The following is a 288,358-nucleotide window of genomic DNA, read 5'->3' on the forward strand; positions in this document are numbered from 1 at the left end:
GGGCTCATCCTACCAACTTTCAGTATAAAAATATGTTGACATAAGAGCCTCTTTCTAGGCTTCCTACCACAAAACTTCCCACAGCAGCCATTACTCTGTAAAGAGTAAAAACCATTATAGAACAGGGAAGGGAATAGGATAATTTCATCTGAATTACATTAAAAAATGATTCTCAACTAGGCATTTGCCTAGTATGAGAAATGATGATACATTTCTGTCAAAATACCAATATCATTCTAAGATGATCTTACTCCTATTTTCACAGGTTTAGTTAAAATTTAGGATACTGGGAACAATAGGAGGCAAAGACCAGAGACTATCAGGTCTTACACCTTGACTCCTTGGAAGTATTTGACTTAAAGAGTATATATGAGTAAAAATTAGGAACCAAATTCAATTTTTCTTGTTTTTTAGAGGTTCTCTACACATCAGTTGTCTTGATACTCATAGCAGTATATATTTACCACTACACAGTCCATATACCAAAAAACATAGATGAACTGAGAGAATACCAGCAATAGTTGTGACTCTAGTAAAATGTATTTCTGGATATTTTAGGCCCATTAAAAAAGAAGGATCTGTTAATGCCTATGCCCTGCAAATAGGCTGGCTTTTGAGTTCTTTTCGCATTCATTCAGATGGAGAGAGATACATACTTCCTTTCAAACAGTGTATATATTTAGTTTTTGGAGAGTATGAATCAACTAATTATATTCATCAGTTATATGGGCATGTATGGGCAACATTAAGGCAAAGGAACTTATCTTGGCACCTCAATATAGCTTGATCATCTTTTTTCTTACTAAAACTATCTTAATGAGAATGACTTTAAAAGCTCATTCCAGCTATTGCATATACTTTCACTTATTTTTCTCAGAACAAATTCAACTGTTTTCATTGATTCATTAATACTTATAGTTCACTAATAGTTCAGTTCTCTAAATCCCCTGCTCGGTATCTTATTTTCTCCAATTTCCTTCTGTTTTTTTTATTTACTATTGAAATTTGTATCTTAAGAATGTGATTCTTTATTGCTGACCTTAGTTATTGGGTCTATTCTTGGGGTTTTTCCATTAACTAAAACAGCTCTGGTCTGATCCATCATCTTATCAATCAAGGGGGTAAGATCTCTGAACCAAATTCTTACACCACAACAAAGTAGAAAGCTGTTCTCCTTTCCCACACCAGTCCTGAAAAACACTGCCACGTTTATTCTGAGCTTTTGTTATCCACCTGGATGACAAATAAAAGCAATTGCCTCTTTCAGGTAGGTTCCCTTCTTCCAGACTAGAGTCTCTAGCAGAAGACAGGGCTTCAAGTTCTAAAATTCATCATTCTCTGACAATTTGTGGGGCTCCTGCCCTATAATCTACGTATACTATTTCCTTATAAAGGATTTCCTACATCTGTAGAATCTGAAGGAAATTAACATAATTGGGCTTGTTAATAACTACATCTATCTGTGTTAATGACCACATCACCGGGGTTGTTGTGAGGATAAAATGAGATAATTGTAAAAAGTGCTAAGCACAAAGCTTATATAAATAACCAAAGTCAACATTAAGTGCTCTAAAACAGATACAATCTCTTCACCATTAAGGGATTGGGGGAGAGTATAGTCTTGCACCCAAGTCTGCAGCATCTTAGCATACGCTAGCACTAATAGCTCTTAGATTTGTTCCTTTAGGTGCATCTCTGATAGCAAAGGTCCTAGAGTTGGTCCCACAAGGTTTAAATGTCTCCTGGTAGCAAATCTCTCCAGATTTTTGAAGTTTCTATGGGTCCCAATATTTATCATCTGCTACTTTGACTATAAGAATCCCCTTCTGCTCCTCTGGACAGTGAATAGCTAAGACTCCAGTCATTTTGCATTGCAATTTCTTCCATTCACCTGTGTTTGTGGTTGGGATATAGTCCCTTTGAATCGCTTTTCTTTAGGTATATCCCTAAGGGAAATGAATTCTCCATTTATTCAGAGCAATAGCACATAACAATGAAGGATACAAATACAGAGAACCACAAAAGCATTTTAAATAGTGACAATATAAGAGAATAGATCTTATGTGGTCCTTTGGAAAGAAGCTTTGTGCTCCACTTCGTGCTCCACTTCTGAGATAATGATACTGTTGTTGGGTCTACTCTGCTAAGGAAGGTGCATCATAAAGGTGACATGGAGTAAAGAGGAAAATTTATTTGGAGACAGAAAAGCAAAGATAAAACAAAAGCTAGCCCTCTGTTCCCCTAAAGATGTATGCTTTGTTTTTTGAATACATTTTAGGATTTTTGTCAGCATCAGACTGGGGCCACGGTATCAGTGCACCCGTGATCTGGCCCGGTATTTAGTGAAACACTTTCCTGTCCATAGGTATGTAACTCTTAATTTGACGCTGCAAATGATTCCTGAAAGGGAGCTCAGGGAAGTAGTTCTCCGTAGAGAGAGGTCTTGATAGCGCACGAAAGGCGAGGGCCAGAGACTGGCTGGATTACTGCCCTTAGTCATTGGCTCTGCGAAGCTCCCCGCCTGGCCGCGCTGGGCCCCGCAGCCTGCCCGGGGAGGAAGCGGCCTCCCAGGGGCTGGGTCTCCTGGTTCAACGTTCCCCGCGGCCCCAGCCGTCATCCCAGCATGCCCCCCCCCCCCCCAGGTGATGTTAAAGTCTTTTCGGAGCCGAAGTCTGGACTCGGGCCGGGCCGGGCCTCCAGGCAGTGCCGCGTGCTGAAGACGCTCAGACCCGGGCCTCTGCCGCTTCTTAAACCTTTCGGCGAGCATTTACACCTCACAACTCTGCGATCTGCAAACTGGGGCTTGCCTTACAGTTTCTCGGGTGTGGGGGGGTAGGGGTCCGCCCCGCCACCCAACCCCACCTGCACCAACATTTACCCACACCTATGCCTCCAGAATCAGAATTGCTTTCTAAAATCCAAAGAACTTGGCTCCTTCCCACCTTACAGGCTTCTCCAGGGACTCTAGATTCCAGCCAGCATTGGACTCTGGCAATTCCTCCATCTCCAGCCTTCGTGACTGGACACTGTTGACTCCTACAATCCAGAATGTTCCACTGCCTTCACATCCGCTTCTTGGTTTGCGTATCATTCAAATCCTAGGATTCTCCAGGCTCCTAGGATTCTCCAGGCCTTTTCTTCCTTGCCCCAACCACCCTTCAGGCTCACAGCCCTCTCCAGATTTCTTTCCATTTATTCTGTATGTATCTTGTATGTGCCTAACTGTATACTTGTCTCCCCTCCCACCCACCCTTTTAGAATGTAAGCTCCATGAAGGTGGGGGTCTTTATTTCTGTTTTTCCATTTTATCCATAGCAATTTCTAGTGTCTTGTCAACTTAATCTCCCTATAATTACTGCAAGTTTATCCAGAAATTTAAGGGAGACATGCCCATTCAAAACTGGGATTAGGTACCAAAAAACAAGATTTCAGTTCTGAAATTTAAATGCTATATACCATAGATTTCATATCTCCACCATTCAAAGACAGAAGTTAATAATAAGCCTTCTCATGCTATATGATTTTTCTTTCAGTATTTCCATAAATCTCCATAAGGGGATATAATGTAAGAGTTAAAGTTCTTTAGTACTTTTTTCCATCTTCACCCTGTGACTGGACCTGTGATTTTTTTTTTATGGTAAAGGAACCATGCAAGTCCTCAATGATTCTGAAATGATATAGCTGTAGATAGCAGCTAGTTTTTCAGTCATGCCTGATTCTTCATGATCTTGGAACAATTCTGTCCATGGGATTTTCTTGAAAAAGATATTGAGGGGCTGCCATTTCTTTCTCCAGTGGAGTATGGCAATCAAAGGGGTTGGATATGAACTCAGATGTTCTTCAGTCCAGACTCAAGAGTTCTATCCCCAGGCCAGCCTAGCTGCCTCTTAGCAGCTGGTAGGACTAAAAATGGGGCTTTCTTGTGTAGAAAAGCATCTCTCTATCTACTATAGTCATGCTGACTCTTCTTTTCATCAATGTAAACATAAAATTCTATCTATCCCATTTTGTCTTATTTTTGTTGAAAGCCCCTACAACCCCACCTTTTCTCATCAGAGAGATTCTCAATCCTCAATACATACAATTTATGTATTTTTACATACATATTTTATGCTATTTCTTGCACCAGCCATTTTTTTTAGGGTTTTTTTGTTGTTTTTTTTTAGCAAGGCAAATGGGGTTAAGTGGCTTGCCCAAGGCCACACAGCTAGGTAATTATTAAGTGTCTGTCTGAGACCAGATTTGAACCCAGGTACTCCTGACTCCAAGGCCGGTGCTTTATCCACTACGCCACCTAGCCGCCCCCCAGCCATTCTTAATAATGTGTTACTGTTTGCTTAAACCCAAGGATCTTTATACCGTCACTTGAACTAATATTTGGATTTCAAATTTTTACAATTTCTAAACATGAAACACCAGAGATTATTAACTTTACACAGACAAGCTTTTGTGGAAGAATGTAGTTTGGGATAACTAAAAGTAGTGCCCAATTTCCCTATGTAATCAGTACAACTTCTTTATCTTTCTCCTACTCAGTACTGGGTCCAACTCACTGATCATTGGAAATTCTTCAAGGAACATACACTGATTATTCAACTGGTCCCAACCAGCTCCATGTCAGCCACTGAATAAGATGCATTTTTTGCTTCCTTTTTATGGATATTGAATGGTTAAATTCTGTCATTACCATGTATTTCATGAAACAGTTCAAAGACTTTGGTACAAATAGGTCACTGCCACCTGGGAAGAGAATGTAGAGAACCTTAATAATAATGAATATTTTATAAGGACAGTATTTTTCATAATAATGGAAGGCACCATCTTTTGGTGTCAATTAATAGGAGATTGCTGAGCTAATATCTCAATCAAATCTGTGAAATTCTTAAATAATTCTTTCCATTGCCCCCATATTTCTTGAATGATTTTAATGTGCACCTAAGAGGAAAAAAACCTTAGCACCTTTAAGATTTGCATTTTGCTGAGTTAAATATTTTATTCAAATCAGTAAAAAAAAAAGAGGATCTCATATTCACTACATAGCTCAGGTGTTTGTGTGAAAGTCACTATCTGTTGGTTCAAACCCATTCTGACTACATTAGTTTCTGAAATGTTTTCATTCCTTTCAGTTCAGGTTTTGAGAAGCTTGAAATCAACTCTGGTACTACATGAATCATATATTTAGACTATTGTGGAGTCAAGTTTTCCTGAACCTTCAAAATAAAAGGACTAAAATGCAGCTACTTTTTATCAATTTGCTAAAACTTCCATTAAAGCCCTACACTAATGCTTCAATAAAGGGTGAAGGTTCAATAAAGGGACTCCTGGTTCTCAAGGCGTTGAAAACAAAATGCAAGCTCTGTCATGTCTTTGTCATATTAGATTTTGAGTACGATCCTTTTGGTGTATTGCTCATTATGTAAAGTCTAACTAGATTAAGTTTTGCAGAGGTTTGGCCACAAGGTAATTTTTTTTTCCTGTAACAGCAAATTAGGCTTCAAGGTAAAATGCAAGAAAAAAATATTCTAAGAAGCAGAATGGCAAGTGAGAACTTTAGAAGATGATGGAGGAAAAGGAAGAAAGACTACACAATATTTTCAGTGAAGAAGTATTTAAGCTCTTTGAAAAGGCTAGAAAGATGGATGCTCTGAAGAAGCAACTTCTAGCACTCCAGTAAGGTTCCACAGATTATGCATTGAGGTTAAGAAGGGAAAAAAAGATGAGTATCAGTGTTTGTAACCTGAGTGTCAAGTCAAATTATTTGTCCACTTAATTAAAATAGTGAGATCTACTGTTTTGGTAAGGCAAGTAAATGGGATACAAGATGAGCATTTCCCAAGATTTGTGATTCATGAGGACAAATATTGTTAGAAGGAAACTGAGATAGAAAACTCCAGTAGAGATTATGAAGCACAGAACATGAAATTGTAGATGTTAGGAGCAGGGATGATATTATTTACTACTAACTAATGCTAGAAGCTTTGAAAGGAAAGGCAGATTTGGAAACAGAGTTGGTTTGATAAGTGATATCTGAAAAAAGAATTTGGGTTTTTACTGGGTCACAGTATAAAATACAGGAATCATAAATTTAGAGCTAACCACCCCACTTTATTTTTAAAAAATTGAGGTCAAGACTTATCCACAAGGAGAACATAGATACAAACCCAGATTCTTCTATTCCAAATCCAATACTTTTCCAACATAGCATGCTGCCTCTTAGACAGTGATTGGGGCAATGAAAAATAACTGATTAAAAAAAAAATCTTTTTTTTTTGCCTACAATCTTGCAATTCCAAACAAGAAGGCTGTTAAAAAAGGAAAAAAGCTATCCATCAAGTCAAATAGCAAAGATGATACTATCTACTACACAGAAAGGATGGAAATACTATATAGAAAGAGACAAAAAATCTATAAAACACCCTGGAAATAAATCCATGGCTTTGGCACAATAAAATTCACGGCACAAAGTATAGGTAATAGATAAGGCAAACTAGGGAAATTTTACTTCATTAGATATCCCTGAGATTCTGTGGAATATAGTTCTGAAGGAATATTTTTATTGAAAAGATAATTAGATAAAGGTGGCAAAGAAACATTCAATCAAGGACATGAGCAAAAAAAATCCAGGAATCATATAGGCGAAGTATAATAATATTGTTATGGGAGTATAACATAGGCTACTAGTACAGATGAAGGAAATAGATAAGCCTCCTGGAAACAAATCAGAAGTCTGTTAGAGTATAATTAAGAAGTGAGAGAGAAAATCTGTTAAGAGTTCTCTCTGGGGGTGGCTAGGTGGCATAGTGGATAAAACACCGGCCTTGGAGTCAGGAGTACCTGGGTTCAAATCCAGTCTCAGACACTTAATAATTACCTAGCTGTGTGGCCTTGGGCAAGCCACTTAACCCCATTTGCCTTGCAAAAAAAACCTAAAAAAAAAAGTTCTCTCTGACAAAAACAAAGCAGCTAATGATTTTTGAGTCATCTTAATGACATTTTCATCCCTTTGAAGGTAGAATAAAGTAGGTGGGAAAGTCTGTTTTTGAACAAATTCTGGCCAGTGAAAGGAAATTGGTCATGAAATAGAAATATTAATAGCCAGCAATTACATAGTACTTCAAAGACTGCATAACACTATCCAGTTTATTTTATTTTATCTTCATGAACAACCTTGGTACTCTATTTCTTCTAATTTTTTTCCAGTGAGAAAAATGAGGTTAAAAATTAAGGGATCTTCCCAGGTTCACACTGTCTAGTGTTTGAAGTAGAATGTGAACTCAGGTCTTCATGACTCCAAATTTAATATTCTGGCTTACTATACCATCTAATTGCTTACAATCAAAAAAATGATGTTATTTTTAAGAATAGTTACTTCTCCTATGTCAGAATCTGTGATAGAGAGTAAAGTTGGGCAAACCTGACAAAAACCCTAGGTTCTGAAAGTATTTTCAGAAGATTCAGGGAAAGGATGTATATAGGATCATATGGGCCTAACAATCTTTAGAGTAAATTAGCCCAGAAGGTTCTCTCAAAAATGAAATTCTGAAAGTACAAAATATTCCTTTGAGAAAAGGGACATTGTGTGGACAGATTATTATGGAGACATAAAAAATTCATCAATTTGATTTAAAAAAACATAATAATTGAAAATGAATACAAGACCTTGGCACAGTTATTTAAGAATGCTATTGGGACAGCTAAGGCTGGTAAAGAATGCAAATGAAAACAAAGAGCTAATTATGTTTTTTCATTTTAAAAAACCTTACAATATGGTGAAAGAAAAAATGTAAATGATGAAAGAATAGAACCACTACTTAGTGGGGATAATGAACATAAGGAAAAGGCAGCTACTGAACCCTCACTGAGCTGTGTTTTTTTTTCCCTTAAATAAGAGGCTTCGAGTGAAACTGACATAACAAAAATGGCTAAAAAGGAGCTCCAGGCATTTCCTGGAGCTCTCTATGGTAAAAACAGAGAAACATTACTTCAGGATCTTCAAAAGGTAGAGGAACCACTAAAAGTTCTATTCTGTTGAATTTTGTATTGTATTATATTACATTGTGTTTTGTTCTGTTCTATACCATTGTGGCACTACCTAACAATTTCATCTGCCCTCAAGAACCTTAAAGCAGGGCAAGAACTGAGCTTAGACACTATTTATCAGCATGATACTATGAATTTCACCAAAGTATAACTTCCACTTCTTACTATTTGCTGGGACAGAAATTATGGGAACTCTAGAAAACTAAGTAATTAAAAATGAATATAAGATCAGGGCAGTCTTGTAGGAACAGGGTCAGAAATCCAACTGCTCTTCTGAAAGGGTGGGGAATGAATCCCTTACATATAAAGTCAAACTTTTTTAATGACTGATCAGTTTTGATGGGTTTTTTTCTTATTTAAATTATTTGTTGTAAGAGAAAACTCTGGGGGAGGGGTAGTTAGAGAAATAAAGAAGAAAATCACAATATCTATTTTAAGAACAATTTAAGGAATTCTAAAGTTAAGAATGAGATGAGTCTGGTAAGGGAAACTAAAAACAAAAGACAATGATTAGGATTTTTAAAAAAAATTATGCTGAAAAAAAAAAAGGTTGATCAAAATGGAATGGGACCTCTGAATGGGGTGGATGGAAAGATAAGTGACAAGAGAGACAAGACAGAGCTTCCCAATTCTTATTTTGCATTGGTTTTTCTCAACCAAGAAAGGCAGCTCTAGTCCTGGAGATAAGAGAACAAAAATGGCTAATAGGGAGTTGATACCTGAGATAAATAAAGAAAGAATAAGAAAAAAAGTTTTCTTTGATGAAGTCTTCTAGCCCAGATGAATTACATCCTCCAGTCCTGAAAGAATTGAGATATGTGACTGCTGAACCATTATCAGTGATAAAGAGATTAGAAAATAGAAGAGGTACCACAAGATTGGAAAAGGGCAAATGTACTAATCTTTTTAAAAAAAAGGTAAGAAATGTGAAAAATAAAGGTCAGTGATCTTGGATTCCTGAAGAAATCCCAGAGGAGATCATTTAAGAGATAATTGGCAAATATAGAAAGAGAAGTGATTTTATAAACAGGCCATGCCAGACTAACCTCATTTCTTTTCTTGAAAGGAAATAGCAGATAAGGGGAATGGAATAAATATAATTTACTTAGATTTTATCAAAGTTATTGACAAAAATATCTCCTACTATTCTTGTGAAGATGAAAGGAGAGATAGGGATTTAAGAACAGACTGGCTGGCCAGACTCAGAATATTTTTAAATGGTTCAGCATTAACAGGAAGGATGCCTCTAGGTAGAATATGCTAGGGATTTGACCTTAGCTATCTGCTGTTTGACATTTAAATCAATGACTTCAATAATGCATAGATGGCATACTTATATGCTTTTGTTGACATAAAGCAAGGAGGGATAGTTAACATTAACAAACTGGTATCCAAAAAGATCTTGATAGGCTATAAACTCTAGTCTGCAGCCTGTTTTAGTAAAACTAGAGATAAAAATGATTTTTACATTTTTAAATATATTCAAACTTTATTTAAATATATTCAAACACTTTTAGCTCCTCCTTAGAAACAGCTGACCCCCAGACTACAGCACTGAACTGAAATGAATATAATAAAACTCAAAAGGGGATTAAAAGTTGCAAAGAGTATTGTTTATTATTTGTGTCATGAAAAATTTCCTAGGAATTAAAGCTTACCCAAAATGGAATGACAACTTATACAGTGATATATTCACCCTCCTTGGAAGTCTTTATGCAAAATAGAGATGACTACTTGTCAGGTATGCTAAATGAGGTATGTGTAGTTATCCTACTATACCTTAATATTATATTTTACATGTCATGTACAACTCTCAACTCTCAAATTCTAGAGTACTCTAAATTGAAACCAAACCAAGGTAAGATTGACTTGATTCCTAAAAAAAAGACAGGTTTTTCTATACACATTTATTATCTCTCCCTCCCATCCCTAACTCCACTGAACAAAAAAAGAAAAACTGTCAAAACAAATTTATATAGTCCAGCATAAGAAATTTTTACATTAGCCATGTTCAAAAATGTATGTTTAGATCATATTATTAAAGAGATTTATGGAAATCCAGAAAATGAAGTAGCAATCACCAACAGTCAACATTGACTTCATCAAAAAGAGACCATGCTTGACTAACCTCAATGACTTTTCTGATCTGCCAGACTAGAAAGATAGGAGAATACTGAACATATAATTTGTCCAGGCTTTAACAAAGTCTGTGACAAAAAGAGTTTTTCACACTGTCCTTGTGAAAAGGATGGAAAAATATAGGCTAAGTGGTGCTCTATTTAAGGGGAAGAAGAATTCATTGAATGACAAGTGCAAAGTGTATGTAGTCACTGAGGGTTCAATGTGAACTGCTGCCCCCAGTTGCTGATACCTCTATTGGATTTGAATGTGATTAACCTGGCAGAGACAAAAAAAAAAAGACAAGAATCAAGATTCCCAATAATTAACAGACTATAACAATGGTTTGAACCTAAGAGAGATAAACCTTAAAAATAGGTTTAAATATGAAATGGAGGTATGACTAGGCAATTTATGAAATTGTCTGGAAGTTAAGGAATTGCAAAGATCAGTATAAGTCTACAAACAAAGCAGTTCCCAAACTATGATTTTAAGCTACACTGACATAGTATCCAGAATTTGAGAATTAATAGTTTCATTGTTTTCTTCCCTGATCAGAACTACTTTTGGAATACTGCATCCAATTCTAAGTGTCCCACTATAGGAGGAACCATGATAAGTTGGGGGTGCATGAAGAGCAGTGTAATTTGGTTGATTAGAGGTCTCATTCCAACTGAGGATCAGATGAAGGATTTGCTGTTTATTCATGGCAGAGAGAAGTCTTAGGAGTGGTATATAGGTCTTCAAGTATCTGAAGAGAAATTAGAGTTGTTTTTCTTAGTCCTGAAGAGTAGTATTAGGAGGAATGGATAAGACTACAGTGGAAGGTTTAGACTTGACACAAGGAAAGTTTCTTAGATTGTCCAAAAGAAAAATGGGAGCACATAGGAGGTATTACTATCATTAGAAGTTTTCAAACAGAATTTGGATGAACAATTACTGAGTAGAGGAAATTTTTGGTTAAGTATGTGATTGTCTCAGATGTTTTCTGTTTGCCCCTGCAAACTCTGAGATTCTGTGATTCTGAAAAAGGAAAAAAAGTATTTTATAGCCTTAATTTTTTATTACATTTAATAGAGTAATTTTTTCCTGAAGATTTTTCTTTCCTAATTATGGCTGACAGAGGAAGAAGTAAAAAAAAAATGGTTTTAGAATAAAAGGGACATTTTTTGGAATTACCTGTTCCCTTACTGAGGTGGAAGATATCACCCCAAATTCTAACTGCCATCCACTAAACTCTTTCAAACTGAGGAGAATGTGGGCCCATGATGCCTGATCCTTAGTCTAAGTCTGCTTTCAAGCTGGTATTTGGAGGGATGAGGAGAAGCAACCTGTGCTATGGACCTACTGGCAATAGAACATTTGAAAATCATCAAGATAAAAACACTGATTTTGATGGTTATCCAGAAGCTTATCTCATTTATACGATGAGGTACATCTGAGATGTAGGTGATGTTAGACAGACTTAGAGTTGAAAGATACTTCAGAATAAAAGAAAAATCAAGTTTATTATAACTAGTTCCATTATTACCTTGATATACACACTACTGAGTGAACCCAAACAAGAGTCATTCACTCTTAAAATCTTACAGACCACATGCATATGCAATACACCATGAAAACCAAGAATATATACTTTTTCTAAGAGCAAACTACAAATGAATCTACTTTTCATCCTACTTTTACTGATTTTGTATATATCTAATCTAAGGTCTAACAACCCTCCATTCCCAAGTCCCTCAGCATTCCTAATTTAAGCAGAAGCGGACAAGCAATTACTGAGGGATTAGAGAGACTCCTATTTCCTATCTTAACTCCAAAATAATCCTAGAGGGAAGATAAATTCTTCACAGGTAGGAAGTTTGTGGTTTTATATTATTTTAATTCTTGCTTTTCCAGATAACAGACTGGTTGATTATTTGGTCTTATTAGTAATAATGGATATTATCTTATACAGTCACACCTTAAAAAATTAGCATGTATGTACTCCCTGAACACACAATAAAAGTGGCAGGAGGAGCCATCCCAGAACTAAAATTGAAGGGGATAGGAAGGTGGCAGAAGCCAGCATAAAAAAGCTCATTGTGGATAATAAATATAGTGAATAATACATATTTTCATTCAACAAACATTATTAAATTCCTACCATGTGCTCAGCACTGTACTACTAGGCACTATAGGATACAAAAGTGAAAGATACTGTCCCCTGCCCAATAGGAGCTTACAATCTAGCTTAAGACAACAACATACCAAGTACAGCTATAATACTAGCTAGCCCTTGTCATTTAGGAAGTATAAGATAATAAAATTTAAGCTATGAGTGATCAGAGTAAATAATGAGAGACAAGTTGTATAAATTTAACCAAGAATAGGTGATCTGAGCTCCATCTTAAAGTAAGTAAAGGACATGGAATGATTTTAGGCTAGAGCAATTCCTAAGCAAGAAAAATAGGACAAAGTATTAATTAAAAAAAAGGCAAATGAACATATAGAAAATGGTTTTTAAAAGTCTGAACTAGCTAGAAGTAAAGAGTAACAAGAGATAAGATTAGCTACTTCTGAACAGCAAACTAAAAAAGGACCTGAAGGGGAAGGCTAAATTTAGTTTAAATAGGTTCTTGTAGGGAAAAGATGCTGTTAAAATCATTGGAGGAGGGAGAGTATCCAAGTGACTTAAAATATATGCTATCATGCATATGCCAATGGGCCAGTCTAATGGGAGGAGAAACTATGGAAATGTAGACTAAGGTCTGAGATATATTAATCTAAGTACCTGGCACTGAAGGAAGGAGAAGAATTTAAAAGATTTACAAGGTTGAGGTATTAGTAGATTAAGAGAATAATGATACTGTACAGGTTAATGGGGGAACAATAATCATACAGTTTTCTTTAAAATATATCAAATTTCAGATATTCTTTTAGATATATCTCCTTGAGTTGCAATAGGAAACTGGACAAGGAACACTGGAAAGAAATGAGAATAAGATACAAAATGAGAATAAGAATAGCACCAGCCTCCCAGAACTGTTGTGAGGATCAAATTAGCTATTTGTAAAGCATTTGACACAGTGTCTGGCCCATAGAAGGCATTTATAAATGCTGGTTTCCTTTATTCCAGGAAGGGCAGAAGGAAAGCAGGTTTGTAGCTGGAAGAAGAGTCCAGATTAAAAGGAAGCTCAGATTTCACCCAGTGAGGGAGTGAGACCTTCTGTCTCCTCCTTCTCTTTTCCATCTCTTATGCTGTGGGACAAAACCTCTACCTTCATTTCCTCGGTTTAGATTACCTCACTTCCCCTTAGATGAGGGGAGTAATATCTAATGCTTTAAAATGGCTACTTTATGGGGGGCAGCTAGGTGGCACAGTGGATAGAGCACCGGCCCTGGAGTCAGGAGTACCTGAGTTCAAATCCAGCCTCAGACACTTAATAATTACCTAGCTGTGTGGCCTTGGGTAAGCCACTTAACCCCACTGCCTTGCAAGAAAAACCTAAAAAATAAAATAAAATGGCTACTTTATTTCTGAAGTTTTTCTCCTAAATGCCATGTCCTATTTACACATTATTTTATGCTCTGCCAATTTCTCCTTAGTGGAGAAACACAAAATAACCAAGATTTTCTTTTTATCCCATCTCCACAAATATCCAAGACTTTCCCTAAAAGTGAAGCAGAGAAATGTAATGCTTATTGGATAGCAAGGCACTTAACCTCTGTGGATCTCAGATTCCTCACTTATAGAATGAGTTATCTATGCTCCAAAATATGATTATTTAAATATATATTGGTGCAATTAAAAAAAGTGGTTTGGGAGAAGTGGTTGCTCCTCATGAGTATTGGAGATTGAGCAAGAGAAGAAAAGAACTGACTTTTAACTACAAAAGGGAGGGAGGAAAACTGCTCTAGATCTTTTAAAAAGCAAAATACCAAACACAGGAAGAATAATTCACAGGAAGCATATTTTAAACAATATAGCTCTCAGGCTCAAGGTAGGGGTAATAAGCAGCAGGTCAACTAGAGAAAACTAATCAAAGACTTTGTGGCCTGGACTATGGTTTTAGAATACCCGATTTGAGAGAACAGAAAAGATTAACAGGGGACAGCATTAAATATGAAGATATACTTGTATGAGTAACTCCAGAAACCAGGATGCTTGAGACCATCTGGGTCAAGAGCAGAGGGAGAAACAGTAGCAATCCTGCCATGAGAATACAGTATAGAATTACCTGGGCACGAGGAGGAAATAGATAAGGAGTTCAAGAAAGTGAACACAGGAACATAATATAGTGGTTCAGGATTCTGATTATTTATGTAACTGCTGGAGTTCTCTCACTGCCCAAATAAATTTTTGCCTTGGCATACATCCTTCTAGAAACTGGTGAGGGAGACAGGGCAAGTGGGGTTGGGAAAGGGAAGGGCATAGAGACTGGGATACCACTACTTTGGACCTGATTCTTATCTACAAAGAAACAATGAGAAGCATTTTGGGCGATAGCCAAGAAGTTTCAAATGCACTCTAGATTTTGGAAGATTTTGAAAGATTCAAAGAATAGGAAGGATCCCATGGCCCAAATGTGACGGGCTAAGTCCAAAAAGGATGGGGAGATCCCAAGAATACAAATCTGAACAAACACACAGACACACAGACACACACACACACACACACACACACACACACACACAATTTCAAGCAAGGGGAGTCTAAAGAGGCAAGTGTAGCTTTGGTAGAAAACAGAATGAGGGGCAGCTAGGTGGCGCAGTGGATAAAGCACTGGGCCTGGAGTCAGGAGTACCTGGGTTCAAATCTGGTCTCAGACACTTAGTGATTACCTAGCTGTGTGGCCTTGGGCAAGCCACTTAACTTAACCCCCACTTGCCTTGCAAAAAGCTAAAAAAAAAAAAAAAAAAAACCCAGAATGAATAAAAAACATGGCAGGGTTTGGAGGACTTAAGTTCAAAATGAGTTACTACCTAGGTAAGAAACAAAATATTTATTAAGCTTTGTTAGAGTATCAAAGAAGAAAGAAGCCTAGTCTTGGAATGGATTAGAGGATGATAAAAAAAAAATAGAAAGGATAAATACATTAAATCTTTTTTTTTCTCTGCCAAGGAGAATAAAAGTATAATGTTTAGTAAGATTTGACATCCTAGGTAAGAATACAGTAAGAAAGCTCTTGGATGCTCTGACTTCAAGTCATTTCTTTCAAATATTACAAATCAATGATACTAGAAAAAACCGAGAGATATAAATGATGAGCACACTATTAGCAATCTATGATAATTATCTTCTAGTATTTAAAGGGCTATGAGGTGGAAGAGTCGACATTTTCTGCATGGTCTCAATGGGAAGAACTATGGCAGTGGTTAGAACGTGTAGATTTAGGTTTGCAACAAGAAAAAGTTTCCTATCAATTAAACCTATCTACAAGTGGAGTGCCTGTCTGAGGAGGTAGATTACTCACTAGATTACTAGTGGATAACAAGTATAGATTTTGTATGATCACTTTTTGGAGATGTTTTAAAAAGCAATCTTGGTCATGAAGAGATTGAAGATGATGGCTCCTTGGTCTTTTCCAACTCTGAAATCACATAACTATAACTGTAACATTTTAGAGTGTAAGCTCCATGAAGGCAAGTACTTGTTTTCTAAACTTTTAATCTCCCCTAGAACCTAGTAAAGAGTTCTCCTTACAGAAGGCACATAATTAGTGTCTGTTGAATAAATGAAAAGGGGAGGGATAAGACATGAGAGCCCACATCACAGATGCTTCTACTGTTTTATGAAGTAATCAGAAATGTCACCCTAAAGAATATGTATGTGTACAAAAGATAATCTATATCTTAAAGAAACTAAGGAAGAATAAGAATCTATAGTAGGTTAAGGTGACTTAATTCTGGGATTTTCTAAATCATTAGTTAACAGGTATATGTATGAAAGGAGTTTTCTGTGAGATTATCTATGGCTAAAGATTAGCTCAATTTGGGACCACCGTTAATATGATCATGGACTAAGAGAAATGAAGCGAGGAAGGGAGAAGGGCAAAAGTATTTGACAGTAAGGTACTGAGCGACAAATGGAGAAGGGCTAGTGTAAGGAAGGCAAGCAATATAAGCTGAGAGATTGAATGTAATATTCAAGCACAGCTTAGTGAGGGAAAAATTAATTAAGGAAGGGTGCCGTAAAGATATCACATGGAAGGAAATTTTAGTGGGAGGCAGGGTGAAAGGAGGGGTTATGATCTACTATAACGTATGATCTAGAACAGGGCTGTCAAATTTACTTTTAAAAGTTTTTATTGAAACAATAGAAAATATATTTTGATTTGTCATTTTAGTGAGACCTCTGCAGTAGCTTGTCTTTGTTTACTAAAACATTTAGCAAACCCACAGGGGGATGTATTAAATCGTATCGTGGGCCCTATGCAGCCATGGGCCACATTTTAGACAGCCCTAATCTATAAGGTGATGAGATTAAAAAAACAAACTTACATGAGAATATAGTTTTTTCAGTGTAAGGAGGGAACTCCTGTTTTGGAAATTCCCTTTGACTGTCACAGAATACAACCCATCTATGATGTAGATAGATGAAGTCACATATAATTGCTAGTGACTTACCAAGTAACACAGTTATTGTCAGAAGCAAGATTTGAAGCCAATAAACAGTTTTCCTGACTCTGTGTCTAACATTCTATCTACTATTCTACTCTTCCTCTCTCATACCTCCAAGTAGCTACTATCTTTTGAAAGTAGTTACATTAGGAAACCTTTATCATCATTCCAACCGAGTGAATGATCAAAGCACTCTTGGGATTCCTTTGGAATTGCATGTAGATACCATATCACATACTTTTAAACTATCTTGACAGGTGGAAAACCTGGAGGAATCTATATCCAAGCTACTAGTAAATGTTTGTCAAATTGAAAAATAAAATTTTGGTAAAAAAAATTGAGTTATAACTATCAAATAATAGGTATGAGTTTTTTGCATGACTTTTAAATTGGCTCTAAAGCTAACCACAAATAAGGAGTTCCAAGGAAATCTTAAGGATTGACAATATCATTGGAAAAAATATATGGCTTAGGGGTGGCTAGGTGGCACAGTGGATAGAGCACCAGCTCTGGAGTCAGGAGTACCTGGGTTCAAATCCAGCCTCAGACACTTAATAATTACCTAGCTGTGTGGCCTTGGGCAAGTCACTTAACCCTGTTGCCTTGTAAAAAAAAAAAGTTTAGTTTGAAAAATATATGGCTTCCTGAGTCCTGGTTCAGTAATTTAAAATATCAACCTCATCACCTTACAGTTACACCCCATACCCTGGAAACCTCAGTAATAGAGCAGTAACTTATGATCATCAAGTTCATGGTAGGTCCTTGATGGTTAGTCTGTCTAAAACAGAGTAAAGATGGAAGTCAATATAGTCCAGGAGAGAAAAGAGCTTTAAAACTGAATTTTTATGCCTGGGTTATCAAAATAGATCACTGAAGCTAATAGCCAGAAACAAAGCAAAAAGTATACACCAGCTGCTTATGTCATTTATGGAGGTTGAATCCAGGGCAGTGATAAGCAGTTCAACTAATAAATTGGGTAATAGAGATAGATTAGAACATGAGAGCAGAAAAATGGCCTAGAAGAAATATATATTCTTTAAATACATTTTATGTTAAGCCTCCTTTTTCTCAATCTGTGGTATCTAATGGGTTGTATGGCATGGGTCTATACTAAAGTTAGAATAGGTAGATGGTATTATATAAACCAGGAGTGCTATAAAATATAATTATCTGAACTTTATCAAAAAAAAACTAGGTAAAGGTTTCTGCTCACCTCTTCTCCTACATTATTCCTACCATCATCACTTTACTTTCATTTCCTTTGATGACTTTGACAAAAGTAACGGACATAATATTGTCTGTGTATCCAAAGGAGTCAATAAAATGACATGACAAAAAGAAAGACCCTTTGGGTATGGTTTTTTAAAATATAACATTCTGAATTCAAATAGCAATAAAGAATTCACAAACAATGGAGACAATTACAAAAGTATTTACAATAAAATGTAAGTATATTAGCATGATAGGATTAAGTATTTTTCAGTTTTCCTATGGTTTTCTAAAGCTTTAAGTTTTTCATGAAGCCTCATGATATTCTAAAGTAGTACTGTATATCCAATTAGGGACATGACAGTAGTTTCAACAAAGAATATATGAAGGAAATCAATAGAAAAGACAAAATGCAGTGGTGAAAGGAGTGGTAGCAGCTCTCATATCCTTAGCCACTTAGCCAGAACCATAGTTAAATTCCTTGGGTGGTAAATAAGCAGCTTATTCAAATACATTTTTTTTCAATTTCAGAGGATAAACAGGCAACTTAAAATATCTATCCCATTACATAATGGGTCAAAATATCAGTAATTTTGCCCAACTTTGCTCTGAAGAGCTAGTATAATATGGTTATACCATGTGGATTCTATGATACTAGATAATAGATAAGGTTATAACAGTGACTAACTTTTCACTCATTTACTACAATGATAGGGATTCTCTCCAGTGTAGTTTCAATTCAAATTCAACAAACATTTATTAAGCATCCTACTAGTTGCAAAGCACTCTTCTAGGCTTTGAGGAATGGCATCTAATTCTCTAATAGTTGAATAATGCCTGCATTGTGACTGAAAGCTTTCAAATATATTATGTGGATTCAGATTTTTCTGCACTGTGTATTCTCTGATGTCGAATAAGACTTGACCTTTGAATAAAGGCCTTTCCACATGCACCACACTGATAAGGTTTCTCCCCAGTATGGATTCTCAGATGTTGAATAAGGCCTGTGTTCCCATTGAAAGCTTTCCCACATTCTTTACATTTATAGGGTCTCTCTCCTGTGTGTATTCTTTGATGTTCAATAAGGCCTGACTTCTGACTGAAAGCTCTCCCACATTCACCACATTTGTAGGGCTTCTCCCCAGTGTGGCTTCTCTGATGGCCAATGAGGTGTGAGCTCCTCCTGAACGTTTTTCCACACTCATCACATTCATAGGGTTTCTCCCCAGTGTGGATTCTCTGATGTCCAATAAGATGAGAACTATGACTAAAAGCTTTCCCACATTCGTTACATTCATAGGGTTTTTCCCCACTGTGGATTCTCTGATGTAGAATTAGGCCTGCACTCTGACTAAATGCCTTCCCACACTGATTACATTCATAGGGCTTTTCCCCAGTGTGGATTCTCTGATGTAGAATAAGTCCTGTGTTCTGACTAAAGGCTTTCCCACACTCCTTACAATGATAGCGTTTTACTTTATTGTGGATATCCTGATGGGAAAGAAGGGCTGACCTGTAACTGAAGGCTTTGCCACACACATTACATTGATATGGTTTTTCCCCCGTGTGGATTCTCCAGTGTCGTACAAGGCCTGAGCTTTGGGCAAAGCTCTTCCCACATTCCTCACATTTATGTCGTCTTTCTCCACTGGGGGGATTTCCTCGCCGTCGGTCTATCCTGCCCGTATATTCACTAGCTTGTCCACGGTCATTACTCTCAGGAACATTTCCACTGCGTTTGACAGTTCTCTCTCCATTTGGTTCCATTTCAGTAGATATTACCTGTTTTTGAGTTAAATCCCTGCTCTCACTCCTGGTCTCACCACCTGAAACAAACCAAAGAAACCAAATAGTGTCTATCACCTGAGATGGGAGAAAAGAAATTGTTAGAAGAGGAGTAGAAAAATTCAGATGTCGCATATATTACGAGTTCAGGGATTGACAGTAAAATGACACCACAATATAGCAAAAGAAGTACCAGGGTTCAAGTAAAAATACCAGGGGACAACAGTAATGTAGTTAGCAGACAGGGAGGACAAAGTTCCCAGCCACAGTTCATCAAAGAAAATGACAAGAGTAATTCTTTCTTATCTTTCTTATCTTAGCATGAAGGGGATAGGAGAGAAAAGGAAGAGTCTGGAAGAATGAAAGATGCTGTGTTAATGTGTACCGTTTAAGAATGCTTTCTAACTGTATAAAGGAATTATGATGAGATCTAATAAACCATTCCCTTGAAAAGATGGTGGCAAAAGGTTTTGTTCAGCATGCTCAGGGGTCTGAAGTACCTTTAGGCATCAGGTGTACAATGACTCTTGAGGGAATCTACCATCTAACTGTTTGCCAATAAATAGGGAGCTAGAGTCAGGTCACCAAAAAGATATATGGTCAGACTAGCAGAGATTATCAGTCTAGGAGGGAAGCTCAAGCTGGAAGTCTAGAAAGGGGTATGGAAGCCCCTTTACAGGGACTGATGCCAAAACTAGTTCAAAAGCTATAAAGGCAACATAATCACAAAGGACAGAACCAGATATTACAATGCCCATGAAGGTAAGCTAAACTGGGAAGACTAAAGAAAAGAACTGTCTGTCTCAAGTTCTAGGTTTCAAACCTGAGATCTAAAGGTTGAAAGAAGTAAACTGCAGAAGTTGATATATAAACCAGCCCTGCAAGATCAAATCCATAAGCAAAGAGAATTTTTCATTAAGAACAAGAGCAAAAGGAAGAGGAAAATTAAGGAAGATTTTGTTTCTCATATTCTGGGATAGAGAGTCAAGATTCATTCATTCTTAAGAGTTCTGTGATTTGATAAGTTTTCTCTTTAAGTAATTATGGTATGTCTCCTCTAGTGTCTAGTCATAAACTCTTTTAAAATAAAACACCCTAAAGAAATGCTGGTTGCTATTTTTCTAAAAGCAACATAAGGGAGTAAGTAAAAATGGCTGTTATAAAGACAAGATATCTAGATTTGGGTCACCCGAGTTGTGTCACTCTGGGTAAATACATTTCATTTTCTTGGACCTCAGTTTCCTTACCTGTAAGATGAGGGAATAAGCTACAGAATTATCTCAGAGGGCCTTTTTTGTCTCTATAACCTCCAATTCTAAACTTAAATTGAATAATGAGAAAATGTACTAGTTGTACCAGTGAACTAAATAATGAGTCTTAGGCACAGAATCATAGCATCATCTGGTCAAAATACCTAATTTTAAAAAGATTAGGCGAGTAATGGAGGAAATGATTTAATTTAATTCGGTGGTGTGAAGTGGGTTAGAGCACTGGAGGGGGAATTAGAAAGACCTGAGTTCAAATTCAGCCTCAGACACTTACAAGCTGTGTGATCCTGGTCAGGTAAATTAACCTTCCTGGTGTATGAAATGGGAATAATAATAGCACTTACCTCATTTGGGGCAGTGTCTGACACATAGCAGGTACTTAATTTTTCCTTCCTTCCTTCCTTCAGTGTCACACAAGTAGTTAAGTAACAGAGACAGCATTCAAAATCAGGTCATTTGACTCCAAATGCAGTATCTTTTTTCACTCCATCATCTTATAAAATATTTTTTGACTCCCAAAGACTTATGGGGTGCCTTGGCTTCCCTATTTCCTTTTATTTCTTAACCCTGATCCCAATGGAGGCAGAATGTTGTTGAACAAAGAAAGCTGTTTTAGGAGTCGAACTCCAAAGGTCTATGTGACCTTGAACAAGTCACTTAATTTCTCTTGGCCTCAATTTCCTCATCCATAAAATTATGGAATTAAACTGAATTATTTCAAGTCTCTTCCAATTCTTAATCTATAATCTTAAAGTTGATTAAGATGAGATAATGTATAAGTTGATAAGATGAGAAAATGTATAATTTGAACTTTGGTTTGAATAAGGAATAGAGCAAGAGTATCAAGGAGATTTGAAGGAATGAAAGGAGAGTTGCTGGGGAAAATTCTACAGTTATTTGTAAGATCTAGCTGAGGTAGTAAGAGTGGGAAAATGTCAAAAATGATTTTAAAAAGGTAAAAAAAGGATAAGAACAGTAAATAATATTTTGAATTTATATGAGAGGTAACTGAAGGGAACTTATTAAGATGAGAAAGGTAAGAACTAAGGAAAAAATCAGAAATTTATTTGTTTCCAAATCAATCAAAAATAAGAAAATGTCCTTTGAAATAAAAGATCTAGAACATGTTACAGGCAAGCTAGACAGTGGTTAGAGTCCTTGAGATTTAGGAATCCTGAATTCAAATCCTGCCTCATTCAGGGCAAGTCATTTAACCTCTCTCACTTTGTTTTTCATTAAACAGGAATATTACCACCTACTTCATAACATTGTTGTGAACAACAAATCAGATAACAAATTATTTCAGGGTCTTACAAGGTCTTAATATTATTATTATCAGAGCCTAAACTAAATGGAGTCCTTCATACACTTCATGGCTACTATCCCATGAATAAGTTTTTATATTTTTAAAATATGCTAATCTATTGGTCCTTACCCAGGGAGTACATGTGGCCATAATTCTCCGACCTGCCATCGCTAGAGGAGTCTTTCTGTGCTGGATCAAGAAGTCCCCACTCCTCCTGGATAAGAGATACTGCCATGTCCTCAATCTTCACCAAAGTCTGCAACAACACAAAATCCCCACTGAGGCCTGTTGGCCCAAAAAGATACAGTCCCACTGTTCTAACCCAAAATAAGGAAATGAACCAGCAGAATCAACAACGAACAAAAAGGGATATGTATCTGATGAAATGGGTAGTGTTAAGCCAAAATGAGGAGAAAAATAGAAAAGATGACCACCAGAAAACCAGACTGGATCTCTCCAGGAAGAAGTATTTAGGATGAATATCCTAGGTGGAACCTACTAGAAGCTTCAGGATGATGGCAAAGAATCAAGCAGCAGCTATGAGATCTTAATGAGGGATGGAGCAGACCACAGCTCACCTGGAACCCAGCTGTGAGAAGTGCAGCTGCCATCTCCTGGTCTCGTGGGCTTCCCTTCTGAGATGTAGCAGAAGCCTGGGGAATGGGCAGAACTAAGAGAAGAGAAAGAAGCCATAAGTAATATTAGTTTTGTCCTCAGGCCTCTCCTCAGTAGGAGCTTGTGGAATCCTGAATTAACTATCCATCAATTTCAACCTGTCTTATATTTCTAAAATATATACTGAATATTTTAAAACTAGTCATATATCAGGCTTCTCCCATTCCATAATTTGTTGCTCTATAGAACTTATTTTATCTTTTAAACAGGACTTATAAAAATTTCTCTGTTACTATTAACAGAATGACCAAGTGTAACAAATAGTCTACTGCTTTTTTTCTCAGTGTATTATTTTTTGGATCCAGATCTTTGATTAACTGTCCAATTAACTAGGGAACCTCCCTGCAAAAAAATTTAATTTAACTAATGCTTTCTGGAATGTTTACTTGATTTGGTAGTTTGAGTAGGAGTGAAAGGGTAACTAAATGAAATCAAATGGTTCCATGATAGAAAAGATCTAACAAAAGTAATGAGTAAATGTTAAACATGCTCTACTGTGAAAGTAGAGGAGTAAAAACAGATGAGATGAGATCTTTATGGTATTATTACCTCTTTGAACTCAGCTGGTTACCAATCTTCCTTAATACAGTGATTTTATTCTCTCTCTCTCTCTCTTGTATATGATTCTTGTCAGTAAGCTAGACAGAAATTTAGCTTCAGGTTCTTCTTCTGTGAAGTCTACTCAGAAGTTGATTCTTTATACCACAGACTTTGAGGCATAAGGAAATCTTTAGGAGTGATCAAGGAAACCTACTATTTCTCAACTACTCCAGTTTAATATTATACCTCTGTCAGCGTTGGAACTCTTTAATTCTACCTCCTTTCCCTATAGATTATTCAGATAAAAGCTATCACATTTCTTCTGTTCTTGGCAAGTTAAATGGTTAAGATTATCTAGGAAAGGAAGCAGTGATCACAAAGAGATAATATAGTTTCATCAATTATGTGTTAGAATGAACTAAGCTTATTTCCTTTTCTAAGGGGGTTACTAAAACTAGTATGTCAGAAGTAGTCTACAGATATAGTCAGCAAAATTTTTGCTATTCCTGTGCAAAAGATGAGGAGATATGGGCTAGATGACAGTTTAATTAGAAAGCTTCAGGACTGGTTGGATAGTTGGTTCCATGCCAATTTAGAAGAGTACTGTTGAACATCTTCATAAATAATTTGGATATTTAAAAGATAATAAGTATAGATAAACCTTACAGACTTCTTAATTCAACACCTTCATTTTATGGAAAAAGAAACTGGGACCTAGAAATGTTAAATGAATTATCTGAGGACATAAAAATAGAAAGTGACAAAAGTCGGAATTTATATCCAGGCTCTGACTCCAAATCCAGTGCTCAATGCACCACAGACTTATCAAAGGAGCAGCCAATATAAAGCTGGAAAGGGTACCTAACATATTGGAAGAAAGTTAGGATCTAAAAAGATCTTCTCAAGTAAACTTAAAAATATAAAACAAATTTAATTACGATAAATCTTAAACTTTAAAAATAAGTTTCAAAAGAACAAGCTTAGAGAGGCATTGTTAGATAACAGTCTGAATAAATAGTTTTAGTCAATTATAAATTGAATATGACTCAACAATATGATAGGAAAGTCAAAAAAGTCACTATGATCATGGACTGCATTGATAGGGATGGCTTCCAGGAATAAAGAAATGATGGTCTGCATTAGTCAGATTACATCTGAATTACTGTATTCAGTTCTGGGCAGGTTAACTGAGCAAGGAAATGGACAAGCTGATAAGTATGAAGAAGAAACCAGTCAGAATAGTGAAGGGCCTTGAATTTATGCCATATGATCATTAGTTAAAGGAATTGAGGATATTTAGCCCAGAAACAATATATGATGTGAACTACTTGAAAAAGTTATCTGACTTGTTTTTGTTTGACTCCAAAGCAACAAGAAGTTACAAAAAAGAAAATTTAGGCTTGGCAAAAGGAAAAACTTTCCCAAAATATAAAAATGGAATAGTTAATGAGGAATTAGGGTTTTCCTCATGGAAAGTCCTGAAGCAAAAATCAAATGGCAATTGTTTATGCTGCAGTAAGCATTCTTTTTCAGGGTGGTTACTTAATTTCTTCCCAATTCTAAAATTCTGTAATTATGATTTTATACCATATCAATAAAGTCTATACCTGGTAAATTACTAAAAACTAGAGTTTTAGCAAAGAATTTCCTGTTTTTCAATTGAATCAACTCTTTCTACAAAGTCTCAAGGTACAGACCAAAAGCAACAGTTCAATATTATTTATTTCAAGTAGTAGATGCCTATTTTATTCCATAAATTTTAATTTAAAAAATTGTAGGGGCGGCTAGGTGGCACAGTAGATAGAACACTGACCCTGGAGTCAGGAGTACCTGAATTCAAATCTGGCCTCAGACACTTAATAATTACCTAGCTGTGTGGCCTTGGGCAAATCACTTAACTCCATTGCCCTGCAAAAAAAAAAAAACCTAAAAAAATTTTTTTAATGCCTCTCTTAAGGTGGGGCTTAGTTTTGTTTTGTTTTTACTCTCTAATGAGTTTTCCTGCTATTGCTATTTCTGTATCTTTATTACAATGGCTCCTCTAGAAATAGTCTAATTCCATATGCTCCCTGGTTATTCAAGATACTCTTTGGATATAGCTCCTTGCCCCAAACAATGTGAACAGAGCACTCTCTTATTAAAAAATAAAAAAGTTAAATAAAATCAACTGACAAGAACCAATTAGATAGTGTTTACAAGCTTCCGCTTCCATTCTAAAAGGAGGGATATGCTCTCCAATGCCTTCTAAAGAATTTAGTTTTCTGAGGTGAAACCATAAAATGATTTTTTTAAACATTCAATTAACTTTTTTTCTTTTAAATAAAAAATATTTTATTTATTTCGAGTTTTACAATTCAATTAACTTTTCATTGATATGTTAGATTGCTTAATTATTTAAAGTTATCACACACGTAAGGGATTTAACAGCTATATTAATCCCCAGTTCTGTAACTTCACAGTAGTATTTCATTCTCCTTCTCTCTATCCCACAATATCCAATTTCAAAGATTTTTCTTTTATGATGATCATATGAATTGACTTTCTCATTTTTATTTCCACAATTATAGTCTATAGATGATCACTGCCTTCTAAGAAGATCTCTTATTTCTAATTTCTGCACATTCATGCCATATTTAGCTGACTGGGGGAATGATGTTTTTCATATATCACATACAATTTTTATGATATCACACTCAGTCAAAAATCTATAATTATTTTCAAGGCCTAAATCCCCTAGCTTTCCATTGCAGATATTATATAAAAATTGTTCTATCTAGTTCATTAAACTTATTACAACACTTCAGTTCACTTACATGAGAGCTGTCTGCAGTTTCTACTTTTATCATGCCCTCTTCTCTGCTAAACACTATTTCAATGATTGTACCCATGCAAATTTAGTTATATTAAAAGCTGATTAATGTTCTACATAGCATCTTGTGTGAATTTTTCCTCATTTCTAAATTGAGTTATGAAATAGATCCAATATATTCATTTTTTACTATGCATCCATATTATAAGGATGCAGGAAGAGAGTTGGTAGTAATGCCAGTGTATATAGTCAGACACTTAAGAAATTTTTTAACACAAGTCAAAAATGAAAGCTTATGGAAAGACAGTCATCTGAGAGTATTATTACACTGAGACTTGAGTTTTCAAATTTCACACAACCAGGGATGACTACAAAGTAAAGAGAGATTTTCATGAATAAGAATACCATAGCAGCTTTTAAAGATGGATCTACTGAACTCAGATCAGAGCAAACAGGAATAGTCAATAGAAAGTATACAGTAGCTAGGGATAGGGCATTGCCCTGGAGTCAGACCCAAATTCAAATCTGTCCTCAGACACCTGATACTTACTAGCTGGGCAAATCAATTAACACCATTGCCTCACAAAAAAAAAAAAAAAAGAGTAGCTAGGGAAAGTAATAAAAACAAGGGAGCTACTTTTTGAAGTGGCAAAGAATTGGAGACTGGCTGAACAAATTATAGTATATGAATGTGATGAAGTACTATTGTTCTGTAAGAAACCACAAACAGCCTGACTTCAGAAAAGCTAGAAAGACTGCATAAACTGATGCTGAGTGAAATGAACAAAACCAGAACATTATACACATTTTTCCTTTTTTTCCTTTAATTTTTTCTTTATTTAAGGCAAAGGGGTTAAGTGGCTTGCCCAAGGTCACACAGCTAGGCAATTATTAAGTGTCTGATGCTGAATTTGAACTCAGATCCTGACTCTAGGGCTGGTGCTCTATCCACTGTGCTACCTAGCTGCCCCACATTACACACATTAATAGTAACATTGTGAGATGAATAACTCTGAAGGGCACAGCTCCTTTCATCAGTTTAGTATCAAGGACCATCCTGAGAAATCTTTAAGGACCATCCTGAGAAATCTGTTATAGAAAATGTGATCCACATCCAGAGAAAAAAATTATAGAGTCTGAATGCAGAGCAAAGCATACTATGTTCACTTTTTAAAACATCTTTTATGCTATTTCTTTCTCTCTAGTGGTTTTTTCCTCCTTAGTTCTAATTCTTATTTCACAACATGAAATGGAAATATGTTAAACACGACTGTACATGTACAATCTATATGAGATTGTTCTCTGCCCTGGAGAGGGGAGAGGGAAGAAAGCATGGCAGAAAAATGTAGAACTCAAAAGCTTGCAAAAGGATGAATACTAAAAATTACTTTTGTATGTAATCTGTTTTTTTATTTTTGCAAGACAATAGGGTTATGTGACTTGCCCAAGGTCACACAGCTAAGTAAATATTAAGTGTCTGAGGCCATATTTAAACTCCTCCTGACTCCAGAGCTGGTTCTCTATTTACTACGCCACCCAGCTGCCCCTATGTGTAATTTTAAAGAAAAATAAAAATGAAAACTTTGTTGAACAAAGTCATGAAACCATACTAATTAGGCCTACCACAAATTCATGTTATCTAATATCATCTGGGCCTTCATAGTAGCAAAGTTTCACAGTAGCAATCCCTTTTCTCAAATTGATTCTATTGAATTCATTGTAATATTCATTGCAGCTGTTCTAAACCTCTTCATCTCTTCAAACCTCCCATGGTGCTAACTCCCAAAATGCTCTCTGATGAGGACCTACTCTCATATTTCAGAGAAAAAAACCTATTGGAACTCATATTCCAAGAGTTCCTTCTACTCCCTTTCTCATCTAACATCACTTCAGATATTGCTCCAACCCCCCCCATCCTTATTGAGTCTCACATGAAGAGAGGTGGCTCTTCTTTCCAAGGCAAAACCCACTAACTCTACCCTTGATTCCATTCCTTCTTGTCTTATCCATAAGAATGCTCTACTATCATCCCCACTCATTCTCTAATCTTCCTTTTCTCCCTAATTACTACCTCCTTCCCTGCTGTCTAAAAACACATTCAATTCTCTTAATGCATAATGTCCTAAAACTTGGTCAAAAATCCAAGTCAAGTTCATCAACTTTTATTTGTCAAGACTCCATTATCTTTTCTTTCTTGAGGATAGATGTTTGTAGAAAGCAAGGAAATAGAGAAGATAGTACAGAATGGGACTGATGCGAATGTTCTACCTCAATATACATCAACTTTTTATTTATTTCTATTTTCTTTAATGCCCATCAGTTGAGATTAGTGGTGGTACCAGAGAACTAAGTAAGGACTGCTAGTTTCTCAGCATTTATTAACATAAAACACACTGTCTCCAGTGTCAGGAGCCCTATGTCGAGCTAGTTGGTTAAGTGCTATAGCACCACCCCCCAGGTAGGAGGCAATCCTACTATTTTGCTGGTTAAGGCAGGAGTCTTGGCATTATTAGTTGCCCTTATTTCTTGGTGGTAACTTTGTAGTAACAATGTTGAAATGTTCTTTTCTCAGTTCAGTGACATGGGGCAAGAAGTTTTTGGGTTTTTTTTCTGAGATGAGCCAAAATCTAACTCCTGTGCGAATTACAGTGACTAAATCTTCCAACAGTCTGTGAGCTAACCCTTTATATATATTTTATTTTTGCACTGTATCTTGTATACATGTGTATGTGTACACACACACACACACAAAATTGGAATTATTTGGGAATTTTTCCAGGTATAATAATGCCCAGCTTAACTAGGCTTTTCTTAGCATGAATATGCACATTCTTTCTCTTTTTGAAAATTAGGACAACAGCACAAAGTATAAGTACTACAAGTATGTAAACATTAAAGGGATAAAAGATTCACTTGATTTATCCATCTCTGCTCTCAGTCTATACTCCTATTCTGGTTAAACTCCTTCAGAAGTGACCCATTTCCTTTCCTCTCTTCCAATTCTCTGTAGATTTGGGTTCTGACTTAATCATTCGAATGAAACAGCTTTGTCTAGTTTTAAACAGATGAAGAGGCTGAACAGAAAGGTTAAATAATTTGACTAGGGTCAAATATAGTAAGCATCTCAGGCTAGATTTGAACTCAATTGACTCCAGGATCAGTGCCACTAATTCCCTCTGTAGATGAAGAGGAATTTAACTATAGAATGGAGGCTTCAGGGGTAATAATGCAAAAGGATGGCAAAGAGGAAGGGAAAAACAGGTAGAGGTGAGGGACTGAGGAAGGGCAAAGGGATCATAATTAGGTTTTTGGTCTAAGCAAAGAATGATTTTGAGTTATGAAAATAATGAGAGAAAGCATTGGAAGTCTTAAGCCATAGACAAGGGGTCCGAGTGTTCAGTCCTATTATAACAATGGATGTCAAGAAACCTGGATAGAAGCAGTCAGGAGAGTGGGTTATACATTCTGGCTGGTAAATAACATAAGTGCATTGCTTAGTCTAACTGAATTCACAATTGATGCTAATTCCTTTGCCTCACTGCAAGAGGTGCACCCAGAAGATACTATAAATGTGGAAATATGCTGTACTCTCAAATATTCCTGTCTGAAGGACTTGGAGACAAGAAGTCTTGTGTGGATATCTGTTACATTTGACTGAGGTTCTGCTTTTTTTTTTCAGATGATTTGATAAAGCTGGCCATGTGGCCATTCTAATGGCAGTTCTCCAAATCCAGTTTCTGAGAGGTTAGATTTTATACCCAAGTTCCTGGGTTCAGTGATGATAAAGTTCAGATTAAGTACTCCTGGGGTCTAAGTGTCAACAGCTCACCTACCTGGGTGTTTTGTGATTGAAGAGAGTTGAAACACTGTTGATTTGGCAGGCAGTAATAATAGCTATCAGGCAAAGTAAATCCAATCAATTAATTAATCATAACCATCTATTTGGCATAATGTACCAGGAAGTATACTAAAAGGGCAAAAGACAATCCATTTCCTCAAGAACTCTGAGGAAAGACAACATGCAAACAAATATATGCAAAAACACAGAATAAAAAGGAAATAATTAACAGAGGGAAGACTCTGGAAATAAGAGGGATTGAGGAATGATTACTATAGAAGGTAGGTTTTTAGGTGAGACTTAAAAGGAAGCCAAGCAGGTCTGTAGTCAGAGTGAAGGAGGGAGAGTTTTACAGACTTGGGGAAACAGCCAGAAAAAATGCAGAGTCAAAAATGGAGTGTCTTGTTTATGGACAGTAAGGAAACCAGAATCACTTAAGTGAAGATTATATGTCTAGGAGATAGGACTAAGAAGACTTTAAAGAAAGGAGGGGATTTGGTTATGAAGGGCTTTGAATGTCAAAGTATTTTGTATTTGCTCTTGGAAGTAACAGGAAACTACTGGAGTTTACTGAGTAGGGGGCTGACATGATCAGTGTGCTTTTGTGTGCAATTGTGCTTTAGGAAAATCTCTTTGTTGACTAACTAAAGGATGAAATGGAGTAGAGAGAGACTTGAGGTAGGCCGACCCACCAGGAGGCTACTGCAATAATCCAGGAATGAGGTGATGAGGTTTTCACTATAATTCGGTGGTAGTGTTGAGGAGAGAAGGAAGTGTAATCAAGAAATGTGGCAAAGATGAAATCAACAAGCCTTGGCAAGAGATTAGATATGGGGCTGAGGGACAGTGAGGAATCCAGGCTGAATCCTAGGTTATAAGCTGGAGGAACTGTAAGGATGGTGTTGCCCTCTACAGTAATTGGGAAGCTAGGAACTAGGAAGAGTTCAGATAGGGGCGGCTAGGTGGCGCAGTGGATAGAGCACAGGCCCTGGAATCAGGAGTACCTGAGTTCAAATCAGGTCTCAGACACTTAATAATTACCTAGCTGTGTGACCCTGGACAAGTCACTTAACCCAACTGCCTTGCAAAAAAAACCCAAAAAATTAAAAAAAAACCAGTTTAGATAAAAGTTTGTTTTGACTATATTGAGTTTAAGATGTCTACTGAATAACCAGTTTGAGATATCTGAAAAGCTATTAGAGACTCAAATTTGAAGGTAAGCAGAAAGTTTTGGTACCTTCCTCTTAGGATAGTTGTGAAGATAAATAAAGATAAAAATAAGAATTTTGTAAAGCAATTTGCAAACCTTAAAGCAGTATGCAAATGCTGGTTATTATCATCATTCTACTTTCTTCTCTCTTTCCATCTTTTTTATGCTAATAGAAATATATATCGAAATAAGCTACATAAAGTCACTTGGTCCCTTGGACATCTGGATAAAGGAGGATCCAAGAGGGAAGAATAGTCATAATGAAGACTACAATTAAGAAACCTAAACACCTAGGAAGAAGCCCATATGCAACCACTCAAATTGCCAGTCTGCAAGAAGGAAAAATTAGCTAAGTTACCCATTAGGAAGAGTATGAATTCAGAAATGATCCAAAAGGATCTTGATAGACTTGGCTATTTGGCTGAATCTGATAAAATGAAACTTAATAAAGATAAATGTAAAGTCTTGTATTCAGTCACACACACACATACGTCACAAGTATATTATGGAGGAAACAATTAGATAATAGTTTTTCTTATAGGAATCTGGAGGTTTTGGTAGGCTCAAAACTCTATGAGTCAAAAGCAGCCAAAAAAATCTAATGTTATCTTGGGCTATATTAAGAAGGGCCTAACTTCCAGGAATAGGAAGTAATAGTTTATCCTTGTCAGACTTCATCTAGCATATTATATTCAGTCTGGGCAAAGAATTAAAGAAGGACATTTGCAAACTGGAGAGTGTCCAGAGAAGAGTAAATAGGATAGTACAATAAGGCTTTGAGACCATGAAATCTCAGCTGAAGAAATAGATATATTTAGCCTAGAAAGACTAGGAACAGAAGACGGGAGAAAAAGATTGAGGGAATAAAGATAAATGGTAGCTGCCTTCAAGTATCTGAAAGATTCTCATGTAGAAGAAAGATTAGACTTGTCCTTTTCGGCCCCGGAGAGCCAAACCAAGAGCAATGAGTGGAAATTGCATGGAGACAGATTTCAGAGTGTGACACTCAAAGAATAAAGGAGTGATACCTGTGAGCATAAGTGGTCAAAGGAGAAGAAAAGTAAAATAAATGATTTATAATTTTGAGAAAACAGGATTCAGCATAGGCTAGACTGTTTGCTTTTCCCATAGTGTATACTAAAGTTATATAAACTATATAAAATTTTAAGATCCAGGTTCCTTTACATTATTGTTGGTGACCTTGAGACCATAAGAAGGGAGAGTTAGAATGCTCACATTTGACTACCTTCTCAAGTACTGAGTGTTCCTTCTCTCATTCTCCAAACAAAATGACCTTGGTCTTTACTGATTCTTCCAAATACTTGATATGCCATCATCATTCAGAAAGTACTCTTCTTTTGAGGCTCATTCAATTCATCTATATCAAACTTTTCAGCTCCTATACTGTGGTTATCTTCTGGCTTCTCCTTTCTCAAAAAGTTCAGTACCTAACTCACAGATTTCCTTCTCCATCCCAAACTCTGTTCTTATCTTAAAGACTTCATTATATGATCTCCTTTGATGGTGAGAAGAGTAGGGGTAATGATAATGATGCCAAAAAGAAACAGAGTCAATAAAACATTTGCAAAATTCAGAGATAAGGGCTAAAGAAGTTCAAAACTAAGCATAAACAAGCAGGATAGTTTTGGAGGACAAATCAGTAGTGAGTTTATTTTCTCTTCTTAAAAACCCAAGTAATAGAAAGTCATGCCTACATATATAATCTTATTTTTTTGTCCTTTATATATAGAAACAATCATGTCTGCTGGGGGTTTTTTTTTATCAAGTTCCCATATCTTCACAAAATGTCCCTTGTAAATCACCATCCACTTAGAATCTTTTACTTTCCTCAAACTCAACTCATGAGAAAATCTATACAGATCCCCTTCAAGCTTCAGGTGCTAATATCCTCAACCTTGCGAATTCCTTTGTATACAGTTTTGTATGTAATTTATCAAGTAAATGTTGCTTCCCCCCAGCAGGAATGAAAGTTTTTTGAGGGTTGGAAATCTTTATTTTTTTTGGCTGTAAACTTCCAGTGGCCAATATATAGTAAGGTGTTTAGAAAATGTTTATTGAATTTAATTTAACTGAATTCTCATTTTAGAGATGGAGAAACTGAGGCTCAGAGAGCTTAACTGACTTGCTTTTGGATACACAAAGACACACAGACACAACATAGATACAAAGACACACACACACACACAATACTCTGTGGATGTAGGCATATCTATTGCATGTATTTAGACCTGTAGAATAGGTTTTCTGAATAACTATGAATATATAGTAATTTCTTTGTGCAATAAAATTTATTGAAAACTTTAACCTAACAGTCTAATGGCATGCCCTTAGTTATTAAAGCTGGTCAAGCTGAAAGATACTAACCAAATAGTTCTCTCTCTCCCTAAAAAAAAAAAAAGCATTTTGTCTCCTATCCAGTATTTTATTCCTCAAATAAGAAAAGCTTAAAGTAGAAAAGTACAGACAGAAACTAGGTAAAACTTGACCTGTTCTGAAAAATGAACCATATTTTGGCAAAGTCATAATCTAGGACATAAACTATGTGGATGTAAATATATGTGAAAATCTTGTAGTTCTCTAAAACTTAATATAAAATTTCAGACCCTGTTTCTAAGTAGTTCTTTAGATTAGCAAAAGTTATATAATCATAGTTCTTGGGACTGGCCCATAAATAGTGATTTTATGACTTGGTTCTTCAAATATGGAGGAACTAATACCCAAGAAGAAACCCACAGCTGTTCTAACTCCTCTGTAAATATTTATCACCACTCACTTCCTTCCTGAATAAAATTCCATTCCTTACCTCTTTCTTGAAGAATCTGGGGGTCTGAAGAGTCACACTTGAGTCCTGCAGACTGTGACTGGATATTTGGTGGCTCTTGTGCTGTTCCCAAAGTTGTTCTCTCTTCCCAGGACATTCCACTGGCATGAATTGGTACCTGTAGATATTAGATTCAGATAGATCCATAAGAATTAATCACTTCAAGAATTAGATATATAACTTCACTATAAATTATAGGGATTATTCCCAAGAATACTACCCAGTTATAAGAACAACTGAAAGTTTAAAACACTGCTATAAAATCCTATGATATCTCAACATAATAAGGAGAAAACTCTGGGTTCCTGAAGACTATATTAAGCATAAAGACTTTGAAATTAAGGGGGGCCATCAACTGGAGAATGGATTAAAAAAAAGTGTATGGCATATGAATTTAATTGTAATTGTCTATAAGAACTGATGAAGGACAGTTTCAGAGAAACCTGGCAAGATTCATATGAACTGATGCAGTGTAAAGTGAGAACAGGAAAACAACTTAGGCAATAATAAATAACACTGTAAAAACCAATAATTTTGTTTTTACAACTCTTTATCATTGATCAGAATTGATCAATGCAGTGAACAAGTGGGATTCCAATGGGCTCTTGATGAGAAAAAATAAGAATCATATTTTTGGGGCATGGACAAAATGAGAAATTGTTTGCATAATTATAAATATTGGTTAAAGTTGTTTCATTTTACTTTTTTGTAGGAAGGCATAGGAGAAGAAAATAATACTTGTTAATTAAAAAAATTTATTTAAAAAATTTTAAAACTATTGAGTCAAAAATTTTAAAATACAAACAAGTTGTACTTAAAAGAGAATGAAGTTTCTTAGACAATCCCTTTTTTCTTTTCTACTATGTATGAAAATGCTCATTATATCTGATCTTTAAGTTCACAATAAAATAAAATTTGAAGTTGATTTTATATCTTAACAGATTAGATACTAATTTTGAAGTTACTGTCAAATTGGAAAAGTTTCCTATAGTCAAAGAATTTATCAAAATCAATGCTATGTACAGAAAGAAAAATATAAACAAAAAATACAATTAAAACAGTTTCAAAGAGCAAAATATACTTCACACTGCTGACTCCAATCTAAGATGATCACAGAAGTAAAGTTGTAGTAAAAACTATGCAGCTAATACATACAGGTTTCCCCACTTTAAAAAACTGGATAACTTCAGAGAATCAAAGAGGAAGAATACTACTTCTTCAAATGTTGGATATTGTTATATCTCATCAGTATGACAAGATCCCATAACATCTGAAGTTTAGTCCAAAAGTTTCCTATTGGCACTATCACCAAAAATGGTCCCAGAGACTTCTAGAATCATCTATTGGGCTATAAGGTCCAGTCAGTTTTTTTGGAACATTAGGAATTTTTATTTTATAACTTCCTTTACAGATCTCAATGACTGTTTCCTCAGGAAAGTATGCTTCCAGATACTGGGCACCAATATCTTTTTCTGTAATAATCTTGAACAAAATGATTTTTTTTTTTTGCATTATAGACTTTACCAGAAGATCTTGTTTCTTGTAATGGTTAATCATTAGGGGCTCCAGCAATAAGTATAAACTTTGAAGGACCAGAGCATCCAAAAGATAGTACCTGGCTGTATCTCTTAGCACCTTGGGAGGCAGAAAAAAATCTATCTTATGTAAAGAATAAAAATAACAAGAGAAATAAATCTGAACAGGAGAAGAAAATTTAACTGTACAAAATTTTTGGTGATTTTGAGGGTTCAGTTCAAAATTTCTTTACAGAGGAGTTAGAATGCCTGCCCCCTCCAAAAATTGTAATTTTCTTTTTTTTTTAATCTTTGACAATCTTTTGAGTGAGACAGAAACTCAGAATGATTTAATGTGCATTTTACTATTATTTGTGATTTGGAGTTTGTTTTCATATTGCTGAGGGCTTATTTGTGTTCCTCTGAAGTTTGTCTATGTTCTCTTGGAACTCTGTTCACATGAATTTGCAATGATTCCTTAATTATCTTGTAGGTGAGTTTTATCAGGAAAAATATGAAACATAATGTCCCCAGTTAACTGTTTCTTTTATTTTTTTAACAATGCAATATTTTTATTAAATATTTATGATACAGAAAATTTTTAAAATACTTTGCACTAAATGCCAAGCATTTGAATGATTTCTAAATAAAATTTAGAAGAATTTTGTCACAAAGATAATAAAAAATGATTAGGTCCCAGATCATTCATTTATATATCTATTTATTTATGTTTATAAGTGTATATATATATTCATGTATAAATATATGCATATGTGTGTGGGTACTTAAAGAATGCTTCTATCTTCCTCACCCAGACTGGATATATATATATTTGCTACTCTATTATGGGCCCAAATCTAATGTGATCATCACAGGGGTTTTGTTTTGTTCACTCTCAATCACTCTCAATCTTCTCCCAAGACAAGTTGGCAGGCTCTTGATCCCAAGGACTCCTCAGGCTCATGACAAATGTAGCACAGACACCCAATTTACTCAGCTTATTGCAGCACAGAACTCTTGAGCTTAAGTGATTTGATTACCTCAGCCTCCCTAGAAGAAGAGAACAATAGGTAGGAGCTCATATCATCCTTAAGTCAATGCTGTAATCTTTTAGTATCTCCTAGATCAGGAGAACCCTACATATTTGGTGTACCTCATTTTATGTAATACTGTTCCTCTTGAAAAATACAGGGTAGGGGCAGCTAGGTGGCGTAGTGGATAAAGCACTGGCCCTGGAGTCAGGAGTACCTGGGTTCAAATCCGGTCTCAGACACTTAATAATTACCTAGCTGTGTGGCCTTGGGCAAGCCACTTAACCCCATTTGCCTTGCAAAAAAAAAAAAAACCTAAAAAAAAAGAAAAATACAGGGTAAATAGAATTGTGATTAATTAGGCAGTACTTATAATGCTCAAGGCATTTGTGATTTTAAGCACTTTCACTCTGAATCATCTTGTAATATTAGTGTTTTGTGATATTAATCACAACAGCAAATTAAACTATTTTTATAAATTTATATGCTACTCTTTTTAATTTTAATTTTTTCCAATTACATGTAAAGATAGTTTTCAACATTCATTTTCTGGGTTCCACATTATTCTACTACCTTCCCTTCCCCTTGATAATGAGTAATCTGATATAGGTTATATATGTACAATCATGTTGAACATATTTCCATATTAGTCACATATATTGTGAAAGAAGAATCAGAATGAAATGGAAAAAAAACATAAGAAAGGAAAAAACAATTTTAAAAAAAGTGAAAATAGTATGCTTTGATCTACATTCAGACTTCAGTTTTTTTCTCTGAATGTGGATGGCGTTTTCCATCACAATCTTTTAGAATTATCTTTGATCACTGTTAAGTCTATCAGAGATGACCATCACAATGTACAATGTTCTCTTCGTTCTGTGCATTTCACTCAGCAGCAATTCATGGATTTTCTGATATCCTCTTGCTCATGATTTCTTGCAGAACAATAGTATTACATCACATCCATATACCATAATTTGTTCAGCCATTACTCAATTGATGAGCATCTCTTCATTTTCCAATTCATTTCCATCACAAAAAAGGGTTACTATAATTACTGTTGTACATGTGGATCCCCCCCTTTTTTATGATCTCTTTGGGATACAGATCTAGTACTGGTATTGCTAAATCAAGGTTACAAACAGTTTGATTGCCCTTTGGACATAGTTCCAAATTGCTTTCCAGAATGGTCTGATCTGTTCACAACTCCATCAACTATGTATCAGTACCCCAGTTTTCCCTTATCACCTCCTGCATTGAACATTTTCCCTTTCTGTCATGGTAGTCAATCTGATAGGTGTGAGGTGGTACCTCAAAGTTGTTTTAATTTGCATTTCTTTAATCAATAATGATTTAGAGAATTTTTTCTATATAACTATAGATAGCCTTAATTTCTTCATCTGGAAACTGCCTGTTCGTATACTTTGATCATTCATCTTATAAATTTGACATAGTTTTCTATATATTTTAGAAAAGAGTCCTTTATCAGACACTGTAAAAATTATTTCCTGTCTTCTTTATAATTCTTGCAGTATTGATAATTGGTTTCTACAAAAACTGCTCAGCTGGATGTAATAAAAACATTTATTACATGAGATCTTCTCTATATTATCTTATTTATATTGATGAAAGCCATCTCCTACACTGTTTCTTCTAATTTTGTTTATGACATTTCAAAAATCTAGATTTTTATATCCATTACAGGTTTTTGTGACATATGGTGTGAAATGGTGGTCTAAATCCATTTTGCAAGACTGCTTTTTGTCTAACAGTCCAAAAATTTGGAATGCTTGAATTTCTAATATACTATGCTCAATTACTAGGTTCAATTACTTCTGAATATTTTGTACCTAATCTATTTTTAACCAGTGATAAAGAGTTCTGACAATCACTATTCTGTACCACAATTAAATGAGGCCTGCTGCTAGGTCTCATTCCTTCTAAATTTTTTTTTCTTTTGTGTTTCCCTTGTGATTAGCACATTGTCTGGCACATAAGAAACACTTAAATGAATACTAAGATTCTTGATCTTTTGATTCTTCCATATTAATTGTTACTTTGTACAGTTTTATAAAACAATTCTTTTTTTAAATTTTTATTTGTTTTAGGCAGTGGGGTTAAGCGACTTGCCCAAGGTCACACAGCTAGGCAATTATTAAGTGTCTGAGGCCAAACTTGAATTCAGATCCTCCGGACTCCAGGGCTGTTACTAGCTGCCTCAATAAAGTAACTTTAGTAATATGACAGTGAATCTACAGCAGTGAATCTACAAATAAATTTAGAGAATATTGTCATTTTTTATTGTATTGGCATGGCAACTGCTATCTATTAGATTAATTCCTACCAATACCACTTCTGCTCCCTGTCATGTAGGTTAGTCCTTTACCTAAAAAGAAGCTGCCCCCAAGGCTCAGTTGCCTCAAGCTCCAGAATCACAGGGGTCAAGACATAGATCTAACTTTCTGGTAGCCTAAGGCTATGCTGACAGGGCTTCCTGGTCAGCTTAGGGCACCCAACCACATGGAGTTGAGGCCTTCAGACTTGGTGGATGATGTCTGCAAAGAAGAGTGCCATCTGTATCCAGATAAAGAGCCATGGAGTTTGAAAAAAAAATTAGATGTAATCTATAAGGGGACCATTTAGGCCCCAGCCCCTATGTATCATACAGTCAGTAGTAGATGCATCACACAATACAAATAAATGGCAGTGAGGCACCCAGACACCACCACTTGTGTGGAGTAGTCAGCTCTATTGGTGCTGAGAAGGCTGATTGATAATAAAGGTAAAAAGAATAAAATGAGACAGCCAGTCCAGAACCCACATACTTACTTCACCAAAACCCTAAAAATGACCCCATACCAAATAATTATCAAGCAATATAATAGTAACTATAGTAACTAACTTACTCTACCTCAGCAATGTATAAAAAAATTAGTCAGAAGAGGCCCAGAAAGAAAAGTCAACATAGGCAAAAATGTCAGAAGACCAGAGAAATTTTAGAAGTTTTGTCTCTTCTCATTTTTGCAATTTATACAATATTAGAATTGTTTTTTTTTATACTTTTCATTTTCTTCTATTTTTCCCATGATTTGATCTTGCTCTACTTTTTCTTGTTGAATTCTATTTGATCCATGCTATCAATCTGGAGGTGGCTGGTACTCGGCTTCTAGGCCTTAATCCATGCCTATTTCAGTATCCTAGTCCTGGAATTGATCAATCTCTGACTTCTTTATACAATCTCCAATCCATGCTGTGCTATGGCCCTAACTGGTTTCAAAAAGGAGTTTGAAAGCATACTTGTCTCAAGCTTCCTACAAATCCTCCATGCAACAGTGCTCATTTATTATTGGTTCTGCCTTCTACAGTGTAGATGGATACAGTGACCTATATATGAGTACTAGTTCTTTCAATTTTTTCCTGCTCTGACAGGCTATGATCTAGTTTCAGATAACTAATTACTGAGCTTGCATAGGCTTGTGATCCATCCTTTTCAGCTTCAGGTTTGCTTGCAAAATCTTCACAACCCAATCAAATGAAAAGGGCAGAGCCAACAACATACCACTGTGTTCCCTGATTGTTGAGTATAAAAAGGTATTTCATTTTGTAAAACAACTGCTATCTTCAAAGGTTCTTTGAAAAATGCAGTGACAGAAGTATCATTGAACCTGATTATTAATGCCAAATGAAAGAAAGTTGGAAGATATATGTTTGCCAATTGTGTTTGACAGTGTCATTGAAGATGTTCAAATGGAAACAGAACTCCCTATAGATGATGAGGTACTTCTGATGATTCTGTTTGCAGATGATGTTTTAATGATTTCAGCAAACCCAGAACACTCAACCCTTTAGATAAGAATATTCAAGAATTGAACCATACAAAACAAGAAATAGCAAATGGATAGGCAGGTACATAGAAAATCCATAGATCTGTTTCATATATGAGTATTGCGTAAGTTTTAGTACACTTCCAAGTTTCAATGAATCTAAATAAGCTTAAAACTTCATTAAGACTCTTGGGACATCTAGCAAATCTTTGGTAGACACTTCAGTTGGACAACAAACTTGATCCAGAATTCAATAGGAAGAAAACAAACTAAACTTCATTTGGGAAATTGTCATATTTTTAATGATACCAAGCTTCTTCCTGGGACAAAACAAAGGTCTCAATATTTTTCTATTGATGCTATGTTATTACAAATCATGAAATACCAGTCAATCAAGGACTAAAGTTGCAGATCAACCAGAGCACAATGGGGAGACAAACAGTAGATAAGAATGAAAGACAATATATTAACAACACACCAAAAACAGCATACAGTTAATTGAAAAAAATGCACCAATGGAGGAGAAAGTGGATCAATCATGTAAAAAATGGTAACAGATGGGGGGGCACAACTAGGTGGTACAGTAGATAGATCATTGGCCCTGGAGTCAGGAGGACCTGAGTTAAAAACTGTCCTCAGATACTTAATAATTACCTAGCTGTGTGACCTTGGGCAAGTCACTTAACCCTACTGCCTTGCAAAAAGAAAAAACAACTAACCAAAAAACCCAGTAATAGATGGCTAACCAATATCTCCACTGGTATTCATGCAATGTCAAGAGATATAAAAAAGTGCATGAGAATGTTGGAACTTTCTGTGAAGTACTTGTAGGAGAATATGGACAAAAACCGCAAAGGATAAACCTGAATAGATACACTCAACAAAGTATCCCAAGGTACTGAAAAAATAAAATGAGAAACAAAGATTAACCATGTCATCCCAATTCAGTACAGATAAATCCCACTGCTTTGGTAGTGTTCTTCACACTGGCCTAAGACATACATTTTTTTTTTCTGTTTTGGTAAATAAAGTAATAAAGAGATATACATAGAAAAAGTAAAAGCAGCAGTTTATGAAAAGAGTACTTGACTGGTGATCAAAACATGGTTTTTACTCTTAAATTTAGCATTAATTAGAAATGGGAGCCTAGAAAAATCAATAAGCCTCTTGGTATCTTTGCTTATTTGTCAATGTGTCTAACAGGGAAATAGCTTCACAGGGTTGCTATAAAAAATAGTATGGCATTTAAGAAAGTACTCTGATAAAGTTTATACGTGCATGTATACACACACACACACACACACACACACAGAGAGAGAGAGAGAGAGAGAGAGAGAGAGAGAGAGAGAGAGAGAGAGGAGAGAGGAGAGAGAGAGAGAGAGAGAGAGACTGAGAGACTGACTCATATACAAGTTGGTTGGTGTTACAATGTATAGAACACTGGGCCTGAAGTCAGGAAGACCTGATTTCAAATCTGACCTTGGACAAACACCAGACTTCAAATCTGATCTCAGACACTTCCTAACTATGACTCTAAGCAAGTTGCTTGACCAATTTGCCTCAATTTCTTCAACTGTTAGATGTGGATTAATAATTGAAAATGGGGGCTAATAATACTTCACAGGATTGTTGTGAGGATCAAATAAAGTAATATTTCTAAAAAGCATTAAGCACAATTGCTAGCACAAAGCGGACATGCATATTTTCTTTTCCTTCCTCCTACTCTGTGTGTGTTAAGTATGTATGGTTTCATATTATTGTTATGTTATGCTATATTATATTGTTATGTTATGGGCAGTCCAGCACATAGAAGACTAACATTTAGCAATTCTCGACTTGTTCAATTCATTTCAAAGTTCCATGGCTCCTTATTTACAAAAAAACATAATTTCTTCTACTTACCTCTTGTCCTAGTATATTAATATGTCTCTCCAAATCCTCCAACACAGTTACCACCTCCTCTCCACTCTCTAGATGATGTTCCTGTACCAAGGTCTGAAGTTCCCCAGGTAGGATGGACAGGAACTGCTCTAGCACCAGCAGTTCCAGGATCTGTTCTTTTGTGTGCAAATCTGGTCTTAGCCACTGATGGCAAAGGGCTCGAAGTTGGATCAAAGCTTCACGGGGCCCTAGTGTCTCCCTGTAGCAGAACTGTCTGAAGCGCTGGCGGAAAACCTCCTGGCCATGAGGGTTAGGCTCATGAAAGCTGGATTCCTGGTCCCAGTTGTGGTCTTCCTCCTCTACTTTTACTATCACAAGACCTTCCTCTGGAGTCTGGACCAGAGGAGAGAGGCCTACTGTCTCCCTTGATTCTACAGCCATCTGGAGCTGGAAGAGCTTGGGAGAAAGCTTATTTTAATTGAGTCCTTTTCACAGGAAAGATCCTCTTGATATTCTCTTCTCTCAGGATGTTGTTTCTGAGGTATAAGAAAACGATATGTTGCTATTTAAGGTTAGTCAGAAAACAATTACACAAATACCAATATAACAAAGCTCACTACCCAGGCCAGTCCTTTTGGTTAGTTGTTTCAAGAATGTCCTTGTTAATCAGAGAGAATTGTTCACCTCCTTGAAATCTCATTATGCCATTCTCTAACTTTTGGTAATCCCCAACATCCATGTTCTTAGGTTAACAGGTTACCAAATACTTGCAGAAAAATTATTGTACTAATTTGATCCACTACAAATTCCTGCTGTATCATCTAAAATGGGGTATTACTGTTACTCAGCAAACTTTTTAATTTGTGACTTAAATTCCTTCTTATTCCTCACAAAAATTGACCCAAACTTTTTTCATCCTGAGTAGATAAAAGGCCCATCCGAGTTTCTTCAACTTCTTTCTTTACCTTCTGTCTCAGAGAAAAATTTTCTTTCCACTACCTCATTAATCCTTATGGAGAGCCATCTCCAAGCCTGAGATTTATAGAGGAAAGTCTAAGGATTGGGAATATAAAAGAATTCCATGAGAGAAGGGAGGAAGAAAAATAAAAGACTGCAGGATAGTGATTTTAGCTAGGGTGAGGAGGGTGGTTAGTATAGCAAAAGAACTATCTTAGAGATAATGTATTTTACAGAGGCTTTTACCAGTGTCAATAATCAAAGGTCAAGTATAGGGTGGAGGATACTGAGTCCTTGTGCCTACAGAGCCTCTAAGACTTATGATGGTCTACCTCTTGGAAGTCACATTTATTTTTATAGTATTTTACTTTTTATAATTACATGTAAAGACAAATTTTAACATCATTTAAAAATTATGAGTTCCTAATTTTCTCCCTCTCACCTTCACCTACTCCCTTCCCTAAGGCAGTAAGAAATTTTATATAGGTTATATATGTGAAATCATGTAAATACATTTCCATATTAATCATGTTGCAAAAGAATAGATCAAAAGAAACAAAACTGGCAAAAAATAAAGTGAAAATAGTACACCTCAATCTGCATTGAGCCTTCATCAGTTCTTTCTCCAGATGTGAAAGCATTTTTCCTCATGAGATCTTTAGAATTGTCTTGGATCACTGTATTGCTAGGAATAGCTAAGTCATTCATAGCTTAACATTAATGTTTTTTGTGACTGTGTACAATGTTCTCCTGGTTCTGTTCATTTCATTTAGCATCAGTTCATGTAAATCTTTACAGAATTTTCTGAAATCCACCTGCTCATCATTTCTTATTGACCAAGAGTATTCCATTACATTCCATTACAACTTTTTCAGCATTCCCCAACAGATGGACAGCCCCTCAATATCTAATTTTCTGCCACCACAAAAATAAATAATATATTTTTGGAAAAAGTAGATTCTTATCCATTTAAAAAAAAATCTCTGGGAAACAAAACTAGTATCTGAACCAAAGAGTAAGCACGGTTTGACTATCCTTTGGGCATAGTTCCAAACTGCTCTCCATAATAATTTACATCAGTGCCACCAGTGCATCAGGGTCCCAATTTTCCCACATTCCCTCTAACAATGGTCATTTTCCTTTTCTGTCATATTAGCTTGAAAGGGCAGCTAGATGGCACAGTGGATAGAGCACTGGCCTTGGAATCATGAGGTAGGAGTTGAAATCCAGTCTCTGACACTTGCTGGTATGTGACTTTGGGCAGTTATTTAACCCTGATTGCCTTGCACCCAGTGCCATCTCCAGTCGTCCTTATCCACATCTGGCCACTGGATCCAGATGGCTCTGGAGGAGAAAGGGGGCTGGTGACTTAGCATAGTATCCCCTCACTCAAATCTAATTCATGTGCTTGTCATGGCATCTCCTCCTCCATGTCATGGTCACCTTTGAGAATGAAGGACAAACATTATTAGGATAAAGTGGTACCTCAAAGTTATTTTAATTTGCACATCTCTAATCAATAGTGATTTAGAGCATCTTTTCATATGACTATAGATGGTTTTGATTTGTTCATCTCCTTTGACCATTTATTAATTGGAGGAATGACTTGTATTCTTATAAATTTGATTCAGTTCTTTATATATTTGAGAATTGCGGCTTTTATCAGAGACATTTGCTATAAAAATTGTTAGGAGGCCACATTTAGCATTTATTGGAGCTGAGAGTAAGAGGGTAGAACAAACTTTTAATAGAGTATCATGGGGCAGCTAGGTGGCGCAGTGGATAGAGCACCAGCCCTGGAGTCTGGAGTACCTGGATCCAGTCTCAGACACTTAATAATTACCTAGCTGTGTGGCCTTGGGCAAGTCACTTAACCCCATTGCCTTGGGAAAAAAAAGAGTATATCATAGATAATAATCTATAATATGGTTAAATGCACTGGTTGTTATTACATTGACTTTAGTACTTATGTAGTAGTATTTTATTTGATTGAGTAAATAATGTTTACTGATAAATTTGCAACTTAGCAATGCACTTCTAAGGTCTAGAATTTTATGATAAATCTTGGTAACTTGTGTTTCAACTAGCAAATCTGGCCAACTTCTTAACTAAGTATAATTTAGGTATATTTAACATCTCTTTCCATAGAAGAGCTAGATCTAGAGTGGGTGCTTTGCTTGACTTTTACAGTTTAATGGATCTCTAATAAATTTGAGAGAGTATAAATCAAAACTTAAAACACATCTGTTCCTTTGCCAATATAATATGAGATGGTTTGAATTTTTTCTTTGCATCCCCAGCTTCTAGCACAATACTTTTGGGATGGGGAACAACTGGAGTGAAAAGTCATTTGGTCTGGAACTGCAAAGGCAACCTCTAGCAGGACCTCAGAAATTGAGTAAATCTTTTTAGGGGTGAATTAATTAAATGTTTGACCAAATACAGCAGATAAATTTTTAAGATGATAATTTTGTATGGCACTTAAATGCTCCATTATCCCCTTTCTCGCTTCTGTTTCTAATCCCCCCACTGCTACCTCTTTTTTCTCTGCAAACATACCATTTTCATAGTTTAAAATCACTTGTTATTATTTTACTTTCAGTAAAACAAGCTCAGTTATTCCTAGCCTAAGGGGAAAGCTTTCCTTGACCTCTATAACTTCCAAACTGTTGTCATCTCTCTTATTCTTCTTTTGCCACTAAATTTCTCAAAAGAACAATCTACATGAACTACCCACTCATTTCTTATCAGTAATCTTCTAATCTTCCCTTTTGACTTCTCTACTGAAATATTTAATACACTTTTGTCACAGCTTCTTGTATTTTCTTTGTTCTCCTAACTTCTACTCAGCAAATGCCCATTCAAATACCATGCATTCCAGTCAAATTTGCTGGTGCTCAAACATAACTTGTACCGTCTTGCCTTTGCCCCTTGGATGCCAATTCCACTTTCAAAAGTATCCTCTCTTGTAATTGCCATTATTCAGAGTCCTGCAAATCTTTCAAGGCCTATCTCAGATTCTATCTCCTCCATGATGACCCTGATCACCTTAGATGATTTTCACCTTCATTGAATTACTACAACAAACATTTTTTTTTTCCCTTCAGGATACTTTTCTACAAATAAAATCTTCATTTTAAGGTACTAATCATGAACTGTTTCTTAAAAATTAGTTATACATACATATATATATGTATGTATGTATGTATGTATGTATAAACTCCTCTACTAAATTGTATGTTCCTTTAGCAAAGAAACTGATTCCTCTTCAGATGCTTTTAGAGAGGCATTTAAAAGCCTACAACCATAATAATAAATTTTATTTACACAGTAACATAAATATATTTCACATAAATATATTTTTCTATTTTAAATGGACTACAGTAGAATAAATAAAAGCTAGGTGAAGTGATCAACAATAGAGAAATTAAGTTTCTGGTAAATGATAAACAGGATACTCTCAGTAAAAAACTTACATCAGCAGATGTAATGGGAAATGTACATCATACAAAGTAACAGCAATATTGTAGGATGATTAGCTGTGAATGACCTACCTTTTCTCAGCAATGTTTTGACCCAAGAGGATTCTGAAGGACTCCTGATAAAGAATGCTATCATCCCAAAAATATAGCCTATGGTGTCTGAATACAGACTTAAGTATACGAATTTTTCTTTCTTTCACTTTATTTTTCTTGGGATTTCACTTTTTTTTTGAGAGGAGGGGTTATGTTTTACTTTTACAACATGACTATTGTAATAATGTTTTTCATTCAACCCTTTAAACTTCACCAAATGATTTGATTACTCTATGAGCGGAAGTAGGGTGGGAGGAAGGGAGAGAATTTCAAACAAGGTTTTGGAAGTAAATGTTGAAACTTGTTTTTGCATGCACCTGGTAGGAAGAATGAAAAGAAAAGAAAGAAAAGAAAAAGAAGACAGGGGAGGGGAGAGGAGAGAAAAGAAATTTCTTTGTGGACTATAGGCCAAGACAACTGCAGGCAGGACTTCAGAAATTCACTAAATCTAGAAACTTTTAAGGAGTGAATTAAATGTTTGACCAAATATAGCAAGCTAATTTTTAAGTTGATAATTTTGTATGGTCCTGAGTGATGTTGAAAATATCTAAATGATCCTTGACAGAAAAAACCACTCATATTGTTAAGGTGCTTAATAAATGTTTTTAATTTAATAAATGTTGAATTAAGTTGGAATCTCTGAAGCTTTATGCAATTCATCTATATTCCTTTATTTGATCATATTTCTAATCTTTTCCTCTACTACCTCTTTTTTTCTCCACCTAAAAACATAGCATTTTATGGTTTAAAAAAGCATTTATTATTTTTTACTCCTGTTTTGATTGTACTTTCCTTCTTTTCCAATTTTACCCTATAGTTAACCAATTCAATTCTCTGCTCTACTCTTAAATCTCTCACCACTTTGTCCTATCATTGCTCAGCCCTTTCAAAACCTCAGCCCTGAATTATTCTCCCCCCCCCCCCCCCATCTCACCTCCTCTAGTCCTACTAATGGACTACTGATGGAGCTAGAAGTTACACAACTATTTTTTCTGGGTACATTATGAATTCACACTATCCAACTTCAACTGGACTTTCAATACAGCAAAGAAATTATTTTTTACTACCCCATAACTCATTCCCTGTCTTACTCTCCAAATAAGTTATTCCAAACCTCTCCTCAAGCTTCTAATATAGAGGCACCTAGTAACAAGGTAGACAGAAGGCTGGGTATGGAGTGAGGAAGCCCTGAGTTCAAATGTGACCTCAGACACTTACTGACAATAAGCAAGTCACTTACTTTCTGTTTTCTTCAGTTGGGAACAATAACAGCACCTGCCTAGAAGGTTTGTTGTCATGAAGAGTTGAACATGACTGAAAAATGACTGAACAACAACACACTTAATACCCTTCCAATTTTCTTACACCTTATTCCCCACCCTGAGTTCATTTTTTTGATCCAATGACACTTGCTATGTCTAAAACAAAACATTCTCTCTCTCAGCTATGGACACTTTCTCTGGCTGTCCCCCATGCCAGGAATTTACCCTTCTCATCTTCACACACTGGCTTCAGTCCCAACTAAAATTCCGTCTGCTACAAAAAGTCTTTGCCAATCCCTCTTAATTCTGGTTCTTCTTATAATTTCCCATTTTTCCTGTATATAGCTTATCCTACATGTCTGTTTATTTATAGTGATCCCCATTCAATTCCAAGCTCTTTGAGACTGCCTTTTGCTTCTTTTTTTTGGTTCCCCAACACTTAATACAGTAACTGGCAAATAGTAGGCACTTAAATGTTGATATTCCCTCTTACTCCTGCTGTATTTCAAGGCAAGTACAATTAGCACAATGCAATAAAATCGTTTTATGTGTTTGATAACGCAGTCTGGTATAGTAGAATAAGTCCTTAAATTCATATAAGTGAGTAGGTATATATGCCTGCAGCTGTGTGTATACATACATATACATAAATACCAAAGTAGATTATAAACTTAAATAATTATGTTTATTATTAACTATGAAAGTCACATACATCCCAGCTTTTAAAAGCATTAACTTTTCTTTAGATATGGAAAACCTAGCTACTGTAAGCAAATTATTGCACCTTGGTCATTAACTTTCTGCTTATTCATAATCTGGAACAGAAAGATAATTTGTAATTTTATCCACTTCCAAATATTTCCTCAATTTATAATTTGCTTTTAAATTAATTTTAAATTTATAATTTGCTTTTAAATTAATTTTAATTTTAATTTAATTAATTTAATTTTAAATTAATTGCTTTTAAATTTCTCATATTTTAAATTTCTCATATTGACTAAACTGAATTAATTTTTGGTTATTGTTTTTAGAAATAGCAATAATTCCCTCAAACTAACAGATTTTATATTTATAAATGTGAAAAAATTTTAAATCTATATCCTTTATATTACCAACAAATTTCAGCAGCTAAAAATAAAAGAGAGAAATTCCATTTAAAATAATTGTAGACAATATAAAATACTTGAGGGTCTACCTGCTAAGACAAACCCAGGAAATATATGACTATACAATTATAAAACACTTTTCATACAAAGTCAGATTTAAACAATTGGAGAAAAATAATAATTGCTCATGGGGAGGCTGAACCAATATAATACAAATGACAATTCTACCTAAATTAATGTATTTATTCAGTACCATACAAATAAAACTATCAAAAAATTATTTTATTGACCTAGGAAAAAATAAGAAAATTCATCCAAAAGAACAAAGTCACAAGGCTATCAAGGGAAGCAAGTGAAAAAAGGTGAAAGAAGGTGGTCTAACCCTACCAGATCTCAAATTGCATTTTAAGGCAATAATTATCAAAACAATCTAATACAGCTTAAGAGTGGTGGATCGGAGGAATAGAGTTAGGGTCAAATTACATTATAGTAAATGATCATAGTATTCTAGCATATGATAAACTTAAAGATCCAAACTTTTGAAACAAAAACTCATAATTTGACAAATACTGGGGAAAAACTGGAAAACCATATGGCAGAAACTAGGCATTACTAACATCTCACAATGTATGCCAAGATAAGCTCAAAATAGGTACATGATTTACATATAAAGGATAATACCATAAGCAAATTAAGAGAGTATGGAATAGTTTATCTGTCAGATTTATGGATAAGGATCAGTTTAGGTACAATGAAGATAGAGCATTACAAAATGTAAAACAGAGAATTTTGATTATATAAAATTAAAGTTTTTGCACAAACAAAATTAATGCAACCAAAATTAGAAGGAAAACAGAAAATTAGGGGTGGGAGGGGAAAATTTTGCAATAAGTATGGCTGATAAATGCCTAATTTCTTAAATATATAAAGAACTGAGTCAAATCTACAAAAATACAAGTCACTTCCCATTTGATAAATGGAAAAATTTATCAACTATGAACAGGCAGTTTTCAGACAAAAAAATAAAAGCTATCTACAGACTCATAAAAAATGTTCTAATTAGAAAAATGCAAATTAAGACAACTGTGAAGTACCACTTCATACCTATCACAGTAGCTAATATAAGAAAAAAGAAAATATTGGATGTTGGAAGGGATGTGGGAAAACTGGGACATTATTTTGAACTATGCCAACTATGAAAATTCTATACCAATTAAATACCAGTGTTAGTCTATATCCCAAAGTCATCCAGAAAAAGAGAGACATAACAAAAATATTTATAGCAGCAACTTTTGTGGTGGATAAGAAATGCAAATCAAAGTGATGCCCATCAATTGAGTAACAGCTAAACAAACTGTGGTATATGTTGATAATGGAAACTTAATGTGTTATAAGAAATGACACACAGAATGATTTCAGAAAAACTTGAAAAGACTTACATGAACTGATGCATAGTGAAGTGAACTGAACCAGAATATTTGTTCACAGTAAAAGCAATACTGTTCAGTGAAGAACTGTGAATGACTTCACATTCTGAGCAACACAGTGATACAAGACAATTCCAAATGACTAATAATGAAGCACACTATTCACATCCAGAGAAATAACTGATATTGACTGAATGCAGACTGAAGTATTTTAATTTTAATTGAGTCTTCTTGTACAACATGATTAATATGATGTTTTACATAATTTCACATGTATAATCTATATCTGATTGCTTACTGTCTCATGGAGGGGGAAAGGGGGAAGAAATAGAATTTGGAACTCAAAACTTTAAATAAAAATGTTAAAAAATTGGATATGTGTGTGGGGGATGTGTATATCTCCTTGATTACTTAAAATAACAATACATAAAACTGAAGAATAGTGTAATGATTCAGGGAAGTAACAATTTAAATATCTGCAGGTTCGTGCTGGACAGTTATCCTACTACACCAAGAGAAAAACAATGCCCAAACATGCATGATTACCTATTAAGAGTAGGTCACCATTTAGTAATGTCACATTTCTTGTTAGCTTTGATCTATTGGGGGGGCAGGTGAGTAGAATGTAGGAAATCTGTGATTTCATTTTTATAAGGAACTACCAATGAAAGAGTAAGGCCTCCAGCTTGCTCTTGTTTTTTTTTATTTTTTGTCCTTTCTTCACTTTGCATTATTTTACATAGATCTTTTACTTGGTTTAATCACCTAATAATATTCTATTTCATTGCTACAGGAAATTACTGGATGAGGAAACTTACTCTATCAATGCAATTCAACACTTTCTTAGCAATTTAATTTTAGAGAGTTATTTAGAGCACTGAGAGATTAAGTGATTTGTCCAGGGTGATACCTCCAATGTGTGTCAAGAGATAAAACCTGAACCCAGCTCTTCTGCCTCTGAAGTCAACTCTTTATCCACTAGAGGACACTGTCTCTTTTCCAATGATATGGTATGATTTATTTCACCTTTCCCTAATTGTTGCAAATTTAGATTGTGTGTATATATATATATATATATATATATATATGGGCATGTAAACATATTTATGTGTCTATATGCAAATAGACATAAATAAATATATACATATATGGGCATGTAAACATATTTATGTGTCTATATGCATATAGACATAAATAAGTATATATACACAATGAATGATGCACAAAAGAAACTGGGTTGTATGGAAATAGATGCTTAACTTGGAATCAAGAAAGAGGAGATCAAATGCCACACTGACGCTAACCTCAATTTCCCATTTCTTAAAATGGGTTAATAATATATGTAAGACGATATGAGGATAAAATAAGTCAAGAGCTCTGTAAAACCATTCAATTCTGATATACTTAATATTTGCCTTGAGGATAGTACCTTAAAATTGTTCTGATTTGCATTTTTTATTAGTACAGTTGAACATTGTTTGGGATGATTCTCTACCATTTGTAATTCATATGTTGTGACTGGGTATTTGTTTTTCTATTTTTGTGGCAATTCCTTATAGTGGAACAGACCGGATCTACATAAAAATGAAAAGCGTTTCTAAAATAGAGCAAAACGTATCCCCTGCTCTTAGCACGATGCCTGCCACATAGCAGACACCCAACAAATGTTGGACGATCTGCTCTTTTCTTTAATCGAGTTTTCCGGCTTCAGCTCTAAACAGGTGCTCACGTCCGTCTGACGGATGCTGTCCATACGTCAGGAGGGCGTGTCAGCTCTCTGTAAAGCTAGAGGCAGGGTCCCACTTGGTTTTGGATGTGAGATCTGGCCTGTGGGGAAACAAGGCAAGCAGAAAGACGAGGATTCCTGGCACGAGGCCGCTCTGCTCAGAAGCTGCTGGGATCGCTGCGCCCCGGAGGGGCGGCCGGGAAGTCTGGGCCCGGCCACTCCAGGGATCGCTTTCTACCTCAGTTTGCCCATCTGTGAAAGGCGGATCCTAACTCACCTTGCCCACTTTGCACTGGCCTCGGGATCCTACTCACCCACGCTTGGGAAGCGGGTGCCCTACGTGACTGCTCTTCCTCAAGGCCCATCGGGGACAGTGGGGTCGAACGCGGCGCCGGCGATGGGCCTGGTCGCTGCCCGCCCCGCGCTGGCGGCCCGCTCCCCCCGCCCGGCCCCGGCCCCGACTCACCGTGAACTCCAGGCCCGGCCGGAACTGTGGGAGGCGCCGAGGGCCGCGGGAGGAGGCAGGCGGCGGGCCGGGGACGCGTCCCCAGGAGGAGCCGAGCACGGAAAGGCCTCCGTCCGCCTCCGGCCGCGCCCGGGAGTGATCACCGGCAGCCGCCCCCCGGAGAGCACTTCCGGAGACGGGCTCTAGGAAGCCTGGGAGGCTCGCGCATCTCTATGGTTCCCGTGCTAGCTGCCGGGAAGAAGGAAGCGCGTCCGGCTCCGGCCGGTCCCACAAGCCAGCAGCCCCGCCCCCGGCCCCGCCCCCTCGCTCTCGCTCTCCCGCCCCGGCCCCGCCCCCTCGCTCTCCCGCCCCGGCCCCGCCCCCTCGCTCTCGTTCTCCCGCCCCGCCCCGCCCCCTCGCTCTCCCGCCCCGCCCCCTCGCTCTCGCTCTCCCGCCCCGCCCCCTCGCTCTCGCTCTCGCTCTCGCTCTCCCGCCCCGCCCCCTCGCTCTCGCTCTCCCGCCCCGCCCCCAGCGCCTCCTAGGAAGCCATTCCCAGCCCGCCGGCCGCCTTCTTGCATTCTTTTCTTCACCTTGCGTTTATTCCGCACTTGCCTTTGCGGGGCCCCGATGGCGCGCGCTCGCCTTAGCCTTCTTTTGTCTCCTCGGCTCTCGGCCCGACGCGTAGCGGGCGTCTCACCAGGGCCGACTCCCGCCTGCGTTTGCCCCCCCAACGAAGGGGGTGACTGTCATTGAATAATAAAACCACGTTTAGAAAGTGCTTTTAGCCATAAATTCACACCATGCACGCGCCCTGACAAGTTACAGATTCAGATTTCCACGCGTTTTCTAAAGGCCGGGCATTGAAGTTCATCTAAAACTGGGAATTTTCCCCAAGGAACTGCATTCTTTTAGCACAGTGATCTTCCCTCTATAGTAGGCATCCAAGTTGGAGTGGCATTATTTTTTTTTTGTGGGTTACAGGGCAGGGGTGCACAGCACACACACACACACACACACACACACACACACACACACACACACACCAACACATACAGACACACACACACAGAAAAACAGACCACATACACACACACACACAGACTGATACATACAGAGACACACACACACACATACATAGATGCAGACAGACAGACACCCAGAGGCACAGACACAGACAGAGGCACAGACAAACATACATACACACATGCATTTTTCCACTGTAATCAGTGACAATTTTTCCAAAATGCCAAAATGTACTGCTTGGATAAGATTCTATACCAGGATCCACAGGAAAATGAAGGGAACTTGTGACGATAGGAACTATTTCTTCTGAGTGATGTCATCATGATAATATGGTCCTGGATAAAGTAATGTAAGAATTGAAGGAATTAACCTGGAGAACGGCTGTCCATATGGGAGGAAGACTAATCTGTGTTGTTCCAACAAGTAGTCTAGATAGAATGCCGCAGCATGTTTTGTTGAAAAAATACGTTTTCTGCAAGTTTTATTGGTTTTTAAGTTGTTTTAGGTTCATTTGTAGTGTAATTAAGAAGAGACTAACATAAACTGCAGCTATAATTGATTTGTATTTTGACCCAAATTTGGCACAAAATGTTCAGCCCTGGGACAAAAACAAAAAATATTTTCACTACATGAAAGAGATAAGAACCTATTATAGGGGCAGCTAGGTGGTATAGTAGATAGAGGCATTGGCCCTGGAGTCAGGAGGACCTGAGTTCAAATTTGGATTCAGATGCTTAATAATGGTCTAGCTGTGTGACCTTGGGCAAGTCACTTAAAATAAATTTACCTTAAAATAAATTTTAAATTTTTTTAAAAAACCTATCATATTCCAATCACTGCCAGAATTACAAAGAAAGGCAAAAAACCAGTCTCTGCTATTAAGAAGCTCACAGTCTAATGGGGAAAAAGCAACCTTTAAATGGCTATTTACAAACAAGATAAAGAGATACATACATTACAAATATACACACATATATACCTATATACAGAATTAGGATAAATTCAAAATTATCACAGAGAGAAGGCACTAAGATTAAGGAGGGATGGGAAAAAGCTTCCTGTAGAACCTGGGCCCAGAAAATTTGATTTCAGGGCTTTTCCCACCACTATCAATTTTGATAACACCTAAAGTTTGATAAGAATAAAAGTGTGTGTTTTATAAAAATGAATTACATTATCAGAATGACTAAAAATAGTGGAAACAACAATGGACAATCACTAGTAAACTGTGACAGTTTGGACAAGTTCCTTAAATCCTCTGGGCTTCAATTCCTTCATCTGCAGTGGGAAATTATTAATAATATGGGAAGTTAGCATTTATATAGTACTTTAAGTCCTGCAAAGCACTTTAAAATATTATCTCATTTGATTCTCACAACAACCCTGGGAAGTAGTTACTATCATTAGCCACATTAAGACATAAAAGGAAACCAAGGCAGACAGTGTGGTTAACCACAATGTTAAGTGTGACACAAATCAAGTGACTTGCTCAGGGTTACTTTGCTAAAAAGCATCTGAGGCTGAATTTGAACTCAGATCTCCTCGACTCCAAGTTCAGTAATCCTACTGTCTCCATTTAGACCAATTAGAATTAGACTATAATTTTACATCGAGGCATTCAAAAATATTTTTTTGGTTATGTTGTAGGCCAAAGATATGTAATGATAATAAATAACCCAATGATGACCACCGTGCTTGTCCGGTTCTTCTTTTATCTATGATAATGGATACAAACAGCATTTTTAACTGCATTAAAGTCAAGGGAGAAAACTGAGGATCAGAGAGGTTAAGGAGCTTATCCAGACTTAGACAAGTGAAAAGGACCCAAGTGGAAAGGAACAGAGCTCAGACTTCAACTGAAGTCTTCTGATTTTTATTCAATTGATATCATAAATCACAGGACTATTCCATTTCAAGATGAAAATTCATAATAATTAGAGTGGTCCACTAATGGAAACTGCTGCTGTTTTACAGATAAGTCAATTCTTTGTCACTGAAAATGTGCAAGTAGAGATTATATGACTATCTGGATTATTGTAAAAGGGCTTTCTACATGAGGGAAGTAATAAACTCTGTTTTTCCCTTGCCCCAGCAAATATAATATTCTGATTTGCTCTCTCCTCTTTTTGCTGCCTATCTACAGGCTCATTTGATGAATGAATGAATGAATGATAAGTAAACAAATAAATGAATAGATAAATATTCTTTTGATCCTTCCATCCCCATTATCATCCTATATCTCTTCTACCCTTTGTAGCTAAACTCCTTTTAAAAGGCCTTCTAAAATAGGCACCTTAACTTTCTCTCTTCTCACTTTCTTCTTATATAATCTTTTGTAATTTTACAGAATAATTCTTGTAATCCAGCTTCTGATTTTATCTTTCTACCAAAACTACTCTTTCCAGTATTACTAAGTACCTCTTATGGGCCAATTTTAATGAATTTTTCTCAGGCTTTCTTCTTGAAATTTCTGTAGCCTTTGACACTGTTGATCACTCCTTCCTAGGCTTTCTTTCCTGGTTCTTCTACTTACCTAAATACTCCTTCTGTCTTCTTTGCTAAATGATCCTCCAGATTATGTCCTCCAACCATATGTGTTCCTCAGCATTCTGTCCTGGGCCCTCTTCTCTCTCCATATGACTTCATTTGGTGATTTTATGTTATTTCCTTACCATTTCTACACTGTTGATTCTCAAATCTACCTACCTAACCCTAATCTCTCTGATGACTACCAATCTCACAATCTCCAACTGCCTTTCAGATATCTCAAACTAGGTGTCTACTAGATAATCATAAGAACTCATTATCTTAATAGTCAAAGGATATGAGCAGACAGTTTTCAAATGAAGAAATTGAAGCTATATATAACCATATGAAAAAATGCTCCAAATCTTTATTGATTAGAGAAATGCAAATTAAAACATCAATGAGGTATCATCTCACACCTATCAGATTAGCCAAGGTGAGAAAAAGGGAAGGTGATCAATGTTGGAGAGGATGTGGGAGGACTAGGACATTGATGCATTGCTGGTGGAGTTGTGAATGAATCCAACCATTCTGGAGAGCAATATGGAACTATGCCCAAAGAGCAATAAAACTGTTTATGCCCTTTGACCCAGCACTTCCAGTTCTAGATCTATATCCAGAAGAAATCATAAAAAAGGCAAAAATCCTACATATTCCAGAATATTCATAGCAGCTCTTTTTTTTGTAGTGACAAAGAATTGGAAGTTGAGGGGATGCCCATCAATTGGGGAATGGCTAATCCTGGTACACTAATACTATGGAATACTATTGATCTATAAGAAACCATAAATGGTCAGACTCTAGAGAAGCATGGAATGACTTATGGGCCTTGATGCTTAGCAAAGGGAGTAGAACCTAGAGAACAATGTACACATCAACAACAACATTATGAGATGAACAACCTTGATGAAAGCAGTTCCTCTCAGTAGTTCAATGACCTAGGACAACCGTATTAGACCTGCTATGGACTATTATCCCCATCCAGAGGAAGAAAAACAAAACAAAACAAACACACACAGAAACAACCCATCTGAATCTGATGTACACTTTATAAAAGTTATCTCTTATGCATCTTTTCCCCTTTATCCTAATTCCTCATACCAAAAATAACTAATCTGTAAACACATTTATCAAAATATGTATGTACAATGCTAACCTGATTATTCACTGCTGAAGGGGGGGAAGGAATGGAGGATGGTAGAAAATTTTGTAATTTAAAAATATACATGTGCATATGGATGAAAGTAAATAAGTCATGTATAATGATAAAAAATAAATTTAAAAATTTTAAATGCATTATCTTTCCCCTTCAAACATCCCCCTTCCTATCTTCCCTATTACTATAGAAGGTAACAACCATCCTCCCATCCCTCAGATTCACAACTGAGCTATCATTCTGGATTTCTCATCATTTCTCACGCTCCATTCCCAATTTTTTGCCAATGTCTGTTGATTTTACCTTTATACCATCTCTTATACTGCCATCACTCTAGTGCAGGTCCTCATCAATGCAAAAGCCTGCTGATGGGTCAGCATGCCTCAAGTTTCTCCCTACTCCAATCCAACTTCCCAACTCCAATCAGCCACTAAAGTGACTTTCCTAAAAAGGCAGGTTCAATCAATAATCTCTCCCTCTCCCTCCCCCCTCCTCCCCCCTCCCCCTCTCCCTCCGCCTCCCCTTCTCTCTCTCTTTCTTTCCCTCTCTCAATAAACTATAGTAATTTCCTGTTGCCTCCAAGACTAAATACAAAGCCCTTCATAATCTAGCCCCTTCCCACTTTTTCAGTCTTTTTACACCTTTCTCCTTGCCACACTATCTTTGACCTGGTGACACTAGCCTCCTGGCTCCATCTCTCACCTATGGGCATTTTCCAATCCCACTTAATTCTAATGCCTTCCCTGATAATTATTTTCTATTTATCATATTTATTTATAAAGATCCTATTAATGCTTAATATATATATATATATATATATATATATATATATATATATATATATATATATGTTTTCATGTTGTTGCCTTCATTCTATTCTAAGCTCCTTGAGGACAGGGGCTGTCTTTTGCCTTTTTTTGTATTCTCTTCTATATAATAGGCACTTACCAAATGTACATTAATTAACCCATTATAGCAACACAATTAATTTGCATGAATCTATTATGGATCACTCCATTTTCTGAACTCTTACAGAATTTAATTACAAACTATTTGGGTTTTTTTAAGATGTATTACTTCATTTTAATAGCAATTTATAGTCAATTTACTGTACTAGCTATTGGAAATAAAAAGATTTAAAGATGATTCAATCCTTGCCTTCATTTAACCTAAACCAGCTCACACATGCCTTTCTAGGAATCCTGGGAAAACCTCAAGTTTACAAACTGTTTTGTATTAATCATTTCATGTATGATACCCCACTCATTAGAGTCTCTCATTAGAGAAATAATAGCTTGTGGAGGACAATGACTGTAATATTTTTTTTAACTCCTATAGTAGATGCTATAGATATAGAAACTAACCCAGTCCTGGAGTCAAGAAGACCTAAATTCAAATCTGGACTTAGACACTAAATAATTACCTAACTCTGTAACCATGGGCAAGTCACTTAACCCCATTGCCTTGCAAAAAAGAAAAAGAAAAATACAAAAAAAAGGAATAAACATTGAACATTAATTGAAAAATTGAGAATCAAAAGGAGAAATTTTAAAAACTGAAAGAAAAAGCTCATTAATTTAACAAAATAAAATTTTAAAATATGGAAAGTAAAAGAAACAGTCTCTATATTAAGAAGCTTACATTCAGGGGCAGCTAGGTGGCATGGTGGCCAGAGCACTAGCCCTGGAGTCAGGAGGACCTGAGCTCAAATCCAGCCTCAGATACTTTTTACATAGCTGGGTGACCTTGGGCAAGTCACTTTAACCCCATTACCTTGCAAAAAAAAAAAAGAAAGAAGCTCATGCTCTAGTTGAAATGAGGGAAGAGGAGGAAAAGACATGAACATTTATACATACCTATTATGTGTTAGGCATTGTTGCTAAGCCCTTAAAAAATATTGTCTCATTTGACAAATGAATGGAAAGTGCTTATTAAATACTAGACTCTAGACACTGCACTAAGCTCTGAAAATATAAATACAAAAGTTAAAAAATTTCTACCTTTAAGGAACTTACATTCTAATAGAGAATTGAACACATATTGGGGGGAGCTGAAGGTTTAATTACAATTATAGAAAAACCTTTCCTGTTCAGGAGACTTTAAACTTGCATGGACCTCATCCACAAGATATTGTCTTCTCCCTGAGAGGCTTGGCCCACTTCTCAAGGACATACCTTGTTTATCTATCACTTTTGGGAATATTCACCCAACGTGGAGCCAAGCACAGATGTTTCTCCCCTATAGATTAGACTGACCCTAAAGGAAGACAAACACCACCTGTAATAGTTGTGCAAGTAGTTGGCTTAATGCCTTCTTTATTTAAAATAAACATATTTAAGTCCATACTGGGAAAGCAGACTTTGCAGTCTCATCTGGGGAAGGGACACTTTTCCTGAAAAGCTTTCCCAGTTGGCACATTCTGGAAGATGTACCCAGCTAGAAAATCCAGAAGTTGGCATAGCCCTATTTAGTGATGTATGCTATCAGCTAACTATCAGTAACTATCAGTTTTACTATCCTTGCTTAGCTAACTATACCATTAATAAATCTCATTCGATGGTATAATTATGAATGTAGACATGCTTATTATACCTTTAATCTCAAAACTTTAATAAGACGGGGGCAAGGTAGATAGGGGAAGAGCATGGGGGTGGGGACACAAAGACAGGGTGATTAATAGAGAAGTCAATTGACACAAGTTTTCCAGAAGCACGGAAGATTATAGAATGCTTTGCTGAAATTTAAGTATACCATTAGCATTCCCCAAATTTGCTGATCTCATAACACTGACAAAAAAATTAATTTAGTCTTGCATATCCTATTGCCTATGAATCTATGCTAGCTTTTAGTGATCATTGCTTCTTTTTAAGTGCTTCTAGTCCAATGCCCTATCAATATTTCAAGGGTCTGCGATTTTATCAATAAACTTCCTTCAGTATCACAAACCACAATCTTAGAATGCCTTTATGAATTTGTTGTTACAGCTAAAAAGATTTATCACCACAGTCGAAACTAGTGATAAGCCTCTCTGACCTTAGCTGGGATAGTCTTCAAAAATAGCAGGACAACTTCCATGCAATGGTAGACCTAATTAAAGAACTTTAATGGAGCTTATAAATATTTAATAATATGTTGTAAAATCATACAAGAGGAAGCTTACTAGCCTATAGTTTATTTCATATTTTTAACACCTCTCAGTTCTCCATATATGAATTCACAGGGACATCTGCCAGTAACCTAGGATATGGTACTCTGGAACTGATGGTTTAAACTGATGGAGGGAAATAAAAGTGCTATCTTATTATCTCACTTAAAATGAGCTGCCACATTCTGCTAGCCATTTTTATTTTAACCTTCACAGTATAAAGATCATTCCTTCTCCTTAGAGGAGAAATCAAAAACAAAATAAGTGTTGAACACTTGGGCCTTCTTATTGACAATGTTATCATTTCATTGAAATGAACAATTGTCCTATCCTTACTGTCAACATACTCAAATAACCCCTTCTTGTAAAAACATAGATATGAGAAGATACTTTCCTCTGGAGAAGTGAGGGTCCCACAGGTGTGTAATAGGGTTGCATGTTAGGGTTTTGTTGTTGTTTGGTGTGTTGATTGGTTTTCTTGAGTTTTTTGTCATAAGGATGGGCTTTCTGGGACAAAGAGGAAAGGCAGAGCTATAAAGGGGAAATGTAAGCAGTGTAAAAAATAAAAATCTATTTAAAAAATAAGCATCTAGGTCCCCAGTCAGTAGAAGGTTGCTAGTGCTTACTTCCAAGTATTCAGTTGTTCTTTCTATATCACATTCTAAAATAGGTTAGGATTTCTTCAATCCTTGGTCTTCTTTATTTTTATCTAGGAGCCCTTCCACTTTAATTTTCCCTAATAATTTAGAATATAGGAATTCATTCCTTTAGTATTTTTGCATCATCTTTAGGAGGGAAATCAACCTCTACTTTGAGCATTGAAAGTAATTATTTAGTCACAGCACAAAAGACAAATATCTGCTCTCGCCATACTTGTTAGAAGCAAGATCATCCCTCAGTTGTTCTTGGTGGTAACTCTTGAGGTTAGATATGGCAAATCATTTCAGTAAACCTCTCAGGACTTCCTTTTTTTAAGGTTTTGTTTTTGTTTTTGTTTTTTCAAGGCAATAGGGTTGAGTGTCTGAGGCCGCATTTGAACTCAGGTTCTCCTGACTCCAGTCAGTGCTCTATCCACTGTACCACCTAGATACCCCTCTTTTGGGACTTCTAATCACGGTTTCATTCATCTATAAGTTTTCCTATAGTTTTATGGAAATAAGCTAGATTGTTCGATCAATTTGGCTCTTAAGTATTAAGTGCCTAGATCACATTTGAACTGAAAATGAAAAGACCAATAACCCTAACATGTAGCCTCCTATACTTAAGAATAATTTTATACTTAATAATCCTCCTATACTCCCTAAATATAATTCTCAGAAACTACCAAAGACCTTCAGAAGAATCTGATAGTGGAAGAATGGTTGATTCCTTTAACAACGGGTTCTTAAAATGGGGTTAACTTGTGTTTTTTAAAAATATTTTTATAATTGCATTTCAACAAAATTGGTTTCCTTTGTAATTCTATGTATTTTATTTTATCATTTAAAATCATAATTCTGAGAAGTGGTCTGTAGGTTTCACCAAACTTCCAAAGGGAGTCTGAATCTTTGATCTTCAGGCTTGAAATAAGAACAAGACTGGTTTGGTTGGTTGTTTGTTCTTTCGAAAGCTGCTAAATATATGAAAAAATAATGAATGCCATACAGTACAAAGATTGAAATACAAAAGATTGAAAAAAGATAATTTGTACTGATAAAATTTACTTTTTTCATCTGAAACCTTTGTCAGAAGTCCAGATGAGCTTTTAAGATCTGAGCATCATCATCAGCTTGTGAAACATCCACTCCAAAAAGTCTTTGGGGGACTTTTTTTTTACTTCCAGTGAGCCTAAAACTCATCTCCATTGGAGAAATAATGAACTCTGAAAAACATATTAATATACTATTAAGCAAATTTGTTCCATATTAACAGATTTCCTGAATGAAGACTGAGTACTGCAAAATGACCTCATACTATGCCATATTATTATACACACACACACCCCATCTTAACAAAAGAATGAGAAATTTATCCAAGAGATGGAAATAAAAATGCTTCATTGGACTGGGAAAATCTTTTGCTTTAACTCCCATTGAAAATCTACGGGCTCTCATCAAAGTTAGACTTGGAAAAACAGGTTGGTCATCAGAGGTATATTTAATATCCAGGGTGATAAAAGTATAGTTTTATGATGATTAATTGAAGAATATGTATCAAAAATTTGTAACACAAATGCCATATCATGTAAAAAACTGATTGTAGTAAAATGAGAACACAATACATATTGTTTAAAAATATAAATGTTGTAAGGTTTATTGTGTAAGTTCATGTTTATTTTACTTTGTCCCAAGTAATTAGTTACATTACTTTAAACATTAAAACTATACAGACAAGTTCAGTCTTGTATTCTATCTCTGATCGACACTAATATGTGAGACTCTGTGAAGAAAGGCAAGATTAGATCTCTAAGCATTTCTTGTTCTATCATACTACTAAATTCATCTAAATTCTACCATATATAATTTTCTTGGGGTAATGAATTCTTTCTTCCATTTAATATGGTGTTTCCTTTATGTTCACCCTATGAAAATTCTTTATGAATAATGAACAATTTCTTGGTCTGAATCTTTCAAAATTGAGTCCTAATGATCTTTATTCTATTTTTATATATGTGGTTTCTGATATGAATAATTCTTGATTAATAATTAATAGTTTACTGAAAGAATTTATTCTATATGGAAATAGGTTTTTCTACATTGTGGATTCTCTGATGTTGAATAAGGCTTGACCTCCAAAGAAACTCTTTACCACACATATCACACTGAAAAGGTTTCTCTCCAGTGTGGATTCTCTGATGTTGAATAAGGCTTGATCTCCAAATAAATTCTTTGCTACACACATCACACTGAAATGCTTTCTCCCCAGTATGGATCCTCTGATGTTGGATAAGTCCTGTACTCCCACTAAAACCTTTCCCACATTCTTTACATTTGTAGGGTCTTTCTCCAGTGTGACTTCTCTGGTGTTCAGTGAGACCTGACTTTTTTATGAAGGCTTTTCCACACTTAATACATTTGTGAGGTTTTTCACCAGTGTGGATTCTCTGATGTTCAGTAAGGACAGTGTTACCACGGAAAGCTTTCCCACATTCTTTACATTTATAGGGTCTCACTCCGGTATGAATTCTCTGATGTTCCATAAGACCAGACCTTTTTCTAAAGTCTTTCCCACATTTACCACACTTATATGGTTTCTCCCCAGTGTGGATTCTATGATGTTCAATAAGGCCAGCATTGCCACTGAAAGCTTTCCCACATTCTTTACATTTATATGGTCTTACTCCAGTGTGACTTCTCTGATGTCCAATAAGGCGTGACTTCTTTCTAAAAGCTTTCCCACAATGGTTACATTTATATGGTTTTTCACCAGTGTGAATTCTCTGGTGTTCAATAAGAACTGAAGTTTCTCTAAAAGCTTTTCCACACTCATCACATTTATAAGGTTTTTCCCCAGTGTGGATCCTCTGATGTCGAATAAGACTTGATTTGTGAAAGAAGGCCTTTCCACACTCATCACATCGATAGGCTTTCTCTCCTGAATGTATCATCTGATGTTCAGCAAGGTCACATTTCCTACTGAAAGCTTTCCCACATGCTTTGCACTTGAAGGGTCTCTCTCCACTGTGGATCCTTTGATGTTCAGTAAGACCTGACCTCTTACTGAAGGCTTTCCCACATTCATTACATTCATAGGGTTTCTCCCCACTATGTATTCTCCAATGTCTAATAAGGTGTGAATTGTGGCTAAAGGCTTTCCCACACTCATTACATTTGTAAGGTTTCTCCCCACTATGAATTCTCTGATGAAGAATAAGACCTGTGCTCTGGCTAAAAGCTTTCCCACATTGATTACATTCATAGGGTTTCTCTCCGGTGTGGACTCGCCAATGTCTAATAAGATCTGAACTTTGAGTGAAGCTTTTCCCACACTCATCACATTTATGTCGTCTCTCTCTTATAGAGTTTCCCTGCTGGGTTTTTAACTTTTCATCATGCCCACAGATTTTGCCACAGTGTAGGACCTGGGAAATTTCACAGTTAATTCTGTCAGATATTTTCCTTTGTGGTTCCATTTCTTCTGAATATTTCTGCTCAGGAATTAACTTGAACTTGATGTCATTGACTGAAAAAAATATAACATAAATTATGATTCTTCTATGCTGAAAATGGGGGTCTCCTTTTTTCTGAATTTATTTACTGTACCTTACACACTCTTATGGCACTGAGGATATACCACTTTATATTATAGCTATTTGTGTCTTATTTCTCCTATGAGATTTAAGGGCTAATGCCCTTACACATATCACTATTCCCCAAACACTTAGCAGAGAGACTTAGACATAGAAACTAATCAAAAATAATTGAACCATCAGTAGATAAAATAAAATGGTCCAAGATACATAAGCATGTTCTAAGCTTATATATGATTGAAAATGATATTAAAATATGAGGAAAGAAATCAACTAGAGTTCAAACAAATTCAATTGGGTAGTCCTGACTGCTGTTAAATAAAAAAATTATTTTTATGTCTTTTTTGCCTAATGATTCCCCAAAGCAAATATTTCATATTCATCAAACAGGATATATTTAATTTCTGTCATACCCTTGGAAAAATCATTTTCCTAAAACTATGCAATCCCTCTTTTGACCTTTCCATCCAAGGATATTCTTTTTTGAGCTTATAGGTACCATCCTAACTTATGTTAATTTAAGTAATCAAAGAAATTTCTTTCTTGTTTTAGGTGGAGAGTTAGCCTAATCCTATCAGGGTATAGAGAAAAAGTAATATTAAAATTAGAATTTTATCTAGTTATCACTCTTAATTATCTCAAGAGGGGAGTTAGAGGGCTGATCAGAGAGAAGAGAGCAGGACTTTTGTTTCTTTATTGATAGTTAAAACTGATAAGGTTTTTGATTTCAAATTTGGCCAAAGGCTTTAGAATAGGATAATTTAAAAATGCTTTCTTAATATTTATAAAAAAAGAGAATCTGTGGAGTTTTTCTGCTTCCACAGTGTGGAAGTATGCAAAGAACTGTGCTAAATGATAGGAATACAAAGGTAAGTCCCTGTCTCTCAAGAAACTTACAATTTAATATTGAGGGTTGAAGGATGACAAATAAACTAATAATTATGAGATAAGGGAGAATGAAATAAGGAAAGAGCTAGACAAAGTCTTATAAGACATTTAGGGAAGAAATTGCTTCCTTCCAATAAAAGCCTCATTTTCTCAAATACATAGAGAGCTATTAGACCATAAGAAATGATGAGCAGAATGCTTCCAGAACATTGTACAGAGGTACAGTAATTCTGTATAATGGAAATTATGCAACTGTGAATGACTTAGCATTACAATGATTCAAGACAATTTCAAAGGAATCATGATGGAAAAATGCTATCTAACTCCAGAGAAATAACTGTTGGGAGTCTGAGTGCAGATTGAAGCACATTTTTTTTTATTTTTCTGGCTTGATTTTTTCAATAATAAACACCAAGTAAAATGAATAATTTCTTATATATTGCAAAACATAAAAAGATGATTATCCATGAAACTGAGAATGTCTATGACACAGATCAGAATTCTTAATACTTTTAAAGCTAGAGGGCGGCTAGGTGGTGCAGTGGATAAAGCACCAGCCCTGGAGTCAGGAGTACCTGGGTTCAAATCTGGTCTCAGACACTTAATAATTACCTAGCTGTGTGGCCTTGGGCAAGCCACTTAACCCCATTGCCTTGCAAAAAACCTTAAAAAAATACTTTCAAAGATGTTTGTTTACTATATTATCAATATTTTTCTCTTATTTCTGTTCATTTCACTCTGCATCAATTTATGCAAGTCTTCTCTGAAACTTCTCTTTCATCATTTCTATAGAACAATAGTATTCCATCACATTTATATACCATAGCTCATTCAACCATTCCCCAACTTATGGGTACCTCCTCAGATTCCCATTCTTTGCTACCTCAAAAAGAGGTATCCTTAGTTATAGTTTGTTTGGGCTTATGACTAATTCCCATAGTGAGGACTTACTGGCAATAAGGAGAATTTCAAAACTTCTGTTCCCCAACCAAAGCCCTTATATAACTGGTCAGAGTCTTTAAGAGATGCCAAATCCTGGGGCAGCTGGATGGCACAGTGGTCAGAATAGTGGCCCTAGAATCAGCAGGACCTGAGTTCAAATCCTTAAATACTTGATATTTACTAGGTATGTGACTTTGACCAAGTCACTTAATCCCACTGCCCTACAAAAAAAATAAAGCCTAACCCTTCCTGTGTGGTACATCCTAATCTTATCAACTGAAACAGACCAGTTACAGGCAGTTATATTTTGGCCTACATCACCAGGTCCTAGCATAGGAGAACAGAATCAGCATTCTGCATCAGCAGTACCCACAGAGCTCCTAAAGAGGACAAGAAGACAGTAGCAATGCAGGCCAACAGTAACCCTCTGCAGAGTGAGGCAGGCAAGCCCCCAAAGTCACAGGGCACTAGTGCTCACTCACTTACACTCTCTCCCAGCACCAGGCAGAAGAGATCAAACTCATAAGTCATGACACTTGTCCTACATAATCATAGGAGGGTAAGAGGAGATCCTGGAAAAGGCAGGCAGCAGAGACACACATCCCATCAGCAATGACAAAAATACACATGCCAACAGCACTGTGCAGGGTAAGTGATCACAGACACAGAGCCTGGTCATCTTGGCTTAAGGGTACCAATGTAGATACCAGTATCACTGGCTAGGAGCATCTGGCACAGCAGTGGATATAAACATTCCATGGGCAGAGACAGTGACAATGAGAGCAGAGTGTTTCCCAGTGGAGATGGAAACCCAGTCAAAAAGGCAGGACCACGGTAGCCCAATGCTCAACTGATTGACCCCTACACATTTCTGTCACTGTAACTTCCCAAAGTAGGGCTTACAAAAACAAGGGACGATAGTTTTGAAAGGGGAGCTGCTTTCTGGCAACAAAGAGGTAAGTGTCTAACTAGCCTCCACAGAAGGAGTCCTTCAGAAATCTCTTGTGGAGTAATGATTTTGTATTTCTCCATGGAGTTACCTGGGGGGCGGGGGAAGGAAGATCTTAATCTGGGTCAAGGAAAATTGGGCCAAGGGTATCCATAAACAGTTATTCCTTTTTTTAAAAAAAATATTTTATTTATTTTTGAGTTTTACAATTTTTCCCCTAATCTTACTTCCCTCCCCCCACCCCCCACAGAAGGCAATTTGCCAGTCTTTACATTGCATAAACAGTTATTCTTGACCTGTGATGAGGATCAATGACTATGCAGGAAGTCTCAGCATGTTCGCTTTACCCTTCACTGAGATCTCTGGTGCTGCTCCTTATGATCACCTTTTTTAATTACATCTTTTACTCTATGAACTGCAATTGCATAGTATCCTCTACCAACTACAGTTAATAATTTAGACCTAAGATTCAATTGTCCCTGGGATTCTTATAGATCTCTAGTCATTCCTTTGGAGAGCTAATATCTTATTTTGTTTTTGATATGCTCCTGTTTCAATTTTTCTTTTCTATGTTGAGAGATTTCTGAAGGACTTCCTATAAATAAATAAATACATACATACATACATATTATATTTCTACAAAGGTATACATATATATATATATATATACATATATAGCACATATATTGAGGACTGAGGGATTACGAATATACTAATAATTATGAGATAAGGGAGAATGAACTAAGGAGAGACCTAGACAAAGTCTAAGACATTTGCGAAGAAATTGCTTCCTCTTCATTTTAGGCTCATTTTTCTTTGATAGGTATTGAGACTATCCTCAAGATTTGGTTGACTCTGGTGACTAAAAACAGTTGACCTAAATTCCTGATTACTAGGGTGGCCAGGTAGCACAATGGATGGAGCACCGGCCCTGAAGTCAGGCATACCTGAGATCAAATGTGACTCAGATACTTAATAATTACCTAGCTGTGTGGCCTTGGGCAAGCCACTTAACCCCATTGCCTTGTTAAAAAAAACAAAAAAAAATTCCTGATTACTCGAATACAAAACAGACATGAAAAGCACCAGGTACTCTCAGGTCCTTGAGTGGTGTATGACTATAGGCAACTTAAACAAGGGAGATTTGATAGCCAAGATCCAAGTTTCCAAATCAAAGAAAAAATATCATAAGCAGCCAGAAAGAAAGAATTATTTTACCAAGGTTTAGATATAATTTACCAGCTTCCATTATGAGTCAGAGGAAAGCTTAGAATTCAATATTCCAAAAAGGCAAAAAAGGCAGTCAAGAAAAACTTGACAAGCTCAATTAAATATGTAAACCTACAGCGGGGAAAAAATGGACCTTTAGTGAAATGCTTTTCCAGTCATTCCTGACAAAAATACTGGAGTATAGAAACTTTGAAGTTCAAAACAATCAAGTTAAAAGAAACATAAAAAAGTAAACATGAAGAAAGATATAATAAAGGACTAAATAAGCATATTCTAAAATGAGATAATACATATGTTGCATCATCAAAGATCTAAGAGGGGCTACAGGTAGTCAAGTCTTAAGAGTGGATCTGTTATATCTCAATCTTAAAAGAAGAATGAAAAGAGAAGGGAAGAAGAATATTCTGGGCAGGGGGCAAGATGGTAGGAGAGGAACAAAAGTTAGGGGCAATTATATCATAATGAAGTTGCACAAATAAATAAAATAAGGAAGTGGTAGGGGTAAGTAGCTGACTCCTGAACCTCACTCTTATCTGAACTGTTCCAAGAAGATGATACACACACATACACACACACACACACACACACACACACACACGATAAAGAAATACATCTCACTCAACAAGAAAATAAGAAAGAAAAAAAGAGAAGGGAGAATTAGAGGGAGAATAAATCTTAAAAGGGATTAGTTCTAAACAAAACAAACTCTAAGGATATAAAACTTGTTTTGAGGTAGCAAAGAATGGGAATATGAGGAGGTACCATAAATTGGGGAATGGTTGAATAAGCTACAATAATATGTGATGGAATACTACTGTGCTATAACAAATAATGAAAGGGATAATTTCAGAGAAGACTTGTATAAACTGATGCTGAGTGAAGTAAACAGAACAGGAGAATAAACAATGACAGTATAGGATACACATCAACTTTGAAAGTGTAATCACCAACCATTATTCCAGAGAAATAATGATAAAACATGCTAAACCTATCTCCTGATAACAAGATAAAAGATACAGAATGCAGAATGAGACATAAATATCTATTCTTGACATGGCCAATGTTACATTTGTTCTGCTTTACTATACATATTGATAACAAGGTTTTTATTTTTCTTCTATTCTCAACTTCAGGGGGGTTGTGACAGGAGGGAGAAAAGGCAAGTTTTTGTTAATTAAAAAATTATATATGTGTAATTTTTTTAAAAAAGGAGAAAAAAAGAATATAATTGAAACATTAAAATAATGCATCCAAAAGAGCAGAAGGAAGTTTGGATGAAGTAACAGATAAGTAAGGCAATGCTGCTACTATCATATTAAAGTTTACACATACACACAAATTTAAATTGCACTGTTTCATCCACAGGCCTATTTTCTGACTTTTGTATCTGGAAATATTCCTATTTATTGATAATATTCCAGTTAATAATAAAAAAGGAGAGAGAATCATTTAACTGATACAATTAATAACTTTTTTAAACCTAATTTTAAAAAGTTAAATAAATAGTTTAATAGTTGGTTTGTTTTATTTTCACTGAAGTACTGGCAGAAACTGTTTAGATCAACACTTCATCATAGTTACCAAATAAGATTGAAATGGATATGTGACTTAAATATAAAAAGAGGGACAAGAAAGAAATTAACTTTCAAAGATATGGATAGGAAAAATATTCATGATCACACAAGCAATCTGGGGATCACATAAAATGGACAAGTTTTATTATATTGAAATTTTAAAATTTTTACACAAACAGGAAAATATTTTGTAGCAAATTTCCCTGATAAATATCTGATATATAAGATATATAGAAAATTGATTCAAATTTATAAGACTAAATGCCATTCCCCATTAAATAGGATATAAACAGACAGTTTTCCAAATAAATCAGAAATTCAACAACCATATAAAATGCTTTAAATAACTAATAATTAAATAAATGAAAATTAAAGTAACTTTGAAGTTTTATCTTACCCCCTATGAAACTAGCAAAGATGCCCAATGAGGAAAATATCCAGTGGGGTTTAGAGAGGTTATGGGAAAACAGGTTGTAAACTAATTGTAAACTAGTTTAGCTATTCTGCAAAGCATCTTGGAACTATGCCCCAAAATTTGATCCTGCTCTGCTCCAAAGAGATTAAAAACAAAAAGAAAAAAATGTGCAAAAATATCAATCATGGCATCCCAAGATTGGAAATGGACTTCCTTCCAATTAAGGAATAGTTAAACAACTAACTTTAGATGAATCTAATGGAATACTATTATACTATAAGAAATGATAAAACAAACAAATAAAAATAAATTGTTTAAAAAAAAAGACATAAAAAACCAACAAAAAATGAAAAAATGTATATGGCAATTAATAAAACCAATAACTTTGATTAAATAGATGAATGTTCAAATATAAAATACTAAGACTAATAGAAGAGAATTTATGTAACCCAATTTCAGAAAATAAATTGAACAACCATAAATGAAATCCAAAATAGAATTAACAAGTCCAGATGAATGAAAAAATTAATTCTAGACTAATTCTAGTCTACAAAGACTAATTTTTAAAAAACTAGTTGAAAATTAGAAAATTTTCCTTCTTTGATAAAAAGTCATTTTGATACCCAACCACAGGGGGAGAAGTCATAAAAAGTATACCATAGGTAAATATTTTTCATAAATATTGATGCAAAACCATTCAATAAAATATTGTACATAAGTTATAACAATATATTTTTTAAAATGATACACTATGTTCAGGGTGCACATATATGAAGACTGCAAAACTGGTTCAATATAAGAAAAAAATGGTAACCATAAAAAATCATATTAAAAACAGTAATAATCACATAATTGTAATCAGTGATGAAACAGACAAAATATACATTTTATTTTAAAAAAACACTAATAAACATAAGAATAAATGGAACTTAATAAGGTAAACAATATCTATCTAAACCCAAAGGTTAACATTATTTGTAATAGAGAAATACATAGGCCTTTCCATTAAGTATAGGGAAAAGCAAAAATATCATATAAAATCATTATTATTATTATTATTTGATAGTATGAGAAAAGCTAATTATAGTAAAATGACAAGAAATAGAGGGATTTCCTTTTTGAAAATAAGTGTTCTATTAAGAGGACCCTTGTCAATTAAAATATTAAATCAAATAGTAATTTCATCAAATTAGTTGGATATAAAGTAAATCTACAAAAAATCATTAGCTTTTATTTACAAAAAATTCAGCAGGAAGAAATAGAAAAATAAATTCTATTCAAGATAACTATAGTAATTTATAAGTACTTGAAAGTTCACCCATCAAGAAGCACATAAGAACTATATGAACAAAACTTCAAAACATTTGTTACAGAAAATAACAGACTTAACTTACTAGAAAAATAATAACTAAGGGGCGGCTAGCTGGCGCAGTGGATGGAGCACCAGCCCTGGAGTCAAGAGTGCCTGAGTCCAAATCTGGTCTCAGACACTTAATAATTCCCTAGCTGTGTGGCCTTGGGCCACTTAACCCCATTTGCCTTGCAAAAAAAAAGAAAAATAATAACTGCTCATAGAAAGACCATGCCAATATAACAAAAATGAGAATATTGGTTAAATTAATTTACTTATTAAGTACCAACCCAGTCAAACTGACAAAAAGATTACTTTAGATACCTAGAAAAAAATTCATCTGGAAAAATGAAAAGCTAAGAATTTAGAGGAAAATAGAGAAGGAAAAAAAGTGGGGAAAATGGTGCCTGGAAATTTTCTCAAAATATACTAAAAAGCAGAATAACAAAGTAAACACATAAATTGTTTAAAAAAGAAAAAAGCACATAATAAGCAAAAATTAAAAAGATTTATATGCCTGTGTGTGTGTGTGTGTGTGTGTGTGTGTGTGTGTGTAAAAACTCTTTTTGTTACTGGTTTAAAAAATAGACAAATTGTTCAAAGGAAGAGATTAGGCACACAACAAAGAGAAACAAATGAACATGGCACCATAGTGTTTATAATACCATAACAATACTATTCAAAAAAAATTGCTAAGAAAACCAGAAAGCAATAGGGCTTAAGTTCTGCCTTTATTTAGCTTGAGCTCTGACACCATATACCAAGATAAATCCCAAATGGATACATGACTTAGATATAAATGGTTGCTTTATGAACAAATTAGAATAGTAGAGATAGAAATGTCTTTCACAATGATGGATAAGGGAAGAATTCATAAACAAGGAATTCAGAAAATAAAAGACAATTCTGATTACATAAAACAGGAAAGTATTTGCACAAACAAAATCAATACAGTAAAAGTTAAAAGAGAAATCATTAAATGTACAAAAATATCTTTGCAGGAAGTTTCTCTGACAAAGATTTCTTATAAAAGGTATACAAGGTACTGATTCAAATTTACATAAATTTAAATTTGTAATTATGAATAAAAGTCAGTCCTAATAAATGGCCAAAAGACATAAAGAGGAAGTTCTCAAAGGAATAAAAACTTCCATTTATAAACTATTCATGCCTTTATGAAAAAATTGTTCATTTCACATCTATCAATATTGACAAAGATGGGGGGGGAAGGAAAATAACCTTTGTGAAAAAAGGTTATGGAAAGGGCAGTCCCATTAATGCACTATTATTAGAGCTCTGAATTGGTCCAAGCTTTATAGAAAACAATTTGGAACTATGCCCAAAATGTCACTAAACTATGTTTATCTTTTTGACTAGATGATACATCTACAAGGCCTGTATCCCCCAAAGGGATCAACAAAAGAACTTTCCAAAAAGACGCAGATATACAAAAACATTCACAGCAGCTCTATTTGTTGTTGTAAAGGAATGGAAACTAAGATGATATTCATCAATTAGAGACTATTTGAACATATTATGGCATATAAATAGAATATTATTGTACAAGTGATGAAAGGAATTTCAGAGAAGCTAAGGAAGATAGCATTAAACTAATGTAGAGGGAAGTGAGAAAAACCAAAACAATTTATACAAAAACTATAATGTAAAGACAGTTTTGAAAGATTTAGGAACTGATCAATGCAATGATCAACCACTAATTCAGAAAACATGATGATGCATGCTACCCAACTATCTGGAAAGTAATGGATTCAAGATGCAAAATGAGACACATTTTTGAATGAGGTCAATATGGCAATTTGTTTTGCTTTAACATTTGTTTCAAGGATTTTTTCTTTCTTTTTTCAAATTTGGAGGGAACTGATAAGAGAAGGGGAACTATTATTGACCCCCCAAAAGAAAAGAAATTAAAGAGTATCACTAAAATATTTTTAAGTTAACAGAAGTTCAGAATGAAACAAACTAACAAGAGTGCTTTTAAAGTAACATATTGACTTTATAATAAACACTTGAAAAGCAAGCTATGATTACTAAAGACATACTTCATATACTATCTTTCTTATCTGCTCTATTTGGTAGATGACAACACTCTTTTGATTTAGTGTTTTTTTAAGTTCAATTAAAAAAACCCAGAAAAACTTGAGACTACAAAGTCATAGAAGTCAAGAAAGGAGGAGGCAGTGACCAGAAGGAGTAGGAGATGGTACACAGCATAAAATGCAAGAAAGGGGCCAAAGAAACAAAGACAAGGAAAAAAAAGAGTTTTGATAAGGAAAAGCTCATTAGTGAGTTTCTCATACTGAACAATTTCAAGAATGGTGGTACCAGAAGCAAGAGTACAAGGCTAAGAAGGGGTAGTAAAAGTAGCAATCGTTTGCCACTTTTTCCAAAAATATGGTGATGCAGATGAGAGAGCTACAACAGTAGTTCAAAAGGTGGCAGATTTAAGACTTTGGAGGATCTTTTTTGTTTGTATTTTTGATATGGGGAACCTGAAAATGTCTGTTAGGTGTGAGAAATCAGTGGAAAGACATTGGAAATGCAGGAAAGGATAACTGATAAAACAAAATCAGGGACTAGAAGGAAGGGGATAAGATCAAGAAGAGATGTGGATGAGTTAGTTTTAGGAAAGAGGAGGAACATCTTCCTCTCATTTATGATATTTAATGATGATTGGTCATATATTACTATTCCCTATTACATGCACACTGCCTGGAATCAGCTACCCAGTCCTCTTCATCATTTCATATTCCTTACATTCTTTAAACATTGAACTAAAAACCACTTCTTCTAAGAAGTTGTTTATGATTACACTGCCTTCTCTGCCCAATAACCACTTGACTATTTCTTCTGAGTTTATACTACATTAATTAAATCTTGGTGCTTTGTCAATTAGTCCTTTGGTTGTTTCAATATTTTGGACCAATCTCTTGAAATCAGCCTGTCATCTCCTTAAGGACAGGAACTGTATTCCAATTCATTTGTTTCCACCCCTCTTCTCCTTCCACTATATGCTGAAAACGATAAGCATTCATTAATTAATGATTATCCATAGTATTATTACTCTCAAATCTTATTGTATAAGATGGTACTTTTAACCTTGAATTTGAAGCATCTCAAGAATGTTTTCCTCAAATGACCTCACGAAATTCTCAAAACAAAATTAACTTTATTTTTAATGCTTATTCATGTTCTCCTAAAAGTTCAGCACTGGAGGTCCATCCAACAGCTAGCAGCTTTCACTTTTTCCTACCATTTCAAAAATATAATAATAATATGGCTATCATATTGGCTATCAATCTATTATCCCTCATTCTTGTGACAGGACCAGCCCATCTTTCTTTCTCTATAATTCCTTGATGACATCTTTTACTCTTGTTCTTCAGAGTTCCTTATCACTGATTTGTTACTGCCTCCTCATATGCCCCAGCAACCTCTTCATTTAAAATGGATTACAGGGGCAGCTAGGTGGCGCAGTGGATAAAGAACTGGCCCTGGAGTCAGGAGTACCTGGGTTCAAATCTGGTCTCAGACACTTAATAATTACCTAGCTGTGTGGCCTTGGGCAAGCCACTTAACCCCATTTGCCTTGCAAAAAAAAACTAAAAAAAAAATGGCTTACAATAGAAATTAGTTTTAGGCCTTATTCTATCTAATATTTCTATTTCAAATAGGTGAAAAAAATCAAAGTATGGCTCATTAAGTATGCAGTTGATGCTAAAAAAAGGGATTTTGAAAATATTTTCCAAGAAATTATAATCAAAATGGTCTTGACCTATTAAAAGCAATCAAAGCAAAATAAAATGTAATAGGTATAATACAAGGTAACCTCAAAACAAATCCAAATAAAGGATGGGGAAATGATTGGTTAGGCAGAAAGGTAAAAGGAATAAAATGATTTGGGGGGTTATGCTGAAATAGAAATTGAATAGGAATTAGCAATGTAGTGTTCTTGTAAAATAAAAAGTCAACAAGAAGCTAAGTTATATTCAAATAAATGTGAAGGGCAGAGGCTTGGGAAGAATTATTTTTTCATCCTCTGAATTATTCAGATATTTATGGTTGTATCCAGTTACTTCATAGCTAAAATCATGAGAAAAAATACTACTCAGTAATCTCCTCCAAAAGTCTTTATAATCTAAATGTAATAAAATTTTCACTCTTTAGTTTTCTCTTGGCTGAATAAATTGATTCCTTTAATATTCTTTCAAAGGATTTCTTTTCCATCTCACTAATCATTTTTATTATTCTTCTCAAGGCTTCTTCCAGTTATTTTTTAAGTAAAATGACCAAAATAATAAATATTTGAAAAATCCAGAGAATGCCCAAAGAATTCATTCCAATACTGTGTGTCATATTCTGCAGAGGAATAAGCAAGAGGGAAAAATTTTAATTAATACACATTGCAAATCTTGTGTGACTCTTTATATGATGACCTATATTTACATATGTCTAGATATATGATTTCATCTTTGCCTGTCATTAAACTAACTGAGAAGCCTCATGATGATGATGTTTGCCTTTTATTCTCGAAGAAGACCATGACATCAGGGAGGTTCTGTCACAACAAGCACATGAATTGGATTTGAGTGAGAAGGTGCTGTGCTAAGTTACCAATCTCACTTTCTTCTCCACAGCCACCTTGGTCCAGTGGTCAGAAATGAATTGGGATGACTGGAGATGGCCCTGGATGCAAGACAATCAGGGTTAAGTCCAAGGTCATACAGCTAGTATGTGGCAAGTGTCTGAGGCTGGATAAGAACTCCCGTCCTCCTGACTCCAAAGTCTATCCACTGCACTACCTAGCTGTCCAAGAAGCCTCATAAGCTCATTTAGGGTCCCACCTTCTAGAGATTTTGAATGATCTCAGAGTTCCAACTTCTAATACTTACCTCCCTCTTGAAGGACATGAAGCTCTGGAAATTCACACTTGACCTGGGCCTCCATGGTCTGGAGCTGGCCATGCCACGATTCCTGTACCTTATGTGCCATCTCCTCTGAAAGAACCTCCTGTCCGTAAGCATAGTTTGGGACCTGGAAACAATCAGGTATGATTGTACTCATGAGGAACTTGGAACTACAAATAACATCTCAAAGATGACACCACAGGGAAAATACCCCAGAGTTCCATTTGATCTCCAAGGTCAGGAGGCAGAGAGAAAAAATGGAAAAGAGACCCAGAGACTAAGAGCTCCAGCCAGCCTCAATGCTCCTGTCAATGCTGTGCTGCTTCCCTGGACTGGGACCTGGAGATCACAACCCTGCTCTCTCAATGTAGCATCCTCTTCCCCTAGCACATTCCCACCTGCTGGCCTGGCTCATCGGGCTTTCTCTCCAAATCCTCCAATACAGTCACCACTTCTTCTCCATTCTGCGGATGATGTTCTCTCACCCAGGACTGGACCTCTTTGGGCAAGATGGTTAGGAACTGCTCCAGCACCAGAAGCTCCAGGATTTGTTCCTTTGTGTGCATTTTTGGCCTCAACCACTGATGACAAAGATCACGTAGTTGGTTCAGAGCTTCACGTGGTCCAGGAGTCTCCTGGTAGCAGAACTGTCTGAATCGCTGCCGGAAAATTTCTTGAGGAGAGGGTCTGTCTTCTCTTAAACTGGATTTCTCGTCCCAGGAATAATCTTCCTCCTTTACCTTCACTGTTAAAAGTCCCAGTTCCTCTTGTGAGCCTTGGTTGTCCACAGCTACAGCCTCCATCAATCCAGTAGCCATTCTGGGTTTCAACAGTTCAGAAAGCTTATTTGGTTGAGTTCTACACTTTGGGGAGATTTAACTCAAGTATATCCTTTGCACAGGTTGTCCTAAAGCACAAGAAATCATTGTTACCAAAGAGATTCAGCACTCTGCCTTAGAACTGATATAAAGGACAGAGCAATTCAGAGGAAAGGAAAGCAATTCAAAATCAATCAACTAACAAGTATCCTAATACTTCTACCACTATGCTGTATACAAGTGAATAAGAAAATTGAATAAAATGAAAATACAGATCTCAGTTCTTGCCCAAAGGAGTTTGTAATCTCTTGGTGAGACTAACAAAATAATTGTGGAATACAAAGTACATACAAATAATGCTATGTCCTTCATTTTTGAAGATCACAACATCAGGGAGTTGATGCCATGACAAGCATGTGAATTGGATTTGAGTAAGGGGGTACTTTTCTAAGTCACCAGCCTCACTGTCTCCTCCAGAGCCATCTGGGTCCAGAGGCCAGATAGGAATCAGGATGACAGGAGATGGTCCCAGATGGGAGACAATCAGAGTGAAGTGACTTGCCTGAGGTCACACAGCTAATAAGAGTCAATTGTCTGAGTCTGGACTCGAACTCATGTCCTCTTGACTCCAAGGCCAGTGCTCTAGTCACTGCACCACTTATCTGTCCTGAAACTTCTAAATAGGAAACCAAGGGTGGAGTGGTATTGCCTAAAAAGAAAAAAAAAGAGAGAGCTCTATCCGAGTCAGAGCAGTTGGGGTAAGGCAAGAGGAAAAGAGTTTTGAACATCTTAACACAAAACTATGGGGGGGGGGGGGGAGAATAACAATAATCATAGATACTGTGTGCTCTGTCTTGCTTAGAATAGAAGAGAGTCAAACTTTAGATAAAAAAAAATTCTAAAAGTATGTTTATTTAAATAAATAAATTCGGCAAAAAATCGTGACATTAGCCTAGCCCTGATTCTACTGGGAAATTAACTCCCAGGAGAGGTTCCCGGATTGTCTTGCTTGCTGTGTTTGTTGCAGCTTTGTTTGGTGAGAATGGTGAGGACGCCTCAAAGGGGAGGGGGCTTTGAGGGCTCCCCCGCGGGAAAGGGGGCTGCCACGTCACTCGGGCAGCGCAGCCCGTCCGTCCCCGCGTCCTCGCAGTCACTGCGGATTCCTCAGAGCGCGCAGCGGGCCGGGGGCGCCGCCGAGCCCCGAGAACCGGGCCCGGCTGGCTTCTGGAGCCCAGCTCGCGTCCCCCAGCTCCGAGCTCCGGGCGTCCTGCGGCGGCCAGGGCTGGGGCGGTCAGCGAGGGGGTGGTCAGAGGTAGCCGTGGCGACTCCCCCTTGCTTCCCGAGCTCCCGCTGCCTCAGCCCCCAGCCCACTTACCGTGGCAGCGCAGGCCCAAGGACGGCCGCTCTTTCTACGGTCCGGAGGCCTGGACTCTAAGCCCGGGCCTGGGATGCGGCTCCCGTCACTCCTAGGACTCTCTAGGAACCTCCGTCTCGGTGGTTCGGCTTCCCCCTTCGGGCTCGGCCGATGCGGCTGCGAGGGCTTGAGCTCTCCGGACTGTGCGGGCGGCTCTGTTTTGCCCCGGGCACAGCGGCTCACACTGAACCCCAGACCAGGTCAAACAAACACTTATGTCAGGCAGCCTCACTGGAGGATATATAGGATTATAGCCACATTGTCGCGACCGAAAAAATGGGGGAGAGAGAGAGAGAGAGAGAGAGAGAGAGAGAGAGAGAGAGAGAGAGAGAAAGAAATACTGAGACTTTCCATTCGAGGCTGTCCAAACTCAGAAAACCTAGTATCTTCAGGCTTTGGTGCTGTAAGGAGTATGACCTGCAGTGTAATAGAAAGCTTGCCCTGACCAAATCTACTCCTACACGTTTCAAAAGGCATTTATTACACTCAGAGACTTCTGACATTAAAGGTTCCAGCATATTTTGATGGGACTCACTTCTTCAGAGGGAAGCTGTGAATTTCCCAATGTTGTAAGGACTCAAGTTCAAAGGTATCAGACAAGAAAAAGGTTTTAATTCATATAAAAAAGGACCCAGGAAGAATCTGAGTTGAGCCCACAGACAGAACAAGAATCCACTTTCCAGTAGGCTTCTGCCTTCCAAAAAACTACAACTATACATAGTAATACATGAGGGCCTCCCTAATTAAGGAGACAAACTCAGTGGATGTAAGACAGCCACCTGTAAGTGTCCTACACAATCCTCATCTTAACAGTGAGTCACCCTCCTTAGTCCACATTACCTCCAGGACTGCCTTGGATGAAAATCCAATGAGAATTAAAGTCTGGGTTTGCTATTCTAAAGCTGCCTGTGCCTCATTGACAGTTCCTCCAGTTGCTACTCTACTCTGATTGTGTCTCCACAAATCTCTGATTCTACTTCTTACATCTGGCCCCTTCTCTCTACCCTTATAGCCATTATCATAGTTCTGCCCCTTATAACTTTTAGCAATTGCTAAATGATTCTTCCCCATATGCAGATCTGACCATGTCACTGCTTCTAGTAAGGGCAATATTTCCTCAGACCCTTCCATATAAGCAGAGCTTCTTTTTCTAAGATCCTACCCTACTTAGATTCTTCTTGATGGTCTAAAAATAACAGTTAAAGGTAAGTGACATGGCTTTCTGGTGGCCTAACAGAACTCTCTTTGAGACTTTTGACAATGTACCAACAGCATAGCATGACTAGTGTGCTCACATGAAATAATTGGTGTCCTCACTAATTATATTGTAGAATATCCTTTCTCTGTTATGGATAAGAAATCCTTTTTGTCAATTTGAACAATCTTTGGGTGTCTCATTTCATTCCAGTATCAGACCTAAACTACCAGGGGAAATGCCTCAGTCAAAGGCAGCCCACAACACTCTCCCATTCAATAAATTCCAATGCTCCTAATTGCCTCAAGGACAAAGCAAACTGATTTTAAAAATCCTTAACATCCTGACCCCAAGTAATCTTGCTTGCTGGTCTTTTCTGCATTACTTCCTTTCTCCATTTGAAAGTTAAACCAAACTGAACTTCTTTCTCTCTCTTCCTTATAAATAATACATTTCCCATCTCCAAGCATTTGAAAATTTTTAATGAAGATTTTTTTAATTAACCTTATCTCCTTACTCCCACCTTTATTGACCAACATTTTAAAAGTCCAAATAATAAACACATCATCAGTACATAACAAAATATAGATTCTCATCTTAGTTATGTCTCTTTCTGCATGTTTTCTTAACCTCTCTGTCAAAGGCAAGTGACATGTTTCATCTTCATTTCTTTGGAGTCTTTATCATTGCATTGATGAGAATTCTAAAGTCTTTCCAAGTTGTTGTTCTTTATAATATTGTCACTGTATAACTTATTCTTCTAATTCTGATCACTTTGTTCTATATCATTTCATAAAGGCTTCTCCAGCTTCCTCTGAAATTGTCCCTTTTGTCAGTTCTTATGGGACAATAATATTCCATTTCATTTTCATTCATTTATCACAGTTTGTTTAGCCATTTCTCAATAGGAAGACAGGTTTTTTTCAGTTTTCAGCTCCTATGAAAAATATTTTGGGACTTATAGATTCTTCTTTCTTTGATTTCTTTGGTGCATAAACCTATGTTTATGATGAAACTTAGGTGATTTTGTGCAATTTGTTAACTTTTTTGACTTTACTTGTGAAATGCTTTTCAAACTATCCATATAGCTCTTCCCACACTGTACTAGTGTTTTCCTGCAGCACCTCCAACAAGTTATTTTCTTTTGTCATTATTGCCAGTCTGATAGGAGTCAGGTAGAACTTCAAAGTAGTTTTAATGTACATTTATCTAATTGTTAGTGATTGAGAGTAATTTTTCATATGATTATTGATAGCTTTGATTTCTTCCTTTGAAAACTTCCTGTTCATATTTTTGGTCATTTATTAACTGGGAAATATCTCTTAATATTATAAAATTGAATCAGTTCCTCATATATGTTGAAAATTTACTGCAAAGATTTTTTCCTGGTTATCTATTTCTCTTCTAATTTTTACTATTATTAGATTTGTCTGTGAAAAGAATTTTCAATTTTCATAGTGCAAGGGAGTTTAGGTGAAAAGCAAGGTACTATACAGAAACAGTTTTTAACTAAAAATCTATTGCCACTTATAAGGGAGGAGAATAGATGCCAGGAGAGAATTGCAAACTCAGTACCCAAAGGGCAAAGCCCCAGGATGATACCAATTGGGGACTGTTGTGTAAGCTAAAGAATCAAGTGAAATGAGGTCATTTTCTAACTTTCCTAATAATCAGGCAGTTATTAACTCTAAAAGTGCCATTTAGCAAGGAGCTAGGAAGCAAGAGGAAGTAATGCCCAGTTTCAGGATGATGCCTGCATACTAGGGAGCTGGGACTATACCAATCAAACTGGTTTTCATTTACTCACAAGTTTTCTTCCAGTTCCCAGTACTCCAAAGTCCAGATCAAAAGCTCTCCTCTCCAGGACATGAATAAGGCAAATGGTAAGAGACAGTTAATACTGGATACATTTTTTTTTTGGCAAGGCAATGGGATTAAGTGATGTGCCCAAGGACACACAGCTAGGTAATTATTAAGTATCTGAGACCACATTTGAACTCAGGTCCTCTTGATTCCACTCTATCCACTGTACCATTTAACTGACTCATACATTGCAAGTACACAACAAATTATCATCAGGATTATAACTATGCCTATCATGTAGTGACTTGAGGTTTGGAAGGTATTCCAGAACCAGGCTCTTCAGAAGCTAAATTTCAGTCATAAGACCAAATCCTAGAGTCTAGGGTATAATCTTACTCTGATGAACCGAGTGACTTTCTCCTCAATTTTTCCTATGACTTGTTCAAGTTTCCTAGTAATATTATCCCCAAAATAACAGGAGGCATTAGATAGTGAACAGATTCCTCTCTGGATGTTTAATAATAGATAATCCAGGACAATATGTTAATTAGGGAATTCAGACGGGAAAGCAGCACTTCCATAGCCTCTTTGGTTTCCGGCAAAGGGAAGGTTGTTCTTGTTTTGTTTTGTTTCAGCCACCCCTCCCCATGGAACAAAACATGAAACCACATGTAGAAATTATAAACTAATGGAACCTCAAATCTGACCTCTCTGAGAGAAAATAACACCATGCTCTCAACAATCCTCTCTCCAATCCAAAACAGAGGGAGCCTTCAATAAATAACAAGGGGTAGAACCACATCCAGGCATACATTTTTGACCAGGGATTAGGGTAAAGGAAGCAATGCCATCAAAAATATAAATGGTCCCATCAAGTGTTAGACTCTAGCCTATAGCCCTCCTTGTTTCATTTCCACAGGTAACATCAGGCACTAGATGGGAAGAGACTAAAATGCTCTGACTTCATTTGCATTGTTCTCACTGACCTGTTGCATCTTCAACCCTGGCTATCATCTATATGATGAAGGCATTCAAACTTACATGGTACCTTCATAGATGCTCCTATTTTTCACAGAGGCTCTCTTGTTTCCATGGTTTTCCCCCTCTGTATATTACCAATGTGCATCCAGCAACACTACACTCCTCCCTTCACCTGATTCAATCAATAATAGCAGCTAACTTCATCAGCAGATGGATCTGTTGAATGATTCCAGGAACACCTATTAGGTTTTCCATTTAATGCAGTCAAACATCTCTGGAGGGATCATACAAATTATGTGTGAACTGGAAGGAGGAAGAATGAATCAACATATAACATCAATGAAATATCTTATTTTGACAGATGAATTGCCACCCAAAGCCTAGAAAGTAGAGTTTTGGATGCAGGTCACAGTTCTAAGACTAAGAGGAGCACTAGTACTTAAGGCTTCAAGTGAGAAAGGACCCTTCCTAGATAAAGACCATGCAAACCAAGAGATCAGTGATTACCCATTTCCCAAGATAACATCAGCTTGGAAACACTGCAAACTCTAGACACCTAGACATCTGGCTCTGAAAATAGCAATGTGCAAAAGCCTGAAATTTGAGACAATGCCTCCCCCTCCCACAAATGAACAAAGCCTAATATTAACAAAGTTAAATATTAAGAAATGGGCTAGGAAAAAAGAAAACAATACAAAAAGAAAAAAATGGACACAAGCCCCAAAAGTGTTGCTAGAGGAATTAAAGAAAGAGATAAGTGATAGAAAAAAAGTGAAGAAAGAAATGACAATTGTAAGAAAATCATGAAAAAGAAGAATCAATAGCTTGGTAAATAAAGGAGATAACAAAAAATACTGAAAAAAGTGGCACCTTAAAAAATATAGGTCAAATGTGAAAGAGGTACAAAAATTCAATGAGGAGAAGAATGCCTTGAAAAGCAGAATTGATCAAATGGAATAAGATAAAAAAAATTCACTGAACAGAAGAACTCCTTAAAAAACAGAATTGGCCAAATGGAAAAGGAGGGGGGAAAAGTTCACTGAAGAAAATGATTCCTTAAAAATTATAATTGAGCAAGTGGAAGCTAACAATTCTATGAGACTTAAAAAGAAACAATAAAACAAAATCAAGAGAATGAAAAAATAGAAAACAATGGAATTGGAAAAATAACTGACCTGTTAATAGATCAAGAAGAAATAACTTAGGAATTACTGGACTACCTGAAAGCCTTGATTCAAAAAAGAACCTAGACATTTTATTTCAAGAAATTTTAAAGGAAAGCTGTGCTAATATTTTAGATCAAGAGGGTAACAGAGAAATTGAAAGAGTCAACTGATTCATCCTGACAAAGATCCCAAAATGAAAACTTCTTGAAATATTATATCTAAACTCCAGAGCTGTCAGGTCAAGGAAAAAATATTGCAAGTACCCAGTAAGAATCCATTAAAATATTATGGATTTTTTCAAGATGGCACAGAATTTAGCAACTTCCACATTGAAGGGGAGACCTTGGAATATAATATTTTGAAAGGCAAAGGAGTTAGGATTATAACTAACAAAAACCTACCCAATTGATTATAATTCTGCAAGGGGGCAGGGAACAAATGAACATTTTTTTGGCTTTATTTGCAAAGCAATGGGGTTAAATGATTTGCCCAAGATCACACAGGTAATTATTAAGTGTCTGATGCTGGATTTGAACTCAGATCCTCCTGACTCCAGGGCCAGTGCTCTTTCCCCACTCTGCCACCTACTCTGCCCCAACAAATGAATATTTAATGAAATAGTAAAGTTTCAAGCCTTTATAATGAAAAGACCAGAGCTGAATAGAAAAACATGATATTCAAATACAAGTTTCAAGAGAAGCATAAAAAGACAAACATGAAAGAGAAATCATAAGGGATTTAATAAGGTTAAACTGTTTACCTTCCTATATGAGGAAATGGTACATAACTCCTACTAATTTTATCATTCTTAGGGCTATTAGAGGGCATGGGTGTGAGTTGAGTATGCTGTAATGATCTCAAAAAAAATGAAGGGGTGAGAAAGAGGAATACACTGGAAGAAGGGGAGATAAAAAGAATGGGAAAATTATTCCATAAAAAAAGATACATAGGGGCGGCTAGGTGGGTAGTGGATAAAGCACCGGCCCTGGAGTCAGGAGTGCCAGGGTTCAAATCCAGTCTCAGACACTTAATAATTACCTAGCTTTGTGGTCTCTGGCAAGCCACTTAACCCCATTGCCTTGCAAAAAAAAAACCAAAAAAAAAAAGATGCATAAAAAAGAGGTTTTCAACAAAGGGGAACTGGATGGAGGATGGTGGGAAAAGTTTGAACCACATAGTCATCAGAATTAGTTAAAAGAAGAATATATAAGTTGGATCTAGAAATATATCTTATACAACAGAAAAATAGGAAAGAAAGAAAAGCATAATGAAAGGTTGGAGTGAAGCAGGTTAAAGGAGGGAGTGGTCAGAAGGAAAACAGATTTTTGAGAAGGGACAATAAAAAAGAGATAATGAAAGATAAACAAAAGAAAACAAAATAGAGGGTAATATATAGTTAGTAATCATAACTGTGAATATGTATAGGATGAACTTATTCATAAATAAAAGGGAATATCCATGTGGATTCAAATCAGAATCCAACAATATGTTGTTTATAAGAAACATATTTGAAACAGAAAGATAAATTGAGATTAAACAAAGGCAGGGGTATCCATTCCCCAACTGATATGAATAGGCACTTTTCAGATGAAGAAATCAAAGCTATCTATATTCCTTTGAAGAAGTACTCTAAATCACTACTGATTAAAAAAATGCAAATTAAAACAATTCTGAGATAATACCTCTGTGTGGTTCCAATTAGAGGAAACCATAATGCAAACTCCCTAATCAGGAAAAGTCATGAATAATGTGAGTCTCCTAGCAAAAGTTTCTATGAGTGAAAGTCATAATGATAATATGGAGTCCTTAGCAATGAAAGCTAATGAATAATGTAAACCAAGATTAATATAAGCTAAAGGAAAACACACTAACTGGGGCATGACCACAGAAATCAGTCCATAGCCTTGCATGCCAGGACTCCAGTGCAAACAACACTGTTAGGACACCCAGGCAACTGGGACTCAAGCCCTGCGCTATGCACAGTAAACCCAAAATATCAACCAATTCATCCACCTGCCTTTGTCTAAATTCTATAATCACCACAGAGATTTTGGGAGGGCTGCACAATAGGAAATCAAGGCTGTCCATTGGTAGCCGCCCCAGACCACCTCAATGTGATTATCCCACTGTAATTATTAAACTACTTATATAATCAACCTGGAATTCCCTGGTCCCTTTCTTTGGAATCATAACTCAGGGGGAAGCTTGAATATCCAACTGAAGGAGGATTTCGGGGCAATACAATTGGCATAGTCAGCAAGATTCTGGAGAAATGCCAAGGTGAGACTAGAAGAAACCCCAGGATGACCTTGGACCCTCATGTCCATATGTCGGCACATGTGGATCACCACCTGAGTATAGGGATACCTAGAATTGTATTGGTACTTAACGCTTTCCTTGCTCACAAAAAAAGGAAAAGTTCTTTTGTGAACCTGGATACTACCAAACAGTAATTAAGTTTGATTGGATATCTAGTTTGGTATTTAAGGATCATACAAGTTAAAATTAAGCACTCATCAATGTAAATGTAATCTTTTTGAATTTGGATGTGGCCGTGAACTTAGTTATCTTGCTAAGAATTATATGATATTCCTATTCATTTCATCATAGATTTCTGTATTGAATCTGAAGAAAAGTCTTGCTCCTTACCATACAAGATATGCTTATTTAAGAAAGTAACTTGAGGGGCAGCTAGGTGGTGTAGTGGATAAAGCCCTGGCCTTGGAGTCAGGAGTACCTCGGTTCAAATCCGGCCTCAGACACTTAATAATTACCTAGCTGTGTGGCCTTGGGCAAGCCACTTAACTCTGCTTGCCTTGCAAAATAAAAAAAGAAAGTAACTTGAAAATGTTTTTTTGCCACTTTTGTGAATAATATACCAAGTACTTAATTGTTAACATTTTTATAATTTTTTAACATTTTATTTATCATTTTTATGATTGTTAAAAACACTTTAAAGGACTTTTTGTGCCTTTGTCTTTAAATAAATGGTTGCATAATAACAAATTGTAAAAAAAAATAGTGTTAAGGGAATTTGAGGGGGAAAAAATGAGTTTAGAAGATGGTGAAGTGAAGGAAGGAAATCCTGGGAACTGTCCCCCACACCACTCTAAATACCTTTAAATAATAACTCTAACCAAATTCTAGAGTGGTGGAACCCACAGAAAGACTGAGTGAAACAATTTTCCAGTTCAAGAAAACTTGGTAGATCCTTGGGAAGGGTCTGTTACATTGGGGTTAAAAAGGACCACACCTGAGCAAACCAGCTCCAGTCATCCAGAAATAGGCCATGGGACACTTGGGTCCCTGGGGGGCATCTGAGTCCATGGAAGTGGTGATGGTTTCCAGACCTCTCAGGCCAAGGATTGCCAAGGACATCTTGGAAGGTCATTGGAAAAACTCTGCCACACCAGAGTGAATGGGGAGCCCAGTCCAGCAAAGATCTTAGTGCAGACCCAGTTCAGAGGACCAGAAGCAGACCTGGGAAGCACCTGGTAGGGAGCCACCCAGCAGCTGCTTCTAGAGTGCCCAATCCATGGATGATAAGGGGGTCAGGGGAGATTACAAAAGGAATTGAGGTCCCTAAGAAAGTGTCCTTGAAAACAGCTACAAAAACCTTCAAAAGCTTGGAACAGTACATCATCCACCCTAGAAGAAGAACCCCACCTTAAAGAGTTAAAATCAAGTCATAGGCTGAGGAAATGAGCAAACAACAGAAGGAAAAAATAGAACCTAGACAATTAGTTTGGTCCAAAGTCTCCAAGAAAAATATGAATTGGTCTCAGGCTATGGAAGAGCTCAAAAAAGATTTTGAAAATCAAATAAGGGAGATAGAGGAAAAACTGGGAAGAGAAATTAGAGTGATGTGGGAAAATCATGAAAAACAAGTCAGCAGTTTGATGAAAGAGATACAAAAAAAAATTAAAGAAAACCATATCTTAAAAACTAATTTGGGTCCAATGGAAAAGACAGTCCAAAGAGGAAAAGAATGCCTTAAAAAGCAGAATTGACCAGATGAAAAGGAAATGCAAAAGCTCTCTGAAGAAAATAATTCTTTAGAATGTAGAATGAGCTAAGGGAAGTTGATGACTTTATGAGAAACCAATAAATAATAAAACAAACAAAAAGAATGAAAAACTAGAAGAAAATGCAAAATATCTCATTGGGAAAACAACTGACCATGGAAAACAGATCCAGGAGACATGATTTAAAAATTATTGAACTGCCTGAAAGTCATGGCCAGGAAAAGAGCCTTGACTTCATTTTCCAAGAAATGTTCCAGGAAAATTGCCTCGATATCCATGAAACAGAGGGTAAACTAGAAATTGATGGAATCCACTGATCACATCCTGAAAAAGATCCCAAAATGGAAACTCCCAAGAATATTATAGTCAAATTTCAGAACTCCCAAGTCAAAGAGAAAATATTATAAGCAGTCAAAAAGAAATGATTCAAATACAATGAAGCTACAGTTAGGATAACACAGGATTTAGTAGCATCTACTTTATGGGGTCTTGGGGCTTAGGATACCATATTCCAGAAGGCAAAAGAGTTTGGATTACAAACAAGAATCAACTAACCAGCAAATCTGAACATACTCTTTCAGGGAAAAGATAGACATTCAATGAAATAGGGAACCTTTTTTTCCTTTTTTTTAAAAAATTTTATTTGAGTTCTGAGTTTTACAATTTTTCTCCCAATCTTACTCCCCCCCCCCACCATGGAAAGAAATCTGTCAGTCTTTGAAATAGGGAACTTTTAAACTTTCCTGAAGAAATGACCAGAGCTGAACAGAAAGTTTGATCTTCAAGTACAGGACTCAGGTGAAGCATACAAAGGGTGGATAGTAAGGGTAAATTATAAGGGATTTAATGATGTTGAACTGCTTGTATTCCTACATGAGAAGATGATTCTGATGACTCATATGAATCTTCCCATTTATTAGGGCAGTTAGAAGGACATATATGGACAAGACCCAGGAGGGAGCTGAGTATGGAGTTATAATATATTATAAAGGATTTAATAGTCAAGATAGGATTATATTGGGAGAAAGGGGAAAGAGTTGTAGAATGGGCCAAATTATTTCATATAAGAAAGGCAAGAAAAACTTTTGCAATGGAGTGGAAGAATGCCTGGGAATAGATATCCATCTTACCTTAGAGGAAAATAGGAGAGGAAAGGGATGGGAGAAAGAGGACAGGGAGAGGTGAGGCAGGGTATAGTTATTAGAAGAGTGGGAAGATTGTGGGAGAGGGTAGTCAGATATAATACAATTGAGGAGGGACAAAGTAAATGGAGAAAGAGAATAGAGAATAAATGAGAGATAATATTGTATAACTATTGTATACAATAGCAGCATAATGAGATAATCAGTTGTAAATGAAAACTTTTTTCAACAATACAATAGAGAATAAATGAGAGTGGAGGAATAGGATGGAGGGAAATACAGTTAGCAATAGCCACTGTGAGGAAAAAATACTGAAGCAATTTCTCTGATGGACTTATGATAAAGAATCCTATCTATCCCAGGGACAGAGCTGATGTTATCTGAATATAGACTGAAGCCATAATGTGAACCCCTTAAGCAGTAAAAACCATGAATTATTCCACATTATTCTGGCCTGTTTCTAGCAATAGAAGTTATGAATAATATGAATTTCCTAGCAAAAGTTTCTATAGATGAAAGTCATAAGAAGAAGAAGAAGAAAAAGAAGTCCTTATCAATGAAAGTTATGAAGAGTGTAAACCAAGATTAATATAAACCAAAAGAAAACATACTGACTTGGGGCATGATCACAGAAATCAGTCCATAGCCTTGCATGCCCAGGACTCCATTGAAAACAGCACTGTTAAGGGCAGCTAGGTGGCACAGTGAATAGAGCACTGGCCCTGGAGTCAGGACAACCTGAGTTCAAATCCAAACTCAGACACTTAATAATCATCTAGCTGTATGACCTTGGGCAAGTCACTTGACCCCATTGTCTTGCAAAAGCAAAAATTAAAATTAAAAAAAAGAAAAGAAGGGGAAGCTAGGTGGCATAGTGGATAAAGCACTGGCCTTGGAGTCAGGAGTACCTGGGTTCAAATCTGGTCTCAGACAATAATTACCTAGCTGTGTGGCCTTGGGCAAGCCACTTAACCCCATTTGCCTTGCCAAAAAAAAAACCTAAAAAAAAAAGAAAACAGCACTGTTAGGGTACACAGGTGTCTGGGACCCAGGCCCAGTGCTGAGCAGAGTAAACTCCAAAATATCAACTAATCTTCACTAACATATCCTTTAACTCCTCCCTTTGCTTGATTTCTATAATTACTGCAGAAGTTTTGGGATGTCTGCACAGCAGGAAATCAATATGTTGTCTACTGGCAGCTGCCCCAGACTGCCCCAATATGATTATTCCATTTTCATTACTAAACTACTTATATAATCAATCTAGAGCTCCTTGTCCTTTTTCTTTGGCATCATGTTGGACCCCTTGTTTAGGGGGAGCCTTGAATATCACATTGAAGGGAGATTTTCAGACAATGCAACCTCATACCTAGAAGATTGGCTAGTATGACAAAAAAAAGAAAATGAAAAATATTAGGACATTAATATATTATTGATGACGTTGTGAATTGACCCAACCATTTTGGAGAACAATTTGAAACTATGCCCAAAGGCAACCAAATTGTGCCTACTCTTTGATACCCCAATACCACTACTAGGTCTATACTCTAAAGAGATAATAAAGAGGAAAACGACCTACCTGTAAAAAATATTTATAACAGATCTTTTTTGTGATGGTAAAATATTTGAAATTGAGGAGATGCCCATCAATTGAGAAATGGCTGAACAAGTTGTGGCATATAAATGTAATGGAACACTAGTGTACAATAAGATAAGATGAGTAAGTAGATTGCAGAAAAAACTGGAAAAGCTTGTATGAATTGATGCAAAGTAAAATGAACAGAACCATGAAAATATTGTATACAATAGCAGCATAATGAGATAATCAGTTGTAAATGAAAACTTTTTTCAACAATACAATGATTTGAGTCAATTATAAAGGACGCATGAGGGAAAATGTTATCTAAATTCAGATCAAGAGCTGATAGACTCTAAATGTAGATTGAAGAATACTATTTTCACTGTATTTTGTGTGTATTTGCATGTGCTTTTCTTTCAGTCTATTTCTTCTTTCAGAACTGTGAATATGGAAAATGTTTTACAAGATTACACATATATAACCTATATCAAATTGCTTACCATTTTAGGAAGAAGGTAAAGGAAGAAGGGAGAGAAAAAATTTTGAACTCAAAATCTTGTAAAAATGAGTGATAAAAATTATCTTCACATATAATTGAAGAAAAAAATAAAATACTATTTTTAAAAAGATAGGGCAATCATGATAACAGACCAAGCAAAAAGCAAAAATAGATTTAATTAAAAGAACTAAAAAGGACAAACTAAGTTTTGTTAAAAGGTACCTTAGACAAAGGAGTCATATCAAAACTTTTATACTAAGGTTCTCTGATAAAGGTCTCATTTCTCAAATATATAGGGAACTGAATCAAATTAATAAAAATAAGAACCACTCCTCAATTGATTAATGTTCAAAGAATATGAACTGGCAGTTTTCAGAAGAAAAAAATCATAGCTTAAAATTTAATAAAATTAAATTAATTATAAGAAAATAATCAGAATACAAGCCAGGAGACAAAATTAGGCAATCTAAATTCTAACTGGAGGAAAGATTAAGAATTATACAAGTTGGCATCATAAGATGGAGTCTATGTTGATGAGATAGAATGTGACTGTTTTTTTAATTTCTCTACCAAATCTACTTCATTTTGTAGCTGTTCTTCACTTGATTTCATCAATTCCCCCCTTTTGATTAAAGAGCCAGCCTACTCCCCTATCTACATGTCAGATCATTAAGATTCATCATATCTTCAGAATCAGAATTAGAATTAAAGTGCTTGAGAAGCTCACTAGATGTCACTCTCTCACAAATCTTAAGGCAACAGTTAATACACAGACCAAAAATTAAAATCATGCATAAAAGCTACAAGAGCCCATTTGCCTATGGTAGCAATAACCTATTACCTTGTAACCAAGTATACTAGGAGGAAGGATTCTACCATCACACCTGTGATTCAGGTAGTTGTGTCTCTGTTATAACCTACTGAATTTCATAAAAGTTCACTACAATTTCCCCTGACCAGTTAATGTAGGACCAATAAGAATGATTGCTCATAGCACAAATCCCTCCCTTGTGATGCTATAATAAGATCTGGGACTATAGAATTCTGTAAGACCAGTCATGCTAGGAAATTCACCTCAATTTTGTGAAAAAAAGAGAAAAGAGATTATTGTAAGTCCTAGCACAGGGAGTGATAATAAGGCTGTTATGTTTACAAGTGTTCAAGCTCTAGATATAAAAGTTCTGGAACAGTCTCTGACTAAAAAAAAGTATTTCGTGGTCTCATCAAAGCAGTTTCCAACTGCTTCCAAAATAACTCACAATTATTTCCTGGTCGTGGGGAAAGACAAGTGTTGAAGAACCTGTTGTATGTTTACGAATGAGTATCAGAAGACAAAATGAATCCAAGGTACCTAATGTAGGGAAGGCATCTTTGTAACTTTAATCCATTTTGCTATCTGCTCCCATATTTTGGGAGAGTTCATTCCATTTATATTCATAATTATGCTTATTAATTATACATTTCCCTTCATCCTAATTTTCCTCCTTTCTCCTTTTATCCTTTCCTTCCTCACCAATGTTTTGCTTCTGGTTACCACTTCCTCCAATTTGTTCTCCCCTCTGTCAGTCCCCCTAACTTACTTTCTTAGTTCCTCCTCTCCTATTTCTCTGGACATAAGACAGATTTATATACTCAAATGGTTGTGTATGCTATTCCCTCTTTGAACCAATTCTGATGAGAGTAAGTTGCAAGCAATACATCACTCACTCTTCCATCTTCCCCTCCACTGTAATGGATCTTTTGTGGCTTTTCATGTGAGATAATTTACCCCATTCTACCTCTCCTTTCCTTCTTCTTCCAGTGAAATCCTCTTTCTTACCCCTTAATTATTTTATGTTATCCTCTCAAATTACCCTTTGCCTGCTATACTAAAAGTGATACAATTCTTAAGAAATGTAAATATCATTTTCCTCATATTTTTCTTTTCCCCTTTTTATGCTTCTTTTGAACCTTGAAACTGAAACTTAATCTTTTCATTTAGCTCTGGACTCTTCAGAAAACTTGAAAGTCATCTATTTCTTTGTGTGTGTGTGTGTGTGTGTGTGTGTGTGTGTGTGTGTTTAACATGTTTACACATTAGTTATTTTTGGTATAAGGAATTAGGATTAAGGAAAAAAGAAAGTCATGAGATAGTAAAGAAATACATAAGAGAAATTTTTAAAAAGTGAATTCTGAAGGGTTTTTATTTCCTTTGATTTGTTTTGTTTTTCTTCCTCTGGATGGGGATAGTATTGTCCATTGTCCTAGGGTTGTCCTAGCTCTCTGAACTGCTGAGAGGAGCTGCAGCCATCAAGCCTGATCAACTCACATTGTTGTTGTTAATGTGTGTAATGTTCTCTTGGTTCAACTCCCTGTGGAAAGTCTTCTATTTCATTGAATGCCTTTACTTTAAAGGTAATCCTTTATTCAGTTTCATCAGGTAGGTGATAATTGATTATAGTCTTAGGTCCTTTGCCTTCTGGAATATCATATTCTATGTCTCTGATCCTTTAATGTTGAAATGCTGAATCCTATGCAAATCTGACTATAGCTCCATAGTATTTGAATTATTTCTTTCTGACTGCTTCTGACATTTTCTCCTTGACTTGGAAGTTCTAAAATTTGGGAATTTTCATTTTGGGATCTCTAGCCAGAGGTGGAAATCCATATTAGTAGATACTTTCAATGTCTATTTTACATTTTGGTTCTAGGATATCTGGACAGTTTTCTTTGATAGTTTCTCAATAGTTCAGGTCTTTTTTTATAATGTTTTCAGATAGCCCCCAAACAAATTAATTCTTAAATTATCTCTCCTGGATCTATTTTCTAAGCCAGATTTTTTTCCAGTGAGCTACTTACATTTTCTTCTATTTTTTCATTCTTTTGATTTTGTTTGATTCTTGTTGTTTCATGGAGCTATTAGGTTCCACTTGTCCACTTCTATTATTTTGGGAGAGTTCATTCCCTTTATATTTTCTTCAGCAAATTTTTGTACATCTTTTCCTATTTTTTATGTTTCTTTTATCAAGCTATTGACTTTTTTATGATTCTCTAGCTTCACTCTCATTTCTTTTCCCAATTTTTCTTCTACTGCTCTTATGTTTTTTTCAAGGCATTGGGGTTAAGTGGCTTGCCCAAGGCCACATGGCTAGATAATTATTAAGTGTCTGAGGCCAGATTTGAACTTAGGTACTCCCGACTCCAAGGCCAATGCTCTATCCACTGCACCACCTAGCCACCCCTCTTATTTGGTTTTTAAACTCCTTTTTGAGCTCTTTCGATTCTTTTTGGACTTGAGACTAATTTATATTTTTCTTTGAGGCTTTGCATGTGAGCATTTTGTCACTATTTTCCTCTTCTGAGTTGATGTCTTGAATTTCCCCCATAGATAGATAACTTTCTATGGTCTTGTTCTTTTTTATTTTGTTTTGGTTTTGCTCATTTTGCCTGCCTATTTTATCACTTTTCAACTGGGATTGAAGAGATACTCTTCTAAGTTTTGGTGTGTGTTTTTTTTGGCCAGGGACTATAGGCCCTGGCTGTTTGCTTGGTGCTGCACTAAACATGCACCTGTACCATGCTGAGGCTGCAAGAGGTCTGATGGCTTACCTGGTGCTGCACTAAGGAAGGGAATTAGGGATGACTGCTGCTGGATGGTGTCACAGGGCTCTGACAGTTCACCTGGTTCTGTGCTGAGACTCTTGGGAGGGTCTCATGCTGGAATCTGCTTGTCTGCCTGATGCTGCCTTAAGGAATGGGGGAGGCCCTTGTGCTGTTCCAGGGTTGTGCCTTTTCACAGGTACTGCACTAAGGCATGTGGCGAAGGGCTGATGCTGGCATCTACCTATTTGCCTGGTCCACTGAAACTCAGGGTCTCCTATTGATGTGGTGAGGCAGAGTCTGCTGCCGGCTTACAGGGATGCTACCTGTTTTGGACTGCACTTCTCTTTAACCAAAGTAAAACAGACCTTTCCTATCAACCTTCTAAGTAGTCTTGAGGTTAAAAAATTGTTTCACCCTGTCTTTTTGTTGGTTCTGCCCTCCAGAATTCATTTTGGGGCATTATTTTATATTGTTTGGAGATGAATATAGAAGAATTTAGGCAATATCCTACATTCTGATATATTTTCACTATATTGGCTCCCTAAAATCTCCCACCCTGTACCCTTCATTTGGAAACCTTATGGCCTCTCAAATGAAGCTGAAGAAGGTGATGAAGGCTGTCAACTTGGCAAGTCTCAACTCTGGGTGTAGCTTGCAAGAGATCATCAATGTATTGAACCAGAGAAGAGTCCCTGAAAGTGCTAGAAGTTGTTTGGTTTCAAGAGAAGAGAATGGGATACATTTCACATACACTTGTGGCAAACATGTCCACATCCATTATGTTTTTTCTACTTGAAAGCAGAGGTATTGGGCATGTGAGTGACATGAAAGAAGGTAGAGTAAAGATCTATCATAGTAAAATAGGTAACCTCAAAAGGAATTGAGAAGATGATGGTCACAAGATTTGGGATTACTGGGTATTTAGTAAAAACATAAGCTTTAATAGCATTTAAATCCTGAACAAAATGATAAACATGTTTGACATCAAAAATTAATTAGAGAGGCAACTAGGTGGTACAGTGAATAGAACACCTACCCTGGAGTCAGGAGGACCTGAGTTCAAATATAACCTTGGACACTTAATACTTATTGGTTGTGTGATCTTACACAAATCATTTAACCCCATAGTCTTGAAAAAGCAAAAAGCAAACAAATGAAACCTAATTAGAGTTTCTTAATAAAGAGGATAGGGGAGTTACAAAGGATTTACATGGAATATTAATATATTGATCCCTTAGATGGTCGACAATGAATAAAATACCTTCAATGACCTCTTGACAAAGAATATTGAGGAGTTGATGATGGGCACCCTCCCTTAATTTTAATATATTCATTAATTAATAAGTTATTAATTAATTAATTTAATATTTTTAAAATTGCTCTTTTTGTGGTGGCAAAGAATTAGAAATTGAGGAGCTGCCTATTAATTGAGGAATGACTTGAACAAGTTGAGTTATATGAACATAATGAAATACTATTGTTCTATAAGAAATGATGAGCAGGTTGATTTCAGAAAAACCTGGAAAGATGTACATGAATTGAGGCTGAATGAAGGGAGCAGAACCAATGAGAACATTGTACACAATAATAGCAATATTATATGGTGATCAACTATGATGACTCTTTTTAGCAATACAATGATTAAAGACAATTCTAAAAGACTTGTCATGGAAAATGCCTTCCACATTCAGAAAAAGAACTGTGGAGTCTGTATGTATATTGAAACATACTATTCACTTAAAAATATTTTTTGTTTATTCTCTTCAGGTTTTTCCCTTTTATTCTGATTCTTTTTTTCACAACATGACTAATATTTTTGATATGATTGAACATCTATATCCTATATCAGATTGTTTGCTGTCTTAGGGGAAATAGAGGGAAGAGAGAGAAATTTGGGACTCAAATCTTGCAAAAATGAATTTTGAAAACTATTTTTACATGTAATTGAGAAAATAAAATATATTAAGACTAAAAATAGTAATTGGGATAGCATATTTTCAACAATCCTACATTTGAGGGAAAAAGTCACCCACAGAGAATCAGGGATATCAGATGGTATGTCAGCTTCTCTTGGACATTCTGAATCAACACAGGGAACAGCAGAAAGAGGGAGCTGTTAGGGAACTGCAAGGTCACACCTTCCTCAGGGAAGCAGGAAATAGTGGTCCTCAATTTAAACAGATCACAACCTAACAGGTTAATGGGAGATTCAGGAATAAGGAGAAAGGAATGCTCTAAAGGAAGATGCCACTACTAACAATGCTGGGCAACAACATGAGACAGTTAAAGACTTTCCCAAGACCCCTACAACATCTAGATATTCAACAGAACAGTCAGAATCTGGCTCACTCATTTAAATCTAATTGGAGGCTCCAGTATCTAGTAAGCAATCATAAATTGTGTAAACAACCTTAAAAGTAAAAGAGGGTTCACTAGTGTGGAGAAGGGTTGAAACAGGGCTCAGAAAAAAACAAAATAATTCTCAACAGAATTTACCCTCATCCTAGCATGCATCCCCATGCTGCAGATCCTACCCAGGCCCCTTCTATTCATATTTTATAACTTAAATCCCACTATTTCATTTTACAGTACATGGCTATATGGTTTGCTTTACAACAATAACACAGGAGATCAGAAAGGATCATTTTGGCAGGGAACAGAAGTTGCCTGGCTATGAGTCCAAGATTAGAAAGGGAGTTGTGGTATGCTGGCCAGGGGCCCTGAAGTTGAAAAGAGCCAGAGCTGTCTGAGGAGAAAGTTGGCCCTAGGAAAGAGGCAGGGGTATTTGGGTAGGAGCAGGAGCCTGAGAAGGGGTTAAGGCAGGCTGGGCAAGATACCAAATTTGGGAGTGAGGAAGGACAGACTGGGTAGAATGCCAGACCTGAGAGGGAGTTGAAATTGTTGGCAAATGATTGAGGTTTTACTTTATCTTTACTTTGTTCCTTCATTAACCATAGAGAAAATACCTTCCCTTATGCCTTTTTCATATTATCCTGGACAATTTTAAAGGTAATGGTAATGACAGATTTAAAGATAACTGGTAATGTTAGATTTACAAAAAGTGTATTAATAATCCTAGCTTCTCTAGGATTGAGTTGGTCTAATACAGCATACTGTTTAGCACTTTTAGTTGGTCTATCATAGAAATTAGTTGGAGTCTTATTTTCATCCCGGACAATTCTTGGAACCACCAGTTGTTAGAGGTTGTTGAGCATGCTTTTGTGTCCCAGTCAGCTCTAGATAGCCTGGTGAGGTCAGTTTAAATGTAGGGGTCACAAAGAGGATCTTTCAATATGTCAGTTAGGAAGACCCAAATAGCCAGCAGGCAGTTCGTCTGTTTACAGCCTCTATAAAACCAGTTCTTTTTTCTTGGGGCAGTAAGATTCCATTAAATCAGTGATATCTCCTCAAATTGATTATAACCCCTAAATACTGACTGAAATTTGGTCATAACAGCCATAAGATCTTCATCAGATTTAGGAGAATCTCTTCTCCATGTGGCAAAGTCACAGGGACACTAAACAGTTGATTATATTTTATCCTTAACAAATATCCAGGTTATCTGGGTAAGCAATAAACCTTTGCTGTAGAGGGAAAACACCTGTAGTATGTCCCCTGTGTGCAGGTTCCTTATGTTCAAAAGAAATAAAATCTTTTACAGAAGGAATAGGATATCACTGAGACAAGGAGAACAGAGAGGAGAAAGAGGAAGAAAAGGAGGAGAGAAAAGGCACTTGAACTAGCAGTGTGAGATAGAGAAGCCATCATGGCTGGGGAACAGATGCTAGACTGAAGAGGCTGAAGAGGAATAGAGATAATAGAGAAAACCTTTAAGGGAGGAGAGCAGAAACCATGCTTAAAGCTGCCCAGCAAAAACAATAGTAGATATGATCCGAGGATGATTTTTCAATGGCTAGTCTTAATTTCTTTAATTTGCAAAATGAACTGAATTGGACCCCATATGAATCCTTGGCAGATTCATGCCAAATGTCTCATAGTTCAAAAGAATGCTTTTTAATCATTCCTGTAAGTATTGGGACCATCCTTTTGTCCCACATCATCACAGTTTACCAAGGGAGAATCTACTGGTATCTTAGAACCACTGGAATCCATAATCTCTCCACAGGGGTAACCTAATCCTTAATTTAAATTTAACTTTATCTTAATCCTAAACTTAATTCTAAATTCCTTAATTTAAATTTAATCGTATATTATCCTAAACTTAACTCTAAATCCCCCTCTCCTAGGGGACCTGCTTCTGGGTCAAACTAACAAGCTAAACTAAACTAACACTGAAACTTTACCATAGCTTAGAAGAAATAGGAATTCAGAGCAGGGCTCTGACCTTTGGAATGAATCTTTCATAAAGAGATCACAAAAAAAGGGTGAAAAAGCCACACATGTACAAAAACATTCATAGCAGCTCTTTTCATGGTGGCAAAGAACTGTAAACTGAGGGGATGCCCATCATTTGGGGAATGGCTGAATAAATTGTGGTACATAAATGTAATGTAACACTACTGCTCTTTAAGAAATCAAGAGGGGGCAGCTAGGTGGCGCAGTGGATAGGACACTGGCCATGGAGTCAGGAGTACCTGAGTTCAAATCTGACCTCAGACACTTAATAATTATCTAGCTGTGTGGCCTTAGGCAAGCCACTTAACCCCAATGCCTTGCATAAATAAATAAATAAATCAGCTAATTAATTAATTAAAAATAAATTTAAAAAAAGAAATCATGAGAAACAATTCTTCAGAAAAGCCTGGAAAGACATGAACTGATGCTGTGTGATATGAGCAGAATCAGGAGAGAAGTGTACACACTAGAAACAATACTGGGGAATGATCAGTTATGAGGGACTTGTTCATTTTAAGCAGTACAATAATCAAAGATAATTCTAAAGACTTGTGATGGAAAATGCCATCCATATCCAGAGTAAGAATTGTGGAGTTTAATAGTAGACCTAAGCTTTCTATCTTCAATTTTTAGTTGTCTTATGTATTATGTCATTATTTTCTCTCTCTAATGTTTTTTCTTCCATTTGGTTCCTTTTTTGCATGATTAATATAGATCTACGTTTAGAATAATTACACATGTAATGCCTATATTAGATTGCTTTCTGTCAGAGGGAGGGAAGGTAGGAAGAAAAATATAAAATTCAAAACCTTTTTTAAAAAAATTTTTGGTTGAAAACTACCATTGCATGTTGTTGGAAAACCAAATAAATTAAGAAAAGAGGGATTCCATAGTGAAATCACTGGAGTACTCCTTGAAAAACCATGCCAGACTTCCGGCCAAGTTGGCGGAGAGAAGACAGGCACAGTTCTAAAGTCTCCTGATCTCTTCCCCATCTATCACATGAAACAAACCTCTTAAAAGAAATCCGAACCAGGTAACCCAGAAAGAAAAGCCAGGAGAGGAAAATCTACCTCAGGATTTGTCTCCCGCAGCAGCCTTGGCTGAGTACCAGCAGGTGAGTCTGAGCTCCCAGGGAAGATCAGCCAGACCAACAGCTGAATCGGTACCAGGAGTCTGAGGGCCCGAGAGCCAGACCTGCTGGATCAGCGGTGGGGCTGGACAAAGGGGGCTTGGGTCCGCGGGTAAGCAGAGGCGCTGGTGTTGGTGCTGTCCCTCTGGAGCTTGGGGAAGGGGCTGCGGGGAGAGGACTGGTGCAGGAGAGCTGGGGACACCATTCCTAGGCTCCTCCGGTCTGAGAAACTCTGAGTCAGCATCTCCATTGCACTGAGGCCTCCTCCCAAACAAATGCAAATTATTTCTGCCTCAGGCCCAGGTGTGTGAGCAAAAGAACAAGCCCAGCTGAGGAATCACCTCAGGCCAGGGTAAAGCCCACCATTGATTGAGGCAAAAGAATTCAATAGCTCCAATTCCCTCCCTCAAGCAAAGGGAGAAGGCCTCGCAACCAAGGTCATAGAAACTCCAGAGAAAGCAACCAGCACCTCCTACTGGCCAGCCAGAGAAACTGCACTCAGTAAAGCCTTTAGAGATCCCAAGCCCAGGTGAACCAGCCCCACCCAACTCAAGGTCTTAGCATAATGAAGAAGGGTCAGCGGAAAGGTGGATCCATAGAAAAATTCCTGGAAGGGAAAGACCCCAACCCAGAGAGACCTGGAACATCTGAGGAGAATACAATCTGGTCTCCAGCACAGAAAGACTTCCTTGAAGAAATAAGGAAGGAGTTTAAAAATCAACTGGAAAATTTGGGGGAGACAATTAATACCTTGCAACAAGAAAACAAAACCTTAGAAAGTACAATTGGACAAACACAAAAGGAGAATAAATCTCTCAGATCATCAATTGGACAATTGCAAAATGAGAATAACTCTCTCAGATCCTCAAATGAGCAAATGCAAAAAGAAATTAATTCTCTCAAAACCTCAATTGGTCAAATGGAAAGCTCTTTCAAAAGTAGAATTGACCAATTGGAAAAGGTTAATGAAGAAAACTCCTCCCCCCAAAAAAATAATGGAGTCTACAGAAACTAATGAATCCACAAGACAGCAAGAGTCAGTTAAACAAAATCAAAAAATAGAAAAAATAGAAGCAAATGTCAAATACCTCAACAACAAAACCACTGACCCCGAGAATAGATCGAGGAGGGGAAACCTGAAAATTATAGGACTTCCTGAAAACATTGAAGAGAAAAAAAGCCTGGACTTAATATTACAGGATCTAATGATGGAAAACTGCCCTGACATCATGGAATCAGAGGGCAAAGTAGTTATTGAAAGAGTACATCGATCCCCACCAGAAAAAGATCCTAAAAGGAAAACACCAAGGAATGTTGTGGCCAAATTCCAGAACTATCAGATAAAAGAGAAAATCCTGCAAGCAGCCAGAAAGAAACAATTTAAATATCAAGGAGCCACAGTAAGGATCACACAGGACCTGGCTGCATCAACTTTAAGGGATCGAAGAGCCTGGAACGAGATATTTCAAAGAGCACGGGAGCTTGGAATGCAGCCAAGAATCTACTTTCCTGCAAAGCTGAGCCTTCTCTTCCAGGGAAAAAGATGGACATTTAATGAAATGGAAGAATTCCAAAAATTTCTGATGAAAAGACCAGAGCTAAACAGAAAATTTGGATATCAAACAGGAGGTTCAAGAGACACATGAAAAGGTAAAAAAAGGGGGGAGGCAGTAAAAGGAAAAAAATGCAATCCAGCAAGTTGAAACTAGCTATATCCCAGCATGGGGGGGGGGGGGGGGTAGAGACTCTCATAAATCCTGAGAAATGTAACTCTAACAGAGAGAATATACCTAGCCAGAAATGATGGACATCCATGACCTATCCATGAGACTGATATCTAATGGGATGTAACTGGCTTTAACTCCACTGAGGAGAAAGACTCTAATAACTCTCAGGAATTTGGATTCTATTCAACAGAATATACTGAACTAGAAGGGACAGACACTCAGAATTTTCTATGACTTAGATAGAATGATCTAAAAAAAAATTCACTACCTCCCTAAAAAGGGGGACAGGAAAGAGACGGGAGGAGGGAGGGGACTGAATGGGACAAATCTCATTACACTAAGAGGTACAAAAAACATATGGTAATAGAGGGGAAGAAGGGAGTAGAGGAGAAACACCTGAATCTTCTTCTCATCAGCCTTGGCTTAAAGTCAACCTACACATACTCAGTTAACTTATAAAACATCTAACCTTTCAAGAAGTAAAAGAGGAAAAGGGGAGGGGGGACAAAGAAAGGGAAGGGGAGTGGAGGAAATAAGGGGAAATAACAAAAGGAAGGGAAGGGAACAGGGAAAGGGGAAAGAAAGGGGAGGGTGTGATATAGGAGGGCAAACACACTGAAGGGGGTGGTATTCAAAAACAAAATACTGGGGAATATGGATAAAGCGGGGGAAAGGGGGGAAAATACAAAAAGAGGGAAGATAGCACAGAGGGCAATAAAGAATTAGTAATCATAACCTTGAATGTGAATGGGATGAACTCTCCCTTAAAACGTAAGCAAATAGCAGAGTGGATTAAAAACCAGAATCCTACAATATGCTGCTTACAAGAAACTCATTTGAAGCAGAGAGATACATATAGAGTAAAGGTAAAAGGTTGGAGCAAAATATATTTTGCTTCAGCTGAAGTAAAAAAAGCAGGGGTAGCAATCCTTATCTCAGACAAAGCAGCAGCAAAAATAGATAAAGAAGGAAACTTTATCCTCCTAAAAGGTACCATAGACAATAAAGTCATTTCAATATTGAATATATATGCACCCAGTGGGACAGCACCCAAATTCTTAGAGGAGAAGCTGAAAGAATTACAGGAAGACATAGACAGCAAAACTCTACTAGTGGGAGACCTCAACCTCCCGCTATCAGATCTAGATAAATCAAATCATAAAACAAACAAGAAAGAAATTAGGGAGGTAAATAGATTGTTAGAAAAATTAGATATGGTAGACTTATGGAGGAAACTGAATGGGGATAGGAAAGAATATACCTTTTTCTCTGCAGTACATGGAACTTATACAAAAATTGACCTTGTACTAGGACATAAAAACCTAATGATCAACTGCAGAAAGGCAGAAATAGTGAATACATCTTTCTCAGATCACAATGCAATAAAAGTCATATGCAATACTGGGCCAAGGAGATATAGACCCAGAGCAAATTGGAAACTGAATGACCTCATCTTAAAAAATGAGTGGACCAAAAAACAAATTATAGAAAGAATTAACCATTTTATCCTAGATAATGATAATAATGAAACAATATACCAAAACCTATGGGATTCATTCAAATCAACTCTCAGGGGACATATTATAGCTCTAAATGCTTATATGAATAAATTGGAGAAAGAGGAAATCAATGAACTAAATATGCAACTAAAAAAATTAGAGAAAGAACAAATAAAAAATCCCCAATCAAATACCAAATTAGAAATTTTAAAAATCAAAGGAGAAATTAAGAAAATTGAAAGCAAAAAAACTATTGAATTAATAAATAAAACCAAAAGTTGGTATTATGAAAAAAACAATAAAATTGATAAACCTCTGGTCAATTTGATTAAAAAAAAGAAAGAAGAAAACCAAATTGCTAGTATTATAAATGAAAAAGGTGAACTCACCACCAATGAGGAGGAAATTAAAGTAATAATTTGAAAATATTTTGACCAACTTTATGCCAATAAATTTGATAATCTAAGTGAAATGGATGAATATTTACAAAAATATAAGTTTCCCTGGTTAAATGAAGAAGAGATTAAATACCTGAACAACCCTACCTCAGAAAAAGAAATTCAACAAGCCATTAGTGAACTCCCTAAAAAAAAATCTCCAGGGCCTGATGGATTCACAAGTGGATTCTACCAAACATTTAAGGAACAATTGGTTCTAATCCTATATAAACTCTTTGGAAAAATAGGGAAATATGGAACTCTGCTTAACTCTTTCTATGAAACCAATATGGTATTGCTACCTAAACCAGGAAGAGTTAAAACAGAGAAAGAAAATTATAGACCTATTTCCCTGATGAATATAGATGCAAAAATCCTAAATATAATCTTAGCAAAACGACTACAACAAGTCATCACTAGGATAATACATTATGATCAAGTAGGATTTATTCCAGGAATGCAGGGTTGGTTCAATATTAGGAAAACTGTTAGTATACTCAATTATATCAATAAAAAACCTATCAGAAACCATATGATCATATCAATAGATGCTGAAAAAGCTTTTGACAAAATACAGCATCCATTCCTATTAAAAACACTAGAGAGTGTAGGAATAAATGGACTGTTCCTTAAAATAATTAGCAATATCTATCTGAAACCATCAACAAGCATTATACTCAATGGGGAGAGGCTAGAGGCATTCCCAATAAGATCAAGGGTTAAACAAGGGTGCCCATTATCACCACTACTATTCAATATTGTATTAGAAATGTTAGCATCAGCAATTAGAGAAGAAAAAGAAATTAAAGGAATTAGAATTGGGAAGGAAGAGACAAAACTCTCACTATTCGCAGATGACATGATGGTCTACCTAGAGAATCCCAAGAAATCATCTAAAAAACTACTGGAAACAATTAGCAATTTTAGCAAAGTTGCAGGTTATAAAATAAACCCCCATAAATCCTCAACTTTCCTATATATGACTAGCAAGAAACAGCAGGAAGAGCTAGAAAGAGAAATTCCATTCAAAGTAACCTCAGACAATATAAAATACCTGGGAGTCTATTTGCCAAGACAGACTCAGAATCTTTTTGAAAACAATTATAAAACACTTCTCACACAAATTAAATCAGATTTAAATAACTGGGCAAATATCAACTGCTCATGGATAGGTAGAGCTAATATAATAAAAATGACAATTCTACCAAAACTAAACTATCTGTTTAGTGCCCTACCAATCAAAATTCCAAAAAATTACTTTAATGAGCTAGAAAACATTGTAAGTAAATTCATATGGAGAAATAAAAAGTCAAGAATTGCCAGGAGCTTAATGAAAAAATAATGCAAACGAAGGTGGCTTAGCACTACCCGATCTAAAATTATATTATAAAGCATCAGTCATCAAAACTGTTTGGTATTGGCTAAGAAATAGAGTGGTGGACCAGTGGAATAGACTAGGTGTAAAAGCAGGAGATGATTACAGTAATCTGTTGTTTGATAAACCCAAAGAGTCAGGCTACCTGGATAAAAACTCCCTCTTTGATAAAAACTGCTGGGATAATTGGAAGTTAGTATGGAAGAAACTTAGATTAGACCAATACCTCACACCCTTTACCAAGATAAGATCCAAATGTTACAGGACATAGACATAAAAAACAATACTATAAGCAAATTAGAAGATCAAGGACTAGTCTACCTGTCAGATCTATGGAAAGGGGAACAGTTTATGACTAAGGAAGAGTTGCAGAACATCACTAAAAACCAATTAGATGATTTTGATTACATTAAATTAAAAAGCTTTTGCACAGATAAAACCAATGTAATCAAGATCAAAAGAAAAGTAGTAAATTGGGAAACAATCTTTACAACTAATGATTCTGACAAAAGACTCATTTCTAAAATATACAGAGAACTGAGTCATATTTTTAAAACAAAATGCCATTCCCCAATTGACAAATGGTCAAAGGATATGCAAAGGCAATTTACAGATGAGGAGATGAAAGCAATCCATAGCCATATGAAAAAATGCTCTAAATCATTAATTATTAGAGAAATGCAAATTAAAGCTTTGCTGAGGTACCACCTCACACCTCTCAGATTAGCCAGTATGACCAGGAAGGATAATGATCATTGTTGGAAGGGATGTGGGAAATCTGGGACACTATTACACTGTTGGTGGAGCTGTGAACTCATCCAACCCTTCTGGAGAGCTATTTGGAACTATGCCCAAAGGGCAACAAAAATGTGCGTACATTTTGACCCAGCAATACCACTACTGGGTCTATACCCTGAAGAGCTGAGGAAAAAGGGTATAAACATTACTTGTACAAAAATATTTATAGCAGCCCTGTTTGTGGTGGCAAAGAATTGGAAATCCAGTAAATGTCCTTCAATTGGGGAATGGTTTAGCAAACTGTGGTATATGTATATCATGGAACACTATTGTTCTATTAGAAACCAGGAGGGATGGGAATTCAGGGAAGCCTGGAGGGATTTGCATGAACTGATGCTGAGTGAGATGAGCAGAACCAGAAAAACACTGTACACCCTAACAGCAACATGGGAGTGATGTTCAACCTTGAAGGACTTGCTCATTCCATCAGCGCAACAATTGGGAACAATTTTTGGCTGTGTGCAAAGGAGAGTACCATCTGTATCCAGATAAGGAGCTGTGGAGTTTGAACAAAGTACAAGGACTATTCCCTTTAATTCGGGAAAAAAAACCCAGATGTCTTATGGTTTGATCTGGTTACCTCTGAGAATTCTGTTCTCTTTAAGGATATGATTTCTCTCTCATCACACCCAATTTGGATTGAGGTACAACATGGAAACAAAGCAAAGACTGACGGAGTGCTATCTGTGGGGTGGGGGTGGGGGGAGGGAATCAAGATTGGGGGAAACTCAAATAATATCTTTAATAAAAATTTTAAAAAAAAAGGAAAAAGAAAAACCATCCAAGGTGTTGGAGTTGAATCCTGATTGGACTGGTTTTGCCAAAAACTATGGCAGTTTAGGTGGCGCAGTGAATAGAGCACCGGCCCTGGAGTCAGGAGTACCTGAGTTCAAATCCGGCCTCAGACACTTAATAATTACCTAGCTGTGTAACCTTGGGCAAGTCACTTAACCTCATTTGCCTTACAAAAACCTAAAAAAAAAACCCAAACAAATTATGGAAGTTAATTAAAAATGACAGAGGAAATGATCTAAGAAAAGCAATTTATTAGCCTGGTAAGCATATTAAGCAGGTAAATAGACTGTCCAGTTCAGTCCAAAAACCCTGAATACAAAGTGAGACAGTTTGATGCATTTGAAACAATTAATTTCATAAGACCAACAAATTTTAATCAGTATGCAAATCAAGATATAAAATTAGGTAATCTAAATTCTAATAGGAGGAAAGATTATGGGTTTTTAAGTTGGAAGGGGAAAAGAATGAGTTTCAGTGGAGTTGGGATAAGTAGGCTTCCAGGTATTTCTATTCATAGACTGGTAAGATGTTGACTAATTATCCACCTGCATTGATTATACAGTAGATGACTTATACAATCTAGCTTCCCATGCATCATTTCCAGAAAAACAAGATGGAGAAACATGTGACAACACAAGATGGAATCATTTTTTGGGGGAGGGGGTTAAGCAGTTAATAAGGTTATTAATAAATTTTCTTTGAGCTCCACATTCAGTAGTCTGGAGGCAAAATCCTGATAACCCTTTGTCATTTCAGATTTTGCTCACAATATTCTTTTTTTTTAAAGATTTTTAATGATTTTGAGTTTTACAATTTTCCCTCCCCCCCACCACAGAAGGCAATTTGCCAGTCTTTACATTGTTTCAGTGGTTATACATTGATCCAAATTGAATGTGATGAGAAAGAAATCATATCCTTAAGGAAGAAACATAAAGTATAAGAGATAGCAAGATCAGACAATAAGATACCATATCATTTTTTTCCCCTAAATTAAAGGTAATAGTCCTAGGTCTTTGTTCAAACTCCACAGTTCTTTCTCTGGATACAGATGGTATTCTCCATTGCAGACAGCCCAAAATTGTCCTTGTTTGTTATACTGATAGAATGAGCAAGTCCATCAAGGTTGATCATCACTCCTATATTGCTGTTAGGGTGTACACTGTTTTTCTGGTTCTGCTCATCTCACTCAACATCAGTTCATGCAAATCCCTCCAGGCTTCCCTGAATTCCCATCCCTCCTGGTTTCTAACAGAACAATAGTGTTCCATGACATACATATACCACAGTTTATTAAGTCATTCCCCAATTGAAGAACATTTACTTGATTTCCAATTCTTTGTCACCACAAACAGGGCTGCTATGAATATTTTTGTACAAGTGATGTTTTTACCCTTTTTCATCATCACTTCAGGATATAGGCCCAGTAGTAGTATTTCTGGACCAAAGGGTATACACATTTTTGTTGCCCTTTGGGCATAGTTCCAGACTGCTCTCCAAAAAGGTTGGATGAGTTCACAGCTCCACCAACAATGTATTAGTGTCCCAGATTTCCCACAACCCTTTCAGCAATGATCATTGTCCTTTCTGGTCATATTGGCCAGTATGAGAGGTGTGAGGTGGTACCTCAGAAATTTGCATTTCTCTAATAAGTAATGATTTAGAACAATTTTTTCATATGATTATGGATCACTTTGATTTCCTCATCTGTAAATTGCTTTTGCATATCCTTTGACCATTTGTCAATTGGAGAATGCCTTTTTTTTTTAATTTGACTCAGTTCTCTGTATATTTTAGAAATGTCAGAAATTCTAGCTGTAAAGATTGTTTCCCAGTTTACTACATTTCTTTTGATTTTGTTTATAGTGGTTTTGTCTGTGCAAAAGCTTTTTAACTTAATGTAATCAAAATCATCTAGTTGGTTTTTAGTGATGTTCTTCATCTCTTGATAGAATCATTGTTGATGAGATAGAATGGAATTGATTCTTTTGAATCTTCCACCAAATCAATTCCTTTGTGTAACTGGTCTTCATTTTATCTCACCACAGTTCAAAGGGCATACCCAAAGGAAATGTCCTTTGAGTCAGCAATATTACTACTAAGTCTGTATCCCAATGAGAACAAAAAATAAAGTAAAAAAAGACCTATACAACAAAAATTTTTATAACAAGGCTTTTTTGTTTGTTTGGTTTGGTTTTTTGGCAAGACAAAGGGCTTAAGTGACTTGTCTATGGTCAGATGGGTAATTGTTAAGTGTCTGAGATCTGAGGTCCTTCTGACTCTAGGTGCTCTATTCACTGTACCAACCATTGCCTCACAACAGGTCATTTTGTGGTGGCAATGAATTGGAAATTATGAGATGTCCATGAGTAAGGGAATGGTTGAACAAGTTGTTGTATATTATTGAGATGGAATACCATTGAGTTATAAGAAATGAGTCAGATTTCAGAAGAACTTGGAAAGACTTATATAAAGTGAAGCCGGGCAGCTAGGTGGAGCACCAACCCTGGAATCAGGAGGACCTGAGTTCAAATGTTGCCTCAGACATATAATAATTGCCTTAGCTGTGTGACCTTGAGCAAGTCACTTAACCTCATTGCCTTAAATAAATAAAATAAAAAACTAAATAAATAAAGTTTTTTTAAAAAAGAGAAATGAGTAGAACCAGGAAAACATTGTATACAGTAACAACATTGTGTGATGACCTATGAATATCTTAGTTCTTCCCAGCAGCAATTATCCAAGATAATTTCAAAGAACTCATGATGGAAAAAGCTATCCACATTCAAATAAAAATTGATGAACTGTGAATGCAGATTGAAGCATTTTTTATTTACATATTAGTGAGTGTATGTGTGTGTGTGTGTGTGTGTGTGTGTGTGTGTGTGTGTTTGCCTTTTGTCTGTTTCTTCTTTCACAACATTTCTAATGTGGAGATATATGACCCATATCAAATTTATGCATATATGTGACCCATATCAAATTGCTTATCCTTTTAGGAAGAGGGGAGAGAAAGAAACTCAAAATCTTGTAAAAATAAATGATAAAATTATCTTGTCTTGTAATTAAGGAAAAAAATAAAATACTATTTTAAAAAAGAAATGATGAAGGGGATGTTTTCAGAAAAATCTGGGAAGACCTATATGAATCAATGTAGAATGAAGTGAACAGAACCAAAACAAGATTGGACACAGTAACAGCAATGTTGTAATAATGATCAGCAGTGAAAAATTTGACTACCCTGATCAATAGATTCATTGATGCCATATTACTTGCTTTCTCATGCATTAGGAAAAGAAGGAAAAGAGAAAATTTGAAACTATAAACTTTTCTAAATATTAAAAATAATTTTTTTAAAAAAAATAAACATTTGTGACATGAAAGAAATGTGATAAAACTCTTTTTTAAATCCTATTTTTTCCACCAATTTACATTTTACTGAAATTAGTTGGTCTTTAAACGTTTGATGAGAATTACTTATAAATTCATCTGGTCCTTGTTTTTTTCTTTGGGAACTCATTCGTATAGTATTTCTTTTTCTCTATAAATTTAAGTATTCTATTTCCTCTTCTGTTAATCTAGATATTATATTTTTGTAGTTATTTATCTATGTCATTTATATTGAGAGTTTTGGGTATAAAGTTGGGTAAAATAGTTCCTAGTTACCACTTTAATTTCATTTTCTATGGTGATACCTTCACTTTTTCATTTTTTGGGTTTTTTTTTTGCAAGGCAATGGAGTTAAGTGACTTGCCCAAGGTTACACAGCTAGGTAATTATTAAGTGTCTGAGGCCGGATTTGAACTCAGGTACTCCTGACTCCAGGGCCGGAGCTCTATCCACTATGCCACCTAGCTGCCCCATTACTTTTTCATTTTTTTATACTGATAATTTCATTTTCTTCTTTTTAAAAAACCAACGATCTATTAGTTTACCTATCTTATTAGTTTTTTTATAGAGTTAAGTCCTAGTTTTATTTATTAGTTCAATGTTTTTCCTTCTTTACTTAATCTCTTAACTGATTTTCAGGATTTCTAATTTGATATTTAATTGGTACTTAATTTGTTCTTTTTCTAGTGTTTCTTCTTTCATTATTCTGCTCATTATCTCTTTTATTGAAAGATCCATTTAGAGATATACGTTTACCCCTAAGTACTAGTTTTATTCAGAAATTTTATTATGTTTCATTTTAAAATATCTTTAAATTATTGATTGTTTCTATAATTGTTTATTTGACCCACTCATTCTTTAGAATTAGATGATTTAGTTTGCAATTAATTCCTAATCTATACTTCAAAGTCCTTTGATTGAATGGAGTTTTTATAGTAGAATGGAGTAAAAAAAAGTGAATTTTATATTTATGCTTTTCTGCATTTGTTGGTAAAGTTTTTATGCCCTGATGCTTGATCAGTTTTTGTGAAACTGAAATACATACCTAAAAAATAGGTGTACTCTTTTCTAGTTCCATTCAGTATTCTCCAAAAGTCTATATAATATCTTTTTTTTAAGTTTTTGCAAGGCAATGGCATTAAGTGACTTGACCAAGGCCAAGCTAGGTAATTATTAAGTGTTTCAGGCCAGATTGAATTCAGGTCCTCCTGACTCCAGGGTTGGTGCTCTGCACCACCTAGCTGCCTCTAAATTTTCCAAAATACAACGTACCTCCTTTTTCCTTAAATATTTTTTAATTAAATTATTTCAGAAAAGGATAAACTGAGATCATTACTAGTATGGTTTTATTTTCTAATTCTTCCAATAGCATTTAATTTTCCTCCTGCAATTCATTTAACTTTTTCTTCAAAAGGTTGAATGCTATGCCTTTGGTACATAGATGCTCAAAATTAATATAGAGTTTCCCTTATTATCTCTTTTTTATCATTTATTTTTAATTCTTTAATTTTCTTTATTTTCACATCACTAATATATTCTTATTGTAAGAGTAAGCATAAGACCCCCTCCCCTGCAAAAATATAGAACCTCATGAGAAATAAAGTGAAAGAAAGAGAAAAAAATGTGTTTCAGTCTGTGTTCTGATACCATCAGCTCTGTCTTGGGTGGATCACATTCTTTATCATAAGTCCATCATAGAAGTTGCTGCTTCCATATTTTTCCACAGTTGCTGTTGCTGATTGTAATTCCCTCCATCCATTCCTTCCCACTACCATCTATTATATTTTCTCTCTTCTTTCAGTCTGTCCTTCTTCAAAAAATGTGCTGTGGGGCAGCCAAGTGGCACAGTGGACAGAGCACCAGCCCTGGGGCCAAGAGACCCCAAGCCTACATCTACATCCTACCCCAGAGACCCAGCAACCATCCAGCTCCATGGTTCTGGAAAGGCCACCCAATCCCACCACCTTGGAAAAAGTTAAAAAAAGAAAAATGTATTATATCTGACTATCCTCTCCAATGATCTACCCTCTCCTCTTTCACCTACATCCCTCCTCCCCTCCCCTGTCTCTCTTTTCTCCTTTTCTTCTAGATTTTTAGAATACACCCTATGGAATGTATATGCTGTTTCCTCTCTGAGCCATTATCAATGAGATTGAAGGCTCCCTAGTTCCCCCTCACCTTCCCCCCTTCCATACCATTGCAAAAACTATATGAAAGATATATTATATCTTACCCTATTCTACCTCTCCTTTCTCTTACTCCCAGTACATTTCCCTTTCACCCACTGACTCCATTTTTACAATATATTATACCTTTAAATTCAGCTCTATCCAGTGCCTCATCTATAAAAGCTCCTTCTACCTGCTCTATTCGATGAGAAGATTTATATGAGTATTATCAGTATCATTTTTCCATGCAGAAATACATGCAGGGGCAGCTAGGTGGCACAGTGAATAGAGCACCGGCCTTGGAGTTAGGAGTACCTGGGTTCAAATCCAACCTCAGACATTTGATAATTACCTAGCTGTGTGGCCTTGGGCAAGCCACTTAACCCCATTGCCTTGAAAAAATCTGAAAAAAAAGAAATACATGCAATTCATCATCATTAAGTCCCTCATAATTTGCCCTTCCTGTCTACTCTCTTTATGCTTTACCTGAGTCCTGTACTTGAAGATCAAACTTTCTGTTTAGCTCTGTTCATTTCAACAAGAACATCTGAAATTCCCGTTTCATTGAAAGTCTATCTTTTCCCTTAGAAGAGGATGTTCAGTTTTGCTCAGTAGTTGATTCTCAGTTGCATTTCAAGATCTTTTGCCTTCCAGAATATTATATTCCAAGTCCTATGAGCCCTTAATGTGTATGCTTCTAAGTACTGTGTAATACAGACTGTAGCTCCATGACATTTGAATTGTGTCCATCTGGCTGCTTGTAATATTTTATCTTTGACTTGGGAGTTCTGGAACTTGGCTATAATATTCCTGAGGGTTTCTATTTTTAGACCTCTTTCAGGAGGAGATTGGTGGATTCTCTCAATTTCTATTTTACCCTCACTTCTAGAATATCAGAGCAGTTTTCCTGTAGAAATTCTTTAAAAATGTGATTGATCTTTTCCTGATCATGACATTTGGGTATTCCAATAATTTTTAAATTATCTCTTCTGGATCTATTTTCCAGATCAGTTGTTTGTTCAATAAGATATTTCACATTTTCTTCTAGTTTTTCATTCTTTTGGTGTTGAATAATTGTCTTGACTTCTTGCAAAGTCATCAGCTTCCTTTAGCTCCATTCTACATTTGAAGGATTAGTTTTCCTCAGAAAGTTTTCTTATCTCCTTTTCCATCTGGCCAATTTTTTTAAAGCATTCTTCTCCTCATTAACTTTTTGAACTATTTTAGCTATTTGAACTAAACTGGTTTTTGATATGTTATTTTCTTCAGCTTTTGGGGGGATCAACTTGACTAAGTCACTGACTTTGTTTTCTTGTTTTTCCTGCATCTCTCTCATTTCTCTTCCCAATTTTTCCTCTATCTCCCTTACTTTATTTTCAAAATCTTTTTTGAGTTCTGTCATAGCCTGAGCCCAACTTCTACATTTCTTGAAGTCTTTAGATGCAGAAGCTAGGACTTTCTCATCTTCAGACTAAGTATTTTGGTCCTCTGTGGGATCAAAGTCATTGTCTATGGTCAGATTCCTTTTTCTGCCTGTTTACTCATTTCCCTGGACTGTGCCTGGTTTGGGGGTGCTTTCTGAGCTTTTGAGTATTATTGGGACACCACCCCAAGGACCTCAGTTCCTTCAAGGTCTTATGGGAGGCTCTGACTGCTCTCCTTGTCTGTTGAATGGCCACAAGTTCACCCTTCTGGGGCCCCAGACTGCAACCATGGTCTGAATGTGGTCAAAACCCCAGAGTCCTGTCCCAGGGACAGAGGAAAGACCTTAGCAGTCTCCCTCCACTCCCTAACCTTCTGTGGGCTAAGCAATCAGGGAGCAGATGCTGGTGGCTTCCTGCTAGGTGGCTTCACAGGCCTGCTTCTGTTTCCTGGGATCTGGGCTGTGCTGAGGGCCTCTGAGGAGGGCCACACTGACCTGGGCTTCACCCTCACTCTGGTAGAGGTCTCCCTGCTGATCTTCTAAGTTGTACTTGGTGCTCCCTGGAGTGGCAGGTCAGGAAATTGCTTCTGCTGCTAGGATCTGGGACTCCCAGGAACCCAGGTGCCCTGGGGCTGTTCCCAGAAGGCTGAAGCTCCTTCCCTCTGGCCCTCTCCAACCCTGTGGAACAAAGCCTTCTGACTATTTTCCAGGTTACCTTGGGCTGAAGAATTGCCTCACTGGATCTTTCTATAGGTTTTATCTCTCAAAAATTTTGTTAGAGTCATAATTTTAAGGTCTTTGAAATATTTTGGAGAGCGTTCCTAAGAAAGGCTGTTCTGCCACCATCTTGGCTCCACCCTATTATCTCTTTTAATCAGACCATTTCTATTTTTACTTTGTCTGAGATCATGATTGCTACTAAGCTTATTTTTACCTAAACTAAAGTGTAATCCATTTTGTTCCAGCATCTTATTTTACTTCTGTTTGTCTTTCTGTTTCATGTGTCCCTTTTACTCAGGGCCCAGGTTCAAATCTGAACTCAGACATTTACTAGTCGTGTGACTGTGGACAAGTCACTTAAATTTGCCTTGAATCCTGAGCTGTATCCAGTCGTCCTGTTTCATATCTGACCATTGGACCTAGATGACTCTGGAGAAGAAGTAAGGCTGGTGACTTAATACAGCACTTCCCTTACTCAAATCCAATTCATAATGCTGGTTTCTATTTTTTAATTTATTCTCCATTTTATAAACTAGTTCATCATATTCACATTCATAGTTACGACTGTTAGTTGTATATCTTTTATATATATCCTTTTCTTTTTTATTCTTTTTATATATATTCTTTTCTTTTTTATTCTGTCCCCAGAAAAAAAGTCTTGTTTTACTTCTACCATTGTCTTCCCTATTCTGCCTTCTTTCTAATCACCACCATCCCTCCCCATACATATATACCCTTTCTCTTAGCCCCTTATTCCCTGAAGGGTAGCAAGAATATCTATACCCAATTGTGCATGTATATATACTCTTCTCTATTTGAAACAATTTAGTGAAGTTCAAATATTGCCTGCTCCTTGCTCCTTTGCATCTCCTTCATTGCAAAAATTTTCCTGTACATCTCTTACATGAGACATTTTACCTATTTATCCTTTTTCCCCCTTTCCCTTCAAACAGTGCAAGCCTATTGCTAACCCTTTCATTCTTCTTTTGAGATCAACTCAAAAATAAGCTTACGTCTACATTCTCTCAACTCCTTCTAACTGCCCAAAGATGATGTTATTAAGAGTTATTTGTATGATCTTCCCAAATGGAAATGTTTTCAGTTAATTTTGTAAAATTCCTTGTTTTCTTAGTCATATTTATCTTTTTATTGTACTTTTACATTTGTTTTAAATGTCAAAGTTTCTATTCAGCTCTGGTCTTTTTTTATTATCAGGAATGCATAAAGGTTACTTATCTCACTAAATAACTTTTTTTCTCCACTACAGAGATGTATTCAGTTTTGCTAGTTCTTGATTGTAATCTAGTTCCTTTGCCTTCTAGAAAATCATAGTCTAAGCCTTTTATTTCTTTATAGAGTTAGCTTTATAGAGTTAGTTTAAACTTTGTGTAATCTTGATAGTGATTCCACAGTATTTAAATGACTTCTTTCAGATTGTTTAGTCTTTTCTCCTTAACTTGGGAGCTCTGAACTTTGATAGAAAGTTCCTAAGAGTTTTCATTTTGGCATTCCTTTCAGGAGGTGATCAATGACATCTTTCTTCTTTGTCCCTCAGTTCTAAGATATCTAGTTAGTTTTACTTTATAATTTCTTGAAATATGATAGATAGGCTTTTTCTGATGATGATCAAGTAATTCAATAATTCTTAAATTATCTTTCTTCAATCTATATTTGTGGTAATTGTTTTTCCTCTGAAATAGTTCAGATTTTCTTCTATTCTTTCATTTTGTCTTATAGCTTCTTAGTGTCTCACAAAGTCACTGGCTTCCACTTGATGAATTTGAATTGTTAAGGCATTATTTTATTCAATGAAATTTTGTACCTTTTTTTTACTCTTTGTCTAATTCTAATTTTTAAGGAGTTATTTCTTTTAATTTTTGTTTCTTTAACTGTTTTTTAATTCTTTTCATATTTTATTAAAATTCTTACTTATTTTCTCAATTTTTCTACCTCTTATTTGCCTTTTTTTTTTAGGTTTTTGCAAGGCAAATGGGGTTAAGTGGCTTGCCTAAGGCCACACAGCTAGGTAATTACTAAGTGTAGGCAGTAAGATTTGAACTCAGGTACTCCTGACTCCAGGGACGGTGCTCTATCCACTGCATCACCTAGCCGCCCCCTCTTATTTGATTTTTAAATAATTTTAAATCTTTTTCCCACTTTCTTTAGCTCTTCCAGGAAATATTGTTCAACTTGTTTATGATCTGCATTTTTTTGAGGCTCTGCTGATAGATATTTTTGAGCTATTATCCAAGTTAGTGTTTTGAGTTTGTCTTGAACTTTCCTGTCCCATCTAAAATTTTTTATGGTCATTTTTTTTGTTCTTTTCTCATTTTTTCACTCTCTTTATTGAATTTTGAGTTTATGTTAGAATTAAGCCATGTTCACCTCTGGGAGAGGAGTGAATGGCTGGTCTGTTCTTCTTTGGATAGATATGAGAAGAGACTGTAGTTTTTCTTTTCTTTTTCTTAGATTGTTGCAAGGCAAATGGGGTTAAGTGGCTTGCCCAAGGCCACACAGCTAGGTAATTAAGTGTCTGAGACTGGATTTGAACCCAGGTACTCCTGACTCCAAGGCCGATGCTTTATCCACTACGCCACCTAGCCACCCCATAGAGACTGTAGTTTTTCAATGCTTCTGAGGTGGTTATCCAGAGGAGTCCAGTTATTGCTGTCCTGGTCTGTGCATTCTGTTCCTTATTCAGATTGAACCCTGTTCCCTTGCAACCACAATTTCTCCTCTCTATTCTGGAAATATGACTTAGAACTTAGACACTGGACCCAGTGTCCAGTCCTCAGGAATCTCTTTCTGACCAAGTGGTCAGTTCCCTTGCCATCTCTGTATACTTTGTGTCCCCACTCCCTATGCTGCAACTGCCTCCTCCAAGGCCCACAGTTGGTGCCACTTCTGTCACCCCATGAACCACACTCCTTGCCAGGCTATATCCCATGTTCAAGTCACCTCTTTCTGTCTTCTCAAGTTGCCTTGGGATGGAATGACTCACCATCATTTTTTTTTCAGGTTTTTGCAAGGCAAATGGTGTTAAGTGGCTTGCCCAAGGCCACACAGCTAGGTAATTATTAAGTGTCTGAGACCGGATTTGAACCCAGGTACTCCTGACTCCAGGGCCAGTGCTTTATCCACTACGCCACCTAGCTGCCTCTCTCACCATCATTTTTTAAAATTTTAAATATTTTATTTATTTTTCCAACTACATGCAAAGACCATTTTTCAAAAATCATCTTTGTAAGGTTTTGAGTTTCACATTTTTGTCCCTTCCTCCCTTCCCTTCCCTGTCTCCCTACAGAAAGCAATCTAATATAGTTAATATGTGAATAACTATGTTAAACATATATCCATACTAATCATATTGTGAACAAAGAATCAAATCAAAAAGGAAAAAAGGTAATAGAAGGGAAAACATATTAGACATATTTTAAAAATTGGAGATAGTAAGCTTTCATCTACATTTAAACTTCACAGTTCCTTCTCTGGATATGGATGGTATTTTTCATTCTAATTCTTATAGAATTACCTTTGATTATGTATTGCTGAAATGAATAAGTCCATCATAGTTGATCATCATTCAATGTTATTAGTGTGTTCTGGTTCTGCTCACTTCACTCAGCACCAGTTCATGCAAGGCTTTTCAGATTTTTCTAAAGTCTCATCCCTCATGATTTCTTATAAAATAGTAGTGCTCCATCACATTCATATGCCACAATTTGTTCAGCCATTCCCCAATAAATGAGCATTCCCTCAATTTTCAACTTTTTGCCACCATAAAAAGAACTGCTATAAATATTTCTGGACATGTGGGATTTTCACCCTTTTTAATGATCTCTTTAGGAAACAGACCTAGTAGTATTATTGCTGGATCAAAGGGATGCACAGTTTTATTGCCTTTTGGGCACAATATCAAATTGTTCTCCTACAAGGTTGGATCAGTTCACAACTCCACCAATAATACAGTAATGTTCCAATTTTTCCACATCCTTTCCAACAATGATCATTTTCATTTTTAGTCATATTGACCAATATGATAGGTGTGATATAGTACCTCAGATGTGTTTTAACTTGTATTTCTCAAATCAATAATGATTTAAAGCATTTTTTCATATGACTATAGTTTTAATTTATTCAACTGAGAAATAGCCTTTTCATATCCTTTGATAATTTATCAATTGGGGAATGACTTGTATTCTTATAAAATTGACTCAATTCTTTACATATGTTATAAAAATAATTCCTTTTAAATCAGAAACACTAGCTGTAAAGCTGTAACACTACATTTCTTTTAATTTTGGTTGAAGTGGTTTTATTTGTGCAAAATCTTTTCAATTTAATGTAATAAAAATTATCCAATTTGCCTCTTACAATGTTTTCTCTTTATCCTTTAGTCATAAATCTATTCTCCTTACTGGCTTATGGTATCACCTTTTATGTCTAAATTCTGTACCTATTGCGACCTTATCTTGGTATAGGATGTGAGATGTTGATCTATGTGATCTATGCCTTACTATCTTTCATTTTCCCAGTAGTTTTTATCAAAGAATGTGTTTTTATCCCAGAAGTTGAAGTCTTTGGTTTTCTCAAACAATAGATTACTATCATCATTTATTACTATTTCTTTTGCATCTAATCTTTTACACCACTGCCACTTTTTGGTGACTTTTCTGTTTAGAATTTGAGTTTTCATTTCTGTGATTCATTTGTAGGAAAGGTATGGGGAGAAGTTTGGCAATAGCACCCTTCACTCTGCCATCTTGACTCTGCCCCCTCAGTTTATCTTATTTTCAATTGATGAGATAGTTCTATTTCAAACTAAAGCAATAGAAAACTGCTATAAAAAAGAAAAGACATTTAAGTATCAATGAATTCTTTGAGAAAGGTCTTATTTCTCATATAAAAGCTATATGGCCAGGAAGGATTAACACCTCTGGTGTGAGGGTTTGCCAAACCCTTTTCAGGGCTGTTCATCTACCTTTGTTGTGCATCTGTACCCAATTCTCACCTGTGGCTCCAAGAAACCTGGTCACATTGAAGTAAAAACTGTCTTGGCAGACAGACTAAATCAAGTTGAGGGTAACCAATAGGCCTCAGATCCATCAGTGAGTTAGAGTATGTCTGCCCCAAGTCTATGAAGACTTTCCCTGGTAGAATGGGTAGATGAGAATGATTTGCTCTAATGGCCATGAAGAAGACTCAAATAGATACTATGGAGCATTTAGAGTTTAGTCAGAAATTGAAGACACCAAACTCATCCATTGCATCATGGGTTATGGCCAGTCATCCTGACTTTTGTCTTGCCATTGGACCTTGAAGAGTCAGATAAAGAGTGAGACCAATGATTTTATGCAACTCTGCTTCTCTTAAATCCAATTAAAGTTCAAGCAACAAAAAACAAACTAGAACAATAATTTCTCATATATTTAGGAAATTGAGCCAAATTTATAAGAATAAGAGTCATTTCCTGAATGATAAATGGTCAAGGGATAAAAAAACAAGCAATTTTCAGAAGAAGAAATCAAAGCTATCAATAATCAAATGCTCTAAATCACTAAAAATTAGAAAATGAAAATTAAAACAACTTTTAGGTACCATATCATATCCATTAGATTAACTAGATGTCAGAAAAGGTTAATGACAAACACTAAGGGGGTGGGGGGTGGTTAAATAGGTACATTGTTGACGGATCTGTGGACTCAGCCATTCTGGAAAGTGAACTTAATTAAATTGATTCTGTAATTGATCCTTTTCTATATTACTGTCCCATTTTTAAGATTGTTCAAGCAATTTTTCCATGTCCTAGGTTCTGAAAAATACTGATGTTGTCTGAAGATAGCTCTAAGAAATATAATGTCCAACCTTGCCTATTCTTGTACAAAAGCAGGGGGATGGGGGAGGGGTGTCTTATCTCCCTCTTAGGAGCCAGTGAGTCTATTATCTGTTATCAATTAGCAATATCCTTAGGATGCAGCATCCCATAAATCAACAAAGCATTCCTTAAAATCAGAGAGGAATGGTTACTAACCCCTTAGGGGGCTAGCTCATATTCTTTGATGTAACCAAATAAGTTGTGCCCAGATAAATGCTAGCTATCCTGTAACTAATCACATTGTCTTCTGAAATCTGTACTCCCCAAAACTATATTAAGACTGGTGAGTCCAGTTTTGAAATCTTGGTCATCTAGAGAATCTATAGACTCAATTTATTGGTTATTGCTTTTTGTGGTCATTGTTCAGTAGTTTTAGTCATGTCCAACTCTTCATGACTCCATTGGGCTTTTCTTGGCAAAAATGCTGGAGAGGTTTGTCATTTCCTTTGACATTTTACAGATGAGGCCACTGAAGCAAATAGGATTAATTGACTTGCCCGAAGTCACAAAGCTAGAAAGTGTTTGAGGTCAGATTTGAACTCAGGAAAATTAATCTAGCTGTCCCCTGCTTACTGTTAGCCTAACTAATAAATGGATCATGCTCATATCATTGTTTCTCAATTACTTTGTTTTAAATGTGGCATTTGATGACTAAGAGATGGGAGGGGAAAAATATCCCTAAAATAGTCCTCTAAGGAAAAATCCTAAAAGATTTCATTTTGGGAATTTGCCACCTGGAATTTTTTCGATGAAGGAATGCAACCAGGGATCTCCCTTCCATCCTCAATTTCTTCAAACTAAAAGGGTCAGCCCCTTGTTGAGAAAAACTTCAACCTTTCTTTATTTGTCTGGGGGTGGTATTTCGGTTCAATAATAATTTGGAAATAATTGACAATATAAAGCCCAGGCATTCCTTGTTCAAGATGGGCTCTCAGTTTCAAAAAGGCACTTAAAATCTTGGACAAATTTTTTCTTCTTCTAAGAGGGATTGCTAACTTTTCTGGAAAGTCTTAAAGTTCAAAAATTTTGTTTTCCTGAGGGAGCTCCTGGGTTTTGGTTTTGGTTTTGACCAGGAAGGAGTTCTTAAACCTTAGATTATTAATTCCTCTGGTGGAGACTTTTTGGGTGCTTAAACCTTGAAGAATTCCTTCTTCATTTCCGTGGGGGTGGGGAGTGGGGGGAGGGAAGTAAGATTGGGAGGAAAATTGTAAAATTCAAATAATATCTTTAATAAAAAAAAAGAAAAAAAGAAAAGACAACCAATTTTAAGTCAGTTATACATGTGAAATCATCCAAAACATATTTCCACATTAGCCATGTTGCAAAAGACAAGTGACCAAAAAAAAAAAAAACCCAAGAAAAATAAAGAAAATTAGAAAGTATGTTTCAATCTTCATTCAGGGTTCATCAATTCTCTCTGTGGAGATAGACAGTATTTTTCATCATGGGTTTGGAAATTGTCTTGGATTATTGCCTTGATCAAAGTAGTCAAGATTTTACAGTTGATAATCCTTATAAAATTGGTGTTACAATATTGTATAATATTGGTCTTTTTAAGCAATGGTAAGTGATGAAGTACATTTAAAAAATGAAGAAGGGAAGGGAAGGAGGGAGGGGAAGGGAAAGAAGGGAAAGACTATCCTTGGCTAATTTAAATAGAGTTATGCCAAAATTAGAAAAGTATGAAGAATGGAGTGCTAGAAGACTGGTTTTGTGAGTATAAGAAGCATGTGTCAAGGTTAAAGTCTTCCATTAATCCCAGGGTTTCAACAAAAAGGCTATTGCTAATAAAACCCTGCCATGCCAGTTTCTTCACTGGCTCACATTTGACTAAAGGTAGCAGGAGGACAGCCTTGAGACCAATTACAAATCACTCTTCTGATTCTTTTAATCCTTTTGTTTCCATTTCTGATCAAAATAAAGATTTTTTAGACCACAAAAAGGAGAAAATCAATAAATAATATCAGATTTCTAGTTTCAAAGAAAGGCCTAGTTAGAAGTGCTGCTTAAAACCAACCTCTCAAATCACTAACTTTAAAACAATATTTATTTTTATATTTTTACAAACACTTATTATCTCTTTATTGCCCACCCATTGAGCAATATAAAAGAGAAATGTCTCATAAATATGCAGTCCAGCAAAACATATTCCTACAATGACCATAACAAAAATGAATGTCTAGTTCCACATTTTAAGTCCTTCACTTCTCTGACAGTTGTGTTAACGTATTTCATCTTCAGTTCTCTAAACTCTGGTTTACCTTTGCATTGATCAAAGTTTTAAAGTCTTTGAACACTGTATTTCTTTATTATATTATTATCATTGATTAAATTGTTCTAATTCTTCTCCCTTCAAAAAAAAAAAGAATTCCTTCTTCAGGGGGACTCTCAGTCTTAAAAATTGAGAGGCGTGCTTACTATTAAAAGGTAGGAAAACTCAATTTCCCAGTTGTGCCAAAAAGGAGCAACCAAATTATAGCCTAAATTTTTTTGCCTTAGGAACTTCATGGTGAGCTTTGCTGACTGTGGTCTTTGATGACATCTAGAGACCAAATTGAGAATCACAACCTGTATTTGTGAATCTGTCCTATGCGTGTGTAGCAAATTGTGCACAGGGAGATAAAAAAGAAACTTTGCTGTTGAGTGTTTGAGTCAGACTAATATGAAGACAAATGCATCTCACATTAAAATAACCAGGAATTGAGCACTGAGAATGAAGTAATCACAAAAGCCAAAATCTAGCACTTTAACTGATCAATTAAACTATTTTTCACTGGCAGTTCATTAGACTTGATTAAAAGATACATATCTAGCTTCAATTGTAACAGATAATACAAGACAAAAACATATCCTAACTCAGTCTAAACAGCTTCTTTTTCCCACAAATTAGCAAGTTTACCTTGTGTTTTTTGCTCTTAGAATAGTTATCTAAGGTAAAGTGTGGTATAATAACCACAGATATAATTGAATCTTTCCTCTTTATAATTTCTAGATGGACCTATGATTTCATTATATTATTCCCAACTAAAATGAAATTATCCTGCTCTAGCCTAGATCTTGATGTCTTAAAGTACTGAAGTTTTGCTCAGTTGTCAATAGATTGCAAGACTCCAGCATTATTTCTCAAATTTTTAACTCTTAGCAGGGCTGGTAAAATCCTACGACTCTGAATTTCACAGTTGAGGACATCTTAAGAGACCTTTGCTAAATTACATTTACAGAAAATTGCCATCCTCATCTATTATATTTCTAAATACTTTTCAAACATTTTTACATGATTTTTTAGTAATTGATTCCATAACTGAAGATAATCCAGATTAACAGATAATTTATTCTTCTAAGAGTGGATTATCAGATTTATGTTAAGCACTGTTTTAAGCACCACACAATCATTATTTCATTTGGTCCTCCCAATAACCCCCAAAGTAGGGATGATATATAGTTAACCTCAGAGATTAGTAAACTGAGACAAAACATAGGTCACATAATCAATAAATTTCTTGATGCCAAATAGCAATTGCAGTTTGTATCGAGTTGTAATCCACTACAATTACTCTAATGGTTTGTTGTTCAGGCATTTCAATCATATCCAACTCTTCATGATTCCTTTTAGGGTTTCCTTAGCAAAGATACTGGAATGCTTTGCCATTTCCTTCTCTAGTTCATTTAAGAGATGAGGAAACTGAGGCAAACACATATGCCTTCCTTCTCACAGTACCCCTCTTTTCTTATTCCCTTCCCTTCCTACTTCCCTATAGGGTAAGACAGATTTTTATAACCCAAATGAGTGTGTATATTATTCCCTCTTTGAGCCATTTCTGATAAAAGTAAAGTTCAAGCTTTGCCCACTCTCCTTTCTTTCTTTCTACTGTAAAAGTTCTTTTGAGCCTTTTTACATGAGATAATTTAACCCATTCTACCTCTCTTCCTTTCTTCCACCCCTTCCTCACCCCTTAATTTTATTTTTAAGATAAATCAGTTATCCCCTTTATTTAGATTTTATTTTTTTAGACATTATCCTAACAACTCACATGTATCCTCTTGTAACTGCCCCTTCTAACTTTCCAAATAATGAAAAAATTCTTAGAAGTTATATGTCTCCTCTTCCCATGTAGAAAAAGTATAATTTGAACTTTTTGAATACCTTATGATTTGTTTCATGCTTGCCTTTTTATATTTCTTTTGAATCTTATATTTGAAAATCGGATTTTTCTATTGAGCACTGGTAATTTCTTTTTTCTTTTTTTTAATTTAATTTTATTCTCATTTCATACAAATGTTTTTTTTTACATTAATAAAATATACTTGTTTGCAAGTAAAAAAAATACCCCTCCCCTCCTGAATATAGATAGACTTGCTTGGGCGAAAAAGCAAAGGGGAGAGAAAAACAATTAAAATTAAAAAAAATAATAGTAAAAATTATAGGTATGGCCAGGTGGCGCAATGGACGAAGCACCAGCCCTGGAGCCATGAGTGCCCGAGTCCATATCCAGCCCCGTAAACCCAATAATCACCCAGCCATGTGACATGCAAGCCACCCGATCCCTACTGCCCTGCAAAAACCAAAAAGAAGAAAGAAAAAAAAGTCCCAAAATAAAATAAAATAGTAATAATAGTAGGAGTGGCTGGGTGGCAGACAGAGCATTGGCCCTTGAGCCAGGAGCACCTGGGTCCGAATCTGGCCCCAGACACCCAAAGATCATTCTGCTATGTGGCCCCAGGAAGGCCACCCAGCCCCACTTGCCCTGCACCCTCCCCCAAATAATAATAACAAAAAATGTGCTTCAGTCTTTGTTCCAACACCATCAACTCTGTCGTGAGTGGATCACATTCTTTATGATAAGTCCATCTCAAAAGTTACTTCCATATTTTTCCAACGTTGCCATTGCTGATCACAACTCCCTCCTTTCTTATTTCTCCACTATCGTGTACTATATTTTCTCTCTCCTTTCACTCTGACTCTGCTGTAGGGTCGCTGAGTGGCACAGCAGACAGATCCCTGGTCCTGGGGCCGTACCCCATACCACACCTTAGGCCCAGAATCCACCTGGCCCTATGGTCCTGGGCAGGCCATCCAATCCCAGCCCCTTGCAAGAAGTAAAAAAGAAAATGTGTTATATCTGAACACTGTCCCCCCATGGTCCATCCTCTCCTCCTTTATTCACATCCCCACCCCTTCCCCCTGCACTCCCTCCTTCTTACTCCAGTTGTCTATACCCCATTGAGTATATTTGCTGTTTCCTCTCCTAGCCATCTCTGATGACAGCAAAGGTTCCCTCATTCCCCCTTGCCTCCCCCCTTCCATATCATTGCAATAGCTCATTGTAATAAAAAAAAATCTTATTATGTGAAATATCTTGGACTATTCCCCCTCTTTTTCTTTCTCCCATTCCATTTCCCTTTTTTTCCTATTGACTCCATTTTTACACCATATTTTATCTTCGAATTCAGCTTTCTCCTGTGCTTCAACGATAAAAGCTCCCTCTACCTGTTCTATTAACTGAGATGGTTCATATGAAGATTATCAGTATCATTTTTCTATACATGCAGTTCATCTTCATTAAGTCCCTCATATTTCCCCCCTCTCCTCCAATCTCTATGCTTCACCTGAGTCCTGTATCTGAAGATCAAACCTTCTGTTCAGCTCTGGCCATTCCAAAAGGAACCTTTGAAATTCCCCTGGTTCACTGAAAGTCGATCTTTTTCCCTGGAAGAGGACATGCAGCCTTGCTGGGTAGTTCATTCTTGGCTGCATTCTAAGCTCTTTTGCCTTCTGGTATATTGTATTCCAAGCCCTACGAGCTTCCAGTGTAGTTGCTGCTAAGTCCTGTGTGATCCTGACTGCAGCTCCACGATATTTGAACTGTGTCCTTCTGGCTGCTTGTAATATTTTCTCTTTGACTTGGGAGTTCTGGAACTTGGCTATAATATTCCTGGGGGTTGGTTTTTTGGGATCTCTTTCTCTGGGGGATCGGTGGATTCTCTCCATTTCTATTTTGCCCTCTGCTTCTAGAATATCAGGGCAATTTTCCTGTAGTAATTCTTTGAAAATGATGTCAAGGCTCTTTTCCTGATCATGACTTTCAGGTAATCCAATAATTTTCAAATTATCTTTCCTAAGTCTGTTTTCCATATCAGTTGTTTTTTCAATGAGATATTTCACATTTTCTTCTAATTTTTCATTTTTTTGGTTTTGAAGTATTGATTCCTGATTTCTGGTAAATTCATCAATCTCCCTGAATTCTTCTGAAGGATTTGTTCTCTTCAGAGAGTTTTCTTATCTCTTTTTCCATCTGGCCAATTTTGCTTTTTAAAGCATTCTTCTCCTCAATAACTTTTTGAACTGTTTTATCCATTTGACCTAAGCTGGTTTTTAGCATGCTATTTTCTCCAGCATTTTTTTGGATTTCCTTGACTAAGCTGCTGACTTCATTTTCATGTTTTTCCTGCAACTCCTTTCTTTTCCCAGTTTTTCTTCCAACTCCCTCATTTGATTTTCAAAGTCTTTTTTGAGCTCTATCATAGCCTGAGCCCAATTTCTGTTTTTCTTGGAGTCTTTAGATGCAGGAGCTTGTGCTTCCTCATCTTCAGACTGAGTATTTTGATCTTTCTTGGACTCATTTGCAAAATCTTTCTCAATGGTCTTCTTCTTGTTTCTTTGCTTGTTCATTTTCCCAACCTAAGCCTGTTTTGGGGGTGCTTCCCACAAGGGTCTCAGTGTGTGAGTTTCTGTCCTCCCTCCTGGCCTGTGAATGACCATAAGCAACCCCCCTCTGCCATGGGGCTGAGGTGGGGGGGCCCTGTTGTTCTATGGGGGGGCCTAGACTTGGATCAGGATCTGAATGAGGAAAAGCCCCAGAGTCCTGTTCCAGGGGCAGAGCTCTGAAGTCTCTCTCTCTTCACTCCCCTCCCTCAGCTCAATGGGCTCATGCCCTGGGGGCTCCTGCTTACGGGCTCTGCCTGCTTCTGTTTCCCAGTCTAGGATGCAGAAAGACCAAGCTGCTTGCTGTTTACCCTGAGGGCTGGGCTCCAGGTGCTCGCTCTGGCAGAGGTCCTCTGGTGTTCCCCCACTTTGTGCCCGGTGCTCCCTGGGGTGCAGCTCAGAAGACTCCCCTGTTGCTGTGAGCAGCGGCTCCCAGCACCCTGGTGCTGCCTCCGGGAGGCTGAAGTTCTTTGGTTCTAGCAGGCCACCCCTCTGGTGGGACACCCCTCTAACCCCTGGGAGCAGAGCCTTTCTGCTCTTTTCCAGGTTACCTTTTGTAGGAGAACTGCCTCACTGGGTCCCTTTGTGGGTTCTGTTTCTCGAAAGTTTAGTTAGAGTCCTTAGTTTATTAGTTTTTATCAGAGAGCTCCTAAGACTGGATCCTTGCATGTGGCCATCTTGGCTCCACCCCGAGATTTTTTGTTTTTAGGATTTTGCAAGGCAAATAGGGTTAAGTGGCTTGCCCAAGGCCACACAGCTAGGTAATTATTAAGTGCCTGAAGCTGAATTTGAACTCAAGCACTCCTGACTCCAGGGCTGGTGCAGAGCACTGCGCCACCTAGCCATCCCTCTTTAAGGTTTTACTTGCAAAGCTTTTCATATAGCCTTCCTCTGACTTTGTAACTTGATGTTCTCTGACACCATTATAGCTCTTTATAGTCAGGTTCTTTTTATTATTTGCTCATTTTTTTCCCAGACTATTTCTTGACTTTGAACTTAGTTTAAATTTGGGCTCCACTCACCTGGGAGGTCACTGTACTACTTCAGATTTTTTACCCTATTGTTTCGATTAGTTCTAGGGGTCTGTATCTTTTCAGTACTCAGGAAATGGTGTGGTCATTATTCTCTTGGTCTGTGTCTAGTTCTTATTCAGGAAGGCCCCTCCTCTCTTGAAACTACAAACTCTAATGCTCTTCTCTTCCCTGGAACTGTGACTACATGCCTGTTCCCTTGCAACTGCAAGTGCTCTTCACTCTACATTTAAGACTTGGAACTGAATGATAGGCTATGAAACTGCAAACACACACACACACACACACACTTAAATAAAATATTTGATCTACCTGCTTTCAAGTCATTACCATGTTCTATCAATAATGCTCCAAGTACTTATCTATTATCTTTACCATATTTTCACCTTCATGTGTGCATTTTAACAAATTTGGATTTTGGTCTCTCTATTGTTAATCTGTTGCTTGCCAACTACAATTATCTGTCCCTATTGCTTTTCTGTTGTTTAAGCTGTTGGAGAAGCAAATAATCTCTTCAGTTCTGATTTTCTCTTTAAAAAAATATTCCAAACTCCTTTTTATTATTGACCATACATATTTTTTTCATGTATGGTTAAGATCAGATTTACAAATAAGAGTTTAACCATACCACGGGAAAAAAGATGGATGTTAATCAAGGGTTACTCTGGGCTGCATTATGAATTTGAATCCTTTTCTGAATATATTATTCCATTTCTTCCTACATTTTCAGTTGGATATAGAATAGTCTTGTCTTGTTTGAAAGCCCTTTTCTTTGTATTGGAAGGTCTCTTTTCTGCTGATTTGCATAGCTCATTTCTGAACTCAGTTTTTGGTTAGCTGGTCTGTTTTTTGGAATATGTGACCTTGTGTTTTTTTCTTGAAGTGATCACTTAATTCTTTCTTTTGGTATTTCATTTTCTATGTTCAGAAGTTCTGGGCAATTCTTTTATTTTCATTAAGGTGTTAAAGTCTTTTTTTCGGTCTTTGAGATCATTATATTTTACTTGCATAGTGAACATATTTTCTTTAAAAATATTCAATGTTTTATTTTTCCCTAATTAAAGGTAAAAACAATTTTTGACATTTGTTTTTTAAAATTTTGTATTTCAAATTCTCTCCTTCCTCTCCTCCTTCATTGAGGAAACAATCTAATATACATGTGTAGTCATACAAAACATTAGGCATGCTGTGAAAGAAAATGCAAACCAAAAAGAAAAAGGTATACTTCAATCTTCATTCAGATTCCATCAGTTCTTGAAAAAGAGTTCTCTATCTAGAGACAGAGGTGGACAGCATTTTTTTAATCATAAGCTTTTTAGGAATTATTTTGGATCATTATGCTAAGAATAGCTAAGTGATTCACAATTCTTCATTGTACAGTATTGCTATTACTGTGTACACTGTTCTCCTGGTTCTGCTCAATTCACTTTGCATTGGTTCATTTATATATTTCCAGGGGTTTTTTTTCTGAATCTATCCTGCTTATTTCTTATAGTACAATAGTATTCCAGCATAATCCTATACCACAATTTGTTCAACCATTCCCAAACTATTTCCAATTTTTTGAACCAAAAAAGGGTTGCCTCAAATATTTGTGTACATATAAATCCTTTTCCTTCATATTTTTTTCTTTCTTTGGAATACAAACCTAAGTAGCCATGTTCCTGGGTCAAATGGTTTTATAACCCTTTGGGCATAGTTCCAAATTGCTCTTCAGAATGTTTGGATCTGTTCATGACTTCACCAACAATGCATTAGTGTCTTAATTTTCCCTAATCCCTTCCACCATTTGTCATTTTCCTTTTCTTTTCAGTTAGTCAATCTGATAGGTATGGGGTGGTACTTTAGAGTTATTTCAATTTGCATTTCTCTACTCTTTTTTCAGATGACTATCAACAGATTTGATTACTTTTTTTTTTTAGTTTTTTGCAAGGCAAATGGGGTTAAGTGGCTTGCCCAAGGCCACATAGCTAGGCAATTATTAAGTGTCTGAGACAGGATTTGAACCCAGGTACTCCTGACTCCAGGGCTGGTGCTTTATGCACTGCCACCTAGCCTTCCCAGATTTGATTACTTTATCTAAAAACTTTCTGTTCATAGCCTTTGACTAATTATCAGTTGGGGAAGAGTTATTTTTATAAATTTGACTCAGCTCTCTATGTTTGAGAAATGAAGCCTTTATCAAAGAAACTTGCTATAAAATTATTTCACAGATATAATTACTGTGTATTTCCCTCCAACCTATTTTTCCCATTGTCTATTCTCTTTTCACCTTGTCTATCCTCAAGTGTTTTGCTTCTGACTACAACCTTTCCCAATCTGCCCCCCCTTTCTTCCCTTATTTCCTTTCCCTTCTACTTTCCTATAGGATAAGATAGATGGCTATTCTCAATTAAGTGTAAATGTTATTCTCTCTTTCAGCTAATTCTGATGAGAGGAAAATTCAAGTTCTCTGTCCACCCTCCAAATACACAATACTTTTTCTCTTTCCTTCCACTGTAAAAGCTCTTTCATGTCTTTTATGTGAAATAATTTTACCTCTTCCTTCCCTCGTTCTCCCCTGCCTCCCTCTTTTTTGAAACCTTAATTTTATTTCTTAGATACCATTTCATCCTATTCAACTCACATCCATGCTCTTTATAAATACTCTAACTGCCCAAATAATGATAAAGTTTTTAGGAGTTTGAAGTATTATCTTTTGATGTTGAAATGTAAACAGTTTAATCTTCTGGAATTTCTTATAATTTTTCTTTCCTTTTAACTTTTTTTATGCTTCTCTTGAATCTTATATTTGAAAGTCAAATTTTCTGTTCAACTCTGAAATTTTCATAAGGGGTGCTTAAAAGCCCTTTATTTAAGTGAATATACATTTCCCCTCTGAAGTATTATATCAGTTTTACTGGGTAGGTGATTCTTGGTTGTAATCTTTTGCTCTCCAGAATATCATATTCCAAATGCTCAGATTCTTTAATGTAGAAGCTGCTAAATCTTGTGTTATACTGACTGTGGCTCCATGATATTTGAATTGTTTCTGACTCCTTGCAATATTTTCTCCTTGATCTGAGAGTTCTGGAATTTGGCTATAATATTCTTGGAAGTTTACATTTTGGGAATTCCTTCAGGAAGTGATCAGTGGATTCTTTGAATTTCTCTTATCTTCTGATTCTAAGATATCAAGGCAGTCTTCCTTGATAATTTCTTGAAAAGCTATTTCCAGGTCTTTTTGTAATCCTGGGTTTCAAGTAGCCCAATAATTCTTAAATTATCTCTTCCCAACCTGTTTTTCAAGTCTGTTGGTTTTCCAATAAGATACTTCACATTTTTTCAATTTTTCCATTCTTTGGATTTTTTTTTTTTGTATTTTGATGTCTCTTGGAGTCATTAGTTTACACTTTTTCAATTCTGATGTTTAAGGAATTATTATCTTCAGTGAGTTTTTATATCTTCTTTTTCATTTGACCAGTTCTATTTTTTAATGCATTCTTATTTTCATTGGATTTTTTGTGCCTCTTTTACAATTTGGCCTATTTTTTTTTAAGGACTCAATTTTCTTTGTGCCTCCTTTACCGTTATTTTCATTTTCTTGTCTTGATTTTCAAGTTATCCCCCCCCAATTTTCCTATATCTTTCTTATTTGATTTTTTAAAATTATTTTTGAGCTCTTCCAGAAATTATTTTTGGGCTTGATTAGACCAATTCACATTTTTCTCTGAGGTTTTGAATGAAGCAATTTTGACTTTTTTTGTCTTCTTTTGAATTTGTGTTTTGATCTTCCTTGTCATCATAGTAACTTTCATACTCAGAATCTTTTTACTATTTACTCATTTTTTCAACCCATTCCTTGACTTTAAATTTATATTAAATTTGAGCTCTGTTCCTGAGCTCCTCAGTGTGGAGGGGACAGGGTTTTTGTGCAGTTAATTCTGGGAGTCTGTAAAGCTTCAGTTCTTCCAAGATGGTATGCTCTAAGGAGAAGTGTGTTTACTACTCTACTGGTCTGCGAGGCTCTCTTTTCTGCCTTAGAACTGTTACCAGGATCCCTGTTCTTCTGTGATCACAAGTTCTACTGTGCCATTACTTCTTCCTATCCTGAGATTGTGTCTCACTGAAATGAGAGTGTGGGCAATATAATCAAGTCCTGCATCTAGTATCAGTAAAGAAATCCTGTAATCTCCTTCTGACCAGTTGTCTGAACTTCTTACCATATGTAGACTGAGAGCTTTGGAAGCAGCCACTGACGTTGATTCAGCTCTCAAGATCTATTGTCAAATTGCTGGGGTACAGCCTATACTGGCACAGTTTGCATTCCACTCTCATCCCCATACAATAGTGCTTTCCAGTCAACCTTCTTGGACTCGAAAATTGTTTCTCCTGTCCTTTGGGGGATTCTGCTGCTCCAGAATTTATTTTGAAGAATTATTTAAAGTTCTTTGAATGGGAATATGGGAGAGCTCAGGTGACTCCCTGCCTTTCTCTGCCATCTTTCTTTTAATGTTATTTTCTTTTTGCTTCTCCTACCACATACACATCTCACACACAGTGTCCTCCTCTGGGGCACTGTCCCATATGCTGTTTTTTAGTTCTGTAACCCAGCATATACTTTTTCAAGCTTTGTGGTGCGGGATTGTCTGTCCTGGCACTGGCTCTGCTGCTAAGTTGTTGGCTCAGCTCTTTCTCTACTACAGCTAATCTGGCACTAACAGTTCAGAGCTTTGCAATTCTGGTGCTACAGAGTTGTAGCGCCCCCCCCCCCCCCCCCCCCGCCACACACACACACACACAGGATTTTGCTCCTGAGGGGGCTGTAGTCACCTAGTTGTCTATCATGACCAAGGCAAATTCCTGCATCTTAGAGTCAAACCACACTGAAAAGAGGAAGACAAGAGTGGTGGGGTTAGGTTTTGTTTTATCACATCCCTAGCTTTGCTAGTACAACCTTACTGCCAACAGTGTGGGAGGTGGGAGAGGAGATCTAAGTGAACTCAGGCTTAATGGGTGTTAGATCTGGGGTTTGAGGGAATATTTTGAAATATGGGTGTCCTAAACCACAGACAGTTGAATTTGATTTATTTCTGTGTATAATTTCTATTTTGGAGATGTTTAAGAGATTATTGTTATTATATTATTATTGTTATTATTATTATTATTATTATTATTTAATCTCTTATCATGTTTCTCATCTGACCCAAAAGGAGTCTCACTTTGGATTTTGGGTTCCCAATGCTTAGGACAGTAACTAGAATTTTATAGGCTCTTTAAAAATGCTTATTGGGGGTGGCTAGGTGGCGCAGTGGATAGAGTACTGGCCCTGAAATCAGGGGTACCTGAGTTCAAATCCAGCCCCAGACACTTAATATTGACCTAGCTGTGTGGCCTAGGACAAGCCACTTAACCCCATTGCCTTAGAAGACCCACAAACAAATAAATAAATAAATATCCTTTCTCTGAATTGTTGTGTCCTCTGGGTGAATAAAGAAAAAGTAAACACAGTAGTAAATCTATCATTTTGAGTGGATATAGACTCACCAAAAATCTTGAATGTGGGTTAAGATATTCAAACTATTATATCTATAATCCCATCTCTTTTTTTTTTTTTGCAAGGCAATGGGGTTAAGTGGCTGGGCCAAGGCCACACAGCTAGGTCATTATTAAGATTTGCACTCAGGTCCTCCGGACTCCAGGGCCGGTGCTCTATCCACTGCGCCCCCGGCCGCCCCCCATTCAAACATTTTTGACGAGCATCACTTTACGTCTGATCTGAATCATTCACATCTCTCTCCATGATCTCCTTGCTTCTAAACACTCGACAAACCGTTGTTGTGTCATATGTATTCCAGGCTAAGAGCTATGAAGGGTTAACACAGAAATAGTTATGTGCTTTAACGAGCAAGATATGCTTCAGAGCTTAGACAAGGGAGTAGCTGCATGTGTGAGCTAGGAGGTACATTCCCAGGCCCAGATAGATAGCATATTCTGAGATAATTACCTTCTGCACTTTGTTTATCAAGTCACTGTTTGGTTCTCAAAACAATCTTCTCTCTGTTTAGCAAAACACTGTTTGGTTCTCAAAACAATCACCTAAGACATACACAAGGTATGCATGTGAAAAAAATGCTTGCTAAAATGCTTATGTAATTGGTTACATAAATGTAGAGTATAAAAGTATGTATCCTGTGATCAATAAACGAACCAGCTTATGCATCATATTGATGTCAGCCTGGCTTCCCTCCTCCAGACTTGGCATATGGTGACCCCGTGTGAGGAAGTGAGTCGAATGGGGAGAAGACATCCCTGGTTGAGTTGGTAGGGAAGTGCTGGCACCCCCTCACTCAGCGCTAGAAGAAAAGTGGACTTGGCCAAGGCTGACCGGTGAGTCAGGTATTTTGGGATGGGAATGGCTGCATCAGCCACGGAGCTCACTGAGCTCAATACCTTAGAGGATTTATCGAAAAAATATGACCTGCCTGTTAAGAGATCAGAAGTTTCCTGGATATTACACTGGGGAAGAGATAAGGGCATAATTACTAAGACTGAAGAACTCTTCTCCTTGGAAAAATGGGATAAGCTGGGAAAAAGCTTATGGGAAGCAGTCCAAACTAAGAACAAGGAAGCCCAGAGACTGGCAGAACCGTATGGCACACTGTGCAAAATTGTCTATGATGACTTTGAAAGTTTGTGGGCTTGCCCCGCTGTGACTGATGCTGAAAGAACCGCTATTGGAGGAAGTTCGGATGTGCCTCCTCTAGCAGAAAAAGTGTTCATTAATCCCCGCTGCCACCTGGCCGGGAAGAGGGCGGGCGGGCGGGCCGCCCCAGAGCCTTCCCACTGCAGCCTTTGTCTCTCGCAGGCTTTTCAGATCAGGGGCCCCGGGCCGCCAGCACTCTGCCTGCACTCTGTGGCCTGGGTGGGGGCTGACCGAGGGGAGGAAAGCCGATCCTGTTCCCCCCTCCACTCCCTTAGTCCAGCCACTGCCGTGCTTCCGCTCTCTCCCCCTGCTGCATCCTGCTCATCTCAGCCAAGGCTTTGGCGAAAACCTTCAACCTGACCCTGACACAGACTAGAATGATTGTTGCCTCCTGCCCTGACTGCAGTACAACTCTCCTGCTTAATGAGGACTTGACTCGGCAGCCGCCGTGAATCATCCCTGGGCTGGCAGAGGAAGGAGGAGGATTTAACCCCCTCCTACCCCGCTTCATGTCCGCGTCTCATTCGCCTCGGTCTGCCTGGCAGGACCGCCGCTGACAGGGCTCATCAGGATGCTAAGAAATATTTAGCCTTGTTTTTAAAAGAAAAGGGGGAGGTTGGGGGATCACCGCAATACCATAGTGAGCAAAGTGATTTATGTTTTGAACTGGCTTAACCCTAAGCACTCCATCTCAGATAACAAGCCTCTTTACTTTCACTTTTCAAAGAACGCAGCACACTTTGCCGATATTGACATTTCTATCTCTGTTTTTGATCCTAAGACTGCCCAATGGGACAATTCCTATCAGTTACTAACCTGGGGAGGAGGGTATGCTTGTGTTGTTTCAGGTTCATCGAAACCACAGTGGGTTCCCGCGAAGTGGGTGAAACCTCACCTGAAAAATGATACTTCTGCTGGCGCTTGCATCCTGCCCCGCCATGGCTCTTGTGACTCATCTGATTCCTAAGTATCTAGAGCATCAAGAAAATATGTGGCTTGCACTGGCTAATGCTACAGGACAGCAACAAATGTGTATCTCCCTGAAATCAGCTGGTGATCCCTTCAAGACATGCTTCATAGGGATCCCCCTGGACCCAGAGGACATCAAACAGAGACTAAAAGGGCACTATGGACAGTTAAAGGAAATATGTAGGAGCATTCCCCTGGCTTCCAACTGTAATAAAAATGTTAAATTTCTATCAGTATCAGAAACAGTAGCCCCATCCTTTTTCACACCAGGGGTAATGGCATCTATTAATTATAATACCATGAAAAAACTTGCATGTTGGGCAAAAGCTCAGGCTGATATTACATCCATGGCTTTAATGGATATAATTACAGAAGTACAGAGCATTCGCAAGGCTACACTACAAAATAGAGCTGCAGTAGATTTCTTGCTTTTATTACATAATCATGGTTGTGAGGAATTTGAAGGCATGTGTTGCTTTAATATTTCAGATAATAGTGCTTCAGTCTATGCTAAAATCAAAAAGTTACAAGAAAATCTTGATAAAATAACTGTACATGAAGATTTCTTTAAGGATTGGTTAAAATCTTTAGGATTACCTGCTTGGCTTTTGGCAATTGTTAAAGCTATAATTGTAATTTGCTTTATATTTGTTATATTCTTGTTGTTTGGACCATGCATCCTTTTATGTTGTCAGAGATCTCTAACGAACATGCTCTCCCAGGCCTTTAAACGAAAAGGGGGAGATGTTGTGTCATATGTATTCCAGGCTAAGAGCTATGAAGGGTTAACACAGAAATAGTTATGTGCTTTAACGAGCAAGATGTGCTTCAGAGCTTAGACAAGGGAGTAGCTGCATGTGTGAGCTAGGAGGTATATTCCCAGGCCCAGATAGATAGCATATTCTGAGATAATTACCTTCTGCACTTTGTTTATCAAGTCACTGTTTGGTTCTCAAAACAATCTTCTCTCTATTTAGCAAAACACTGTTTGGTTCTCAAAACAATCACCTAAGACATACACAAGGTATGCATGTGAAAAAAATGCTTGCTAAAATGCTTATGTAATTGGTTACGTAAATGTAGAGTATAAAAGTATGTACCCTGTGATCAATAAACGAACCAGCTTATGCATCATATTGATGTCGGCCTGGCTTCCCTCCTCCGGACTCGGCAAACCGTCAAACGCAGAAAGCTTGCCTGTGTCCCCGTCTGGGCTTCGGGGGCCCGTGGGGGTGAGTCGTTGGCCTTGCAGCGGCCCTGCGGGCACCGCCCTGCGGGCACCTCTCGATGCTCGGCGCTGCCCTCTCCAGGCGGCGGGGGCCTGCACGGTATTGCCCTCTCCGGGGCAGCTGTCACGGGTTAAAGCCGAGGTCAAGGAGGGAAAAGCTCCGGGGCTGGGGCGCCGCGCGGCCCGGAAGTGCCCGTGGTTCCCCGGCCTCGGCCGCGCGCGGAGCCCGCTCCGGGAGTTCCGCGCGTCTCCGGGCCCGGCGACCGAGCGCTCCAAGCCGGCGGCTCTGCTTCCCTCCGTTCCGGCCGCGCGGGGCTCCTCGGGGAGCGGGGCGTGAGGCGGCGGCTACAGGCGGGGGATCCCGGGGCTGAGGCGACCCGCGGCGCGGGGAGGGGAGGGAGCGCTGTCGTCACTCGGAAGCGCCTCCCCAGCCTCCCCCGCGCCCGCTTCCGGCCCCCCCGCGCCTTCCCCCGGGTGGCGACGCCGGACTTGGCGGATGGAAACCCGGCCGGAAGGGATCCGTCTTCCCGCGCCGAGGAAGGAAGCTCGGGGGCTCTGGGGGACCTGCGGGTCGAAGCAGGTGCGGCCTGTGTAGCAGGAGCGGCGGCCCGGGGCCCGGAACACTAAAGTGACCCGTTAGCGGCCCCGTTGGCGCCTGGCCGCCTGCTGAGGCCCCGCGGTGCCTCCTTCCTTTCTTCATTCATTTTCCGGGGGCACTTCACCATGGAAACTGCTTCAACCAGACACAACGCCCGGATCTGACCTCGTAAAACGAGGCGGCTTGTGCCTAGTCGTCTGGTAGCGGGGCAGGTGGCCCGATCTACCGGTCATAATTGAGTGTAGGTTTTTGGGATTCTGCCCCAAAGCAGAATCCAGAATCCAGGCCCCCTCCCGGATCGAGGCTGGGGACAGCCCCCTCTGAGGCCCTCCTGACTCCTCCCAGGCCCAAGCGTGTGAAGCGGGGCTGCTCGGGCTCTCTGGTCCATCATTCATGCATATACTGACCTGCACTAACCTTATCGCAGACTCCATCATCCCTTAAAAACAGCTCTTCTTAGATTTGCACCAGACACCACAGGCACAAATAAGACACTGCAGCAGCCTCTGTTTGTGCTCCCCTAATCCTCTTGGTTAGGACCCAGCTTCACTTTGCCTTGTTCTTATGAACCTGAAAATAACATTCATTCAATGTTATTTTTTCTTATTCCCTTTTACCTTTCTCAACTCTAAGGCAACTTTCTGTGATTTCCTTACTGCTGACTGACCCTTCATTAACATGAATATAAAGTAATTTTTAGCAAACTTTTTTTCATGAATCTATAATGGTTTCTTATCCTTCAGGAATTCCTTGGAAAAGCAAAATCCCCAGCTGGAGTGATTCCCCCAAATGAACTATTCCAACTCAGAATGGCTACAGGATCCAGGGATGCTGCAGTCTTGGACAGTCAGGCTTCTAAGGAAAACTTAGAGCTTCTGGCAGTGAAAATGGAAGAAGAGGAGGAAAAAAGTTATGTACAGAAATTTAGTCTGCAGAGAGGCAGCCCCTTCAGCTGGGAGATGTCCAGGCATCGCTTCAGGAATTTTTGCTACCAAGATACTCCTGGGCCCCGGGAGGCTCTGAGTCAGCTCAGGTTGCTTTGCTGCCAATGGCTGAGGCCAGAAAGTTGTACAAAAGAACAGATCCTGGAAATGCTGGTGTTGGAACAATTCCTGAGTATCCTACCTGAGGAGCTCCAGTCCTGGGTTCTGAACCATCATCCAGAGACTGGAGAGGAGGCAGTGAGCTTATTGGAAGATTTGGAAAAAGAATTTGATGAATCAGGACATCAGGTAAAAAAAGAAAAAATGATTTGTTAAAAAGAAAGTTATTCTACTAGTATATACTAATATAGTTATATCAGCCCTCTGGAAGAGTAAGGCAGGTTAAAGGGGTAATCACAAAGCCTGAAAAGGTGGGATATTAGTTTAGTTATTGAGAAAAACTCAAGTTATATTTATGTTAAAGTTATAATGAATTGTGTCCCCGAGGCTGTCTCCTTCTGTCTCATTTTGTACAAGTGCTATTTTTTCTGAGGTGTTATTTCTAGGTCTCACAGTGATTCTCTCAGAAGCAAAAATGTACCTAATTGCTTGCCTCCAGGTCCCAGCCAGTATACAGGGAAAGGAAGGGCTCTGGAACAAGATGACTCCTCAGAGCTCAGCCCAGGAATCCCAGTGGAGTATTCAGCTCCAGCCTGTGGAGACCAAACTTAGGTGTGAATCTCAGGAACTCCACTCCCTCCAAGAGAGAGGTGAGTGTTAGGGTCCTCTGAGGTCTCCCAAAAACCAAAAAAAAAAAAGTACCCTTTTGATCAAGAGATAGTCTTAAGAATAACAGAGACAACTATTACAAATAAGTTCTTTAAACTCATTGTCAATTACTTTGAGTGTCTTTCCAAGATTTACTATATACACTGAGAATATTTTTAAAAATTATTCTTTTATAAGTCTTAATTACAAAGTAGTACAAGAATTATGATGTGGATTATATCAGTCAGAATTTTGTTTTCATCTTAAATGTGCAGTTTAACTCATGAAGTTATACTAATCTCTTATAGGCAGAGTAGAAATCAGTGGATGTCTTTTCCATGTGGCCTCTAATAAAAACACTCCCTCTTCCCATAGATGAAAAGACTCCCTGGAAAATAAACATTTTAGAATGTCTCCTTCCCTAAGGCATTTATGGTGTGAACTGATTATTGCATGTTGTTATCATCATCATCATCATTATTATTATCTTCTGTTTTTGCATGTCTGTGGTGATTAAGGAGCAGCTACCTGGAATTGTCTTGCTTTTTCCTATTTTTTTCCTATTTCCTTCCCCAGATTCCATGCCATGCCATTGTTAAGGTCACTTCTAGAAAGCACTTGTGGGTACCACATTCTAGGTGAATAATATAAAGTAAATAAAATGTATATGTATATATTTGTTTTAGAACTTAAGAATTCCAGGAGTAGAAATCAGGCTTTTGGGGTTATAGTCTCATTTTTGAACTTGCCATGTGGATGTAGATATTCAATATATAAATTAAGGATTCCTATTTCCACAATGAGGGGAGGCAGACCTGCTCCCAATCAAGACTCTTCTTTTTTCATAGCTCTCCAAGTTCCTGCCTACTTCCCAAAAGAAAACTGTAAAGACCTGGAAACAACACTTGTGCTTCCAAATCCAAGGCTTCAGGTGAGCCCTAGATGTCCTTACAGAGACCCCATGGCTGCTACCTAATTATGATCTTGTCTTCTCCCTTTATTCTAGAACTTATTCCATAAACTCTCTTCAAGAAAACTTAGTCCAAATTCTTTGAACCTGATGGACCTGATGAAACAGATTTGTTGGATTTATTCATATTTAGACTATAGATGCCCAAATTTCTTTTTTTAAGAAAGATTTTATTTATCTTGAATTTTACAATTTTTCCCCCTTATCTTGCTTCCCACCCCCCACAGAAAGCAGTCTATTAGTCTTCACATTGTTTCCATGCTATACATTGATCTAAGTTGAATATGATGAGAGAGAAATCATATCCTTAAGGAAGAAATATAAAGTATAAGAGCAAAATTGCATAATAAGATAACGGTTTTTTGTTTGTTTGTTTTTTTAATTAAAGGTAATAGTCTTTGGTCTTTGTTCAAACTCCACAATTCTTTCTCTAGATACAGATGGTATTCTCCATCGCAGATAATGGAAAATTGTGCCTTATTGTTTTACTGGTGGAATGAGCAAGTCCATTAAGGTTGACCATTACCCCACATGTTGCTGTTAGGGTGTACAATGTTTTTCTGGTTCTGCATATCTTGCTCAGCATCATGCAAATCCTTCAAGGCTTCCCTGAATTCCCATCCCTTCTGGTTTCTAATAGAATAATAGTGTTCCATCACACACACACACACACACACACACACACACACACACACACACACATAATAGTGTTCCATCACTCACACACACACGCAAGTGTGTGTGTGTGTGTGTGTGTGTGTGTGTGTGTGTGTGTGTGTATCACAGTTTGTTAAGTTAAGCCATTCCCCAATTGAAGGTCATTCACTTAATTTCCAATTCTTTGCCACCATAAACAGGGCTGCTATGAATATTTTTTACAAGTGATGTGTTTATCCTTTTTTATAATCTCTTTAGGGTATAGACCCAGTAGTAGTAGTAGTAGTAGTAGTAGTAGTAGTAGTAGTAGTAGTAGTAGTAGTAGTAGTAGTATTGCTGGACCAAAGGGTGTGGACATTTTTGTTGCCCTTTAGGATGCCAAACTAGTCCTACCTATTTAAATACCTTTCTTTTTTCTTTTTAGTATATATATATATATATATATATATATATATATATATATATATATATTATATATATTTGGAGCTACTAGATTGTGTGTCAGAGTGCCAGATCTGAAGTCAAGAAGACTCATCTTCCTGAGTTCAAATCTGATCTCAGACACTTACTATCTGTATGACATCTGGGTAACTATTTTATTTCAGTTTCCTTATCTGTAAAATTATCTGAAGAAGGCAGACAACTCCAATATCTTTGCCAAGAAAACTCCAAATGGAACATGAAGGGTCAGACATGATCAAAAATTACCAAAACAACAACAAAACTAATCTTAAAAATATTCAATTGACCAAATATATTTTATATATCCTTTAAATTCTGAGTTACACAAGAGATTATTTCCATTCTATATATATCTCCACCCATACTTGATCTTTTCCATCTTTTCTGAACTGTTTTAATTCTATTGCATTTTCAATGTTAAATTCTTTACTTAGGTGTGTACCCATTTTTATCTAGTTGTTTTCTTTGTCCTACTTGAAATCCCCACAGTTCTCACCACAATACTTTGTTTTCTAAATCTTCTGCAATATATTATCTCATTGTATAGATAGAAATATTTGTTCTAGAGATATTTACTGTTTGTTATGAAATCATTTCTTACTCATTCTCTTCTTTCTAAAGACTATTGATTTTGTCTTTTTGATAAAGATGATGATCCTTCTCTTTTGTAAAATACTTACAGCTTTATTTCTGAGCTCATTATTCTTCATAGCATTCTCAGTAGATCACAGCAATGGAACATAGAAATTGAGTGGGGATTTCCTTTTGTTTCAGGGATTGTTGAAGATGGAAGATAAAGCCTTATCTCTAACCCCTGATGAATGGGGGCAACTGGAACCATCTGAAATGAACCTCTATAGAGGTGACAGTCAGGAGAATTATAGGGACATGGTTTCCTTGGGTAAGAACTTATGGAGAATTAGTCTTAATTTATATTTTGTTTCTTAACTTGTATCACGGTTAGAAGGTGGGGGTGTCTTTTATAAGATAAATTATGACTCATTTGTAGGGACTGCCACAGAAGTAGAGATTTGAGATGATGCATTCAAAGCATAGAATTTCAGACCTAGAAAAACCTTTAAAGATAATTTAATCTAAGTGCATGAAAGTTCAGTACCTTGGTCATGATCAGATACCTAGGTAACAGCACAGCTAAAATTAGAATCTAGTCCAGAATTCTATTTACCACCGTTTCACTTTTGAGGAAATTGACAGTTCCTGGCTTATGTCAGATGCTGGCCTTCACACAGTTAAAAATTCACCATTTTTTTATGTTGCCTGAATACCAATCTTTACTGTTTTTCTTTTTCAATGTGAGAAAAAAATGCCTGTTTACCTTTTTTAAAATTCATTCATAAACATTTATTAATCATCAGCTATTTGTCTGGCACTATGCATGGTGCTAGGGATACAAAGGCAGAAACAAACAAGTCTCTGCATTCAAGTTTATACTCTATTGAGGGGAAATAATAGATACATATATTATATATGTATGTATATATATGTGTGTGTGTGTATATATACATAAAGCAAATATATAGCAAGGCTTATTATAATTTTCAGAGTGGAGGACTCTAGAAATTAAGGAGTGATTAACATAAGTTTCACTGGAGCTAGACCTTGAATGAAGCTAGGGATAATATGAAGTGATGATGGCAATAAGACTGCAACCCAAGGATAGGAAGCAGCTTGTCTTAAGGCACCAAGACAAAAGGTGCAATATCTTTTATGGGGAGCCATAAATTATTGAGCTGAAACAGAAAATGAATGAAATAGAATAATAAAGGTTGAACAAGATTGTGAAAGACAGAGTTAATATTTTATCAGACAGGCAAATTGAGCTTCTTAAGCAGAAGATGTGACTTGGTCAGACCTATTATTTAGAGATATTAATTTTGCAACTGTATGGAGACTGGATTGGAAGAGAAAGAGATTGGAGGCAAGGAGAACAGTTGTCTATAAAGTTATTTCATTGGTCTAGGACAATGGTGTCAAACTCAAATAAAAATGAAGACCTCTAAACCATTCATCAGGTTCCCTGTGGCCTACATATTGATTTAGAAAATCACAGGTTAATGTAATCTAGATTCTATTGTATTTTTACTTATTTTGTTAAATATTTACTGTTTTTTTAATCTGGTAGACTGCAATGGGGAGTGTTACAAGGCTGTGTGGTTAGCATCTCTGGGTTAGACTATGGATGATGAGCACCTGAACTAGGGTGTTTGCTATATAAATGGAGAGAAGGAAAGAAGAGCAAAGAATATTATAAAGTTAGGATTTACAAGACAGCAATTTTGTTGGCTAGTTGAACATGAGGGATGAAGAAAGCTGAATTGTTAAAAATTACTCTGAAGTTTTGAACTTGAGTGTCTGGAAGGATAGTGATGCCTTTAGCAGGAAAGGAGAAGTTAGGAAGGAGTAAAATGTGAGGGAAAGATGATTTCTGTCAAGTTTAGTATGTTTACAGAACATTTGATTAGAGATTTTCAATAGGCATTTGATACTGGGGAGCTATAGTGCTAGATACTGGCTAGTGCTAGCCCTGCTGGATGCACAGATCTTGGTAGTTGATGGTAATTGAAGTCATGAAAGCTAATGAGAGGTGAGGGCATAGGTCATAGCACTACCTATATAAAGGGGTAGGATATGGATGGATCAAAGGAGACCATTGTCTTTCCCCAATCCTTATTAACTCTCTATATTTATTCTTTGCATATGCCCTGGGATCTCCATTCCCTTTTACTTTGCATAGTGTGCTTTGTTTTTGTAGTTAACCAGACTTGGTCATACTTAAACTTCTTATCTAGTATTCTACTTAGTCTCTCAGTTACATCAACAGCCTCAAGATGGAATGATACAGAAAGATACAAGCTGTATATTCTAAGTAAAGAGTAAAGATATATATTCTTCACTCTCCCACAGATTTTTTTCTTCTTCTTATTTATTACTATATATTACTTTTTTTTTTTAGATTTTTCAAGGCAATGGGGTTAAGTGGCTTGTCCAAGGCCACACAGCTAGGTAATTATTAAGTGTCTTAAGTCAAATTTGAACCCAGGTACTCCAAGGCCGGTGCTCTATCCACTGTGCCACGTAGCTGCCCCACTATATATTACCTTAATGTTGTTATTTTATTTTTATAATTATTACAGTAGCTCACACATTTATTTGTGTGTGTGTATAGATAAAACATGTATAATATAGCAAGGCTTATAATAATTTTCAGGGTGGAGGACTCTAGAAATTAAGGGATGATTAAACATAGGTTTCACTGGAGCTCAACCTTGAATGAAGCTAGGGATACTATGAAGTGATGACAGCATTAAGATTGCAACCCAAAGATAGGAAGCAGCTTGTCTTAAGGTACCAAGACAAAAGGTGCAATACCTTTTATGGGGAGCCATAAATTATTGAGCTGAAACAGAAAATGAATGAATAATATAGGCAGGCAAATTGAGCTCATGCATTATTTCACATCCTAGGATCACAGTTCACATTTACAAAACACCTTCCATAAAAGACTCTGTGAGGGGGTCGTATAAGTATTAGGTAGTATAAATATTATTTTCTTCATTGTATGAATGAAGAAACTTGAAGCTTTAGGAAGGGGAACACAAATCAAGTGGCAAAGATATTATGCAAACCAGTTTAAGATTAAGATTCTTACTACTATAGGACATTGCCTCTGGCATACCATATTGACATCCGATGATATATTTATTGTTTCAGATGGTGAACTAAGGATGGATATCAGAGAATCAGTGCAAAAACAAGAACTTCTTCAGGAATTGCACTCATCTTGCCAACTTAGCAGAGAAGTTCCCAGGGTTCTAGAGGGTAGAGACTCTGGTGAGCAAGAAAGCAGATTAGAAAAAAAACAGAGAAACACTACTGGAAGAAGACAATATAAATGTGATGAATGTGGGAAGTGTTTTGCTCAAAGTTCAGGTTTAAGTAAGCACAGAAGAATCCACACTGGTGAAAAACCTTATGAATGTGATGCATGTGGGAAAGCCTTCATTGGGAGTTCAGCCCTTGTTATACACCAGAGAATCCACACTGGAGAAAAACCTTATGAGTGTGAAGAATGTGGGAAAGCCTTCAGTCACAGCTCAGATCTTATTAAACATCAGAGAATCCACACAGGGGAGAAACCTTATGAATGTGATGATTGTGGGAAAACTTTCAGTCAGAGCTGCAGCCTTCTTGAACATCACAGAATCCATACAGGAGAGAAACCTTATTTATGTAGTAAATGTGGAAAAGCTTTTAGGCGGAGTTCACATCTTCTCAGACATCAGAGAATTCACATTGGTAATAGATTTTTTCATGATCCTGAGCATAGGGAGGCCTGTGAAGGTAAGGAAGAGGTAGAAACACAGTGGGGAAATCTTGAAGGACAAGAACTATATAAATGTGTGGCATGTGAGAAAAAGTTTACTGGGATCACAGGTTTTGTTGAACATCAGAGGATCCATACAGGGGAAAAACTTTAGAGTAATGAGTGTGGAAGAGCTTTAATCAGAATTGCTACTTTATTAAATATTAAACTGCAATAGGCAAAAGCCTCTATCATTGTAACTGGGTTTAGTAAATAATAGAAGTATTTTGAAATGCCACCTCAGAGAATCTGTAATTATAGAACCAGAATTCAAATTAGAGGCCATATACTTGAACAAGAATTCTTTTCTATGAAATACCTGGCCAATGACTAGCCAAATTTTGTTTAAAGACTTCAGATGAGAACCAACTACCTCCTGAGTCCACTTTTGGAAAGCTCTAATTATCACAAAAATTTTTTCTTTCACTAAGTTTAAAACTCACCTCTTTGTAACTTCTCATGGCTATACTTGGGAACCAAATAGAATAAGTCTGATCCCTTTTCCATGAAAAAACTTCAAATACTTGGCTATATTTTTTTCTTCTCAAGGCTAAATCCTTCATATGACCCTCATGTGAAATAATATTTACCATATTAGTTGCCCTCCTCTTGACATTCTAGCTTATCAATGACTTTTCTTAGGTTTTTATGGTTTTGTTTTTTTTTTGCAAGGCAAACAGGGTTAAGTGGCTTGCCCAATGCCACACAGCTAGGTAATTATTAAGTGTCTGAGACCAGATTTGAACCCAGGTACTCCTGACTCCAGGGCCAGTGCTTTATCCACTACGCCACCTAGCTGCCCCTTTATCAATGACTTCTCTAAAATATAATGCCTATGACTGAACTTAATAGGTGATCTAACCAATGCAGAGTACAGTAGGCTCATCTGCTCCCTGGACTCCATGCCTTTCTAGATGTAACCTAAGATTATGTTAGCTTTTTATTTCATTGTCTCATTGATCTTGAAACCCACATATCCCCCATATCTTTTTTATACAAAATACCTATACCTTCCCTTTCATAAACTTGTGAAAGTGATTTTTGAACCCTATTCCAACTGTACTTCATCTCATTAGAGTTGTCCAACTATGGAATATGTCAAGATTTGTTGGGATCCTTACTCTTTCATCAATGTATTAAACAATCCCCTCCCATCTTTGTTTTATCAATTAATCTAATAGGCATTTATTAGATCTAGAAGAGACATTAGAGGCCATTTAGAGATCCTCTCTTTTTATAAATGAAAAAACTGAGACTCAGATGTTAATGTTCTCCTGGTCACACATGGTAGAACTGCAGTCTTCTGACTACAAAACCATCACACTTTCTATTGCACATTCCATCTTCAAGTCATTGATAAAAATATTAAACATCAAAGGACCCAAGTATAGATTAAGACTTCTTACAATGGATACTTAACTTGGGGTCTTTGAACTTAAACAAAAATTGATAATTATATCAGCATAATTTGTTTCCTTTCTAATCCTATATATTTATGCATTCAAAAATTATTTTGAGGATTCCATAGGCTTTACCAGATTTCCAAAGGGGTCTATGATACAAAAAAAAAAAATTAAAAACTCCTGATATAGCTTTCATCTCTCTTGTTCAAAAGAATATCATGAGAGTCAAAGGTTTTGCTCTTCTACAGTACTTTCCTGATCTAGACTAGTGACCCTTTATCCCCTCTCCCAAAAAGGAAATAAGTTTAGCTTTTCAAAGTTCAGTTTTTAAAAGTAAATTTTTGGTATCTTCTTTTTTTAATTGTATACTTTCTTACTGTATCCCTTCAATCATTCCCTCTCAGAAATAAATGCCTTATAATAAAGAATTTTTAAAAAGAAGAAAAGTTTAGCCAATCCAACTGACATTAAAAAAGTCTTATATTAAATGTAATAGCCATATGGGTCTCTACTCCTGTGTCTTCTCATAACTCTTTGGGAACAACTTTTATCATTTTCAGTTGTTTTGTTTTCTTTCCATTTTATAGTGGTCATTATGAATGTTTCCTGGTTTTGTTTCACTTCTCATAAGTTCCCATAAATCTTGTCATGCTTCTCAATATCCTTCATATTCATCATTTCTCATAGCATAGAAACATTTAATTACATTCATGTACCTAAACTTCTTTAGCCATTCCCAATCAATAGACATATGCTTTGGGACCAGTTATTTGTTACTACAAAAGGTGGTTCTATAAGTATGTTGGTATATGTAAAGGGCTTCTTTTTTATCATTGACCTTGGGATATACGACTAATGGAATTTCTTGGTCAAAAAATATGGACATGAAAAAATATGGACATATTAGTTTCCTTGTTCACATAATTCCAAGCTGCTTTCCAAAATAGTTACAATTCCCAGCTCCTCAAAAAAATATGTATTTCTGGGCTGATATTCCCACATTCCCTCCAACACTAACCATTCTTATTCTATCATTTTCCTGAGTAAGAGGGAAAGGAACCTCAGGGTTGTTTTGATTTGCTTTTCTCTTAACATTAGAAATTTGACATCATTTTTTCAAATGATTGTTAACAGTTTGTGATATCTTTTTTCATATCTTTGACCTCCCAATACATTATTAGGAAGTGGCATATTTATTTGTGAAAATGTTCAGATTCATGCAATTTGAAATTATCTTCTGTAATCACCTTTATACCTATTGCATTAAGAAAGATGTTATTTGCTTCTCTTCTGATTTTTTTAAAAAATATCATCCTTAATATACAAGTCATGCATGCATTTTGTTTTACCTTTTTGCGGTATATGATGTACTATGTTAATGTGAACCTGATTTCTGCCACTACTTTCGGTTTTTCCAGTAATTTTTATCAAATAAGAAATTCTTTCCTAGGTAATTTATGTTTTCAAATTTTATGAACTCTGGGCTATGGAGTTCAGGTCTTTCTGATTCTTCCTTGTATAGTCTGTCCCATTGATCTAGTTTTCTATTTCTTAATTAGTATGAAATGCTTTTGTAATATGCTTTGTAATATAGATTGATGTTTGTTAGTGCTATTTTTCCATTGTTTCCATTATTCCTTTCCCTTGATGCTCTAGATCTTTGGTTTTTAATTATTTTGTCTTGCTTCACAAAGTTTCCCTTTCATAGGCTGGTTTAGTATAACTACTGAGTCTGTAAATTACTAGTCTACATTATCATTTTTTATTTTTAATGTAGCCTAGCTATGAGTACTGAATATTCTTCTAATTATTTAATTTCTACATTTTTTTTGAATAGCATTTTGTAATTGTCTCTATAGAGGTATTGAACTGCTTTGATAGATTGACTTCTAGGTATTTTGTGCATTTTGTGGTTATTTTAAATGAGACTTGCTTTTTTGTTATTCTGGATTTTGTTATTATAATATGGAAATGCCATTGATTTTGTGCATTTTTTTATTGTAGCCTGCATCTTTACAGAAGCTATTATCTTTTTCATTGCCGATTCCCTGTCATCAAAAAAAATAGCAATAGTTTAATCTTTTCTTTACCTATCTTTATTTCTTTAATTCTCTTTTATGATTACTACTGTTCGAATTTCTATAATTTTGTCAAATAATGGAAAGAAAAGAGGATATCCTTGCTCCACCTCTGTATTTATTGGGAAATGTTTCCCATTGCATATAATGCACATTTGGTTTTTGGATAGTTTTTAAAAATCATGTCTATTCTTTGTAGGGTTTTTAGCATAAATGAATGGTGAACTTTGTCAAAGGCTTTTTCTCCCTCTTAATCTAAGCATGATTTATTTTAAACAATACATGCTGACTCTTTATAATCACTACTTCCTTTTCTAAATGTTCATTTAGAATTTTCATATAGAAATGTGTCCTAGACTTACTAAGAAGTCAGAATCACTGATCTATACATTATATTACTTTTTTTTTTTTTGAAAATCAGGATATGTCCTCTCTCTAGTTTTATGGTACCTCTTCCACTCTGTCTGGTCTTTTATGCTTCACTAACAGTGGTACAACAGTCACATCTGCTATTTCTTTAAAGACCTAGGGGTAGATATAGGTCACCTTGGGTCTAGTGACTATAATACATCAAGGGCATTTTCTTACTAGCTTCCTACTTGCTTAGGTACCAGCTCCCTATTAACCATGTTTATATATCATTCTACATGATAGAGAAAATAAATGTGAAAAGAATCCACATTTCCAAATAAACCCAGTGCTAATTTTCTAAACTTTGTACCAACAAACATTTCACTTCTTACAAGTCAATAATTTCTTCATAGTTAAGGTCCCATATCCCCATAATATGATCACATATTTAGTATTCTATAATTAGTTTATTCCTTATACTGTTTCTTAAATTCAATTTTATTTTTTTCCATTTCCAAATTCTCTCCTCTGTTCTCCCCCAATCATTAAGAAAACAAGAAATAAAATACTTCTTCTACATGTAAAGTATACATTCTTCTACCCCCCAAAAGGGCTCTTCTTCCCAACTTAATGCCAGTTATGCTTTAGACTGTCTCCAGTCCAGAAAGTAAGATGTATCAGGTTACCAATCATTTAATATAAATGTTAAAATTTCATGCTAATCCCAAATCCTCTGATATAATAATCTCTCTTTCTGAAACAATGACAAAAATTTAGCAATGAGATTTTATTTTTCTTTATGATTATTAGTTTTTTATAGTCCTTGTTTGGTCTACTGCAAAGGTGAATTCTTGTTTTTCAGTCAACTACATATATGAAGAACCTGCTGACTGGAAAATCATGTATTAGACACTGAGCAAAAGAAATCAAAGATACCTTACTTGCCCTTAATGAATTACCCTTAATGAACCTACTTTGTTTTTATGCATGAAATTTTCTTAAGAAAACAAAAGTTTATCAAACGTTTTAATATATATTATGAGCGATATATATATATATATATATATATATGGCAAAGTTATTTGATGGCATTTGTCTCCCCCCCCAATAGTTGTAATAGTGACTCAACGATTTAGCTGATTATTTAAGGATTTACAAAACACCAACAGTTCTGTGTCATGAGTGAAAATCAACAAAGGTAGGCTGAGGCACATTCTCTCCAAAATAATAGTTTATTAGCAGAGTCCAAACCTGGTAGCTGAATAAGTCAGAGGCTTCCTCAGTTAAGTTAAAGTCCCCAAGGAGAAGCACAGTTCCCATAAAAAGGGAGTTTTGAGGGAGTGGAAGAAAAACTAAGACTTCTTAGGTGGAGAACAAGTTATAATTGATTAAAAGAATTCAACATCATGAATGGAAAAATTAATATAATTGGCTATAGAATTGAAGCAAGGAAACAATATGATTCGTTGGAAATTGGGAATGAAAGACTAATAACAACCCCCCCCTTCCCTTCTATGACTAAGAAATATTTATTGTTTGAGTTCACCTGAAATGTAAGAGATAATGGACCAGATTTGTTTGAATTGCAAATTAGTCATCCTTAAAGGGCAGCTGGGCAGTGTAAAGATACTAGACCAGACTCCCTTGTGTCCAGCTCCATTCCTTTAAGATAATAGATTTCCTTTAGGCAAGAATAGAATGGTGATTAGTAAGAACTAGCTTTCTAGATATAACTCATTAAGGCCAGCTAAATTTTTGAATTAAGTTCAGAGATAAAGAACTATAAGTTGTTACAGGATGAAATCAATTAAATTGGCATCAGTAAAAATAATATAGAATTAATTTAATTTTTTCATAAGTAGATAGTACAAGTATTAATCCCTTTTTGGAAATGAGGATGAAACAGGTGAGTGTTGAAATTAGACTTCAAACCTACATCTGCTATAAATTCAGGGCATTTGTGCATTTATAATGTACTTACTGTGCACAATGCATTAGACCTAGCACTGATAGCCTTTGTCCAATGAACAATGAATAATCCTCCTGGATGCTACAAACAGTAGAGCCATTACAGTGTTGTATCTTTCACAACTACTGGTATAAATAGGTTTAAATTGCAAGTTTGGCTCTTGGTAGAGGACTTTTTTAAGGATACTAATCACAGATGCAGTATAATATAATTTGAATTCAGAGTTCCTAACTTGAATCCCAACCATATTAAACTATATTATTTACTGCCAGTGTAATATTAGGTTAGTCTCTTAAAACTCTTGTCCTCGTTTTTCTTATCTGTTAAATGAGAAAGGCTAGAATGGATGATTTCTAAAGTTCTGCCAGCTCTGAACCTATAATCTTGTTTCTGGAAAGTCAGAGCAAAGACTTAAAAGAAGCAATCAGGAGCTTTTAAGTCCTGAGGAGCTACAGAGGAGCATTTGCTCTCTACTCCCAATTAGCTCTCTTCTGTGACCTGGGTTTGTGACTCAAGCTGGTTTGGAAAACCTGGACCTCGGTATCAGTGAAGGGCAAATACCTCCCTCCCTCCCTTCTTTCCTATTCCAAGCCCCTTCAATCCATTGGGAAAAGTCAAATGGGGCTTCTTTCTCTGGACCAAGGGAATTTGAAAGAATAATGCTATTATAAAAATTATCTTTCATTAAAGGTTATCTTCTCTAATCCTTTCATAAAATAACTTTATATTTCTTGAGGCAGCTAAGTGGTACGTGGATAGTTTGCTGGACCTGGAATCAGAGGGTATCTTCCTGAGTTCCAGTCTGGTTTTAGATACTAGCCAACATGATCCTGGGCAAGTCCCTTAATTCTGTTTGTCCCAGTTTCCTCAGCTGTAAAGTGATCTGAAGGAGTAAATGACGAACTATTGCATTATTTTGCCAAGAAAACCCCTATTGGGGTCACAAAGAGTCAAGACAACTGAAATGACTGAACAACAACAACAGCAACAACAACAAATATTCCTTAAATAAAGCTTTGGGATCTTTAATGGAATAAAGGAAGTAAAAATTGTTAGCTTAGTGCTTTGTAACTTGGGAGTGCTACTATTTTGGGGGAGACTTCAAAAATACCCCAGGAACACTTTTATTCAGGAATGTTGATAATACCTACCCTGTCATTTACCACATTTTGTGCCTTGCATTAATTTTATTCTATTTATTCTTGTAAAGCAGGTGTTTTGTCTCCATCATCATCATTTAAGTTCCTTGTACTTATAAATCGCTTCTTTTCTGTACTCCCTTTGTACCACCTAGCACAATTTTAAGAGATAGTAACTGCTCAATAAATTTTGTAAAAACTTCATTTTGAAAATATGAACTGGGTGTGATCAGTCAATAAACATTTATTAAGCTATGTGCTAGGTACTATAATCCCAACTACTAGGAAAGATAAGATGAGTAGATTGCTTGAGTTCTGAGATACTTTGTGCTAACTAATTGAATGCCCTCCTACTACTTTGGGAATATTCTGAAGTGGGGGAAAGGGGAGGGGCTCACCAGATGGTTGAAGGACAGAGCAAATCAATCCAGTAAAAGATGAGCAAGTTAAAGCTCCCGTGATAAGTATTGGTATCAAGTCCATGAGAGGTCAATATATTGCCATCCTGAATGAGATAGGGAGAGCCAACCTTGAAGGAAATAAAAAGCAACAAACACCAAACAAAATAAAATAACAAGAGGGGTTTAATATGCAAGCAAATTCAATAAACAATAATTCGATTTTTAAATTCCCAGATTTGTTCATATAAGAATTCAAACAATTCCTATACATAAAAATACAATACTATTCAAGTAGTAGTACTGAAACATTTTGTATCCTAAATGAATTTCTCTCCCAGAGAAAATTTTGGACTATAGCTCAGGTGTATTGCCAGAAGTTACGATTTTGACATGAGGTTCTCAGTCTTCCCCAAAGGTATCCAGGCCAAGAAGGCTGTCTGAGACTGGAACAGAAGGTCTCTTCTGAGAGCTATGTTTTCAGAGAGAAGTCATCCTTTTGATGGACAAACTATCAGCAGCCTCCCTTACAAAGACATTCCTTATACCCTAATTTTAAAGAGGAGAAAAATGATGCAAATAAGTGAAATACAGCTTCAATAGAAACAAAAAAATAAAAGTTTCAATTATTGAAACTTGTTCTTCATTTCTTTGACACTGACTCTTTTAATTCTACCTTCATCTCTACTAGCCTCTCTTTTCTCTTTATCACTGAATCTATGATCCTAAAATCCATTATTCACACTGTTCTCTTTTCCTGGGATGCATTTCCACTGTATCCTACCCCTACTTAGGTCTTGTTTAATGCTCAATATCTTCAAGCCCCAGATCCTGAGCTGCCTCCTTTTATGAAGCCTTCCTTGATCTCCTTAGATAAAAATAGCTCCATACTTCTATATTTTGAAAATAACTCTTATTGCTTCATTCTATTCTACCTTAGTCCTTAAGTCAGGATCATGTTTTATGTGTAGCCCAGAAAACTTAGAACAATAGGTAGCACATATTAGACTTGATTTTTAATAGAAAAAAAAAGACTTCTTCCCAAATCTTCACTTGTTGAAATCCTTCAGGACTAAGTTCAGTTGCCACCTCTTTCTTGAATTTCTCATGACCTTATTTAACTTTTATTGTATTTAATTTTATTTTTGTCTTAATTCCCCTCTGTTAGGCTGTAAACTCCTTGATATGCTGGATTGTCAAGTTTTTTCTTTTTTTTTAATACTGATGCATATTGCTGAGTACCTTGAACATAATTAATCTTGAAGATCAGCAAGGGTCAAATGAAGCCTTTCAAACCAAAAGAAGCTAAAATATGCCTTTAGTTGCCTTCAGAATACTAATTTAGATAGCTTAGAATTTAGCTCTACAGTGACTCCTTAGAGGCCTAGGAAAATAACTTGCCATAGTGCAAATTTTTTTCATATTGATGAGTCATACTGCCAAGCAAGCCTATGTAATTTATACTAGTCCTATCATTCCCATAAAGTAGTAAGTATTTTGGGCATAATCCTTTTTTTGTAACAAAAAGTTGGGATGGAGAGTTCCCAAACAAAAAAGCGGGAAGCTAACAAAGTCCACATGTTATAACATAAGACTGAAAATCTTCAACTAATAGAAATAGGATAATGGCTGCCTCAAAAACATTCTAAATAGTGCTTATTGTTTTCAGAGGAGTGATCTCAAGATTCCTTAATAAATGAGAATAAATATGGACTTTAAGATTAAAAAGACAGTTGGGTGGGTGGGGGTGGCTGGGTGGTGCCGTTGATAGAGTACCAACCCTGGAGTCAGGAGGATCTGAATTCAAATGCAGCCTCAGACACTTACCTAGCTGTGCGGCCTTGGGCAAGTCACTTAACTCCATTACCTGGCAAAAACCTAAAAAAATAACTCCCACATGCCACCATTTCCAAAGACCTTCATATCTTTATGTTCTTTTATCCCTTTATAACCACTCCCTTCTTCCAGATAAACTTTTCTTCAATATTTTCTCCAATATTCCTAGCTTTCCGTCCTCTCCTCCTACTACACCAGTTCCTCATACTATCCAGCTTCTTAATATGGATGTTTCCCATAGTATTGTCCTTGATTCTTCTCTCTCAATACTACATCCTTTGTCTATGTCTCTCACTTCAAGTTCTGTCACCTCTATGCAAATGATTCCTAAATCTCCTATCCTAATCTCACTTCTAAGCTTCACATGTCTAACCACAAATAGGATATTTTCACTTGTATGAACATCATCTCAAACTTTACATACCCAAACCTCTCTTCCTCTCTAAATTTCCTTCACTATTTTCATGTACTCCTGAATAGAACTGAAAAAAAAAACCTCTTAAAACCAAGCTGAGATGAAGCCAAGATTGCAAGGACTCACCTGAACTCTCCCAAAATCTCCTATAAACAATCTTAAAATAATCCCTCAAAATGATTTCTAGAACAATAGAACCAACAAAAGAAAAGATGAAATAATTTCCAGCCCAAGACAGTTTAGAAGGTTGACAGGAAAGGTCTGTCTCATTGGGGTAAGAGGGAGAATAGTTCAGCACAAGTCTTGCCTAGCAAGCCAGAAGCCAACTTGGTCCTGAGAAGCTAGCAACACTCCTCAGGGGTGCCTGAATCAGCAGTAGCTCCTTCTAGGGCTCTCAGTTCACATGTAGTAAGGGGGCCAGCTAATTTGTCCAAAGGTGATTAGTAGGGATACTTTGCTGACTCTAGGTGTGGGACTCTTTTTGTATCCAGGTCATAGTCTCAGGGCAAAAAAGCACAAGCACATTAGAGCTTGAAGTTTCAGGGAAATAGGTCACAGTTCCTGTGACAGTCACCTTGGTCACAGTTCCAAGATGGGAAAGAGTGCTAGACCAGAGCACAGATCAAAAAAGCAGCCCAGTAAAGACCACACTTCTCCTTAAATCATACCCCCTCAATGAACATGAAAACTTACAGGTCTCCAAAATTAGCTTCAAAAACAGGAGCACAAAAAAACTGAATTTGGGCAAGTAATAACAACAAAAAAAGAAAGAAAAATAAAAAAAGATCCTGACCATAGGAAGTTACTACAGTGACAGAGAAAATGAATGCAAAGCCTCAAAGAAAAATATGAATTGGTCTTAATCTCTCCCTCAAAGAATTCCTAAAAGAGCCCAAAAGAAGGATTTTAAAAGTCAAATAAGAGAGACAGGAGAAAATCTCAGAAAAGAAATGAGAGTGAGGCAAGAAAATTATGAAAAAAGAGAGTCAACAGCTTGGTAAAGGGAGCACAAACATAGGAAAGGATGTACAAAAATTCACTGATGAAAATGATTCCTTAAAAAGTAGAATTGGCCAAATGAAAAAGGAGGTACAAAAAAAATCAATGAAGAAAATAATTTACTAAAAATCAGAATTGGAGGCGGAGCGGAGCCAAGATGGTGACATGAAGGGATCGAGTCTTAGGAGCTCTCTGATAAAAACTCATAAACTAAGGACTTTAACTAAACTTTCCAGAGACAGAACCCACAAAGGGACCCAGTGAGGCAGTTCTCCTACTCAAGGTAACCTGGAAAAGAGCAGAAAGGCTCTGCTCCCCGGGGTTGGAAGGGTGGCCCACCAGAGCCAAAGAACTTCAGCCTCCTGGAGGCAGCCCCAGGGTGCTAGGAGCTGCGGTTCACAGCAGCGGGGGAGTCTCCTGAGCTGCACCCCGGGGAGCATCGGCACCAAGTGGGGGAACAGCAGGGGACCTCTGCCAGAGCAAGCATGTGCAGCCCAGCCCTCAGGGCACACAGCCAGCAGCTTGGTCTTTCCACAGCCCAAATCCAGGAAACAGAAGCAGGCAGAGTCAGTAAGCAGGAGCCCCCAGGGCATGAGCCCATTGAGCTGAGGGAGGGGAGTGAAGAGAGAGAGAGACTGCCCAGCTCTGTCATCTGCCTCTGGAACAGGACTCTGGGGCTCTGACCACATTCAGATCCTGATCCCAGTCTAGGCCCCCCCCATAGAAAAACAGGGCCCCCCCACCTCGGCCCCATGGCAGAGGGGGGCACTTATGTTCATTCACAGACCAGGAGGGAGGACAGAACCTCACACACTGAGACCCTTGTGGGAGTGTCCCAAAAGCTCAGGAAGCACCCCCAAAAAACAGGCTTAGGCTGGGAAAATGAATAAGCAAAGAAATAAGAGGAAGACCATTGAGAAATATTTTGCAAATGACCCCAAGAAGGATCAAAATACTCAGTCTGAAGATGAGGAAGCACAAGCTCCTACATCTAAAGACTCCAAGAAAAAACAGAAATTGGGCTCAGGCTATGATAGAGCTCAAAAAAGACTTTGAAAATCAAATGAGGGAGTTGGAAGAAAAACTGGGAAAAGAAAGGAGAGAGATGCAGGAAAAACATGAAAATGAAGTCAGCAGCTTAGTCAAGGAAATCCAAAACACTGCTGAAGAAAATAGCATGCTAAAAACCAGCATAGGTCAAATGGATAAAACAGTTAAAAAAGTTATTGAGGAGAAGAATGCTTTAAAAAAGCAAAATTGGCCAGATGGAAAAAGAGATAAGAAAACTCTCTGAGGAGAACAAATCCTTCAGACAAAGAATAGAATTCTGGGAGACTGATGAATTTACCAGAAATCAGGAATCAATACTTCAAAACCAAAAAAATGAAAAATTAGAAGAAAATGTGAAATATCTCATTGAAAAAACACCCGATATGGAAAACAGACTTAGGAAAGATAATTTGAAAATTATTGGAATAACTGAAAGTCATGATCAAGAAAAGAGCCTTGACATCATTTTCAAAGAATTACTACAGGAAAATTGCCCTGATATTCTAGAAGCAGAGGGCAAAATAGAAATGGAGAAAATCCACCGATCCCCCCGAGAAAGAGATCCCAAAAAACAAATCCCTAGGCATATTATAGCCAAGTTCCAGAATTCCCAAGTCAAAGAGAAAATATTACAAGCAGCCAGAAGGACACAATTCAAATATCGTGGAGCTGCAGTCAGGATCACACAGGACTTAGCAGCAACTACATTGGAAGCTCATAGGGCTTGGAATACAATATAGCGGAAGGCAAAAGAGCTTAGAATGCAGCCAAGAATGAACTACCCAGCAAGGCTGCATGTCCTCTTCCAGGGAAAAAGATGGACTTTCAATGAACCAGGGGAATTTCAAAGGTTCCTTTTGGAATGGCCTGAGCTGAACAGAAGGTTTGATCTTCAGATACAGGACTCAGGTGAAGCATAGAGATTGGAGGAGAGGGGGGAAATATGAGGGACTTAATGAAGATGAACTGCATGTATAGAAAAATGATACTGATAATATTCATATGAACCATCTCAGTTAATAGAGCAGGTAGAGGGAGCTTTTATAGTTGAAGCACAGGAGAAAGCTGAATTTGAAGATAAAATATGGTGTAAAAATGGAGTCAATAGGAAAAAAAGGGAAATGGAAAGGGAGAAAGAAAAAGGAGAGGGGGAATAGTCCAAGATATTTCACATAATAAGATTTTTTTTATTACAATGAGCTATTGCAATGATATGGAAGGGGGGGAGGCAAGGGGGAATGAGGGAACCTTTGCTCTCATCAGAGATGGCTAGGAGAGGAAACAGCAAATATACTCAATGGGGTATAGACATCTGGAATAAGAAGGAGGGGGGAGTAGGGGGAAGGGGTGGGGATGTGAATAAAGGAGGAGAGGATGGACCATGGGGGGGGGGGACAGTGTTCAGATATAACACATTTTCTTTTTTACTTCTTGCAAGGGGCTGGGATTGGATGGCCTGCCCAGGACCATAGGGCCAGGTGGATTCTGGGCCTAAGGGATGGTATGGGGGCTCAGGGCTTCTTGGCCCCAGGACCAGGGATCTGTCTGCTGTGCCACTCAGCGACCCTACAGAAGAGTCAGAGTGAAAGGAGAGAGAAAATATAGTACACGGTAGTGGAAAAATAAGAAAGGAGGGAGTTGAGATCAGCAATGGCAATGTTGGAAAAATATGGAAGTAATTTTTGTGATGGACTTATCATAAAGAATGTGATCTACTCACGACAGAGTTGATGGTGCTGGAACAAAGACTGAAGCACATTTTTTGTTATTATTATTTGGGGGAGGGTGCAGGGCAAGTGGGGCTGGGTGGCCTGCCTGGAGCCACATAGCAGAATGATCTTTGGGTGTCTGAGGCCAGATTTGGACCCAGGTGCTCCTGCCTCAAGGGCCAATGCTCTGTCTGCCACCCAGCCACTCCTACTATTATTACTATTTTATTTTATTTTTAGTCTTTTTTTTTCTTTCTTCTTTTTGGTTTTTGCAGGGCAGTGGGGATCGGGTGGCTTGCATGTCACATGGCTGGGCGATTATTGGGTTTACGGGGCTGGATATGGACTCGGGTGCTCATGGCTCCAGGGCTGGTGCTTCGTCCATTGTGCCACCTGGCCATACCTACAATTATTACTATTATTTTTTTTAATTTTAATTTTTTTCTCTCCCCTTTACTTTTTCACCCAAGCAAGTCTATCTATATTCATGGGGGGAGGGGTATTTTGTTTACTTGTAAACAAGTATATTTTATTAATGTAAAAAAACATTTGTATGAAATGAGAATAAAAAACATTACAAAAAGAAAAAGAAAAAAAGAAAAAAATAAAAATAAAAAAAATAAAAATCAGAATTGGGCAAGTATAAGCTAGTGACTCCATGAGACATCAAGAAACAATAAAATGACACCAAATGAATGGAAAAAATGGAAGAAAATGTAAAAATCGTATTGTAAAAACAATTGACCTGGAAAATAGATCTAGCAGAGATAATTTAAGAATTTTTAGACTACCTGAAAGTCATGGTCAAAAAAAAAAGAGGTTAGACATCATATTTCAAGAAATTACTAAAGAAAACTGCCCTGATATCCAAGAAGCAGAGAATAAAATAGAAATCATGAAAGAGGTCCCAAAATGAAAATTCCCAGGATTATTACAGCCAAATTCCAGAGTCAAGAAGAACATACTACAAGCAGTCAGAAAGAAACAATTTAAATATCATGGAGCAATATTCAGGATAACACAAGATTTAGCAGCTTTTACCTTAAATATTTGTAGCACTTGGAATATGATATTCCAGAAAATAAAGGAGTTAGAATTACAATCCAGTATCACCTACCCAGCAAAACAGAAAATAATCTTTTAGGGAGGAAATGAATATTTAATGAAATGGAAGAGTTTCAGGCATTTCTGACTAGAGTCAGACACAAAATTTTATTTTTAAATATAAGATTCAAAAGAAGCATAAAATATAAACAGGAAAGAGAAATCATAAGGGATTCAGTAAAGTCAAACTGTTTACATTTCTACATTGGAAGATAATAACTTGTAACTCCTAAAGGCATTTACTTAGAGATTTGAGTTGACTATGATAGAATGATAGTAAAAAAATTGAGTGAAAAAGAGGGATGCACTAGAAAAAGGGGGAAGGAAGAAGTAGATAAATATAATCTAAAAGAGGTGCAAAAGAGTTTTTTTGCACTGAAGGGAAATGAATGGTGATAGGCAATGCTTGAACTTCATTCTCATCAGAATTGATTGGAAGAAAAAATAACATACACCCTTAGACTGGTTTAGAAATCTATCTTACCTTACCAGGAAGCAAGAGAAGATGGGAGACAAGAGAAGGCAAAGACTGATAGAAGAGAGGTTGAACTGGGGGAGGTGATGGTTAGAAGCGAAAAATAGGATGGAAAAAAATATGTAGTTAGCAATCATAACTATGAAAGTCAATGGATGGGGCAGCTAGGTGGTGCGGTGGATAGGGCACTGGCTCTGGGGTCAGGAGGAACTGAGCTCAAATCCATCCTTAGACAATAATTACCTAGCTGTGTGACTTTGGGCAAGTCACTTAACCCCATTGCCTTGCCAAAAAAAAAGATCCTATATCTTTTTTATGAAAAACACAAAGCAGAGAGACCCAGATTAAAGGCTTGGAGAAGAATCTGTTATGTTTTAGCTGAAGTAAAAAAGCAGGGTTATGATAAATGATTAAAGGATATGATCAGGCAATTTTCAGATTAAAGAAATTTTAAAAATGCTCTATCATTATTGATTAGAAAAGTACTATTAAAACAACTCTGAAGTACCACTTCATACTTATTGGATCAGTCAATATGACAGAAAAGGAAAATGATCAATGTTGGAGGAGATGTGGGAAACTTGGGACATTAATGTACTGTTGGTGGAATTGTGAAATGCTCTAAATATTCTGGAAAATAATTTGGATCCATGCCCAAAGGGCAATAAACTGTGTATAACCTTTGATCCAGCAATACCACCACTAGATCTCTATCCCAGGGATCAAAAGGGGAAAAGATCCATATGTGCAAAAATATTTATAGCAGCTCTTTTTGAAGAGACAAAGAATTGGAAATTGAGGAGATGATATGAATATGGTGGAGTACTATTGTTCTGCAAGAAATCATGAGCAGGGGCAGCTAGGTGGCACAGTGAATAGAGCACCAGCCTTGGAGTCAGGAGTACCTGGGTTCAAATCTGACCTCAGACACTTAATAATTACCTAGCCTTGGGCTAGGTAATTGCCTTGGGCAAGCCACTTAACCCCATTGCCTTGAAAAAAAATCTAAAAAAAAAAAAAGAAATCATGAACAGATAGACTCCAGAAAAACCCTGAAAAGACTTACATGAACCGATATTGAATGAAGTAAGCAGAAGCTGGAGAATATTCTACATATTAATAGTAATATTGTGTGATGCTCAATTATAATAAACTTAGCTCTTCTCAGCAGTACAGTGCAAAGAAAACTCTGAAAGACATGATGGAAAATATCATCCACATCCAGAGAAAGAGCTATGCAGTCTGAAGGCCAAAGCATACTATTTTTAATTTTTAAAATTTGTTTTATATTTTATATTTTTTCCTCTCAGGGTTTCCCCCCTCTTTTGTTCTAATTCTTCTTTCACAACATGACTAATTTGGAAATATTTAACATAGTTACACATGTATAATCACTGTCAAAGTGGGGGGAGAAAAGGAAGGGAGGAGAAAAATGTGGAACTCAAAATCTTACAAAAAATGATTGTGGAAAACTATCTTTAAATTTAAGTGGAAAAAAGAAAAAAAATCACATTAAAAAAGATAAGCAAGAATCAATACTAAACATATATATATACATATGAATGATATAGCATTCACATTCTTAAAGGAAAAAATTAAATGAGTTACTGAAAGAAATAGTAAAATTACACTAGTGGAGAACTTCACCTTTTTCCCTCTCAGAAGTAGATAAATCTAATAATGAGGGGAAAAAAAAGAAGTTTAAAAAAAAAGAATTTTAAAAAAAAGAAGATAAAATCATTCTGATTGAAACAACTACAGATTTATGGTACATGATCTCAGCTGAACCCTCACTATAGTAAGGAAATCCTTTCACAATATCTCTTACATAGAATTCCTTCTCTCTATTTACTAGCCTTCTTCACCTCATATGTAGATTGGAATAGGCTGCTTGTAGATTTGCCTGAAAGTCTCTCCCCACTTCAGTCTATTCTTCTTTTCATGCTAAAGTGCATGGAATTATCACACACATGCTCACACAAACACACACCACTCACAATTCACCAAACTCTTAATAGCTCCATGTTACCTCCAAAGGCAAACTCAAAATATTCTCTTTGTTATTCAAAGCTCTTCATAACCTTTCTCCTCCTACCTTTCCAGTCTTCTTAACAACCTATACCCTTTTACCTATATCTTTAGTCCAACGCTACTAACCTCTTGGTTGTCCCACAAATAAAGCACCTCAACTCCTCCAGGACTAGAATGCTCTCCCTTCCTCCAACTACTGACCTCCTTGGTTTCCTTTTAAGTCACAACTAAAATCCTGGCTTCCACAGAACATCTTCCTTAACCACTCTTAATTCTAGTGTATTCCCTCTAATTATTTTTTAATCAAAGATATAGCTTACATTGTATATATTATTTACATGTTGTCTCTACCATTCTTTTCCCTTTTTAAAAAATCTTTGTCACTTTGTCCAGTGCTGGACACATAGTAGGCATTTGAAAAATGTTTATTGATTGATTTTACATCTCACTATTGATTCACTATCCACTCACTACTAGCCTTTTCCAAAACTTTTTATCCCTCATGAAATCTCCTATGACTCCCCCTTCCCTCAATCTTCTCAGCTTGCTTCACATTTCACTGGGGAAAAAATGAGATTTATCAAGAGCTTCACACCTCCTCCTCATTTCATCACTTGCATACCCTTCCCTACTATCTAATTCACCCCCATCTCACATGAAGAGGTGGCCCTTTTGGCCAAAACCAACCCTCCCCTTTGCCTCTCTCTACATGTATCCTAACAAAATTTTTTTGACAAACTTTGGTAATCTTTCATTTCTTCCTGTCCACTAAGTGCTTCTCAATTTATAAAAATGTCCCTGTCTCTACCATCCTCAAATCCTCACTTGATCTGTTCATCTCTACTGGCTATCAATTACTCTTTTCTGGATAAAACTCTTTGAGGATGGCGTCTCGTTTCCTTTGCTTCACCAAATTCATAACTCTATAATAGTCTAGTTTCTGATTAATCATTCAATTGAAATTTCTTTCTCCAAAGCTACTGATGACTTCTTTTTTGGGGGAGGGGGATTCATCATAGTCAGATTTACTCTAGGGTTCACTCAACATTCCAGGGTAGCAGGGGTTTCCAGAATAGCTAATAGCAGGCAGTGCTACAGGAAAGACAAGGGCACTCATATAGGGGGTGGACTTCAGAGAGGCATCAAGCCTGAGGGAGAACAAGCCAATCCTCATTTCTCTTCTTTCTCAAAGAGGAGGATGGGAAAGTAGGAAATAGAGATACTTCACATTAGCCAGGACTAACATTCTCTTTCAGGAAAGGAAATAAAAATGGTATAGTTGGTCAAAAGGTTTTTTAATTGGATATTTAGTGAAGATTCTTGGCTGCAATTTTTCTTCCTCTATGAAAAAAAACAGTGCTCCTCCCCAATAAGCATATCTCTGAAATTAATTAATACACTTAAATTTGGGGATTTATAACGATTAAAAAAAACCCCAACCCCTAGCCCCACGTTTAACTCTACTTGGAACATGTATCATTTACTATAAAAATGTACACTGCTTCTTTAATAAGTAAATTTAAAAAGCACAGCACCCTAGGTCATTTTGAGATAGGCTGCAGGAAGAGTCATATTCTCTATTGTCCTCTAAAGCTAGCAGCATGCATGATGTCTATGGAAGGTTTCACAGACAGAAAAGGGGACATTGTATTACAAATGGACTCAGAGGATGGTACAAAAAACCTTTTTCTCTCTGAAGGGGTTTTCTGATGCAGGCACTGGTATAATAAGGGGACCTTCTCGGATGTGGGCATCACAGTATGCCAGGAGGTCTGCTGCAGCCTTGGAGACCTTTATCCTGTCCATACAAGCTTCCATTTTGAGTTGCTCCACAGCTTTTAGGGCTTGAGAGATACTGGTTGTGCTGTTATTAGACATGCCTTCTTTCATTCTGTTTCCCCAGAAACTGTTATCAGGGCAGGGCCAGTGACCTGGAGCAGATGGATCACAGTAAGCTGGAGGTACAGAAATTATCAATGCAGATCCACAGAATGGGAGCCCAGTATATATGATCAATGCTGAAGCAAGAGTCTCATCTTCCTCCCGGAGCCGGGGAGAGCCCGGTGGGCCGCCTACATCACGCAGCGCATCTCTCGGGGCTCCCGCGCTGGAGCCCGACACACGTGCCCCGGGGTCCCGGGGCTGCGGGAGGGGACGGGGCCCTCCGCCCGGCCCGCGCCTCCATCCGTGGGAGGTTTGTGCGGGGAAGCCAGGGAAGTGGAGCGGGAGAGCTGACCCTGGCCCGGGCCTGGGGGGGCACAAGCGCCACCCATGACTTCTTGGCCTTTTCTGAATCCTCATCCCTCTTGACGGCTCTAAAATTTAACACCATTATCTTTTCTTTGATAATTTTCTTCTCTTTAGGTTTTCTTAACACTACTCCTGGTCCTCCTACCTCCCTATCTGCCTTGTCCTATCTCTTTTGCTTCGTCTTAATCCAGATTAATTTGTTCAACCACTAACTGTGAATATTTCCCAAGACTGTCCTTCTCCTTTCCCTCTATATTTCACTTGGTGATCTCATTTACTCCCATAGATTCAGTTATCGTCTTCATACGATTATTCTCAGATCTATTTGTGAAGCTTTATAAGAAGTGACGTAAACAAATGTGATATCAAGTAATAAAAGCAAATTAGAGGAGCATGGAAAAAAATAGCTGTCAGTTATGTGGATAAGGGCATACAATCAAGAGCTAGGGAGAATCGTGGAAGGTAAAATGGATAATTTCGATTCCATTAAAAAAAATTTGTATCATCAATCAGCCAAAATTAGAAGAAAAAAAATATCAAGTTTCTCTGATAAAAATCTTATTTCTCAAATGTATAAGGGAACTGAGACAAAGGTTATGAAACTAGGAGTCGTTCCCCATTGATAAATAGTCAAAGGATATGAACAAACAGTTTTCAGAAGAAAAAATCAAAACCTTGAATAGTCATATGGAAAAAATATTTTAAATCAATAATTAGATAAATACAAATTAAAACATCTCTGAGGTACTACTTTACAACCACTATATTGACTAATGTACTAGAAAGAGAAAATGACAAATGCTAGAGGGAATATTGAAAATTAAGTACCTTAATGAACTGATGGTGGAATAGTGAACTGATTCTGGAGAGCAATTTGGAATTATGACCAAAGAGCTATAAAATTGAGTATACCCTTTGACTTAGCAGCACCAATTTTAGATCTGTATCTTAAAGAGATCAAAGAAAAAGGAAAAAGGATCCATCTGTACAAATATATTTAAAGCAAATCATTTTGTGGTGGCCAAGAATTAGAATTTGAGGGATGACCATCAATTGGGAAATGACTGGAAAAGTTGTGGTATGTGATTGTGATATGACATTATTTTGCTGTTAAGAAATAGGAAGGGAAACCTGGAAAGATTTAAACTGATACATAATGAAGTGAACAAAACCAGGAGAATGTTGTACACAGTAACAGCAAAATTGTTTGATGAAGAATTGTGAATGACTTAGCTATTCTCAGCAAAACAATGATCCAAGACAATCCCAAAGGATTAATAATGAAGCGTACCTTCTGCCTCCAGAGAAAGAACTGATATTGTTTGAATACAGACTGAAGTATGCTAATTTTCACTTTCTCTCTTTCATTTTTCTTTTATTCAAACTTTCTTGTATAAAATGACTAATATGGAAACATTTCATATAAATGTACATATATATAATCTATATTTGTTTGCTTACCATCACAGGATGGGGATGGTGGGTGGGTGGGAGGGAAGGATAGAATTTGATATTCAAAATTTTAAATAAAAATATTTTTAAATTTTTTTAAAGAAATAAAGAAGAGGATGCTTTCAGGAAATCTGGGAAGACTTGTATGAACTGATGTAAAGTGAAGTGAGCAGAAACAGAAGAAAAATTTTAATAGTAATACCAATCTTGTAATAATAATTTACTGTGAACAACTTTGCTACTTTGATCATGAATACAATTTCAAAGGACTCGTGATGAAAAATATGCACATACTGAGAGAGAACTAATTTAAACTCTGAGTGTAGATTGAAACATTTTTTCCACTTTTTTTCCACTTTATTTTTCTTTATTTTTTAATTTTGAGAACATGGTAGTTAGATGGGAGAGTGGCTATAGAATGCTGGATCTAGAGTTACTCATCTTCCTGAGTTCAAATCTGACCTCAGTTTTCTCAACTATAAAATGAGCCGGAGAAAGAAATGGCAAACCACTCCAAATTTTACCAAAGTCTTTCAAAAAATAAAACAACAGTAAACCCAAATGTGGTCACTAGGTACTAGACATGACAAATGACTAAACAGCAGGCAATATTAAATATATATATATATATATACATATATATATATATATATATATATATTTGTATGCACATGTATAACAAGTATCATATTGCTTGCCTTCTTCATGAGTGACTGGAGGGCTGAAAGGAGAGCAAAAATTTGAAACTGAACTTTAAGTGAATGTTAATTTTTTTTTAATTTTCAAAAGGCTACAGAAAGTTTAAAGAAGCTGAAGACTGAAAAAGGTCCCTGGATTTGGAAATTAAGAGCTAATTAGGGGCAGCTAGGAAGCGAAGTGGGTAGATAACCGGCCCTGAGGTCAGGAGGAACTGAGTTAAAATGCAGCCTCAGATACTTAATAAATGCCTAGCTGTGTAACCTTGGCCAAGGCACTTAGCCCCATTGCCTTGCAAAAACCAGTGGGTGAGAGAGAGAGACAGAGACAGAGAGATGGAGAGACAGAGAGACAGAGAATCTAACTTTGGAAAGAGCAATTTCTGATGACATATGCACTCTGAGTTTAGAATAGAATAGCATAGAAAATAAAAAGTATTCTCTTTGGCATTCAGAGTCCTTGATAAGCAACACATGCCCACTTTTCCAGTCTTCTACCTTATTCACCCTCAACTTAACTCTAGGATCCAGTGACACTGATCTCTTTGTTGTTCCTCACTATTCTCCTACCCTTACCATTTTCACTGATTATTCCCTATGCCTGGAATTCTCTTCTGCTTCATCTCTATCTCCTTTTTTTCCCCTTACTTTGTATTCCAGTAAAAATCTTATCTTCTAAAATAAAGCTTTTCCCAAAGGCCTCTTAATGCTAATGCCTTTCCTCTGCTGATTATTTTCAATTTATCTGGTAGAATATAAATGTGTATATTTACATAATACATAGTACAGTTACAGAATGTATATAAGTATATATATATATATATATATGTATATGTATATGTATATGTATATATATGTGCAACTAGGTGGGGCAGTGGATAAAGTACTGACCTTGGAGTCAGGAGGACAGGAGTTCGAAACTAGTCTCAGATATTTGCCACTTACTAGCTGTGTGACCCTGACTGACTGCCTTGCATCCAGTACCATCTCTAATCATCCTGATTCATATCTGGCCACTGGACTCAGATGACTCTGGAGGAAAACGTGAGGCAGGTGACTTAGTTTACCCCCCCCCCACTCAAATCCAGTTCATGTGCTTGTCATGGCATCATCTCCCTGATATTGTGGTCTTCTTCAGGAATGAAGGACAAACATAATTATGTATGCATATATACATATATTCATATAGGTATTATACATTGATATACACATATACACACACATATACATGCAGTAACTGTGCAAAGTTCAATATTTTTCAAGGAGGTCCAGTCTGCAGGTTTTACCTAAGGGACCAAAAATTTCTGTTTCATTACTGGCTTTTCCAGTTTCCTCTAAGCTAGTTGAATACCAGCCAGGATACTGGTCTTAAATGTTTAGCAAAAAACTTAAACAGTCACTGGGTAACATCAGAGGATGGAGATTCAAGCGGTGGAGAGATATGGAGCTGGGAAAACGAGAGGAGAATTCCTAGAGAGTCCCGGAAATAACTGATGCTTTAGCAATGATTGGTTGATACTTGTTTGACCTGACCATTGTTCCTGTCTAGGGTTCTGTCCTTTATCTCCTTTCCCTGCATCTCATGACTGAAAGCACTCTCCTCCCCAGTTTACCCGTGTTAGGTGAGTTAGTCCAAGCTGGGCGGTATGGGTTTCCATCTCCATCAGCTGGGAGGGGGTGGATTTAGAGGAATTGCCTCCCTATTCTCCCAGACGAGGATGCAGGAGGCGCTCTGAGCTCTCCCGCAGAGTGAGTGCTATTGGGAAGGGTTGTTGTGACTGTACTGAAACGGTAGGTCCAAAGAAGACATCTGTCCCTGGGGCTTCTATGGAGTCTGCTTGAGATGGCCAGTGAACTTACTGAAAAAGGAAGCAAGGATTACAAAGAAGCAACTTTGCTTTTTCAAGAATAGGTTATGTTAGGGCGGCTAGGTGGCGCAGTGGATAGCGCACCGACCCCGGAGTCAGGAGGACCTGAGTTCAAATCCGACCTTAGATATTTAATAATTAATTACCTAGCTGTGTGGCCTTGGGCAAGCCACTTAACCCCATTTGCCTTGCAAAAAAAAAAGAAATAGGTTATGTTAGACTCATTTCTTTTTAAACAGTGTCAATTATTACACTAGTAGATTGTGGGAATGCTACCAATATAGTTTACCTAGATTTTAGAAAAGTCAAAAAAAGGGCTGTTCTGGTCAAGATGGAGAGATGTGAGTTAGAAAGTAATAAAGTTAGGCAAATTCAGAAGAAGGTGTAATCATTAAAATGTTGAATGTGATCTTAGAAGTTTTCTGTTTGAAGCTTTCAGATGCTGCAGTTTCAGGAAATTAGAGATCCAAGGACAGGCACAATATTTCTATTTATTAATTATTTCTATGATAAGATGCAAATCTCCAAAAGTTCTAGGTAAAATCCTAGTTTTCAGTTTTTGGCTTATTATGTAAATGATGTACATGTCTGAATCACTATTTTCTTTTATATAGTTTTGGATTAATTGTTCTTAACTTTCCTGTCACAAGTAGTTCACTCTTATGGCTGGGTATATATATATATATATATATATATATATATATACACCTGTAAGTCAGTTCTTAGAAGTTTTTGTCATTTCTTCACATTAACAGTAATTTTTGTAACTCAGGACTGATATCTGAAGAAGAGAAATTTTCCTGCTGGAATAAGCTATCCCTTGAGCTTTTAGAAGTCTCTTATGGATACAAAATTAAGGGAGGCTCTAGCCCTGGGTGTGCAGGCTCTAGTGGGGCAGGAAGCGTTGCTTACAGTGAAAATGGAGGAGGAGGACCACTGCTGGGGGCAAGAATCCAGTCTGCAAAGAAATAATTCCCAGGAAAGGGAACTCTTCCGCCAGCGTTTCCGTCAACTCTGCTATCAGGAGACCCCCGGTCCCAGGGAAGCCCTAAGTCAACTCCAGATATTTTGTCATCAGTGGTTGAGACCAGAAATGCATACAAAGGAACGGATCCTAGAGCTGCTGGTGCTGGAACAGTTCCTGACCATACTACCTGAAGAACTCCATTCTTGGGTGCAAGAACATCATCCAGATAGTGGAGAGGCAGCAGTGATTCTGTTGGAGAATTTGGAAAGAGAGCTTGATGAACCAAATCATCAGATGGAAAGAGGGAGAGGAGTTCTGCTGAACAGAGAAGAAGGTATGTTGATTTGGGGGCAGAAAAAGTACTTAATTTAAATTTCCGATTGGTTTTATACTTATTTCTTCCGTTATGTTTTATCTCCTACCACCCTTAAGAGTTAAATAAAACTCTACTCATTCCTTTCATCCTTTATATCTCAGGAATGTTTAACTAAATAAATGTTTTAAATCTCCTACTAGGTGCAAGAAACTGTTGGACACTATCTATAGAATGATTAAAAGAAACCATATAGTCCCTGAATGAATGGATTTCGTTATTTATGGAGGATAAGACATGTGCACAAATAAATATGGTAGAGGGTAAAATATTATAAGAAATTTGAGAAGGGAGAGATATTTTTGAATGAAATAATTGAACTCAGTTTCATGTGACATTGCACTTGCCTCGAAGAAAGAATGATTTTTCACAAATGGAAATAGAAAAGGGAATAGTGCATTTCTGAAATAGTGCCTACTCTGTACAAATGCATAGTGAGATTGGAGAACAAGTTAGTCAATAATTATTAAGCTACTACTATGTATCAGGTGTTATGCTAAGCACTGGAAATAAAAAGAAAAGACAAAAGACTGCCCCTATTCCTCAGGGGTTCACAGTCTTTAGAGGAAAAACAATATAAAAAAAGAAAATGAGGGGGCAACTAGGTGGCACAGTGGATAGAGTACCTACCTTGGAGTCAGGAGGACCTGAGTTCAAATTCGACTTCAGACCTTAATAATTACCTAGCTGTGTGACTTTAGTCAAGTTACTTAACTTCATTGCTCTAAGTAAAATTTTTTAAAATGGAAATGAAAAAAGGAGAGTGAGGGAGGGGGAAAGAGCAAGGGTTCCTGTAACGGGAGCATAATAAAGTCCTGCAGCCAAGTGGGAAATGAAGAGATGCTGCCTTGGATCCTCTCAATAAATGGAAAATTGGGAAAAAACTCTCTGATGTCCACCCTCCACTCTTTTCACCTGAAGGGAGGAAGAATGCAAGTAATCCAACTTACTAAGAACTGGAAATGTTTAGTTTGGAGAAGAAAATAGTCAGGGATAGCATAGTAATTTTCCAGTATTTGAAAGACTGTCATTGCAAGAGGGATTAAACTCTGTTTCTGAAGGCACTTCTGTGTTTTAGGTTTATTCTCCACCATCAGTTTTATTTAGGTTCTTTCTTCTTTATTTTCTTGTGTCCTTTTTTAGAAAGAAATCTTTTAATTTTCCTTCTAGAATTATTTTGTTGTTATTATTTTGAAAAATATAATTTATTTTTTAACTTTTTCCCCCATGAATAGTTTCTGAGATTTTACAAGACAAAAATCTGCTCATTTAGATTTTTTTTAAACTTTTTATAGCTTTGTTGTTTTTAGAATTGTATTTTGCATTTAATAATTATAAACAAATACAAATAGTTCACTCTAAATTGACAAGAACTGTAAATGTAGAAGTTTGGGTTTTTTTTAATGTTTTTGAGTCGTTTCAGTGGTGTCTGCCTCTTCTTGATCCCATTTGGGGTTTACTTGGCATAGATACTGAAGTAGTTTGCCATTTCCTTCCTCAGCTCATTTTATAAATGAGCAACTGAAGCAAACAGGATTAAGTAACTTTCCCATGGTTGAACAGCTAGTGTCTGAGGCCAGTTTTGATCTGACTTCAAGCCTTCAACTCTATCACTGCATCACCTTGCTGCCTCACTATTATTATTATTAAAACTGCTCGATGTCTTTGGTCTTTTGTGAGAATGAGGAATGAACAATGGTCTACTGTGGTCCTAGAGTATGAAAAAAATGAGTTTAAATTCAGCCTCAGAGACTTACTAGATGTGTGACCCTGTTCTTTACTTTCTCACCTGTAAAATGAGCTGGAGAAGGAAATGGCAATCCTCTCTGTCTTTATGAAGAAAACCCCATATGGGGTCACAAAGACCTGAACAACAAAAATATTTCTCCTGCATTTTAAAATTGTATGTGCAATTTAAAAATATCATATGGTGGAGGGAATTATATTTTATTACACACTAATTTACTATACCCTTAAGCAGAAGCTTTCCTTTCTGACATGAGTGACATATTTCATATCTCATACACACACACACACACACACACACACACACACACACACATATATAAAGATCCTTGCCTTTTTACTAAAAGGTAGCGAATGTTTTATGACCCCTTGTGTACAAGAATATAGCAGTATATTTTTATTCTTGTTTTTGTGACAGAAAAGTAGAAACAATGGCAACATGAATTGAATGGAATATTATTGCATCTAAAAAATAACAAATATGAAGGATTCAAAGAAACATAGAGGATGAACAGGCTTGCCTTCCACAAGTCTCTATTTCTCAGGGAAAGAAACAGAAACTGAAAGATGGAGATGTGAAACTGGAGGTTAGTGCTGGATAAATAGATCTACAAATCATCAGCACTGAGATAATAATTGAAACCATGGGAGCTGATGACATTGTGTAGGATAAAAATACACTGAACAAAATCTTCAGGAACTGGTCTGAGCAAAAGAAAATTTACTTGCTTTTCTCGAGTGAAGGGCAAACTCCAAATCTCTCATCAAAGATGGCAATGTCCCAAAGGACAGTCGAGCAAGATTATATATATATATAGGTCTTAATGCAGGTTCCCCTCCCTAACCACTTCTCTAACTTATTGACTGTGTCTCTGGAGGTACAATTTTATTCGAGGAAAATCTACCCCAACAACAGACATAGAGAAAAGAATGAAATGCTTCCATATTTTTCCCACTAGATGGTGAGTTAATTTGGGACCTTCATCATTATCTTAATAATTGGGTGGTTAGACTGGCCTCCCAGTTTGCAAAAATAGTCTTATCATAAAGCAGGTGGCTCATGAGCTTCTCTTTTGAAATGCAAGGTCTTTCTAGGAATAGTCCAGTAATAATAGTTTGTTTTTCTTAATATTTCTTATCCCTGAGAGGACTTCACTAGGAATATTAACCCTGTGAGGGTTTTTACTGGGAATATTCCACTCAACATCACCAAGTGAAATAGTATTTTAAGATTTTGCCTATGGGCGGCTAGGTAGCACAGTGGATAGAGCAGCGGCCCTGGAGTCAGGTGTACCTGAGTTCAAATCCAGCCTCAGACACTTAATAATTACCTAGCTGTGTGGCCTTGGGCAAGCCACTTAACCCTATTTGCCTCACTAAGAAAAAAAAAAAGATTTTGCCTAGCTATCTTCTTCTCACTAGCAACCGTCCAAAGTTCTCTCTTTTCCTCCCTATTAGTGATACATGGGGTTTATAGCACTTGAAGTTTCTTCTTCACAAGGTTTTGGTGAATCTTTGTAAATCTTAAAAAAACTATATTATTTAGCTTTTGCTGAAAATGTATAATCTATAATACTATATTTAGATACAAATATAAAATAAATTTAGAAAAAGTAAATGGTTATGTCTCCTGAAAAGTCTTATTCTTTATATTATATATAGTTACCCAGGTCACTAAGTGCTTAGCAAAGTGGTGCAAGAAGAATATATCATGTTTCCCTAATGGAGAGTTAGACTCAGGGCAGGACTGGTCTCATTCATGATCCATTTTTTCCAGCATCAAGATTTCCACTTTCCAAAACTGCCATTATCTCCCAGCAGAAGGAAGGGGGAGAACCACTGTCCCTGAATCCACAGGGTATTGAGAAAAGAGAGATCCTAAGAGGCAGCTGTACAGGTGAGGGGGAAAAAAATCAGTCAGATGTGGGGAGACTCATGTGTCTTGGGATGGGGAGTGAGCAACATCGATCATGAGAGCAACCCAAGATTAAAGGCCACTTTATTCCATACATTTTCCTCCTTGGGCAGAATTGTGGAAAGATTTCTCTTAAGCCTACTCTATATTGAGAAGGTTCAAAGACGGGGAATTAAAATGCTGTGACCATAAGACTGTTTGGTCTTCTATATTCTTTAATCTTCCATACACACAGAACAGGTGACATTTTTTGGTTTGTTTATTATTTCAGATGGTGTGACCAGCAATGAGAACATGCAGTTGGCACTAAAGCAGGAACATACTAAGGCAGTGGAACCATCCAGGGAGATATCTGGTGGATTAAATTTGAATGCTCACCATGTTCCCAAGTATGGAGAAGTTTGTGAGCATGAGAGCAGGATAGCAAGGCTATGGAAAAATCCTATAGAGGATGGACTACATAGATGTGATGAATGTGGAAAATACTTCATTCAAAACTCAGGCCTTATTAGACATCAAAGAATTCATACTGGAGAGAGACCTTATGAATGTAATGAATGTGGTAAAACTTTTAGTAGGAGTTCAGGTCTTTTTAATCATAGGGGAATCCATAATATACAAAAACGCTATCAGTGTAAGGAATGTGGAAAAGCCTTCAGTCAGAGTGCTGGACTTATTCAACATCAGAGAATCCACAATGGAGAAAAACCCTATCAATGTGGCCAGTGCAATAAAAGCTATAGTCGGAGATCCTTCCTTATTGAACATCAGCGAAGTCACACTGGAGAAAGACCCCATAGATGTAATGAATGTGGGAAAAGATTTAATCGTCACTGCAACCTTATACGTCATCAAAAAATTCACATAGTCACTGAATTAAGCTAATTACTCTATGCCCCGTGAACTTTTTTCAGATATCAGATAAGTAGATCTGGAGAAGGTTACATGGACAAAATAGCAGCATTTATCCCATAAATCTGCTTTAGAGCCTACAATTCACCTGCAACCAAGGAATGACACCTTGAGTGGGTTTTACAAATCATTGCTGTCTCTCCTTCTCCTTTCCATCTTCCTTGTGCTTCCCCTCCTTTCCCATATTGATTCTCCTTTAAGTTACCACTCCCTTCTATCCAACAAAATCAGTTGTCCTTGCATAAGATCTGACCTTTAGAAAAAGATCTGACTTAGTTTAATTTCTAAAATCACAGCTTCTATTGAAATTTAGTGGCATTGACCTATCATCTTTACTGAGATTCATTTTGAATGAATCAGTTGCTCTCCCTAGGCCCATTTCCTTCAATAGTAAAAGTAACTTTTAAGTTTTATCTAAAAGAAAAAGGTTTTTTCTAGCTGTGACAATTCATTTTTTGTGAGTTTAAGTAGTCTAAATATATTGTTAATATTCTCTATGTAAAGTGCAGAAAATTTGTCAGCTCTAGCAGCAACATATTAGTTATTTCCCTAGGCACTTTATTTTGTTCTGATAACTTCATTGATTCTGATGTAGTGTAATAATGTTTTCCCAATTAGCATAAAACTTTAGAAATTTTTAATCTAATTTTAATAATCTCTGACTGGAAGGATACTCATGCTATTCATTTCAACAAATATATTTTTAAAATTTTACTTATGTAATGTACTCCAATCCAACTATCTGTGCGATGTTAGAATACCAAATAACATCAGAATGACCTTTATGTGGTGAAATAAATGGATGATAATATCAAAGAATGTTGAAAAAAAGATAAAGGAAAACTTACTCTATTTAACATTATGGTATTCTATACACCCATTAGGTTTAATATTCTTTAGTCTGAGACAAAAATGCCTCACAGAATAATGGATCAGTGGAAGAGAACAAGGATTCAAAAGTAGAACCAAGCAAACATAAAACACCAACATTTGATAAATACACAAATAACAAATATGGATTAAATTTCATTTAAAATTTTTATTAGATAGTAACATAGAGGAAAAAACTCATATTTAAGATATAAAGACATTCATTGGTTCCAAATCTCTTAATTTTTCAGATAAAGAAAATGAGCTAATACAGAAAAGTAATTTGGCTAAGATCACTAAGTGACATAGACAGGAATGGAATCAAAGTTCTTTTGACTCTATATCAACTTTTTCCATTTTTCTGTTTTATAATCTTTTTTTAAGGTTTTTGCAAGGCAAATGGGGTTAAGTGGCTTGCCCAAGGCCACACAGCTAGGTACTTATTAAGTGTCTGAGACTGGATTTAAACCCAGGTACTCCTGACTCCAGGGCAGGTGCTTTATCCACTGCACCACCTAGCCGCCCCTGTTTTATAATCTTAAGTCAAAACACACTCATTTAATTTTTGAAGGATCAAAAAAGAACAATAAATTGTTAAGGCCTATTTTTGTGCAAGATCATTGTGTGGTCTTTGAAACACAAAGACCAGATGAAAACTAATTACTGCCTTCAAAGAATTCTACATACAATATCTAATTCAACTCTGAAGAATTCCTTCTAAGTATCTACCACACTGTTCCTAAAAATTTCCATTGATGGGGCAATCAGTACATCCCAAGGCAGCTCTAATTTTTTTTTAAAAGATTTTATTTATTTTGAGTTTTACAATTTTCCCCCTAATCTTCCTTCCCTCCTCCCCACTCCCACAGAAGGTAGTCTGTTAGTCTTTACATTGTTTCTATGGGTATACATTGATCTAAGTTGAATGTGATGAGAGAAAAATTATATCCTTAAGAAAGAAAAATAAAGTATAAGAGATAGCAGAATTACATAAGATAACAGTTTTTTCCCCCTAAATTAAAGGTAATAGTCTTTGGTCTTTGTTCAAACTCCATGATTCTTTCTCTGGATAAAAATGGTATTCTCCATCACAGATAGCCCAAAATTGCCCTGATTGTTGCATTGATGGAATGAGCAAGTCCATCAAAGATTGGTTATCACCCCCATATTGCTGTTAGGGTGTACAATGTTTTTCTGGTTCTGCTCATCTCACTCAGCATCAGTTCATGCAAATCCTTCCAGGCTTCCCTGAATTCCCATCCCTCCTGGTTTCTAATAGAACAATAGTGTTCCATGATATACATATACCACAGTTTGTTAAGCCATTCCCCAATTGAAGGACATTTACTTAATTTCCAGTTCTTTGCCACCACAAACAAGGCTGCTATGAATATTTTTGTACAAGTGATATTTTTACCCTTTTTCCATAATCTCTTCAGGGTATAGAGCCAGTAGTGGTATTGCTGGATCAAAGCATATACATAGTTTTGCTGCCCTTTGGGTGTAATTCCAAATTACTCTCCAGAAAGGTTGGATGAGTTCACAGCTCCACCAACAATGTATTAGTATCCCAGATTTCCCACATCCCTTCCAACATTGATCATTGTCCTTTCTGGTCATATTGGTCAGTCTGGGCAGCTCTAATTTTTGATAAACTCAAGATATACCCTAACTTTCACATATTTTTTCTAGTTCTGTTCTCTGGTACCAAGTCCATTTCCTATATATTTCCTAAGATCTCTGAATTTATCAATTGGTATTCCCCTAAGTCTTCTCCAAATTAAATATCTCAAATAACTTCAACTTATACTTATTTGAGTAAGAGGACATAAATCAAATGCTGTACATTTAAAAATTTCTTATGTGTATCTTGAGTATAAGATCTTATCAAAATTTACTCAGGAGTTCCAGCTCTGCTAGATGCAATAATGTTTTCTCTAGGTCTACAGAAAAGAGATGAATCTTCTCAAACATGGAATCCTCCAAGATTTCTATATAGATTTACTTAATAGGTGAAAGAACATATCATATCTGCTCACCAAACAGGTACAGATAATGGATACCATTTATACAGCTGTCAGAATAGGATAAATTGGAACAACTAACCTGAATCCTAACTTTGAGTCCAGGAATATAAGTTTTACAGAATCTTTCAAGTAAAAGAACCCTTGAACAAGAATTCCTCCATCAAAACTAACAAATTCAGTCTCTTTCAGTGACTTCTTTTTTTAAAAAACAAATTATTTATTTAAGGCAATGGGGTTAAGTGACTTGCCCAAGGTCACACAGCTAGGTAATTGTTAAGTATCTGAGGTGAGATTTGAACTCAGGTATTCCTGTCTCCAGGACTGGTGCTCTATCCATTGGGCCATCTAACTGCCCCCTTTCAGTGATGTCTATTAAAGTGGAGCCTTGTATTACTAGGCACAGCCAATTTCCACTTTTTAATAGCAGTGTATGGAAGTTTTTCTTCACGTCAAGCCTCTTCTGGAGCCAAGCAGATCTACCTTCCATTTAAATAACTCTTCAAAAATCTAAAGACACCTCTTATGTATATCATGTCTTTTTTTTCCAGAATAATTCCCCCTCTTTCTTTCTGAGATCCTGAAATGGCATAGTCTCCAGTTTTTTCACTGTCCTGGTTGCTTTCTTTCAGATGTACTTCAGCTTATTTAAATATTTTATAAAATGTATTGTCCAGGGGTAGCTAGGTGGTACAGTGGATAGAGCACCGGCCCTGGAGTCAGGAGTACCTGAGTTCAAATTCGACCTCAGACACTTAATAATTACCTAGCTGTGTGGCCTTGGGCAAACCACTTAACTCCATTGCCTAGCAAAAAAAAAAATGTATTGTCCAGAAGTATATAGAATATATTAGCTGTTTATGCATACACATGTGCAAATGTATAAATGTAAGCTCCTTTCATTACAAATGTAAGCAGGAAGTGTTTGATTTTGTCTTTGTGTCCACAGTGCTTGGAATGGTTCCTATGACCGTACAGAAGTTATATCTTGTTGACTGATAAAACTTGACTAGGGCAGAGCAAATGGAATTATTATTTCCCTCATTCTGGGAACTATTTATTTCTCTTTTAATGTAACATAACATAGCATTAGCTTTTTAGCTGTTTAAATTAAGCTCAGCAACTTCCAGATTTCTTTATCAAAAATTTTTGTTCTTCCATGCCTTCCTTAACCCATTTTTTGAAGCTCAAGCTTAAACTTTTGTATTTATTCCTATCAAATTTCATCTTATTAGATTTCTCTCATTCTTCTCACCTGTGTTGACCTTTTTGGATCCAGACACTCATCCAGCATATTAGTTACCCATTCCAGTTTTCTGTCATCTACGGATTTGTTGAGTATGTAGTATCATGTCTTCATCAAAGTTATCTTAAAATGTTGAATTGTACAGTTTAGTAATTTGGTAAATTGAACAAGATGCCAAATTTAGATTAAGAAAAGGATTTGAGGGGCGGCTAGATGGCATATTGGGGCGGCTAGGTGGTGCAGTGGACAGAGCACTGACCTTGGAGTCAGGGGTACTGAGTTCAAATCCAGCCCCAGACACCTAATAGTTACCTAGCTGTGTGGCCTTGGGAAAGCCACTTAACCCCATTGCCTTGAAAAATCTAACTAAAAAATGATTTGAACCCAGATTTTTATTTCTTTTATTAGTATTTTGACCATAGGAAAGTCATTTAATCTATTTTGGATCTCATTTTTCTCATCTGCAAAATGGTGGAAAGTGATTGAGAGAGCAGGAGTCACTTATACTTCACTTTAGAGTGGAACACACAGACATTCTAAAATAATACACAGTTTGGTATAGAAATTCACTTAAAGAAATAGGAAATAACTGAGAGAACACAAAAAGGCAGGAATAAGAGAGATGGCATATTGAGGGGGTATTATTGATAATCAAAACAAAAATATAATCCTGGAGGGTAAAAAAATAAAGAAGTTTTAAAAAAGATTTTAAAAGACAGGAACCTGGGTAAAGAGAAGATTAAACAGAAGAGGGGAGTCAGATTGCATCAAATAAAGATTTCTAGTTCTGAGAACACTTATCTCTCACTACCTTTTTTTTTAATGGATGAGTCGGGAGCCTAGAGAATGCAAAGTATAAGAGGATAGGATTGAAAGAAATAATCAATTAAAAACCATACCTCAGAATGTGAATGGGATTAACTCACAGAAGAGACTAGATTAGGACACAGAAACACAGTTGAAACATAAAGATTCATATAAGGATATTGTAGGTAATAGCTCTAAAGTTCTCTTAGTTCAGGTTCAATGTTGGGGGGGATGAGACATTCTTGAGTCATTGAACATTTATCAGAGGAAATAAACTTTAACAAATTAAGGATTCAATGGCATCTATGTTCTAAATTTGGCACACACAGCCTCTCTCACTTCCTTGTAGAAACATGTCTAATAAACAAGTCTATTAGGTTATAATGACTTAGGTGGTCTTGGGCACCTACCAAGTCTAAGAGATCCAAGACAGCATGACTTTGTCTTTTTGTTGTCCTTAGGCCAGGAACTGCATCAGAGTGTCTGGGGCCAATCAAGTTTTCAGGGTGTGGGGAGAATTCTTCAAAGCCTCACAAGGGAAGCCTCTCGAGAAGCTGGGTCCAAAGGAAGTTGTGTATGAGATTTATGTGTGGCGAGAAAAGCTGTGCTGTGAATAAGAGAGAAGAGGTAAGAGAATTCTTATGATAAGAGAAGCTATGCTTCTTCTTCTATTAATATCCTGACAAAAGGGTCAGAGAAACTTATTACACTTCAGGTGAACTCAAAAAAGCAATGTCAACAATCATGATCTCAGACAAGGAAACAGTAAAAAATAACCTTAATTAAAAGATGTGTTATGTTTAAATGTACCATAAAACATTAAATTAATATCAATACTTTATATATGTATATTTGTATATATTATATGTATTATTTATATATAATATATATTATTTATATATAATATATATATAATTTATAAATGACAGCACCTAAATACTTAATATTTTAATATCTAAAGGAAAAATTTAATGACTTATTGGGAAAAATAAACAGTAAAACTATGATAAGGAACTTTATAAGTGATAACTTATATGCAACCCTTTCAGAACTAGACAAATCTAACAAAAAGATAAATAAGAAAGTTAATGCCCTAAAAATAGAATTTTAGAGAAATTAAACATAACTCTCTTGTGAATACTGAATGAAAATAAAAGCAGTATACTTATCAGTTGTTCATTACATGTTTATATAGATTGTGTATTCAAACATAAAAATGTCATAGAAAAGAAGAAAAGTAGAAATATGAAAAATCCCTTATTGGCCACAATATAAGAAAAATTATGTTAAATAATTTGAAGACAGAATGAAAATTAAATGGAGAGTAAATAATTTTATACTAAAAAAGTCATAGAAACAATTAGTATTTTCATCAAAGAAAAGTACAATAATGAAATATTCAGTTCTTAGAGGGAAATATAACTATATTTCTATTAACAAAAAAAAAAGAATAGATCAATGAATTGCTCATGCATCTAAAAAAAAGAAAAAGTAACAAATGAAAAGCAACTTAACAGGGGCAGTTAGGTGGTACAGTGGATAGAGCACTGGTCCTGGAGTCAGGAGAACCTGAGCTCAAATCCAGCCTCAGACACAGTCACCTAACCCCATTACTTTGCCAAAAAAAGAAAAGGAAAAAACACCAAAATAAAAATTATCAATATCAAAAAAGAGATTAACAGAAATTAGGATCTATGTTTAACCAATGAAACATAAATTAATGGATTATAAATAGAAAGAGGAAAACCAAACTTCCTGAAAAAAGGAAAAGGATGATTCACAACAAATGAAGAAATGAAAGAAATTATTGTCAGGGTTTTTTGCCCAACTATTAACCAACAAAACCAAAGATTTAAATGAAATGGGTAGAAACAAAAAAAAAATAACCTAATCTTAGAAAAAGAAATTAAGCAAGTCATAAATGAATTATTCAAAAGAAAGAAAAATCATCTCTAGAATCAGATAAGTAAGTGAATTATATTAAGCATTAAAAGAAAAGTCATTCCAATATCACTTAAACTGTTTATAAAAATAGAATCAGAGATTTATAATTTCTTCTATGATACATATATGCTCTGAACTAGTCAGAGAAAGTAAACTATAGACCAGAATCCCTAATTATAAAATTTTTAAATAAAATATATACAAATAGTAACAACTCAAAAAGATTATATATTTTAAGTCAAAACAGTATTTGTGCCAGGAATGTAGGATTGATTTAATATTGAGAAAACTATAAAAAAAGACCATGTATGTAACAAAAACTATAAAATCACATAATCATATAAATAAGTGGAGAAATGATTTTCATACTCTACCCATTTCTATTCAAAATAATTTTTAAAGCATAAGAATAGACTTTTCCCTAATACAGCAAATGGTGTTGCCAAATCAAGAGTCAATTTCATATGTAATGGAGAAATAGTAGAAGTATTTTCAATTAAATTAGCCTGGATATTCAATTATCAGCATATTTTTGATATGCTCACAACAGCATAAAGATAAGAAAAAATAATAGAAAGAATAAACATAGGCAAAGAAAACACAATTATCACTTTTCTAGAGATAAATATCCATAGAGAGAATATACTCATGACTTCAGTAAAGTATCAGGATAAAAATAAACTTATATAAATTAGCAACTATTCTTTCTATTACCAATAAAAGTCAGCTGGAAGAAACAGAAACTATGAAAAGAAGAAAATATTGGGAATATAACTAACTACCAAGGCATGAACAAGAAACTATATAAATATATGTACAATTGCATGTATTCTTTACAAAAAATAAAGACTAACCTGTAAATTGGGATGTATAAAATGTTCCCTTTATTGAGCCAGACCATTGTAGTAGTAGTAGTAGTAGTAATAATAATAATAATAATAATAATAATAATAATAATAATATGCATTTAATTTCCTCATAAGTACTTTACAAATTAAACTATCCATGGAGCACTTCATAGAATTGGAAAAAATAGCAAAATTCATGTGGGAGAGCAAATGGTCAATAATCTAAAGGGAAATAATTTGATAAAGTGGAAATAAGGATTCATCATTCTATTTCTTAGGCAAAACCAAATTACTTTGTTGATTACTGCTTTGTAATGTAGATTGCAACTCCATATTTCTAATTGTCCAATAATGCATAAATTACATCTCTGATTTTTTTCTTGGCAGTTATTTTTCCAATGAGATAGTTCATATTTTCTTCTTTTTGTCAGTCTTTTGATTTTGTTTTTGTTTCTTGATGTCTCGTGGAGTCCTTGACCAAATTTGATTTCTATAGAGTTAACTTTTCCATGAGGTTTTTTTTTTTAATCTATTTTACCATTTAATCAATTCTGATTTTTTTCTGGATTCTTTTTTGTTTTTGTTTCCTAATTTTTCCAGCCAACTTCTTGAGTTTGGACTCTATATTAGACTTTGTTTCTGTTTACCTCTGGGATTAAGGTCATCTGTGACCTGATCTTCTGATTTTTATGTCCTGTTGTTTTTGGTTGCTGCAGTTAGTTTTAAGTTTCCTGTACTTCCAAGGTAGTATGAGCCAGGGAGAATTCTGGTCACTATAGTCTACATTCTAGTTCATGATCCCTCATGACTGAAGGTACTTCTGTCTTCCCTGGAATTGCAACACAGAAATGAGTTGAGTGCCAACTTGTGCTAAGTACTGGTTCAATGGATCTCTTTCTGAACTAGATGTTCTTTCCCCTTGCCATTCCCTGGTTGTTGGGAAAGGTTCATGCTTCTATGACTGTCACCACTACCTCCAAGGTTCATATAACTAGTGCCACTTCCTCCATGCCATACTCCAGGTCAGCCTCTACCTCAGTGTCTGCACACCTCTTTGTCCAACCACCCAAGCTGTCTTGGGCTGGAAAAATCCCCCCCCCCCCCCCGTAACGGTTTTTTGGTTATTCCAATAAGAATTCAGTTTGACACACTTTTTAAAGGTGTTTGGGATGGTAGTGTTGTGGAAGAGCTCAGCAAAAATGCCAACTGCACTCTATAATCTTGGTTTTGCCTTGGAAACTCTTAGTTTCTTTAAGAACGATAACTAAGCTAATATGTCAATACATCAAGAACTGATTCAAGTCTAGAAAAATGCCAACCATTTCCAATAGATAAATGGTAAAAGGATATGAATGGGCATTTCTTAAAGGAAGACAATTATGCTATAAATAGATGTAAAAAACCCTCCAGATCATTAAAAATTAGAGAATGTAAATTAAAATATAACCATAACCATGACAATGACAAACAAGGCAATTATTGAAGCAATATGAGAGGATAGGTACACTGAACACTGTTAGTGTACTTGTACATTTTTCTAGCTAGTCTGTAAAATAATTTAGAATTAAAGTAAAAAAATCACTAGCTTTTTGAATCTATTCTCTCACCCAGTGATACCACTACTATCCCTATACCCAAATGAAATCAAAGAAAAAATATTTATATTTATATATTTATAGAAGCTATTTTTGTGGTTGCAAAGCAGTAAGGATATGAACACATATCCTTAGGGAAAGATAAAATTTTGTTATAGAATGTAATGGAACATAAATGTTAAATGATGAAGACAATTTTCCAGCAAACCTAGGGAGATGTGTAAAAACTGATTCAGAATGCTGTGAGCAACACCCAGAGAAGAACTTATACAATAGCAATTACATTTTAAAGAAAAACATCTAAGAAAGGCTAAAGAAGTATGATTAATACAAAAATCACCTAGAATTTCAGAAGTCCTGATGTGAAATACACTACTCCCCTTCCAACAAAGAGTTGTTGACTTAAGGTTCAAAATCAGATAAATTTTTGGACATAACCAATATGATGATTTATTTTCCTTGGTAATGTACATTTTATAAAAAAAAATTTTAAGTTCAATTATGGGGAAGTGATTTAAATGGAACTGGAAGAGGAGACCCATTAATAAGGCTACGAAAATTTTTTAAAAGGAAGAAATGAGGTTCACTGAAGTGTTTTTACATTTATACAGAAAAGATCAGGAAAAAATGTCAATAGGAATTACACACAGAATAGTTTTGAAAATAGTTTGTTAAATTTATTTTATAATTAAAAAGAAAAGCAAGCTTTCTTAAATTAAGTACAGTTCTCTTTTTCTACTCTACTTTGCAAATGCTCGTCATATTTATTGAATATTTTAGTTCAAAATTTTTCTTAAAATAACTTTTTTTTAGAAACTCAGCTTGAATGACATTATGAGACATTCTCTAAACAAGATTCTCTAAACTGTCTTTAAGCTAGTTTCTTACAGTACTTGTATGTATTTGTGGTGTTCCTCATTTGATAAATATGCATACACAAAAGGTCAATATTGAGTATGGATACTTGACAAGAGCAATATCATTGGCTACCTTAGTAAGGCTGCCTAAGGCTGCCTTACTATTTAAATTTTAAAATTTTTCTGAGAGGTAATGTTAGGGTCAATGGAAATTCTCTCACTAGATTGTGCTACCTAACTCACAATCTATGCAAGTCTATATTTTTTTCTTTATATTTCCAATTTGATACTTACTGAACACATATGAAGACTAGGCAACTTTGTGTGGGGTGCAAAATAGATATACAAATACAATACAAACCCATATCACCAGAAAATTACAGTATATTTGGGAAGCCAATAGAAACATGTTTGAAATGAGTAAACAAAAGTACAAATTCTTCCTCAATAATCAGCTTTAACTCTCCTTGATCTTGTTCTCTAAACCACCATGATTCCATGCCACAAAATTTAGTACAAAAGATTAGAAAAGGACTCCTTATAGACCATTTTGTCCAGCTTCTTCATTTTTTTGTTGAGTCAACTGAGAATAGGAGAGATGATATGTTTTCTCTAAAGTTAGGCAGCTTGTAAACTGCAAAACCAGGATTAAAATCCAGGCTCCAATTTTAGTGTCCTATGTATTATAGCACTTTATTTCATTATTACTCATGATAATATACATTATATGGTAATTTAAGTTTTCTTCCAAAATGAATTCTGTTTCTCCAGGTGAACTTTCATACCTTAAGAGCCAGGGACCTACCAAATTTTCAATTCTGGTACTTAATAAACAAGAAGGATGAAAGTGAAATTAGACAAACTTCTGGGACCTCTCAGCAGATTTTTAAAAATTCTCACTACACAAGGGGTGGCTAGGTGGCTCAGTGGATAAAGCACCGGCCCTGGAGTCAGGAGTACCTGGGTTCAAATCTGGTCTCAGACACTTAATAATTACCTAGCTGTGTGGCCTTGGGCAAGCCACTTAACCCCATTTGCCTTGCAAAAACCTTAAAAAAAATTCTCACTACATGATTACAGGGATTAAGAAAAAAAACAACAACCTTAAAATAGTATTCTTTATTACCCAAGTCTCAACATTTCTCTCGTTCTTTGAAAATTTGCATATTTCATCATTTTGTAAGCTTCTGATCGAAAGCAAAATAATTTTGTAAAATAATAGGTGACATTTATATTCACTATTTTGTTTTCTTTTAAATTTCCATCTTGGAGCTAAAGTACATATGATGCAAAGGAATAACAATACAGCTCCTGTAGCTCATTTCATTGACTCAGTGCAACTCAGTGTTTCAGCAATTTTGGAATTTCATGAATGATTGCTAGGAGGGCTGCCTGCTGGCCAGGATAATAGTTCTAACCCAGGTGGTGAGTGGGAGAAAGTGGAGAGACTTACTCTTTAATCCCAAACCCAGTAAGTAGTTCTTTGTCTTTGTTCATTTGTCTTCCCTAATAATCTGTTTATTGCCTGATGTCTACAAAAGGCTCTTCTTGGTGCCACACTACCTTTAAAACGGAAAAAGTGACAAGAAATCGAGAACTTTTTTTTATTTGTGCAACCTGGGACTCAAGAATTTATATAAAATTCCATTTGGTAGAGAATGTTTAGTTGATGCCATGGACAAATATTATACATTTGGTTTTACTCCATCTGAAGAACGAGGTAATAAACTTCTTGTATTTGATCTTAGACATCTTTCTATGTTCTGATTATATGTTAGTAGAATCCTTTGGTTTTTCAAAAAACAGGTGATACCAATTTTACTACCATTTATAATATCTTATTTGTGTGAAACTAGATTTTCTGCTGTAACTTTATAATGGCAAAATATCTCTTAGTGATAAAGAATTACAAGTAGCAATATTATCAATACTATATTTTTAAAAACTTTACTTATAGAAATAAAACATGTATTTATAAGTTTTAAGTGCTAAAATTGTAAAATGTTATCTATATATATATGTATTGTTTTTATTATCTGCTTAAGATTTTTTGTGTGTTGGTTATAAATTATATATTATATCTATATATATTATATATAAATCATATATATATATATATATCTGATAAATTAACTGATCAATCAACTGATGAAATTACAGTTTGTAAGAGTCAGGTAACATAGACAATGAAATGTAAATGAATGCACAACGGACAATGGAACATGATCCAGCAACCTGGACACCAAAAGGACAGTAGCAGATGCAGGTCCATTTTAGTGTTCTGTTTTCTTTAATCTGGAAAGTATAAGGCTCTTCCACATTGCTGCCAGTGTTGAAATTGGCAGAACCCACTCTATTAATTAGGAAGAATAGTACATTTGTCAATTATCTCAGAAGAAGTCATAGCCATATGCCAAGAAAGTGGAATCTAGTCTGGCAGCAACCAGTAATAATTACAAGTCTAGTGGAGAAATCTAAGATAGCAGTTTGTAATAAAAATGTATCTGGTAGAAACATTCTCTGACAGAGATTCAGAAAGCAGGCCTATTAGGAGTAATACTTAAAAAATCACTAGAAGACATCAGTAGAAGAAATCTGAAGAATTTATGAGGAAGTAGAAGTGTCTCTTTCCCCATGTGGTCCCTAATATGTATGCCCCTCTATATATATGTTCCCTATATCTACTCATACCCATTGATGATGTATTTATTTGTGGGAAAGTATAACATACATTTATGGAAAATGTGTATTTTTACTATGTTATTTTGCTCAATACTTTTACATTAATTATGTCTTCACCAACTGATGATTAAAGGAAAATATATCCATGGAGGTTTCTTCTGAGCTTGTTTTGAACAGAATACCCCAAACTAAGTGGTTTTTCTGAGAAATTTTTAACAACAGGATCTCAAAAAATGGAAGATTGGTATATTTTTATAGTTAAGTTGCATTTTAACATTTTTCCATAATTTTCTTAAGTCTAAGGAAATCAACAAAATAATAAATTAAACCCTGTCTTGTAGTTGTGTCTATTTCAGGGTATAAATGCTCATGCTAAGTATTTAGCAATTAGTTTTCATTGGCTGTTGACTCTGCCTGAATTTGTTGCCTTTTTGGACTCTGAAAGGTTTGGGGTGGGTGCTCTCAGATGCTACAAAAGATTTCATAATCCATGTATCCTGCAATTCACTTTTATTTTCATAGCTAGCTTCAAATCAAATGAAACACTTTTAAGAGTTTTCTGATTATTATTGAGTATATGTCTTTCTTTCCTCTCTGTTGCCACATGTTGACCCAGATGATGCCCAAGTTTAATCTCTCCAACTCAAGCTTTTCTTCAACTAAGTTAGTTTTTGCTTTTCTCTGCAAATCCTCAATAATACTTCCAGGTTAGCTTTCCTGATCATTCTCATCACCTCCTCACTCTGCCTTGCAACCCCAAATCCTGTTTTTCAATTCTTAACCCATCACTTATTTCTCAGGCCTTTAAGCCTAAACTAACTGTATTCTCCCATTCTCATTTAGACCCCTTGGTGAGTCAGTTCAACTTCACAATATCTTTTTTATAAAAAAGTTTTATTAATATTTTCTGTTACATCATCAGAGTAATTCATGTGTCCTGCCCTCTCCCACTCAGGAAGCCTTCCTATTTGACAAATAGCATTTTTTTTAGGTTTTTTGCAAGTCAAATGGGATTAAGTGGCTTGCCCAAGGCCACCCAGCTAGGTAATTATTAGATGTCTGAGACCGGATTTGAACCCAGGTACTCCTGACTCCAGGGCTGTTGCTTTATCCACTGCACCACCTAGCTGCTCCGACAGATAGCATTTTTGGAAAGGAAAAAAAAATCCAAAAACTTGACAAATGTTAACACTAATGAAGGGATAGGTTGGAAATGTTTCATATCTCTTTTTTTTTTGAGTCCTACTTATCTTCTGACTTTTTTTGTTGTTGAGTTGTTCCTTTTACAATGTTGTAGTTATTGTGTATATTGTTTTCTTGACCCTACTTATTTTACTGTGTAGTATTTTATATAGGTTTTTTTCATGTTTCTTTATATTTATCACACATATAGTATCTTAGAGTACATTAATTTTCTATTAAATTCATCTACTATACTTCTTTTAGTCATTCCCCAAGGGATGGATACTTGGTTCATTTCTAATTCTTCACCATCACAAAAAGAAGTGCTATAAATAATTTGGAGTATATGGGAAATTTTTATAGCTTCCCTGAGGGTATAAACCCAGTAATGGAATCTCAGTTTCAAAGGGAATGGGCATTTTAGTCCCTTTCTTTGCACAATTTCAAATTACTTTCCCAAATGGTCACATCATTTCACAGTTTTACCAACCACGTATTAATGTGCCTATCCTTTCACAACACCTCTAACATTGACTATTGCTATTTTTGTTATTTTTTTTCCAAATTGCAGGTTGTGAAGTGAAACAAGATTGTTTTTGATTTACAGTGATTTGGAGCATTCATTCATATGATCATGAATGCTTTGCAGGTTTTTAAAGAATTTTTTGTTCATATTCTTTGATAATTTGTCTATTAGAGAAATGGCTATTAAGTTCATATATATATATATATATATATTATATATTGTTTACATAGCTTGGATAACAAATACTTAAGAAATGTGACAAAGATTTTTCTCCCCATTCTACCACTTTCCTTATCCTAAATTCATTAATATTATTGTGTAGAAGTTTTTAGGTCTCATGTAATCAAAGTTATCTTACTAGCACCCCAGTGGATTGGCCAGTTGCCTTACTCAAAGCACTGTTGGATAAAGATGTGATAGCCCTCTGCACACCTAGCAGAGAGGCAGTTTCTATGACCATCTCCCCTCATCCTCCCCATCCCCAAAATGTCTATTTGCCTTGACCTCAATATTTGCCCAAGCTACAACTGTCTTAATCTCCAGAATGCCCATTGCTTGTGTGGTGGGGAAGATGCATAATTAAAGTCTAAAGCCACTCAGGTGGGGTTCCATCCAGAGACAGGCTGATTATAGGGTTGGGGGAGAGGCCTGTATAATCTATCAAACACAGTGCCTTCAGGAATCTTAAAGGAACCCTATCCCTTAAAGATATCCATGAGGAAGTAACTTTGACTAGAATTCATCTTTACAACTCCTCAAATCAATCTGTCTAAAAAGGGACAAGAGGGGTGATCCCCTTCTGAGGCTCTAATAAATTTGTCTGACTCAGTAAAAGTACAGTGTGACCAGTTACCATGCAATCAGGTTACCCCACTTCTATATTTGTTGAGCCCTCCCCCCAATTCAACCAAGATGTGAATCACATCCCAATTACTGATTATGCCCAATATTAGGAGCTGGCATGCTAAATTATACTGATGTCTATTGTGCAAACAATTTTAGCAAGAAACATCAAAGAAGGGACTTAGAACCAGAAAAGCAAATCTACTGGAGAGGTACCCCCTTCAGAACTGCTCTGAGAATGAGATCTATCCCACAAGGTCTAAGAAAAGATGTTTCCAGATACAAGATAACTGCATGGGATGTTGATGAAATGAGCTGATTAAACGGACATTGGAAATGAGTTACCAAGATACAAAGAAAATTGATGTTAATTAATAATAGTGATCATTATTATTCTACTATGTTTTTTTGTTTCACAATTATTTGCTGAGTTTTCTTGTTTTCCTTTTTGACATGTGAATCTAGAAATTGTGACAATAATATGACAATAAGATCTAACTAGCTATACCATAAATACAACTAACTCTCTCATGTGATCCCAGTTGGAAATCTTCTAACAGGGAAACAACCTATTAGCCACCCTCCATAAAGGAATACTTATTGCTCTCTGTCTTATAATCTTTCTCAAAACCTATTCTAAAGTTGTACTAGAAAAACTGGTATCAGTACATACTGTTAATAAATACTATGTGGAAAAAAAACTTACATAATTAGCCTATTAGATAAGTGATCTCTGAGACACATGTCTTGTGTTAAGCATTTCACATTTTTGATCCTCACAACATCCCTGGGAGGTAGGTGTTAGAGCAGGGAATTGGAACAATTAGATAGACTTTTTTTTTTAGTTTTTGCAAGGCAGTAGAGTTAAGTGGCTTGCCCAAGGCCACACAGCTAGGTAATTATTAAGTGTCTGAGGTCGGATTTGAACTCAAGCACTCCTGACTCCAGGGCGGGTGCGCTATCCACTGTGCCACCTAGCTGCCCCTATAGACTCTTTATCAATCCCACTTACAGCTAATTGATTTTATCCTATAACTGTCTAAGTCATGATTCTTTGTCTCTGAACTCAGTTCGGAAATTTAGCTTTACTGTAATGAATTAAGTTTAGAAATTCAGTTCTCCTGTTAAACACAGTTCTATTTTTGTATTAAGGAAATCTGTTACCCTTAAAAGATGCAGGTGGACACCAGGGAGTCTGGTGTAGTATCTTTACATCACTAAACTATCCTTCATGGATATCTAACTTGTTATCCAAAGAATTCAGGTTTGCTACCTCTATTCTTGCAGATGATGTTGAATTCACACAATAAACATTTCTTAGTCATGGTAATGTAAGTAGGGGAGTGCTGCTGGCCCTCATTCCCAATTTCAGTACAATTATATCTTCTTCCACCTGTGAGGCCAAACTTCTGATTTTTTTTATTCCCCAAATCTATAAAAGAGAGCTGTCCCCATCATTCAAAGTCTTAGCTTTACTGGGAAAGCTGAGATCTCATTTATTGCTAAATTCTCACTTTTCTAATAAATTGATCATGCTTGGCACTTTGTAACTGTTACACTACTTTTGCTCAGATTAAAACTGAATTCAGGAACTTTCAAAACTCAGACCAGGTGAGGCCACAATCAAACTTTACCCTGGATCAGATCACTATGGGAGCACTGAAAACTTGCAAATCTCCAGCCTGGGAGAGATTCTAGAAGAATACAGCACTCAATGCTCCAAGAAAATAGCAAAAAGCCCATTTCAGAACTTTCCTTCAGAAGTTGGGCAGAGGGGTGACTAGGTGGCGCAGTGGATAGAGCACTGGCCCTGGAGTCAGTAGTACCTAAGTTCAAATCCGGCCTCAGACACCTAATAATTACCTAGCTGTCGGGCATTGGCCAATTGGCCACTTAACCCCACTGCCTTGCAAAAACTTTAAAAAAAAAAAAGTTGGACAGAAGTTGACCCTAACATCAAATCTTAAGAAAGGAAATAGACTGAAAAAATGACCAAAAAAAATACCACCATGAAAAGCTATTCTGGAGACAGGGAGGCTCAAAACCACCACTGCCCATCTCTCACTAACTGTAGGGCAACTTATGATCTTCCCTAGTTGCCCTCCCCTCCAAGGTGATACAACTCAAGCAATAAATTATTTCAAGAAGGGGGAGAAAGAGACAGTCAACTGGCTTAATACAAGAACTATTAGATGCTGGTGTCAAAATCTGGAACATTTTCATTTCAATAGCCCAGTGTGGCCAGTGAAGAAAGTCATTGGTCAGATAGTGTTGTGAGGGCAGGATTTCCCAAAAGCTCTCTTCTAAAATATTCAAAAAAAACCTTAAAATTATGACTCTAACTAAATTTTCAAGAGATAGAATCTACAGAAAGACCCAGTGAGGCAATTCTCCAACCCAAGGAAATCTGGTAGATTGTGGGAAGGATCTGTTCCATGGGGTAGGAGGGGACAACAGCACAGCTAGGATCATATGCAGTAGAGTAAAAGAGCTCTAGCCTTCAGGGAACATTTCTTGGGCCGCCTGGGTCCCTGGAGGGCACCAGCTCCTGGCAGCAGAAGCAGTTTCTAGACCCTCCTCATCCAGGTAACATTAAGCACAAATTGGTGGAAAGCCTCTGCCAGAGTGAGCACAGAGTCCAGGCCAGATTGACTCTCAGTGCAGCCGCCCAGTCCTGGGAAATAGAAGCAGGCCACCAGGCAGCTGCTCCAGCTGGAAGGTAATGGGATGGGGGTGGGGAGACTCTCCTTTGTCCCTGGGACAGGACTTTGGTGCTTTGTCCAATTTCAGTTCCTGGTTGCAGTCTGGGGATCCCTACTGCCATGGAGCAGGGACCCTCCTCACAGCTCCAGGGCAGAGGGGAGTACTTGTGGTCATCCACAGATACAGGTCAGGAGAGCAGTCAGAGACTCTCATAAGACATTTAAGGAACTAAGGTCCTTGCAGGGGTGTCCCAATAACATTCTAAAGCTTGGGAAGCACCCCCAAACCAGGACACAGGCTAGGGGAAATGATAGAACAGAACAAAAGGAACCTGACCATAGACAATTACTTTGGTCCCATGGAGGGACAAACACACTAAGAAGATGACAAAGTCCAAGCTTCTGTATCCAAAGCCTCCAAGAAAAATAGAAATTGAGCTCAAGCTATGGCAGAGCTCAAAAAATATCTTTAAAATCAAGTAAGGGAGGTAGAGGAAAAATTAGGAAGAGAAATGAGAGCAATGTGGGAAAATCATGAAAACCAAGTCAGCAGCTTGGTCAAGGAAATATAAAAAATGCTGAAGAAAACATGTTAAAAACCAGTTTAGGTCAAATGGAAAAAGCAGTTTAAAAAGTTAATGAAGAGAAGAATACCTTAAAAAGCAGAATTGACCAGATGGAAAAGGAAATAAGAAAGCTCTCTGAAGAAAACAACTCCTTCAAATGTAGAATGCAGCAAAGGGAAGCTGATGACTTTGTGAGAAATCAAGAAACAATAAAACAATACCAAAAGAATAAAAAACTAGAAGAAAATGTGAAATATCTCATTGGAAAAACAATTTACCTGAGGAAACAGATCCAGGAAAGATAATTTAAAAATTATTGGGCTACCTAAAAGTCATGATTAGGAAAAAGGCCTTTATTTCAATTTTTAAGAATTTCTACAGGAAAATTGCCCTGAGATCCTAGAAGCAGAGGGCAAAATAGAAATTGAGAGAATCTACTGATCTCCTTTGGAAAGAGATCCAAAAAAATAACCCCCAGGAATATTATAGCCAAATTCCAGAACTCCTAAGTCAAAGAGAAAATATTACAAGCAACCAGAAAGAAACAATTCAAATATGGTGCTGCAGTCAGTATTATACAGGACTTGACAGCTTCTACATGAAGGGCTCATAGGGTTTTCAATATAATATTCTGGAAGGCAAAAGAGCTTAGAATACAATCAAGAATCAACTACCCAGCAAAACTGAATACCTTCTTTCAGAAAAAAAATTGGACATTCAATGAAATAGGGAAATTTCAAATGTTCCTGTTGAAATGGCCAGAACTGAACAGAAAGTTTGATCTCCAAATACAGGACTTAGAAGAGAAGATGGATGGGAAGAGAAAATTATGAGGGATTTAATTATGTTGAACTGCTTGTATTCCGGCTTGGAAAGATACTGATAACTCAAATGAACCTTCTTATTCAACAGAGAAATCAGAAGGAGCATATTTAGACAAGGCATGGGGGGGAACTGAATATGAAGGTATAATCCATAGAATATACTGGGAGAAAGGGAAAACAGAGGTAGAATGGGCTAAGATATTTTGCCTAAAAGAGTCAAGAAAAAGCTTTTGCAAGATAGTAAAAGGGGAGGAGGTGAGGGGAAATGAGTGAACCTTCATTCTCATCAGAAATGGCTCAGAGAGGAAACAACTTACATACTTAACAGGATATAATTATCTCTTACCCTAGAGGGAAAAAGAGAGGAAGGAGATGGGAGAAAAGGGTCAAGGGGAGGATTTCAAGATTGTGGGGTTGAGTGACCTGTCCAGGACCACACAGCTGGGTGGGTGATGGATGTCTGTACCTGGATTTGGGCTCCTGCTGGCTCCAGGGCTGGTCCTCTGTCTGCTGTACCAGGAGGGAGAGGGAAAATAGAATAAATGGGAGTGGGGAGTAATGGATGAAGGGAATTACAGTCAGCAATAGAAATTGGGAGAAAAAATATGGAAGTAACTTCTCTAATGGACCTATGATAAAGAATGAGATCCATCCAAGAGACAGAGCTGGTGGTATCTGAACACAGACTGAAGCACATTTCTTTCCCTTTCTTTGTTTCTCATGAGGTTTTATTATCTTATTATGGGGGGAGGGAGATTATGTTTACTCTTATAACAAGACTATTTTAGTAATGTGTAAATAAATAAAAATGTAAATTTTTTTTAAAAAGAGTCATTGGTTACTAAATATAGACCACCAAAGGCTGAATGGAGTTATGGGTTCAGTTGTCTCTGATGTATTGAACAATGACTATGACTCAAATTCTGGTGACCATACCTAGCAATTGCTATGCTGTAGTAGATCCCACCAATGCATTCTTTTCTATTTTCTTAAAGGACCAGTACCAATCTGCTTTTACTCATCAGGGAATGCAATATACCTTTATTGTCCTGACCCAGGATATCTTAAGATAGTCTGGCCATTTCCCACCAGTAGGTAAGTTGGACAGTGATAGAGCTCCAATTTGACTCAGACATTATAGTTCTCCACTGTATTGATATTGTTATAGTGGGAGCAACTGAGAAAAAAATAGGCATTGCAGAGGAATATACACAGTAGGAATCCTAAGTCAAAGGGAAATCTGCCCTGTGAGCTCAATAACCAACCTAACAGAAATCATATGGTTATTTCAATAGATGCTGAAAAAGCTTTTGACAAAATACATACCAATTAAAAACACTAGAGTATATAGGAATAAATGAAGTGTTTCTTAAAATGATAAGCAGTATCTATTTAAAACCATCAACAAGCATTATATGAAAGAGGATAAGCTGGAAGCATTCCCAATAAGATCAGCAGTGAAACAAAGATGCTAGTTATCACAACTATTATTCAATATTATATTAGAAATGTTAACTTCAGCAATGAAAAGAAAAAGAAGTTGAAGGAATTAGAATATAGGTAATGAAGAAACAAAACTTTCACTCTTTACAGATGAAATAATGGGATACTTAGAGAATCCTAGAAAATAATCTCAAAACTACTTGAGACAATTAGCAACTTTAGCAAAGTTGCATGATATAATAAGTCATCAGCATTTCTATATATTACAAACAAGTCAGAGCAGCAAGAAATAGAAAGAGAAATTTCATTTAAAATAACTGTAGACAAGGCTGTTAGGTGGCACAGTAGATATAGCACAGGCCCTGGAATCAGGAGGATTTGAATTCAAATTTGACCTCAAATATGTAAGAATTACCCAGTCATGTGACCTTGGGTAAGTCACTTAACTCATTGCTTTGAAAAAATAAAAATAATAATAAAATAAAATAAATGCAGACAACATAAAATACTTGAGAATCTACCTGCTAAGACAAACTCAGAAATTATATAAAAACAACTATAAAACACTTTTCAAGTAGAATAATAGCTCTTTTTTTTAGTTTTTACAAGGCAATGGAGTTAAGTGACTTGTCCAAGGTCACACAGCTAGGTAATTATTAAGTGTCTGAGGCTGGATTTGAACTCAGGCCCTCCTGACTCTAGGGCTGGTGCTCTATCCACTGTGCCACCTAGCTGCTCCCTATAAAACACTTTTCAAACAAATAAAATCATATCTAAATAATTGGACAAATGTCAATTGTTCTGGGTAGACTGAAATAATATAATAAAATGACAATTTGACCCAGTTTAAATTATTTATTCAGTATCATACTAATCAAACCACCAAAAAAAATACTTTACTGAGCAAGGAAAAATAGTAACTAAATTCATATGGAGGAACAAAAAGTCAAGAATATCAAGGAAATCAATGAAAAAAAATGCAAAGGAAAGTGGTCTAAAAGGAAACCAGGTCTAAAATAATATTATTCATCAAAACTGTTTTGTGCTGGGAAAATTGAAAAACAGAAATAGAGTGTGGATCAATGGAATAGATTAGGTACAAAAGAAACAATAGTAAATGACCATAGTAATCTGCTCTTTGATAAACACAAATTCTTCAGCTTTTAAAGTAAGAATTCACTCTGATAAACACTGCTGGAAAAACTGAAAAACAGAATAGCAGAAACTAGGCATAGACCAACATTTCACACCTTTTACCAAAATAAACCATTTAGGAGAACAAGGAATAGCTTATTTGATAGATCTATGGATAGGGAGCAGTTTGTGGCCAAAGAAGAGATAGAGAACAATATGAAATACAAAATGTATCCTTCGGATTACATTAAATTGAAAAGCTTTTGCACAAATAAAACCAATGCAACCAAGATTAAAAGGAAGGCAGTAAGTTAGGAAACAATTTTTATAGCTAGTGCTTCTGATTTATTTATTTTGAGTTTTACAAATTTTCCCCCATTCTTGCTTCCCTCCCCCCACTCCCCACAGAAGGTATTTTGTTAATCTTTACATTGGTTCCATGTTTTACATTGATCTCAGCTGAATGTGATGACAGAGAAATCATATCATTAAAGAAGAAAAATAAAGTATGAGATAGTAAAATTACATAATAATATAACTTTTTTTCTAATTTGACAGTAATAGTCTTTGGTCTTTGTTCGAAATCCATAATTCTTTCTCTGAATACAGATGGTATTCTCCATTGCAGACAGCCCAAAGTTGTCCCTGGTTGTTGCACTGAAGGTATGAGCAAATCCATCAAGGTTAATCATCACTCCCATGTTGCTGTTAGGGTGTACAATGTTTTTCTGGTTCTGCTCATGTCACTTAGCATCAGTACATGCAAATCCTTCCAGGCTTCCCTGAATTCCCATCCCTCCTGGTTTGTAATAGAATAATAGTGTTCCATGACATACATATACCACAGTTTGTTAAGCCATTCTCCAATTGAAGGACATTGACTGGTGGATTATGTGAAGAGAGGAATCTGGTGAAATCCAGATCAGTTTAGCAGTTTAGAGGAGGATAGATTAGTGTCAGAAAAGACCTGTGGCAGGAATGATCAATCAGAAAACTACTTCAATAGCTCAGGTATATACTAGCATGGTAGAAGTGTCAAAGAATGGGTATGGGCTTTTAGAATACAACGAAACATTCTTAGATCATAACATGTAATTTAAAAATCTTTATTTTCCATGAGTTTAAAAAGAATGTAATTTCTAATTAAATTAAAATAAAATGCTTTATTCCTCCCCTTCTCAGTTCACCACAAAAATTGGTAGCACTCAGATATGAAGTCATTCCAGCAGGGCAATGGGAACTTTGCACCACAATTCCTCTTAGTCTAGACCTTTTATGCTTCAGGGTTTAAGGAAGTTAAATTTTTATTCATCCCCTATTCCCTTACCCCTAATTCCAAGGATGCTTCAATGTGTCTTTTAAAGGAAAACAGTCTGCATATCAAGTGCTATGCTAATTAAGCTCACCCCTTGATACCAAGGTCCCATTATAGAGGATAAGATTTGGAGTATAATCACATAAATAAAGGAGTGAGGCAGCCTCGGGGGGGGGGGGGGGGGGGGGGGGGCGTGTGAACAAGCTGTGAAGGCTGAAGTCCTAGCCTCCCTTCTTCTGGCTAACCCCCTTGCTCCCAGTTTAATTTGCGTGCCAGTCAACGAGGACCGTAGAAGTGACGTTTACCTTATCCTTCTCTCCATCCCCCCCCCTTCCCAACGCCCGTCTTCTAGATCCAGCTCCCGCCCCCCCACACACACACACACAACCCACAACCCCAAGATGGCAATCCCACTGAGAGTCTCAGAAAGGAAGGGGAAGTGACGGGTTTTCCCTGGACATCCCACTGGAGAAGTAAAAACACTAAAAATTTTCCTTCTAGGATAGTTTTCTTTGGGAACTTGAGGTCGTGGATGTTGAGGGGCTTATGTCATGCTAGCCCGAGTCCCACTTGGAAGCTCGTGGCGGTGAGTGACAGCGGGACTGGGGGCGGGGATGGGGGGGGGGGGTCTTGTCCGCGACAGTGCTGCAGACTCGTGGGGGGTTGGGGGTGGGGGGATTGAAACCTTCCCCTGCCGGCCTCGGGCGGGTGTTTGGGGGATGCCTGGGCTCGGGTCGAACTGGGGTGGAAGGGGCTGTGTGGTGGAGCTTCCAGAGCGCCTCGGAGACACTGCGGTGCGGTCTGCAAGCCCCGCCCGTCCCCGAAGTCCTGGTCCAGAGTGCTGAGCCAGGCCTCGGCCCCTGCACCGGCTCTACTGGATTTCACTGTCCGGCCCTGGACTGAGCAATTAATAGAGTAAATCGGCGAGGGATACTGATACTGCGGGAAAGCACTCCAAGAATGCCGGGGTCAGGATAGTGTCATCCTCATGTGGAGAGGAAGATGGCAGATTGAGTTAGGTTTAATTGTTCTTTCGAAGCTAATAAGTAATACTGTGAAGGTCTCTCACCTCAAAATAGTGTTGATGTTCTGGTTCTATCCTAACCATCTTAAAATCACTTTAAATAAAAGTTAGTAGTCCATGTTGTCTTCCTAATAAAATGTGAGTTTTTACCACTCTTCCTTTCTTGTTTTTAGACAATTCTATCCATCAGATAAGGGATTCCATAAGAGAATCTCTAAAACTCTATGTGCTTAAGTTGTCCTAGTCACTAGCCTTACAAGAATATGTGATCATGATGACATTTGTCATTTCTTTAAGCCACCAAAATTTCCTTTTTTTTTTCTTTTTTTGAGTAACAGGTCTCAGGGGAGGCTGTGGAGAGTATAGAAAGACTGGATTGTGGGCTGGATGGATAAATTAGGCAGAAAGGGAAATTTTGATCTCTTGTGGAAATTCCTCATCTTCCTGGCAAAAGACAAGGATTTACAGGAAGTTTGTTGGAGGCAAGTGCTTTCATTTTTTGCCATCATAACCACATTGCTTAGCATGAAGCAGGTGCTTAATAAATTTCTGCTGAACAAAATTAAATTCACTTAAGCAAAACTTAAACATAATGTATTCCTTTTCTTTTTTATACTCCTATACTTCTGTTCCCAGAGCCCCTTTGGTAAGCTTGAAGATATTTTTAAATTCCTAGTAATAAAATATCTCAGAAGTTTTTGTTACATTATAACTATAATTCCTTATAATGGTATCCAATTTTTTGAGGCCTCAGACCCTTCATATGGATACAATGTATTTTCAGAGAAGATGGTGACTCCTGAACTGCTCCATAATGTCTCAAGTATCCACTTTAAGCTGATGAAGATCCAGCCTAAGTATGCCTCTCAAGAATTCCTCCTCCAACAAAGTAAGAAACTATCTTATTGTCTGCATAAAGAGTTCTAATAGCCAGGTCCATAGTGTTCATTATTTGTATATAATGTATTTGTGTGTTTTCTGTCATTAAGAAAGGAGTCAGATTCCCTAGGCATAGTCCTTTAGACTTCTACACCTTTTTTTTAACTTCTTACATTAAAATATACAAGAAATCCTGTGACTTTTTATTCTTAATAGTCACTTATCAGACATTTTCTCCATTGTAACTCCTCATTAGTCTTTCCCCTTTGAAATTTGTCTTAAGTACTCCAGGGATTTATCATTTCGTTGGTGTGAGTACCCCTTCTACTGATATTGGTCACAACCTTCCAGTTTCTTGGAATACAGTCTATTTGAGTTACTGTGGCCAAAGCCTTAATCACTCTTTCAGTTAGTTTGTCTCTCTCAAGTGGCAACCACAAATCTGCTATTTATGGACCTGTACTGGAGTCTTTCCAGCCTGTTAGGACCTACTAGAGGTTGTGATGTACTGGTATAACACTCAGAAATGCAGATTCACCTCTTTTCCATGCTGGGGAATTATAATTGGACTGTCTTAAATATTACACTTAAAATTCTTTCCCATTTCTATTCTTCGTTTCCTTTGCCCCAAAGGTGCTTGACATCTCTCACATTGATTTTTATACCTTTTGGTTTACATTGTCTTCCTCATCATCATCCCTCAACACTCTTCCAGATTATCACAGTCTCTATTCACATTCATTTCCCCCTTTTTTTCAGTCTTGACTCTTTAACCATTTCAATATTGTACTGTCCACAAATTCCATGTCCCCATATTTATCACTGTATAGGGCCTTAAAAATACCAATCCTTGAAACTTGCATATGCTTCTTCTATCCTACCCACAAGCGGCTGAATTGGAGAAAGACATGCAATCATGCTACCTAGATCCTCTACAAATTTATATTATCTAATTCCATTGAGGCCTTTGCTGCAGCAAAGCAGTTCTTTTATTATTCCTTAATTGCTCTCTGTCCCATTGTCTATTACTACTGTTTCAAATCTTAACTTCCTTCAAGTGTCCCCAGCCAGATTTCTCTTCCACCCGAGCTGGACCTCAACTCAGACTTTACTGATAATAAAGTCTATTCCCTATGAGATCCCTCTTCTCCCTCTCTTTACTTTTCAGTGGCCTTTGTAACAAATGTGCATAGCCAAGCAAAACAAATTTCTTATTTTGATCATGTCCAAAAGTCTCTCATCAATGGTTTTATGAAATAATGGTTGACCATTTCATTGATTAGAGTTCTTAAAGTCCTATATCTGCCTTGAAATGATCATGTGTCACAGACTTCCCAATTTCTTAATTAGTATTTCTATCATTTGATTCTCAGGCTTCTATATACAACCCTAGCTTTCTCTTGAGTTCTAGCCTCAAATCATCAGCTACTTATTAGACATTTTAAATTGTTTTCTTTTAATCCTCTCAAACTTAACATGCTCAAAGCTGGACTTACTATCCTTCCCCTCCCAACTTCCCTATTACAGTAATTTTGTTCAGTTATTTCAGTTATATCTGACTCTTGGTAACCCCATTGGTGTTTTCTTGGAAAAGATACTCAAGTGGTTTGCCATTTTCTTGTCCAGCTCATTTTCCATATGAGAAACTAAGGCAAACAGGGTTAAGTGACTTGTCTAAGATCACATAGTTACTAAGTGTCTGAGGTCAAATCTGAACTCAGGAAGATGAGTCTTCCTGATTAAAGTTCAGTACTCTAACCACTGTACCACCTAACTGCTCTCTATTACAATTATGGACACCATCATTCTTCTAGTGACCCAGGCTCACAACCATACTATTATCCTCGAATCCTCCCTCAGCCTCATCCCCCATCAATTGACTATTTACTTGTTTCTATATAACATCTTTAGTATATGTCCCCCTTTTTTCTACTCAGACAGTTAATATCTTAATACAAATTTTCATCTTTTCTTACCTGGACAATAATCTCTGTTTTGGTCTAACTTATTTTTTCTTCCTATTCCAAGATAATTTTTCTAAAGCAAACATTTATTTGTGTGTAATTCTCCTTCAATACAATAAACTCCAGTGATTTCCTGTTATTCCTATGATCAAATATGAACTCCTCTCTTTGGATCTTCAAAGCCTAATATTTTCCTACATATTATATTTCCCTCTACATTGTACCCTAATGTTCAATTTTCTTGGTCAATTCAATATTCCTCACACATGAAGCTTTGACTCCCATCTTTGTGCCTTTGTACTAGCTATTCCTCTGCCAAGAATGTTCTTCCTCCTCAGTGCCTTGTCTTGAAACTTTTAATTTCCTTTAAGATGCAACTCAGCCTTCTTCAGAAGCCTATCTTGACTTTTCCAGATGTTGGTACCTTTCCTTACCAAACTACCTTATTTATTTTGTAGTTCTTCTGTATATTCTTATAGATGCTGTTCCCTTCATTAGAATGTAAGCTCTTACTTGCTAAACATGTATAGTAGCTCTTTTTATGCTGTCAAACCAAAGAGGTCCATCAATTGAGAACTGACATTATATATGAATGTCATGGAATACTATTATACTGTAAGAAATGAGGAATGAGATGGCTTTAGAGAAAGCTGATAAGACTTTTATGCACTGAAGTAGACTGAAGGGAGCAAAGAGCCAAGGGAACAATTTATGCTAAAATATCAACATTGTAAAACCTAATAATTTCAAAAATACTTAAGAACTCTAATAAATGCATTATTCAATTATTATTTCAAAGGACTCATAATGAAGGATATTTTCTACCTTATGACAGAGAGATTATGGGCTAATATGCATACTGAGACACATATTTTTGGATATTGCCAATATGAAAATTTGTTTTGCTTGACTATTGTAATTTGTTCAGAGTTTTATTTTACATTTTCCTCTTCCATGTAAGGTGGGAAGATGTTGGAAGTAGAAAAATAGATGCTTGATAATTGAAAAAATAAAATGTAATTAAAAGTTAAACATCTAAGCTGTTTGAATACAAATATTGCTTTATTTTTATCATTGTATACTTAAGTCTTATACATAGTGCTTTAGTATATAATAGATGTTTTAAAATGTTTATTCTTTGAGTAAATCATCAAATCTCAATTACTTTTTTAAATGATATTTGCACAGACATTGTTTTTTAACAGTTTTTATAGAAAATTTTCTCTCTTGGCCATTTACCATTGCCTGGTGTGTAATAGAAAGAGCTTTGGAGTTGAAGTTAGAAGACCTGAGTTCAAATCCTGACTGATTTTGGGTAAATAACTTAATATTTCTAAGCCTCAATCTATTCACTTATAAAACAAAGATAATACTTGTAATAACTATTTCATGGACCTGATGTGAAGAAAGAGATTTGTAGATATCAAAGCACTACATAAATGAATTATCTTTGTTACTCTTCCCCTGTTATTAAAGTAGACCTAGTATCTGGTCATCTCTTTACCCAGCTTTTCTTCCTTTCTGGATTCCTTATGCAAATTTCCAAATTCCTAATCATTCTTACTCAGACTTCCCAATTCAACTGTTCACCTTTTCTATTAGTAACTGAGTGGTGCAGTGAATAGAGCATTGGACTTGAAGTTTAGAGGAACTGAATTCAAATCTACCCTTTCACTTACTAGCTTTGTGACCTTGGGCAAGTTACTTCATTTGCCTGTGATGTTCTAAGAATTGTAAAACTCTTTGCAAATCTTAAAGCTCTACATAACTCTATAAATTTTATAACTGTTAATGCCAGCTATTATTATTGGTTCCAGTGATGATACTTTTACCAATCTTCTGAACCTTTCTTCCCTTATTCTCTACCATCTTTTCTCTCCCTGATTCACTTGTCTACTAACCTCTATCAAACTTTCTTCCTTCAAGGGCATATCCTTGATATGACTTTGAACTTCATATCACCACTGTTTGTTCTCTATAATCTTATGCTAGTTTGTAAGTATTTAATGATCTCCTTAGGTTTGGATCAACATCTTTCCTTTAGTGGAGTCACCCTTTTCTCAATTATGAGAGAGGATGCCATTTATATATTTCATGTTTTATTTCAGATGGTGAGACCAGGATTGAAAATGAGAAGCTGATTACAAAGAAGGATATTTCAGTAAATTCAGAAACCCTGACAGAGGTGTGTGGCACCCCCAATAGGGATATTCTTCAGGGTTTTGATTGCAGAGGAACCTGTGAATTTGAGGGGGAAGGTAACTCTTTAAGGGAAAAAGAATATAATTTCAATCACTGTGGGCAGCGTTTTGCTTGGAATTCAGGTCTTATTAGGCATCAAGGAATTCACAGTTTGGAAAAACCTTATAAATGTGATGAGTGTGGAAAAACTTTCAATGTGTGCGCAGCCCTTTTTTCTACATCAGAGAATTCACAATGGGGAGAAACCCTATCCATGCAATTGGTGTAGCAAAAGTTTTAGTCGGAGCTCTGACCTTATTAAACATCAAAGAGTTCATACTGGGGAAAAACCTTATAGATGTGAAGAGTGTGGGAAAGCCTTCAGTCAGAGTTCAGATCTTATTCTACATCAGAGAATCCACACTGGAGAAAAACCTTATCAGTGTGACCAATGCAATAAAAGTTTTAGTCGACGCTCAGATCTTGTTAAACACCAGAGAATTCATACTGGGGAGAAACCCTATCCATGTACCCTGTGTGGCAAAGGTTTTAGCCAGAGTTCAGATGTTATAAAACATCAAAGAATTCACACTGGGGAAAAACCATATAAATGTGATGAGTGTGGAAAAGCCTTCAGTCAGAGCTCAGATCTTATTCTACATCAGAGAATCCACACTGGGGAAAAACCATATCGATGTAATCAGTGTAATAAAAGTTTTAGTCAGAACTCAGACCTCATTAAACATATAAGAATTCACACTGGAGAGAAACCTTATAAATGTAATGAGTGTGGGAAAGCCTTTAATCAGAGCTCAGTCCTTATTTTGCATCAAAGAATCCACACTGGGGAGAAACCATATCCATGTAGTCAGTGTAGCAAAAACTTTCGTCGATTATCAGACCTTATAAATCATCAACGAATTCATACTGGAGAAAGACCTTATCCATGTAATCAATGTAGTAAAAATTTTAGTAGGCGATCAGACCTAATTAAGCATTATAGAACCCACACTGGGGAGAAACCTTATGAATGTGATGAATGTGGGAAAACTTTTAGTCAGAGTTCTAATCTTATTCTGCATCAGAGAATCCATACTGGAGAAAAACCCTATTCTTGTAATCAATGTAGCAAAAATTTTAGCCGTCATTCGGACCTTATTAAACATCAGAGAATTCACACTGGGGAAAAGCCTTATGTGTGTGATTATTGTGATAAAAGTTTTAGTCAGAGCTCAGATCTGACTAAACATCAGCGAATCCACACGGGAAAGAAGTCCTATAAATATGAAGAGTTTAGCAAAGTCTTTATCCAGAGCTCAGACTTCATTCTTCATCAGAGGATACCCTATCAATGTAATCAGTGCAGTAAAAGCTTTAGTCAGAACTCAGATTTTATTAAGCATCAAAGAATACACCCCAGAGAGAATCCAAACAGTGAATGTGGGGAAACCTTTATTCAGTGCCCAGCTCTTATTCTTCATCAGAGAATGCAGAGTGAAGAGAAACTGTATCCATGTAATCAATGTAGCAAAAGTTTTAGTCTGTACTCTAACCTTATTCATCACCAGAAAATCCAGGGGGGAAACCATATAAATGTGAGGAGTGTGGAAAAGCTTTCAGTGTATCCATGAAACTAACTCAACAGAAAATCCACATTGGAGTGAAACCCTATGAGTGTAAAAAGTGTAGCAAAAGTTTTAGTATTTAACCTGACCTTACTACTAACAAAAGAAGCCACAATGGAAAGAAGCCCTATACATGTAGCTAATGTATAAGTCTTCAGTGTATATCCACAACATCAGAGAATCCACACTGAAGAAAGACTTTAATCAGAACTCAGCCCTCATTCTCATCAGTGAATTCACAGTGGAGCAATTTTGTTCATGTAATAATGTAGAAAAATTTTAGTCAGGACTCGGATCTTTTTTGTAAACATCGAAAAATACACATGATGGATCCTTAATTAGAATAAAACCTACTTAATGTTATTAAATTTGAAATGGGGAAAAACTCCTACCTATGATGTCACTGTAATAAGAGTTTTCACCATGCTATCAAACATTATAGCAACCACAAAGGGGAAGAATTAGTGTAAGGAATATGGGAAAGCTCTTAGATAGTACTCTTTTTATCCCAGAAATAATAATTTTTTTAAAAAAATTAATGAAAGCATTGAGCAAAAGTTCAGGCTTATTTATCATCAGATAAATAAATAACTTATCATCAGATAAATAAGTAAATAAATAAAATGCTTATTATCAGACCCAATAAAGAATATCTCTAATAATTTAATTGGTTAAAAAATGAACATATATTCTCTATTTAATGAGAAGCCACACTGGAAATTTGAAGTTTCTTTAATTTCTGTTGCATTGCATTTAATTTTTTTCCTGTTCCATTAAATTTTGAGAGTCCTAGCCATTTATTAAGGCAACCCTATATCCTCTCATGTGTGGACACACTATACTTTGTTTCCATTATTGTCAGAGATATGGGATTCAGTTTTTTCTAAGACCTATTTTTCACATACCTACACATGAGTGTGATGTATGAGTATATGAATCCCTGTGTGAGAGAGCAAGAACAGAGCATAGCCAAGTAGTACAGTGGAGTCAGGAAGATGAGTTCAAATACAGCTTCAGACAAACTGTGTGACCTTGAGCAAGTCTTTTAACCTTTGTTTGCTTCAGTTCTCTCAACTGTAAAATGGGGATAATAAATAGTACCTACCTCACAGGGTTGTTGTGAGGAACAAATGAAATCATATGTGTAAAGTGCCTGGAACAATAGTAGGTGCTATATAAAAGGTAACAATTATTATTAGAGACATAATTAAAATCATCTGTGGTATATACGCCCCAGGTACTTTTTTAAAACGTTTAATGAATTTAATTTAAATAAACATTTATTTTTCTCTCTCCATTTCTCCCCTTTCCCCATTGGGAAAAAAATAACTTTAACAGATTTTATAGTCATATAGAATAAATTCTCACATTAACCATAACCAGAAATTTATCTCATTCTGCATCTAGAGTTCATCACTTTTCTATCAGGAGGTAAGTAGTATGCTTCATCATTAATATAGTGGAATCATTGTTGATCACTGCATTGCTTAGACTTCTTAGATTTTTACAGAGGTGTTTTTCTTTTTGGAGTTGTTCTGATTTTGCTCATTTAACTCTATATCATTTCAAGAGTTCTTGGACTTTTCTGAAACTGTCATTTCATATTTTCTTATAGTGTAATGGAATCCCATTACATTCACATACCATGATTTGTTCAGTCATTCTCATGATGGGTACTCCTTTTGGTTTCCAGTTCTTTACTACTACAAAAACCAAGTTTTATATATATGTTGGTCCTTTTCCTTATTCTTTCACTTCTTTGGGACCTAGTATTGGAATCACCCTAGGGCAAAGAATATACAATTTACTGTTATGGCATAGTTCCAAATTGCTTTCTAAAATACCTGCACCAATGCAACCATCAAGAGTGTGATGTTCCCATTTTCAGTTCCTCCAGCATTGGTCATTTTATTTTTTTGCTTTTATTTGACAATCTGAAAAATTGTTTTAATTTGCATTTATCTAATTATTAATGATTTGGAAGATTTTTTTTCATATGACTGTTGAGAGTTTGGATTTCTTTTTTTAGAAAACTACCTGTTATGTTCTTTGATCACTTGTCAATTGGGAAGTGATTTTTATTCTTATAAATTCAAATCTAGTCCTTATGTATCTTTGATAGTCTTTTGTATTTGATATCTGATAGTCCTTTAACAGAAAAATTTGCTTCATATATTTTTTCTTAGTTAGCTACCTCTCAATTTTAGCTATATTAATTTTGAATACTTTAGTTTTTGAATTTTATTCAATAACTTATCATCAGATAAATAAGTAAATAAGTAAAATATTTATCATCAGACCCAATAAAGAATATCTCTAATAATTTAATTGGTTAAAAAATGAACACATATTACTCATTTAATATTGAGAGGCCACACTGGAAATTTGATAATTGAATAAAACATTTTTAATTTTATATCATCAAAATCATTCACTTTAACTTGTTGGTCATAAATTCTCCTATCCTTGAATCCAAAAGGAAACTTTTCTCTTGCTACTCTAATTTTTTTATTCTTGACCAGTTGTGTCCAAGTCATGTATATCTCTGGAGCTTATTTTAGTAATATGGCAGACGGTGTTCTAATTTCTGCTTTTCTTGTTCCCTAGCAGTTTTTTTTTTGTCAAGCAAACAGTGAGCACTTAAGTATAGTAGATGTGTTTGGCGGGCGGGATTGAACACTAGTCTTCTAGGTTTATCTGCTTATGTGTTTTGTGCACCTATTTTGGTTCCCTGAACCTGTTTTTTTAAACCAATAGTTAGTTTCAGTGACTTTATGGAGTAGTTTGAGTTCTAGTTTTGTTAGGGCCTCACATTTTTCATTTTTTGTTTTGAGAGTCTTAAACTTTTGTTCCTCCCAATGAATTAGCACAGATATTCTAAATACCAAAGACTGAAATCACTTCTTCAAATACTTCTATTTTTCAGTTTACACTAGGTTTTTGATAGCAAATCAGAATTTCTCAAGAAATGAAGAAAACTTCCTTATCAGTTTAAGGCCTTGTCCATTGCAGTTTGGAGAAAGTTTTAAGTTTTTTCAAGGATATGTTGATTGTATGACTCATTAATTGATTCTAGGTCTATGTTCTGAGAGCCCACTTAAGTTCAGAGGGACTCAATATCAGGTTAGCTGCAGAATAATAAATTGCTAGCTCTTATGAAAACCACTCATTAAGGTATAGAGAAATTACAACCAGAGTTAATGAAGAGATGACAGAATTACCTGTTGACTGAATCATAAATCACTGAAGCATAATCTTATCCACACACAGCTCTTATAAAAATAAAGTCTTACTTTTGGATTTACTTTTATCAAATTCTGTTTAAAATAAAATTGTTTGGGATCTTTTAAAATGAAAATGATAAAGTTCACCATGTTAATTCACTTTGTTTTTGGAATCCTTTAAACATTTGTGTAAATAAAAGGTTGTACAGACCCAAAGTCTAGTTGATAACTATGAAACCAAATATTAAGACAAAAGTTTATAGGGGAAAAAATTATAATGTATTGAAATCAACTCATGTTTAAGCAATTCCTTAAATTAGGATTAACAAACAAGGTGGCTACTATAGTTTATTCTTTAAGATTATAAAATAATCTGATTCTGTGTTTATTTTCTACTATTAATTTGGAATGTTTCTAGAAGTATACACATTGAACAGATGTTTGCTTACTATAATTGAGAATTTTTAACAGTGACATATATAGAGAGTGCCCTAGATGATTCTTCCCATGTAGAGAATGAAGTGGAATGGAAGTACCTTGGAGAGACTTGGTGTATGTGTAGACTTTATAAAACTGGCTCTGGTTAACTAATCTTATGGAGAATATTAGATTTATTCATTGGCTATGGAGGCATTCAAAAGGCCATGGCCTTAGTCTCCACCTAGTTCTCTCTTAGGTGGATCTCTATCCTCGGTTTGATTCCCTGAATGTTGAGAAAGGATGCTATTGGGGAAGAGTCTTTAGACCCTCTCATTCCAAGGTCAATAAAGTGGCCCTATGCACAGGGGCTTTGGCTGTTTGCATGCCTTAGATCTGTGCTTTCATTTTAGATGGAGATTATTCTGGAGACTCCAAACCTTGTGAATTTCCAAAGTGAGCAAGCCTCTGGAAGCTCAGGAGTCCAGGAGGCACTTGGAAATCTGAGAGTTCAAGTTCATGATAGTTTTTGCAGCCAGTTCAATGCTAACGTCCAGAAAAAATGGAGTATTGGGGCAGCTAGGTGACACAGTGGATAGTGCACCAACCCTGGAGTCAAGAGTACCTGAGTTCAAATCTGGACTCAGACATTTAATAATTACCTTGCTGTGTGGCCTTGGGCAAGCCACTTTACCCCATTGCCTTGAAAAAACTAAACAAACAAACAACCCCCCCCCCCAAAGTACTGTGTAGTAGTACCAAGCCTAGGTATAGGTAAGACATGGACCCATCTAGGAGTCATGCTGTATCTAGGAGTCATGCTGTATTTACTATGAAGAAAATGATCTTAATCTGAGTCCATTCTCCCCAAGAGCAAGGTGGTATAGAGGAGAGCCTAATCCCAAAGTATTAGTGGAAATGTTTATACTTGGGCTCTCGTTATATCTTTGAAATAAATATCCTTTTGCAAAAGTTCATTTACATTAGCTAATTGAACTGAGATGCTAGAAATAAGGGGAGGAGTAAAGTTTTAAGAAAATAGGATTAAAGAAAAACACCTCAATTCCCTTGAGTACCTCTAGAACCTCACGAACCTTAGAGGTTCTAAGAACAAGGGGCAAAATTTATGGTAGACTAGAAAAGCTTAAAGCTCTATGACAATTCTCTCTAAAGAAGTAGAAGAGCAAAGGACTGAGGGTGCAAATATATGGGAGTGAACAATAATCTATAAAAAGAAAAGTAAAAAAAGAAATTTTTTTTAAAATGCTCTCTTTACAAAAGTAAAATATTGAACTTGAAGACCAATCATGTGGTAGAAATTTAAAGATCATGGGTCTCCCAGAAAATCATGAAAGGTCACAAAAATACGAACACTATAATGGGGGAGAGGAAGAAGCATTAATATAGGATTTGCTCTATAAATAAAATGCCAGTACTATGCCCAATATTTTAGGGGGTTTTTTTGCAAGGCAAATGGGGTTAAGCGGCTTGCCCAAGGCCATACAGCTAGGTATTTATTAAGTGTCTGAGACCGGATTTGAACCCAAGTACTCCTGACTCCAGGGCCGGTGCTTTATCCACTGTGCCACCTAGCCGCCCCTCTGCCCAATATTTTAACGGATGCTTTCTCTTTTGATTCTCACAACTATGTGAGGTAGGTACTGTTATTATTCCCATATTTATAATAGGGGAAACTGAGGTAAACAGAGATTATGTGATTTACTTAGGGATGCACAGTATGTGTCTGGAACTAACTTTGAACTCATCTTCCTGATTCAAGGAGCTATATCCATTACAAGAAATAATGTAACAAAATTTTCTAGAATTTCAAAATATAGAAATGAATGAACCCACAAATCACCAGGGAAGATAAGGGACCAGGTCCAGGGGGGAATCTCTACTTTAAATTCCAAGACACAAAGTGGTTAAATTGAACATTCCAATAACAAAAAAATTAGGTGAACAGTAGAAAGCCATTCAAATATAAAGAAAAGGAAATCTGAATAAAAAAACTATTCTATACCAACCAGAACCCATAAAGAGAATGAAATATATCTCCCCAAAACAAAGGAACTAAAGATACAACTCAAAAATACATACCCTACAAACAAGATTAATCATAATGAAAAAAGACAGGCATTCAATAAAAGCATTTGTTGATGAATTTCTGGGGGGGTGGGGGAGAAGAAGCAGACATTAACAGGTTACTCTATTTTTCAAACATCCTAAACAAATACAACCTAAATTCAACCAACAATGAAAAACATATAATGAAATAAATTATCCTATCCCAAGACTCATTAAAAATAGTAAGATGAAAAGAAAAAGTAATCTATTGGTTTTGTGGGGGAAGCTTTTATGAAAGCAAGAGGAAGGCCATTTGGAGATTTTTTTCTAAAAATGCACAAGAGGATAAAGATGAATGTGAAATTAAACACAATCGATTGAACCCTTATGAAAAATCTCAAAGGTGAAGCAATGTATTTTGTGGGACTAAATAAAACAGGGTTAGAAAAGAATATGTGATATAAACTAATAAAGCCCATGGCAAACTATAAAAGGAAAATAACTCCTATAGTTTCTCAGGACAATTAATGAAGCAGTAACAACATCAAACAACAACAACAAAAAAAAAAAGAACCAAAGAAATGGGAAGGAATCTCAACTGGAGAAAGGAGTTAGTCAATAAACATTAAATACATACTTATGGGCCAGACACTATGCTATGTGCTGGAGATACAAAGAAAGGAAAAAGACAATTTCTTCCCCCAAGAAGCTTACAGTATAAGTAGCCTTCAGGTAACACAAATTGTTAATTATCAGTAGAAAATTGAATTTCATCTGCCTTATTGAATCAAGAATCTGCATCTTTCTCAGCTTCACTTACATTTTACTTTTAATGGAGTTAAATGCTTTCTTATTAGAGATGGATGAACTTCCTTGCTGGTAAACCCTATGGAGTTCTCATGTTTTGTTTAGCAGCTTCATGATTTTTGATCTTGACCTTTAGGAGTGTTCTGGTCCAGATGAGTGAATATGGCACCACAAACCACATCTCTGAAAGCTGCCCACTCCTTTTCTGCTCCACTTTTGCCAACCATATATTGGCTCAGCTTTCCCTCCAAGTTAGCAACAAACTGTTCACACTCAGAGAAGCTCTCAAATCTGCTGACACTGACTTCTGGTAGTTGTCTTACCCCACAACCACCACCTTTGTTGAACGAGAATGTTTAGCTTAGAGAAGATAAGTATGATTAGGCCAGCACTATGCAACACATTATCTTCATTATTCTCACATCCTATCCATCTCTTCTCTTTACAATGACATAGTGTATTAAATGACAATGTTTTTGGCACATTGATGATTTTATAAAATTTTATTTGACCTCATCAGGGTTTGTCATGGTAGAAGCATACATGTAGATGATAGAGACATGGAACTTTTCTGCAACAGGCAATTGCATTTTCATGAGTCTGTCATTCACTTCTTTTGGAAGACATAAGAACTTGACTAGTTTTGTGAAACCTATGACAGTTTTTACAGTATTCCCCATTACTACAGCTACTCTAGAAAAACATGTATCCAGCTCCAACTTCAGTAAGCTGGTCTTCATTTCCCAATCTCATCAAAGAAACAAAAGAAAAGATTATGCATTAGAAAAACATACAGGTTCATATATATGGAGCAAAACAATGATTTAAAATGCAGGATGTTTAGAAAGTTAAAAAAGTGAAGTCTATAATGCAAGGAATAATACAAGAAAACTGTCTAGAACATCTGAAACCAAAAAATAAAGTATCCATCAAAAGAATATATAGATTGCTTCTAAGGAAAAAAAAAAACTCTTGCCCCCAAAAAACAAGACATCAAACTCCATGACATATAGCGGCCAAATTTAATAATTCCATTGAAAAGCAAAAAATTCTTTAAGAGTCCAGAAGATTTTCAAATGTAAAGAAAAGGAGATCCAGATAACATAAGACTATTTTGCATTCACCAGAAAACATAGGATTAGGATTAGAAGAATGTATTCCACAGAGGACCTCAAGATACAGTTCAATATCCTTTAAATCTGAGTCTAAGTACAAATGACAAAAGATGAATGTTCAGTAATAAAAAAGACTGTGAAACATTCACTTAACTTGAGAAATTATTTGCTTCTCAAACAACTCAAACAGAAATATAAGGATAAACAACTACAACATCAAACAACAAATTAATAAGAGAAACCATTATGAGATTTCTCTCCAAATATGTAGGAGACAAGAATGAAAGCAAGAGTGATGGTGAAGTAGGCCTGAAACATCATGGAATAAAACAACAACCCACCTACAAGTGAATCAGTATTTTGGGGGGCTAAATTAGAAAATGAAAGGGTGCATAAAAAGGGGATGAGGAAGACGACAGAGAGGAATATATGATACAACCTAATTAAGTCAAAAGTTAACAGTGAAGGGAAAATTATTCCCTTTGTCTCATAGGAAGAAGAAAGTCAATAGGAGAACAAGAGAGTAATCAAAAAGGAGGTTTGAAAAGGGAGAAGAGGAAAACTTGGTTTCAATGGTGGGAGAGGGTACTGAGGATGAATGCTCTGATGGGAGAAGAGTTATCTTCTATAGAGATGGGACCCTATACCAAGATAAAAGTTGAAATGAGTATTTTTAGACATAAAGGGTGATACCATAAACCAATTAGGAGGACATGGAATTGTTTACCTGTTAGATCAATGGAGAGAAGAAAAATGTATAACCAAACAAGAGATGGAGAACCTTATGAAATGCAAAATGGAAATTCTGATTATATTTAATTGAAAAGTTTTTCACAAAACCAATGCAAGCAGAATAAGAAGGAAAGCAATTAGAAGGGAAACAATTTTTACAGCCAGTGTTGGTCTCATTTCTCAAATATATAGAGAACTGAGTCAAATTGATAAGAATAAGTTGATAAATGGTCAAAGGATATGAACATGCAGTTTTCAGATGAAGAAAATGAAGTTATCTAGTGTGATATGAAAAAAGTTCTAAATCACTATTAGAGAAATGAAAATTAAAACAACTCTGGAGTACAATCTCATATCTCTCTCAGGTTGGCTAATATGGCAGAAAAGAAAAATGATAAATGTTGGGGGGGTATAGGAAAACTGAAACCCTAGTGCATTGTTGGTGGAGTTGTGAACTGATCCAACCATTCTGGAGAACAATTTGAAACTATGCCCAAAGGGCTACTCTTTGATCTAGCAACCACTACTAGATCTTTATTCCAAAGAAACCATAAAAAAGGGAAAAGGACTCAAAAATATTCATGACAGATGTTTTATGGTGGCACAGAATTAGAAATTGAAGGGATGCCCATCATTCGAAGAAGGGCTGAGCAAACTGTAGTGTATGAATGTAATAGAATACTATTGTTCTATAAGAAATGATGAGGTGGATTTCAGAAAAACTTGGAAAGATTTATATGAACCCATGCTGAGGGAAGTGAGCAGAACTATAACATTGTACACAGTAGTAGCAACATTGTATGATAATCAACTATGAGAGAGTTAGCTCTTCTAAGCAATAGTGATCAAAGATAATTCTTAAAAGAATTTTGAAGGAAATGCCATCTACTTCCAGAGAAAGAACTATGGATTCTACATGCAAATCAAAGTATACTATTTTCACTTTTGTTTTTTCTTTCTTGTGCTTTTTCCCCTTTATTCAGCTTCTTTCACAAAATGATTAATATATAAATATGTTTAGCATGATTGTGCATAACTCATTGCTTGTTGTCTGGGGGGTGGGGAAGGGAGAAAATTTTACAATAATTAATTTTGAAAACTATCTCTACAATAATTGGAAAAAATAAAATGTTATGGAGAAGGGGGGGTGGAACCTTATAATATTATCTGCTGATAATATTGCTGCCAAGACAGACCACTCATCATACCTCAGTGCTCCTGGAAAAACCTGACACCCAGAGGGATGTGGATTTTGAGGCAAATGAGGGTAAAAATGAAAGGGGGTGGGGGTGGGACAGCTAGGTAGCGCAGTGGACAGAGCACCAGCCCTGGCGAAAGGAGGACCTGAGCTCCAATCTGTCCTCAGACACTTAATAAATGCCTAGCTCTGTGACCTTGGGCAAGTTACCTAACCCCATTGTCTTAAAGAAAAATTAACAAGGGGAGAGGAAAAAGCTCAAGAAAAGATAAAGAATCCTACGATGGAACAATATTGTTTTGATCTCCTGAAGAAACTGGTATTTTCCTTATAGTGAGGCACAACAGAAAAAAGGAGTGTGGGTGAGGGGATAAGGGCAAGCTCTACACAGCAATAATTTTTTAAAGAACAAAGCCAAAATAGGTGCTTCAAACGTTTACATTTCATGAATACTGAGAATAAGTGACTAAATTAGTATAAAAGGCTTCTGTCTGATATACTCACGTAATGAAATTGTACTGTAAGAAACTATTAAAACATGCAATTCTGAGAATACTAAAACTTGCATGAACTTAGGTACAGTAAGTACAACTAAGAAAATATACAATAATAAAAATAAAAGCACCAGTAAAAAGCAACTGGAATCCAGCTAATTAACATAAAGACAAATTTCTGTCCAAAGAACAGTTATCAAATACGCCTACCTACTTTCAGTAGAGGTGAGGGACATTTATAGAATATTATCTATGGTGGTAGTTTTTCTCAAATATTTTTGTTACAAAGGGTTCAAATTGGGTTTTGTCAATTTTCTTATGTATTCTGAATCTCAAGAACAATCATATGTAAAAACAAGTTTATCATTAGAACTTTTTTTCAAATGCCAGATCTGGAATCAAAGAATCTTACAAATACAGAATCTTCGACATGCTTTGTAACCTCGGGCAAATCACTTTAAATCTCTAGGCCTGTTTTCTCACTTGTAAAATGAGAGCTCTAGATCTTTTCTTGCTCTAAATCTATGATCCTATGATGGGAAATTGTAGCCAAATGTTTTTGCATTGTAGTTCAATGTAATGGTTCCCATACTGACATGTGACATGTGTGTTATAGATTTTTACAATGTTTAAGGCACAGACTCCTTCCTTTTGGCCCTACAAATTAGTAGTGAGGAGAAAGAATGGACTCTGTTATAGAGGGAGTTCAAAATCCTTTTAGATTTGGGGGAGATAGGGTGTATCTAGGGAAAAAATTGCTTATGAGGTAAAAGGATTAGAATATTTGAGGAAAGTTGAAAGATGCCTCCATTCTTCAACATGCATAATCCAAGTCTGACATTACCTATTTTAACACAAAGTCATTATCTTGTTATGTCAAGATCAACTAGAGCAATACCAAAGGATTAATATCTCTGATAAGGGGTCTTTATATTCTAAGCTATAATGTCTCTAGTTGGGATAATCCAGCTAAGGGAGAATATTAGCAAAGAATTCATGCAGATAAATCTTTTAGACATTCAGGACTGGTTTGTACTTAAGAGATTGTGGTCTTAACAGCTAGTCTGGGTTCCTCTGAAAGCATTTAAGGGAAGCCTTTTGTAGTTATGTAGTTTCTAATACCTTGCACAGCTTGCATCTGTGATTTCACCTACTAGTTCCAACCCTATTCTTTCACATCAGCAGTTGGAATAATGCAAGATATATTCATTTCAGGGAGAGTTCATAGCTTTATTAGACATCACTTGTTCTCTCTCAGCAGCTACAAGAATGAGTCCCAAGCAAAAGACCCTTTTATAACTTAAAATACATAGTATCAATGCTATTTGTACATTATTAAATCTATAAAGCACATTTCTTAGAGTTAATCACTATCAGTATATCTATTAACAAGCTCCTTTTTAGCATCCATTTCTCCACCTGCTGACCTTTTATTTACCACTATTTTTAACTGGCCCATGACAATCCCATTTTACTTTGAAGGCACTCCAAGCATTAGATATAATAATAATTTTTAAGACTAAAATGATTAAAATTCTTAAGGGTCAGCATCAAAGGGTCACTATAAGCATGTCTTTTTCCCTCATTCTCATCACCTTATTTTGCTACTGGTATTTTCCAGCAAGCAGTAAACCTGTGATACAGAACCATGGAGTACATAGTCTATGACTAAATAATATGTGTATTATAATGACCCTATAGAAATGTTAAGAAACCTGTAAACACTGAAGATTAGTTTTGTGAAATTTGACAGATATTTCAGACATGAACAGACATTTTATTTTCAAACAGAACATGTGATCAATTAAACATAAAAGTATAACTTTAGTGTACCTGGTGTCTGAGCAGTATGTATTAAGACAAGATCTTTAGAAAAGCCTTAGAACTTGCAATGGATGGCACCTTCAACTTGGAGATGAAGAGTGCTAATAAGGGATGCTGGCAAGCTCTTTAAGCCATTAGGCCTAAGGGACAGCTTAACTCAGAAATAATTAGATCCTGGGGAGGAGAAAAAGAGTCTCAACTCCATTACATTCTCAAGACAACAATTTATAGCAGAACACCAGTTTATAATTCATAGTGGTAGGTACCAAGCTATGGTAGCATTGAGGAGCTTGCACAGTGCTTCAAACACAGTAAGTGCTCACTACTTTTTTAATCTCAGTGGTTCTCATCCATGGCAGTGCAGTTGGGCTGACTGGTTACTGAGGCCAGCAGCTAGCGCTGCTCAGGGAACTTCTTACCTTCTACATTAGAATATAAGCTCCTTGAAAATAGAAATGAGTTACTTGTATACCCAGTGATTAGCACAGGGCTAGGCACATAGTAGGTACTTAATTATCAACTAGACAGTGCTAGAGAGACAAGCTGTTAAGTCTGATTCTCCAATTATTCCTTTTTTAAGACTCCAAGGTGACCTGGATACCGTCATCCTGTTTGCATATGTCATTATAACATATTCTCATAATATCCTAAAATTTCCCTCTTAATAGCTGTATTTTATACTAGCTAGCTATATTTAACTATTTACTGATGAGATTATATGGTGGTACAGTAATTTCATCAGTAAACTGTCAACAAATTGAACTTCAAAATTTTTTCAAAAAGTTACATTAAGTCTTATTTACTATCAATAAAAGAGTTTATCCCTTTCCTGACTTAAGTACCATGTTTGCTGTGTTTGCTGATTTTCAGTGTGACTCTGACCCATATCATCTCTCTACTCAATAAATTCCAGGGGTTCCCTCTTACCTCCTGGATCAAATACATAATCCGAGGTTTGGCACTTCAAGGGGCAGCACACCTTTGCTCCCCTCCTATTTCCATTCTTCTTAGACCTTACTCCCTGTTGGATACTCTTCCATCCTGTGATACTGGCCTTGTCACCCTTGCCTGGAATGTTCTCCCTCTAATCTCTTCCTACTTATCTCCTTCAAGTCCCAACAAAAATCCAACCTTTATCAATAATACCTCAGTGCCTTCCAATTGTTAATTATTTCTTTTATCCTGAATATAGCTTGCTTGAACATTTTGTTTGCTTGTCTCCCCCCATTAAACTGTAAGTTCCTTGAGGGCTACAGATAGTTTTCTGACTCTTTTTTTCTATGTCCAGTGCTTAGCCAGTAGACTCTTAGTAAATACATACTAATTTTCTTCTTGATTTTAAGGTCTTTTTCTTTTGTACTACCTATCAAATTTCTAGAGCCTGATTTGCAACAAGATTTTGATAAAAGATGACTTAATTTAAGAGTCAGAAATGGTGCTTCAGGAATCTAGTTTTTATAGTTTTGGTGTTGCACTTTTTAATAGGACTCAAAATCTGTCTTTGAAGGGACTCATATTCCCAATACAGAAACAATTTACTTGTCTAACATGGAAGCTTTGAAATAGGGCAGGCAGAGGAGACATGTTTACAAACAGGAAATTGAGGAATAAATATCAAAAATAAGATTAAGATTCTCAAAGTCTATAGAAAGGTGCGACAACATAAAGATAAAAGTAGAAATAGTGACTAAACATTTCCCTCATTTTCCATAGGACTACTGTCTGATGTTAAGAGGATTTAGTCCACTAAAACTAAACTGACCCCCCCCCCCCCATTACGCCTTTTCTGGTGAAAAAAGACCCAAACTCTCAAAGAAAATCTTTACACATTCATGACATTGATAGGATTTTTTCTTCACTGTGTCTTCGCTGATGCCTAAAAAGATTTGAGCTTTGACTATAAGCTTTTCCACACTCACTACATTCATAGGGTTTTTCCCCAGTATGGATTCTCTGATGATTAATAAGCCCAGAATTCTGACTGAAAGCTTTCCCACATTCATGACATTTATATGGTTTTTCTCCAGTGTGAATTCTCTGATGTTGAATAAGGATTGAACTCCGGCTGAAGGCTTTCCCACACTCATCACATTCATAGGGTTTCTCCCCACTGTGGATTCTCTGGTGCAGAATAAGAGCTGAGCTCTGGCTGAAGAGTTTACCACATTCATCACATTTATGCTGTTTTTTACGAGAGGGATTTCCCTGCTTTCTTTCAAATCTGCCCTCACGCTGATAGATTTCTCCGTATTTGAAAATCTGAGCCACGTCTATATTAAGGGTCCCAGAAATATCATCCTGTGGTTCTATGCCTGAAGAAATCTCTTTATCTGGAAGGGACTCCCCATTCTCAGTCTGAGTGTCACCATCTGAAACAGCACAAAATGCAAATGTTACTTATTTCTGTGTTTTGAGAAAGTAATCTACTGAAGACAAAAGGGTAATTATCCTAATAAAATATAAACATGCTAAGGTTAATAGCTTGTATATTCCTGTAAAATGTTATAATAATATGGGTGAGTGTGAAAGAAAAGGTAAAACAAAATTACCAATAGTCAGAAATGAGAATATATTATGAAAATAATGAGGTAATGAAAGAAACAAAATAAAAAAAGTCTGTAATAAGGACTAGAAAAGTAGTCAAGGATCTAAGGAATCAAGTTATGAAAAAACATTCAGCAAAGGGAAGCTGAGAAGATCAAGTAGAACATAGGACTTTGGGAAATTTGGATAAAGGTACATAGAGAAGTAATCATACAGGAATAATGAAATTTTGCATTTTTATTTGAATTCTGATCTATACTAGTTGATAGAATTTGTAATTTTTCATTGGAGAGGAAAATAAAAATGTAACTAGCCCATTTAAGAAAAGTCTAAAAATGCAGTGAGAGTTCAATGTCATTTGCAGTGTTCAAACATGAAATCATTAATTCAGGTATTTGGATGAAATATGAATTCTGAAGCCTTTCCCAATATAAGCTTTGTTGATTCTGAGCTGCTCTAATATTCCTTCATTTTAAGGGAGTAAGAGTTCAGTTATCAGATAAATAGTGATGAGTCAGAATATTTCTGTAAAGTAAATGCTAAGGAGCTATAAGGCAGGAGGGAAAGAGGTAAGGGTAAAGACAGAAGGGACACAGCATTCTCAGTTAAACAAAACTATCATTAAGATTTAAAATAAAATACAGAATGTGATCTAATATTGTGTGAAGGGCAGGGCACAGGATAACAACATGGTAATAACTAAAGAAATAAGCTTGTGATATCTTATGAGAAAAATAATTCAAATTAATTTCTTTAGTATTTAGTAGAGATCTTGGTCATTTGAAAACCTACTCTTTTGGAGTAAAGGAATGATCAAGGAAGAGGTTACAGTGAGGAGAAATAACTGTTGTTATCAGACATGTGGGAATATGTCTCATAACACTGATAACAAGAAGTTATACCAAAAGATTGTATCAGGAGAAGAACGTTTCCTAATGACAGGTAAATGAGAAACAAAAGCTTTCCAGGATACCATTATCTGGTGCTAGATAGGCTAAGCCAGATAGAAGCCCACTTCTTACCATTGTGTCTTAGGGGGTGGAACTCCCAGGCTTCCCACTTCAGGTCATTCTCCACGGCCAGGGGCTGTATATTTGATGATTCCTCAACTGGTTCCTGAGGTTCCGTCTCCTCTATAAGATCGTCTTGTGCTCGACCACTGAATGACACCTGGAATCAGTTAGGTTATTAGGGAGGATAGGAAGCTGGAAGGGAATCACAACTGGAATTGGAAATAAAGCAGAGAAAAGTACTTTCCAGGAAAAATCAAGAGGGCAAAAATAGCCTCACATAGAATTGGATCAGCCCTCTAATTCCAAACTGGTTAAGAGGAGAATGAAATTCAATTATCTTCTCACTGTTCCAAAAATGTCCCAAACAAGTCCAAAAATTTGTATCCCACACTCTCAATAAAAAAATATTTATTAAGCTAAAATTATATGTCAGGCCTATTGCTAAATGTTGGGGATACTAAAAGAGGCAAATGACAGTCCCTACCATCCAGGAGCACAATCTAATGGGAAAGACAGCATGCAAACAACTATATACAAACTATCTATATACAAAATAAATAGGAAGTAATTAACAGAGAAAGGCACCAGAAGATTGTAGAACTTAAAGGAATCCAGGGAGGTCAGTAATCATAAAGGAGAATGGAGAGCATTCCAGGCATGGGGGAAAACCAGAGAAAATGCCCAGACCTAGGAGTGGAACAGCCAAGAGACCAGTGTTACTGACTGAAGGACACTTGTCTGAGAGTCAGATATACGAAGAATGGAATGGGGGTGGCTAAGTGATACAGTGGATAGAGCACCGGCCCTGGAGTCAGGAGGACCTGAGTTCAAATCCAGTCTCAGACACTTAATAATTACTCAACTGTGTGACCTTGGGCAAATCACTTAACCCCATTGCTTTGCAAAAAAAAAAAAAAAAGTAGAATGGAAGGTGAGGGATTAGATTATGAAGGGCTTTGAATGCCAGACAGCATTTTTGTATTATTTTCTGGGGGCAACGACAGGAAGCCATTGGAGTTTACTGGGTTATGTTTGTATGTATGACATGATAGGACCTGAACTTTAGGGAAATCCCTATAGTGGCTTAATGGAGGATGGATTGGAATGGGGGAGATATCAAAGGCAGGTTACTGCATGATGAAAGCTTGCAGTGTCAGAGAAGATGCTGTGAAAGTAAATCAATAGGTAACAGATTTGGACATGGGGTGGTGAAGATAGTGAGGAATCCAGGATTCCAAGGCTGTGAGCACAAGGGATGAGAAGATGGTGTTGCCCTCTCCGGTTATTGGGAAGGTAGGAGTGGGGGGGGGGGGGTTTAGAGGGGAAGATGAGTTCTATTTTGGATATATTGAGTTTAAGATTTCTACTGAACATGCAATTAGAGATATCTGAAGGGCAACTGGAGATGCAAAATGGGAAGTAAGCAGAGAGATTGGGGCAGGATAGATAGATTTAAGAATCATCAGCATAGAGATGGTAATTAAATCCATGGCAGTTAATGAGATCACCAAGTGAAGTAGTATAGAAGAGAATGTCAAGGATAGAACCCTGAGAACCTGGTAAAGAGGCTATGATCTGGAGGAAGATGCAGCAAACAATAAAGAGAAAGGGCAGTCAAATAGATAGGAGGAAAACTAGGAGAGAGTGGTCTCCTGAATAACCTAGAAAGAAAGGAGTATCAAGAAGTTGCCACAACTAAACTTTCCCTCTTCCTACCTGATGTACTGGTTCATCAAGTTCTCTCTCTAAATCTTCCAGAATGGTCACTGCCTCTTCTCCATTTTCTGGATGATGTTCTCGAACCCAGGTCTGGAGTTCCTTGGGCAAGATGGTCAAGAACTGCTCCAGGACCAGTAGCTCTAGGATCTGTTCCTTTGTGTGCCTTTCTGGTCTAAGCCAGAGACGGCAAAGCTGACGGAGTTGGCTCAAGGCTTCACGGGGTCCTGGTGAATCCTGATATCCAAACTGCCTGAACTGTTGGCGAAAGATCTCTGGTCCATGGCAGCTGTTCCAGTGGACACTAGATCCTTGTCCATAAGTGCGGTCCTCTTCTATCTTCACTCTCAAAATACTCTCTTTTTCAGTTATAGTGGGAGACATCAATATTGAATCCTCATTCAATTCTGCAGACATTCTGAATTAAGAATATCTCCGAAGAAAACTTATTTCAGTTGGGGTCCAGTCTCAGTTACCTTTAGCTCTTCTTCAAAGCCACTACTGGAGTAACTGAATCCAAAAAAAAAAAAAAAATAGAAGTAACAAATGACTAATCATAAAAGCTTAGACATATATATGAAAAAGAAGGCTAGTCAGGACATAGTCATTTGGTAAAGATATCTGCTTTTCAAGAAACAGAAAATAAGACTGAACAAAAAAAGTTGATATTTTTTCCTTCCATAAACCACAATTTTATAAAAGGAAAGGAAAATTTGCTCATAAGAACCAAAACACTCAATATATTTTGGTTAAATGACAATCTTTTGTTTTACTACTTACTGGTTCTGTAACTTTAAACCATTAAATTTCCTTGAGCTTTTCTTCCTATGTAAATGGAGAATGAAACTCACACTTCTCTCACAGGTGTGTTATGAGAAATTGAGAAGGAATAAGAATTCATACGACAACTATCATGTACCTTGAACACTGTCACCTAGTTTCTTACGATTTCAGTTGATCCTCTAGGTGTTATTATGATCCTCAGTTTACAGTTGAGGAAACTAAGGCTGATAGATTTTAGAGAACAAAGCTTCTAAATGTCTGAGGCTGGATTTGAACCCTGGTCTGATTGACTCCAGGCCCAGTGCTCTATATACTGTGTCATCAACTGTCTCTAAAATTGTAAAAGACAATTTAATCAATGTGAGAAACTTCCACCAATATTATTATTCATACAGTCACAGAGATGAATGTGAAAATAGCAAAAGATTAGCTAAAAAGACAAAGAATGAACTAAAAAATATCTGCAAGAAACCTTGAGTATAAAAATCAAGTTCTAGGGAAACAGCTACCCAAGAGCTAGTGGATAATAAATACACTGATCCCCAGAAAACAGTTCTTAAAAATTTAAAGCAGTTATCCTAATTTTGTCCTTAAATAACTTATAAATATATATATGGGCTATAATCCCATTAAGCAAGATGAAGTGGGTAGTAAAATAAAATCTGTAATGCTGAGGCAACATCTGCTCAAATCTTATATGGGCCTTTACTGTTTTTTTGGTTGTAAGTAGCAGGGAAACGTTTTTCCCCCCTCTAATGAATCAAAGATAAGTGACAGAAAAAACTTTCCCACTTCTACCTTCATCTTAGGCCCAGTGCAATTCTTTTTTTTTAAACTTTGTGAAAGATTTTATTTTGAATTTAACAATTTTCCCCTTAATCTTGCCCCCCCCCACAAAAGGCAGTCTGTTGTTTCCATGCTTTACATTGATCTAAATTGAATGTGTTAAGAGAGAAATCATATCCTTAAGAAAAAAAAAATAAAATAGCAAGATTATATAATAAGATAATTTTTTTTAAGGTTAATAGTCTTTGGTCTTCATTCAAACTCCACAATTCTTTCTCTAGATACAGATGGTATTCTCCATCGCTGATACCCCCAAATTATGCCTGATTGTTTTATTGATGGAATGAACAAGTCCATTAAGGTTGATCAACACTCCCATGTTTCTGTTAGGGTATACAATGTTCTGGTTCTGCTCATCTCACTCAGCATCAGTTCATGCAAATCCTTCCAAGTTTCCCTGAATTCCCATCCCTCCTGGTTTCTAATGGAACAACAGTGTTCCATGACATACATATACCACAGGTTTGCTAAGCCACTCCCCAATTGAAGGACATTCACTTGATTTCCAATTTTTTGCCACCACAAACAGGGCTATGAATATTTTTGTACAAGTGATGTTTTTACCCCTTTTCATCATCTCTTCAGGGTACAGACCCAGTAGTGGTCTTGCTGGATCAAAGGGGATGCACATTTTTGTTGCCCTTAGGACATAATTCCAAATTTCTCTCCAGAAAGGTTGGGTAAATTCACAGCTCCACCAACAATGTATTAGTGTCCCAGATTTCCCACATCCCTTCCAACATTGGTCCTTGTCCTTTCTGGTCATATTGGCCAGTCTGAGAGGTGGAGGTGGTACCTGAGAGATGCTTTAATTTGCATTTCTCTAGTAAGTAGTGATTTAGAGCAATTTTTCATATGACGATGGATTGCTTTGATTTCCTCATCTGTAAATTGCCTTCTGTGTAATTCTTTCAATATTTATTTAAATAAACTGACCAAGAGTCAAGTCTACTCAATAGCCATGACCAAGGATCCATTATTCCTCTTGTAAAAGCTCATGATGCACTAAACAAGAGAAAAGGACTCCAACCAACCAGAGAAAATAAGGCTTATCAGAGATAAACCTTTATCAGCAAGAGTCTAGGAGTCAGTTTTTTTTTCACTGCTAATCTGGACATGACCCAAGGTTTTTGTTTGTTTTTGGAAACCTCCCTTCCTTACTCAAGGTATTTATTCAGTTGCCAAATATTTATCTTTCTACCTCAAATCTGTCACCCATCTACTCTCATACCTACCATTATGGTTCCGTCTCACATCAGAGACTCCTGCCATTTCCTCTTTTTTGGCTTATTTCTCCTTATAGCAATCCATTCACCACCAAGCTGTTAGAACGATTTTCCTAAAGCATATGCAAGTCTCTTACTCAATGACTTCAGTGGTTCCTTAAACTTTGGGATTAAATTCAAACAAATACCACAGACAAAAGGGTTTTGACATTTTAAACCTTTCACAACCTTTTCTCAACCAACCTTTCCAAATCCCTTTATATATCCATTCATTTCCCCCCACACTCTTGCAGTCCGGCCTTCACACAGAACACTCCATCTCCCCCATCTTGACTTTGCATCCCATACCTCGAATGCGCCCCTCTTCATCTCTGTCTCTTAATCTTGTTTCTTTCCAAACAAACTCAAGAAATACTGTCTGTCCTCTCCAAAATTCTCTATTTTCCTCAAAAGCAAGTAAACTTGAAAGAGTAAATCCCTCATTAATTAGTTATGCTCCAGGGCTTGGCCCCAGTGCTTTGTATTTTGCTTGTATTTAAACTGTTCGTTTATAGGCCGGAAAATAAACCCTTAATAGAAAGCTACTTAAGAATTTTCTTTTTTGGCTCTTTTCTGCGAAGCATTTCCCCTTCGGCTTAGAAAGGAGGGAGTGCGTCCGGAAAGGGCCGTCGAGGGTTCTCGGATACGGACTGCGCAGGCCCAGGCTCTGAAGACACCCCTGCGGCTTCGGGTGCGGGGCCCCGCGCCTCGCCCCGGCCCGGCCCCGGCCCCTCCCGCGCCCATCCCCCGCCTCCGGCCCCTCGGCGCCCCCCGCCCGCACGTCCCGCAGGCGCCGCAGAGGCCCGGAGCCCGAGCCCGGCTTCTCCGCCCCCTCGGCCCGCACTCACCTGCCTCCAGGACGCCCCTTGGCACACTTCCGCACACGCCCAGGCCGGACTACTCTTCCCAGAAGCCCCCGCACGGCCCCGGCCGCCCGCCCCCAGCGGCCGCCCGCGGAAGACTGCCCCTGTGGAAGGCCGCGCGGCCGGGAACGGAGGGCGGCGCAGGGCGCGTCACAGCGGGGTTGCCATGGAGAGCCGCGGGCTCGGGCTCCCTCCCCTCCTCGCCACCCCGGCGGCAGGTGCGGTCTCTCCGCGCCCGCTTCCGGCCGCCCGGCTCCGGCCTCCCCCGAGGCTCCTCGCTCTCACCTGCAGCGGAGGAAGGAGGCGGCTCGCCTGCTCGGGGCTGTCGTAAAAGGATTAGAACAGCATTCTCCCAGAAGCCTCCGGGCGGGGCTGCTTCCGGTTCCGGCATCCTGCGCCCGGCCGGGGGTGGGGGGAAGGATTCGAGCGGTTGCCATGGAAACGAGTGGGGAGTCCTAGAAGCACGTGACCGCAGGCTTGGCGATGATCCGGGCTCCTAGCCTTGGCAACCATCCTTCACACTCGCAGTCAGTGGCCGGTCCTGCCAATCCACCCTCTTCTCACCATGCACAAGTCGCTAGTCACTACCCTAGTCCAGGTTCTCTTTATTTATTTAGGTTTTTGCAAGGCAATGGGGTGAAGTGACCTGCCCAAGGTCACACAGCTAGGTAATTATTAAGCGTCTGAGGTCGGATTTGAACTCAGGCCCACCTGCTCCACCTAGCTACCCCCTCATCTTTCGCTGGCACTTTTCCGATAATCTCCCGGTCTTAACTCTATGCCTTCTCCAATCCACCCCCTCACACAGCTGAGACAGTGGTATTCCTAATGCCATTCCCCTGTCCAATAAATTCCACTGCCTCCCTAATGACTCCATGATAGAACAGAAGGCACTGCAAAAATGTTAGTGCCGTTTGGTAAATAAGCTTCATCCTTAACTCTAAGACTTGGAATGTATAAACCATTTACTCTTTACAATATCCTATCTTGGGACAGCTAGGTGGCACAGTGGATAGAGCACCGCCCTGGAGGCAGGAGGACCCGAGTTCCTGACTGTGTGACCTTGGGCAAGTCAACCCCACTGCCTTCTAAAAAACAACAAAAATAATAACCTATCTTTCTACAGATAACAATTGCAAAACTATGTGCTTGAAATCATTTATCTAACAACTTTTCAGTACTCTATTCATTAGAATGATACATAATATCAGGATATCATCTTGTACACGAAAGAATGGCAAAATTGATAGTCTAGGGGTGGCTAGGTGGCACAGTGGATAGAGCACTGGCCCTGCAGTCAGGAGGACCTGAGCTCAAATCCAGCCTCAGACACTTAATAATTGCCTAGCTATTTGGCCTTGGGGGAAAAAACCAAACCAAACAAAAAAAAATTGTTAGTGTAAAATGTCAGACTAATGCAAGTGCACACACGGTGGGGGAAAGGATGTAGATTTGGAAAAGACAAAAGTTGAAATCTGCTTCCTCAAATAATAGAAGACTTGGAGCAGGAATCACTCTCCTAAGGTCTTTCTGCACCTTCCCGGGCACCACCCTCCACATTCCCCATCACTCCAAACTCCCTTTCAAAAGGTAAGCTCTTTAAGAAAAAAGGACTTTAAAAAAAATTTAAAAAAAATAAAAAAGGACTTTATCTTTGGAGTTCATCACCTGCCACAATGCTTGACATAGTAAGCACTTAATAAATGGTTAATTGGAGAATGCATATATTGTTATATCAATGTAATGGAATATTATGCCATAAAAATTATAAAATATGGAATATACCAGAGGAAATCAGAAAAATCAGTAGATACACTGATTACAAGATTTTTTTTTCTTTTTTAAAGGATGGAAAACTGGGTCAGATGAGGTAGAATTTCAGAGATGCTTGAAAATAAAAGCACTAAATTTCTTTTGGTTAAATGTCCAAAGTTGAGAATTAGGTCTTTATTCTGAATGTTCTAAAATTTTGAACTCTGCTTTCTAACAAAAAGCTTGAATCAAGTCAGAAAAGACAACTCATTGGGCAAACTTTTCAAAAGTCAGTAAGGTAGGGTGGCAGAAATTTTTCTACAACTAATTTGATTTTTTAGTTAACTTGCTATTAAAAATCTGTAAAATTGGGGTGGCTAGGTGGTGCAGTGGATAGAGCACCAGTCCTGGACTCAGGAATACATGAGTTCAAATCCTGCCTCAAACACTTAATAATTACCTAGTTGTGTGGCCTTGGGCAAGCCCCATTGCCTTGCAAAAAAAAAGGAAAAATCTGTAAAATCAAAAAATTTCAGAATCTGGATTTGGACCTCAGGGGTCATTTTAGTTCAATTCCTACCTGAAGAGGCGTTCACTCTGTGATTCTAGCTTATGCTGGAAGACTTCCAGTTAGGGGGAACCCCACTACCCCTCCACAGAAGAATGTTCTTTGAAGACAGAAACTTTTTTTGTTTTTGTACCCTTAGCTTTCAAGACAGTTCCTTTCACAGAGTAGTCATTTACTGTTTATTAAATTCAAACAACCCATCTTATTTTTTAGACAGTTGTTAGGAATTTCTTTTCCTTATCTGAAGCCATAATTTGTTTCTCTGCAAAATATATTCATTGTTCCTAGGTCTACCTTCTGGGTCTAAGCAGAACAAGTTCAATTCTCCTCCATAATGACATTTAGAATATTTGAAGACAAATATCATATCCTCTCTGTATTTGGAGGTTATTTCATTTTCCTAATAGTAGGCATATATATTTATGCCTAGAAATTGTCTACTTTTGTAGACCTCTGTGTTTTTTGCAACTTTAAAAGGCCTATTCAACTGTTAGGAAAGAATACTATGATCAGATTTCTATCTATGGTTCTCAGGGCAAGTTTTGACTACAAAATACTGAATTGCTAGAATAAAATATAAACTTTTTGTTGCTTGATGTTTGTAATTGCCCCCTTTACACACTTTAGTCAAACTGGCCTAACTTGTACATGACATTTCTCATCTTTGAGCCTTTTTTGTAGGTCATTTCCCCATACCTGGAATGTTTTATTCTCTCCTCACCAGTTTTCTTTTTATAATTCTTATTTTCCAACCAGGCTTCATACAAGTTTCATCTTCTACAAAGACTTTTTAGAAGATTCTTCCAATTAATTTTTCAAAACCTCTCCCCTACCTCATATCACTTTGAATATTTTTGTATGTACTTATCCGTGTAATCATTGTTTCCCCTAGTAGAACATAAGGTTAGAGGACATTTTTGTTTTTTATCCCCAGAGCCTGATATGCTTTAAGCTTGCTGAATGAATCTCTTAAATGAATTTTTTTTTTTTAGATTTTTCAAGGCAGTGGGGTTAAGTGGCTTGCCCAAGGCCACACGGCTAGGTAATTATTAAGTGTCTGAGGTTGGATTTGAACTCAGGTACTCCTGACTCCAGGGCCAGTGCTCTATCCACTGTGCCACCTAGCCGCCCCCTTAAATGAATTTCTTAAAAATCTATCACACTCAACCAAATGGCCAGATTTAGACTGTCCACTCTCACCTAAAAACAAAATGCACTAAGAACAAATGCACTGACTATCATTCTCTTATTAGAGGAGTGAAACACAACAATGATTATCTATGGGGAGTTGACTGCTTTATTGGTCATCGGTTTGTTCCCTTCAGCCACAAGGAGAATGAGTCCCAAACAAAAGACCCTTACATTTTCTATAACATAAAATAATACATTATATATCAATACATAGTCATACATACATACTTAACTCTATAGTCCACATGACATAATCACTATCAGCATATATATATAAACAAGCTCCATTTTGCATCCACTTCTTCCCACTGGATTTTTCAATGACTTGTTGCTTTGTATTTATCACATGTAATATTATCTGGTCCACACTAATTCCAACTTTTTGGAATCATTCAAAGTACTTAATCTTGGGAGAAGTGTGAAATAATTAAACTTTGTGACAATTAAAGGTAGGCCAAAGGGCCAATTACAGGTACTTTCTTTTCCTTCTTCCTTCTCATGTCTCATCTTTATATCTGATGTTTTTCTACCCAGTGGCATAATTGAAGCATAACAGGAGAATACAGTCAATGGAGTATGTTACATAGGCATTATCACTAACAAAATGTGTATTATTATAATACGTATAATGAATCCCTCCAAAAGGGAAAATTAGTTTATCAGTTTTTGTCAAAGTCATTTAAATAAATAAACCAGTTATTTTCAAATAGAACACTTGTTTCCATTCAACATGTAGGTATAATTTCTGTGCTATTATATTTGCCCAATACATATTGATGAGCTGCTACAAAATATAAAATCTTTAAAACTTATAAGCTATTGTGGAGATGTTTTTAACTTCACTTTTAAAAAATGTACACAAAAGATTTTGACAGGTTCTTCAAATCTGCTCTTACCAATTTTACTACATTTTTGTGGTGTCATCATGGATCCATACTCAGATCTCAACTCCTATGTTTAGAAACAGTGGTTAAACTTACTCAAGTTTGATATATGACATTCCAAACCCCAAGATTTATTTGAATTAGAAAGCCGATTTTTAATTTATATTGGGTTGATATATTTCTATTAACCACAATTACATAATTATGTTAGCTAGTTACCTTTTTCTGGTATTGAGCTTATCTGGTGAATACTGTGAAAGTTATGGGTTCCCTGTTCAGTTATGAGGTTAGACTAAGTAGCCTCTCATATACTGAGACTTTTGAAATTCTAGAGCAAAATTATCTTAAGTTTCCATTGCCTTAATTTTAAGTGATTCTTACAATAAGATGCAATAATCCAATCAATCACACCCTTCATTATAAAGATATGCTTGCCAATATAATTAAATGAGTCAGCTAGTAAGAGGATCAATGCTGCAGATACACTGAAAAAGTCTTACTCTACAACTTTCTACTTCCTAACTGATGATGATGATGCTATGGCCACTTAGCATAACATCAGTTTGTTACAATATACTTTCAAATTCTGTGATAATCTGATTTAGCAGCTTATTTTATACACACATTTTTAAAGTTAGATTCCCCTTCTAACAAAAGCATATTATTCTTGTCAATGAACTAAACTATTTACATTCTTAGTAGCTTCAATCATAGTACATAGGTTTTCTAACCTGAGAGTTATGTCTATTTCTTGATCTCAATTTTCTCTCATCCTAGATAATGGTGACCATCTATTTTTGGGCCTATTCCTTTCTGGCTACTTTCCCATTAAGCCTGAATCTTTATATTAAAATGTGATAATGAAAGATTGCATGGTATTGTAGTTAAGAGTGCTAGCTTTGAAATCTAGTAGATCTGAGTTCAAGTCCTATCTCTCATATATACATAGTTTGAATTCTAATTGTACAGTGGAAAATCACAGATCCAGATCGAAATCAACAGACCTAATAGAAGAGCTGAAAAAGATGTCTTCAAACTTGTTGCTAGAATCCCTATGTTGCTTTTTTAAAAACAAAAAGTGCCCATCTTTTCAATGAATTACATTACAGATCTCTTACATTCACTCTAAATAGGGGAAAATTATCTAAGGAGGACATTTTTAGAGTAGGAGGCAAACAGTCATCTAGTTGATATGGCAATGGAAATACAATAAATTAATAGATTATCCCCAACAAGTGGGACTTAAGGGTGATTTCTTGAAGAAAAGATAGGTTTCTTAAATGTCTGGTAGGAGTGGTACAGTACTATCATATATAGAAGAAATTGTAATTAATGATTCACATTCTCCACAGTGGCTTTTCTGATCTTCATAGGGAATTGATGCGCACTAAAACTACACTGATTTCATCAAAAGGATCTTTGTCTATTGAGTCTTCTCTTCTGAAGAAAAGATTAATTGCTTTCATACACTCATGACACTGTTAGGATTTTTTCTTTATTGTGCCTTCTCTTATGTCTAAAAAGATTGGAACTTTGACTGAATGCTTTCCCACATTCATGACATATATAAGGTTTCTCCCCAGTGTGAATTCTCCGATGCTGAATAAGAATTGAACTTCTGCTGAAAGCTTTTGCACACTCATCACATTCATAAGGTTTCTCTCCACTGTGGATTCTCTGATGAAGAATAAGGGCTGAGCTTTGACTGAAATTTTTACCACATTCATCACATTTATACTGTTTTTTGCGAGCGGGATTTCCCTGCCTTCTTTTGAATCTGCCATCACTTTCACAGGTTTCTCTAAATTTTAAAACCTGGGGAACGTTCATATTGAGAGTGCCAGGAATACTACCATGTGATTCTATATCAGAAGACATCTGCTTTGGAACCAGTTCTACATTTTCCACTCTGGTGTCATCACCTGAAACAACAAAAACAAAATGCAATATCATCTGTTCTCTATGCTGCAAGAGGGACAAGATAGGCTAAATGAAATACAAATGTTCTAGGAATTAATGGCTTTTAAGCTTCTACAAAATAGCACCATAGTATGAGAGACATGGGGAGAGTAAGGCAGAGGACTTCTGGAAGGGAAAGGTAACATACTGCAGAAATAGCTGATCCAGACAATAAAATGAACATGCAAATAGGTAGAGTACTAAGTGGAGAGTAAAAAGCATAGCAAGGGGCTGAGTCATGAAGATTCCTCTTCCTGTGTTCAAATCTATCCTCAAACACTTACCAGTTATGAAACCCTGGCCAAATCACTTAACCCTGTTTGCATCAGTTTCCTTAGCTATAAAATGAGCTAAAGAAGAAAATGGCAAACCACTCTAGTATCTTTGCCAAAAAAAACCCAAATAATATCAAATATGACTGAAAAATAACATAAAAAGGTGAAAAAAATAAAAACTACTGAACCATCTAAATAAACTGGATTTTTTTTTGAAAAAATAAAATAAAATAAATTGGTTAAGGTGATTTAAAAAAAAGTAAACCAAATTACCAGTATCAAAAATGAAAAGGGTGACTTCACCACCAATGAAGACAAAATTAAAGCAATTATTGGGGGCAATTTTGCCCAGCTATTGCCAATAAATCTAACAATCTAAGTGAAATGGATAAATACCAAAATTTAGCCCAGATTCACAGAAGATGAAATGGAATATTTAAATAATGTTATATTAGAAAAAGAAATTGAACAAGTCACAAATGAGTCATCTATGAAAAAATCTCCAGGTCTAGATGGATTTACAAATGAATTTTACTAAACATTTAAAGAATAATTAATTCCAATTTTATATAGACTATTTGGAAAAACAGGTAAAGAAGAAACCCTTCCAGATTATTTTATGACATAAATTTGGTGCCGATACCTAAACCAGGAAGAGTTAAAACAAAAAAGAAAACTACAGATCAATTTTCCTAATGATATTGATGCAAAACTTTAAATAAAATAGTAGCAAGGAGAGTACAGCAGCATATCACAAAGATTACACAAATATATCACATATGTATAACCAGGTAAGAGTTATATTAGGAATGTTGGAATGTCGGGCTGGTTCAAAATTAGGAAAACTATCAGCAAAATGGACTTTATCAATAACAATACTAACAGAAATGATATGACTGTCTTGATAAATGCAAAGAAATCTTTTGACAGAATATGATACCCATTCCTATTAAAAACACTAGAGAACACAGAAATAAAAGGAGCTTTCCTTAAAATGATTAGTATCATTTATCTAAGACCACCAGCAAGCATCATTTCTTTTTTAGGGCTTTTTTTTGCAAGGCAAATGGGGTTAAGTGGCTTGCCCAAGGCCACACAGCTAGGTAATTATTAAGTGTCTGAGTCCAGACTTGAACCCAGGTACTACTGACTCCAAGGCCAGTGCTTTATCCACTACGCCACCTAGCCGCCCCCAAGCATCATTTCAATAATGAGATAGACTAGAAGTCTTCCCAACAAGATCAGGGGATGAAACAAGGATGTCTATTATCATCATCACTATTATTCAATACTGTACTTGAGAAACTAGCTATAGCAGCAAAAGAAGAAAAAAAAATTAAGGAATTAGAATAGGCAATGGAGAAGGAAATTATAACTCTTTGCAAATGATATGATGATATGCTTAAAGAGTCGACTAAAAAACTAATTGAAATAATAACTTCAGCAAAGTTGCAGGATATAAAATAAATCCACATAAATCATCAGTTCAACAGTAAGAGGGAGAGAAATTCCATTTAAAATAGTTATAGAAAATTTAAAATACATGGGGGTCTACCCATCAAGACAAATCCAGCAATCATATAAATACAAATAAAGTCAGATCTAAACAAGGGGAAAAATATCAATTGCTAATGGGTAGGCTGAGTCGATATAATAAAAATGGGGCCAATGGCTGAGCCAATATAATAAAAAGTGGGCAATTCTGCCCACTTACTCTGTGCCATACCAAACTACCAACAAATTAATAACAAAATTCATCTGGAAGAACAAAAGGCCAAAAACATCAAGGGAAATAATAAAAAAAAGGTGAAAGAAGGTGGTCTAGAAGTACCAAATTTCTAATTGTATTTCAAAGTTTAGTCATTAGAGTGGTACTGGCTAAGAAATAAGAGTGGTGAACTAGTGAAATAGATTAGGTACACTAAAGAATATGACAATAAGTAATCTAGTGTTTGCTAAACAAAAATACTCCAACTTCTGGGAAAAGAACTCACTACCTATCAAAAATTTCTGGTAAAATTGTAAAGTAGTTTGGCAGAAACTAGTTATAGACCAACATCTCACACTGTATACCAAGATTAAATGGGCACATAACTTAGGGAAGCATGGAAAATGTTACCTGTAAAATCTATGCATAAAGAATTTATGACCAAGCAATAGTATTATAGGCAATTGAAATGTATAATTTTTTATTATATAAAATTAAAGTTTTTGCACAAACAAAACCAATACAGCCAAAATTAGAAGGAAAGCAAAAAAAAATTGGGGTAAATATTTAAAGCAAATTTCTTGCATAAAGGTCTTATTTCTCAAATATATAGGGAACTAGGTCAAATTTATAAGAATACAAGTCATTCAAAATTGATAAAAAGTCAAAGGAAATGAACAGGCAGCTTTTAAAAGCTATTTAGTCATATGAAAAAATGCTCTAAATCAGTACTGATGAGAAAAAAGCAAATTAAAACAACCTTGAGAAACTACTCCACAACAATCAGATTGGTCAATATGACAAAAAAGAAAAATAGTAAATGTTGGTAGCAATGAGGGAAAATTGAAACACTAATACATTGTTTAGTTGTGAACTGATCTAACCATTCTGGAGAGCAATTTGGAGCTATCCTCAAAGGGTTATATATAAAACCATACATCATACCCTTTGACTCAGTAATATCACTACTTGGTCTGTATACAAAAGAGATAAAAAAAAAAGGAAGAAAGACCTATATACACAAAAATATTTATAATAGCCCTTTTTGTGGTAGCAAAAAAATTGGAAATTGAAGGGATGCCCATCAACTGGGGAATGGTTGAACAAGTTTTAGTGTATGATTTTGATAGAATATTACTGTACTATAAGAAATGACAGCAGGATGATTTCAGAAAAATGGAAAAGCTTATTTGATTTGATACAAAGTAAAGTGAGCAGAAGTAGGAAAACATTGTACACAGTAATAACAATATCATATGATGATCAGCTATGAATGATATCGATACTCTCAGCAATACAATGATCCTTATGTTGAAAAATGTTCATCTCCAAAGAATGAATTGATAGAACACTAAATATAGGTAGAAGCATACTATTTATCCAGTTCCAACCTCTCTACTCACCTCAAGACTCATATCTCCAACTGCCTATTGGTCATCTTAAACTGGATGTCTGGTAGACAACTATAGGTCAACATGTTTAAACCAGAACTCATTTATTTACTTTTCCTTCCAAATCTTTTCTTTAATTTCCCTATTACTATTAATGGTGCCATCATCATCCCAGTCAACTGGGCTCACAACTTAGGAGTCGTCCTCTATTCCTCACTCTCTTTCCCACTCCCCTCATCACCTATCAAGTATGTTGACAAGTTCTGACAATTTTACTCTTGTAACATCTCTTATATATACCCTCTTCTCTCTGAACAGTCACTACCTTCTCACAGGCTTTCATCACCTCATGCAGGCACTACTAATAATCCTCCAGGTGGTCTCCTTGCCTCAAAGATTCATCCCCCCCAGTTCATTTTTCCATTCAATTATCAAAGTGATTTTCCTAAAGCACAGTTCTAATTGTGTCTTCTCTTACCCAATAAATTCCAATGGCTTATTATCTCTAGCATCAAATATAAAAGTGCCTTTTCCTTTCCAGTCTTCTAAATTTTATTCCCCTCCAGAAGTTCTACAATCCAGAGATACTACTCTCCTTTTCTTTTCTTACACACAACACTGTATATTCTGTCTCCATATTAACCTCTTGACTTCCTTCAAGTCTCAGATAAAAATTCTGTATTCATGGGGCTGCTAGGTGGCACAGTGGACAGAGCACCAACCCTGGAGCCAGGGGGACCTGAGTTCAAATCTGGAATCAGACACTTAATAATTACCTAGCTATGTGACCTTGGGCAAATCACTAACCCCATTGCCTTGCAAAAAAAAAAAGAAGAAAAAAATTCCACATTCTGAAAGAAACTTTGCCCCATTTTCCCTATATACTAGTGTATTCCTACTGAGATGATCTCCAATTGACATCGTGTTATGTTCATTATAAAGTTTTTTGCATGTTGTCTCCCTAAACTAGAAAATGAGCTCATTGAGAGCAAGGACTGTTTTTCCTTTATTTGTATTGCCTGCATTTAGCAGAGTGTTGGACACATAGCAGACTCTTAAAAAATACTTGCTGACTCAAGGTGTTATGGTTTGCTTAAAAAATTTCTCTAGTCCAGTTATTTTAGATTTTAGAAAGGATATTTTAGAAAGGATATCAACCAAGACTTGTCAAAAGAAAGTATGGTGATGCAACTGAAAAAGATGAACTAGTGAAGTGATGACATAGGCCAGACAATAATTGCTATTTTCCAATATATGAAAAGTAGTCATCTAGTTAAGAAGTTACATTTGTTCTGCTTGGTCCTTAGAGGTCAAAAAGAGAATCATATGAAATACAAAGATAAAAATGTAGATTTTTGACCCAACATAAGAAAAAATTTCCCAACAAGCAGAAGTGTACCAAAATTCAAACATTTACTTCAGGAGAACTGGAATCTTCAAGGAGAAATCAAATCCTCATTCATGGGGGATGTTCTAGAAAAGATTCATAATTTAGGTAGGATTAGACTAAATGACCTTTCTAAATGAAATCTTGAAATCACGGAATGTGGGTTTTTTTTTACATTTATGCTTTACAAGTCTTCTAGTGTTGAGAATCTCAATTTTAAGCAGATATGAAAAATAATTTACTGTAACAACAGTCATGAACATTCCATTCAAATTTTCTGCATTAAAATCATACTTATTTATAGATCATAGCAAGAAAATCCTATTCCTATAAAAGTGAAAGAAGCCCCTTATAAAAGAAAACTGCAGGATGAAAGGGATCAATATTCACAGCTATTTCCTATTAGCCCTGGATTCTCTGGGTCTTTCCCAAGTCCTAAGAAACAAGACAATTCCCACTGTCCCCAATAGTAGATCAAACCCCTTAAGTCTCACAGAAATACAGAAAAAAATTCTTTTCTTTAGTTCACATAAAATAGGGTGAAATAAAAGAATTGGAATTGTATATACCAAACATATCTGAGTCTAGTCATTAGTTAAATTAGGATAAGAAATTGTAGTCTGTAAATTTGTTTCTACATTTCTTGGTCTTTCTCTTAGTTACTTAAAGTTCTTTTTTAAAAACTCCAAACAAACCTTTCTTTACTTCAGTGCTCCATCACCAATTGCTTGCTAGACATCTCCACTGGGACATACCATCCAATTCAGTCCAATTCAACAAACAAACATTTAATAAGAGCCTGCTATGTACAAAGAACTGTGCTGGGGAATGGGGATACAAAAATCAAACTGAAAAAGAATCCCTGCCCTGCCTTGCCCTGCCCTGCCCCCTTACCTTCTTCAGAATTCTCCTTCTCAAATTCAACATGCTAAAGTCCAAAGGAAAACTCATCTTTATTCTAAGCTTTCCCTATTCAAAATTTCCAGTTTCCTAGCTTTTAAACACTAAAGTCTACCCTTAAATCTTCTCTCTACTACCATATTCAATTAGTTACCAAGCCTTAGCAATTTTATTTCCACAGCATCTCTTGGACCCATTCTCCCCACTCATGAAGTCATAACTTTGATTCAGTTCTCATCACTTCTTGACTGGACTGTTAATCTCAATTCCTCATTGTTCTCCCAATTTCCATTATATCCCTCCTCCAACCATTTTACATACAGATGCTAAATTAATACTTTTAAAGCACAGTGACTTCACTTCCCTTCTTGAGAAGCTCCAGTAGCTTTTTGAAATGAGGGAAAGGAAATTTTCCACAATTCATTCAAAGTAAACAGGATGAAACATCTCATTCAGAGATGAGATGCAATGGTGACCTTAATTAGGACCCTGGAAAAAGCCTTGACAACAGATATTTCATACAGGAGAAAAACACGGAAGGGGGCAAAGTTAGAAATAACTATAGATACCTTCTAGGATAGTTGAGTTTTTGGTTTTTTAAGCAGAGAAAATGGAAGCTGTGAAAGGCAGGCATATAGAAGGGGAACAGACTTACAAAGGGTAGTAAGGTGGTCAGAAGCAATATGTCTAGCAGTGAGGAAAAAAAGCAGAAGGATGTAAAAGTTAATGGAAATCAAGGTAGGAAAAGAAGGACAGAAATGAAATCAAGGAGATGAATGAGGAAAATAATTTTAACAGCAATATGAGAATGGCCAATGAAGAATTATAATAGAAGAAATGACTGGTATAGTTGATGCCAATTTAAAAAAGTCTAATTTCATTTAGGATATGAAAAGGGTAAAAGCTTAAGCCAGGGGAAACAAATAATGATGATGCTTCCAACAGTGAAAGGTAAGGAAAAGTTTCAAGAACAAAGGCACCAATTATTCATACATATATATATATGTGTGTGTGTGTGTGTGTGTGTGTGTGTGTGTGTGTAGAGAGAGAGAGAAATATATATCTATATATCTATATATTTGAGGTGGAGGGGACACCCACTTTCATCTTCCCACATAAGAGATTAATTCCTTACCACTTCGTCTTATGGTGTGAAGTTCCCAAGATGCCCACTTGAGCTGGTTAACCATGGGCTGGACTTGGAGGCTTACTGACTCCTGATCTGCTCCTTGAAGTACCATCTCTTCCTGATTTTGTTGATGGAATGAGACCTGGAAACATTTAGATTTGTTTGGGGTTGTGAGCCAATCATGGTAGAAATAAGAACACAAATTACAGAAAGAGACTATACGAGAATATATCTAAGGGGCATAAGATAGAAGAATTCTAATTTCATTCCTTTTCCTAGAACAATGGGTGTATATGGCAAACAAGAAGAGAAAACAAAGAAGACATAAAGACCTATGTTTCCAACTAGGTAAAGGGAAGATAGAAGATAGAAGAAGAAAAATTCCCCCATTACTAGATGACCCTTATCATATGAACCTGCTCTCCTGGACCATCAATTTCTCTTTCCAAATCTTCCAGCACAGTTACTGCCTCCTCTCCATTCTCTGGATGATGCTTTTGTACTAAGGTCTGAAGTTCCTTGGGCAGAATTGCCAGGAACTGTTCCAGCACCAGCAGCTCCAAGATCTGTTCCTTTGTGTGCATTTCAGGCCTCAGCCAAAGATGGCAAAATTCTCGAAGTTGACTCAGGGCCTCTCGGGGTCCAGGTGAATCCTGATAGCCAAATTGCCTAAAACGCTGCCGAAATGTTTCTGGGCTATAGCAGCTGTTCCAGTGGAGGTTGGGTTCCTGCTCACAGGTGTGAATTTCCTCCTCTTCCATCTTCACAATTAGAATTCTATCTTGTTCATCTGGTGTTTGTGAAACCAGCATGGAAGCCTCCCTTACTTTTGTAGACATTCTGATTTAGAAGAGCTGATGCCAAGATCTGCTAGGATTTAATCTTCACAGAAATTAATTTCTCTTTGTAGGTAGCCCCCAGGTACTGTGAAAGAAATTGGAAATGCAGATAAATGTTAAGAATTAGGAATAAAACAAAGAATACCAAACTAAGTATTGATTCTAGTCTTGACAGAATAAATTCTAGCCTATGATCTTCTCTAAGAGAAAGAATTCATATAGAATCATAAAATTTTAAATTAGAAGGAACCACAGAAGTTAGTTATTTCAACCGTAGCTAAATAGGAACCCCATCTACAATATCACCAGTCATCCAGTCTCTGCCAGAATGTCTTCAATGATAGGAAATTCATTACCTCTGCCTATTCCATTTTCAGACAGTAGACAAAGATTATTTTAATTTGATCCCTATTTTATTCTAATCAATATTAATCAGCTGAGTGTAATTCCATAGGGGTAGTGATTGTTAACAATTATTAGTGGTATACTTGTTTAATAATATACATTTAATATGTCAACTAACATAAATAAAGGAACTTTACATATTAATAGGAATATATAGGAATAATTAAATAAGATTAGTTATATTCTTTCTTATAATAGGTACCAAACTTTAAGTTACAAGCTATACATTCATTGTTCACTAATCTGTTAGGAAATTCACTTTACTATCTACAAGAATGCTGACTGGAGGCCCTCCACCCTTTTGGGTGAAGAGTACCTGACCAAACTGAGTGGGATGCCATCATGTGATATGGAAGGTCCCTCAATTTATTTTTATACTTTCAGATCACCCTCTCTTGTCAAATATTAGGAGGCATCTATCTTAAGACTTATTAGGGGGCAGCTAGGTGGCTTAGTGGATAAAGCACCGGCTTTGGAGTCAGGAGTACCTGGGTTCAAATCCGGTCTCAGACACTTAATAATTACCTAGCTGTGTGGCCTTGGGCAAGCCACTTAACCCCATTTGCCTTGCAAAAACCAAAAAAAAAAAAAAAGACTTATTAGCCAAGATGACCCTTGCCTTGCCCAGTGATCCAGTGATCATGCTGATGTATCTTTTCTGGCCTTCCTGCAAGGTCAAAAGGAAGGCCTATCATTCAATGAAATTCTGAATTTACTTTGCCTCTTCTGAGTGACTGAATATCAAGTCCTAAAAAATTAAGGCCTGAAGAAAGAAGGTTCCTCAGATCACTAGGTTTTCTTTCAGCTTGAATAATTTTGGAAGGGTTTTAATTATAAACTTTTCCTAGCTAAACTGAAATTTTTCTCCCACTCACTATGCCTAGTTCTAACTTGTGCATCCATGGAGAACAAATTTAATTCTCAGAACCCTTAAAATAATTGAAGATCACAATTCAGTCGCCCCTAAAATTTTCTTTTTTTTTTTAGTTAAAAATTCCTACTATTTTCAACTAATTCTCATAAGGCCTGGCCATAAAAATTATGGCATTACTTATTTGCAGCTTGTCATTATCTCTCAAAAAATTATGGTAGCCAATGTATGCATGTTAAAAACTTTTTCTTTGACTCAGCATATAGCTCCCCAAGAACCTTAACAAAGTTCAATCTCTGAAAAAAAGTAAAACTACCTAATAGAATAATTTTGATTGACAGTAAATGTCAATGTCTACTTTTGAAATTTACTAATTATTAAAAGGAAGAAAGAAATGTGTCTTAATTATAGTAGTATGGCACAACATTCTCTATGTTCTGATCTAATTTTTGGAGATGGTTTAAAAGCACAGAGACCTTCACCAAAAGAGATCTAATTGCCCTCATAAAAAGAAAAAAATGACAAATATTAAGGGAATTCCAAAATACATCTCTGATTTTAAACCTAAAAAGTTATGTACAAAAATATAAAATGAAAATCAGCTTATGTATCAACTTGACAAAATTAAATTCTAATCATACTTCCCTGACAGATAAAAGAGTTTATTATAGCATCCTAAGCAGTAGGAATATCAATTTTGAATACATGTACATAAAATAATATAGCAAATCATTTATCAAGATCTTTCAGAAGAGAAAATTAATAACAGTAGATTTAACAGACTCTTATTAAAAAGATAAGTCAAAGAGAAAGTATAAAGAAATATGAACATAAACAGAATGGATAGACTTAATGAAAAGGAAATTTATACTTTTCCTTCCAAGCATACATAGAAGATTCATAAAATTGATCATAGCTCATTTTAAAACCTAAAAGGGCAAAAATTGTATATATTCAATAAAGGGTCAAATAATTATTAACTGATTTTTCCTGTAAGAAAAGACATTGTTAGATACCCTTATTGACTACTTTTCTTATGTCCCTTAGTTCAGTGAGCACATTCTGTGCTTCTCATAACTACTTTTAGATCCTTTTTCTAACTTTTTCACGAGATCCTCTTCAAATTCCTATTATCTACTGATGTCAAAAACACTCTTCCAACTTCCTCAATTACTTCAACATTTGGTTTAAAAGTTTCCTTTCCATGACTGAATTGAAGTTTTTATACAACATGCATGTTATTTAATCATTTTCAGGCATGTATGACTGTTTGGGCCTATTACCTGCCAGCCTTATGTCTCTTAACTTTTCACTGCTAAATTTACAGAAAGAATAGTTTATATTTATTATTTCTACTACATTTCCACCAACTCACTCCTCAGTTCTGACTTCTATGCCTTAAAACTATTCTCTTAAAGAGCAAATCTAATAAATTGTTGTTGGTCTCCATCCTTTTTTGTTCCTTTCTGCATTTTTGACATACTTCAACTCTTTCTTTATATTCTCTATCCTTTGACTTCTTTGACAATCTTTGTCTCTTAATTCTATTCCTATCTATCTTACCACTCTTTCTCGATCATCCTCATGTTGTCCCTGAGGGAGGGGATCCTTTAAGTTTCTCCCTTCAGATCACTTTTCTTTTCTTATAAATTCCTATGAAAATGAAGTATCATATTGAGGTAGATGACTACCTAAACCTCACTAAAGTCCACAGCACTAGCTGTGTGTGGCAAGCACTATCTAACTACTGAGAATACAAATAAAAGCAAAAAATAATTCTTGCATTCAAGAGACACAACACTCAAAACAACTGTACAAGAAGCCATTAACAGGATTAATTAGAAATAACCAATTGAGAGGAAAGACACTAGAATTAAGATAAGGAAAAACTTCCTCAGAAAATGGGGCTTAAAAATTAAAGCTTCTCTGAGGTACCACCTCACACCTCTCAGATTGGCCAATATGACCAGGAAGGATAATGATCATTGTTGGAAGGGTTGTGGGAAATCTGGGACACTATTACACTGTTGGTGAAGCTGTGAACTCATCCAACCCTTCTGGAGAGCTATTTGGAACTATGCACAAAGGGCAATAAAAATGTGCATACCCCTTGACCCAGCAATACCACTACTGGGTCTATACCCTGAAGAGATGAGGAAAAAGGGTAAAAACATCACTTGTACAAAAATATTTATAGCAGCCCTGTTTGTGGTGGCAAAAAATTGGAAATCCAGTAAATGTCCTTCAATTGGGGAATGGCTTAGCAAACTGTGGTATATGTATGTCATAGAACACTATTGTTCTTTAAGAAATCAGGAGGGACGGGATTTCAGGGAAGCCTGGAGGGATTTGCATGAACTGATGCTGAGTGAGACCAGCAGAACCAGAAAAACAATGTATACCCTAACAGCAACATGGGAGTGATGTTCAACCTTGAAGGACTTGCTCATTCCATCAGTGCAATAATTGGGAACAATTTTGGGCTGTCTGCAAAGGAGAGTGCTATCTGTATCCAGATAAGGAGCTGTGGAGCTTGAACAAAGTGCAAGGACTATTCCCTTTAATTTAGAAAAAAACAGATATCTTATTGTCTGATCTTGTTACCTCTTAGACTTCTCTTCTCTTCTTTAAGGATATGATTTCTCTCTCATCACACCCAATTTGGATCAAGGTACAACATGAAAACAAAGTAAAGACTGACAGAGTGCTTTCCATGGGGGGGGGGGAAGCAAGATGGGGGGGGATTGTAAAACTCAAATAATATCTTTAATAAAAATAAATTTAAAAAATAAATAAACTGGAGAAGGAAATTGCAAAAAACAAATGGGGCTTAAGTTGGGACTTTAAAAGAGGCTGGGGAAGCCAGGAGATCAAAATGAAGACAGAAAAATTCTAGACATAGGGGAAAACCAGTGAAAAATGCATGGAATTAGAAGATGGTGTATTTCGTTCAAGGAATAAAAAGGTCAGTGTCACATAATTGCAAAGTACTGGGGAGATGGGGATTAAGCTATAAGAAGACTGGAAAGGTAAGAAAGAAATTGATTATGAAGGATTTTGAATATCAGAGGATTTTATATTTAATACTGTAGATATTAAGGAAATTGATTATGAAGGATTTTGAATATCAGAGGATTTTATATTTAATACTGTAGATATTAAGAAGTCACTGGAGTTTACTGAATAGAAGACAGAATGATATGTGCTTTAGGGAAAATCATTTTTCCCTTGTTTAATAGCAGCTTATGCCTTGTGAAACCTCAAATATAGATTACCCTTACCATATGCTTCTGCATCTAATAGTATAGGGCTGTCCAACCTTTAAAAATTTTTATTGAAACAAGAAACAATATATTTTGATTTACCATTTTAGTGAGAGCTCTGAGGTAGTTCGATTTTGGTTAGCCACATTTTGGACAGCCCTGTAATAGAATATTATTAAATGGAAGAGCTAGTCATGAAACCACTAAAAATCTATTATTTAATTTCAATTGATTCCTTACTTTTGGTAAGGAAATCCACATGCAATGGATAGAATGATGGTCCTAAAGTCAGGAGAATCTGAGTTCAAATCCAGCCTCAGACAATTACTATCTGTATTTGGGCAAGTCATTTAACCCCAATTGCCTCTCATGCAGGGCTATCTCCAGTTGTCCTGATTTATATCTGGCCTCTGGACCCCATTGACTCTGGAGGAGAAAGTCAGCTGAGCTTAGCAACCCTTCACTCCAATATAATTTATGTACACGTCATAGAATCACCTCCCTAATGTCATGTTCTATTTCAAGAATGAAGGACAGGGGCAGCTAGGTGGTGCAGTGGATAGAGCACCTGCCCTGGAGTTAGGAGGACCTGAGTTCAAATCCAGTCTCAGAGATTTAATAATTACCCAGCAGTATGACCCTGAGCAAGTCACTTAACCCCATTGCCTTGTAAAACTGAAAAAAATGAATGAATCCTTCTACCTTTTGCTAATCAATTCTTATCCCACTCAATTCAATAGCTGTTCCAAACTGTCTCTTCTTTCTTTGGCTACAGAACACTTCCTCCTGATATTCCTTCAACTGAGGACCTTGACTTTTTATTTCACCAAATTATTGAAGTCATCTCCTCCTTCACTGTAGTTAGTATAAAGAGGTTGTCTTCCTCCAAGGCCAAGCCCTTTACCATGATCTCATTCATCCATATTCTTCAAAAGATTACCTTCTCTTAGTTGTGAACTGAGCCAACAATTCTGGAGAACAACTTAGAACTATGCCCAAAGGGCAATAAACTGTGAATACCCTTTGATTCTGTAATACCACTACTGGGGCTGTATAGCAAAGAGGGAAAGAGAAAGGGAAAAAGACTACAAGACCCACATGTACAAAAATATTAATAGCAGCTCTTTTTGTAGTAGAAAAGAACTGAAAATTGAGGGGATGCCCAGTCACAACATGACTAATATGGAAATGTGTTCAACATGATTGTACATGTGCAACCTATATCACATTGCTCACTGTCATGGGGAGAGGAAAGGGTGGCAGAAAAATGTGGAGCTCAAAAGCTTACAAAAAGATGAATGTTGAAAAATATTTTCGCATTTAAATTGGAAAAATTTTTTAAAAGATTACCTCCACTTTTCTCTCTCTCTCTCTCTCTCTCTCTCTCTCTCTCTCTCTCTCTCTCTCTCTCTCTCTCTCTCTCTCTTAATCCAGTGTTAAATAATACATAAACTATAAATTATTTGGGAAAGAAATATTTGATAAAAATTCTGGAAAAACTGTAAAACAGTCTGGTAGAAATCAGGCTTAGGTAAATACTGTAAACCAGGCCTTGTCAAACTCAAAGAAGATCCTTTCAGGAGGTTGCATACTGATTTGTTAACTATAAATTAACATCTTGTATTATATTTCAGTTTATTTTGTTAAATATTTTCCAATTAGATTTTAATCTTATTCTGCTGTTTGACACCTCTATCTTACACTACCTTCTACAATAAATTAAAAATGATTAATTCAATATTAAAGACTATAACAAATTAGAATGGAAACAGCTAGTATACCTTTAATAGCTATTGAAAGAAGACACATTCTTAACCAAAAGATATTATAAAACATAAAATGTGATTATATGAAATGAAAAAACCTCTGCATAAACAAAATTAATTCAAGTAGTAGTAAAATGAAAAAAATAATCTTTGCATCAAACCTATGAGATAAACCAACAAATGTTAATTAAGTATGTTCTATGTTCCAAAAATTGTATTTGGCATATATAAAGAAAGGAAAATAACAGCAACAACATGGTTTCTGCTCTAAAGAAGTTTAGATTTTTTTTAAAATTAAAGTTTATTTTATTTTCAGGTCCAAATTCTCTTCCTCCTACCATCCTCTACCCCACACCCTCAGACTCCCTCACTATGAAAGCAAAAAAAAAAATCTACAACAAACAAACAAAAGAAATTTCTGAATCAGCCATATCCACCCTTTTAATCAGAGTCTGTAATCCCCCTATTTGAAAGTAGGTGTCATGTGTTATGTGAGTCCTCTGAAATTATAGTTGGTCACTGTGTTGATCAAAGATCAAAGTCTTTCAAAGTTGTCTTTATAACATGATTACTGCAAAAATTATTACTATTGTATAGATTATTCTCTTGGTCCTATTCATTTCACTTTGCATTGGTTCATACATATCCTCCCAGGTTTTTCTGAAATCATTCCCTTAATCAGAAAACTATACTATTCATTCCATCACATTTCTATATTGGAACTTGTTCAGTAATTCTCCAATTTTCCAAATCTTTGCCATTACAAAAAAAACTGCTATAAATATTTTTGTACAGATGCTCCTTTTGTTCTTTCTTTGATTTCTTTGGGGTATTACTGAGTCAAAGGGTATGACTAGTTTAATTTCTTTGGGTTCCAAATTGTTTTCCAGAATTGTTGGTTGGGCAAAGTCATATTTTCATCAACAGTAATAGATATCCTTCAGCATGTAATTTTCTTTTTTATTATCTTTGCAATCTGATGGTAATTATTATTGGTTTAGTACATTTTTTCATATGGTTGATAGTTTGGATTTTTTTTTATCAGAAAACTGTTTATTCATTTCATATTCTCTGATCATTTATCAACTGGGGAATAAAGGAGCTCACATTCTAATGCAAAAGACAACATGCACACAATTATGAAAATATAACATAGCAGTTTAAAAGACAGGAAAAGATCTTCAGAAGTTGGGATTTGAGCTGAGGAGAAGCTAGGTGAAAGAAAAGAGGAAGGAGTGAATCCCAGGACTAGAGGATAGTCAATGAAAAGGTAGTGGGTAGAGATGGATTGTGAGAAGATTGGAAAGGTAGGAAAAGGTTAGGTTATGAAGGGTTTTCAAAATCAAATAGAGGGGCGGCTAGGTGGCACAGTGGATAGAGCATCGGCCCTGGAGTCAGGAGTACCTGAGTTCAAATCTGGCCTCAGACACTTAATAATGGCCTAGCTGTGTGGCCTTGGTCAAGCCACTTAACCCCATTTGACTTACAAAAACCTAAAAACATAAAAATAAATAAAAATCTAATATAAAAAAATAAAAATCAAATAGAGGCTTATATATCTGATTCTGGAGATTATAAGAAAGCACTGAGTTTACTGAATATGGTCAGAACTGTGTTTTAGGAGGATCAATCTGATATAGGAGGTGGCAGAGAGAACTAAAGGCTATTGCAATAGCTCAAGAATGAGTTCCTCTAGAGTCAGAAAAGAGAAGTCTTTAGGAAAGGTGTTTCAAAATTGACAGGCATTAGCAACAGATTGGAGAGGTAAAGTCTGGAAATGACAATGGAGAAAAAGGAATATTCTGACTGCTCTACCACAACTAGAGAATTGAGGTATATCAGTGAAAGTACAACCTATGTTGGAAAGGGTAGCCAGGGATACAGAATCATCAGAAGGAAGCCAAGTCTTGGTGAGTGCCAGAAGGTGGAAAGGATAAAAAAGGAAAAGGTTAAAGATGAAATCAAATTTGTTAATTTCCAGGCATTCCAAAGAGCCCAGAGATCTGGAATGGAACATGTGAAGTTAGAGTTGAAGGGGGTAGTCAGGATGTATAACAAGGTTTGTACAATGATAGCCAAGAGTTCAAATCTCTGAGATGGAGAAAGTTAGATGGGATGAGATTATGCTAATCACTGAGGAATAAATCCAGGAAAATCTAAGTGGAGGAAGAGAAGTCTATTGAGAAAAACATCTGAGCCTATTTGTTGGCACAGAACAGTGGATAAGGATTAGTGCTCCACTTTTGGTTTCCACCTTCACCCAATCCTCACCTGTAGCTCCAAGAAACAGACAGGTCACAAACTTGTCAGTGAATTGAGGGAATGCAAAGCATGTGAAGACATCCCCCAGCAGAATGGGAGGATGAGAGCAATTTGTCATCCCTCTCTCTCATTCCTTAGATGCAATTAGTTGTCAGAAGCTGTGGTTTCTATCTCAATAACATATCACACCCTCCAGTACACAGTTACCACCCTAATTCACGTCCTCCTCCTCCTCATCTTGGTTTCTGCAATAGTCTACTATTTATTTGGTCTCTCTAACTCCCGATTCCAATTCACCATCAACACAGTTGCCAAAACCCCGAGAAGCCTAGAATGAATCTTTGACAACAGAAAGTCTGGAAACTACATTTCACATTCCTAATTCTGAGACTTAACTCTTTGTGAACCCAAAGCTTTCAGAGAGGGTGGGTTCTTGTTCAATCTTTTTTCTTTTTTCAGTAAAGTCTTCCTCTTTTCTTTGTTTTTCTTTCCTCTCTTAGATGTTAATGAGTGTCCTGGGCTAGATGTTCTTTTAGTCCATTTCTGTCCTAAAATTTGTATTCTAAGATTCTTCATAATCTTATAACCCCAGGACCCTATAAATATGTAAATGATTAAAGAGTCAAAGAGACTGATGTTGAAAGGAGGCAGGGGCTGGGATGCCAAAATAACGTTTCTTGTAGTAAATAGGACTTTATGAGATTTTTCAATCTGAGATAATGCAAGAGAAGATGGACTTAGTCCCTTTAGTAACACTCGGATAATATGTGAGGAGTCCCAATGGCTTTGATGTCCCTAGGCCCGCACTCACCTCCGATTCCAAGAAGACCCCTTGAAGCCGCAGCCCTAGTATGCACTCGCTCTATCTGGACTACAAGTCCCAGAAGTCCCCGCGCAGGTCCCCAATGACACTCCCCCCAACAATACCCAGAGTCCTCAGCGGCAAATTCAGGTTTTCAAAGAAGCTGATAGTTCCTAAAGAGAAAAAAAGAAGGGGGAAGGTGTGTCTGGACTGTGATGGGGACGCATAGATTGTCCTTCCTCGCCTCCTTCTCCAGTTTTAACGGGAACTTTTGACTTTCTCCTCAGAGGATTGTCTTCCCCTACCTACAGAGCATAAGAAGGACGCTTCCCCGGCCCAGCCCCGCCGCAGACCATCCACACCCCCTCCTCACTCTCACCTCTGGCCTAGAAAGGAGGCAGCTCAGCTTTTCTACGTAGAAAGCCCTCTAGGAAAACCTTCTCCCAGAAGTAGCAGTGACTATTTACTTCCGTTTCCAGGTCAACTTGAACTAGGGTGGGTTCCCATGGTTGCCATGGTGATGGGGGCGGGGAATTCAATTTAAACATTTTAGTTCTACCAATGTGTGAAAAAATATCTGGGGATCGAAAATGAAAAAAAAAAAAGAAGAAATGGCTACGACCACTGCATTTAAGGAGATTACAATCCTAGTGTGCAAATAAATACAATGCAAGAGGGGGTGTAAAGGGCAGAACCAAAAAAACGTTCTAGGAAAAGCTGGGGGCGCGCTCCGGGACGCTTCCCTTGAAGGGAAGAGGGAAGGATGCCCTGTACACGTGAATGCCCAGTATACGTGAATGCCCAGTACGCGTGAATGCCCAGTACAAGTGCATACCCTGTACACGTGAATGCCCAGTACGCATGAATGCCCTGTATACATGAATGCCCTGTACACGTGAATGCCCAGTATACGTGAATGCCCAGTACAAGTGCATGCCCTGTACACGTGAATGCCCAGTATACATGAATGCCCAGTACGCGTGAATGCCCTGTATACGTGAATGCCCTGTATACATGAATGCCCAGTACAAGTGAATGCCCAGTACAAATGAATGCCCTGTACACGTGAATGCCCTGTATACGTGAATGCCCAGTACGCGTGAATGCCCAGTACAAGTGCATGCCCTGTACACGTGAATGCCCTGTATACGTGAATGCCCTGTATACATGAATGCCCAGTACACGTGAATGCCCAGTACAAGTGAATGCCCTCCACGTTCTGGAGCAGTTTGGGGGGATCAACTTGTCTGGAGAAAGGAGGGCCAAAGCTCAAAATGAGCTGGCCTCTGGAGGGCCATGAATGTTAGGCTACAGGAGTCAGCCGGGAGAGGGGAGACAGGAGGTGCGAAGACTAAGGGCCCAACAGGGACAGTGATCCGGGGAGAGGTGGGACCGTAGCCGTGGCTGTGCAAACTGATTTTTAAAAATGGATGAGGGAGATATTGTAGAAGTAATATTGCCTGCAAATGGCAAAAGAATATATAGGGGATGAGGGAGTAAAATGTCAAAGACATCTGTGGAGACAAGCCTGGATAATTGGGGGGGGGGGGGGTTGAGAAATTTCGAGGAGGATGATATTTGTGGGAATGGGCAGATGATATTCAGTTCCTCTTACTCTCTTACTTTGAAGTGCAACCGAAACTACCCTCTCCAAATTTACCAAATCTAATGATCTTTCCTCAATCTCCATTCCTTTTTGAGAATGGAGGTCCTTAGGGGTTATGCTTGTGTAGCCTTTAAAGCTATTTAGTTTCCCTCTTTTCACTAAGTTTTTGTGACTGTTCTTCCCTAGTTTTTCCCTACCTGTCTTCTTTTTTAGTCTCCTATGCTGGAGCTTCAAACACATCCCTGGTCCCTCTTCTCTTTTTTTATCTATACAATATCACTTGGAGATTTCATCAGCTCCCATGAATTTAATTATCATCTCTTATGCAGATGATTCTCTGATACATTTATCCGTCCTTAATCTCATCTCCTTTTTCCCTTTTTCCAACTGCTTGTCTTTAATCCCATAGATATCTCAAACACAATATATTCAAAACTCAACACATTTTCTTTGCCTTCAAACCCTCCCCTAAATCCTATTACTGTCAAGGCCACCACAATCTTCCCAATCACCTAAACTGGAATATACTTACATATATAAATACAATATCTTAATCTCTCCCTCATTCCCCACATCTAATCTCTTATCAAGTAGACATTTGTAACATCTTTCATATATGTCCCCTTCTCTTCTCTGACACTGCCACCCCTCTGGTGCAGGCTTCCTCACTTCATGGTTGAATTATTGCAATAGATTTCAGGTTGGTCTCCCTGCCTCCAGCCTCTCCCCTTTCCAGTCTTATCCTCCATTCAGTTGTCCAATTGTTCTTCCTAAAAGTGAAGGTTTGGCTATACTAACCCCATACTCAGTAAACTGCATAGTTCACTATTACCTCCAGGATCAAATATAAAATCTTATTTGACCCACGTATTCCTCTCTTTCCCCCTCCTTTTAGTCTTATATCTTAATCTTATCTACCAGCTCTATTGCTCCACTAACACCGTTGCTGTGAAACAGAATATCCATCTCCTGGTTATTCATTTTCACTGGCTATTCTTCATATGAATTCTCTCTCTCTCATCTCCCAGATTCCTCAAGAAGCCTTTCCCAATCCTTTTTTAATGCTTTCTTTTATGATTATCTACAATTCATACTGCATATAGTTTTTGTGCACATAGGTATTTTACATATTGTCTCTCCCATTAGACTTTGAGATTACTGAGAGAAGAGACTAGTTTGGTTTTTGTCTATCATTGGTACTTGCTTAGTGGAGTTTATGGCACATAGAAGGTGCTTACTGACTTGGCTAGACAGTTTGAGATATGTTGAATATAAGGAGCTAGTAAAATATCTAGTGGATATTCTAGTTGGAGGTTGGAGAGGAGCTCAGAAGAAGGATTGGAGATTTATATGCATATTTGATAGTCACATGTATAGAAGTGCTAATAGAATTCATGGGGACTTTAGAAAGTGTTTCAGTATAGGTTTGGGTCAGAAGTCATGTAGCCTAAGGTTGATAAAGCACAAATATGCACAGAGTACCTGGGATAGCAACATCTTTCCACATGAGAACCTGTGAAGCCTGCTTCTGGTAGAATCTTATGATATTTTAAGAAAAACACCTTAAAGAGATAGACTATGAAACATGTGTAAACAACCTAGGATTGAAAAATCAATGTTGAAGAGGTTCTTTGTTTGCAGAGGATTCAGAAAGCTACTATCTCTGCCTCAGAGGCTTCTAGGGGATTTCACTGATTCTTCCTTCATGGCATCTGCTAAAATAACTGGAGTTTCTAAATCTTGAGTTTATGTCCCATTTACATTTTTTTGAGGTTATGCTTGTAGATGTTTTCATGTTTTCTTCTGAGCTTCCCTGTCACTGTAGAAGCTTCATATGATCAAGTTTTTTCTGTTGTTTTATTTTTTCCAATTTTTTGATTTTGAACTTTTATCTTAGATTTAGGGGTCTGTTTATCTTGGTGAGGGTGGTATCACCATTCCAAGCTTCAGGCTTTCTCTGCCCTAGTGGGAGTTAGTTCCAACCTGTGTCACAGACCTCACCTTCCATCTTCCTAAGTTGTCTTGTGCTGGAAAAAAATCTCTCACCCTGATCTTTTATTGGCTATGCCACTCCAGAACTTTTTATAATAATAAATAAAACATTATTTGAAGTTGTTTAGAGGGTAGTATTGGGAGAAATTAACTGGAATGCTTCTTCTATGCCTTCAACTTGGCTCTGCCAATTAAGAATTGAAAGTTTCTGACCTTGCATTGGGAGCACAAGTCACAGAATCCTAGGAGTAGAAACCTAGGCCATGTATTGGAGTGAGCTCAGTATCTATGCTCCAAGAAGGAACAACCTTCTGGAACCATGCCAGAGAATGCTGAAACAGGCTTATCCTGCAGTAATGCTATCTTTGCACATGAATCTGGAGAAATGTTACATAGGTAACTAGAATTATAAGTTTTAAGTCTACTCCCCCCCTCAATGACTAATACAGTACAGAGGTGGTATGGGGGTGAGAGGAGGTATGTGTGTTTTTACTATATCTTTGAAGCAAAAATCCCTTTGTAAAAGCCAAAGTCTGTTAAGTGGTTAAATGGAACTAGAATGCTAGTGCTCTTCTGACCCTAAGAAATGAGGAGGAGGGAGAGCAAAACAACTGTTGGGGGGAAGGCAGCTCAAGCCAATGGCAGTTCAGAAGAGATACCTTCAAAGCCCCCAGGATATCCTCTAGCTATCTTTCTGAGGGGAGATGTAGTCTTCCTGGCTCCCCAGAGAAGGAAGGATGAGGGCATAGAAAGGTTTAGAAGTATCAAGGAGGAGAGAATTCAAAATTGCTTAATCTCAGTAAAGTAGAAGTTAAGGTAGTCTATTCAGAAAAGATTGGAAGTAGGGACTGGTGACTGGGAAGAAGAAAAAATTTTGAATAGCTACTGTGGAGAGTATAAAATGTGTAAAAAATTATTGTGTTAGTGATTAAAAAATAATGAATTTGGGTTGGTCTCATTCAGCATGATTTAGTAATTCTGTAGAAGTGGCATATAGAAGAAGCCAGGGAATGGGAAAAGGTAAAAATGAGATTTATGTAAATGGACATGAAGCTAAACGTAGAAAGATTTTATTTTATTTTGAAATTTACTGATACCCAACTATCCTTCAAAATACATTCCTAGACAACAGGCAAAATACAGAAATAAATTTCAAAATAATTTGTAATGAAAGAGATTAGAGGGGCAAGAAGTTATGACTTGCTAGCTAAAGGATACATACAGTACTACCAAATATGCAGAAATTTGTAGATTTTAGCATCCTCAAGGTAGTCATTAAAATGTTGGTATAGGGGTGGCTAGGTGGCACAGTGGATAAAGCACAGGCCTCAGAGTCAGGAGTACCTGGGTTCAAATCCAGTCTCAGACACTTAATAATTACCTAGCTGTGTGGCCTTGGGCAAGCCACTTAACCTCATTTGCCTTGCAAAAATAAATAAATAAATGAACAAAATTGGTATAATGGTGCCTCTTGCCAATCTCATCTCTCAGAACACTTTGTCTCAAAATTTTATAACAAGATGACCAATGGTTATGGTGTCTCAGAGGGTAACAGTAATCTTCCCTACTACTGGTGGGCATTTCCATTTTATGTTTCTGCCACTGAAATGAGTCTGCTACTTCATGATTTTACCATCTCATTAACAATAAATTGAGAACTAGATTGATTTCCAGTTTCTGTTCTGAATAGTTATAGATTAAGAAAAAAGAGTTTGATTTTAAACAGTATTTATTAAGCATATGTGACCCTCTGGCAACCCCAGAGATGAAGTAGGGGCTGTAAAGAGCCCTAGGTTAGTGAATCATCAACTGCCCAAAATGAGAATAACCTGAGATGGTTTGAGATCTAGCTCTTAGGAGGCATCTAGTGGTGCATTGAATAGAGCACTGGCTCTGGAATCAGGAGGACCTGAGTTCAAATCCAATTAGTGTGACCCAGAACAAGTCACTGCCCTACCAAAAAAAAAGTGGCAGCATTAAATTGACCCATCTGGGGTAGATGCCATAGGATAAGTCCATCATAGAAGCTGCTTCCACATTTTTTCCCCAGTTGCTATTTCTGATTATTTCCTTCCATCCATTCCTCCCCACACCCATTCTGTTTTCTCTCTCCTTTCACTTTGTCCCTCCTCAAAAGTGTGCTATGGGGCAGTAGAATGGTGCAACAGATAGAGCACCAGCCCTGGAACCAGGAGAATCTGTGCCCAAATCCCACCCCAGACAACCAATAACCACCCAGTCATGTGGTCCCTAGCAGGTTACCCAATCCAACCACGTTGCAAAAAAAAAGTCTTTTTTTATCTGACTACCCTATTCCATGATCTTCCCTCTCTATCCCCCTCCCCTCCCCCTGTGGCCTTTCTCCCATCCCCTTCCTCTCTTTTTTTCTTTTAAGGTAAGAGATTCCTATAACCTATTAAGTTTGTATGTTGTTTCCTTTCTGCACCATTTCAAATGAGAAAGAAGGCTCATTTATTCCCCCTCACCTGACCCCCTTCCACTCTATTGCAAAAGCTTTTTCTTGACTCTTTTACATGAAATATCTTAGCCTGTACTACTTCTCTTTCCCTTCCTCCCAGTACTTTCCTTTATCACCCATTGACTCCATCTTTATAGTATATTATACCATAATATTTAGCTCCCTCTCATCCCTTGTCTAGATAAACTCTCCTAACTGCTCTTATAAATGAGAAGCTTCATATGAGTTATCAGTATCTTCTTCCCATGCAGGAATATCATTAAATCCCTCATAAGTTGCCTTTCCCATTCACCCTCTCTATGGTTCACCTCAGTCCTGTACTGGGAGATCAAACTTTAGGTTCAGCTCTGGTCATTTCAGTAGGAAAGTTTGAAAGTCCCCTGTTTCATTGAAAGTCCATCTTTTCCAGGGTGGAGCCAAGATGGTGACAAGAAAGGATACAGTCTTAGGCTCTCTCTGATACAATTTATAAACTAAGGACTCTAACTAAACTTTCAAGAGACAGAACCCACAGAGGGAACCAGTGAGGCAGTTCTCCTACTCAAGGTAACCTGGAAAACAGCAGAAAGGCTGGGCTCCCCGGGGTCGGAGGGGTGGCCCACCAGAGGGGTGGCCTGCCAGAGCGAAAGAGCCTCAGCCTCCTGGAGGCAGCCCCAGGGTGCTGGGAGACCCAGCTCACTGCAGCAGAGGAGTCTCCTGAGCTACGCCCCCGGGGAGCACCGGTACAAAGTGGGGGAACAGCGGGGGACCTCTGACAGAGCCAGCACATGGAGCCCAGCCCTCAGGGCACACAGCAAGCAGCTTGGCCAGCACAGCTTAGATCCTGGAACAGAAGCAGGTAGAGCCAGTAAGCAGGAGCCCCCAGGGCATGAGCTCATTGAGCTGAGGGAGGGGAGTGAAGAGAAACTGCGGATCTCTGTCCTCTACCCCTGGAACAGGACTCTGGGGCTCTGAACACATTCAGATCCTGATCACAGTCTAGCCCCCCCCCCAATAGAACAGCAGGGTCCCCCCCACCTCAGCCCCGTGGCAGAGGGGGGCGCATATGGTCATTCACAGACCAGGAGGGAGGACAGAGACTCACACACTGAAACCCTTGTGGGAGTGTCCCAAAAGCTCAGGAAGCACCCCAAAACCAGGCCCAGGCTGGGAAAATGAGCAAGCAGAGAAATAAGAGGAAGACCATTGAGAAATATTTTGCAAATGAGCCCAAGAAGGATCAAAATACTCAGTCTGAAGATGAGGAAGCACAAGCTCCTGCATCTAAAGACTCCAGGAAAAACAGAAATTGGTCTCAGGCTATGACAGAGCTCAAAAAAGACTTTGAAAATCAAATGAGGGAGTTGGAAGAAAAACTGGGAAAAGAAAGGAGAGAGATGCAGGAAAAACATGAAAATGAAGTCAGCAGCTTAGTCAAGGAAATCCAAAACACTGCTGAAGAAAATAGCATGCTAAAAACCAGCTTAGGACAAATGGATAGAACAGTTCAAAAAGTTATTGAGGAGAAGAATGCTTTAAAAACCAAATTTGGCCAGATGGAAAAAGAGATAAGAAAACTCTCTGAGGAGAACAAATCCTTCAGACAAAGAATAGAATTCAGGGAGATTGATGAATTACCAGAAATCAGGAATCAATACTTCAAAACCAAAAAAATGAAAAATTAGAAGAAAATGTGAAATATCTCATTGAAAAAACAACTGATATGGAAAACAGACTTAGGAAAGATAATTTAAAAATTATTGGAATACCTGAAAGTAATGATCAGGAAAAGAGCTTGACATCATTTTCAAAGAATTACTACAGGAAAATTGCCCTGATATTCTAGAAGCAGAGGGCAAAATAGAAATGGATAGAATCCATCGATCCCCCCGAGAAAGAGATCCCAAAAAACCAACCCCTAGGAATATTATAGCCAAGTTCCAGAACTTCCAAGTCAAAGAGAAAATATTACAAGTAGCCAGAAGGACACAATTCAAATACCGTGGAGCTGCAGTCAGGATCACACAGGACTTAGCAGCAGCTACATTGGAAGCTCATAGGGCTTGGAATACAATATAACGGAAGGCAAGAGAGCTTAGAATGGAGCCAAGAATGAACTACCCAGCAAGGCTGCATGTCCTCTTCCAGGGAAAAAGATGGACTTTCAATGAACCAGGAGAATTTCAAAGGTTCCTTTTGGAATGGCCAGAGCTGAACAGAAGGTTTGATCTTCAGATACAAGACTCAGGTGAAGCATAGAGAGTGGAGGGGGGGGGGGGGATATGAGGGACTTAATGAGGATGAACTGCATGTATTCCTGCATAGAAAAATGACACTGATAATACTCATATGAACCTTCTCAGTTAATAGAGCAGGTAGAGAGAGCTTTTATAGTTGAAGCACAGGAGAAAGCTGAATTCTAAGATAAAATATGGTGTAAAAATGGAGTCAATAGAAAAAAAGGGAAATGGAATGGGAGAAAGAAAAAGGAGAGGGGGAATAGTCCAAGATATTTCACATAAGATTTTTTTTTTTATTACAATGAGCTATTGCAATGATATGGAAGGGGGGAGGCAAGGGGGAATGAGGGAAACTTTGCTCTCATCAGAGATGGCTAGGAGAGGAAACAACAAATATACTCAATGGGGTACAGACATCTGGAGTAAGAAGGAGGGGGGAGCAGGGGGAAGGGGTGGGGATGTGAATAAAGGGGGAGAGGATGGACCATGGGGGGAGAGTGGCCAGATATAACACATTTTCTTTCTTACTTCTTGCAAGGGGCTGGGAATGGAAGGCCTGCCCAGGACCACAGGGCCAGGTGGATTCTGGGCCTAAGGGGTGGTATGGGTACTCGGGGCTTCTTGGCCCCAGGGCCAGGGATCTGTCTGCTGCGCCACTCAGCTACCCTACAGCAGAGTCAGAGTGAAAGGAGAGAGAAAATAGAGTACATGGTAGTGGAGAAATAAGAATGGAGGGAGTTGAGATCAGCAATGGCAACGGCGGAAAAATATGGAAATAACTTTTGTGACGGACTTATCATAAAGAATGAGATCCACCCGTGACAGAGTTGTTGGTGTTGGAACAAAGACTCAAGCACATTTTTTGTTATGATTATTTGGGGGAGGGTGCAGGGCAAGTAGGGCTGGATGGCCTGCCTGGGGCCACATAGCAGGGTGATCTTTGGGTGTCTGGTGCCGGATTTGGACCCAGGTGCTCCTGGCTCAAGGGCCAATGCTCTGTCTGCCACCCAGCCACCCCTACTATTATTACTATTTTATTTTATTTTGGTTCTTTTTTTTCCTTTTTTTTTTTTTTTGGTTTTTGCAGGGCAGTGGGGATCGGGTGGCTTGCATGTCACACGGCTGGGTGATTGTTGGGTTTACGAGGCTGGATGTGGACTCAGGTGCTCGTGGCTCCAGGACTGTTGCTTTGTCCATTGCGCCACCTGGCCATACCTACAATTATTAATATTATTATTTTTTTTATTTTAACTGTTTTCCTCTCCCCTTTACTTTTTTCGCCCAAACAAGTCTATCTATATTCATGGGGGAGGAGGAGGGGTATTTTGTTTACTTATAAACAAGAATATTTTATTAATGTAAAAAAAACATTTGTACAAAATGAGAATAAAAAAATAAATTTAAAAGAAAAAAATAACCAAACTGAAAAAAAAAAGAAGCAAGCCATAGCTATGGAAAAATACTCATCATGGACAAGACAATACAAAGTCTAGAGTACTGAAGATTAGAAAAAAGTTATTTTCACTGATGACACTCACTTGTTCACTCAAATTTGCACCAAATCATTGTTAGGCATCTAAGAGTAACTGTGAGATCTAAGAATCATCATAAAATTGTGAAAAACATCCACATCATCCACAGCCTATGGGGAATTATTATTTTTTTTAGGTTTTTGCAAGGCAAATGGGGTTAAGTGGCTTGCCCAAGGCCACACAGCTAGGTAATTATTAAGTGTCTGAGACCGGATTTGAACTCAGGTACTCCTGACTCCAGGGCCTTACTTTATCCACTACACCACCTAGCCACCCCCTACGGGGAATTATTTGCATACAGTGGTCCTAAAATCCTGTCCTCATTTGAGAAATAATGAACCTGGGTAGTTATACTGATATACTAAGAAAATTGTTTGGGAATTACAGAAATTCATAACTGGAAATGAAATATTAGCACAGCCTTACATCTTGACATATCACTGTGATAAGTCTCATTCAAGGTACTATACTAGGTGCTAGAAATACAAAGACAAAAATGATACAATCCCCACCCTCAGGAAGCTTACATTTTTTTCTGCACTTTTTCCAAGCTTCCCTGAACAACTTATACCATGGATAAGTAAATCTAGGACACCTTAAGGAGAGAGAAAACACTAATATCCAGAAAAAACAGGAAAGGCTTCACATAGATGTCACCGAAGCCTAAAAATTTTTAAGAGATAGAGATGAAGAGGTAGTGCATTCCAGCTCTGAGCTACTGCCTATATGATGTAAGAGAGTCAAAGAATGCTGAGTTTGAGGAACAACTAGTAGAATAGAGTGACTGGAATACAAAACAGATTACAAGGAATAAAAAACAAGACCAGAAAGGCAAATTGAAATCAGATCATGGAAGATTTTATTTTATTTATTTATGTTTGTTTTAGAAAGATTTTATTTGAGTTTTACAATCTTTCCCCTAATCTTGCTTCCCTCCCCCACCCCACTCCCACACTGAAGGCAGTCTGTTAGTCTTTACATTGGTTCCATGTTATACACTGATCTAAGTTGAATGTGATGAGAGAGAAATCATATCCTTAAGGAAGAAAAATAAAGTATAAGAGATAGCAAAATTATACAATAAGATAATGGGGTTTTTTCCTAAATTAAACATAATAGTCTTTAGTCTTTGTTCAAACTCCATAATTCTTTCTCTGAATACAGATGGTATTCTCCATCATAGATAGCCCCAAATTGTCCCTGATTGCTGCACTAATGGAATAAGGAAGTCCATCAAGATTGATTGTCACCACTGAGTGGGGAGTTAATATTCCTGGGGGGACTTCTGGAGGCCAAGATGGAGGAGAGAAGACAGGCACAGTTCTGAAGTCTCCTGATCTTTCCCCATCTATCATATGAAACAAGCCTCTTAACAGAAATCTGACCCACAAACCAAGAAAGAAAAGCCAGGAGAAAGAACATCTACCTCAGGATTTCTCTCCCTCAGCAGCACTGGATGAATTTGGGTGGGTGAGCCTGGGCGTAGAGGGTGGATCAGCCCCAGATCAGCCAGATTAGGGGCTGAATTGGAGCTGGGAGTCTGAGGGTCTGAGAGCCGGACCTGCTGGATCAGTGGTGGGACTAGATGGTGGGGGCTTGAGTCATCCAGGGAGCAGAGGCAGTGGTGTTGATGCTGATCCTCTGGAGCTTGCCAACAGAGCTGGGGGGAGAGTTCCAGTGCAGGAGCGCTATGGACACCATCCCTGAGCTCCTCTAGTCTGAGGAACTCTGAGTCCATGCCTCTATTGTGGCTGAGGCCTCTTCCCAGAACAAACAATTGCAGACTACTTCTGCCTCAGGCACAGGTGTGTGAGCAGAAGAACCAGCCCAGCTGACAGTAGGAAGAGGAATGACCTCAAGCCACTATTGACTGAAGGCAACCAAGGATTCATTAGCTCCAACCCTTTCCTTCAAGCTAAAGTTAAAGGCCTCAATCAAGGTCACAGACACTCCAGAGAAAGCAACCAGCACCTCCTACTGGCCAGCAAGAGAAATTGCACTCAGTGAGTAAAGCCTCTATTGATCCCAAGGCCCTGTAAACCAGCCCCTCCCCAACTCAAGGTCTTAGCAAAATGAAGAAGGGTCAGAGGAAGGGTGGATCCATAGAAAAATTCTTGGAAGGGAAAGACCCTAACTCAGAGACCTAGAACCTCTGAGGAGAATACTATCTGGTCTTTAGCACAGAAAGACTTCCTTGAAGAAATAAAGGAGTTTAAAGATCAACTGGAAAATTTGGGAGAGACAATTAATACCTTGCAACAAGAAAACAAATCCTTAGAAAATACAATTGGACAAATGCAAAAAAGAAAATTCTCTGAAAACCTCAACTGGTTAAATGGAAAGCTCTTTCAAAAGTAGAATTGACCAACTGGAAAAGGAGTTGCAAAAGGTTAATGAATAAAACTCCTCTCTAAAAATAAGAATGGAGTCTGCAGAAACTAATGACTCCATGAGACAGCAAGAGCCAGTTAAACAAAATCAAACAATAAAAAAATAGAAGATAATATAAAATACCTCATCAGCAAAACCACTGACCTCGAGAATAGGTCAAGGAGGGGCAACCTGAAAATCATTAGACTTCCTGAAAACATTGAAGAGGAAAAAAAACCTGGACTTAATATTACAGGATCTAGTGATGAAAAACTGCCCTGATATCATGGAATCTGAGGGCAAAGTAGTTATTGAAAGAGTACATCAATCCCCACCAGAAAAAGATCCTAAAATGAAAACACCAATGAATGTTGTGGCCAAATTCCAGAACTATCAGATAAAGAGAAAATCCTGCAAGCAGCCAGAAAGAAACAATTTAAATATCAAAGAGCCACAGCAAGGATCACAAAGGACCTGGCTGCATCAACATTAAGGGATCCAAGGGTCTGGAACCAGATATTTCAAAGAGCAAGGGAGCTTGGAATGCAGCCAAGAATCTACTTTCCTGCAAAGCTGAGCCTTCTGTTCCAGGGGAAAAGATGAACATTTAATGAAATGGAAAAATTCCAAAAAGTTCTGATGAAAAGACCAGAGCTAAACTGAAAATTTTGACATCAAAAAGGAGGTTCAAGAGACACATGAAGAAGTAAAAAAAGGGGGGGGTTGGTAAAAGGAAAAAAGAATGTTATCCAGTAAGTTGAAACTGGCTATATCCCAGCATAGGGAAAAAGATTCTCATAAATTTTGAGAATGGTAACTCTAACAGAGAGAATATGCCTAACCAGAAATGATGGACATTCATGACCTATCCATGAGATTGCTATCTAATGGGATGTAACTGGTTTTAACCCCACTTGGGAGAAAGACTCTAATAGCTCTAAGCAATTTTGACTCTATTTCATAGAATATACTGAACTAGAAGGAACAGACACTCAGAATTTTCTATGACTTAGATAGAATGATCTAAAAACTACCTCCTTAAAAAGGGGGACAGGAAAGAGACTGGAGGAGGGAGGGGATTGAATGGGGTAAATCTCATTACACTAAGAGGTAAAAAAAAAATGTGTGGTAATAGAGGGGAAGAAGGGAGCAGATGAGAAACACCTGAATCTTCTTCTCATCAGCCTTGGCTTAAAGTCAACCTACACATACTCAGTTAACTTATAAAACATTTAACCTTTCAAGTATTAAAAAGGGAAAGGGGGAGGGGGGACGGAGAAAGGGAAGGGGAGTGGCAGAAAAAGGGGAAATAACAAAAGGAAGGGAAGGGACAAGGGAAAAAGGGAAAGGGGAAAGAAAGGGGAGGGTGTGATATAGGAGGGCAGACACACTGAAGGGGGTGGTATTCAGAAACAAAATACTGAGGAATATGGATAAAGGGAGAAGGGGAAAATAGAGAGGGAAGATAGCACAGAGGGCAATAAAGAATTAGTAATCATAACTTTGAATGTGAATGGGAAGAACTCTCCCTTAAAATGTAAGCAAATAGCAGACTGGATTAAAAACCAAAATCCTACAGTATGTTGCTTACAAGAAACTCATTTGAAGCAGAGAGATACATATAGAGTAAAGGTAAAAGGTTGGAGCAAAATATATTTTGCTTCAGCTGAAGTAAAAAAAGCAGGGTTAGCAATCCTTATCTCAGACAAAGCAGCAGCAAAAATACATAGCGTTAAAAGAGATAAAGAAGGAAACTTTATCCTCCTAAAAGGTACCATAGACAATAAAGTCATTTCAATATTGATATATATATATATATATATATATATATATATATATATATATATTCTCCTCTTAGAGGAGAAGCTGAAAGAACTACAGGAAGACATAGACAGCAAAACTCTACTAGTGGGAGACCTCAGCCTCCCACTATCAGATCTAGACAAATTGAATCATAAAAATAAACAAGAAAGAAGTTAAGGAGGTACATAGATTGTTAGAAAAATTAGATATGGTAGACTTATGGAGGAAACTGAATGGGATAGAAAGGAATATACCTTTTTCTCTGCAGTACATGGAACTTATACAAAAATTGACCATGTACTAGGACATAAAAACCTAATGATCAACTGCAGAAAGGCAGAAATAGTAAATACATCTTTCTCAGATCACAATGCAATAAGTCATATGCAATACTGGGCCAAAGACATATAGACCGAGAACAAATTGGAAACTGAATAACCTCATTTTAAAAAATGAGTGGACCAAAAAATAAATTATAGAAATAATTAACCATTTTATCCTAGATAATGATAATAATGAAACAACATACCAAAACCTATGGAATCCATTCAAAGCGACTCTCAGGGAATATATTATAGCTCTAAATGCTTACATAAATAAATTGAAGAAAGAGGAAATCAATGAACTAAACATGCAACTAAAAAAATTAGAGAAAGAACAAATCAAAAATCTTCAATTAAATACCAAATTACAAATTCTAAAAATTAAAGGAGAAATTAATAAAAGCAAAAGCAAAACAACTATTGAATTAATAAATAAAACTCAAAGTTGGTATTATGAAAAAACCAATAAAATTGATATACCTCTGGCCAATTTGATTAAAAAAAAGAAAGAAGAAAACCAAATTGCTATTATCATAAATAAGAAAGGTGAACTCACCAAAAATGAGGAGGAAATTAAAGTAATAATTCAAAATTATTTTGCCCAACTTTATGCCAATAAATTTGATAATCTAAGTGAAATGGATGAATATTTACAAAAATATAAGTTGTCCAGGTTAAATGAAGAAGAGATTAAATACCTAAACAACCCTATCTCAGAAAAAGAAATTCAACAAGCCATTATTGAACTCCCTAAAAAATATCTCCAGGGCCTGATGGAATCATAAGTCAATTCCACCAAACATTTAAAGAACAATTGGTTCCAATTCTATATAAACTCTTTGGAAATATAGGGAAAGATGGAACTCTGCCTAACTCTTTCTATGAAACCAATATGCTACTGTTACCTAAACCAGGAAGAGTTAAAACAGAGAAAGAAAATTATAGACCTATTTCCCTGATGAATATAGATGCAAAAATCCTAAATAAATTCTTAGCAAAATGATTACAACAAGTCATCACTAGGATAATACATTATGATCAAGTAGGATTCATCCCAGGAATACAGGGTTGGATCAATATTAGGAAAACTGTTAGTATACTCAATTATATCAAAAACAAACCTATCAGAAATCATATGATCATATCAATACATGCTGAAAAAGCTTTTGACAAAATACAGCATCCATTCCTATTAAAAACACTAGAGAATGTAGGAATAAATGCACTGTTGCTTAAAGTAATTAGCAGTATCTATCTGAAACCATCAACAAGCATTATATTCAATGGGGAGAGGCTAGAGGCATCACCAATAAGATCAGGGTTGAAGGGTTGAAACAAGGGTGCCCTTTATCACCACTACTATTCAATATTTTATTAGAAATGTTAGCATCAGCAATTAGAGAAGAAAAAGAAATTGAAGGAATTAGAATTGGGAAGGAAGAGACAAAACTCTCACTCTTTGCAGATGACATGATGGTCTACCTAGAGAATCCCAAGAAATTATCCAAAAAAGTACTGGAAACAATTAGCAATTTTAGCAAAGTTGTAGGTTATAAAATAAACCCTCATAAATCCTCAACTTTTCTATATATGACTAGCAAGATACAGCAGGAAGAGCTAGAAAGAGAAATCCCATTCAAAGTAACCTCAGACAATATAAAATACTTGGGAGTCTATTTGCCAAGACAGACTCAGAATCTTTTTGAAAACAATTATAAAACACTTCTCACACAAATTAAATCAGATTTAAATAACTGGGCAAATATCAACTGCTCATGGATAGGTAGAGCTAATATAATAAAAATGACAATTCTACCAAAACTAAACTATCTGTTTAGTCCCCTACCAATTAAAATTCCAAAAAATTACTTTAATGAGTTAGAAAAAATTATAAGTAAATTCATATGGAGAAATAAAAAGTCAAGAATTGCCAGGAGCTTAATGAAAAAAAGTGCAAAAGAAAGTGGCTTAGCCCTACCTAATCTAAAATTATGTTATAAATCATCAGTCATCAAAACTGTTTGGTATTGGCTAAGAAATAGAGTGGTGGACCAGTGGAATAGATTAGGTGTAAAAGCAGGAAATGATTATAGTAATCTGCTGTTTGATAAACCCAAAGAGTCCAGCCATTGGCATAAAAACTCCCACTTTGATAAAAATTGCTGGGATAATTGGAAGTTAATATGGAAGAAACTTAGATTAGACCAACACCTCACACCCTTTATCAAGATAAGATCCAAATGGCTACAGGAAATAGACATAAAAAACAATACTATAAGCAAATTAGAAGATCAAGGACTAGTCTACCTGTCAGATCTATGGAAAGGGGAGCAGTTTGTGACTAAGGAAGAGTTGGAGAACATCACCAAAAACCAATTAGAAGATTTCGATTACATTAAATTAAAAAGCTTTTGCACAGATAAAACCAATGTAACCAAGATCAAAAGAAATGTAGTAAATTGGGAAACGATCTTTACATCTAATGATTCTGACAAAGGACTCATTTCTAAAATATACAGAGAACTGAGTCATATTTTTAAAACAAAAAGCCATTCCCCAACTGACAAATGGTCAAAGGATATGCAAAGGCAATTTACAGATGAGGAGATCAAAGTAATCCATAGCCATATAAAAAAATGCTCTAAATCATTAATTATTAGAGAAATGAAAATTAAAGCTTCTCTGAGGTACCACCTCACACCTCTCAGATTGGCCCATATGACCAGGAAGGATCATGAACATTGTTAGAAGGGTTGTGAGAAATCTGGGACATTATTACACTGTTGGTGGAGCTGTGAACGCATTCAACCCTTCTGGAGAGCTATTTGGGACTATGCCCAAAGGGAAACAAAAATGTGCATACTCTTTGACCCAGCAATACCACTACTGGGTCCATACCCTGAAGAGATGAAGAAAAAGGGTAAAACCATTACTTGTACAGAAATATTTATAGCAGCCCTGTTTGTGGTGGCAAAGAATTCGAAATCAAGTAAATGTCCTTCAGTTAGGGAATGGCTTAGCAAACTGTGGTATATGTATGTCATGGAACACTATTGTTCTATTAGAAACCAGGAGGGACAGGGTTTCTGGGAAGCCCGGAGTGATTTCCATGAACTGATGCTGAGTGAGATGAGCAGAACCAAAAAAACACTGTACACCTTAACAGCAACATTAGAGTGATGTTCAACCTTGAAGGACTCGCTCATTCCTTCAGTGCAACAATCAGGAGCAATTTTGGGCTGTCTGCAAAGGAGAGTGCCATCTGTATCCAGATAAGGATCTGTGGAGTTTGAACAAAGTTCAAGGACTATTTCCTTCAATTTTGAAAAAAACAGATATCTTATTGTCTGATCTTGTTACCTCTTAGACTTCTCTTCTTTAAGGATATGATTTCTCTCTCATCACACCCAATTTGGATCAAGGTACAACATGGAAACAAAGTAAAGACTGACAGAGTGCTGTCTGTGGAGGGGGTGGGGGGAAGGAAGCAAGATTGGGAGGAAAATTGTAAAACTCAAATATTATCTTTAATAAAAATTAATTAAAAAAATGAAGGAAGGACCCTAGCCAGTGGGAGACTGAGCCATCCGCTATAGAAAAAATTTTCCAAGATCCCCACAAAGTGAATAAAGCAAAGAGAATATAGCTGAAACTGATAAGAAGTTTTGAAAATCTTAGCAGCTGCTCTGCAACATGTAGTTAGTAGTTAAAACCAATTATAGAATATCATCTCATACTCTACACAGATTTTTTTAGAAAGATTTTATTTATTTTGAGTTTTACAATTTTCCCCCCATTCTTGCTTCCCTCCACCCCCCCCCCCCACAGAAGGCATTCTGTTTGTCTTTACATTGTTTCCATGGTATACATTGATCTCACTTGAATGTGATGAGAGAGAAATCATATCCTTAAGGAAGAAAAATAAAGCATAAGAAATAGCAAAATTACATAATAAGGTAACAGGTTATTTGTTTTTTCTAAATTGAAGGTAATAGTCTTTGATCTTTGTTCAAACTCCATACTTCTTTCTCTGGATCTACACAGACTTTTAATCTGAGTACATCTCTTTGTCATCAAAATTATTTTGTAAGTAGACTTCCCAAGGTATCAGGCATAGAATTATTGTTCATTTGCTTCCCTATATTGTGTTCTAATCTGTCATATTGACTGAACTCTACTTTAAATAATATTAGTAGATTTGATGATTACTTATTTGTAGTACAGCTGGAATTAGGCCTGTTCCTTCCCACTTCTTTTTCATTATCTTCCTTGAGAGTCTTGTCTTTTTGTTCCTCCAGATTTTGGTTTTTTCCTTAATTCAATAAAGTAATTCTTTGGAAGTATGATTATTATAGCATTGAACAAGTAAATTATTTAAGATAGCATCATCATTTTTATTATATTTTGTTTATAGTTTTTTAATATTTAAACAAGTCTTTATTTTTGACGTAAATCCAACTAATTCATAATTTGTAACTTTTTAAGATGTTATAGATTCTTTGCTAATGTTTTATTTGATATTAAGTTTATATGTACCCATTTTTGTATATTTATAGTTGTTTGACATAAAATTTGATAAAATCATTTCTTATAGTTTATTTCATCTTCAATTACTGTGAAATCTCATTTTCCCTTTTTTTTATATAGGCAGTTTATTTTTCCTCTCTTCAAAAACCAAACTAGCTAACCGTTAGTCTATTTGCCTTCAAATATTCAGTTTTGAGTTTTATGCTTATCAATTCTGTGGTTCTTTTTTTTATTAATGTAGTTAATTTCACTGTTGATTATCAGAATTTCTAAAGTGGTATCAAGTTGTTTAGTTTAGCTATTTTTCCAAAATAAAAAAATTATAGCTTTTTATATTTAGTTATTTTTTAGTTTAAAAATAATTAATCTGTTATTTCTATTTTGTTGATGAAATTATTTAAAGTCATAAATTTTCCCCCCAATAAATGCTTTAGATAGGGGTAACTAGGTGGTGCAGCAGACAGAGCATTGGCCCTGGAGTCAGGAAGACCTGAGTTCAAATTCGACCTCAGACATTTAATAATTGCCTAGCTGTGCGACCTTGGGCAAGTCACTTAACCCCATTGCCCTAAATAAATAAAAAAATAAAAAATAAAAAAATAACAAATGCTTTAGATGCATCCCCAAAGTTGTGTATATTGTATTACTGTTATAATTTTTTAATAAAATTATCTATTATTTATCTAACAGTTTTTTGACTTAGCAATCCTTTAGTTTTATTTATTTTCCTATTGATTTTAATTCATATCTAAAGACTTGTTAAATATAATTTTATTGCACTATTATTAAGTATAATTTTTATTAATACATTTTAGTACACTATTTTAAGAAAAGGATATATTTGATCTTTCTAAAAACATATGTAGGTAGCAAAATCGATATATCACTGAACCTTAAGTCAAGAAGATTCACAGGTAAATCATATCATATCTGTTATTGCTTCAGTTTCCCAAACTGTAAAATAGGGATAATAATAGAACCTATAGCCCAGAATTGATATGGAGATAAAATGAAATAATATTTGTAAAGTGTTTTCCAACCTTTAAAATGCTTTATAAATACTAACCAATCAGTAAGCATTTGTTAACTATCTACCAGTTGTCAGGCACTATGCTAAGCACCAGGAATACAAAGAAAGGGGAAAAAAAAGAATCCTTGATCTCAAGAAGCTCATAGTCTAATGAAAGAGACAACTTGTAAAAAAAAAAAAACCTCTGTGAATTTGGCCTTAAAAATAATAATTAAATTCTAATAAGGAACAAACGTTAACCCAAGGTCTTACATCAAGAAAAAACAAAACAGAATTAGGTTAACACATATGTTTATTAATATTTCTCTAAATTCACTGATTGTGCAGGTGTGCATGGGGGACCTGGCAAAAGAACAAGACCCCACAAAAATACAGTTTGAAGATTTTTCTATATATAATTTCATCATCAGAAGTTAGGTTCTGAAAAAATATCTTTATCAAGGGAGTGGCCCTCAGTTTAGGATGGGGCTTGATATCAGACACACCTCCTAGGAGGTATGCTCAGATGGACATGCCAGGAGAGATGTCTCTTCCAGGATCTTTGTACCCTATCAGTTAAAGCAAATGTGAGTTATGTTAGCCCCCATTCCTAATTTCCAATGTCATATTTTTTTTTCAGGCCAATGATGCTACAAATTGTGTAAAATGCCACAATGGTATACCCATCTAATACTGCCTTTTATTCTGGATGATTCTCCTTTTGTTTGTAAAAGAAAGCTAACTTCTTCATTTGGGGTTTTAACTTTTCTGAGGGGGCTGAGGCTCTGTTTATTGTTTTTATTCATGTTTTGTCAGCAAAATCTGCTAGAAACTTTGTGGCTTGGTTTATCTTAATTTCAGCCCTACCATACCCTAGGGTTCAGGTGGAACATAGTTGAGTCATCCCTGACTCTGGGCTAGATCTTATAAATGAGAGCCTTGGTTGCCTAGACAACTGGGGGGCTGTGTTTAGCTTAACCCTGGGATTTATTCAGGACAGGTTAGAACTAGCCTGGACTTGGCTAGCCCTCCACAAATCTCTTTCCCTTTCCTTTTCTTTCTCTTCCTCTATTTCTTCCCTCAACACTCCTATCATATTAAACATAAGCAGGGAGTAAGTTTGGGAAAATTGGGTGTACACTTAAGAAGTTCTCCTGTGCATACAAAATTATATTACTTTGGGAATTTTGAAGGAGAAAATCTAGACAATCCATAGAAAGTGCTGGAAAAAATGCAGAAAAGGAGCTTAGAATGGTGGGAAGATTAATTAATATTCATATTTAAAATAGCTCTTCCAACTACCTATAATATATTACAATCTTTAAAAAATATTTTAAATTGTATCTTCCTTGATCCAACCATTCTGGAGATGAATTTGGAACTATGCCCCATAGGGTAATCAAACTATGCATAACCTGTGATGCAGCCAAAGAGACCATAAAAATGAGAAAAGGATCTACATGTATAAAAATTTTTATAGCAGCCTTTTTTGTGGTCTAAAAAAAATGGAAATTGAGGGAATGCTCATCAACTGAGAATTGGATGAATAAGTTGTGGTATATGAATATAAGAGAATAATATTGTGCTATAAGAAATGATGAGCAGACAGATTTCAGAAAAATCTGGACTTACATGAATTGATGCTGAGTGAAGAGAGCAGAACCAAGGGAACATTGTACTCAGTAACTAGATGGCACAGTGGGTGGAACCCTGAATTCAGGAAGATCCAAGTTCAAATACAGTCATAGATACTAGCTGTGTAACTTTGGACAAGTCACTTAACCCTGATTGCCTCACATCCAGGGCTATCTTCAGTCATCCTGATTCATATTTGGTCACTGGACTCAGAAGGGTCTGGAGGAAAAAGGACTGATGACTTGGCACAGCACGCCCCTCACTCAAATTCAATTCATGTATATGTCATGGTATCACTGCCCTGATGTCCATGATCTTTGAGAATGAAGGACAAACATCAGCTCTTCTCAGTCCTATAATTATCCAAGATAATTCCAATAGATTCATGATGGAAAATACTATTTATATTCAGAGAATGAACTAGAGAATCTGAATACAGATTGAAGCATATATTTTCACTTTTTAAATTTTTTTCTTCATAGTTTTCCCTTTTATTCTGTTTCTTCTTTCACAAAATGACTAATGTGTTTAACATGATTGCACATGTATAACCTAGAGCATATAAAAATGAATTTGGAAAACTATTTTTACATGTAATTGGAAAAAATTAAATGTTATCAAAAATTATAAGTTCCAAATTCACCCTCTTTGCTTCCTCTTATCCTTTCTTGAAAAGGCAAACAATTCAATATAAATTATAAATTACAATCATAGAAAACATATTTCCATATTAGCCATGTTGCAAAAGAAAACACAAAAAATAATAACAAAAATAAATTTTAAAATAGTATGCTGCAATCAGCATTCAAATTCCATCTATTATTTCTTTAAAGATGTAGCCTTTTTAATTATGACTCCTCCAGAATTGTCTTGGATCATTATATTGCAAAGAATAGATAAGTCATTCATAGTTATTTAATCATACAGAATTGCTGTTACTATTTGTACTGTTATGCTGATTCTGTTCACTTCACTTTGTATCAGTTCATTAAAGTCTTTCAGGATTTTCTGAAAACATACTGCTCACATTTCTAAGAGCCCAGTATTATACAATTCTATACCACAATGTGTTCAACCATTCACTAGTTGATGGACATCCCCTCAATTTCCAATTCTTTGCCACAACACAAAGAACTAAATCAATATTTCTGTACATATAGGTCCTTTCCCTTTTTAACCTCTTTGAGATATAGATCATCTGGCCACCAGACCCAGATGGCTCTCTTTTCCTTCAGAGAAAAGTGAGTCTGATGATTAAGTACAGCAATCCCCTCACTCTAATCTAATTTATATGCATGTCATGACTTCACCTTCCTGATGGCATGATCTTCTTCAAAAACAAAGTAAAATCATCAGACAGTTTTATAAACTATTAGGCCTAATTCCAAATTATTCTTCAAAATGATTGGCCCAGTTCACATACGAATCAATTGTACATCAGTGTCCTAATTTTTCCACATCCCCTCCAATGTTTGTTATTTACCTTTTCTGTCATATTAGCCAATCTAATAGATATATAGATATGAAGTGGAATCTCAGAATTGTTTCAGTTCGTATTACTCTAATCAATAGTGATTTAGAGCATTTTTTTCATATAACTTTAGATAGCTTTGATTTCTTCTTCTGAAAACTGAATGTTTATATTCTTTGACCATTTAACGTTTGGGGAATGACTCAAATTCAAATTTAACTCAACTCTGTACATATTTGAGAAATGAGACCTTTATCAAAGAAATTTGTCACAACATTGTTTCCCCTATTTTCTGTCTTTTTTCTAATCTTTGCTGTATTGCTTTTTTCCTGCATAACTTTTTAAATTTAATATAATGAAAATTATTCATAATGCTTTCTATCTCTTGTTTAGACATGAATTCTTTCCTTATCCATATATTGGATGGGTAAGATATTGCAAGCTCCCTGAATTTGCTTAACCTCTTATATTTAAATCATGCACCCATTTTGATCTTATAATATATACAGTGTGAGATATTGGTCAAAAACTTGGATTGTAGGGTTTAGCAAAAACTAGATTACTATGGTCATTGCCTACTATCTATTGTGAACCTAATCTGTGATTACCACTTTGTAATAAAGTTGGAGCTCTGGTACTGCTAGACCGCCTTTCTTCACATTTTTTTATTTCATTAATTTCCTTGATATTCTTGACTTGCTCTTCTAGACGAATTTTGTTATATTTTTCTAGTTCTATAAACATTTTTTTTAGTAGCTGGTTTGGTATGAAACCAAATAAATAAATCAATTTCAGTAAAATTATCATTTTAATTATATTGGCTTAGACATGGAGATGAATGCTCAAATATCTAACTTTTCTAAAATTCTATTCATTTCCTTTCTTGCTTATTATTTGGTTTGATTTAACTAGCTCTAATAGGGGAAAATTGAGCCCCCCCCCCCCACTAGCATAAAAACTACACTATCCATTTCATCTTGTAACTCATTTAACTTTTCCTTAAAGAATTTGGATGAAGGGGTGGCTAGGTGGCGCAGTGGATAGAGCACTGGCCTTGGAGTCAGGAGTACCTGAGTTCAAATCCGGCCTCAGACACTTAATAATTACCTAGCTGTGTGGCCTTGGGCAAGCCACTTAACCCCATTGCCTTGCAAAAACTAAAAAAAAAAAAAAAAAAAAAAAGAATTTGGATGCTATACAATTTCATGCATATATGTTTAATATTGACATTATTTCATTATCTGTGGTACCTTTTTATGAAAGTTTCCTTGCTTATATCTTGTAATTAGATCTATTTTTTACTCTTGCTTTGTCTGAATCATGATTTCTATCTGTTTTATTTTTTTACTTCTGATGAAGCATAATAGCATTTACTCCAGTCCCTTATTTTTACTCTCTGTGTGTTTCTCTGTTTCAAATGTGTTTCTTAGAAATAACATAGTCAGATTCTGTTTTTTAATCCACTCTGCTATTCTCTTCCAATTTATGGATGAATTAATCCCATTCATATTTATAGTTATGATTACTAACTGAATCTTCTTTCATCTTATTTTTCCCCTGGCTTATTTCTTCTTTAACCCTGTTCCTTCTCAAAAAACTGACCACCATCTCCCTCAATCTACCTACCCTCCTTTCTGTCACTCTCCCTTTCCCTTATCCTCTTCTGTCTTACTTCTCTGTGGGATAAGATAGATGTCTATTCTCCCAATTGAGTGTGTATTATTTCCTCTTAAGTCAGTCTCAATGAGAGTAAGGTTAAAGTGTTACCCACCATCCAATCTTCTCTTTTAATGTACAAGAGCTTTTGTTTGTCTTTTATGTAAAATAATTTACCTCTTTCTATCCTTTCCCCCTTCTCCCATGGAATTCCTCTTTTTCACCCCTTAATTTTACTTTTTGAAATCATCTCATTATAGTTAACTCACACCATTGCCCTCTGTTTATATCTATACATCCATACACACACACACACACACACACATATGTGTATATATATATATCCTTTCTGTCTTAATAACGTTATAGTTCATTACACTGTTGGTGGAGCTGTGAACTCATCCAACCCTTCTGGAGAGCTATTTGGAACTATGCACAAAGGGCAACAAAAATGTGAATACCCTTTGACCCAGCAATACCACTGCTGGGTCTATACCCTGAAGAGATGAGGAAAAAGGGTAAAAACATTACTTGTACAAAAATATTTATAGCAGCCCTGTTTGTGGTGGCAAAGAATTGGAAATCCAGTAAATGTCCTTCAATTGGGGAATGGCTTAGCAAACTGTGGTATGTGTATGTCATGGAACACTATTGTTCTATTAGAAACCAGGAGGGACGAGATTTCAGGGAAACCTGGAGGGATTTGTATGAACTGATGCTGAGTGACATGAGCAGAACCAGAAAAACAATGTACATCCTAACAGCAACATGGGAGTGATGTTCAACCTTGAAGGACTTGCTCATTCCATCAGTGCAATAATTGGGAACAATTGTGGGCTGTCTGCAAAGGAGAGTGCTATCTGTATCCAGATAAGGAGCTGTGGAGTTTGAACTAAGTGCAAGGACTATTCCCTTTAATTTAGAAAAAACAGATATCTTATTGTCTGATCTTGTTACCTCTTAGAATTCTCTTCTCTTTAAGGATATGATTTCTCTCTCATCACACCCAATTTGAATCAAGGTACAACATGGAAACAAAGTAAAGACTGACAGAGTGCTGTCTGTGGAGGGGGTGGGGGGAAGGAAGCAAGATTGGGGGAAAATTGTAAAACTCAATTATCTTTAATAAAAATAAATTAAAAAAGTTATAGTTCTTAGAAGTTACAAGCATCATCTTGTAGAAATGTAAACAGTTGAACTTTATAGGATCCCTTATAATTTTTCATTCATATCTACCTTTTTATGCTTCTTTTAAGCCTTGTATTTGAAAACAAATTTTCTATTCAACTCTGGTCTTTTCTTCAGGAATTCTTGGAACTCTTCTATTTCATTAAATATCCATTTCCCCCTGATTTTTTTTAAGGTTTTTGCAAGGCAAATGGGGGTTAAGTGGCTTGTCCAAGGCCACAGCTAGGTAATTATTAAGTGTTTGAGACCAGATTTGAACCCAGGTACTCCTGACTCCAAGGCTGGTGCTTTATCTACTATGCCACCTAGCTGCCCCCTCCCCCTGATTTCTTTTAAACTTCAATGTTTTAAAATTATTATTTGAATATATTTGAATTATTTCTTTCTGAATGCTTGTAATATGTTCTCCTTAGTGTAAAGGGATCACTGTCTCTAACTTCAAACTTTTTCTTGCTATTGTTTTCAGAGCTAGTTCTGCGGGGGTGGGGGTGTCTATCAGTTTGGTGTGATCCAAAGAGAGGTGTGTTAACTGCTCTTATGGGTTGTGCTCTGGTATAGGAGTGACCGCACACTTCTCCATTCTGGACATGTGCCCAAGCCTTTACACCCTTCAGGCTGCAGTCTCCTGGTGAACTAGTGCTCTTGTTTGCCCTAGGCGAGGACTGTGTATGGGTACTGAACCTAGCACTAGGAAAGGGCCTCCTGTAAGCTCTTTCTGATCAGTTGTACAGCCCCCTTACTATCTGTGAGTTGAGGGCTTCTAAAACTGCTGCTGCTGTTGCTGTAACTCTGTAGTGTTTCCTTATCACTCCACTAAGCATGCTTCTCTATCTGAAGGTTTTTCATTTAGCTTTTGTGGAAATCTTCTTTTTTCTCTTTTACAACAAATATGAATCTCTCCATTGTATCAACAGTCACTGGATTGTTCCAACATAAGGCACAAAGGCCCTTAGTTGGAAGGGGGCACTCCTAAATTAAAGGAATGTCTCATATTGAGCTCTCCTGCCCCTAACATGACACAAACCTGAGTTGAGGGTCCCTCCCTTGATGGACAAGAGAAGTAGTAGCTGTTAAGATTCTACCTTCCATAGTGCGATTGTATAAATATTATGCTCCAGAACTCTATTTTGAGCCCAGTTTTCTAGGAGGTTTCCATGCATGCATAATCTACAAGCTTAGAGATATCTAATAAACAAGGATATTAATCTAATTCTATTTGTTCTTTCCATTTTTTTGCATATTAAGCCTTTATTATGAAATGTTATGCATGTACAATTGCAACACAAAAAAGCTTAACACAACATAATCTCACAAGTAGATAGAAGTCAGAGGAGGCAAATTAGATGCCAGTTTGTTAAAGTTTTTTATGGTTTATGTGATTTTCCCTCATTGTTGGTGATTAAGTTTATAATAAAAAATTTTTTCAAAATGTTAAGCAAGGTAGTACTTTGAATACCAGTATATAGTCAAAATGTAGCAATGTCTTAGCAATGATCTCAGGAAGAAGAGAATTTAGTGCTAATACAAAAGTTGATACTAAGGACCTATTTTAAATAAGATACTCAACATATCAATGTTAGAATTTAAACTGGACTATATTGTAGCAAACATGGGGGGTGGTGGAGGGAAGCATATAAAAGTGGAACCTTTATAATGTGTGACTGTAAAATGAAATTTAAGAAAATATATCAAGTCAACAAATAACTCATTTCATCCCATCTTTAAAGGATCTTTGTTGCTTACAAAGAACTCATTACCTGTTTTTTCTTAAAACCAAACTCTGGAGGCTAATGTTATTCCAAATTAGGATAAACTCTGGAGGTTAATATCACATTTAATTCTTTATTAAGATCAAATTCATGAAGGTCTGTTGATACTTTTCTTTACCTCTGTCTTTTAGACTGCAAACCATGGACTTTCTGCTTTTCTCCTGTATCTTCAACGGACCTTTTTACATACTTTTCTTATTTTTTTTCATCCCTCTCTTGCTCCCCCCAACAATGAAAGAAAAACAAACATTTGTATCAAATATACAGTCAAGCAAAATAAATCCCCACATTGGCAATGTCAATGTTTTATTCTTCACTTTGAGACCATTTCCCTGTTAAGAGAACATGTTTCATCATTTCTCATCTGAAATCACCCTTGGTCCTTGCATTGATTAAATTTCTTAAGTCTTTCACAGTTCTTGTTTTAAAAGTTATTGAATAAATTATTCTCCTGCTTCTGCTCATTTCACTATCAGTTCCTAAACACTTTTATAGGTTTCTCTAAAACCATCCATTTCATAATTTCTTATTGTGCAATAATATTTCACTTATTTCATATAATTTGTTTAAACATTTCCTATTTTTTGGACCACATTTTCCAGTTCTTTGTCACTACAAAGAGAGGAAGTCTAAATATTTTTGGACATATGATTCATATTGCCTCTTAATTCCTGTGGGGTACACCCTGGTGAAGTTGTTTGCTCTTCTTGGTTAAACTGAGATCATTTACTCTCGTGTATTTCTTCATCTATTCTAAATTATGTAATTTCTCTGATTTCTATTTATTCTGATAGATTTCCCAGATTTCCTAGAATTTAATAGGAGGGAGCTAAGCTTGTGAGAGTAAGTTGCATTGCCCTCCCCTTTTAGAATGACCATGGAAAGTATCTTTTATTCTAAATCCCTAGAAGAAAATGAATTATACCCTTAAACTACAAATATTTGAGGTGTGATAGATATATTTATAGAACAAAACTTGCCCTGAAGGTGAGTGAATGAGTGATCACTAAGATCACTATATACCTCTCCACCTTTGTTTGCCTTTATTTTTTCCTTACATTTATTCAGATAGGTTTATATGTATCTCTCCTATTAATAAAGTTCCTTGAGAATGGGAATTGCTTCTTTCTTTTCTGTGTTTGTAAACCCAGGATCTAGCACATTTCCTGGCACAAAATTGGTGCTTAATAAAATACTTGTTGATTGCAGCTACAGACTGTCTCCACAAATGTAGAGGGCTAGCCAGGATGGTTGTAAAAAGGTTTCTTTGATAGAGAAGCATGCATTTTTCTAAGAACAAATATTGTAAATTTACCCAGGAACTTGTAAAACTGGGTCTCCTTTAACCAGTCATTCCTGAGATAAGTTTTTGCTATAAAAAGTCTGAGTTTCCAAAAATAAAGTTGGTAGATTTTCACTTCCCAACCTTTTGTGTTTGGATATGTTTGTCTACCCGACCTGACTCTTGGAAATTCATGTCCAGACCCACACCAGAGCTATTGCAGGCCATAGCTGGTGCCTGAACAGGGACTGACGAACGGATGGACAGTCGGACCTGGAGGGGAATCAATCTTGAAAGGAAAGATAAAGTCTGGACACATGCGGGTCAAAAGAGCACTCATAAAGGGACAGCAGGCAATTAAGGTAAATAATTTTTTCATCAGATCTAAAACAGCATTAAAATGGGACAGGGGCACTGTAAGGACAGAGGACATTATTTGAAAGTGCTAAAGCAGATAGTTAAAGAGGCTTGTTAATAACAACAAAACATGTGGAAGAATTTGTTGAATGTGTACAAAAATGTTGTCCTTGGTTTCCAGAAGGAGTATTAAGTATTGAAAAATGGGAAACTGTGGAGAAACAGATGAGTGAAAATTTTAAACAGGAAGGTAAGGAGGCATTTCCTATAGGAGTCTTTTCATTGGAGAATATTTTAAAAATCTGCCTGACTCCACCTAGAGATGTTCCTTTGGCTCTGAGTATATTAAAATTTGATGTAGATGTTCAAACTATTCAGCAGGAAGATAAGAGTAAAAAAGAGTGGTGGCTTGTACCTCCAGCACCATCTCTAGACCCATGCCTGCCTCTGGGTGGAAGGAGGGGTGTGGAGGCCAAAGTGGCGGGGCCCTACCTTCCCAGGAGAATCCTCCTCCCGGCTCCCGCTTTAGGAACGTGTACCGAGTCTCCGGGATGCCAGGCCCCACCTGCTCAGGCTGCCACAGAGGCTGTTGCTCCTGGGGTTCAGGTGGTAGTGGCTCCCCAGCCAGTTTCATCTCCTTCTAATAACCCAACTTCTGCTCTTTACGGTCTAAAGAAGAAAATGTTAGCAAAGATAAGGGGCATATGAATATTGTTCAAATAGCCCTCGAATAGCAATGGATAAGGGAGAGAAGATTCTATGGGACATAAGAGAGTCATTGTTCTCTTTTCCAGTGCTTGAGAGACCTGATCCAAGGATTTCAGGGATTGTTTTGAGAGAATACAATAATTTAGGTTTTAAAATATTTAGAGAATTAAAATCAGCAACAAGCCCATATAACAACAGTCCATATGTTATGAGAAATATTAGGTAAACAAATATTAGCCCCAGAAGATTGGACCATCATAGCAAAAAACTACTCATACCAGGAGATTACTTAATTTGGAAAACTGAATTTTTTGAGAATTATACTAGTCAGGCTAAAAGAAATGAAACAGCAGGGTTAAGAATAATATTTGAAATGCTCTCTAGCACTGGTCCATGGGCAGGAGTAAATGATCATATTGGGTATAGTTTACAGGCATATGAACAGGCATGGCTAAAATTTCCTGAAAAAGGAGGCAATGGGAGTGAGAGATCAGACAGCTTGTTTGCTCATGGCTCGCTTATCTAGATCTTGAAGTTAACTGAGAGAGGAATTAAGAAAAAGCACTAGATAAGAGAGAGAGAGAGAGAGAGAGAGAGAGAGAGAGAGAGAGAGAGAGAGAGAGTTGTTTCATGAAGACTTGATAAAATAAAATAAAATGTTAAATTTTTAAAAATGCTATTTAATTTCCAAAAGACAAGATAATCAGGTTCATTTTAAAAATACGTAATTTGATTATTACAAAAAATAATGGGATGATTGAGCATTTAAAAAAAAAGAGAGACTCCCCCTCCCAGGAACGATTTAGGACTGTTGAAGATATTTGGTTTACTCTAAGGTGATACGGGCCAGAGAATATTCCAATTAGGCTGAGGGATTTTGAGTGACTGTTTGCCTACTCAAAAGTTATAGTTTTTTATGGTTAAAATCAAGAAGTGTTAGTTATCAAAACCTTTGAATGGAAAAATGTATTGTGAAAAATGGAAAGTTCTCAGCATTTTTTTTCTGGTTTCTTGGAAGATTTATCACCTTTAGTGTTGTCCATTTGTTTTTTTGTCTTTGTAATGTTTAAAGGGACCCTCTAGTGTGAGAACAGAGTGGGGTTTCCCTGGATTTGGGAGGCCTCTCTGGTTCTAAATGCTCTGACTCTGTTTATGTGTCTATATGTGTTTGCTTTAAAATACAGGCAGAGAGAAGCTCTCAGTTGTCTCTCAGGTCTGCTGTTCCTTGTGTAGTAAGTATAGTTATCATGTGGTCAGATACATAGAAACAGTTTTTATTAAACATGACACTGATGAATTATATCAACTCTTTAAAGATTAACAAGAAGTTATAAGAGATAGATATAATCTCTTTTTTTTTATTGAAGACATACATTCCCACACTGGATTGTCTGGGCCTTTTATGAAGGCAATCATAGGACTAATTAATTTACCCTTCCACTTTATTATAAGCTTAGTAGAACAGCATGCTAGGCAGTGGCACAAAAGATTTCACTAGAATGCCTCTTTATTAAGGAAAGAATTTAAAATCATCAGAGAGAAAGCAAGGAATATAGTAATATCCTGTCAACAATGAATTCCATATTTACCTACTCCTCCAAATTATTCTAAGAATCCTAGAGGCGAGGTTCCTAATGAATTGTGGCAGATGGATGAGACTCATACATCTTTTGGAAAAATGAAATTCATTCATGTTACTGTAGATACATTTGGTTCATGTGCAATGGCAACAGCACATAGTTCAGAGGCTACACAAGGTGTGATTGATCATTTATGCCATTGTTTTGCTATTGCAGGGATACCAAAATCCAAAAAAACAGATAATGGCCCTGGATATACTTCTATGGCATTTAAACAATTCTGCCTATATTACAATATACAACATTTTGCAGGTATTCCCTATAACCCTACTGCTCAAACTTTAGTAGAAAGAAAATATAAAGATCTTAAGAAATTGCTAGAAGTGCAAAAGAAGGGGGAATATATAAGGACAAAGGGGAAACAAGGAAGGAGAGTAAATCTCGCTTTATTTAGCATGAATTTTTTAACATTGAATGATAAGCAATTAACATCTGCAGAAAGTTTTTTTTAAGGATATGTAACATGAGGAGAAGAGCATGGTTACATAGAAGGATCCTAAGACATCAACAATGAAAATGACTGGATCCATTATTAACCTGAGGTCGAGGGTATGCTTCTGTTTTGTCCACAGATGGAGAAACTGTCTGGGTACCAAAAAGAAACAACAGACCGCGCAGACCAGATAATCAAGTAATACAGAAAATGAATAACTTACACTTAAGAAATTGAAAAGGAAAAGATGAGAGGAGAACATATCATGAACTTATGGGACAATTTATGATGCTTACATTACTCATGAACAATTTGGGGACTATAAAAGGAATTGAATATTGGACTTATATTCAAGAGAGTATGGCTGAAATTGTATTAATTGGAGAAGCTGCAGATTATTTGGGATATATGAAAGTTCCTACTGGAGATATCAAATAAGAGAAACTGAGAAGAATATTTAGGCATCATTTTTCTGTTTAAATACTGTGACACCTATATGTTTTTGTAAAATGTGTATTGTTGAACCATGTGTTAACTAAAATTAGACATTCAACTCATCCAAATATTTATAATATGGGAGCATTTAGGACCTTAGAAATATCAAGAATTCCATTTGTAGAAAGTATTGAAGGAAGAAAGATAATTCCTACAGAATCTCCTTGTTTAAATTTACATGCTTTGGATTTCAAAAATGAATGTCTTCCACCCTGGGTTGTCTGCCATACCCCAGATAGAAGAATTTATGATCATTCTGTTTTGCTACAGGTGTGGAATTCTCCTGATAGAGTTGTTCCATGGGGTATTCCAGGCTATATTAAACCAATTATATGCCCAGAAATAGGGTTAACTAATTCAGAGATAGCTAGATGAGATAAAGTATATACAGTGGAACAAGATGTTGGACAAAATATCTTATGCAGAAAAGAAATTGTCTGTGATTGCATGCACAGGACCAGATATTGCCTTCATGATAGGGTCTTTCAAAGATGTCAGTATTATCAGAGAGAAAAAAGGTGGATATAATGTTAACTGTTACAATTGCAATATTTGAGCATGTATAAATAAAGAAGTGGAGGATGATGATGTTGTTTTCATGATAAGAAAACCAAAATTTGCTATAATACCCACCAAGGTAGAAGGTTGGTATATGTCTCCTGCTGATGAGTTCTTAGAAAAAACATTAAAGAGAATTGGGCAGAAGAGATGTGTTAGTTGCATTGTGTATTGTAGCAGCTACTTCAGTGACTATTTCTGCACAAGTAGGGAATAAGGAAAAAATTGGAAGCTCAATATATTCTAGAATTATCAGAAGATGCTCAGGAGAGAATTAATGAAGATCTTTATCATTTGATTAATGCATTACAGACCTCTGTATTGAACAATTGCAATGTGGTTATAGATTTCCTGCTATTTGTGTTACTCCTTTAAAATATAACACTTCACTTATTCTATGGGATAATATAAAGGTTATTTGAATGGAATATGGTATAATGATTCTATAGCTATGGATATGAATCAATTGCATAAAATTGTTAATGATATTGCATTGGCACCTAGAATGGAAATGGACTCAGGTTTTGATAATTTATTTAACTTTGTTAATAGGTTTCATCCTTTTCATTTTATGAACCTGTTAGTGAGCATGCTTCCTGGTATCTTTGCATTATTATTGATATTGTGTATTATACCCATTTGTATTAAACACCTTTTGTCACTGGGACAAAACATAGATGTTCTGACACACTGCCTAAAGCTTCAGCATGAGGGGGAATCTGTAGAGGGCCAGCCCCAGGGAGTGATAGTCACATATCCTTGGTGATCTTCTTCATCAAAGGTATGCATGGATTATTGCTCATTGCATGGATCCGTTGGCTCACCAGTGAACTCTGACCTAGGATAATCTGTGGCTCCAGGGTGGATGTAAAAGATTTCTTTGATAGAGAAATATACATATTTCTAAGAACAAATATTGTAAATTTACCCAGGAACTTGTAAAACTGGGTCTTCTTTAACCAGTCATTCCTGAGATAAGTTTTTGCTATAAGAAGAGTTTCCAAAAATAAAGTTGGTCGATTTTCACTTCCCAACCTTTTGCATTTGGATATGTTTGTCTACCTTGACCTGACTCTCAGAAATTCATGTCCAGACCCACACCAGAACTATTGCGGGGGATACACAAAGGAAGAAATAATTGTCGCCCTTTATAGATGCGGAATGAGCCTTTCCATGTCTCATATCAGATAGCTATCCATCCTTGAGAAACAAGGCAATCATTTTATGTTAGCATCCTTATCGAGAGAATTGAGAGACTGAGAGAATAGGTCCAGAGTTTGACAACAAACAGGATTGTCTAATTCTTAGATGTTGCTGAGGATGGAGCACTGACCTTGGAATCTGGGGGCTGGGAGTGCAAATCCGGCCTCTAATACCAGCTGTGTGACCTTGGGCAAGTTACTTGACCTGCCCCCGTATTGCCTTGCATCCGGGGCCATCTCCTCGTCCTGAGTCATATCTAGCCATGGGACCCAGGTGGTTCTGGAGGGGGAAGTGAGGCTGGTGACTTAGCCCAACAGCCCCTCACTCAAATCCAGGCCCTGTGCTTTCATGGCATCACCTCCCTGAGGTTGCGGTGGTCTTCGAGAAGGCAGGACAAACATCATTCCTCTAATTCTTGGTTTGTGCTCGCCGGCCTGCGCCTCCTAGCTTCTCCTGGCACAGCCTGCATGCATGTCTGTTCCACATGTATGTACACACACATCTGGAGGGAATGTAAAGTCCTTGAGCACAGGGATGGTCATGGGGGCGTGTGTAGGCTGCGGCCCGCCCAGAACGGGGCGCCGAGTGCCCGGGTGAGTCCCGCCAGACCCCGCCCTGGGGCACCGCCCCGCAGGCGCAGCCGAGGGCACCACAAGGGGGTGGGGGATGAGCAGCGGCCGGGGCACCGCCTCCACCAGACTTCCGGTCTGCCCGCCCCGCCCCCCGCGGCCCGGAAGTGGGGGGGGCCGTCGGCCCTGGGCTCACGTGGGGGCCAGGCCGCCCGAAACTTTCCCAGACACTTCCGGCCTTTGTGAGCCGCCCCGCCCCCGCCCCCGCGCGGCTAGCCGCCCCCCCGCCCCCACCAGGGCTCGCGGTGCGTGCGCTCGGGCCGCGCGGTGCAGCGTGGTTGCCGCGGCGGTGCGGGGGCCGGCCCGCTGCCAGGCCCTGCCTCCCGGCGCTCCCGGACGCCTCCTCCCCCGGGCCCCCTCGCCACTCGCCTCCGCCTTCCCGGTGCCCCCTCCTTCCTGACCCTCGCCACGGTGAGAAACTGCCCCCGAGGCCGGGCAGGGAGGAGCGAAGCCCCCAAAGCCTTCTGCACCCCCTGGCCCTGCCGGCCCCAGGCGTGCGCAGAGACCCCGGGCCTGAACCCCAATTCTGACCCCATTTAGCGGTGGGGAGGAGACTGCGATTCTTGGGGCTCCGAGCCTTCTCTCCGAAATGACTCGATTTGGGGCGCCCAACCTGTTTATGTCATGGACCCCTTTGGCAGTCTGTAAAGCTTAATAATTCTGGATCTTGTTACTTTGTTCATAATTGGAAGAAATGCTAAATTTTGGTCCCAAGTTAGTGGAAATAAAGATGTAACTTTTTTTTCTTCTCTAAGTTTATAAACCCCCTGAAATCTATTCTAGGACTCCAGTGTAAGAACCCTTGGACTAAATGATTTTCAAGCTCCCTTCCAACTCCAAGTACTGCCTTCCCAGTATGTCTGCTGGAACCTCACACTTTACCAGGGGTACGTCAGACATAAGGACTTTTACCAGGGGATTGAAAGGCATCAGGTAACAAAGATGACAGAAAGCATTTTGTTTACCCCCAAGTACAATTACTCTAGATTGTTTCTGCAGTCTTCACTTGGCCATGACTTTCTGTGTAAATGAATCACTCAGTCAACAAATGTTTTTCAATACACCTACTTTGTGTTAGGCACTTTGCTAGATTTGGGGCATACAAACACAAAGAATTTTCGTTCCAAAAGAACTTAACTTCTAGGGGAGAAAAGTATGAGTATATGCAGAATATAAGAAAAATAAAAATAAAGAAGTTTTGTGCACATGTTTGGGAGTGAAGGCACTAGCAGCAGTATGAAATCAAGAAAGACTTCATGTGATGCTTTCACTGCATCTTCAAGGAAGAGGGGAATTCTGTGAAACCGAAGTGAGAAGAGAGCATTTTGGATTTGGGACCCCAGAAGCTGAAAGGAATGTTCTGTATTAGGGATGAGGCCAATTTGACTGAATTGTAAGTTTGGGAGAGGGATAACTACTGTAGCTTGAAAAGATAGCTTGGAGTTGGGTTGTAAAGGGCTTTGAAAATGAAACAAGAGTTTAATCCAGAGGAAGTTAGGAAGCTATTGGAGTTTACTGAATGAGATTAGTCACATGGTCAGATCTGAGTTTAAGGAAAATCATTGGCAGCAATGTGTAGAATGAACTGGAACAGGGAGATTTGAGCCAGGAAGACCAACTAGAAGACTTTTGCAATAGTCTAGATGTAACAAGGGCCTGAGTTGAGTAGCTCTGGGATTGAGAAGGAGTTGAATGTAAGTGGTGCTGTGGATGTAGAAGTAGTAAGAATGTGCAATGAGGATGAAGAACTCAAAGATACTATGGAGGTTATGGACCATACTGTAAGAATGGCAGTGCCTTTCCAGAATCAGGGAAGTTTGAAAGAGGGGAGGTAAGGAATGGGAGAAGAAAATGATGAATTCCATTTTAGTCATGTATTTTGACATGTTTCTGGGGCATTCAGTTTGGAATATTCAATAAGCCATGAAGTTGTGGGGAGACCACAGATTGGATACATAGATGTTCAAGTCACTTGCATCCACTCTTAAGAGTGGATGAGATTACCAAAGAGGAAATAAAAGAAAATGGAGCCTTTGGCAAATGCACAGAGTTAAGGGTCAAATGGAGATCAGCACAAACTGATTGATTAATTAGTCCTGGCCTTTATTGTTTTTTTTAAATGGCTTAAACATTATTTACTTTCTCTAATTTGTACTTTTTGTTGGGATTAAATACCACTTTTCCATTTTGCAGTTATCTAATAGGTATGCTTTTTTAAGTTAACATTATAAAACCATAGAATGTTAGACCTGAAGGAGACTTTCATCATCTGAAGAACAGAGGAGAAATAACTTGTCCATGGTCACTAGGCAAGTTAAATATAGAATCTGGATCAAGTTCAGTATTCTTTCCACCATGCCTGGAGTTCATTATTTTTGTAT

At 36.7% G+C, this 288,358-nt stretch overlaps 5 protein-coding genes, 1 long non-coding RNA gene and 1 pseudogene across 8 annotated transcripts in view; 3 read left to right on the forward strand and 4 right to left on the reverse strand.

Annotated features, from left to right (window-relative positions):
* Positions 1 to 3,250: 3,250 nt before the first annotated feature.
* On the reverse strand, positions 3,251 to 53,236 carry LOC141514375 (zinc finger protein with KRAB and SCAN domains 8-like). Of its 2 annotated transcripts, XM_074225171.1 has the most exons (6): positions 53,013 to 53,233; positions 42,515 to 43,029; positions 34,226 to 34,361; positions 22,908 to 22,999; positions 22,459 to 22,585; positions 3,251 to 19,796 (listed from the first exon to the last, which is right to left on the reverse strand). In XM_074225171.1, the coding sequence occupies exons 2-6, from the start codon at positions 42,932 to 42,934 to the stop codon at positions 18,838 to 18,840; spliced, it is 1,734 nt and encodes a 577-aa protein (XP_074081272.1). In that variant the 5' UTR covers positions 42,935 to 43,029; positions 53,013 to 53,233; the 3' UTR covers positions 3,251 to 18,837. The 2 variants fall into 2 exon arrangements, with proteins under 2 accessions (XP_074081272.1, XP_074081273.1); XM_074225172.1 differs by lacking the exons at positions 22,459 to 22,585; positions 22,908 to 22,999 and having other exon boundaries at positions 53,013 to 53,236.
* Positions 53,237 to 62,669: 9,433 nt separating this feature from the next.
* Positions 62,670 to 138,203, reverse strand: LOC141514373 (uncharacterized). Of its 2 annotated transcripts, none has more exons than XM_074225169.1 (4): positions 137,728 to 138,203; positions 77,742 to 78,250; positions 77,329 to 77,470; positions 62,670 to 65,002 (listed from the first exon to the last, which is right to left on the reverse strand). In XM_074225169.1, the coding sequence occupies exons 2-4, from the start codon at positions 78,159 to 78,161 to the stop codon at positions 63,552 to 63,554; spliced, it is 2,013 nt and encodes a 670-aa protein (XP_074081270.1). In that variant the 5' UTR covers positions 78,162 to 78,250; positions 137,728 to 138,203; the 3' UTR covers positions 62,670 to 63,551. The 2 variants fall into 2 exon arrangements, with proteins under 2 accessions (XP_074081270.1, XP_074081269.1); XM_074225168.1 differs by lacking the exon at positions 137,728 to 138,203 and adding an exon at positions 79,537 to 79,644.
* Positions 135,813 to 208,864, forward strand: LOC141514394 (uncharacterized). The gene is made up of 11 exons (XM_074225192.1): positions 135,813 to 137,859; positions 139,197 to 139,685; positions 139,996 to 140,146; positions 140,993 to 141,075; positions 143,008 to 143,134; positions 145,966 to 146,424; positions 148,819 to 148,825; positions 172,568 to 172,572; positions 175,343 to 175,582; positions 194,272 to 194,282; positions 205,436 to 208,864. Exons 1-11 carry the CDS (start codon positions 137,722 to 137,724, stop codon positions 206,837 to 206,839), a joined length of 3,114 nt encoding a protein of 1,037 aa, XP_074081293.1. The 5' UTR covers positions 135,813 to 137,721; the 3' UTR covers positions 206,840 to 208,864.
* LOC141514392 (guanine nucleotide-binding protein G(I)/G(S)/G(O) subunit gamma-4 pseudogene) lies at positions 165,218 to 165,567 on the reverse strand (annotated as a pseudogene).
* LOC141514396 (uncharacterized) lies at positions 200,992 to 205,214 on the forward strand. Its single transcript, XR_012476022.1, has 3 exons — positions 200,992 to 201,073; positions 204,233 to 204,342; positions 205,136 to 205,214. It is a non-coding gene; the product is annotated as an uncharacterized LOC141514396 (long non-coding RNA).
* Positions 208,865 to 220,160: 11,296 nt separating the features above from the next.
* LOC141512108 (uncharacterized) lies at positions 220,161 to 251,559 on the reverse strand. Its single transcript, XM_074220980.1, is given in 11 exon segments — positions 220,161 to 220,561; positions 220,563 to 221,080; positions 222,278 to 222,425; positions 223,985 to 224,402; positions 227,530 to 227,726; positions 227,896 to 228,196; positions 233,614 to 234,058; positions 240,892 to 241,027; positions 241,302 to 241,809; positions 251,103 to 251,266; positions 251,473 to 251,559. Coding segments are annotated over 9 exon segments (2,661 nt in total). The 5' UTR covers positions 241,725 to 241,809; positions 251,103 to 251,266; positions 251,473 to 251,559; the 3' UTR covers positions 220,161 to 220,486.
* Positions 251,560 to 286,203: 34,644 nt separating this feature from the next.
* Positions 286,204 to 288,358, forward strand: part of LOC141514383 (zinc finger and SCAN domain-containing protein 16-like) — a 10,765-nt gene continuing 8,610 nt past the window's right edge. The window contains exons 1-2 of the mRNA XM_074225183.1: positions 286,204 to 286,388; positions 286,761 to 286,910. The gene's annotated coding sequence lies outside the window, so the exon portion shown is untranslated. The remainder of the gene's footprint in view (positions 286,389 to 286,760; positions 286,911 to 288,358) is intronic.

Source organism: Macrotis lagotis, chromosome 2 (genome assembly GCF_037893015.1).
Source record: "Macrotis lagotis isolate mMagLag1 chromosome 2, bilby.v1.9.chrom.fasta, whole genome shotgun sequence".
In the NCBI taxonomy this organism is placed as follows: domain Eukaryota; kingdom Metazoa; phylum Chordata; class Mammalia; order Peramelemorphia; family Peramelidae; genus Macrotis; species Macrotis lagotis.

Coding starts and splice junctions, on each gene's coding strand:
- LOC141514375 (XM_074225171.1), bottom strand. CDS start 42,934: ATGGCTGTAGAATCAAGGGAGACAGTAGGCCTCTCTCCTCTGGTCCAG. Junction 34,362..42,514: donor TTAATATACTAGGACAAGAG/GTAAGTAGAAGA, acceptor TAATATCTACAG/GTACCAATTCATGCCAGTGG. Junction 19,797..22,458: donor TGGCCACATGTACTCCCTGG/GTAAGGACCAAT, acceptor GGTTTGTTTCAG/GTGGTGAGACCAGGAGTGAG.
- LOC141514373 (XM_074225169.1), bottom strand. CDS start 78,161: ATGGCTACTGGATTGATGGAGGCTGTAGCTGTGGACAACCAAGGCTCA. Junction 77,471..77,741: donor CCGATGAGCCAGGCCAGCAG/GTGGGAATGTGC, acceptor GATTGTTTCCAG/GTCCCAAACTATGCTTACGG. Junction 65,003..77,328: donor TCATGTCCTTCAAGAGGGAG/GTAAGTATTAGA, acceptor TATTTTTTTCAG/TCAATGACATCAAGTTCAAG.
- LOC141514394 (XM_074225192.1), top strand. CDS start 137,722: ATGTACCCTGTGATCAATAAACGAACCAGCTTATGCATCATATTGATG. Junction 137,860..139,196: donor GGCTTCGGGGGCCCGTGGGG/GTGAGTCGTTGG, acceptor CTTATCCTTCAG/GAATTCCTTGGAAAAGCAAA. Junction 143,135..145,965: donor TAGGGACATGGTTTCCTTGG/GTAAGAACTTAT, acceptor TTATTGTTTCAG/ATGGTGAACTAAGGATGGAT.